At 34.3% G+C, this 288,358-nt stretch overlaps 1 non-coding gene and 1 pseudogene across 1 annotated transcript; both read left to right on the top strand.

Annotated features, from left to right (window-relative positions):
- Window positions 1-115,725: 115,725 nt before the first annotated feature.
- On the top strand, window positions 115,726-115,798 carry Trnav-aac (transfer RNA valine (anticodon AAC)). The gene has a single exon. It is a non-coding gene; the product is annotated as a tRNA-Val (tRNA).
- Window positions 115,799-136,420: 20,622 nt separating this feature from the next.
- Window positions 136,421-267,607, top strand: LOC131843201 (uncharacterized; annotated as a pseudogene).
- The last annotated feature ends 20,751 nt before the right edge of the window (window positions 267,608-288,358 follow it).

Below are 288,358 nucleotides of genomic sequence, written 5' to 3'. Positions count from 1 at the left end.
GCACTAGATAACTGATACAAATACATAGATTTTTTTCTTAATACCACATAGTATACATAGAAAACCTTCAGACCGATACAAACATTCATACTCGTGAATACAAATGTTTGTGACGAACCCGCTACCATCGGAGGTAAGGTGTGCTCAACCGCTAAACCACTGAGGCCGTTGTAAAATAAAATTGTAAAAATAAAAGTGACTTTCAAATTTAGAACAACATTTATATAAGAGTCACAAGAAGAATGAGGAAGAACCTCATTCTTCTTGTGATGAGACAGCGTTCCGAATGAGTGCTAGAATAAAAAATATGACTATTCAAAAGTGCTTATTATATAAAAGAGCATGTCGCAAGTTTCTTACTCATTCTTCTTGTGATGAGACTGCGTTCTGTATGAGTGGTAGAATAAAAAAAATATGACAATTCAAAAGTGCTTATTATTCAAAAGAGCATGTCGCAAGTTTCTTGCTGATTCTTCTTGTCATGAATCTGCGTTCCGAATGAGTGGTAGAATAAAAAATGTGACTATTCAAAAGTGCTTATTATTTAAATGAGCAAGTCGCAAGTTTCTTATTCATTCTTCTTGTGATGAGACTGCGTTCCGAATGAGTGGTAGAATAAAGAAAATATGACAATTCAAAAGTGCTTATTATTCAAAGGAGCTAGTCGCAAGTTTCTTGCTGATTCTTCTTGTCATGAATCTGCGTTCCGAATGAGTGGTAGAATAAAAAATGTGACTATTCAAAAGTGCTTATTATTTAAATGAGCAAGTCGCAAGTTTCTTATTCATTCTTCTTGTGATGAGACTGCGTTCCGAATGAGTGGTAGAATAAAGAAAATATGACAATTCAAAAGTGCTTATTATTCAAAGGAGCTAGTCGCAAGTTTCTTGCTGATTCTTCTTGTCATGAATCTGCGTTCCGAATGAGTGGTAGAATAAAAAATGTGACTATTCAAAAGTGCTTATTATTTAAATGAGCAAGTCGCAAGTTTCTTATTCATTCTTCTTGTGATGAGACTGCGTTCCGAATGAGTGGTAGAATAAAGAAAATATGACAATTCAAAAGTGCTTATTATTCAAAGGAGCTAGTCGCAAGTTTCTTGCTGATTCTTCTTGTCATGAATCTGCGTTCCGAATGAGTGGTAGAATAAAAAATATGACTATTCAAAAGTGCTTATTATTTAAATGAGCAAGTCGCAAGTTTCTTATTCATTCTTCTTGTGATGAGACTGCGTTCCGAATGAGTGGTAGAATAAAGAAAATATGACAATTCAAAAGTGCTTATTATTCAAAGGAGCTAGTCGCAAGTTTCTTGCTGATTCTTCTTGTCATGAATCTGCGTTCCGAATGAGTGGTAGAATAAAAAATATGACTATTCAAAAGTGCTTATTATTTAAATGAGCAAGTCGCAAGTTTCTTATTCATTCTTCTTGTGATGAGACTGCGTTCCGAATGAGTGGTAGAATAAAGAAAATATGACAATTCAAAAGTGCTTATTATTCAAAGGAGCTAGTCGCAAGTTTCTTGCTGATTCTTCTTGTCATGAATCTGCGTTCCGAATGAGTGGTAGAATAAAAAATATGACTATTCAAAAGTGCTTATTATTTAAATGAGCAAGTCGCAAGTTTCTTATTCATTCTTCTTGTGATGAGACTGCGTTCCGAATGAGTGGTAGAATAAAGAAAATATGACAATTCAAAAGTGCTTATTATTCAAAGGAGCTAGTCGCAAGTTTCTTGCTGATTCTTCTTGTCATGAATCTGCGTTCCGAATGAGTGGTAGAATAAAAAATATGACTATTCAAAAGTGCTTATTATTTAAATGAGCAAGTCGCAAGTTTCTTATTCATTCTTCTTGTGATGAGACTGCGTTCCGAATGAGTGGTAGAATAAAGAAAATATGACAATTCAAAAGTGCTTATTATTCAAAGGAGCTAGTCGCAAGTTTCTTGCTGATTCTTCTTGTCATGAATCTGCGTTCCGAATGAGTGGTAGAATAAAAAATATGACTATTCAAAAGTGCTTATTATTTAAATGAGCAAGTCGCAAGTTTCTTATTCATTCTTCTTGTGATGAGACTGCGTTCCGAATGAGTGGTAGAATAAAGAAAATATGACAATTCAAAAGTGCTTATTATTCAAAGGAGCTAGTCGCAAGTTTCTTGCTGATTCTTCTTGTCATGAATCTGCGTTCCGAATGAGTGGTAGAATAAATAATATGACAATTCAAAAGTGCTTATTATATAAAAGAGCTAGTCGCAAGTTCTTGCTCATTCTTCTTGTGATGAGACTGCGTTCCGTATGAGTGGTAGAATAAAAAAAATATGACAATTCAAAAGTGCTTATTATATAAAAGAGCATGTCGCAAGTTTCTTACTCATTCTTCTTGTGATGAGACTGCGTTCTGTATGAGTGCTAGAATAAAAAAATGTGACTATTCAAAAGTGTTTCTATTAAGTTTGTTTGAATAAAGATTATTTCTATTTCTGTGGCGCCACATTATTGTAAGAAGAACTACTACATTGGAGAAATTAGCTCGGACTTAATATGTCGGGTTGAAGTGAAATAGATAATTATCAGAAGGCCGGAGCACCCCGGAAGTGTACGCGACATACATCAAGCCGGCTGACTGATAACACTCCTTAGTGTCCACTCGGGCTGAGTCATAAGAAAAAAGAATTAACGAATCAAAGAATTTATTTAAACCAATCAATAATTATTACAATGAACGTTAAACGTATACAATTTAAATAAAAAACAAATGAATTCTTTAAAACACAATTTTGAGATGATTGACACGAATGAAATATATAAAAAAGTGATACTTATAATTTATTAGAGTAGAGTATGTCTGTGCGTGTAGCACGTGCAGATCTCAGAAAGGTTCTGTATGTTGTAAATAAAAAAATATATCACACCTAGTATTAAACTGAATCAATTCTATAGAAATAGAATTATAATTCAATAGTAAATATTAACATTATCCATTTACAGAAATTTAAATTTGATTTTGATTTTTAAAATGAATTAGTTGAAAAAAATGAATTCATAGTTCTTCTAAATTTTAAAACTATTAAATCTGCTACTTCTGTTGGGAATTTATTATACATCCAAATAAACTTAACGTAAGTACTTTTGAATAAACAATTTTTTATACCATTACTCATTTGGAACGCAGACTCATCACATGAAGAATGAGAATGATACTTGCGTGTTGCCCTGTTAAATCAATGTTGTTTTAAATACACATAACAAGGATTAGGCATGCGACAATCAATCATAATACAAACAATATACGTGAATACAAATATTTATCCCATGTGCAGAATCGAACCTGCAAGCAATGGAAGTAAAGAAGTGAGTTTCGCCATTTGTTCCTAATAAATTAAATTCAAGTATAGTGTAAGATTATTTACTTTTAATTTCTTTTATTTATTTCAGACATATTATCATCAATTATTTGAACGATGAAGTTATTGAAAAATATTTTGCTTATACTATTGTAATATACAACGTCTAAATATCTTCAATATGTTGTTTTAAAAGTGTCACAACCGCTGCCGCTTGTAACTTGCGCCGTACATATATTTCAGGGCGAAGGGCCTGAGGAAAAAGGCCCTTTACCTTATACTAAAACTAGTAAATAGTCGGATTAACTGCTCGCATAAATCACTGGACTCTGAGCGTGTACCCGACCGCGGCCGAGTTACAGCCGATTGTGATCTGCCGAGATTGAACCTGCGACTCGTGCTTAACAAACAGTCGGTGCTGCTGATAAAACTTTCCCTATTATTGTGACAGAAGGTGGTTAATTTATAATGTTTTTATGGACGTCGAGGTGCGGTGCTTTGTTTAGTATTGTAGTAAATATACACTGAAGATAATATGCTTCTCTAATATTAAATATATGAATTGTTTAGCAAACATATATTTAGACATATTTCCAGGAATTTATATTATATTTGTAATATATATATATATATATAATATTGTGGTGAAGTGTATATTTAACACGGTTATAAATTTTAGTATTTATCATATTGATAAAAACATTATTCGAATTCAAAATATCTTTATTCATGTAGGTCTATTACAGACTCTTATGATATGTCAAATCTACCGTCAGTTTGGAATGATTTCGAGATGAGAAGAACTGACAAGAAACTCAGCTCATAATCTTCATTACATAGTATAAAAGAAAGTCGCTGTCGCCATCTGTCCCTATGTATGCTTAAATCTTTAAAACTACGCAACGGATTTTGAAGCGGTTTTATTTTCAAATCAAACCTGCAAACTTCTTTGATATTTTTATTATTTATAAATTTATATGTTTTAGTACTGCTCTTTTAGATATCATGTTCTTTGATATGTCACTTACTCTATTTGCTAGATCGCACCTGACCTATTGACCATAATCTATACATATAAATAAAAGTGTCTGTTTGTAATATTGAAATAACCGTTTTTTACTACATGCATATGAATTTAAATACGGTACTTACACCAAAATAACATTTTTTACAATGTGTGTATGTTTGTCTGTTTGTTCCGGCTAATCTCTGAAATGATTAGACCGGTTTTGATGGGACTTTCATTGGCTGGTAGCTGATGTAATAAGGAGTAACTTAGGCTACTTATATAGAAAAAGTCTTTTTTTTAGAAAAATAAAGTTATATTCCACACGCTAATAATAATCTCAGGACAATTCACACAGCGCCATCTAGACCCAAGTTAAGCTAGCTAAAGCTTGTGTTATGGGCACTAGATAACTGATACAAGTACATAGTTATTTTTTGTTTTTCATAAATACATACTTATTATACATAGAAAACACCCAGACCGATACAAACAATCATACTCATGAATACAAATGTTTGTGCCGTGCGAGGAATCGAACCCGCGACTATCGGCAGTAAGGTATGCTGTACTAGATCACCAACTTTTACTATTCAAATAGATATTTTCATCGTTGACACCAGACACCAATACAGTCCAGCGATCCGTTACAAATGCGTAGATTTTGCATTGTACAAGCATCGATCTTGCTACCTTCCATATATAGGTCACTATGCAAAATCTTAGTGCGCAACAAAGGCAAGGCGTAACAATGTATTGTACAATAATTATATATGGTTAAAAGTATATCTACAGAAGTAATGAAAGATGATATTAGCTTAAGAATTGTGGTCAACATGATTTAATTAATTACTTTAATCTATACCAATCAACAATATTAAAGTGTCTGTCTGTAATTGCAAATTAACAGATTTTCACTAAATTCGTGTCAAGTATATTAGGTACTTACATAAAAAAATGTCTGTCTGTGTGCTCTTGCTAATCTTTGAAACGCTGGATCGATTTTGACGGGACTTTCACTCGTAGATATCTAATATTATAAGGAGTAGCTTAGGCTACTTTTATTTTAGATTCTTTTTTATTCCACGTGTATATAGTATACATATATTGTGTAGAAGAAGTAAGAAGTGATTCGTATATATATACATTTATATGTATCATGACGACCTCAGTGGTATAGCGGTCTAGCACACCGCTTTACATCCGATGGTCGCGGGTTCGATTCCTCGCACGGCACAAACATTTGTATTCATGACTATGATTGTTTGTATCGGTCTGGGTGTTTTCTATGTATAATATGTATGAATTTTACGAAAAAAAATTATCTATATATTTGTATCAGTTATCTAGTACCTATAACACAAGCTTCAGCTAGCTTAACTTGGGTCTAGATGGCGCTGTGTGAATTGTCCTGAGATTATTATTCTTAAGTGTTATTTTCTTACATTTGTTAATTGAATTTTTTGTACTCATGTTACCTGGATTTTTATCTATCTATCTATCTAAAACTACATTTTCAAATACAAATGTATTTCAAGTAGATATGACTAGAAAATCCAAAGAGGTTAGTACATCGCCGGCACCCTACAATTACTCGAGAGATCGCTCTCCAACCAAGAAGGTCCTTCTTATTATTTTTGTAGAGGGTTTAGAAACGCCACCCCCTCATTTACGTCCGGAATTCGTCGGAAGCGAGCCTCGTTAATTAGGAAGAGTATTTTATTATGGCCAATTTGTTGAGAATACCTGTTAGATTGCTACGCTTCAGATTGCTACGGTAAGGCGATTTGTTACAGTTTTTCTAAGGGGGAGATCTTTTACTTTCTTCGTTGATTGAGATGTCGGTGTCAGGTAATTTGCTTGGAGAATGATCGCTTCCATTTTGTATGTTTTGCAATTTAATAGGGTTTATTTATATATAGATATTATAGATATCTTTCATGTACAAAATTTAATCTTTTTTTTATCATAATCTTTGTAAAAAGTCCTCATGGTGTTTGTTTTCTACATCTGTGCACTTCAGTCTTACCTATTTCAAATATTAACCAGCTTGCTTTGTAAGATCTCTTTCGATTGAAGGACAGTGAAATCACAAGCACTCTCTACTTGCTCCGCGGGCTGCAGGGGTGTGGCTGCGCATCGGCAACTGCGGCTGGTGGCAGACACCAGCACTTCTTGTCCGACCAGCACCGACACTTATCGGCTTACAATTCCACCTTTCTTAGTTTCATGTACATCTGTCTATCTATCATAACTGTTTTCGTATTACATATATTAATCACAGTCCATTAGTTTTATTGGCTATCCAGGACTTAACACAAGGTATGGAAGTATTATATTATTATTATTATTATAATTATAATATATCAAATAAATAAATATATAATTCAAATTTTTCAAATTTAAAATATCTTTATTCATGTAGGTCTATTACAGACTCTTATGATATGTCAAATCTACCGTCAGTTCGGAATGATTTCGAGATGAGAAGAACTGACAAGAAACTCAGCTCGTATTTTTTTCAAATAATAGTGGAACATGTTTATAATAATACACAGTCATTAAAATTCAAAATTGGGAGAATAGAGTGACCACCAGCATATGCTATTAAAAACAAAAAATGTAATCAGTGTTCGCAACCTGAACAGATCAGTCCCCACAAGCAGCACCCGTTCACGAGTATGATGTATGAGCCAGCCATCATTGCACTCAACCATATTTGAGGGAGCACATCGACCCGGCCCACCACGCCGCCACAAGTTTGAAGTTTATAGCGAGCATGACTGTTTCAGGTTACTCCACTACGGCAATTATATTATTTACAGCATAGGCTGTACCAATCACAGTTTTCGCTCATATGACCGTTTAGTCGCTGTTTGGTCGCCGAAAAGTCAACACTAGGGTTCATCATCCAAACTCTATTCATTGGCTGATGATACTTCGTTTAGAGGGGAAACACGTGTCGCAACATGGATGTAGATCCAATAATATTCGGAATTTGATCACTGACAGGGAAGATCATAACGCTTCCAGTAGCGGTGGTCAGATTTCCGCACTGAATATTTGTGGTACGCGCTGTACATCTGCAAATCTAATCATTAGGTACCCACACACATAATTACCTTTACAGATATGAGTGGCGTGTCGTAGACGCGTGATAGTCAGCTATGACGGTGAGTCACTGGCAGCGGGAAATAGAATCCTGTATTGATAGATGACCATCAATCATCATCTGCTTCTTCCTTATCCCATTTATTTGTGGTCGGTGTAATATGTTTTTCTCTTCCATTCATACCTGTTCGCAGTCATCTCGTTATTTACTCCCTTTCTTAACGTATCACCTTCACACATTCCATCTCCTTTTCGGTCTTCCTCTAGTCTTATGGCAAATGTTGGTGTTGCCGCCTCTTTGATAGGATTGTTTACTGGCTGCTTATAAGACTTAAGTATATCTAGGACAGACAGTACAGTTAATTACAGACGGATATGACATACACTTGGGCTGGTCATGTATGCCGAAGCAAAGACAAGAAAGATGGACATACAGATCCTTAATGTGGCGACCTAGGATGGGAAGCAGAAGGGTAGGCAGACCAAGTTCTAGATGGTCTGATGATATCGGCATGAAGAAAGCAGGACCGACCTGGATAAGACACGCCACAGACAGACTGAAGTGGAAAATTATGCAAGAGGCATACGTCCAGCAGTGGACAAATATATGCTGAAAGAAGAAAAGAAAAGAAGCTGACATACACTCGTACGAAGACGGACGACTAAGAAATTATATTTTTTTATCAGACAAGGATTTTGATCAATATCAATGACAACCTTAACTGTCGCGTCTACTAGCAGACTGTTCAGTGGGGCAGGGTACAAAAAAGGTTGGGAAACACTGGATTATATAGTGGCAATGCAACTGTTTGAGCGTGTCGCTGCCTCACCGCGGCGTCATCCATCGTTCCCACGTCCGCGCGCGTCCAATTGTCCGAATTGAACGGTATGCGCGCCGCCGTTGTTGACCCCGCCTAACTGCTAATTGTCCTCTACCTAATCACAACGATGCCGTGGAGCTCCCTACCAAAGTGTGGATAACAATATTTTGTTGCACACATTGATGCGAGAAGAAAATCATAAGCATGATTATGATTTTTCAGTAGTTTAGCATACGGACCTAATGACAACGACGCCGTGGCGATCCCTACCAAAATGAGAATAAAAATATTTTGATTTTGATACAGACATTGATGGGAAAAGAAAATCATATGCACGAAATGATTTTTGGATGGAGCATGGAGCTCCCAAGTGAAATGCGCATAATAATATATACATATGTACAGACGTTGATGCGAGAAGAAAATCGTAAGCACGATTATGATTTTTCAGTAGTTTAGCATACGGACCTAATGACAACGACGCCGTGGAGCTTCCTATCAAAATGAGCATAAAAATATTTTGATTCAAACATTGATGCGAAAAGAAAATCATATGCACGAAATGATTTTTCATGGAGCTCGCAACTGAAGTGCTCATACTAATATGTATGTACAGATGTTAATGCGAGAAAAAAATTGTACTCACGATTATGATTTTACAGTAGTTTAGCCGACTGTTTTAAGTCTGATGGTGATTGATTCGATTCCCATAACCACTATGCCTGTATATGTCTGGAACTTCGTCTATGTCACATTTTTGCCGTTTTTTACAATGGATTCCTCGGTGGTAAAACTAAAAGAATTTTCATATTCAGTTCAGTAGATCCAGAAATTAATCTTAAAATCTCACAAATTTCTGATGAAATATCGGTTATATCTTTTGTTAGATTATTGAACACATTATTTGCCATGCAATCACACTTTTGTACATTCCTATTGCATTCTACGGTAACTTTACTAAACAGTATATATAGACTTTAATCATACTATATACATTTCTAAATTCAAAATATCTTTATTCATGTAGGTCTATTACAGATTCTTATGATATGTCAAATCTACAGTCAGTTCGGAATGCTTTTGAGATGAGATGAGCTGACAAGAAACTCAGTTCGTATTATTTTCAAATAAATGTTGTACATGTAATTAAAATCAAAGTATTTTTTATAAACAGTATGGCGACTCCATGGTTTTAATAACTTGAGTAGATAGGTTAGCGTGTGCGCCCTCGCTCCCATGCGATGTCTCATACAATATAATAAACAGGAGAGCATCTGACTCACGCGCATCCATCAACTAACCGATCTACAGACGGTCACCATCCACCATTTAGTGAATCTTTGTTTAACCATTTAAAGAATCGTGTCAGAAAGTACCTATGTGTTTGAATTTTACTAGGTACCTAAATGTTTTGTTTACAATTCCATTTGGTAGAGATCAAAGTTTAATTTTCAAATCACTAAAGAAATTTCCTAATGTACAGTCATCGTCAAGTCAATGAATCTTCTATAGGAATGGGAATAAAAATGTACAATAAGATACCAAAGGATATACTGATATTACCATTAAATAAATTTAAAACGTCTGTTAAAACATATTTAAGTAAAGCCTAACTCACTAAACCAATAGTTAAATGACAAACGTGCATAGCAATAGTTGTTCATGCACGGAATTTTTATTTAATTTTAGACATAGACACCTATATAAGCATATAATGTAAATAAACAAGCTTTTAATAAAAGAAATTCAGTTGAAGTTCTTGCCAATTCCTCTCAATTATATCTGTATACTGAACTGGACGATATGCAAAATATATTAATATAACTAATAATAAACTTGATATTCATACACGGCTAAAATGTCCTACATGAATAAATGATTTTTGATTTAGATTTTGGATATTGGGTACGTCAGTCTCAACCATTACGTTGCTTGCAGTGGAAAGAGATAAAACTACAAGCCTACCTCTGTTCAGGTTTTAAGGTTGAGATTTGGTAGTAATTCGAGGCAAGGGAAGTCAGCAATGGAATGACATCGCATGAAGGAAACCACGACATTATTTTAATATAAAAAACGTAAGGAAAGATTAAAATAAAATCGATCAAATCACATCAAAATATCTTTATTCATGTAGGTCTATTACAGATCTTAGGATATGTCAAAACTACTGTCAGTTCGGAGTGTGTGGTGGCACCGGTGTCAGAGAGGTTGAAGAGTAATCGTCTATCATGGTATGGACATGTAATGCGTAGGAACGAGGATAATATTTTAAGAAAGATGTTACAAATGAATGTGGATGGTTATAAGGGCAGAGGAAGACTAAAAAAAAGATGGATGGAATGGGTTAAAAGATGATATGGTAAGAAAGGAAGTAAATAACGCGATGACTGCGAACAGGGATGAATGGAAGCGAAAAACATATTACGACGACCACAAATATATGGGATAAGGAAGAAGCAGATAATGTAAATAACGCGATGACTGCGAAAACAGGGATGAATGGAAGCGAAAACCTTATTACGACGACCACAAATAAATGGGATAAGGAAGAAGCAGATGATGACTGTCAGTTCGGAGTGTTTTCGAGCTAAGAAGAACTGACAAGAAACTCAGCTCGGATTCTTTTCAAATGATGTACAGTCATACTGTAATACAGATTCATCGTTAAATTCAAATTAGGGAGGATTCAGAAGCAATATCCACATTCGACCTCTCCGATCCATCCAATTCAAACGGGGATCGAAATAATGGTCTGATCCGAGGTCGAACCTCTAGTGGTGCCCTTAGACTAAAGTCGTATCCGTCAGGCGGGAGTTGGCTTCAGCTACTCCATAAGTCATTCCGCGGGTTTGGAGTGCTACCTATATGTACACTCACTACCTATCGTCAATTGAAGCTGCAAAGTCCAACTGCGGCCAACAGCATTAGAGAAAAAAACCTACACTCACGCGATGTCGGGGTGTACCTAGTATGTGGTATAGATTCTTTCACATGTCGCAATAAGAAACGTGTCATACATGGCACCCACTTACGATCCACTCAAAGCAATTGAAGCTACGATATGACAAGACAACGACCGGCGCCCGCGCATCGTGTACGAGCTGTTTTAATGATCCGTCCACTTGTTACATAAATATTAGTTGACCCTTATCATCGTGGTAATGGAATAGGTATGGAATAGTGTATCACATTTTAGGGTCTAGACCCTAAAGTATGGTCTGTAAAAGATTGCTGTGAGCTATTTTTTGAGTGAGCGAGCGAGTCTTTGTTTGCATAATTTTTCTTTTTTGTAATTATTTGTTTCTTTTATATACAATAAAAAGTTTTATTACTATTAAAAGAAAGGTCCATGATTATTGGGGAATTGTAAAATGATTGATAAAGATTTTAAATAAATAAAAAATTAGACCTATGTGTGATAGAGTAACAAACATCCATCCAAACTCACAAACTTTCGTGTTTATAATACTAACTGGCTACTCACCCCGGTTTCGCACGGGTCTACATGTATCATACATATAAACCTTCCTCTTTAATCACCTACCTATATAAATATACATTGTAAAAAAACCGCTTCAAAATCCGTTGCGTAGTTTTAAAGACTTAAGCATACATAGGGACAGACAGCGACAGCGACTTTGTTTTATACTATGTAATGATAATAATAAGATATCTGATGAAAACAAAGCGACTGATTACAATATCTTAAGTTGAGCAACCTCCACAGATGGAAGCTGTGGTACCCACCTACTAATTGTGTCGGTGCTAATGAACTATGTGATTCAGACACCACATGTGACCTGCTTACAGGCGCCTCCGCCAACGGCTCCCTACAGAATGGACACGCCACTCAATCTATGTTAATTACATTAGAAACAAAACACATTTGTATGTATATATTTACTAAGTCATTTACTTTAATATAAAAAGAATACAATAGTAAAGAAAATCATTTATTCAAATAAACTTAATTTAAGCACTTTTGAATAGTCAGAACAATTTTTTTCATCTACCGCTCGTTCGGAAAGCTGTCTCATCACAAGAAGAACGAGCAAGAAACTTCTGTGTTGCTCTTTTAAACAATCCTTGTAAGTTCACATTTTACGGCGAAACGTGTGAATACAAACTACCAACCAGCACTAATTTTTTTGTGTCAAATATAAATATACAATAAGATTAAATCAGTCGTAGCGATAAGAGCAGACCAGTCCCTACAAGCAGCACTCATTCACGAGTATGTCGGATGGGCCAGCTATCACTGCGCTCGACCATATTTTAGGGAGCCCATTGATCTGGCCCACCACGCCGCCACATGTCTGGACATTTTAGTGAGCATGACTACTCATTCCACTCGACCACGTCACAGCTACTTAAAATTACTATATGGTAGTTACAGTATTCGTAACTACCATATAGTAATTTTAGTAGTATATCAGGTGTATACTTCCATCAACCTTTCATTCCTTCTTTTGAACCCTTAAAATCAGTCTTTTCCAATAAGAAGTAGCCTATATCTTTTTTTAGGATTCAGACTATTTGCGTATCAAATTTTATTTAAATCGCCTGATTAGTTTTGGTGTAAAAACGCAACAGACATACAGACAGACAGAGTTATTTTTGCGTTTATAATATTATTAAGGATTTTATGGTTAACACTGGCATCAATAGAAGATGATGAGACATGGATGAGGTCAGGTCGGTTAGCCCATTATGGCAAAACCAGAAATTTGTTGGTTTCCAGGTGGAACCGCGATAGGTTTAACAAATCACTAATTCACATTGCTTCCCTTGCATATATTTATAATCATATGCATGTAGTAAAAAACGGTTATTTCAACACTACAATTTTATTTATATGTATAGATTATTACTATTATTATTATCACGGGAAGGGTATTATTGTTCTCAAATACTTGAATATTTTGACATTGTTATTTTAGGTTTAGATTATAATTTTGTACTTTTAAATTCGACACAATACTATTATGAATCATTACATAGTATAAAACAAAGTCGCTGTCTATTCGTCCCTATGTATACAGATTCGGCCGCACAGGGAGTACTGCTCTTATCTTTCGGCAGGAGCACCTGGATACCAGCTCTGTCCTTTTGATGCAGGTTCGGCCGCACAGGGAGTACTGCTCTCATCTTTTGGCAGGAGCACCTGGATACCAGCTCTGTCCATTTGATGCAGGTTCGGCCGCACAGGGAGTACTGCTCTTATCTTTCGGCAGGAGCACCTGGATACCACCTCTGTCCTTTTGATGCAGGTTCAGCCGCACAGGGAGTACTGCTCTCATCTTTTGGCAGGAGCACCTGGATACCACCTCTGTCCTTTTGATGCAGGTTCAGCCGCACAGGGAGTACTGCTCTCATCTTTTGGCAGGAGCACCTGGATACCAGCTCTGTCCTTTTGATGCAGGTTCGGCCGCACAGGGAGTACTGCTCTCATCTTTGGACAGGAGCATCTGTATACCAGCTCGGTCCTTTTGACTCGGTTCAGAGACGTGCTATGAGAATTGTCGATGATCCCAATCTCTCAAACGGTCACTTAGCTTGAGGCGAGACTTCGCATCGCTTTGTGTGTTCTACCGAATATACAACGGACTGTGTTTTGAGGAATTGTTTGACATGATGCCTACGGCTACCTTTTACCATCGCACCGCTCACCATCGACAGGGGATTCATCCTCACACGCTGGAACCTAAGTGGTCTCGGACAGTGCGGTTTCAGAGGAGCTTCCTCCCGCGTACACTTAGATTGTGGATTGAACTACCTGCCGGGGTTTGTCCCGAGATTACAGCATGGGATTTTTCAAGAAGGGTATATTAAGGTTTCTTAAGGGTCGGCAACGCGCATGTGACACCCCTGGTGTTTCAGGCGTCCATAGGCTACGGTAACCATTTACCATCAGATGGCCCGTATGATTGTTTGCCACCTACGTGGTATAAAAAAATGCTAAAATCTTTAAAACAACGCAACGGATTTTGATGTGGTTTTTTTAATAGATAGAGTGATTGAACAGAAAGGTTTATATGTATAATACATGTACACCCGGGCGAAGCCGGGGTGAGTAACTAATTAATAAATACAATAAATAAACATCAATACTCATAAACTTTCACGTTTATTAATAGGATTTTAAAGAGGATCTGTTAGGACCGTCTCCTCTACAGATTTCCTCTTAATTCTTAATCTATGCTCATGTACCGGCGTGAGAACGCCTCACATGTGTTCCGTACACACCAGTTCTTTTATTGGCGGTGTATACAGATAAATACACACTTTTAATTACGCACCACTCACCACATGTGTAGGTAAACGGTACTTTGAATATCTACTCGTAAAATTAAAACAACAGTTGAGTTTTTCTCTATTGAAAACTATTAAACGGTGCATGACGCACTTCTTTGTATATTATCAATATTAGTAGTATTTTGTCAATTATCTATATACTAGCTAGTCGCCCCGGCTTCGCACGGGTGTACATGTATTATATACATAGTATATAAACCTTCCTCTTGAATCACTCTATCTACTAAAAGAACTGCTTCAAAATCTGTTGTGTAATTTTAAAGATTTAAGCATACTTAGGGACGGACAGACAGCGACTTTATTTTATACTATGTAATGACTATGTAATGATAACATATGTAGCCTATAATTTTAATTTTAAAAATGTAATGTTGAAACTTTTTGAAAAAGCAACACGCTACTTGCAAATACTTCTTGTGATGAACCAGTTTTCCTAATGAGCGGTAGATTAAAAAAAATATTATGACTATTCAAAATTGCTTAGATTTAAGTTTGTTTGAATATGGAATTTTCTCTTTTTTTGACACCTATATAAATGGTAAATAAATTGGCTTTTAAAATAAATAAATAAGTAATTCAATTGAGTTTCTTGCCAGTTCTTCTCAATTGGATCTATATACCGAACTGGACGGTAGGGAAAAAATTATAATATAAAAAATTTCACCAAAATGTCCTATATGAATAAATGATTTGTGAATTTGAATTTAAATATATCCTATCCTATAATGAATTCATCGTCAAAGAGGTAATATTAAATCTTAAAATATAATGTTTAGGTTTCCGTTCAGTGCTCGAGGTCGCGTCTAAAACTGACTGCAGTATTGGTCATAAGTTCAAAACCAATATTGCGGTCAGGGGTCAGTACATACCTACTGTTCATAACTGTCAGTACATTCGGATAGGTAAACATTCACTGCCGAAGTGCGTTTTGTATAGACATGACATGTTGTTTATGCGTTTTACTTTTTTTAACACATTCAAGTGAATCAGTCACATGTTATTGTTCTTAATTCTATATATTCTCATAAATAGATTTATTGTTCGCAAATAATATATAATGAGGGCGTTGGTGGTCTAGCGGTTTGACAAATCACCTTGTTAACAATGTTCGTAGGTTCGATTCTTCGATGATCGTATGATGCTAACATTTGTGTGTGTTTTCTTACTAGTATATGTCTGACAATTCTCACAGCGCCTATTCATATTCGAAGCAGAGCTTGTGTTATGGGTATGAATATATATTTTTGTAAATACATAGGTAATATACAAAATCCCAATACACAGCAATCTCAATGCTAGCAATGATGAATTCCATTAAATTCTCTATGACAGGGTAACAGACATGCCTGCGTAGGAACGCATTCTGTCATACTTTACAGGTGCCCAACAGGTGTAGCATTCCATAAAAAAAAGATATATGTAAATAAATATAATCCTAGAATAGGCCTCATATACAGTGGCATCCTGAAAAATCGAGTCACCGATGAGGTATTCACAATCTTTAAGCCTGAGCTCATTTGAGCCTGAGCTCAAATGAGCTCAGGCTCATAGAATGGCGAACCTATTTAGGTTCGCCATTCTATAAAGAAAATGATAGACAAACATACGAATAATTCTCTAGAATTATAATTCTAATAGCCCTCATATACACTGGCATCCTGAAAAAACATAAAAAAATTATAGACAAAAATATAATATAATAAATACAGTAAAATCAAAAAATATTAGAAAAAAAAATACTAGCTTCTAATAGGCCTCTAATACACTGGCGGTCAGAATAATTATAGACAAAAGCACAATCCTAGAATAGGTCTCTAATACACTGGCATCCAGAAAAATCATAAAAAAAATGATAGACAAAAGCACAATTCTAGAATAGGCCTCTAATACACTGGCGGCCAGAAAAATGATAGACAAAAGCACAATCCTAGAATAGGCCTCTAATACACTGGCGTCCAGAAAAATCGAGTCACCGACGAGGTATTCACAATCATTAAGCCTATAGTAGCTCTTTGTCCCAACTGCCGGTGATGTCACGCCGTTTGGTTTATTGACATCGCTAAAAATACCAGCCGAGGCGCCACGTCTCTAATAGCCGAAGGTGTGTTGTGTCATTCACGAATAAACGGCCATATGTCTAGCCATTATTTAGTTTTTTAATGTATCATTAAACAAAGAAGCTAGCTAAGCGAACAGTGTATGGATCGGCTAATTATCCAAGGTTCAGTTGAGGGCAGACGTTCTCGGGGTCGATCACCAACGAAATGGACTGACAGTATAAGAACGGCTACACAGCAGTCCATGGTACAATGTTCTCGTGCAGCCAAATACCGTACCAGGTGGAGGCAAACTGTAAGGAGCTCCTTCGCCAAGGAGCACAACGATACCATATCACAAAATATACCATCATGAAAGCCACGACCAACGACTGAAGAAGAAAAGAAAGAAGCAGATTAGTCCGAAATTATTCATGTTTTTGAATGGATAAAGTAATCGTGCGCTATTTTTTTTGGGTATTCGGGATATTGTCTGATGCTAAGATCTGTAACAGCTGCAGTGTTACTGGTCTTAGTACCTGACAATAGCCTGAGAGGCCGAAGAGAATAAAGGCCTGTATAGATCTATTATGCTTGCAGTTATTCAAAGTTCGCCACCTAAAAAAAAAACAAAATATCTCTATTTTAGAGGTCCGAGTGAGAACAATTTCTTAATAGCCCGTAACTCGGTGTTAGGAGTACGTGCCCGAATTAGTGTCAACTTTACAGTTAGATTACGGACCCTTGCACCGACAACGCTGCTCACCACCGACGGTTGTACGGTCTGTACTTGGGATTCAAAATTCAAAATATCTTTATTCATATAGGTCTATTAGAGACTCTTATGATATGTCAAATCTACCGTCAGTTCGGAATGATTTCGAGACGAGAAGAACTGACAAGTAACTCAGCTCGTATTCTTTTCAAATAAATGTTGTACATGTTTACAATAATACAAAGTCATTAAAATTCAAATTTGGGAGAATAGAGTGACTACCAGCATATGCTATTGCAAAAAACAAAAAATGTAATCAGTGTTTGCAACCTGAAGAGACCAGTCTCCACAAGCAGCACCCGTTCATGAGTATGACGGAGGCTAGGCTCTTGAGGGACAAGAATTGAAGGATATTCTTAGTAGCAATGGTTTTTATCTCCTCAGGATACAGTATATACTTTCCAAAGAAGATATTTCATTTATGCATGAGTGGGCGGGCGTTTCCTCTGCTTGGCAAAATCTGCAGATTGAAGTTATGCTAAGGCCTATTTTCGCCATGTGCTTATTCAGTTTGCTGTATCCATTGAGGGCCCTAGTCATGATGCATATATTGTTTTTACTCAATAGCAGTAGTCTATTGGAGTATTGAATGTACTGATTCTGGCATATTCTGGCAATAAGTAAGTGCTTCTCGTATGGTTGTTATTTTGAGATGTCCCAATTTTAGGCAACGAAGCACACCACAGAAGGGCTCAGGGCCCTGTTCGTGCGCTAACGATGTATACTCGGGGCACCAGTGGAGTGGAGGAGTGGGATGAAATAGAAATAAAAATAATCTTTATTCAAATAAACTCATTACAAGCACTTTTGAATAGTCATATTTTGATTCTACCACTCATTCGGAATGAGCAAAAAACTTGTGTGTTGCTCTTTTTAATAGATGTTTTTTTTTTATATAAATAATTACAGTGTAACAAGTAAGAGGCATGCGATAATCAACATAGAAATCGCTACGCACTCATTATTAGTGTAATCAGATAATATTGTCAGTGCTATGTATTTAAAATTTTTCTACAAAAACATTATTATCGTTAACGAATTCTTCAATTTTATAGTAAGCTTTTTTGCAAAGGAAGTGTTTTATTTGACATTTAAATCTTTTTTCTGGCAGATTTATAACAGACTCTGCTATTTTATTGTAAAACCTTACGCAATTGCCATAAAACGATTTACTAATTTTAGCCAAACGACATTTAGGTAAAATGAAATAAGATGATGAGATGAAATTCATTAGAAATTAATCAACATGTCATAAATAGATTTATTGTTCATAAATTATGTATAATGACGACCTCGGTGGTATAGTGGTTTAGCATAGCGCTTAACTTCCGATAGTTGCGGGTTGGATTCCTTGCACAATGCAACAATTATTTATGATCATTTATTTTGGTCTAGGTATTTTCTTTGTATATTATGTAAAAAAATATCTAAGTATATGTATCTATGTTACGGGTTCGATTCCTCGCACGGTACAAACATTTGTATTCATGAGCAAGATTGTTTATATCGGTTTGTGTGTTTTGAAAGTATATCATTACATAGTATAAAACAAAGTCGCTGTCGCTGTCCATCCGTCCCTATGTATGCTTAAATCTTTAAAATTACGTAACAGATTTTAAAGCGGTTTTTTTAATAGATAGAGTGATTCAAGAGGAAGGTTTATATATATAATACATGTACATCCGTGCGATGCCGTGGTGGATAGGTAGTTAAATATATATTGATATAAAAAAAATGTTTACAAATATTTATATCAGTTGTCTAGTACCTATAACAGAAGCTCTGCTTAACTTGGTACTTGGTTTATTGTTATTAGTTCTATTTCAAGAATAAGACCTTGATACCAGTCACCACAACTCCGGTGGTCATCTGTAGGTGCATTACGAATCATATTACAAAAATACATTACAACTCATCAAATATAATTACCTACATATATATATGTATATGTACAGTGCGCGGTGTATGTACTATTTATATATTATTACTCAATGTTTACTTGGCTGTCTGCTTTGCTAATTCCTAATCAAAAATTCAATATTCAACCACTATAACCTACATCATACAATCCTACAGAGTGTACTATTATCCTGATATATGAAGACTATATGTAATTAAATATATTATAACTAGCTACTCAGCCCTGCTTCGCACGGGTTTACATGTATTATACATATAAACCATCCTCTTGAATCTATCTATTAAACAAAACTGCTTCAAAATCCGTTATCTTATATATAATTCTCGTGTCACAGTTTTCGTTCCCATACTCCTCCGAAACGGCTTGATCGATTCTCATGAAATTTTGTGAGCGTATTGAGTAGGTCTGAGAATCGGTCAACATCTATTTTTCATCCCCCTAAATGTTAGGAGTAGTATACCCCTAAATTTTTTTTTTATTTTAAGGCTAAACAACGTTTGCCTGGACAGCTAGTAATATATAATAATAGCCGTTTTTCCGAAAGTTGGGGTACATTTGCTGTTTTACAAAATGTTCCGCAACTCGGTGTACCTTTTGGCATAGGCCTCCTCCAGCTCTCTCCACTGAGCTCTGTCTTCCGCAATCCTGTTCCAGAACGGTTCCAGAGTCAGGTTGATGTCATCTTTCCGTCGTGTTCTTTGGCGACCCTGTCTTCTGGTCCCGTCCCTAGGATACTAGAGAGTCACTTGCTTGCTCCATGTGTTTGTTTTGCACCTTAGCATCAAAATCCGTTGCGTAGTTTTAAAGATTTAAGCATACATAGGGACGGACAGCGACAGCGACTTTGTTTTATACTATGTAATGATATAACAATGAATTGCTGTTCGTCAGTCTCGCTGAAACTCGAGAACGGCTGAACCGATTTGACTAACTTTCATCATCATCATCTCAGCCCGGAAGACGTCCACTGCTGGACATAGGCCTTCCCAAAGATCTCCACGACGATCGGTCCTGCGCTGCTCGCATCCAATGCCTTCCAGCGATCTTGACCAGATCGTCGGTCCACCTTGCTGGAGGCCTTCCCACGCTGCGTCTTCCGGTCCGCCACTCGAGGACTTAACTGCCCCAACGGCCATCTGACTAACTTTAATCTTGAAATATTCGTGGAAATCCAGGTAAGCTTTAAAAGGTGATAATATATGAAGAAATTGCATGTAAAATAGTAAAAACAACAATTATATTTTTCTATACAAACTGCTGATACCTGTCAAACAGGATGCGTTCAGAAATTTATTACGTAACTAAACTTCAAAAAACATTTGATATATTAAATTTTGAGGCGGTACGGAGTCTCGGCGTCAATGAATAAAACTACTTAGCGATGCCTCTGACTATCCTATCCAGGATTTAAGTCGTGAAGGTAGATTATAATGTTGATATTACCAGAGCTGTGTCATACACTTAATGCGTGTTGAGCACCGATTGAGTAATAAATCTTTAGTGGATAATTTGTCTGCCCAATACACAGATGTAGAGTGAATATAAACCGTATGGAATGCATAGTCGGTGTAAAGTTAAAATTATATATTCACTAGCTGTGCCCGCGAATTCGTCCACGTGGAATAGTCATGGGAGAGTAGAGAGACCACCTGCGTATGCTATTGGAAGAGCAAATAGTCTAATCAGTGTTCGTAACAAGAACAGACCAGTCCCTATAAGCAGGGTGCTGCTTCACGAGTGTAACGGTTACTAGATATTTAATATATATATATATATATACTAGCTGTCCCGGCAAACGTTGTTTTGCCTTAAAATAAAAAATAAAATTTGGGGTGGACTACTCCTAACATTTAGGGGGATGAAAAATAGATGTTGGCCGATTCTCAGACCTACTCAATACGCTCACAAAATTTCATGAGAATCGGTCAAGCCGTTTCGGAGGAGTATGGGAACGAAAACTGTGACACGAGAATTTTATATATAAGATATATACTAGCTGTACACGCGACTTCGTCCGCGTGGAATTTAACTTTATTTGTTTAAATAAAAATATTTTTTCTAAAATAAAAGCAGCCTAAGTTATTCTTTATTACATCAGCTACCTGCCAAAAATGTCCCGTTAAAATCGGTCTAGCCATTTCAGAGATTAGCCGGAACAGACAGACAGACAGACAAAAATTGTAAAAAATGTTATTTTGGTGTATGTACGGTATTTATATTCATATGCATGTAGTAAAATACGGTTATTTCAATATTACAAACAGGCACTCCAATTTTATTTATATGTATAGATATATATATGTTTGCAGTGTCTATTCCAGATATAATTAGAGCTATGTAGCACCCACAGCACAAACAGCGTCGGCGTCGGAAGTAGTCGTACATAGCTTGTACCTATTTATTTATAAGTATAAATCTTAATAGAGATCATTGAATGGACACCTCGTATTAGAAGGATCTGGTGAATATTCCAGAACACCTTTTTCTAAATACCAATAAAGACAACCTATCTTCTCACGGCCTCGGTAGTTTAGCAGTTGTGGACACCGCTTTACTTCCGATGGTCGCGGGTTCGATTCCTCGCACGGTGCAAATATTTATGAGTATGATTATTTGTATCTGTCTGGGTGTTTTCTATGTATATTATGTATGTATTTAAAAAACAAAATATCTAAGTATTTATCAGTTGTCTAGTACCCATAACACAAGCTCTGCTTAGCATGGGACTAGATGGTGCTTTGTGAGTTGTTCTGGCTTTTTTTTTATTATTTGTTTATTAAGAATTTTCAGACGAGTCTGCTATTTGATCGGTCTAAACTGTAATTAAATATATTTGTTGTTAAGTTAATCTTGTTGCAAGGTGGGTAGGGTATTCGGTTCCCTCCGAGTAGTTTATTACTATTTTGGTTGTTTTTTATTAAGAGTTATCAAGGGAGTCTGCTATTTGATCGTTAGAAACTGTAAATAAATTTATTGTATACTAGCTGTTCCCTCGACTTCGTCCGTGTGTCCGTGTGTTTTATTTTTCTAAAATAAAAGTAGTCTCAGTTACTCCTTATTACGTCATCTACCTGCTAAAAAAAGTTCCGTCAAAATCGGCCCAGCCATTTCAGAGATTAGCCGGAACAAACAAACCGACAGACAGACAAAAATTGTAAAAAATGTTATTTGGGTGTATGTACCATATTTATATTCATATGCATGTAGTAAAACACGGTTTATTTTTTTTGAGAATGATAATGTAATTGCACCTGCCTGCGCTAACGGTTTACGCTGGCGGGGCACCAGTGGAGGATGATAAGATGAACATGAGGTCAGATCAGTCAGGCCATCGTGACAAATTCACCAGAAATTTATCACGATGGTTGCCAGGGGGGACCGCGTGGAGGTCAACCTGACATGGTACATTGTTGGTAATGTGGGCATGAGTCCACATTACTAACAATCCTCGTCCCCCCAGTAAAACACGGTTATTTCAATATTACAAACAGACACTACAATTTTATGTATATATGTGTAGATGTTGTTAAGTTAATATTAATTTTGTTGCAAGGTGGGTAGGGTATTCTGTTCCCATCTGTGACCATCCGAGTTGTCCTAACTTATTACTATTTTTTTTAAAGTGAACTTTTTCACGCGTGTTCTATATGATCGGTCGAAACTGTAATTAAATCAATTTGTTGTGAAGTTAATCTTGTTGCGAGGTGGGTAGGGTATTCTGTTCCCATCTGTGACCATCCGAGTTGTCCTAACTTATTACTATTTTTTTTAAAGTGAACTTTTTCACGCGTGTTCTATATGATCGGTCGAAACTGTAATTAAATCAATTTGTTGTGAAGTTAATCTTGTTGCGAGGTGGGTAGGGTATTCTGTTCCCATCTGTGACCATCCGAGTTGTCCTAACTTATTACTATTTTTTTTAAAGTGAACTTTTTCACGCGTGTTCTATATGATCGGTCGAAACTGTAATTAAATCAATTTGTTGTGAAGTTAATCTTGTTGCGAGGTGGGTAGTGTATTCTGTTCTCGTCTGTGACCATCCGAGTTCTCCTACCTTATTACTAATTTTTTTTAAAGTTACCTTTTTGACGTGGGTTCTATTTGATCGGTCGAAACTGTAATTAAATCAATTTGTTGTGAAGTTAATCTTGTTGCGAGGTGGGTAGGGTATTCTGTTCTCGTCTGTGACCATCCGAGTTCTCCTACCTTATTACTAATTTTTTTTAAAGTTACCTTTTTGACGTGGGTTCTATTTGATCGGTCGAAACTGTAATTAAATCAATTTGTTGTGAAGTTAATCTTGTTGCGAGGTGGGTAGGGTATTCTGTTCTCGTCTGTGACCGTCCGAGTTGTCCTAACTTATTACTATTTTTTTTAAAGTGAACTTTTTCACGCGGGTCCTGTTTGATCGGTCGAAACTGTAATTAAATCAATTTGTTGTGAAGTTAATCTTGTTGCGAGGTGGGTAGGGTATTCTGTTCTCGTCTGTGTCCGTCCGAGTTGTCCTAACTTATTACTATTTTTTTTAAAGTGAACTTTTTCACGCGGGTCCTGTTTGATCGGTCGAAACTGTAATTAAATCAATTTGTTGTGAAGTTAATCTTGTTGCGAGGTGGGTAGGGTATTCTGTTCTCGTCTGTGACCGTCCGAGTTGTCCTAACTTATTACTATTTTTTTTAAAGTGAACTTTTTCACGCGGGTCCTGTTTGATCGGTCGAAACTGTAATTAAATCAATTTGTTGTGAAGTTAATCTTGTTGCGAGGTGGGTAGGGTATTCTGTTCCCATCTGTGACCATCCGAGTTGTCCTAACTTATTACTATTTTTTTTAAAGTGAACTTTTTCACGCGTGTTCTATTTGATCGGTCGAAACTGTAATTAAATCAATTTGTTGTGAAGTTGATCTTGTTGCGAGGTGGGTAGGGTATTCTGTTCTCGTCTGTGTCCGTCCGCCCGTGAACGCCAACTATTCACTGCGATTAATTAAATTCTACCATCTCTCCCCCTCGCGCTGCGCACCGTCCACATCTATGATACTAACTTAACTGAAAACTTAGACGAAATGTTGCCATATTAGTGTATTTACCACTAGAAACTTTTTTTGACTAACTTTAGTCTTTTAGTCTTGAAATATTCGTGGAAATCCAGGGAAGGTTTAAACGGTGATAATCTATGAAGAAATTGCATGTAAAATAGTAAAATCAACAATAAAATTTTAAGATAAAAACGCCTGATAACTGCGTTCAGAAATTTATTGCGTAACTAAACTTCAAAAAACCTTTGACTTATTTAATTTTGAGGCGGAGCGGAGTCACGGGGTCTATTAGTATTGAATAAAACTATTTAGCGATACCTCTGACTATCTTATTCGGGATTTAAAGTGTATTTACCACTAGAAACGGTGGATTTACCATATCTAGTGGTAAACCAATATAAACAAAACGTGTGAATGATGACTACGAATGAACAACACGTCTACAAAAAAACAACACGTTAACAAAAAAAAAATCTTTAGCTTATATTATTACTAGCTACCCACCCCGACTTCGCCCGGGTGTACATGTAATATACATATAAACCTTCCTCTTGAATCACTCTCTCTATTAAAAAAAACCGCTTCAAAATCCGTTGTGTAAGTTTTAAAGATTTAAGCATACATAGGGACAGATAGCGACAGCAACTTTATTTTATACTATGTAATGAAGTTGTTAGTAACAAAATGGACCATGTTGTCTGAAATAAATTATTATTGTTATTATTATTTAATACCAGCTGTTCCTGCGACTTCGTTCGCGTGGAATTTAACATTATTTTTCTAAAATAAATGTAGCCTAAGTTATTCCTTACTACATCACCTATTCGCCAAAAAAAGTTCCGTCAAAATCGGTCCAGCCATTTCAGAGATGAGCCGGAACAAACAAACAGACAGACAGACAGACAAAAATCATTGCCTTGCCTTTATCACAAATAATGGGATAAAGGCAAGGCAATGATGATGTACGATATTTATACTCATATGCATGTAGTAAAAAACGATTATTTCAATATTACAAACAGACACTCCAATTCTATTTAGGTATATGTATGTATAGATTATTATTATTATTGTTGAAATCCAAATAATTGGTGTATTTTAAGATTATAATCATCCATCCATTTTAGAAGTTCCATCCAGTGGGTTTACTCAATCGTTGTTGGTAACACTGTTCATAAGATATTACTCTTTACTTAACTGTGTGCTGTACATATGTGTTAGTTGATGCTGGTCGCAGATGAATGGTCAATCAACAGAAGCTTCGAACAGTTCGATCGAAAGCTAACTAAGTTTTAGTTTGAGTTGTTTGAGATATTGCTATACTATTTATTCAATTATTTCGTATATTCATTTATATTATGTTAGTAAATACACACACACACATATACATGCACAAACAGACAAATACATACACACACACAGACACACGTAATTTACAGTAGAAAGAAATTCTTAATATATAATAATAAATAACCCTAGAAGACCGTGATCTCCTGCTGCTAATCGTGATTTAATTACGTTTACAAGTAGATCCCGCCCCGGCTTAAGGATATATATATAAATAAGAATATTAAAAAAAAAACAACTTATAAAATAGTTTTAAATTCTCGTACTGTAAAAAAATTTGTATTCATAAGTATTATCGAACCTGCGACCATTGGAAGTAAGGCGACTATAATTTGTGTAAAGATTAAATAAATAACCCTGGACAATTAACACAGCGGCATCTAGTCCCACGGTAAGCGGAGCTTGTGTTATGGGTACTAGACAACTGTTATAAATACATAGATATTTTTTTGTAAATACATACATAATATGCATATAAAACATCCAAACAGATACAAACAATCATACTCATGAATACAAATATTTGCACCATGCAAGGAATCGAACCCGCGACCATCGGAAGTAAAGCGGTGTTTGACCATATTTTAGGGACCCCAATGACCCGGCCCACCAGGAGTAAGATACCATTTCTTCATACCCTATAATTTCACTGCTTTAAATCATCCTTCAACAAGAAAACCTACAAAGCAAGCATAAGTATTATACAATCTTTGACGGGCTCGGTGGTCTAGCGGTTTAGCACACCGCTAAACTTCCGATGGTCGCGGGTTCGAGTTCTCGCACGGTACAAACATTTGTATTCATGAGTATGATTGTTTGTATCGGTCTGGATGTTTTCTATGTATAATATGTATTTATTTACAAAAAAAAAATTGTATCCATGTTTCTATATCAGTAGTCTAGTACCCATAACACAAGCTTTGCTTAGCTTGGGACTAGATGACGCTGTATGAATTGTTCTGAGATATTATTATTATGTATATTTGTTATTTTCTCCATTACAAAAGTCTGCTCTTCCTCTGTGTAATCTTAATTTCGATTATAAACTTCTAATAGCATGTACTAACCCTAAGTAATATTTAGTATAGTGATCTATAGAGTGTAACCACAGACCTTGTCAGGCCCGACCGGTGCCTCTCAACAAATCTGCCGTAAAGTTTAATTGAATAGAATGGTCCCAATAGTTGGGCCAACCAAAGTCCAAGCAATCGCTCGTCCTAGCCGCGGTTACTGAGGAGACGCTCTTAGAAACTCGGACCTCACCAAGAATATCTTTAAGATTTACGCACTTGAATTAAAAAAGCCACGTTTTAGTTTTATTATTGCTATTGGTGTAGTAGAGCTGGTTGGATGCGGAGGTCTTGTTCCACACGTCCTAGCATCTGTATAAAATTTGATTGTTTAATATGCCCCCTGGACAATACACAGATTTTTAATCTGTGGTTTGCTGCTCGAGCAAACAATACACTGCTTGCACTGAATATTTGTGGTGTGACACATGCTAATCGTGTCGGAATTAAACAAATTAATACAAATCCATTTACTTCTCTGTCCCGGTCATGCCAATTATTTTACTATTACTCTGCTGCTGTTTTTTTATGGATGATAATCGAATGGTGCATCTGCCTGCGCTAACGGTTTACGCTGACGGACCAGGTCAGTTAGCCCATCGTGACAAATTTACCAGGAATTTATCACGATGGTTTCCAGGGGGAACCGTGTGAAGGTAAACCTGACATGGTATATTGTTAGTAATGGGGTCATGAGTCCACATTACTAATCCCTTCTCCTCACTCTGCTACTCTTGCGCTACTCTAATGCTGTTGGCCGCAGCTGGCCTTTACAGTTTCACCGGATGATAAGGGGCGAGTGCAGATGGTACTCCAAAACCGCGGAAGGACTTGTAGCTGCTTAAGGCCGACTCTGCCGGATATGACTTTAGTCTGAGGATACCTCTATGGGTTGGAATTTCTGCTCAGGCCATCATAATTTCCATCCCTGTTTTTATTGGACGGGTGTGGTGTCACTTATTATCAAGTAAGTTCTCCAAGTACTATGTTCGCAATTGACAATCACCTATGATTCATTGTAAAGAAACCGTCATGACAGTTTGTTTTTTTATTTAAAATGATAAACAATATATTTAATTGAATTAGGTGTTATTTTGCAAAAGTCCATTTCACTTCTTGATGGATTCATATTATTTTCTTTAATTCCGTTAGTCTTCGGAGCTTTTTCTTCTGTAGTCGCCAAAGAGTCAACACTAGGCCTCCAAGATATATCCGAACTCCATTCAACGCCTGATGATGCCTCGTTCAGAGGCGAAACACGTGTCGCAATATGGGTGTAGACTCAATAGCAGTCGGAATTTGATCCATTAGAGAAGGTCCTAACGGTAGTCGAGTTTCCACACCGAGTATTTGTGGTCTTACACATGTTAATTGTAGCGGAATTAAACAAAATAGTCTAAATACATCATGTAGTGAAAAAATAATACAACCGTCGCAATTATAAATCTCAGTGCGTGGACCGGTCAAAGGGCAAACACAGCGAATAGTGGCGAAGTCCGAAGTTGTTGCAACTTGTGGCCAACTTGCCGAACTCCGCCGTTTCTATTTGCATACGTACGTATTGGCAGCTAATCCGATAGGCATCGCAAACATTATCCTCTGTTAGGATACATCGATTTCGGCCCTTCACGTTCCCTATTCACATTGCTTTTAAGTGTTTCTGAAGATTACATCTAGGTATGTTTGTATGATATATATTTACTGCGTAAGCATATTTGACCAAGTCATTTAGAAGTTCCGAATATACATTTAAGTTACTATTCAGCAATATTCAACCTCCTCAGTGGTTTAGCGGTTTAGTACACTGCCTTACTTTCAATTATCGCGGGTTCGATTCCTCTCATGGTCAGGGGGGGATCTACTCACGGGCTTTTTGGGCTGCAGCTCAGGGCCCCGAGAATATAAAGGGACCCCAGACTCCACTGGATATTTAGAATATACAAAAATATCTAGAATGTTAAAAAACCTGTCATAAGGTTGGCAATCCTGAGATCAATCAACCCATGAAAGTGCGCGTCTATGTAAAGAAACGGAGAATTTTTGGTAGCTTGTTTTTGGTCAGTGTATTTTTTTAGTTGAGTAATATAATTAGGTATGGTAGGTAGGTCCCTAAGTAGATATAGCCCAGGTCCCTATAAATTCATGATCCGTCCCTGCCCACCGTGAGCAAATACACAAATATATGTATTCATGAATATGATTGTTCGTATCAATCTGGGTGTTTTTATTATGTATATTTTAATCGATTGTAATGACATGGTGCACACGTCTGCTCTAAGGTTATACGCTGACGGGGCATCAGTGGTGGATGATAAGATGAACATGAGTACAGGACAGTTTGGCCATCGTGAAAAATTTACCAGAAATTTATCACAATGAAATTTATGACGAGTGGTGAAATCATTTCAAGGGGAAACCATCGTGAAGGTCTATATATACCCATGGGGTTATCAGTCCACATTACTAACAATTACCTTTCCCCATCTTATGTAAGTTAGGTACATAAAATGTATCTAATTATTTATATCAGTTGTCTAGTACCCATAACACAAGCTCTGCTTAGTTTGGGACTAGATGGCTCTGTGTAACTTGCCCTGGTGTCAATATTGTTATTATTTAATCACTTTAGTCTTGATTATATTTCAAAAGACACTACAAAAATTGATTAGACTTAAATCGAATTTAAATACCGAAGTAAATCTGCTGTAGTAGAAAATATAGTAATATATGGAACCCACATGAGTCAAAATACATACTCATGGTGGAGAAACTCCAAAAGAAGTTTATATGATATATATATCAAAGGCAGTATGGTTGGAGAGTCACATACCCTAATATATATCATACTATGTTTTTGTTGGGGATGGTGGGATATGACACACTCGAAGTAAGACGGAAGATCAAGCCGTCTTTGATTGGAGAGGTGAAAACTGTAACCAAGCGGTATTAACATCAGTGTCCATAAGAGCGTCCAATAATTACTGTTGTAATTGGCTAATCAGATATGTATTTTATATTCTAAATTTGTATTTGAATTTATAGTTCTTTTATATTACATTCTTGTTTTTGATACTTCAATTCCTTCTTTCTATTCCTAATTGTCAGTAGTCTATATTAATATATTTTCTCCGTTTACCTAGTCTTTTTTCTTATTACTACAACAATTAATACCAGAGTCTGTTATAAATCTGCCAGAAAAAAGATTTAAAAGTCAAATAAAACACTTCCTTTGCAAAAAAGCTTACTATAAAATTGAAGAATTCGTTAACGATAATAATGTTTTTGTAGAAAAATTTTAAATACATAGCACTGACAATATTATCTGATTACAGTAATAATGAGTGCGTAGCGATTTCTATGTTGATTGTCGCATGCCTCTTACTTGTTACACTGTAATTATTTATATATAAAAAACATCTATTAAAAAGAGCGACACACAAGTTTCTTGCTCATTCTTCTTGTGATGAATCTGCATTCCGAATGAGCGATAGAATCAAAATATGACTATTCAAAAGTGCTTGTAATGAGTTTATTTGAATAAAGATTATTTCTATTTCTATTTCTAATTACGTACAAGCAAGAAGACGAAACTTGTTTCATGTTCCATGGAGAAGAACAGAGCTGGCCAAACAGGTTCCTATTTCTCTGGCATTGAGTCTACTCAACTGTGTAGTTAGTCGCTTTCCAGATCTAGACATATTTACTTGTAATTTGCTGGAGTTTCGTAGGATGGCAGTAGATTATTAATGTTGTATGGAAAATTAAGATTATTATTTTTCTTCTTTTCCTTTTTTTTCTCTTCTTTTATGGATTTAAAAGAAGGTAATACTCACCTACACGGGCCTTAGCCAAGTGTGGGAGAGGTTGTGCTGGGTGAAGATATTGTTGAGGAGGTTAAGAATTTATTATTTATTTATTATTAAGATTATTATTATTACATAATTGCATGAGATGGATGAGTTATGTGATGAAGAAAGAAATTTTCTGACTATTCGGCATGTAGAGGATATGCAACGTGTCTAGGTGTTTGTTCAGACTTTTTGGTATAACTCCTGTGAATGACAAAACTATGGGTACTATGTGGATGGTGTGTGCTTTCCATTGTTTTTTTAATTCTATTGCTAGATCTGTGTACTTTGTTAGTTTTTCATTGACTATTTTCATTGATTATTATTATTATTAATATTGTTTTTTTTTGTGTAATTAGTGTACATATTACTAACTAGTGTTTTATAAGTGTGTGTATATGTATACAATCTTCCTAAGTGGGCATATTGGGAAACTGTAACTCACTTAGTGTGATGTAAATAAATAAATAAATAAATAAATATAAAAAACGAAATTTCCAAAATCCTACATGAATAAACGTTATTATAATCTGATTACTTCAAGTCTAACAAAAAGTGTATCAAATATTTATTTACCGTGGGATTTGCTGATTACTCTCAACAAACAGGGGTGCGTGGCGATGGAGAGTGGCAGGGGGTTGGGGATGGGGTGGTGTCCATACAGTTTACCTAAGAAGCGGACCGCGGCGACTTTAAACACCTAGTACAATTTGCCGGCCGCCACTTGTGACCCCTGACTTGAACTAACACTTAAATCCTATAACTTGGGAACACAGGACGTTTGTTTAATGACGAAATAACTATACATATAAATAAAATTGGAGTGTCTGTTTGTAATATTGAAATAACCGTTTTTTACTACACGCATATTTTTTATAATTTTTGTCTGTCTGTTTGTTCCGGCTAATCTCTGTAATAGCTTTTGATGGGACTTTTTTTGGCAGAAAGGTGATGTAGTAAGGAATAACTTTTTAAGGAAGCATTAAAAAAAAAAATTATGTCTGTCTGTCTGTTTATTCCAGCTAATCTCTGAAATGGCTGGACCGATTTTGACGGGACTTTTACTGGCAGGTAACTGATGTAACTTAGGCTACTTTTATTTTAGAAAAATGAAGTTAAATTCCACGCATACGAAGTCGCGGGTGCAGCTAGTATATAATAAATATACAGACGCCTTTACAATATATAATGGAATAATGGTTTAACAGATTAGCACAATACGTACAAAGCCGGGGCGAGTAACTAGTTAGTATTATAACGCGAAAGTTTGTGAGTATGGATAGATGTTTGTTACTCTATCAAGCAAAAACTATTTAACGGATTTTGATGAAACTTTACAATAATATAGATTATACATAACAATAACACATAAGAGTATCAAACATCCATCCATCTGTCTATCTATCCTTACTCAGAAACTTTAGCGTTTATAAGACCTTTTACACAAATGAAAGATCTGTCTATCAAAAAAAAAATATATTGTCATAACAACATTACATTTTTTTTTAATTACTCAGATGGAGAGAGTAGTTTTAGGTCTTTAGAAAAGTATTAAATAAGACTTACTTTTACTTATAACAATTGTTAGGTTCACATCGATATTGTCGAAAAATCTGATATTTTATATTAAAAGAAGGTAGTTTCATTATTACTCGGTATCGTTAACTAGTTGCATATAACTCCCACTCATATCTTCTCTGTATAATTGCTATTGCTACCAGCCAGTACAATAACTTCTCATAAGAAGCTGTCTCTGACAAAACTGAAATATTCTATGGAATACACCTGTTAGGGTTCACATCGATATTGTCGAAAAATCTGATATTTTATATTAAAAGAAGGTGGTTTCATTATTACTCGGTATAGTTTATAAATCCCACTCACATCTTCTCTTTTGTAAGACACGGCATTCGGTGTTTGAGCACAGGATGTGCTGGTTGTATTTTTAATGCTAAAGTGAATTGTGTTAGAGACAATTAAATTAATGTTATATAGTTGTTATTTTATTATAATACATACTTTTACTAGTACACAGAGTTGACATATCTTACATAATAAATTTAAAAAGTTTAAATAATAAAAAACATTAACTAATATAAATTAGCCGATACAGGAGTATATATTAATTTATATAAAAAAAATAGCATTCCATTATCCATAGCACTTTAATACGTTCTAAAACTCAGCCTGTATATAATTCTGAAATCCCCTAAGGGTGGTACACACGGTACTCGAAACTTTACGCAAATAACCGCCCCCACCCGCCACCCTGAGGTCCGAGTGAGAACAATTTCTTAATAGCCCATAACTCGGTGTTAGGAGTACGTGCCCAAATTAGTGTCAACTTTACAGTTAGGTTACGGACCCTTGCACCGACAGCGCTGCTCACCACCGACGGTTGTACGGTCTGTACTTGGGATTCAAAATTCAAAATATCTTTATTCATGTAGGTCTATTACAGACTCTTATGATATGTCAAATCTACCGTCAGTTCGGAATGATTTCGAGACGAGAAGAACTGATAAGAAACTCAGCTTGTATTCTTTTCAAATAAATGTTGTACATGTTTACAATAATACAGATTCATTTAAATTCAAATTTGGAAGAATAGAGTAGCCTCTATGTCGAGAAACTCTTTTGATATTAATATATTTAAAGTTTTCTTGTATTTTTTTAATCATAATTATAAAAACAAAATTATATATTACGTCACTTCATTGTCTACCATCTTACCATTAAATACATTTTTCCAGTCATAAATAGTTTTTGGGGGAAGGGGGTGGGGGGAAGGGGATGGGGGGAAGGGTAACTAGTAACTCTCATTGCTAACAATGTATTGCGGCTCAGGGAATCGTAATATCGATCACTAATTCGAACGGGGATCGATATTACGACGGCCTGAGCCGAGGTTCGAACCTAGCGGTGCCCTCAGACTAAAGTCTTATCCGTCAGGTGGAAGTTGGCCTTCAGCCGCCATAAGTCCTTCCGCGGGTTTGGAGTGCCATCTCCACTCGCCCCCTACCGGTGAAGTTGTAAAGGCCAGCTGCGGCCAACAGCATTAGAGTATTCCGGAAAACAATCGATCTATCAGATTTATAACGTAGAATGGAAATAAAACCTGATAATACTAAGAAATGTTTTATTCTTCTCCATATAATTACTACAAGGCGGATAAATATTTTCTTGAAATCCTTTCAACATTGCGAGCCCAGTGCCCATAACCCTCCATTACAGAGGACGAGGGTTGTTTGTCAAAGCGACGGAAGTGGTCAGTGCTACCCGCGCATCTCTACCCCGACATCGGATGTCTCGTTTGATCCTGTGAACAATGAAAGAATAATATTTACCTTCTTCATTTTATCACAACACTAATAACCTTATCGATGTTTGGTTGGGATGTTTTTATTATATTTCTGCGTAATGTTCCAATACTGCACTTATGTATATGCAGTAATGCAACGTAGCTAAATAATATATTAATTTTTCTCCACAAAATACATAATATAAAGTGCTGCAGAGCCTTTGAGGCTTGTAAATTTCCATGCAATAATACAGATTTGTGGAGAACTGGTGCCTGTGCTAGGTATCCGAAGAAGCTGTGTCACGGGTCATCAGGTCCCCCCACTAGAACTTACATGCTAAAATTTATATGTAGGTACATTAGAAGAAGGTTACGGCTACTATATTCAATCATACGGAGAATATTATGTAACTAAAAAGAGCAACACACAAGTTTCTTGCTCATTCTTCTTATGATGAATCTGCATTCCGAATGAGTGGTAGATACAAAATATGACTATTCAAAACTGCTTGTAATGAGTTTATTTGAATAAAGATTATTTCTATTTCTACTAGGCCGCGGCTTCGCTCGCGTTAAGAAGTATTATTATTAATTAGGTATAGTTTTTGCGGCTTAACAATACTTTCATACAAATTTTCATCCTCTTAAGGGTGAAATTTATCAAAATCTTTTCTTAGGGGATACCTACGTCATAGTAGCTTTATGCATGAAAGTCTCAGCCCAATCTGTTTAAAATTGACAAAGTTTCATACAAACTTTCATCCACTATTTTATCCCCTTGGGGGTAGAATTAATCAAAATCCTTTCTTAGCGGATGCCTACGTCATAACATCTACCTGCATGCCAAATTTCAGCCCGATCCGTCCAGTGGTTTGGGCTGTGTGTTGATAGATCACTATGTCAGTCACCTTTGAGTTATATATATTTAGATGACAAAAACAATATAATTTAGAGGTACGTTAAAAATGTAAAATTATCCAACAGAGAAAAAAAACCTGTATGCCTAGCCCTATGATATAATAAGTCTTAGGGTGGATAAGTTACCTCTAGATGTATCCAATTTATAATTTTAATAATTAGTTTGGATTTCGGTAGTTTATGTTATTGGGTGCATTAATTTTTTCTGTTTCTTCGTATGTGAGGTTTTGTAACCAATTAGAGATCAATTTATATACTTTTACTTTTATTTATATATAATTATACTTGTTGAGAGCAAATATTGACAATTGAGTATTTATTTATTTATTAACACTTTATTGCACCAGAAAATCAAACAATTATACAAAGAACAAACAAATAACTTTTATTTTTTTTATATAAACATTTTTTCCCTGTTACTTTTTAAATATTAGTTAATTTTGTTATATAAATTAAACAAACAAAAATAATGTGACAAATTTGACGACCTTTGACGACCTCAGTGGTCTAGCGGTCTAGCACACCGCTTTACGTCCGATGATCGCGGGTTGGATTCCTCGCACGGCACAAACATTTGTATTCATGAGTATAATTGTTTGTATCGGTCTGGGTGTTTTCTATGTATAATATGTATTACGAAAAAAAAATCTATGTATTTGTATCAGTTATCTAGTGCCCATAACACAAGCTTTAGGCAGCTTAACTGTCTAGATGGCGCTGTGTGAATTGTCCTGAGATTATTATTATTATTATATTACATAAATGTTCTTACTGTTGTTTGATTTTATTTGTTTTAGTATATACACGCGAAGCCAGGTTGGGTGACTAGTGTCAAATAAGTGTTTTCATCTAAGTAGGTATTCAGATAAAAGATTCCTCATCTCCAAGTAAGTTGTCTTCCAACATCGCACCGAAACTGACTGTAGTCAGGCGATTTCCTGCGCGTAACCGGGGTCACATGTGCCCGCGGCGATTTGTACCACTGGATTAGCAAAAATAGGCTCTAAGGGTTGAGTGGTAAGGATCAAATGGGTCGAAAGGGATGGGGGAATGGTGTAATGTTGTAATTAGACCGGAGGAGAGCAAAACGACAGGTCAAAGGGACGGAAGCTGACCGCGCGGCGTGCGCACTTCCGTACTCTGTCATGAGCGTCTTGTCGGAAAGTACCGGCTGCTCTGAGGGTCGGTTTACTTGTACTTGGGTTTTGTAGAGTTATATTCAATACTAGCTTTTGCCCGCGGCTTCGCTCGCGTTAATATGGGATATATTAATCAGTTCAATCAGTCGAAAATCTAAGATTTATACAAACTTTCATCCCCTTAGGGGTGGAATTTATCAAAATCCTGTTTTAGGGGATGCCTACGTCATAGTAGGTTTATGCATGCAAAGTCTCAGCCCGATCGGTTTAAAATTGACAAAGTTTCATACAAACTTTCATCCCCTATTTTATCCCTTTGGGGATAGAATTAATTAAAATCCTTTCTTAGCGGATGATTACGTCGTAACATCTACCTGCATGCCAAATTTCAGCCCGATCCGTCCAGTGGTTGGGGCTGTGCGTTGATAGATCACTATGTCAGTCACCTTTGGGTCATATATATTTAGATAGGTATGACGTATCAATCAAGAATTTAAATTCACACATAACTCGCAGAACTTCATTTAAATTATTAACCGGGTCTTAACACGAATAATTTTATGGCAAATAAAGGTATTTACCTCTCTCGACGTTTCGACTAGGTTGCACTAGCCGTGGTCACGAGCTGACTGGAGTAACAGCGATGTCAATGTAGATAGGTGACAGCAGTTTTTTCATCTACCGTCACTAGATTGTTTAACGAAAGTTTTTTAAAACTTTTAATTTAATTAATTAATACTAATACATATTGTAGGATCGGTGGATTGTATGGGTGGCTACATGATGAAAACACGTAGTTTTTTTTTATATAACATACGAGACAAACGAGCATGCGGCTCACCTGATGGTAAGTGATTACCGCCGCCCATGAGCACCCGCAACACCAGGGGAATTGCAAGTACGTTGTCGGCCTTTTAAAAAGGAATAAGCTCTTTTCTTGAATGTTTCAATATCGTATTGGTTCGGAAATACCGTTGCTGGAAGGTGATTCCACAATGTGGTTGTGCGTGGCAGATGGCGTGGCAGATGATCAGGATAGTATTTTAGTTTCTGGCGGTTGGTACGGTGGTGAAACTCAGCAGCTCAGCTCAGTTTATAATAATGCTAGCTATTCGCCCCGGCTTCGCACGGGTGTACATATACTATATATATAAATCTTCCTCTAGAATCACTCTATCTACTAAAAAAGATCGCTTCAAAATCCGTTGCGTAGTTTTAAAGATTTAAGCATACATAGGGATGGACAGCGACAGCGACTTTATTTTATACTATGTAATGCTGATAATATAATAATGTGCAGTTGCGAATTATCAAAAGAACAAGTAATCAATAATAAAGTGAAATATATCAAATAACATGATATATAAAAAAGAATATTTTTAAAATAATAGAAGTATCAAAGGAGTTTGTGGCATATTTGCAATAAAATTATTTAATATTAAAATGTGGCAATATTTGTATTCATGAAAATGATGTGTTGACCGACACATAATTTTCATTAATACAAATATTTGTACCGTGCAAAAATCAAACCTGCGACCATATTAATTAAAAGTATGAATTATATATTTTTTAATCATAAGATAAAGACTGGAGAACGAAAAGTCATCAAACTCAGGTGATCCTCAGAACGGGTGAGGGCTCACAAGTCATGCATCACGGAGCAAAGCCACAAGATCAAAGCGAGCCCTTCAATTAGCCGACTAATTGGCTTGACCACCAAACGATATGCGCCCTGCTCCTAAGATGACGCTCCGGTGGTATTAATAATAATAATAATGTGTGAGAGTGTGTGTACACTCTCACAGACACACACTCATACATACACACACTGCACTTACTTAGTTTCGGCCCGTAAGCCTATTACTCACTAAACGATTACTTGAATGATGAGCGTGCATGGCAATAGTTGTTCATACACGGTATTTTCATTTAATGTTAGACATAGACACCTATATAAATACACACATTGTAAATAAACTGGCTTTAAAAAAAAAGTAATTCAATTGAGTTTCTTGCCAGTTCTTCTCAATTGGATCTATATACCGAACTGGACGGTAGGGAAAAAAAATTCTAATGTAAAAACTTGACGTTCATAAGCGGCTAAAATGTACATGAATAAATGATTTTTGAATTTGAATTTTTGTTTAAGACTATAGTTTTGTATCACATACACTACTTTGCTGTAGAGTCGGTGAGATGAGGTGAGGTACGTTGGCGATTATATTTTAAGAGTACAATATTTTATGTACTAACAATCAACAGCGTGGTAAAAACCAGCAAAAGCTGAGAAATTGCGACAATAATCTAAATAATAATAATAATAATTTAGACTCATCCTCGCTTGGCTAAGGCCCGCGTGTTTGAACGTATTACCCCCGTAAAAGGGAGATATATAAAATGTGTATAAATAACAATAATAAAGCAAAATAAAGTGACGAAGGACATGGCATGTCCCGTCTTCAGTACTAATTACCAGCTTACGCTGTGAAAAAGAGATAATAATAATATCATACCCAAACACCTACATCATAGCCTGAGGCAATTAGATATACAAAAAACACTTTACATCACCCTTCAAAAGGCTGCCACCTTAAATACCTGTCGTACAGTCCGAAAATTTCTCGAAATCGATGAAAATGATATAACACCAGTCACACCAGGCACACAATAAGTACACACACACTCACACATACATACACGCGCACACACACATACACACACTCTGCACTTACTTGGTTTCGGCCCGTAAGTGTGGAGAAAACCAGCAAAAGCTGAGAAAAAATAAAGAATGATAACAATAATAATACAATGGCAGGTAGAAACAGTGAAAACTTTCCCAATTATTATCTCGTCCACAGGTGTCGTCCCAACATCCCTACACACTAGCCTCAAGATATTACAACTTCACCCACTTACTTTCATCCTTCTCCAAAAAGCTGTAATATTAAACACTTGTAGAATAGTCCGCAAATTTTTGTCTTCCACTTAAAAATTATCCATCCTCATCATTCGTAATTTATACTGTCATTGGTTGGTGATTTTTACCCGCAATGATCAGTCTATTACCTCATCAAAGAGAGATATATAATATATATATAAATTAATAATAATAATAATAATAAGGATATAACACCAGTCACACCAGACACACAATAAGTACACACACACTCACACATACACACACGCGCTCACACACATACACACACTCTGCACTTACTTGGTTTCGGCCCGTAAGTGTGGAGAAATACAGCAAAAGTAGAGAAAAAAATAATAATAAATAGTATAAACCCAGCAAAAAGGCCGAGAAAACAAAACATACAAATAATAATAATAATATAATAATAATTCTGATTATCTTATCGTCTACTGGCGTTATCCCAAAATATCTATACAACTCATTAAATAAACTGCACCTCAATAAAACATTCTTCATTGAACTCAAGAAATCTATAGTATTAGATACATGCACTATAGTTAGAAAAAATTTAAATAAGCTAATTCTAAACATTCCATGTGATTATATAAAAATATGAGAACAAGTGACTTGGTAAAAAACCCGTCCATGTCTCTACAAAATCAGCTATAGCTGAGAAATAATTTATATATATATACATAATAATAATAATAATAATAATAATTGGGATTCCGAGGCGGCTCACTCCCGCTGATTCTGCCCACATTGTACGCCGGTTTCTCTTCCTGGGGCCCTGAACCCCGGCCGACTGTGCTTCTGCCGGGGGTATGTTGCCATCTCCTCTCCTTAAGAGGGGAGATGAGAATTTTTGGAAAAAAATTATAATAATTATTATTTATTGAGCATTAATGAGTACAAATATAGAAATCTTAAAAACTAATATTTCGCTATGAGCTGAAAGGGCCTCCACTCAGCTGGTGCAGCAGCGTTTCACTGCAGCGCTGATTTTCAGTAGAGCCACTCGAAAAAAGAATATTTACGATGGTATTATTGACTTTAAATATACAAAATGAAGAGTGAGTTAAATTGATGAATTAGAAGTATGTGTAATCGATAGAAAAAAATATGTATAAGGAAAAAATTTCGTAAAAGTGTTGAATAAAAGACTTAATTGTGATGTCAGACTCGGTGGTCTAGTGGTTTAGCATACCGCTTAACTATCCGATGGTCGTGGGTTCGATTCCTCGCACGGTACAAACATTTGTATTCATGAGTATGATTGTTTGTATCGGTCTGGATGTTTTCAATGTATAATATGTATTTATGTACAAAAAAAAAATGTATCCATGTATTTATATCAGTTGTCTAGTACACACAAGCTCTGCTTAGCTTGGGAATCGATGGCGTTGTGTTGTCCTGAGATATTATTATTATTAGATATTAGAATTGTGTAATATGATATAGCTTAAATACAATATAAGTAACATATAACAGTCGAGACCCTTGGTCCGTGGGGTCCTAGCGCTATAAGACTTTTCAAAGAAATAACGAAAAGGTTAGTCGACATCACAGAAGACCGAAGAGCTGGCAGCTACCTCGGACAAAGAATTAGTCTAGCAATTCAAAGAGGGAACGCTGCCAGTATCTTCGGAACGTTGCCTAAAGGGACCCCTTTTAATAATATATTTTAGTCATCATATTATTATTTTTTTTAAGTAACATATTTAATACTAACTACTCGCTCCGGCTTCACATGTATTTTATATATAATCTTTCCTATAGAATCACTCTATCCATTAAAACAAAAGCCGCTACAAAATCCGTTGCGTAGTTTTAAAGATTTAAACATACATAGGGACAGACAGCGACAGCGACTTTATTTTATACTATGTGGTGATAATGATAATTGACCAAAGAAAGCGCCATTTTAAGTACAACATTTATAATAAACCAGCAAACCTGTGCGGTTAAAAAGTTGGAGTGTTTCTACTGGCTGAGAAGTATTGTGGAGTACACTCTTGTGCAGACAGGATGAAGTAATTTTAATTGAGAGTCACCCGTGCGGAGACGCCGCGCCGCAGCATCCAACTAAGTTCTCCGGCTGCAACTGTACTTGTCACAATTTTCACAAAATGAAACTTATGTTAATAATATTAATTATTACGTGAATTAGATGTCATTATTATTATTATTATATATATGTATATATATATATTATATATCTCCCATTTATGGGGTAATAGACTGATCTTTTTTATTATTATTATTATTTATTTATTTTTTCTCAGCTTTTGCTGGTTTTCTCCACACTTACGGGCCGAAACCAAGTAAGTGCAGAGTGTGTGTATGTGTGTACGCGTGTGTGTATGTGTGAGTGTGTGTGTACTTATTGTGTGCCTGGTGTGACTGGTGTTATATCATTTTCATCGATTATTATTATTATTATTATTGATTTTATATATATATATTATATATCTCCCTTTGATGGGGTGTTAAACTTGTCATTGCGAGTGAATATCACTAAACAATGACAATTATAAATAAATGATTACGATACAAAAATTTGCGGACTATTCTATAGGTATTTAGAATTACAGCTTTTTGGAGAAGTATGAAAGTAAGTGAGTGAAGCTGTAATATTTTGAGGCTAGTGTGTAAGGATGTTGGAATAAAACCTGTGGACGAGATAATAATTGGGAGTTATCAATTATTATTATTAATATTATTATCATCGTCTCACTCTCTCAGTTTCTGCTGGTTTTCTCCACACTTACGGACAGAAACCAAGTAAGTGCAGTGTGTGTGTATGTGTGTGTGCGCGTGTGTGTATGTGTGAGTGTGTGTGTACTTATTGTGTGGCTGGTGTGACTGGTGTTATATCCTTTTCATCTATTTCGAGAAATTTTCGGACCATACGACAGGTATTTAAGATGGAAGCCTTTTGAAGGGTGATGTAAAGTGTTTTTTGTATATTATTATTATTATTATTTTATTATTATTATTATAAAGTTTATATTTTATTTCCCTTCTTTTATAAATTTAAAAGAAGGTAATACTCACCCACATCATTATCACATTATATTTCGCCCAATTTACATACCATATTTTTAAATTATAGCCTATGTGTTATTCTGATGTATAAGCTATATTATTGGAAAGTTTCATCAAAATCCGTTCAGTAGTTTTTGCGTGAAAGAGTATCAAACATATTATGGTCACAAACTATTTAGATTATTTGTATAGAACCGACGGTTACCACTTACCATCAGGTGGGCAATTAGCTTGCTTTCCAATTACGTAACAAAATGTGGAGCAAACTTCTTGTGATAAGAATCGAAACACATTTATATGTAGATGGACCACCTTTTGCTGCGAGGAAACTTTGATTGGGAAATAGAACAAAATATGCTATCAATAATATATACGTGTATCCGATACGATATTCATAAATATAGTGATCACAGTGGTCATTGGTACCTTGGCTGTAAAGGGAGGGGACGCCCTAAGAAAAGTGCGATGGATTGTGTGAAAGATGATGTGAATAAAAGAAGAGTACGCTCAGATATGACGGCCGATACGGCCTGAGCCGAGGTTCGAACCCCTAGTGGTGCCCTCAAACTAAAGTCGTATCCGTCGGGCAGGAGTTGGCCTTCAGCCGCTCCATAAGTCCTTCCGCGGGTTTGGAGTGCCATCTGCACTCGCCCCATAACGTCCGGTAAATCTGTAAAGGCCAGCTACGGCCAACAGCATTAGAGTAGTCCGAAAAAAAAAGGCCGCGGCATTCGGTCTTTGAGCACAGGATGTGCTGGTTGTATTTTAATTGCTAAAGTGAATTGTGTTAGAGACATAATTAAATTAATGTTATATAGTTGTTATTTTATTATAATACATACTTTTACTAGTACATAGAGTTGATATATCTTACACTAGTTACATATTATTATATAAAAAATAAATTCGATAACCCCATTGCCAATTCACACCGGCGGTAGTATATCTAATGCTGATTTATATGCCCTGGACATCAGATATATCGAGTGGGCGCTGTGTTTGCGTCCGTTCGATACCGAAAATATGCTATGTAAATAATAATGACAAGATAAAGTATAGCCTCTATGAAAGACGACACTGCCCACACGGCGCCGGCCCGTTTGTCAGACTTCGACTCCAGTGGTTTAGCGGGTTAGCACACCGCTTCATTATCAATGATCACGGGTTCGATTCTTTTGCACGTTTCTGATTGTTTGTATCGGATGTTTTGTATGTATTTACAAAGAAATCTATGTATTTATATCGGTTGTCTTGTACCCATAACACAAGTTTATTTAGCTTGGAATTAGATGGCGCTGTGTGAATTGTCATGAAAAATTATTATTATCATTAAATTAATTTAATAAAAACCACAATGTGTTAGACATAGACACATATAAATAGTATTTTAATACATATAAATAAAATTGGAGTGTCTGTTTGTAATATTGAAATAACCGTTTTTTGCTACACGCATATGAACATAAATACGGTACATACACCAAAATATTTTTTTTACAATTTTTATTTTTCTTTCTGTCTGTCTATTTATTCCGGCTAATCTCTCAAATGGCTGGACCTATTTTGACGGGACTTTTTTGGCAGGTAATGTTAAAGTTGTAAAAATTAAAATGAAATATTCTCAAATATCGACCCTTGGGCGACCACTAGTCATTACAAAAACACGTAGCACCTAAAAAAACAATGTAATAATATCGTATAACCATAGAAACATTTATATTAACCTGTGGGTCATTTCACTCGGCATCTTCCGGCTCATATGAATAATGCATACTTTTCAGTCCGCCCGACTTGTCGCCCAGCAGCGGGGTCCCGGGCTCCCGATCAGTGTTGCCAATAAAAAATCTTCTAACCCATTATATTTCCTCTTAAAATCACCAAAATTCCACCAAATTGGACGCTTATTTATTTGTTTTATAGCGCGGAAAACTCCATAAAAGTAACCTCCCCCCCCCATGCTGGAAGGAGAATCTTTTAATCAAACCACAAGACCAACAGATTAACTTCTTAAAACTACCGAAATTCCAATAAATTGATTGCATATTAATGATACCAATTTTTTTATAGTGTGAACAACACTTCAAAAGACTTATATTTAATTTAAAATATTGGAAAATTAATCCAAAACTAAACCATTCATTATTTATGTTATTACTAGCTACTCGCCGCGGTTTCGCACGGCTGTACATGTATTATATATATAAATCTTCATCTAGAATCGCTCTATCTATTAAAAAAAACCGCTTCATAATCCGTTGCGTAGTTTTAAACACATACATACGGACGAACAGACAGTGATAGCGACTTTGTTTTATACTATGTAGTGATAGAGGAATTCCAAATTGATATCTATTCTAACATTACAGCAATTTTTAAACCGATACGATATCGAAATCTTAAAAAAAAAAGAAAAAGTACTTCTTAAAGGGCTGGCAACGCACATGCAATTACCCTGGTGTTACGGATGCTCATGGGCGGCGGTAATCACCATCAGGTGATGCGCAAGCCAGTTTGTCCCCAGAAATTTTGTAATTACTAAATATATATTTTTTTTATTTCAAAGCTTTCTTAATCATTATTTTCTTTTGATTTCCAATTACAATGATAAATTTACTGTTTATCAGAAAATATTGTCTACCAAAATATATCGAGCAGTTTTGGTGGTAAAACCGCCAGTGTGGCAACACTGCTCCCAACGAATTCGTACCGTTTCCAGCTGTTTTGAATAACTTGTTCCTTTTGCATCGTCCGTGATTTTTTTACAGACCTTTTTTCATTGCAACTTTCCCAGGCCTGCGCGAACGGAGTTTTAACTAATTTCAAGAGTTGTCATGCGTATCATATCTAGATATAATAATAATAATAATAATAATTTATTTCATTGACATAGATGTTTTACAATTTTTTTTTTTTACATATCAACAATCACATATTCTTATTTATATATTTCCTTAAGCCGGGGCTGGGATCTCCTTGTAAGCATAATTAAACACTTGTGATAGGAGATCACGCTCTTCTAGGGTTATTTATTATTATATTAAGAATTTGTATTAAAAATATTTATATTGCAAGTATATCGGTCTACCGACAGTGCATTATTTTTTTATTTCGAACCCTCGTTCGTTGCCTTGCGTGGGATATAGAATAAGGTTCATGTCCATGCAGTTCTTCTTGAAACCATCGTTACATGTGACGGCCTCGGTGATTTAGTGGATTAGCACATCGCTTTACTTCTGATGGTCGCGGTTCGATTCCTCGCAAGGTACAAACATTTGTATTCATGAGTATGATTGTTCATGTCGCTCTGAGTGTTTTCTATGTATGTATAATATAATGTGTATGTATTCACGAAAAAAATATATCTATGTATATGTATCAGTTATCTATTACCTATAACACAAGCTTTAGCTAGCTTAACTTGGGTCTAGAAGGCGCTGTGTAAATTGTCCTGAGATTATTATTATTATTATGTATTTACAAAAAAAAATTGAGTACTTAACATCAGTTGTAGATAACACAAGCTCTGCTTACTTTGGAACTAAATGGCATTGTGTGAATTATCTGGATGTGTCATTATTATGATTGATGGTGGATTGGTGAACTCGCCATGTTGGTCTAACTAACCTGACTGATGGCAACAATGATTTGTTGCCATCCTCCACTGTTGCCTTGCGTATACCATCAACAAAGGCTAGTATTGTTCCATTATCAATTATGAAATACAGTTACCCAGATACATCAATATAATATCATCTAAATATATATAACTCAAAGGTGACTGACATAGTGATCTATCAACGCACAGCCCAAACCACTGGACGGATCGGGCTGAAATTTGGCATGCAGGTAGATGTTATGACGTAGGCATCCGCTAAGAAAGGATTGTGATGAATTCTACCCCTAAAGGGATAAAATAGGGGATGAAAATTTGTATGAAACTTTGTCAACTTTAAACCGATCGGGCTGAGACCTTGCATGCATAAAGTTACTATAACGTATACATACCTAAGAACGTAGGCATACCTAAGAAAGGATTTTGATAAATTCCACCCCTAAGGGGATAAATTAACGCGAGCGAAGCCGCGGTCAAAAGCTAGTCTGTAATATACATCGTCTTAACCATATTACCTCACAACATTAATCAGAAAAAGAAAGAAGAAAAAAGAAGACTCTCAAAAAGTGGCACCAACATCCGTTGATCACCTCTGCAAGGTGTCTTCATTGTTATCATCCACCACTGGTGCCTTGCGTATTTAATCATCAAAAGCGGTCGCATCATTCCATTATCAATCATTAAAAAACCCTCAAAAGATCGGCACCGACATCTTCTTCATTCTTTTAATAAACTTTGAATTTTGGTATCTGTTCTTTATATGTCAATTTTGATTAGTTTGTGAGCCATTTTGTGAAATACTATTATTTTGATTTTTAACAAAATATTCCCGCTTCAGTCCCAAGGTGCTTTCATTGTTAACATTGTCCACTGGTGCCTTGCATATACCATCATCAGAAGCGACCACATTACTCCATTCTAAATGATTAAAGGAGACCCTCAGATGACCGGCAACATCCGCTGATCACCTCTGCGAGGTGCTCTATGTTTACGCTCGCTTTAGAGCACTCTGCCGGTCGTAAAACTGCTGTAAACAGCCGGTTCCGCTCGCATCTCTCGGCGCCCGTCCGCTCGCCTGTGTCCACCTGTTACTACGCTTAACAAAGGGTTTGTTTATACGACACTGTTATAATAAGGTGTGGATGACTAAATGTAAGATGAAGGAAAATGTTGTTTAAGATATTGTTTTTTTTAAACCGTATAAGTAATGGAATGTAGCAACTATTTTCTTTATCACTGACTCATTTCGGTCTAGCGGTTTACTACCGATGGTCGCGGTTCGATTCTGGCTTGATGTTTTTATTCGTGACTATGATTGTTTGTATTAGTATGGGTGTTTTCTAGGTATAGTTTTTTTTTATTCATGATACTGGAATAATGCACCCACCTTGTTATACTGTAATTATTTATATAAAAAAAAACATCTATTAAAAAGAGCAACACACAAGTTTCTTGCTCATTCTTCTTGTGATGAATCTGCATTCCGAATGAGTGGTAGATCCAAAATATGACTATTCAAAAGTGCTTGTAATGAGTTTATTTGAATAAAGATTATTTCTATTTCTATTTCTACCTGGTTTACTCTGTCGGCACCAGTGAAGGATGATACAATGAGCATGAAGTTAGGTTAGCAGATTTTGAGAAATTCTCCAACAATTTATCATAATGATTTCTAGGGGGGACCTCGTAGATGGACCTGACATGGTATATTGCACCTCAAATAGAGTGGGGGGAAGGGCATTGTTAGTAATGTGGACACATGACCCAATTACTAGCAATGTACCATGTCAGGTTGATCTCCACGCGGTTCTGGAAACCATCGTGATAGATTCCTGGTGAATTTGCCACGACGGGCTAAGTGACCTGACCTCATGCTCATCTTCCACCACTGGTGCCCCGCCAGCATAAACCGTTAGCGCAGGCGGGTGCACCATCCCATTATCATTAATAAAAAAAACTCAAATATGGTTGAGTGCATCGATGGCTGGCTCATCCGTCATACTCGTGAAAAGGTGCTGCCGAGCACTGGTCTTTTCAGGTTACGACCACTGATAGGTCTATTTCCTTTTGACAGATTATATAATTGCAAAGGCGTTACATATGAATGTAGATGGTTATAAGGATAGACCGAAAAAGAGATGGATGGACTGTGTGAAAGATGATATGGTAAGAAAGTGAGTAAATAACGAGATGACTGCGAACAGAGATGAATGGAAGAGAAAAACATATTACGGCGACCACAAATAAATGGGATTAGGAAGAAGCAGATGATGTAATTGCAAAGGCATATGGTGGTCACTCTATTCTCCCTAATTTGATTACAAAAATGAATCTGTATCTCTATAAACTCATTTGTAAAGAATATGAGCTCTTGTCAGTTCCTCTAGGTTTGAAATCATTCCAAACTGACGATTGGATTAGATTTGACATATCATAAGAGTCTGTAATAGCCCTACATGAATAAAGTTATTTTATTTTGAGAACTAAAGTGTCATGTCACTGTAAATTCACTACCACATCTCCACCATCATTACTCAACTTAAAATCACACTCAACTGAGTAAACGGCGAACGAGTAATCGCGTTTCAAGTAAAAATGTATAATACAGATATTTTTTATTTGCAGTTAAGTGTTCTGCGGCAATAAAAGGCAGAATGACGCAATGGCGGGGCGTCGGCGCTGTCGGTGCCGGTGGCTGCGGCGTGTTGAGAAATGACGTTATTATTTATGCTAATTCTAACGCTAAATGACGTCTTAGGTACGTGTTAGCAGCACCTTGTATTTCAGGCAGGGTTGTCAATATTCAGTTATAAAATTGTTGTTAATTTGTTGTTGGCGTTATGAGTTGATATTGTAAAATGTGAATAAAATATGAGTTGGTATTCTCTAACAACTATATACAAATATGTATATAGTATATAACAAATATGATTAATGTTCAGATAAAAATGTATAAAATAATTGATAAATGAGCCTAAACTTTGTTTATTTCAAATTTTTTGGCAATAAAGGGCAGAGAAAGACGCAATGGCGGGGCGTCGGCGCTGCCGGTGCCGGTGGCTGCGGCGTGTTGAGAAATGACGTTATTATTTATGCTAATTCTAACGCTAAATGACGTCTTAGGTACGTGTTAGCAGCACCTTGTATTTCAGGCAGGGTTGTCACTGTTCAATTATAAAGTTGTTGTTGGCGTTATGAGTTGGTATTGAAAAATGTGAATAAAATATGTGTTGGTATTCTCTAACTACTGGCTTAACCTAAATATATACAATATACAAATATGCATATAGCATATAACAAACATGATTAATGTTCAGATAAAAATTTATAAAATAATTGATAAATGAGCCTAAACTTTGTTTATTTCAAATTTTTTGGCAATAAAGGGCAGGGAAAGACGGTGGCTGCGGCGTGTTGAGAAATGACGTTATTATTTACGCTAATTCTAACGCTAAATGACGTCTTAGGTACGTGTTAGCAGTACCTTGTATTTCAGGCAGGGTTGTCACTGTTCAATTATAAAGTTGTTGTTAATTTGTTGTTGGCGTTATGAGTTGGTATTGTAAAATGTGAATAAAATATGTGTTGGTATTCTCTAACTACTGGCTTAACCTAGTATATGCAAATATATACAATATACAAATATGCATATAGCATATAACAAACATGATTAATGTTCAGATAAAAATTTATAAAATAATTGATAAATGAGCCTAAACTTTGTTTATTTCAAATTTTTTGGCAATAAAGGGCAGGGAAAGACGGTGGCTGCGGCGTGTTGAGAAATGACGTTATTATTTACGCTAATTCTAACGCTAAATGACGTCTTAGGTACGTATTAGCAACCTCTGGTGTTTCAGACGTCCATAGGCTACGGTAACCATTTACCATCAGATGGGCCGTATGCTAGTTTGCCACCATAGTAGTATAAAAAAAGTAATGTACTATATAACAATATAGCGTTTCAATCAATATAGAAGCGGGCCAAGTGATACACGGCCCCGTCGCCGCGTCGCCAACCCTACATCGCGCGCAGCAAAACTCAACTTTTTCACAAGTCACCGCGGTAATTGTGGCACTTTACATAATGTCTATTTTAGTACCGCGAGTATTCGAGCATTTTTCAAAACGCCCGCCCTAATGAGTCGTGAAGGGCTGCGACGCTGATGTCTGACTAATACACAAGGTACTGCATTGGTATTCTGTAAGCGTCTCAACTCACTTCACTCATCGCTTCACTCGAGGCACTCGTATCACTTGTCACATATAAAGTTCCTACTGAGCTATTGAGTTTGACTATATTTCTAAAGAAAACTCCATCCTGCTCTCGAGCGTGTGATACTGCACTGCAGTCGCTATCGAGTTTTACAGAATACTAATGACAATCTCTACTGTTTTGGTTTTCTGTAACCGTTTTGTCAATCATTTCACTCATCACTTCACTCGAGGCACACATATCACTTGCCAAAAATAATAGTAACAGTTTAACAATATTTCTAAAATAGTCACCAGTTTCTGTTTTACTTCCATCCCGATCTTTTTTTTTTTATTTTAAATACAATTTTCCACAGACATATTCGTCCGTGCCTTTTTTTAATTTACTTTAATATATTTCTTTAATTTCCACTTTTGTACAACTCCAGAGGAGCCTCCAGCCGAGATGTTACAATTTGCCAAACAGTGGCATCGAGGCAGACTTTATACGTCTGGCCCAGAACCACCGCTGGCCGGCCGGGTGAGTTGACAACATGCAGTATCACCTATCTTTATTAGGAGCCAGTTAAGTTTACCAATATGCATATACAATTATATAAATCTTACACTACTATTTTCACAGTTTTCATTACATTGTGTTGTATTGTTACATTATGAATTCTTACATTGCATATACAATTATATCCATCCCGGTCTAGAGCGTGCCACAGTAATCTCTACTGTAGAGCTATTATGTAAACATACCTTAAGAATTCGGAAGCGGAATACTAAGTAGACTGTGCATTACTTTTCTGTAAAACTCGATAACGACTTCAGTGCCATACACTCGCGAGCGGGTTGGTAAAACAGGCACTAGTGATTTTTTTAGAAATATAGGCAAACTCGATAGCTCTGTAGGAATTCTATATTTGACAAGTGATACAAGTGCCTCGCGTGAAGCGATGAGTGAAGCGAGTTGAAACGCTTACAGAATACCAATACTGCTCATTTACCAAACATTCGCACGTCTCGAGATTTATTATTAACGTTAAGTGATCGCGATCGCCTTTCACTTTAACAGCACTTTAGATGCTGGAATTTGAATGTTGCGTCCCGAGCGGGGCCGGGGGGCGCGGCTCGTAATGACTGACATTTAGTTCTCGGGTGGCGACGTTAAAAAATACGCTCAACCGATGGGGTTGCCATTGTAAGTGTACCTTTATGCGTTTTGTAAACTTCTACGGTGATTGGATGTAATGGTTGTGATTTGTATTTTTATGGTTTTGCTACTTGGCAATTTGTGTTCGCACAAAATTCTTAAAAATGTAATGGAGATAGATCCTTAAATTTTTCCCTTGCTTTCTTCCTTAAAGTCCTTTGGGAAATGGAATAATACTTATATGAATGTAAGTAGTATGGATCAATTTTATTATAAACTAGCTTTTGCCCGCGGCTACGCTCGCGTTAATTTATCCCCTTAGGGGTGGAATTTATCAAAATCCTTTCTTAGAGTATGCCCACGTCATACTAGCTATATGCATGCAAAGTCTCAGCCCGATCGGTTTAAAATTGACAAAGTTTCATACAAACTTTCATCCCCTATTTTATCCCCTTGGAAGTAGAATAAATCAAAATCCTTTCTTAGCGGATGCTTACGTCATAACATGTACCTGCATGCCAAATTTCAGCCCGATCCGTCCAGTGGTTTGGGCTGTGCCTTGATAGATCACTATGTCAGTCGCCTTTGAGTTATATATATATAGATTGTCAAACCTAAATTGATTTTATATTCATTGTTGTTCAGATTGTAGCTATAAGTTGATCGAGCTAATATTATTTTCTATAATTTTGTTTATGAGCTATTTTATTTACCCTAAGGGCTCCGCTGAAAATCAGCGCTGTAGCTTTGGCTGCAGCAATATGCTGAGTGGAGTCCTGTTTAGTAAATATTTGTTAGTAGTGTATCGGTTTTAATTATTGTTTTACTATATTGTAGTGGCGGTGTATATATATATATGATCATTCATATATACATATTATGTGGGTATGCTAATGTTAACTTTTTTGCTAAATAAATGTATATTTATATATATTTATTGTTATTAAATACTGGTGGGATTTAAATGAATTTAGTATGAATTTGAAATTAACAGTTACAGCTTTAAAATGATACCATTTTTATTGTAGTTAACTAGTTATTAAGTACTCAAAATTGGGCGGAATCAATTCTATGCAAGTGATTCCATACTTTTGCTCGAGAATGTATATTTAAAAGAGCAATGATAAGATATCTACTCAGTCCTTGCACCATAGAAATAGAAATAATCTTTATTCAAATATTCTTAATATTGACGACCTCGGTGGTCTAGCGGTTTAGCACACCGCTTTACGACCGATGGTCGCGGGTTCGATTCCTCGCACAATTTGTAGTCATGAGTATGATTGTTTGTATCGGTCTGGGTGTTAAAATATCTATAATATCTGTTAAAATATCTATGTATATGTATCAGTTATCTAGTACCCATAACACAAGCTTTAGCTAGCTTAACTTGAGTCTAGAAGGCGGTCTGTGTGAATTGTCCTGAGATTATTATTATTATATGCCCTTTTGAATAGTCACATATTTTTTATTTTACCACTCATTCAAAACTCACTCATCAGAGGAAGAATAAGCAAAAAACTTGAGTGTTAAAAAATGTTGTCCAGCGTTTTATATTTAAGATTTTGTCTGAATACAAACTGCCAATTAAAATTCACGAAAGTTATCTTTATTCACTGTTTAAAATTAAATTGTTTTAAATGAAAAATCTTGATCTTGTTTTGTCTAGGTGTATTGTTCAAAATCACACATTAATTAATATTTGACAGATTAAATAAATTACTTTTTTTTTTCTTTTTTCTTAACACGAGTACTGGCACATAACAATGACAAAAGAGGTTGTTACATATATTAATTAAACATTCACATACATTTATTATATATTTAACACTTCAATGAATACAAACCGCCAAATAGTATATCACGAGGAGTGTTCTGAGGAATTGTTCGGATTAATACCAGCTGCTGAGTTTCACCACCGTACCACCCGCCAGAAACTGAAATACCATCCTGATCATCTGGATGAATGGCGGTCTTCCACAGTGCGGTTTTCTAAAAACTTTTTGCCTCGCACAACCACATTGTGGAATCACCTTCCAGCAATGGTATTTCCGAACCGATACGATATTGAAACCTTCAAGAAAAGAGCTTATTCCTTTTTAAAAGGCCGACAACGTACTTGCAATTCCCCTGGTGTTGCGGGTGCTCATGGGCGGCGGTAATCACTTACCATCAGGTGATCCGTAATAAATAGTAAAATTAACAAAAGTTACTTGAGTAACAAAATATGACTGATTTATTTTCTTCTCAAAGCAAACCGGTCCCTATAAGAAACACCACTGTTGTTATGCTATAACGGATATTCTCAAAACAACTAACAAAATACATTGTTTTTATTACAACAGTCTAAGACCATAACGGGCCCACGTGACTCATGAGGGGGGATATCACATAAATCGGCGACATCAAGCTGTGCAGAGGTGCGTCCGAGCAATAAATATCAGTTTAGAATCCACCGCGGCTGGGCTGAGCCCAGCTCAGAGCACTCCGCCGCCGAGTATGACGCGAATTGTAAATGCTCAATTTGCCAACTTTTCTCACTTCACAAACTGTCTCGAGATTTATGGCCTCTTGCGGAGCTGTGGGATTTCGTCGACACCTTGCGTTATCCGCGGACGGATTACGCTTTATAAACTTGGTTTCGCGTAGTTTTTTTTTAGCTAAGCCAATTTTTTTTCATGTTATGTTAAAAATAAATGGATATACATTATGGTATAAACTAGTTATTTACTACTCTATTACTAATGATAACAGTTTTAATTAATTTACATGCAGACATAAACCTTATTAATGTTATATATAAGATTCTCGTGTCACAGTTTTCGTTCCCATACTCCTCCGAAACGGCTTGACCGATTCTCATTAAATTTTGTGAGCGTATTGAGTAGATCTGAGAATCGGCCAACATCTATTTTTCATCCCCCTAAATGTTAGGGGTAGTCCACCCCAATTTTTTATTTTTTTTATTTTAAGGCAAAACAACGTTTGCCGGGACAGCTAGTATTTTATACAATTTAGCCAGTGTGTGTGTGTGTATGTGTGTATACGTCTATGTACGTGTAGTATATTGCATAAATATAGATATATCTACATATATATTATATATTATATACCCTTACATAAAAGTCTAGTCTAGTCTAGGATGCACAAATATAAATACCTACACCTCTTGTTCAGTCCGCTTTCAAACCTCATCTCACGCTCCGCCACATTTGGACACTTAACAAAATATCCGCAGGCGATGTTTATTTCACTAAAAATGAAGTCAACAATGTGAGGTAATGGTTTTTTCGCACCATATGTGCACAGCAAACAATCTGCCATGTTGTGCCGACGGTCCACGAGTTCACAAATAAACACAACCAAGGTGGCGGACTGCGGGCCGAGAGGTCGCCCGCTCCCTGTAAATATTTATGAAGTGCTGTTTTGAAAAAGTTCACATTTCTTTGGAAAAATCGTGAATTTGCGGTGGAACAATGCAGCCGTACTATTTTTTTTATTTACAAGGAATGGTAAACAACTTATAGAATATTCGTTGGTAAGTAGTACCGTGAACAACACGTCGTCGTGTGGTATATGGAACTCTTCATGCGTTACCATTGAAATCTAAGAACTGAGGTATAATTATTAAGTAAGGTGATAACATATACTGCAATTTTATAACGTGAATCAAAGCATCCAAGAATACTAATAATCTTCTCTTGTGGACCAATTTTGCAAAAACAATATCGAGATAGACTTTGGCTAAAGTTATCTGCGTGAGTGCCTCTACCTCATCTATTTCTGCACCTTGTTTGTAATGTTCATTTCTGAGTAAGGTATGACAGTGAATTTTCCAGGTACAGAGGTACAACATCGTAGTGCATTGTGAAATAGGATACAATGAGGTATCAAATCAAATCAAATCAAAATATCTTTATTCATGTATCTGTAATGGAGTCATTGTAGTCTGTAATGGACCTCATTACAGACTTGTATTACAAAATACAGATTCATTTTTAAATGCATTTAGGGAGAATATGGACCACCAGCGTATACTATTTCGATTTTGTCAAAAGGAAATAGTTTGATCAGTGGCTGTAACCTGAACTTACCTCAAGACCTCTGTTTCTTGATGGTCCTTCAGGACGTTATATTTGTCTTTATACTCAACTACATCGACGCCAAAAAAGAGTTCTAATTTTTACTCATTTGTAAGTTTATAAGTATTTTCATTGGTTCTGTTATAACTTGCTAAACTATTTACTTTTTAAGAGTATTTCTTAAAACCTATACTTCTAAGTAAATTGGTAAGAGCGGCCCTCGGCCCGAGGTGTGATCATTCCCAATTTGCATGACAATCGTTCTCACTTAAGTGTCTTGTTTTAATTTTGCCAACAAATAACATTTAATAGTACCCAGTATAAGGAGTAACGGTGGTGCATTAGCATATTAGTGATCCACGATTCTTAATAAAAATGCTCTGTAAAAAATAATAATGGTGCCAGGGTGGAGTTATGGCGTTTATGGGGCGAGTGCCGGGAGATATTGCGTCGGCAAAGTATTGTGCTCTATCCTCGGCCTCTTAATTGAATATTTTAATAATTTAAACATTAAATATGAACATTTCATTCTCTCTCATTCACTGGTTACATAGTTATGTAGTATACAAGTATATTTAACTTTACAAAAGAAATACAAACAAATTAATGACTAAAGTAAGTCTTACATCATGCAAAACATATAATAAATTTTACATTTAAAAGTAAAGAGATTAAATAGCTTATTTTATTATGTTTATTACTATATTAGGACATTAGAATTTACCAAAACGTATAACAGGATGCAATGAAGCACAGTCTGCCACGATTTAATTTATTGTTTATTTTATTTGTTTTGTTTATTGTCTTTGTTATGTAAGATTAGGCTAAGATTTGTTCCTGGATGTATAAGTTATTATATTAAGATGTTCTCTAAGTAATACTGTATTTGTTACACTATCTCGTATATACAATATATATTGATTATAATTAGACTTGTCATAAGTGTCTGTTATGGAGCTACATGAATAAATATTTTTTTTTAATTTTTTAATTTTTTGAATTGTAATTTACACAATATTACATTAGACATGTGGCGGCGTGGTGGGCCGGGTCATTGGGTTTCTTAAAATATGGTCGAGCGCATACTCATGAGTACAAATGTTTGTGCCGTGCAAGGAATTGAACCCGCGACCATCGGACGTATAGCGGTGTGCTAGACCGCTATACCACCGAGGTCGTCTTATATAACAATGGTTTAGTTAGTTAAATAGGAGAACTGCGAAATTCATGAATTGCGGACTTATTTATATATGTTTGCCAAAACTGGTCACATCATGGTTGACATCAAAATTTTCTTGGGTTATTATGTATGAGTCGTTTACGGATACAAGCGCTGTAATAGTTATATTTTTAATTTCTTTATACAATAATTTATATATCAAATGCAATATTGAACTACATGTGATTTTACAAATTTCGCTTCAAAATGTCGGTGTTGAAATTCTTACCTTATCACCGAAGTTTGGAAGCAGTGTAATGCGTATTATACTACTTTTTATATATCTTGTACTACTATATTGTTATACTAAGTACAAATTAATGTTTTTTTTTATAACACAGGGGACACCTATATAAAAATACATTGTAAATAAACTGGCTTTTAAAAAAAAGTAATTCAATTGAGTTTCTTGCCAGTTCTTCTCAATTGGATCTATATACCGAACTGGACGGTAGGGAAAAAATAAAATTATAATGTAAAAATTTTACGTTCATAAGCGGCTAAAATGTCCTACATGAATAAATGATTTTTGAATTTTGAATTTTGAACAAACTGCGGGTCACTTGATGGTAAGTGATTACCGCCGCCCATGAGCACCCGCAACACCAGGGGAATTGCAAGTACGTTGTCGGCCTTTTAAAAAGGAATAAGCTCTTTTCTTGAAGGTTTCAATATCGTATCGGTTCGGAAATATTGCTGGAAGATTCCACAATGTGGTTGTGAAAAATGGACCCATACAGTATGCAATAAAGCTAATTTCATTGAAATACCTGCAACTCTGCATCTAAAGTATATTTGTTAAAATCTCTCCATTCTAAAAAAAAACCGATTTTTTATAGAATAAACGAGATTTTCAATTTTCTAATAATCTAAATACATATAATTCAAAGGTGACTGACTGACATAGTGATCTTTCAAAGCACAGCCCAAACCACTGGATGGATCGGGCTGAAATTTGGATGCAGGTAGATGTTATGACGTAGGCATCCGCTAAGAAAGGATTATGATTAATTCTACCCCCAATAGGATAAAATAGGGGGTGAAAGTTTGTATGAAACTTTGTCAATTTTAAACCGATCGGGCTGAGACTTTGCATGCATAAAGCTACTATGACGTAGGCATCCCCTAATAAAGGATTTTGATAAATTTCACCCCTAAGAGGATAAAATAGGGGATGAAAGTTTGTATGAAACTTTGTCAACTTTGAACCGATCGGGCTGAGACTTTGCATGCATAAAGCTACTATGACGTAGGCATCCTCTAAGAAAGGATTTTGATAAATTCCACCCCTAAGAGGATAAATTAACGCGAGCGAAGTCGCGGTTAAAGCTAGTATAAAGAATAATCGTTAAAATGCCGAGTATTATTCACATTTCCCCGTTCACTTACGTGGCGCCCCTTCCAACCCTGGCATTGCTAAACGTTTCTTAATTCTTTCTGAAACGGCCGCGGCCCGTACCCTAACCTGCCTAATAACCCTCTAACCGCTTGTCGGCTGCAGTGTCGCTATAAATAAAAGGTGAGATGTACCGACCGCATGCAAAACATGAGTTATGGTGCTCTCCTTGGACCCTGGACGTACCCTTCTGTTGGTAAAAGGTGGGTTAGCTAAAACAATTCTTTGGAAAGAAAATTAACGGGAATCTGACTGGAGCGGGAACATAACGTCTATTTTATCTATACATATAAATAAAATTGGAGTGTCTGTTTGTAATATTGAAATAACCGTTTTTTACTCCATGTATATGAATTTAAATACGGTACATACACCAAAATAACATTTTTTTACAACTTTTGTCTGTCTGTCTGTCTGTTTGTTTGTTCCGGCTAATCTCTGAAATGACTACACCGATTTTGACAGGACTTTTATTGGTAGGTAGCTGACGTAATAAAGAGATATTCCACACTTTCAAATTCAAAATCAAAATATCTTTTCATTCATGTAGGTCTATTACAGACTGTTATGATATGTCAAATCTACCGTCGGTTCGAAATGATTTCGAGATGACAAAGTAACAAGTACAGAACTGAACAAACTGAACAAAACTGAAGAACTGACAAGAAACTCAGTTCGTATTCTTTTCAAATGAATGTTATACATGTTTACAATAAAACAGATTATTTTTTAAATTCAAATATGGGAGAACACAGTGACTCTATGAATTAATAATAAAATTTCAATCTACCCACACAAAATTAAAACTAATAATTAATTTAAACCAAGTCAGATAGAGACGGCGTCTCACCGACGTGGAATCTCTCGAGCTGTTCCACTGAGATGTAATTTTTGAGCGGCTAAGCGCAAAGATTGTGTGTGTGATCCCACGAGTTTTCGTCGCCTAATGAGTTTGAAGCCAGCACCGAGGATAAATCTTGCAGTTTTGCGACTCGAAACATTTCAGCACCGGTTTAAGACACAAGCGACTTGGTTTTGGCTTAAAAAAATATGTTTTTTTCTATCAGATTGAAATGTAGAACAGTCTTATTGATTGCTGTACTTGCGACTACATTCGAGTGGATTTTACCTTTATTTTTCTAAAATAAAAGTAGCCCAAGTTACTCCTTTTTACATCAGATAGCTTCTTTTTTAGCCATTTCAGAGATTAGCCGGAACAAACAGACAGACAAAAACTGTAGAAAATGTTACTTTGATGTATGTACGATATTTATATTCATATGCATGTAGTAAAAAACGATTATTTATGTGTATCTTTCATAATTTAAATTATTAACCGGGTCTTAACACGAATAATTTTATGGCAAATAAAATTAAAGTTAAAAATATTAAAGTTTCTTAAGGGTCGGCAACGCGCATGTGATACCCCTTTCAGGCGCCCATAGGCTACGGTAACCGTTTACCATCAGATGGGCGGTGTGTTTGCCATCTATATAGTAATAAAAATAAGCTTACAAAAACTTCAATATACTATATGACTTTATACAAAGTCTATGTCGGAAAAAGTAAAAAAAAAGGTAACTCGCCGCTACCGCTTGTGACTTGCGCCGAATTTGTTCGTCCCGTGTTATATTCCACGGATCGTTATAAATCAAAGCACGTTGCTTCTTATAAACATATTTCGTGTGTCGTTTCTTTTTTTTTAAATATTTATGTTATACTGGATTTTTTTTTGTAATTTTCAGGACCGTCGTATATTTAGCAGTAAATTTTAAATCTCGTTCGTGTTATGACTTTTAATGTAGTAACAATAATTATAATGATAACCCCAGGACAAGTCACATAGCGCCATCTAGTTCCTAGGTAGAGCTTGTGTTATAGGTACTAAACAACTGATATAAATACATGGATACATTTTTTGTAAATACATACATAATACACATAAAAAACACCCAGACAAATACAACCAATCGTATTCATGAATACAAATGTTTGTACCGTGCGAGTAATCGAACCCGCAGCCATCGGAAGGCGGTGTGTTAACTTTGTTTAGATTGTTTTATTATAATTATCTAATGGATTAGTGAAGTATCTCCGAAAGCATGAGATGAATTATGAATGTGGCTGAATTAAGAACTATTAGTTTTTTGGTCCAAATATTGTTATCCAATCAAATAAAAATGTCTTTATTCATGTAGGTTTATTACAGACTTTTATTGTTGCAGTTTTATTTTATACATGTATAGGTAAAACGAAAAGATTAGGTATACAGAGATATATATTAGGAAAGTATTGACAACAGAATGACATGTAAAACAAAAATGTATAATAAAAGGAACAATAAATTTAAAAACAAATTTAGAATAAAAAAATTAGCCAGTAACAACACATATGAACCTATCTCTGGAAGAAACGAGACTTGAAGATCGGTAGATAGATGTATATAATACAGATCTAATCAAAGCAAATCTAAATATCTTTATTCATGTAGGTATATTACAAAATCTTGTGAAACTGTCTCTGGAAGAAACCAAACTTGAAGAATATCTTTATTCATGTAAGTTTATTACAAAATCTTATGAAACTGTCTGTCTTTTCCATTTATTGTTTTTTTTCTTATTGTATTTCTTCTATGTGCACAATAAAGAGTTTATTATTATTATATTACAAAATCTTGTGAAACTGTCTCTGGAAGAATCCTGACTTTAAGAGAGATAAATAGATAGATGTATATAATACACATTTCGTAGTTAAGAAAGGGGTGACAGGTTGAAATAACAATGGTCACCCACGGCTCGGTCCAGTTAAGTGGGGGCCGTGAATTATTCCCCCTTCATTATACACTGCCAGCTTAACACGTGGTTGAGTTAAGACGTTGTTCATATTACGACACTATCGTTTATTTATAGGTTACAATTTTTTTTTATGTATGAATAATTGTTTCTGCGATTTCGTCCGCGTGCAATATAACTTAATTTTTGTAAAACAAAAGTAGCCTAAGTTACTCCTTATTATATCAGCTACCTGCCAATAAAAGTCCCGTTAAAATCGGTCCAGCCATTTCAGAGATTAGCAGGAACAAACAGACAAACAGACAAAAATTGTAAAAAATGTTATTTTGGTGTATGTGTCGTACTTAAATTCATATGCATGTATTAAAAGACGGTTATTTCAATATTACAAACAGACACTCCAATTTTCTTTATATGTATAGATAATATAATGGTGCACTCACCTGCGCTACGGTTTACGCTGTCGGGGCACCAGTGGAGGATGATAAGATGAGCATGAGGTCAGGCAAGTTAGACACGTGACAAATTCACCAAGAATTGAATCATGATGATTTCCATGGGGAACCGCGTGGAGGTCAACCTGACATGGTACATAGCTAGCAATAGGATCATCAGTCCACTTCCCAAATCCCTTTCCCCGTTGGTAATAATATTTATAGGTGTTAATTAAAAAAAATAACCCTGGATAATTACCACAGCGCCATCTATACCACGTTGAACAGAACTTGTGTTATGGGTACTAGACAACCGATATTCAAATCATATCTATTCAAAATAGGACATTTATTTATTTCTTTGAAACCAACAGCATACAATAAAACATAAAAACAGAAAGTACAAACGAATAGTATAGCTAATAATAGGTTTCACAATATCAGTAAAACAATATAACAATGTGACGTACTTCAAACAAAAGATAACAGGATTACATTCCGAGGTTTCAGAAATGACCTGGGCCGCGTAATATGGGAGTTCATAATTCGCAGCACATGTCAGACTGGTCAGAGTTATGAACATAATTTTTTTTATTAACATCTTTCCAATACTTACTTAGATTTAATTGAAGGCCGAAAGAGAGATGGAGGGACTGTGTGAAAGATGTTAATGAGATGACAGAGGTGAATGGAAGAGAAAAACATATTACGACGACCACAAATAAATGAGATATGGAAGAAGCAGATGGATGACTGAGATGAGATGATACTTAGATTTTTTTCGGAAATACATACAAAAAATTATACATCACCATACTTACAAATATATGTGTTTATAATATTAATAATTTTCCTGTTATATGTTTAAAACGACTTATTCCTGTTATTTATTTAAGAAGAAGTTAAACTAAACTGATACTGATAATCATACTAAATAATAAAATAATAATAATAATCTCAGGACAATTCACACAGCGCCATCTAGTCCCAAGTTAAGCTAACTAAAGCTTGTGTTATGGGTACTAGATAACTGATACATATACATAGATAATTTTTTTTTCATAAATACATATTATACGTAGAAAATAGCCAGACCGATACAAACAATCATACTCATGAATACATATGTTTGTGCTGTGCGAGGATCGAACTTCGGTCGTCATATTAAATAATGTTTTATTAAATATTACTTAGCATGATATAGAAGAATGAGAAGAAATTATAAATGATTAGATAATGTATTGTTGCCGTCTATACGCCATAAACAGATTTATTTGTATTTGTATCTATTTTACTACAGATAACTAAAAATCTAAATATATATAACTCAAAGGTGACTGACATAGTGATCTATCAACGCACAGCCCAAACCACTGGACGGATCGGGCTGAAATTTGGCATGCAGGCAGATGCTATGACGTAGGCAACCGCTAAGAAAGGATTTTGGTTAATTCTACACCCAAGGGGATAAAATAGGGGATGAAAGTTTGTATGAAACTTTGTCAATTTTAAACCGATCGGGCTGAGACTTTGCATGCATAAAGCTATTATGACGTCCGCTAAGAAAGGATTTTATTACTTTTTTTTTAATTTTTTTTTTTCAATAAATAACATCCTATGTTTATTCTAATACCTGCAAGAAGATGTGTACAAGGTCCAGCAATTTCAGAGATTAGCCGGAACATAAGATAGACAGGCAGACAAAGATTTAAAAAAAAGTTATTTTGGTGTATGCATTTATATTCATATGCATGTAGTAAAAAACGATTATTTCAACATTACAAACAGACACTCCAATTATATTTATATGTTTAAACTATTTAATGATAAGGAAAATTCGGTCGCGTAATCAGTACTACGGATGGTGACGGTGGTAACAACAACACAAGTCGAGAAGTTAACTTTTAGCGGAACCCGATTGTCCCGTCTTGGATTAAATTAACATTAGGTGAAACTATTTCCAAGGGCCCGTACATTGTGTAGACCCTTCGCCGGCTGTTGGCGACTCGGGCTGCGGTCCACGCAATCCTAATTAAAATTACAACATGTAAATTGTCCGAACGTCTTAAGACCCTTCGTCGCTTTGATGTTTATTTAAAAACGAGTTTATATTCTACCGTTTACCCATGAATTGAATAATTACTATAAAAGCCAGTAATCTGCAATTATTAATTGAAATACAGACACTGAAAATCAGCGTCGTGGCTTTTGTCATGGCATAATGCTGAGATGGTCCCCCTACACACATCAGTACACAGTGACGCGGTGACGATGCTCCGCAGTGGTGGATAGGAAATGCATTTTACTTTATTATTATTTAGTATTGGTTTATTATTATTATATATGTATATATTTATTATATCTCCCATTTTACGGGGGTAATATATTCAAACACGCGGGCCTTAGCCAAGCGTGGATAAGTTATGTGATGAAGATAGAAATTTTCTGACTATTCGGCATGTGTTTAGTATGACGGCTTTTTGTAAAAGTTCTATTGTAGAGGAGGGGATTCTATTTTGTTCAGACTTTTTTATATTATTATTATTTATGGTGTGTGCTTTCCATTGTTTTTTTAATTATATTGCTAGATCTGTTGCTATATTATTATTATTATTATTATTTATTTGTTTGTTACTATGTTGTTCTTTTATTTATTCATTTTTCTGTATATAATGATTTCATCTCTAATTTAATGAATTGTTTTTTATTTACGTTTATCTTATATAATAATTTATATGCAGCTGTCAGAATCGTTTTTATTGTGTTGTGATGTGTGATGTAATAAATGTTGTTCTATTCTAAAAAAAAATACATAGAGTCATTCACTTTATAATTATACTTATTACAATTTTTTTTATTACATTTACAAACAATCAGCAGGAGGCAGCGTACCCAAGATACTGGCAGCGTTGCCTCTTTGAATGGCCATACTTAGCCTTTGGGCAAAGTAGCTACCAGCTCTTGGGTCACAAGTAACCTCGATGAGGCGCGCTGAAATATACATATGTTAAAAACAATTTGTCTTCTGGGCTCCATGGGCCCAAGGTCTCCACGGCAAATGGTAAAAACCAATACGAGCCATCCAGATTCGTATATTTTCGTCTTTTTAAAATTGCCGTCTGTGAGTGAGTTCAAACATATGTATTCATGAGTATGATTGTTTGTATCGGTCTGGGTGTTTTGTTTATATGTATGCTATTTATGTATTGACAAAAAAATGTATGTAGTATTTATATAAGTTATGTAGTAGGTACCTATAATACAAGGTCTACTTAGCTTGGGACTAGATGATACCTAGGAACATTATTATTATTGTATTTGAGCATCCTATCCTATGAACAGAGATTAAGTGCGTAGCGGTTTCTATGTTGATTGTCGCATGCCTAATCCTTGTTGTTAATTAAATATAAGTAAATCAATATTTATTTAAAAGTTCCTCTTTTCACACAAGTTTCTTGCTTATTCTTCTTGTGATGAATCTGCATTCCGAATAAGCGGTAGAATAAAAAACTTGACTATTAAAATGTGCTTATATTAAGTTTATTTGAATAAAGATTATTTCTATTTCTATCACATACAACTATCATCGTATTATCTACTCCAAACAACTCATCTGTATTCAACTCTTCTTCGTCTTCAGTCGTACACTCTTGACAGACTGGTCGTGACCTCTATGATGGTATCTCTCCATTGTTCTCCATGGCCACAGAGCTCCATGTATTTACAAAAATCAATGTATTTAAGCATTTATATCAGTTATCTAGTATCGTCTACTTAGCTTGCGACTAGATGGCGCTATGTGAGTTGCCTAGGGATTTTATTATAGTTGAACATATAATATACAACGTGCAATCTTCTCCAAACAACTCCACACATCTGTATTCTTCTCTTTCTACTTTATTTCTTCTTTAGTCATACACTCAGAGACATCGTGTCTTTCATTGGAATATTTTCATCACTTCGTTCTCCTTGGCGACAGAGCTTCTCGCATACTGTCACCATCTGGTACTGTTTCTGGCTGTACGAGAACATTGTATAATGGACTGTTATGCAGTTTTTCTAAGGTCAGTCCGTCGTGTTGATGATCGAACACGAGAACTTCTGCCTTCAATAATTACTCTATTCTATTCTATAGCAATTGAAGTACCAATGGTCAATTTAGGAAATCAATTGACATTTCCACTACCAACATTATGTATTAGAAATAATCCGAAATAGCGTTTCTAATTTCAACTACAAACAGGGTTGCCAACCATACTTTATAATAACGTATCCTACTTTATTTATATTTACACTTTTATATAAAGTATGCGAAAATACTTTATTTTCAACCTTTACTGTGATGCAAAACAAAATACTCATTATGGGTACTTAACCATTTATAATTACTGAACGAAACGTTAGAAAATTGTGAGTTGTGATTTTTCTCAGAGCGCTAGTGTTAACAGCACACAAAAATTCCTTATTAACGCAAAAAAAAAAAATTATCCTGTCCAAAAAAAAAATAATTAAAATAAATTTTTTTTCCTAATACTTTATTTTTTAAATAGAAAAATACTTATTTTTTCCTAATACTTTATTTTTTTCCTATCCAACCCAGTTTATACGTTTTTTTTTGTCAAAAAAAGTTTGCAACCCTAACTACAAACGTCATGTAATCCGAAATATTGTTTCTCGTACAAAAATGTCAATCCAGTATTAACAGCTGACCTTTAGGATCTTCCCAACATTTTCTGCTAAATCACCTCTCTGTGATAACTAACAACGCAGTAATATTCAAATTACGTAATTTGTAATTTTATAACAATAAATGGTAAATGTACCTTTTTTTTGTAATTGTTGCAATGATTTATTTTTTTTTGTTTGTTTAATGTGTGTTTTAGTTTTTTTAAAATCTACTGAATAAATATAATTTCATTTCATTTCAAATTTGTCAACTATAATTCAGTTTCAGCGAGAATAATGAACATCTATAGAAATAAACAAAATTTATGTCTGTTTGTAATTTTAAATTAACAGCTTGTCACTAAATGCATATAGAAGTGTACGAATATATACTGTATTTGCATCAAAAAATTTATTACAAAAACTATTGTCGTGATTGCTAGCTGTTACGCGCAACTACGACTGCAACACACTTGACATTTATCAATAAATTCACATAATATCCTATTAAATTACCCTATGTGTTATTCTGATGTACAAGCTATATTATTGTGAAGTTTCATCAAAATCCGTTCAGTAGTTTTTGCATGAAAGAGTAACAAACATCCACCTATACTCACAAACTGTAGAGTTTACAATATTAATAAGATATATGACTATATTCAAATTCAAATTCAAATTCAGTCAAATTCAAACTCAAACTCAAACTCAAACTCAAACTCAAACTCAAACTCAAACTCAAACTCAAACTCAAACTCAAACTCAAACTCAAACTCAAACTCAAACTCAAACTCCCACTCAAACTCAAACTCAAACTCAAACTCAAACTCAAACTCAAACTCAAACTCAAACTCAAACTCAAACTCAAACTCAAACTCAAACTCAAATTCAAAATAAACATAAATTTGTGCACGGTCACTATCGTACGAGTGTTGTCCTCCCCCGCTCCCCGCGCCGCGCCCCGCGACTCACCCCCGCCGAGGGACAGGGCTATTCCGAATTAATCTTAGGCCGGATTTTAGACCAAGACAAATATGGCGACCCTCGAACTAAATGCTTGGAAATTATTAAATTAAGGAGATATACGTGCAGGACCGTCACATATATACAGTTTAGGTAGGTAGGTAGGTCTGTTTAAACTCCCCTGAGTGATTGTAAGCCTTGTAATTTTAATGATAATATCTAACAAGATTAATTCAGATAAATACCTGTTTTATACCCAGCCCAGCCCAGCTTTCGCGCGAGTGAATAGAAAAATAAATACATATGTAATATATTATTTAAAAAAAAAACAAAACGTGGATCAATTTGGTTCAAATGCGTGAAAATCATCACCTGCTTCTTCCTTATCTCATTTATTTGTGGTCGTCGTAATATGTTTTTCTCTTCCATTCATCTCTGTTCGCAGTCATCTCATTATTTACTCACTTTCTCCATCCATCTCTTTTTCGGCCTCCCTCTGCCCTCATAACCATCCACAGAAGGGGATTGTTAGTAATGTGGATTAATAACCCCATTGCCAGCAATGTACCATGTCAGGTCAACCTCCACGCGGTTCCCCCTGGAAACCATCGTGTTAATTTCCTGGCGTATTTGTCACGATGGGCTATCTGACCTGACCTCATGCTCATCTTCTCATCCTCCACTGGTGCACCGCCAGCGTAAACCGTTAGCACAGACGGGTGCGCCATTCCATTATCATCCACAAAAAAAAGCCATCCACATTCATATGTAACACCTTCCTTAAAATATTATCTTCATTCTTACGCATTACATACCACGATAGACGATTACTCATCAACCTCTCCGACACCGGCGCCACTTTCATACTTCCTCTAATGTATTCATTCTTTATCTTATCCATTCTTGTCACACCGCACATCCATCTCAACATTCGCATTTCAGTTGCCTGCAGTCCTCTTTCATCCGATGCCTTTACGGGCCAGCACTCTAATTCATACAAGACATGGCTGGATCATGGTCTTGTAAATTTTCCCCATAAGTTTAAGAAGAATATGTGATTCGTCGTCGTAATCGGCCGTCACTTCATCATCCTGCGTTATATTAAGGTCTAATTCACCATTGCTTTGGAGGAGTGAACCTACATACCGGAAATCGGATAAGGAAGAAGCAGATGATGAGTATAAAACAAAGTCGCTGTCGCTGTCTGTCCGTCCCTATGTATGCTTAAATCTTTAATAGATGATTTCTATCAGAACTCCATTTAGTAATATAGCTGCAGAGTCAGAAAGAGCGGACAAATCGCAAAACATTTATTCCGTTTTAAAATTACTAATCTTGAAGCCACGACTTTTCAGCTTTATTATTCAATAGATATGATATTTAGTGCTTTATTATTCAATAGAAATGAAACCCAAGGATAGAATAGTTAAAACAATGATTACAAAAATTATAACTTAAGACATAACACAAAAATATCTTGCCACCGCGATGTAGAAATTATACATATATGAGACAGCGACATCTAGTTCACTTTTCGGAACTATTATATTATGCTCTTAACTAGATTAGCTTAAACATATGAAGTTAAAACAATAACAAAAATAACCAAGATTTCCTCCTTATAATATTAGACATGTTTAAAACGAAGTATGTTTTTTTAATTTAAATAGCAAGTATATTTTGCGTATGTAAACTTTGGTAAACATTACTATCTGACCACATGATGGGTAAAACCACGAATATCAGTGAACGCTCCCGATAAAACTGTATTCAGTCGCATTTTTACATAAATTCCTTGATATGTTTGGATTAGAATTTGAGGTTGTGTTATAAATTCTTGAATTAATTATATTTCAGTTATCTTTATTACTACATAGTATAAAATAAAGTCGCTGTCTGTCTCTACGTATGCTTAAATCTTTAAAACTACGCGGTTTCTTTTAACAGATAGAGATCTAACAGATTTTATTTTTAAATTTTATTTATTGAAATTTAAAAAAATTGTAGGCAGACAAAGAGGAAGGCAACAGCTACTCGTAGTTATAATAAAATATGAATCCATTTTTGGTGGATGTTTTGCACACGGACGGACATTTACCGCAATGACGTGTTGATTAGTTGAGTCACCCGGCGCGACCTGCATGCGACTATAATTAGGCATTGATATTAATTTGTGGCGACCGCAACGTATCTCAGTGTATTATTAGTCTTTGTTTTGTAATTGCGCTGATTCATCGCGTAAAAATCATATTAATATTGAATTTATTAGTGCTGTATAGAAATAGAAATAATCTTCATACCAATAAACTTCATGCCCAATTTATACTACGTTTACATTCAGCCGCTTCCCCTGCCATTCGCGCTGCCGGAAATATTGGTCGACAACTGAGCGAGAGGGCTGAATGTAAAAACACGCTGCCACTTGCGCTGCCAGTCCTTTGTAGTAGTAGATAATATAGATAATTGTGTAACCATAATATAAAGAAAAATATTAAATTATAACAAAACTTTTGTATATTCTGCCAGTAAAAGTCCCGTCAAAATCGGTATAACCATTTCAGAGATTAGTCGGAACAAACAGACAGACAGACAAAAATTGTAAAAAATCTCACTTTGGTGTATGTACCGTATTTATATTCATATGCGTGTAGTAAAAAACGGTTATTTCAATATTACAAACAGACACTCCAATTTTATTTATATGTATAGATTATTTTATTATTTTAATACTGAACACACATTACACATACACACATACAGTAGTAGATAATATAGATAATTGTGTAACCATAATATAAAGAAAAATGTTAAATTCAACAAAATTATAACAAAACTTTTGTATATTATCTTTGATGCCGTGTTCGCGTATAAATAATTTTACATTGAGATCATAACCCAATATATATGTAATGAATAAATGCATTGTTGCTGTGTATATATATTTCTTAAATTTTATATTATACTAGCTGTTCCCACGACTTTGTCCGCGTGGAATTTAACTTTATTTTCTAAAATAAAAGTAAGATCGTACAAAAGTCTCTAAATTTAAAAAGAAACAAAAATATAAAAAAAAATTTGTCTGAGTTATTCCATTAACTACATGCCAAAAGTCTCGTCTAATCGGTCCATTTCAGAGATTAGCTGGAACAAACAGACAGACAGACAGACAAAAATTGTAAATAATGATATTTTGGTGTATGTACCGTATTTATATTCATATGCATATAGTAAAAAACGGTTATTTCAATATTACAAACAGACACTCCAATTTTATTTATACGTATAGATTATTGTATAATTTATATATGTATATATATAACATATATTTCTATAATTATATATATTTATTCATCCCGTGATGCACCATCCACCATCTTCTGCCTTTCCTCCTCTACCTAAAGTTTGTCAGGAAGAGACAAGCAATTATTTAAACAATTGTTTGTGATCCTATATAAATGAAAATAGAAATAGTAATAGAAAATCATTTATTCAAATAAACTTACATTGAAGCACTTTTGAATAGTCATCACATTTTTTTAATCTACCGCTCATTCGGAGCTGTCTCATCACAAGAAGAACGAGCAAGAAACTTGAGTGTTGCTCTTTAAAAAAAAATCTACCACGATTACTATGAAAACATTTTATATAACTACTAGTTGTCCCGGCAAATGTTGTTTTGCCATATAAATTAATAACGCTATAAAAAAATAGGGGTTGGTGATAGAAGGGTGAAAATTTAGGGTTGTTTTTTTTAATGACACATAATAAAAAAATTGCCCAAAAAATAAAAAAAATAATGTTAGAGGTGGACAACCCTTATCACTTAGGGGTATAAAAATAGATAGTAGCCGATTCTCAGACCTACTGAATATGCGTATAAAATTTCATAGAAATCGGTCAAGCCGTTTCGTAGGAGTATGGTAACTAACATTGTGACACGAGAATATTATATATTATGTTTTATTATGATTTTTTAAAGGAATAAATTAAATAAATAACTTGTATGATTGCAACAATTGTTGGTGATCCTAAATAACTACATGTTTGCAATTCTCCTGGTATTTTGGGTGCTCATATGCGGCGGTAATCACTTACCATCAGGTGAGTCGTATGCTCGTTTGTTGCTCTGACTTCTAAAAAAAAACTTAAAAAAATATTCTGTACCAGGATTACTATGAAAATATATTTATTCTGCCAGTTATTGATATTCGGCCAGTATCATAAATTACATAATACCATCTGTGGTATATAATATAATATTACATAGATATAGTATTAAGTTTATAGCCGTACAGTTCGGACCCTCGGTTGTTGAGAGAAACAACATCCGTGTATCTGGAACTCACTTAGCATAAGTGGCGAGTTCACCTGACCACCACGAACTAAGAATTTATAATAGTAGATATGCAATTTGATTTTTTTTCTAGTGAAATATATTTTAATGTTAGACATAGACACCTATATAAACATACATTGTAAATAAACTGGCTTTAAAAAAAAGTAATTCAATTGAGTTTCTTGCCAGTTCTTCTCAATTGGATCTATATACCGAACTGGACGGTAGGGAAAAAATAAAATTATAATGTAAAAATTTGACATTCATAAGCGGCTACAATGTCCTACATGAATAAATGATTTTTGAATTTGAATTTAAATTTACATCATTTTTTTTATTTTTTATGTCTAAATACGAACTACTAAAATTTTTTATAACAGCCATTTCAGTGATTAGCCTGAACAAACAGACAGACAGACAGATGGACCAAAATTGTAAAAAAATATATTTTTGTGTATGTACCGTATTTATATGACGACTCGGTGGTCTAGCGGTCTAGCTTACCGCTTTACGTCCGATGGTCGCGGGTTCGATTCCTCGCACGGTACAAACATATGTATTCATGAGTGATGATTGTTTGTATCGGTCTGGGTGTTTTCTATTTATATTATGTAGGTATTTACGAAAAAAAATTCTATGTATTTGTATCAATTATCTAGTACCCATGACACAAGCTTTAGCTAGCTTAACTTGGGACTAGATGGCGCTGTGTGAATTGTTGTGAAAAAAAAAAATATTCATATGCATATAGTAAAAAACGGTTATTTCAATATTACAAACAGACACTCCAATTTCATTTATTTGTATAGACAAGCTGACCCGCTCAACTTCGTCTGCATGATACGTACTTGACATTTATTATTACCTATTACTATTTATACATACCTATCTACCTTAAAAAGAAAGAAAATAAATTCATTGTCAATGAATAACATGAAATTATAAAATAACGATAAACTTGAAGTTCAATTTAATATACAATCATTATTCATGAATACAAAAATGTTTATACCATGCGAGAAATACAAATTCAAATTCAAAAATAATTTATTCATGTAGGACATTTTAGCCGCTTATGAACGTCAAATTTTTACATTAGAATTTTTTTTCCCCTACCGTATTGAACCTACCACCACTGTAACTAAAGCACTGCTAAACCTCTAGACCACCGAGGGCGTCAAATATATACCATCCAATGGATTGGCACCTAAACTATATCCTGTAGTCATATACCGTGGTTTAAAGACCACCCACATTGTACAATATATCTTAAGGATTCATTAAACCACTGTATATCTACATATTTATTTACGTTAACAATAGATTTTGCGCCACCCATACAGCTAATAACAATTTGTTAGGGATATGATTAGGGGCTTTATTTATATGCCATTTTTGGTTGTATATCAGTAGTTTATTCTAATAATAGTAATTTACAGCTATATATAGTAATGAAGAACAGTATACAAAAATTAGTGATCAAAAGTACAATAGCTGAAGATGAATGGAAACGAAAAACATATTACGCCGACCCCAAATAAATGGGATAAGGATGAAGCAGATGATGATGATGAGTACAATAGCTGAAGAATGTCTTTAGAAGAAGTTAAATTGTCTATTGTATTTCCCGCGCAAAATGCAACGCGCCACAGAGTCAAAATATACGGATGGCGCGCAGCCGCAGTAGAACGATGAGTGCATTATGGCAGTATACGCGATGTTAATACTATGAGTATTAACACAATTACATAACAATCTAACAAACTGACTAACTATTACATAATTGAATTTGTTATGAGTATATTTTTAGTAATTAAACTTATGCTAGTTGCAAATTTTTTTGATAATAAATAACCCTGGACTTAACACGGCGCGATCTAGTCCCACAGTAAGTAGAGCTTGTGTTATGGATATTAGACAACTGAGTTTTTTGTAAATGCATACACAATATCTTATATATTAAATTCTCGTGTTACAATTTTCGTTCCCATACTCCTCCGAAACGGCTTGACCGATTCTCATGAAATTTTGTGAGCGTATTGAGTAGGTCTGAGAATCGGCCAACATCTATTTTTCATCCCCCTAAATGTTAGGGGTAGTCCATCCCTACATTTATTTTTATTTTAAGGCAACCTGACCTCATGCTCGTCTTATCATCCTCCACTGGTGCCCCGTCAGCGTAAACCGTTAGCACAGGTGGGTGCACCATTCTATTATCATCCATAAAAAAAACAGACATGGTACATTGCTATCAATGTGGTCATTAGTCCACATTACTAACAATTCTCTTTCCCCTAATTTGTTATGGTTGAAATAACGTTTTACAAACGGACATTCAGACATTTTTTTGCCAGGAATCTTTATCGATGTAGGTACAGACTAACCAACTTAACTATTGTTACTTTAAAATTGGATGAAAGATTCAGGAACATAGAGGATAAAACATACAAACATATTTTTTTATTTATAAAAATGAATATTATTAGAAGGATATAAACCAGGAAAATTGAAAGAAAAATAAAGTGTTCTCCATATGTTCTGAGCCAGATTTGGAGTATATACCCAAATTTCGGGAGATTTTGAAGCAATTGTACAAGTTAGGGTGAAGAAAATTGAAATTGGTATAAGTATATCAAAGTTTTGAATACTTCAAAGTATAAAAACCGAAATAGAAGGAACATCGTAACTATCTAACAAGAACAATTAATACTGTATTTTTTTTATGGATGATAATGGAATGGTGCACCCACCTGTGCTTACCGGTTTACGCTGGCGGGGCACCAGTGGAGGATGATAAGATGAGCACGAGGTCCAGGCAGTTATCCCATCGTGACAAATTCACCAGGAATTTATCACTATGGTTTCCAGGGGGAACCGCGTGGAGGTCAACCTGACCACACACATTACCCCCTAATTATGTAAATTGGACATTGTCATCTTATATATAGTATGATAATATCACTTAATGGGTTCTTGAAAACCTTAATTTTAGGAAATTTTTGGGGTAAAGCGAGATGGTCATCTGACAACACTGGTTCTATATTACATAATAATCACATTACATAATAGAAATATTATTAATAATAACATACTATTTTTATGAGAATGATTCATAATTGTTCCGTGTTTATTAATTCTGAGTATGTAAGCCTCGATTCCGGGGACTGGTCTGTTCTTGTTACGAACACTGATTAGACTATTAGCTTTTGCAATACCATATGCTGGTGGTCACTCTATTCTCCCAAATTTGAATTTAAATGAATCTGTATTATTGTAAACACGTACAACATTTATTTGAAAAGAATAAAACTGAGTTTCTTGTCAGTTCTCATCTCGTAATCATTCCGAACTGACGGTAGAGTTGACATATCATAACAGTCTGTAATAGACTTACATGAATAAAGATATTTTTAATTTTTAATTTTGTATTGCCGTATCCATTGTTTCGTACATCACGACGGACAACAAAACAACAGTCGTTACATAAATAATAATAGTTGGGGACAACAAAACACGGTGTTTACCTCACAACATCTCCCGCAAAAATACCGCCTCCACTCAGTTATTCATGGTGTGATTTTCGCAGTTAATGGGGACTAAGTTTGAACCTACACTTAGTCCGATTTGTGTATCGTAAACAATAAACAAACGGATTTTATATCACTTATCGTTAACTTGGCAATATTTTTATGATGTTATACTTTACTAGCTGTGCCCGCGACTTCGTCCGCGTGGAATTTGACTTTACTTTTCTAAAATAAAGGTAGTGTAAATTTCTCTTTATTACATCAGCTACCTGTTAATAAGTCCCGTCAAAATCGGTCCAACTATTTCAGAGATTAGCCGGAATAAACACAGGACAGTTTATTAGACAAAAATTATAAAAAAGTATATTTTAGTGTATGTACCGTATTTATATTCATAAGCATGTAGTAAAAAATGGTTATTTCAATATTACAAACATACAAACACCAATTTTATTTATATGTATAGATAACAGGGCCTCGGTGGTCTACATGTTTAGATCCTCACTCCTGGGTTCGATTCTTCGCACGGTATAAATATTTGACTAAAACTAAAATGATTTAGTGCTTGTTGGTAGTTTGTAATTACACATTTCAACTTAAAAGTGTCTTACATCAATTATTTTAAGCAGAAACACACAAGTTTCTTTTTCGTTCTTCCTGTGATTGAGTTTTTTGCCAGTTCTTCTTATTTGGATCTATATACAGAACTGGACGGTAGGGAAAAAAATATAAAATAAAAAATTTGACGTTCATAAGCGGCTAATGTGTCCTACATGAATAAAAGATTTTTGAATTTTGCGTAGGAAGGCCTCCAGCAAGGTGGACCGACGATCTGGTCAAAATCGCTGGAAGGCATTGGATGCGAGCAGCGCAGGACCGATCGTCGTTGAGATCTTTGGGGGAGGCCTATGTCCAGCAGTGGACGTCTTCCGGACTGCGATGATGATGATGATAATGAATTTTGAATTCTGATGAGACAGCTTTCCGAATGAGCGATGGATTAAAAAATTAAGTATGACTATTCAAAAGTCCAAGCTACGTTAATAACCATTCATGTGTATGCATTATTCAAATATTCTTAATAAAATTATGCAAAAATATTTTAAAAGTGTAGCCTCTGGTATTTCTCAAGAAAATCACATGTAGGGTCAATAGTCTGCATAAGTCGAGAGGAGCCAAGCGAGCGGCCGCGCATTCCTTCTGCTACCAACTATGCTAAATATTTTTAATCAATACAAATTAGGTTGAGGCACTGACGGCCTGGGGCGCCGGACGCCGGACGCCGGACGCCGGCTGCGGGCGCCGCTACCGTCTTACACGACACCGCTTGCACACTGTCTCACCTCGCCCTGTCACCTGGACACAAACTCATTAAATAATAAGAAACATAATTATTTTTTATTAAAATTAAACATGCTTTTTGCTATAGCAGACGAATAAAAAATATTCAATATTTTAGCTACTCACTCCAGCTTCGCACGGGTGTACATGTGTATGTATATATAAACCTTCCTCTTGAATCACTCTATCTATTTAAAAAAAAAACCGCTTCAAAATCTGTTGCGTAGTTTTAAAGATTTAAGCCTACATAGGGAGAGACAGTGACAGCGACTTTATTTTATACTCATCATCATCATCGCAGCCCGGAAGACATCCACTGCTGGATATAGGCCTCCCCCAAAGATATACTATGTAATGACAAGCTCATATATTTTCTATAATAAGCTGAGCTGCTCGACAACTTCGAGCAGTTCTGAGCAATTCCCGGAAATTGTGATCCGCGTGTAGGTTTAAGGTGTAGGTTTAATGTACGTCACCTCTCACTGTCACTGCTCTATAAAAAGATTTGTATTTATACAGTGCCCACAACATTATAAAACAATTAATTACACACAATATCATTACTACAATATATGTACTATTGTTATAAAATTAAGAAATTTGTGCAAAAAAGTAGTCTATCATCATCTATTTGAAATGTGCCTTACCTCAGGTAGGTAAGGAACATTTCAAATTGATGAAATCATCATCAATTTTAAATATGCCTCACCTCATTTCACTTATGAATTGCTTAAAATGTTACGAACATTTATCAAAAGATATTAAAAATATATTTATATTACAAAAACATGCCATTCGAGCGATCTACTGTATGAAGAGTCGTGACTCATTAAGAGAGAAATTCAAAGAGGCATTCTCACCGTTGCTTCTTAATTTATATATTCAATTATCCTCTATATATTCATAATAATCTTGAGTTATTTCCAAAAAACAGCAATATTTATAATATTAATACTAAATTTAAAGACAAACTTGCTGTCCCCAAGTATCGTTGAGAAAAAGTCAATAGGTCTTTTATGGGAATAGGTATAAAATTTTACAATAAGATACCAAAGGATATATTGGAATTACCCTTAAATAAGTTCAAAATATCTGTTAAATCATATTTACTGAGCGAAGCCTATTACTTACTAAACGATTACTTGAATGACGAGCGTGCATGGCAATAGTTGTTCATGCATTGGATTTTCATTTAATGTTAGATATAGGCACCTATATAAATATACATTGTAAGTAAACTGGCTTTAAAAAAAAAGTAATTCAATTGAGTTTCTTCCCAGTTCTTCTCAATCGGATCTGTATACGGAACTGGATGGTAGGGAAAAATTAAAATTATAATGTAAAAATATGACGTTCGTACGCGACTAAAATGTCCTACATGAATATGATTTTTGAATTTAATTTAAAAGATAATTATTTTATCTTTCACTAGTAATAAAATGTTATTGTTTGTGTCCAGCGCTTCGCTCGCCGGCCCCACTGTGCGCGGTGATGTGCATACGGCACGGGGCATCTTGGCTAAACTTAGAGATGTGCTAACTCGTAATAAACATGACTCGAGTTAACTCGAGTTGACTTGAGTTACCTGGAATAAAAAGTTTTTTTTATTATTTCGAACAATTCTAATGTTTTTGGGCGCAGCTAGACTTGAAAGCTTCTCCGAACTATAATGGGCGAGTAGAAATGGCGCTTTAAAGCCGCGGAAGGACTTATAGAACGCATAATCATTTTAATGATAACATAATCAGACGAATATGCGAAAAAAATGATAACCTCAAATCAATATTGAAATATTTGTGACGAGTCAAAATTGTATGATATGAAATGATCAGAAAATTTCATGTAATTGTCGGTTCGATGACAGAATCATGCTCTCGCTCTTTCACTCGATTCATTCATTTACCAGTTGAATTCTTCCAACTCGAGTTGGCAGAATTCAACTCGAGTTAGCTCGAATTATGCTCAACTCGAGTTGACACATCTCTAGCTAAACTTCGTTAAGCTCAGAATATATATTGATTTATTGAGCTATGTACCACTCATCCCCCAGGTAGGTACATCGCAGCTAATGCGGGGCCGAAGCAGCGATGCTAACAATGTTTGCTTAGCTATTTGTAGCTCATAACTACACGAGTTTGTTCTAACTTGTTGTTGGTTTTGAGCGATACTTAGGTCGGATTACACCAATCGTAGCATAACCACGTTCAAGGAAACGGAGTTCAGCGTGAACTCGAAAAAAAGAACGACGTTGATCTCGTTTTACTTTAAATCGAATTCACCAACATTATACAGATCGCGTTTACCAAAATGAAGTTTAGATTTTCATTCGTTCACAGTGTTACACGCTCATAAAATAATATTTGATGCAATGGGTAATTTAAATAAAATAATTTTAAGAAATATTTATAATTAAATCATGTGATAATTAGGATAAGTTTTTTAATTTTTAATTTAATAAGTAGCGTCGACTACAAAGTATAAAACAACAACCTTTACCTATAAACTAGTAAAAAAATATTTTATTGAGGATTTTTTTTATATTACTGGCAATTTTCTTTTTATTCCCGATATTGTATTGTCAAAAACTTGAGTGATGACTGTTTGACAACTGACAGCTGCTTTAAATACGTTTAAAGAGTTAACTGTAGGAAATCAGACGTTTAGAATTAATAAACGTGTTTAGCGAAATTTGTAGTGGTGAAATGCAAAATGAAGTTTTGAACACGCTAAAACATTTTAATGGCGTTTAGTACGAACTAAACGTGATCAGTTTCTTTGGTGAAATCCCATCATAATTTATTTGATTATCTGAGTTTGTTTATAGTAATAATAATCTGCAAAGATGGCGAAGAAAATCTCTAATAAGTATATTTTAATTGTAGCGAACTACTTGATAAGATTTTATACTACTTTTAATTAATTTTGTAATAATATTCTTTGACATATTCTTTATTGTTCACTTTCTATTATATATCGGTGTCATACTAGTCGCTTTTTATTTAATCTCCGTATTTTCCTCATTAAACCCTCAGCACCTCCCATTCTCTTATCACTACGACTGATTTAACTTATTGTGTTTTTATATTTGAGCCTAAATAAATTAGTGCTGGTTGGTAGTTTGTATTCACACGTTTCGACTTATAAATGTGAACTTATAAGGATTGTTTAAAAGAGCAACACACAAATTTCTTGCTTATTCTTCTTGTGATGAGACAGCTTACCGAATAAGCAGTAGATTTAAAAAAAATTTTGACAATTCAAAAGTGCTTAAATTAAGTTTATTTGAATAAATGATTTTCTATTATATTCTATGTATATTATGTATGTATGTATTTACAAAAAAAAATTCAGTATTTATATCCGTTGTCTAGTACCCATAACACAAGCTCTGCTTAGTTTGGGACTAGATAGCGCTGTGTATATGGTTTTAACAGTAAATTTAGAATCTGTTATAATGAAATGTTAAAAATACCGGTCCATTTAAGAAACAGTGTAAAAGTAAAACTTGAGTTAAAAGTCCGCACTCACGTGAAGAAACCGCTGTAACTGGGAAGCTTTTTATCCTCGCTCCAGAGACATAAGTTCTCCATTTAACTGGCAACCGCAATGCTTTAACTTTGAGTTAGTCGATTGCTTTTTATCGCGAGGTATCTGCCTAGCCGTATATAGGTATGTGTTGTAGTAATAAGAAAAAAGACTTGGTAAAACGGAGAAAATATATTAATAATAGACTGACATATTAGGAACAGAAAGAAAATTAATTGAATTATCAAAAACAAGAATGTAATATAAAAGAACTATAAATTCAAATACAAATTTAGAATATAAAATACATATCTGATTAGCCAGTTACAACAGTATGTAATACAGTATGATATATATTATGTGTGTATATATGATATACTAGCTGTACCGCGACTTCGTCCACGTGGAATTAAGTTTATTTTTCTACAATAAAAGTAGTTAAGTTATTCCTTAATACATTAGATACCTGCCAAAAACAGTCTCTTCGAAATCGGTCCAGCCATTTCAGAGATTAGCCGGAATAAACAGACAGACAGATTATTTTGATTTATGGACCGTATTTATATTCATATGTAGTAAAAAATTGGTTATATTCAATATTACAAACAGACACTCCAATTTTATTTATATGTATAGATATGCAGACTATTCCAAACAATCGTAATAATGAAGTTGTATTCAATTGTATTATGCGAGGAATCGAACCCGCTAAATCGCTCCAACAATGCCGATATATGAAATCATATTATTAATGCGAAAATTAATAAGTATGGATGTTTGTTAATCTTTTACGCAAAAACTGTTAAACGGATTTTGATGAAACTTTACAGTAATATAGCTTAGGCATCAGATTAAAATAGGCTATACTTTATATTGAAATTTAAAGCATGTGAAACCGCATCACAGCTAATCTAAATATATATAACTCAAAGGTGACTGACATAGTGATCTATCAACGCACAGCCCAAACCACTGGACGGAACGGGCTGAAATTTGGCATGCAGGTAGATGTTATGACGTAGGCATCCGCTATGAAAGGATTTTAGTTAATTCTACCCCCAAGGTATAAAATAGGGGATAAAAGTTTGTCAAACCGATCGGGCTGAGACTTTGCATGCATAAAGCTACTATGACGTAAGCATCTCCTAAGAAAGGATCCATCCCTAAAGGGATAAATTAAGGCGAGCGAAGCTGCATTCAAAAGCTAGTATACTATATAACTAGATGTAGAAACAGACAAATAGACAGCTGACCTCCTAAATAACGCACTTAGTCGCTTGTTACAGAAAACTTTATTATAGACTGAGAACACAGTAAGACTGCCTCCGGCGCAGTAAACACACGGTTGTAGACTTAAGAAATTTAGTAGGAACACGATTTTTATTTTAGTGAGCACTTAAGGGGTGAAAATGTAACGTTCTCTTGAGCGATGTGCATTAGAAACTGCAGTCATTGCAGTCTAGTGGAGGTAGTTTCTTTAAAAATAATAATAGTAATAATAATCTCAGGACAATTCACACAGCGCCATCTAGACCCAAGTTAAGCTAGCTAAAGCTTGTATTATGAGTACTAGATAACTGATACAAATACATAGATATTTTTTTTCGTAAATACATATATATTACACATAGAAAACCCAGACCCATACAAACAATCATACTAATGAATACAAATGTTTGTGCCGTGCGAGGAATCGAACCCGTGACCATCGAACGTAAAGCGGTGTGCTAGACCGCTAGACCACCGAGGTCGTCATGGTTCTTTATTTTAACTTTTATATCTTATTTGATTATTTTAATTGTATTTTGGTAACACAACTGAACAAAATATTGTAATACTAGCTGTACCCGGTTTTTTTTATATCCTATTATTCTGATTATTATTATTCTTATATTATTCTGATGTATAAGCTGTGATAAGATTCATCAAAAATTTAAATTTCATTTAGTATGGCATTTTAATTTATATTTATTTTTTAATATATATTTATTTAGTTTATTCTATTTAACTTTTATGTATGTAATTTATAATATGTATGTAGTTTATGTAAGTGTATCTAGTTTAATATACGAATATTATTGTGTACATATGGATATTATTGTTTCTTTATTATCATTATATATTTGTTACCTTTTAGTTTTCTCCTGTTCATGTCATTTTACCTACCTGTTCGATGTTTCAATCCGTTTCCCTAAGGTTGCCTTGAAAAGATTGCTTTTAGCAATAAGGCCGCCTTATTGTAACGATACATGTGTCCTTTGTTATATTGTTTGTGCTTCTTCTTTACTGTACGTTGTAAATAAAGTATATTCTATCTATCTATCTATCAAAATCCGACATGACAAGGAAATCAAAGGTATTCTAATATATTTGGTAGTGTTTTGTTCTACTACAAAACACTACCAAATATATTTCTATTTACGTACCTATAATACAAGCTCAGCTTAGTTAGGACTAGATGAAGAATTGTCTAAGAATATTATAAGTATAAATTAAAAAAATAATGGGACTAGAAATAGACCTCTACTCAAATAAACTTGATATAAACACCTTCGAGATGTCACATTTTATTTATTCTACCTTACATTCAGAACTTTCATTCATTTTCATTCTAATCACTATGACTTATTTTCTTTTATTAATTGTTTAACCAGTTGTTGTATATTGAATGTTTTTTTTTTCTATTTTATTATTTCATTGAATTAGTGCTAATCGGTGGTTTGTATTCACACACTAAAACTTAAATTGTAAGTAAGAATAAATTATTTAAAAGAGCAACACACAAGTTTCTTGCTTGTTCTTCTTGTGATGAGACAGCATTCCGAATGAGCGGTAGATTAAAAAAAAAATGTTATGACTATTCAAAAGTGCTTCAATGTAAGTTTATTTGAATAAATGATTTTCTATTCCATTCTATTCCATTCACATTCAGAAGAATGAGCAAGAAACTTGTGTGTTGTGCTATTTTAAATAAAAAAAAAATGTTTGAGGAATTTGGATTAGTTAATAAGCCTACATTAGTTAATATTCAAATTACAATATAATTGCGTACTACATCTCAATGAACCGAAATCTATTTACACAGTAATGGCTGGAAATCAAAAGTATTCTAATATATTTGGTAGTTTTTATTGTAACTTAAAAATGTAAAGTTACAACAATCATTTAAAGAACAACACGTAAGTTTCTTGTTCTTTCTTGTGACGAGACAGCCTTCCTAATAAGCTGCAGATTAAAAAAAGGACAATTCAAAAGTATGTATATTTAAGTTTATTTGAATAAAGGTTATATATATTTTCATACCCATAACACAAGCTCAGTTTAGCTGGGGACTAGATGACATTTTTTTAAAAAAATTTTTTCCATACATAATACATAAAATATTTATGTATATATTTAAAGAGCAACACGTAAGTTTCTTGTGATGAATGACTCTTGTGAGCTTTCCGAATGAGCAGTAGATTAAATAGATAAAAAAATTAAGATTGTCTATTCAAAATTACTTAAATTTATGTTTATTTCAATAAAGATTATATCTCTTATCATACACAAGCTCAGTTTAGCTGGGGACTAGATGACTTTCTTTGAATTAAAATTATTTATTTTTCCATATTCATAGTATTAGCTCAGTTTAACTTAAAACCAGATCGAGAATTGTCCAGGAATATTATTTTTTTTTCTCTTTCTTTACAAATTTAAAAGAAGGTAATACTCACCTACACGGGTTTTAGCCCAGTGTGGGAGAGGTTGTGCTGTGTGATGATATTGTTGAGGAGGTCAAGGTTAAGTTATTATTATTATTTTAAAAAAGTCTTTAAAGAATTTGGATTAGTTAATAATAATAATAATAACTTTATTGTGCAAAAAAAATATAAATACAAAAGGGACTTAACTAAGGTTATATATCTATATTAATTCATATATATACAATTGTTCTTAAAACTATTTAATATCAAGTCCAGTGCGGTAGTGTCTAAACTAGGCCTAGCCTGTATCTCAGACACCATTGCCCACCTAAAGATAACATGCTATACGATTCTTTAGAGGTGAACGAAAAAATAAAAAATATAAAAAATAAAATTAATAAGCATTAATAACTCAAGTTACAGTGTAATTGCGTGCAACATCTCAATGTACCGAAATCTGTTTACACAATAATGGCTGGAGATTCCGGTTAAACACCATTACAGTTTGTAGGTGTCCGATAATTCAACGTAACTGATAGGTGTCCGGAATTAATGGGTAATCAGTGCGAGTGGGCGCCGGAAGTGGGGGTGGGTGGGGGTGGGTGTTAGGGGTGGTTAGCACGTCCTATAATCCCCGGATGTAACATCTAATGTAATGTGTTTGAAATAGAAATTTGCACGGGCGATATTGAAAACTAAATCTCAATTGTTATTAATATACAGTTAACTACGTGCTTTACTTGTTAAATTTGAATCATTCTATAAACGACTATTAAACCTAATCAGGAAATACTTCAAAATATCAGTTACGGTGACCGAAATGCGGATGCTCAGATAGTCTGCTAGGGTTACGCTTCTAGACAAGGTGCCAAACCATTACTTGCGAGGAATATTCAAACTAAAACCTATCTAGGATATATTGACTGAGTCCAGATTACGTTGGTACGGTCACGTCATGAGAATACCAGAAGACCATATGACCCAAAAGATCCTAAACGTCAATCCGAAACAAAAGAAGCGTGGAAGACCTTACATTGATAGCTGCCATCAAAAAAACCTTACCGCGTGAAAATTTAGACCCAATGATGATCCAGACACGAAGTCTCTGGAGAAGGATGATTAGGAGAGCTGACCCCAATTAAGATGGGATAAGGCCGGGATAGAGAGAGAGAGTCAGTTGAACAAACCTTTGTACGCAATACGTGCACCTGGGGCTGCTTTGAAGCCAAAGAAACGGCCGTTCACGTAATCCTGAAGTGCTTGCAGTGGCCACACAACGCACACAAATCCACAAAATAATGAGGTTGCTCCGTGAAGCCTGTGATGATATTAGGAGGCTTCTGTGCTTCTGGGAGGAGCTTGGCTGACTACATTAGTAGTCTCGGGTCTAGATGCACAATAGCCTAAAGGAGAGACTATTGCAGAAACTATTATTCGGATTAATACCAGCTGCTGAGTTTCACCACCGCACCACCCGCCAGATACTAAAACACCATCCTGATCATCTAGAAGAATGGCGGTCCTCCACAGTGCGGTATTTTAGAAACTTTTTGCCACGCACAACCACATTGTGGAATCACCTTCCAGCAATGGTATTTCCGAACCGATACGATATTGAAACCTTCAAGAAAAGAGTTTATTCCTTTTTAAAAGGACGACAACGTACTTGCAATTCTCCTGGTGTTGCGGGTGCTGATGGGTGGCGGTAATCACTTACCATCAGGTGAGCTGCAAGCTCGTTTGTCCCCTATGTTATATAAAAAAAGAAACAGGGTGAGGGTAGTTGTGTATTATTAGAGGATAAAAGAGTTGACATGTCAGTCTTCTGGAATAGTAACACATGAGTGATATCACCGTAGTGCTGATTTTTTTTTTATATTACGTAGGTAGCAAACAAGCATACGGCCCATCTGATGGTAAACAGTTACCGTAGCCTATGAACGTCTGAAATCCCAGGGGTGTCAAGTGCGCGTTGCCGACCCTTAAGAAACCTCAATATTAATGTACCTTTGAAAAACCCCATGCTGTAGTCTCTCGAGAAAACCTCGGCAGGTAGTTCATTCATAACCTTAGTGTAAGTCTAAATACATTAATATACAACTTAGATAACACCTATATATTATACATATATCATCACTACATAGTATAAAACAAAGTCGCTGTCGCTGTCTGTCCCTATGTATGCTTAAATCTTTAAAACTACGCAACGGATTTTGAAGCGGTTTTTTTAATAGATAGAGAGATTCAAGAGAATGGTTTATAGGTATAAATTAAGTTTATGTGTACATTTTATTTGCTCTTTTTTTTCGTTTCTTGTTTATATTGTATTTTTACATTGCACTGAATAAAATATTTTTCTTTCTTTCTTTCTTCATACACGTACACCCGTGCGAAGCCGGGGCGAGTAGCTAGTATAAACATAAGAGCCAAACATATAGTCTGTTTCCTTATCATGTTCATTTATAACCTGAAGACAGTTTACACGGAACATTATACACCTTTGTCGTGTGTAAATGGTTAATTTTCACTGTACTTAACACTTGCGATGGCAAGTTAACCCGTTAGCGCTGCGGGCTAACGGCGCAACTTAGACAATAACTGGCAAGATTAGACGGGCCTCGCAGACCCACGGGAGAAGGTGAGAGGGTTCAGTACTCATGTACTGATACCTACCGCGCAACTGTTGGGAAACTTTATGATACAGACAGACGTACATACCTACATAGTTATAAACGGTAATAGATCTATTTATATTAAATCTATATATCACTAAATTAACTATAGAACCAACTTCCATATGTATTTACACACTTCAACTTAAAAATGTAAAGTAACAATAAAATTATTTACAAGAGCGACACGCAAGTTTCTTGCTCGTTCTTCTTGTGATGAGACAGCTCCGAATGAGCGGTAGATAAAAAAATGTGATGACTATTCAAAAGTGCTTCAATGTAAGTTTATTTGAATAAATGATTTTCTTCTATTTTATGCTACATAAAACGATCATGTTTGTTCCATATAAATATTTAAATAGTATCAATTCTTAATTATTTTGTATATTATTAGGAAAAATTTAATTTGCATGACTCCTGGTTGTGAGGTGAAGATTTGTAGCCTATTGTAATTTATTGAAATGAATTTTTTTTATTGAAATGGGCACAAAAAATTTAAATGTCAGTATAGCTCTTTTATATAGTTCCTTTGCCTAAAAAGTTCATGTAAAAAAAGTAAAACAACTTTGGCGCCAATATGCTGACACATAAATAAAAATAAATTTATTAATTATATATTGATTGAAGAGAACATGACAATAAATGTATATTGTCATATTAAATTATTTAATGCATTACGGTATTGTCTAATTATATATATAATTGCTTTGTGTTTTGGATACAAGTATTTTTATACTGATTTATATATTTCATTGTTTTAAAAGAAGATAAACTGTGTGTTTGTTACAGGACAAATTTATAATTTAAAAATGGAATATTGTCACACAAATAGAATAGTAAATTCTTTATATCAAGTAAACAAAAATTTATACACTTTTGAATATTAATTTTTTTTTATAAATAACGGGACTGCGCTTGGTCTTACCTCATCTGATGGTAAATGATGGCAAGATGGCAAGATCTAGGATGTTTTTTTTATTAATAATGGGATTGCGCTTGGTCTTACCTCATCTGATGGTAAATGATGGCAAGATCTAGGATTTTTTTTTATAAATAATGGGATTGAGTTTGGTCTTACCTTATCTGATTGTAAGTGATGGCAAGATCTAGGATGTTTTTTTTATTTATAATGGGATTGCGCTTGGTCTTACCTCATCTGATGGTAAATGATGGCAAGATCTAGGATGTTTTTTTATAAATAATGGGGATTGAGTGTGGTCTTACCTTATCTGATGGTAAATGATGGCAAGATCTAGGATGTTTTTTTTTATAAATAATGGGATTGCGCTTGGTCTTACCTCATCTGATGGTAAATGATGGCAAGATCTAGGATGTTTTTTTTATAAATAATGGGATTGCGCTTGGTCTTACCTCATCTGATGGTAAATGATGGCAAGATCTAGGATTTTTTTTTATAAATAATGGGATTGAGTTTGGTCTTACCTTATCTGATTGTAAGTGATGGCAAGATCTAGGATGTTTTATAAATAATGGGATTGCGCTTGGTCTTACCTCATCTGATTATTTATAATGGGATTGCGCTTGCTCTTACCTCATCTGATGGTAAATGATGGCAAGACCTAGCGAGCAATATGTACCATGTACGTTGTTCCTTAATAGAGTTTTTTTTTATATATAATGGTTTGCGTTTGGTCTTACCTTATCTGATGGTAAATGATGGCAAGATCTAGGATGTTTTTTTTTATAAATAATGGGATTGCGCTTGGTCTTACCTCATCTGATGGTAAATGATGGCAAGATCTAGGATGTTTTTTTTTATAAATAATGGGATTGCGCTTGGTCTTACCTCATCTGATGGTAAATGATGGCAAGATCTAGGATGTTTTTTTTTATAAATAATGGGATTGCGCTTGGACTTACCTCATCTGATGGTAAATGATGGCAAGATCTAGGATGTTTTTTTATTAATAATGGGATTGCGCTTGGACTTACCTTATCTGATGGTAAATGATGACAAGATCTAGGATGTAGCGCGCTTACCCAGAAGATTTGCGACACTTTTGAATAGGAAAAAGCTGTTTTTATAAATAATGGGATTGCGCTTGGTCTTACCTCATCTGATGGTAAATGATGGTTCAATAATGAATCCGGGGTTGTATTTCTCCGGGAACACAAAAGCTGGATGTGTTCCACTCTTTGGTAGTTCGTATTAGATTTTTTTTTAATCTGCCGCTCATTCGGAAAGCTGAGTCATAACAAGAACTGGGAAGAAACTTGTGTTGTTCTTTTTAAATGATTGTTGTAACTTTACAACAATTATTAGTACGGTTAGGGACATTTCAACTGCTTATTAACATATTTTTTTAGTATTAATAGGGTTTTAATAATACAAAAATATGTAGTAATAATAAGCGGCTGAAATGTTTCTACATAAATAAATGGTTTTGGATTTTTTTTGATATATTAGAAATATTTTTTAATTTGAAATGTTTTTACAATATATTGCATTCAAAATAAATGTCAAATTAAAAATTTCATCATTTTGATAAAAAAAATTCAGTAAAGAAATTTAAAGTCAATAATTATAAGTACGCTGAATGGTCAACATTAGGTATTAATATAAGTTGGGAAAATATGTATCGACTATATGAGATTATAACATTAGATCCTATTTGATGATTTTATGATCCTATATTCGATGAATATGTCAAAAATTATACAAAGTTATCCAAAAAAGTATGTATGGCCGCTAAGGTACTTAATTTAAAGAATAAAATTTTGTTTTTTAAAAATTAAATAAAAACAAATTGGGATGTAATAATTACAGAAACAGGTAACATTAAGTCCTAGCAGGCAGTTAGAATATGAGTTAAAAGCAGACAATGATGTTATTATTGATAATAATGAACTAGTTGCTCAAACTTTTATTATTATTATTTTTAGCTTATTATTATTTTAAAATTATTATTAACTTAAATGATTATTTTAGGTTTATTTTAAATTAAGTTTAATTATATGTACATTTTATTTGCTTGCCTTGCTTTTTTTTATCGTTTGTTGTTTATATTGTATTTTTTACATTGCACTGACTAAAATATTTTTCTTTCTTTCTTTTGATAATTCCTTTTTTTTATTTAGTATCACCAACAATTGTTACAATTATACAATTAATGTAATTACATGTGATGGATTATGGTCAAATTGTACAATCATTTAAAGACGAACACGGCATGCAAAATAATATATAAAAGTTACATAAAAAAAAAGGAAATCTTAATTTAACTGTTTCTTTTATATTATGAATTATGCTTATTATCTATTACTTATATTATATGTATATATATTTTAAATATATTATTCTTTTCAATGATACCTGTCAAAGCTACAGAAACTTTAAACTCATCTAGAACTAGCACTAATTAATTCAGAGTTAAAATACTAAATACACAAACAACTGGTTGAGTAACTAAACACGAATAAATCAGTACTAGTGATTAGAGCAGATCAGTTCATACAATGTTTTGAATAGTTTTTTTTTCTACCACTCATTCGGAACGCAGACTCATCACAAGAAAAATGAACTAGAAGCTTGCGTGTCGCACTTTTAAATAAATGTTTACTAAGGAAATACATATTAAACAAAGATTAGGCATGCGACAATCAACATAGAAACAACTATGCACTCAATCTTTGCGCAATCGAATAATATTATCAGTACTATGACAGCCTCGGTGGTCTAGTGGTTTAGCACACCGCTTTACTATCCGATGGTTGTGGGTTCGATTCCTCGCACGGTACAAACATTTGTATTCATGAGTATGATTGTTTGTATCGGTCTTTTTGAATAGTTTTTTATGTATAATATGTATTTATATAGAAAAAAAAAATGTATCCATGTATTTATATCAGTTGTCTAGTACCCATAACACAAGGTCTGCTTAGCTTGGGACTAGATGGCGCTGTGTTAATTGTCCTGAGATATTATTATTATTATTATTACTATGAAAGACTTGGGACATTTATTCGACTTTACATGAGCAGCGCCGCAGGATACAACTTGAGTAGTAATTTGTATCAAGACATTAATTGTGAAGACGACTCGTCTGTTAGACGCAGTTAGGTGATTTGTTAAAAAGACAATAGCCAATTTTGAAGTGTCCCACCACTAACATTTCGTCCAGGGTTGCCATCCTAATGACATTTTGCGTTTATTTCAGTATGGCTGACTTTTATATGGTCGTTTTTTAAATGGATGATAATGGAATGGTGCACCTGCCTGCGCTAACGCTGTATATCTATACGCTGGCGGGGCACTAGTGGAAGATGATAAGATGAGCATGAAGTCAGGTCACTTAGCTCATCGTGGCAAATTCACCAGGAATTAAACATGATGGTTTTCAGAGGGTTCGGGTGGAGATCATCCTGACATAGCATATTGCTAGCAATAGGGTTATTAATCCACATTACTAACAATCCTATTCTCCTATTTGATAGTTTATATTAATATAAATTTGTTAAGACAAACAACATTAATTAAAAATATAGCAGGCAAGTTTATTATCCATTCTACTTATGATAAATCAGCTATTCATGAAATAGAAATAATAATATAATAATAATAATAATAATCTCAGGACAATTCACACAGCGCCATCTAGACCCAAGTTAAGCTAGCTAAAGCTTGTGTTATGGGTCCTAGACAACTGATACAAATACATAGATATATATATTTTTTTCGTAAATACATACATATTATACATAGAAAATACCCAGACCGATACAAACAATCATACTCATGAATACAAATGTTTGTGCCGTGCGAGGAATCGAACCCGCGACCATCGGTCGTAAAGCGGTAGACTAGACCGCTAGACCACTGAGGTCGTCAAAGAAATAGACATAATCTGTTTTTAAATAAAGTTAATATAAATACCTTTGAATAGTCACATTTTTTTTGCTTCTATCTCTCATTCGGAACGTAGACTCATCACAAGAGGATCGTGGAAGAAACGTGCTTATTGTTGCATGACAAATATAATAAAAATCATAGCATTGAAAAGAGTTTATAATAAATTTATTTCTATAAAAATTATTTGTATCACTACGAAGAAATCTGATATTTAGTTATTAAAACTTTAATACATAAATACACAAATATTCACCTTGCATAAGGCGGATTTAAAACCTTAAGGCAAAGTTAAATATATCATATGTTGACTTTATTTTGTCTTTATCATAAAAACAATCTATAAATTATGAATACATATGTATGAAGATTATATATATATCTATTTTTTTAACTAACTTAAAACTTGTACTTAAGAGTGCAATAAAGTATATATAAAACTAACCCTTTACTTTAAATACTTTTATTTTATTAAAGTAGTATTTTACAAAAGTTAGTGTGATCGCTATAATCAATCTCTTACATGACTCATACATCTTATCTCATACATGATTTAATCTTATTGCATATTTATATTTGACCCTAATAAATTAGTGCTGGTTGGTAGTTCGTATTCACACATTTCGACTTGTAAATGTAAACTTACAAGGATTATTTAAAAGAGCAACACACAAGTTTCTTGCTTGTTCTTCTTGTGATGAACAGATTTCCGAACGAGCGTACATAAAAAAAATTGTTATGACTATTCTTAAACTTAAATTGTAAGTAAAAATAAATTATTTAAAAGAGCAACACACAAGTTTCTTGTTTGTTCTTCTTGTGATGAGACAGCATTCCGAATGAGCGGTAGATTAAAAAAAAAATATTATGAAATTCCGAATGAGAGATGGAAGCAAAAAGTGCTTTAATTAAGTTTATTTGAATAAATGATTTTCTATTTCTATAATATTCATACTCATAGCCGCATATCTCATACCTGAAACATATTACGGTTGGCACCCCTATCTTCATCCCTTAATCTAATGACGACTAGCGATTAACAGGCGTCAGGGTCCGGCGTTTTTTCTGATTTGTTTGTTTCTTGTTTGCGGCCTCGATTATTCATCGCAAATCCTTTCTTATACCACAGATTACTGCGACAGGGGAGTTGCCGCACGACATTCTTCCTTTCAGCTGCTATCGCTTGCAAAGAACAATAAAAAAAAACAATTAAGCTATTCAGTAGCGAGTAGCGGTCGGTTCGGTGATTTTTCATTGGGCACACTAATTTGTTGGCAATTGTTATCACTTCACGGATGATAGGACGTGAAAGGGTTTAGTTTGTGTTGGCAATAACAAATTATAAGATTTGTGGCTGCTTTTATCGTTGTTTTTAAAGAAAAGGAAAGGAAAGTAGCTCGGTATGAGATCTATTATATCTGCTTATCTGAAGAAAGGCTTCAATTATATTAAGAACTAGTTGCACCCTCGACTTTGTACGCGTGGAATTTGACTTTATTTTTATAAAATAAAAGAAGCCTAAGTTACTTATTACATCAACTACCTGCTAGTAAAAGTCCCGTCAAAATCGGTACAGCAATTTTAGAGATTAACCGGAACAAAGAGACAAAGAAAACAGACAAAAATTGAAAAAAAATTTTATTTTGGTGTATGTTCCGTATTTATATTCATATGCATGTAGTAAAAAACGGGTTTCAATATTACAAACAGACACTATGGTTTAAGTCCTAAATGCTGTTTGATAGTAAAAATTGTTTTTTTTTTTAAACTACTATGGTGACAAACAAGCATACGGCCAATCTAATGGTAAATGGTTACCGTAGCCTATGGACGCCTGAAACACCAGGGGTGTCACGTGCACGTTGCCAACCCTTAAGAAACCTTAATATACCCTTCTTGAATTTGACTTACGAACTTCTTATTTCGTAATAAGAATATTAACTGGCATTTATATTTATATTTGAATGATTCTATATTTTAGTATTAAATATTTAAGTGCTTTATTTATTAATTTTGTTACTATATAATAATAAGAACTATATAATTTGCATGCCCCCTGAATATGAGGCGAACATTTGTACTGTTGTTGTAAATGTTGAAGCAAATCTATCTATCTATCTATCTAATAGAATAGAAATCATTTATTCAAATAAACTTACATTGAAGCACTTTTGAATAGTCATCACATTTTTTTTAATCTACCGCTCATTCGGAAAGCTGTCTCATCACAAGAAGAACGAGCAGGAAACTTGCGTGTTGCTTTTTTAAATAATTTTATTGTTACTTTACATTTTTAAGATTAAGTGAGTGAATAGAAGCTACCAATTAGAACTAATTCAATTAAATACCCAAATAGAGAAAATATTAAATATACAACCTACTGGTTAAATAAGGGGAAATCAATCGTAGTGATTAGAGCAGAGATCATATAAGATGACCGGCTATAAGATGAGACTTTCAGTTTAGTCCCAATACAATGAACGTTTATTCAAGAGAATAATGTTGTGATAATAAAATATTTTAACGTCTCACGGCTGCATATAAATCGGCTCATTTACGTACTGATACAGTATATCAACCACCTAAAAACAGTATTCATCGTTATGAAATAGTAGCGAATTTAAAAAATGAAATTCAAATATAGCTAGTCCTAGTCTTCGAAGAATTGTACATGTATTATATATATAAACCTTCCTCTTGAATCACTCTATCTATTAAAAAAAACCGCTTCAAAATCTGTTGCGTAGTTTTAAAGATTTAAGCATATATAGGGACGGACAGACAGCGACAGCGACTTTGTTTTATACTATGTAACTAGCTACTCGCCCCGACTTAGCCTGGGTGTACATATATTATATATATAAACCTTCCTCTTGAATCACTCTATCTATTAAAAAAAACCGCTTCAAAATCCGTTGCGTACTTTTAAAGATTTAACCATATATATGGATAAATAAAGTCGGTGTCTCTAGCGACACCGACTTTATTTTACACTATGTAATGATTGTAGATTATCGGTATAATATTATCCATAAGATACAGTTTGGTCGAGCATTTTATTCTTAGCGTTTTTTGCATGAATATTGTGCACTACATTTTTTTTTACTGTAAATATAACTCGTGCATCTTCTCTGTTGTCTGTGCAGTCATTAAAACTTTCTTTATATTCCTCTGAAACAATTGCAGATTCTGTTGCAAGTACGGCCACAACAATAACATCTGACCTGAAAGGAAACTCACAAACGAGGTTATAACCGTTAAAAAAAATTGGCGCTGAACAATAAGCAAAGCTTGGTGGCCGCCAAAATCATCACTCATCTATACATTTAAATAAAATTGGAGTGTCTGTTTGTAATATTGAAATAACCGTTTTTTACTACATGCATATGAATATCAATACGGTACATACACCAAAATGACATTTTTTCAGTAGATTTGTCTATGTGTCTGTCTGTCTGTCAGTCTATCTGTCTGTATCTTTGTTCCGCCTAATCTCCAAAATGGCTGGACCGATTTTGATAGGACTTTTTTGGCAGGTAGCTAATGTAATAAGGAGTAACTTAGGCTACTTTTATTTTAGAAAAATGAAGTCAAATTCCACGCAGACGAAGTCGCGTGTAACAGCTAGTGTCTATAATAAAGGCGGTGAAATAAAGAAGCGGATGGCACGAATAGTATGATACGCGATAACGCGACCTCCTATAGAGCGGCGACACTTCGACGGTGAGCCTGCTGAGAGGGAATGGAACTAGAGAACTTATTGCTATTTATATATTTTATATACTCAGTTTATGCTCTAAAATTTCTTTTATTTAATGTATAAATACTATTTTGTTGTAACTTAAATGGCAAACAATCTGATGGTATACCTGATAGAATGGAGAAACCAGTCAGACATGATCAACATCAACAAAATTAATTATTGTCGATCGTGATATATTCTATGTAAAAAAACTCGCCTCGGCTCCGCCCTGGTGACTATGTATTATATATATAAACCTTCCTCTAGAATCACTCTATCTATTGAAAAAATCCGCTTCAAAAACCGTTGCGTAGTTTTAAAGATTTAAGCTAACATAGGGACGGTCAGACAGCGACAGCGACTTTATACTATGTAATGATTCTCTGAATAAAATCTGACACTGAAATTAATGTTTTGTTCTGTTTATATGTACTACATACATAAATAATATATGTGTAATACATATAAACATATTTAATAAATATATTAGAACTGTGTAAATAATTGTTAATAGTAGGTTCAGTTATATACTTTCCGTAGGCATATTTTATTTTAATATTTATATATATTATGCAAAAATCTCTATAATGTGTATGTATGTCTGTACGATATTGCTTTAAACGACCGCCTTTTGTTTAGCTCAAGTTTTTTCAGAAATATATCAAATCCGGTTAAGCGATGATCTAAAAATTAACGCTTAATGTTAAATATACATAATAATAATAATAATCAGTCTATTACCCCATCAATGGGAGATATATAATATATATATAAAAAAAAAATAATAATAATAATCTCAAGACAATTCACACAGCGCCATCTAGACCCAAGTTAAGCTAGCTAAAGCTTGTGTTATGGGTACTAGACAACTGATACAAATACATAGATATATTTTTTTTCGTAAATATATACATATTATACACAGAAAACACCCAGACCGACACAAACAATCATACTCATGAATACAAATGTTTGTTCCGTGCGAGGAATCGAACCCGCGACCAGCAGACGTAAAGCGGTGTGCTAAACCACTAGACCACCGAGGTCGTCAATACATAATAATAGACGTAATCAATTGGTATATAAACATGGATGCGTTTAGTAACTAGAAGAGATAAATTAGAAAAAAATATCCATAAACGTTATATTTAGAATGGAAAAGAATAGAATAGAAATACTTTACAATCAAATACACTTGATGTTATCATTGCCTTGGCTTTGAGCCCTTATTTGGGATCGGCGCAGTATGACATCTTCCACTGTCGTCTATCGACTATCACATCTGAACTTATATTATTCAAATGATCTTGATATAGTCTATATTCATAATTTAATGAATAAAAAATTCTAGAATAGAGCTACGCTCTTGTCGGTGTAGCTCTTGCCACTTTCCTTCTGCTCTATGCTCTTAAATTCTTTATACGACACGACTCCCATCTTCTTCTTAATTTGTTTGATTTAATATGTTTTTCTCTTCCATTCATCCCTGTTCGCAGTCATCGCGTTATTTACTCACTTTCTTACCATATCATCTTTCACACGGTCCATCCATCTCTTTTTCGGCCTTCCTCTGCCCTTATAACCATCCACATTCATTTGTAACATGCCTTGGTAGTCATTATAGAATAATAATTTTTATGATTACATCATTCGTAATGCATATACATTTTTTATACTACGATGGTGTCAAAGAAGCATATAGCCCATCTGATGGTAAATGGTTACCGTAGCAAGTCAGATGTAATGTGATAAGTTGACAAATGCATTTTTCCTCGTATCTATAGCAAAACCTGTAACACACATATCTCATATCTCTTTTCCTCATTCAACCCACTACATATACACCATCATAATTATAAGTAGAAAATTAGTTTGTATGCGTTTAGTTTGTATGCGACCCACATATCTTAATACTTTAGTATAATTTGTGATCATGCATGTTGGGTTTACAATAACATAGTACATAGAAAATGTAAAATAATTATAAGTATATGTGAACCTGTTTTTGATCCTAAATAAATATATAAATAAAAAAAAATCTGGTAAAAAAGACAGTCAGCATTTTCTACATAAATGTATATTATATAAGGTTCATGGTGAATATAGAATACAATCTATCAAATAGCTAAAATAGTTAGATAACTTCGCTCTAATTTACAAAATAACAAATTCGTTACAGTGTATAAAAAGCATTATTTTATCTGTATATTCCGTCCAAGTACAGTAACTAGACAATGCATCATCCAAACAACCGTGCAGTACATACTAAATGCAATAAAGGTCATACTAACAGGCACCATGAAAGAAAACTAAATTGCCCGTGCCGACCTAACTGGCTTCTCTTGAAAGCTTTACCCTTGGCCATAATTCCACCAGTATATCCTGACCGCTGGTGGTACACGCCGCAGCCCCGCTACGCGTTCGATCTAGATCGCCGGGGGGGGATTAAAGGTCCTATTATATTGGTAGCGACAGTAACAATTATAAATAAGTAGGTTGGAGCAATAACGGGCAGCGACGTGCATTATATCAAGCAAACTGCCTGCGATGCAACGCCACCTAAGAGACACTTGATGTAGACTATACACAGAACAGAAGGGAGGATGTAACATAGTTAAATACCTATAGTCTATGACTATTATGGAATTAATCATAAAAAAATTGTAACAATTTGATATTTCATTAATCGGTGAATTAATAATAAAAGTAGTATAAAGTTGTTTCTTCCCAAATTGACTTAAATGAGAGCAATACAATGATTCCTTTCTCCATAATATTGGTAGTTGATGTCATCTGGTAATGTACAGCTATAAAAAGTGTTTATATGTTTTTTTTTATATAGTGAGATTTTTTGAAAAAGCTCACTATATTAGAATAGAATAGTAAATCATTTATTCAAATAAACTTAATTTAAGCACTTTTGAATAGTCAACATTTTTTTAAAGCTACCGCTTATTCGGAATGCTGTCTCATCACAAGAAGAATAAGCAAGAAACTTGTGTGTTGCTCTTTTAAATAATCTTTGTAAGTTTACATTTTACAAGTCAAAACGTGTGAATACAAACTACCAACCAACGCTAATTTATTTAGGCTCAATATAAAAACACAATAAGATTAAATCAGTCGTAGTGATAAGAGCAGACCAGTCCCTACAAGCAGCAGATATTAGCAGAAGATATTAACAGATAACTACATTCTTTTATTTGAATAATTATATTAATAAAATTAAAAAAGTACTTGATATTGTTTTATAATGTCAAATTAAAATAACCTTATCAATTTTGAAACTTCTTTCACTTTTATGCTAGCTTTATTAGCGAGTTTCATGGGATGTTTTTTTAAAGTAAAAATCTGAGTAACACTGATTTTCTGCACGCCTTAAGGACGTGAAGGTTGCCTCGGAGCAAACCCTTTACATCTTCATCAACTTCGGGGGCTAAAACCTAAAACTAACTTAAATTTCTAAACTTATCTTAACTTAAGAGATAGTACCATACGTCTCATACATCTAGAAATCTTGTCACTCGTGACAAGTGGCAAGTCGCTAATCAAAACATACCTACTTTTGGGCAGTGTACCGTCTGTCGGCATAGTAATCTTTGCAACATTGGAGCGCTCATAGGCCATTCATAACTCGCGCCGCTACTCCGTACAAGCAGACGTTTTTATTTCTCTCTATAGCGACACAAACATAAAAACACCACTCAAATTTCAAATAAACAGCGCTTTAAAGCGCAGTTTTGTGCGGCTTAAGCCCGTATTAGGTAGTTAAATTTACATTTTACATTTGATATTTTCAGCCGTGAAAGTTATTTCTTGTTTGTTTGCGCTGTACAGATTTATCGTGGCGGCCCGCTGTAGCCCACGACGTCTCTTTGTTGCGAATCGCTTACGTTTATTTATAGGGTGTAATTTAAAGCGAATAATTCCGAAACACTAAAGTGCGGCACAGTGCACTGAGGTGCAATTATCGGATATCACAGCGACATTATTCACTTCATATTATACTTGTATATATATATATATATATACATGAAAATGTGTCATATAAATCTCTATTTGTGACGAAAAAATTCAATATTAATCATATATTTTTCTAAGTTTACTCTACCTATTCGTGGTATTACTATCTCTTCTATTTTACCCTTTTTTATTTACCAAATTACATTTTTTTTATATATGACTAGCTGTACCGCGAGTTCGTCCGCGTGGAATTTTGCAACCTTAGTTTATTTTTCTGACATAAAAGTAGCCTAAGTTACTCCTTATTACATCAGCTACCTGCCAAAAAAAGTCCCGTCAAAATCGGTCCGGCCATTTCAGAGATCACGACACAGACAGGCGAACGGACAAAAATTGTATAAAATGTAATTTTGGTGTGTATCGTATTTATATTCTTATGTATGTGTATATAAACAGTAGATATCGTCAGCTTAAATGTTCTTACAGTTCTACTCTGCAAAATGTGAGCAGATTCGTTCAACACAAAGATTTTTAATTGTTAAATTTAACCGTATACAGTAGTATAGTTATAGTTCAGTTTAGAAGTGAACATTGAGCAAAACCAATATTTTATCCACGCGGACGAACGTACGTCGCGTGTAATGCTAGTTACATACATACATACATACATCCAGGCCGATACAAACAATCATACTCATGAATACAAACATTTGTGCCAGAAATTGAACCCGCAATACGAGAAGTAAGGCGGTGTGTTGAATCGCTGGACCACTGAGGCCGTAAAATAAAAAAGTAAAATACCTATATTGCAACCAATAAAAGATGTGTTCAAAAAACGATACAGTAGAATTCACGACAAATATAAAACGGGTGTAAACAGACAATTCTATTGTCACCTGCCAGGAATGGACCGGCGGACTCGCGTACCGGGATCACGTTATAGCTGGATGCTGTTGACAAAGAAGATTTATCTCCGTTGCACACGTTAGCGGTGGAACGACTTTGGCTAAAGATGTTTATGTTGTATAAAAATATTAGTGTTTTATTACATGTTACACTAGCTTTTGCCCGCGGCTTCGCTCGCATTAAATGCCCTTAGGGGTTGAATTTATTAAAATCCTTTCTTAGGGGATGCCTATGTCATAGTAGCTTTATGCATGCAAAGTCTCAGCACGATCGGTTTCAAATTGACAGTTTCATAAAAACTTTCATCCCCTATTTTATCCCCTTGGTGCCCCCAAGGGGATAAAATAGGGTATGAAAGCTTATTATATAATTACAGACTCTTATGATATGTCAAATCTACCGTCAGTACGGAATGATTTCGAGATAAGAAGAACTGACAAGAAACTCAGCTCGTATTCTTTTCAAATAAATGTTGTACATGTTTACAATAATACAGATTAATTTTCAAAGATGGAGAAAAGGGAGATTTTTTTCTCACGAGTATCACGGGATTGGAAACTTTTCTCACGAGACTACAGCATGGGGTTTCTTAAGGGTCGGCAACGCGCATGTGAAACCCCTGGTGTTTCAGGCGTCCATAAGCTACGGTAACCATTTACCATCATATGGTCCGTATGCTTGTTTGCCACCATCGTACTTATATCGATATAAATATTCGCATAGTAAATATATTTAATCCTCAATAAATTTCTTTGAGCACTTCAAATTTTCATTGTTTTCTAACAAAACCGATTAATTTCATTGCGCCGACTAATTCTATCAAAGACTCGTTCGCTTTAATAGCGCACAACAAAATAAGACCCTTAAAAACTAATGTTCAGCCTTAAGACCGCCGCAAATACCTCTTTGTGACTCCGGGCGATACCGCCTCCACGGAGCGCCCGAACCTGGCTATACACGCTTTCCTTCACGGAATGTACACATCAGCATTTTAAACTCTATCGATCACACGTTAGAATCAATTTTCTACTGGCCCACCAAGAACACTTAAGGCAAAGCAAGACGGCGAGCAGATTAAAAAGTTGGAGTCGGTCGCGCGATGTCATTGTAAGTAGAAAATGAGTTAAATAAAGCAATACATTTTAATTAGGAGGAAGGGATCTGCCCTTTATTCCTTACGCGATAACTCGCCGCGTCCTCTATTAATTGAATTTCATGTTTAATTAAGTCGAACTGCGGAGGCTCAGATAATCCTTCCACTGATCTCGCCGTTTGAGTCTCCACTCAATTTAAGTTCGCGAGTTTTTGATGCCAAAGTTTTTTATTTAGCATTGGTCGACGCTGTTTCTATTATATCTATAATATCTCCCTTTGTAATATTGATACAGGGAGCTTTATTTAATACTAGCTCTAATCCACAGTTTCACCCACCGACCCGTGTATCTTCACCGATCACAATTCGTCACATCATCTGCCAACGCTATTGCTATTAATTCTTTTTGTCTCAAAGTTCCTTCTTCTTCCTTATTGCTTTGGTTTCTAAGTCTCGAAACGTGATGTTCAATAGCATTAACTTTTCTTGAGTTATTGCTATGTGATGACAGGTGCGGTGGTGAGAGTAAACACACACAGTAGGGTGTAACTTGTATATTAACTGTTACATCTCGAATTACTCTAGCTTACACTAATTACATAAACTATATATATGAGCAACTGCATGACCGTCGTTAGATAAAACGTACACTGGCACAATCTACTATCGAACGTGCTGATTTGCATCACTATATCACAGCTCTTTCATTTTTCCTAATGTTATGTCAGAGATGTTGATCTCTCTTACTACTTTTTGTCTCAGCGTTCATACATTTTTCCTTCTTGCTTAGCTTCTAAATATCAAAATCTGATTTTAATAATACTTTTCTTGAGTTATTGCTCTTTCATTTTTTTGTAATGTTGTGTCAGAGATGCTGATCACTCGTTTAAATAAAAAAAAACACTTTCCGTGACATTACTGACACGAATCTGCGATCGTCCGAATATGAGGCAGTAAGTCAAAGCGTTAAACCATTGAGTTGTCATCATAGAGAAGATCGACGTGTAAGAGCTACCATCGGTAAAGTATACTGATTACACTTTTTACTTTTGCAATAGCATATACTGGTGGTCACTCTATTCTCCCAAATTTGAAGTTAAATGAATCTGCATTATTGTAAAGATGTATAACATTTAATTGAATTGAATACGAGCTGAGTTTCTTGTCAGTTCTTCTCATCTCGAAATCATTCCGAACAGACGGTAGATTAGACATATCGTTAGAGTCTGTAATAGACCTACATGAATAAAGATATTTTGTATTTATATTTGATAAAAATGATAAACGAAGTCTTACTGAAACTGCGCAAGCAGAATGAGTCGATATATAAAATCAGAGGCGAAATGACGGTGTTCAGTTCAATGTAGCGAGATAAACCGGCTGTAAGTGGTTTGGGTGGCGCTCGCTTAAAAGATTAAAAACTTGCTAACTCCCACCTTGGTTTATTGCTGCGAGTTGCTCCACGGGATCGCTTGCAATCGCTTGAATCGCTGTAGCGCTCATTGAATGGGGAAATACTGTCCAACTAATGTTGCTTAGTGAATTTTAAAAGTCAATTGCTTATTTGTTTCATGCGCATGTCATTTTTCTTCCAATGAATAAAATACAATAGAATAGAAAATCATTTATTCAAATAAACTTAATTTAAGCACTTTTGAATAGTCATAACATTTATTAGCTTATTCCTTATTAAAAGGCCGACAACGTACTTGCAATTCCCCTGGTGTTGCGGGTGCTTATGGGCGGCGGTAATCACTTACCATCAGGTGAGCCGCATGCTCGTTTGTCCCCTGTGTTATAAAAAAAAAAATTATTTATCTACCGCTCATTCGGAAAGCTATGTCATTACAAGAAGAATGAGCAAGAAACTTGTGTGTTGCTCTTTTAAATAATCCTTGTAAGTTTACATTTACAAGTCGAAACGTGTGAATACAAACTACCAACCAGCACTAATTTATTTAGGCTCAAATATAAAAACACAATAAGATTAAATCAGTCGTAGTGATAAGAGCAGACCAGTCCCTACAAGCAGCACTCGTTCACGAGTATGACGGATGAACCAGCCATCACTGCGATCGACCATATTTTAGGACGTTAATTGACTAAACCTCATTTGTTACATTCCTGTGAATTTAAAAGGAAAGTGTGCGAAAAGGAGAGGTATAGAAAGCAGACACACTTTAAAGAGTACCTACCGTAATCAGAACACTAGAATGTAGATATATATATTGATTTATTATAGATAGAATGAAAACCTAATTATTTGCTCCCTCCTAATCCCAGAATAATATCTACGTTTTAAAAACATTAATTATTATCTGTACCGTGTAAGAAATCGAAGCTGCGACCGTCGGAAGGCGATGTGCTAAACGTAGATCACCAAGGTCGTTAAGCTCTACTCATAAGTGTTAATGTAACATAATTAAACTATTCACTTCGATGACCTCGGTGGTCTAGCGGTCTAGCACACCGCTTTACGTCCGATGGTCGGGGGTTCTATGTGAGGAATCACAGGGTACAAACATTTTATATTCATAAGTATGATTGTTTGTATCGGTCTGGGTGTTTTCTATGTATAATATGTATGTATTTACGAAAAAAAAAATTATCCACGTATTTGTATCAGTTATCTAGTACCCATAACACAAGCTTTAGCTAGCTTAACTTGGGTCTAGATGGCGCTGTGTGAATTCTCCTGAGATTATTATTATTATTATAATACTGACTATCGGAAGTATGTATGCTAAACTGTTAGAGGTCAAAGTAGAAAATAAAAGCCGATAAATCAAGTGTGACCCCCTCCTGGCTCCAAAGCTGGATCCGCCCTTGATAATACATGTACACCCGTGCGAAGCCGGGCGAGTAGCTAGTATATAATAATCTTGACAAATCACGGTTTACGAATGGTCAGTTAACCTTTATATCGGGACCCATATTCGGTCTGTGGAGGTTTATTGTTCCTTATCAGCCAGTTTTAGGGTCCGTGGGCGAATCTTAAGGGTCTAATTGCCATTAGAAGTCCTGTGTCCCAGCGTACGTCATAAATATAAGTTATAACTCGTATTATATCTAGATTGGCCACTAATCACAGATTAGTTAGTTATTGCGGAGCTCGTTTGGAGTTATTAGTGATGTTAATAATCATTTCGACGGCCTCAATGGTCTATCGGTTTAGCGCACCTCCCTTCCGGTGGTCGCGGGTTCGATTCTTCGCACGGCATAAACATTTGTGTTCATGAGTATGATTGTTTGTATCGGTCTGGTTATTTCTATGTAGTTTTTTTTATTGGGCTGTTTGGGCTATTGTCATGTGCCTGTAGCAGCTGTAGCACTGCGACTTTCATAGATCCATTGTGCTCGCTCGATAATATGTATGTATTTATGAAAAAAAATCTACGTATTTGTATCAGTTATATAGTACTCATAACACAAGCTTTAGCTAGCTTAATTTGGGTCTAGATGGCGCTGTGTGAATTGTCCTGAAAGATAAAATAACTCTCTAAGGAATGTTTTATTTCAATTTAATGGTAATTCTTCCTTATGCCTAGAGATATGTCAACTCGAGTTAACTCGAGTTGCGCATAATTCGAGTTAACTCGAGTTGAATTCTGCCAATTCGAGTTGGAAGAATTCAACTAGTAAATGAATGAATTCAGTGAATGAGCGAGAGCATGATTCTGTCATCGAACCGACAATGAAATGAAATTTTCCGATCATTTCATATCATACAATTTTCACTCGTCACAAATATTTCAGTGTTGATCTGAGGTTGTTATAATTTTTTTTTTCGCATATTCGTCAGATTATGTTATCATTAAAATGATTATGCAGTGCCATTTCTACTCGCCCCCTATAGTTCGGTGAAGCTTTCAAGTCTAGCTGCGCCCAAAAACATTAGAATTGTTCGAAATAATAAAAAAAACTTTTTATTCCAGCTAACTCCAGTCAACTCGAGTTAACTCGAGTTACCTGAATGTCAACTCGAGTTAACTCGAGTCATGTTTATTACGAGTTTAGTTTTTTCTCTACTTTTGCCCTGTGCCCATATTCTTACCTAGTCGTAAATTTTCTTCCCTCACTAACTCTGTAGCGTTCAAATATAACTAATTAATGCATCGCGTCGGAGAAGTTATTCAAACAGAACGTTAAACAAAAGACCATGTTCGGTGTAGTATGTAATTGATTTCACGGTGGTGCCATCTATTGTTCAAATTAGCAAGACAGTAGATGACAATGGGCGTCGGGGTATCGCGTACAACTATGAACAATACATTGGGGGGAAAGTTGCTGAAGAAATGCAACGGCGATTAGGGTGAGGGAAAGAATTGTTCATAGAAGCAAACTAACTTAATGTTTAAAAATTCGGCTCAACAGCATCGCGGCCCAGTGGTTTCCCACACCTACTTCGTATCCAAAAGAACATCAGTTTGAACTTAGTTGAAAAAAATATGAATTAATGTATTAGTATCTATACATATAAATAAAATTGGAGTGTCTGTTTGTAATATTGAAATAACCGTATTTTACTACATGCATGTGAATATAAATGCGGGACATACACCAATATAACATTTTTTTTTACAATTTTCATATGTCTGTTTGTTCAGGATAATCTCTGAAATGGATGGACTGATTTTGACAGGATTTTTTTTTGCCAGGTAGCTGATGTAATAATGAGTAACTTAGACTACTTTTATTTTAGAAAAATCGCTAATAAACTTTTTTGTTAAATTCCACGCGGACGAAATCGCGTGTACAGCTAGTAATGTAATATAGTTATTAAACTGTATTTTTGTCCTTGTTTAGCGTACGCCTCTCCTGATATCGCAGAAAGAGACAAAACGCGATTATACTATCTATTCTCTCAAATTTTAATTTAAATTACAACATATATTTGAAAAGAATACGAGCTGAGTTTCTTGTCAGTTCTTCTCATCGAAATCATTCCGAACTGACGGTAGATTTGACATATCATAAGAGTTTGTAATAGACCTAATAAACTTTCATCCCCTATTTTATTCCCTTGGTACTCCCAAGGGGATCAAATAGGGGATGAAAAAGGGGATGAAAGTTTGTATGAAACTGTCAATTTTAAACCGATCGGACTGTGACTTTGCATGCATAAAGCTAGGTCTATTACCTACACGAATAAAGATATTTTGAATTTGGAATTATAGTTTAGTGTAGATTTTAGTTTTTAAAATGAGATCGTTAATATTCAAGCAATCACAATTCACAAGCGGCCATTTTGTAGAAAAAACTCGGCCGACATTTTACGACACTATCGCGGAGGAAGCAATTAAAAAAAACAGTAAAAATTTAATTTGTTCGGCTGTAAATCAAGCGGCGATCACTGTTATATTTGTCAGGTCGATCGGTCGCAGGCGGTCCCGGTCACGGGAAAAAAAACCTTCAAAACACTACTTCCTATTAACACAGTAATATGACCATGCGTTATGTTTTGAACGGGACTGTCATAATCATTAAGATAAAGTCGCTGTCGCTATCTGTCCGCGTGGTCTGTCAGTCTACGTAGATTTAAAGATTTAAGCATACATATGGACATATGTATGATTAAATCTTTAAAACTACGCAACGGATTTTGAAGTCCTTTCGCTGTCTGTCCGTCCCTATGTATGATTAAATCTTTAAAACTATGCAACGGATTTTGAAGCGGTTTTTTTAATAGATAGAGTGATTCAAGAGGAAGGTTTATATGTATAATACATGTACAATTCTTCGAAGACTAGGACTAGCTATATTTGAATTTCATTTTTCATAACGATGAATATGTTCTTTTTGTGATAGCTTCCCAAAGAAGCACGAGAAATGAAAAAGAAATGTCTCAAAAGTTCTTCAATGTAAGTTTATTTGAGATAAATAATTTTCTATTTCTATATTTAGTCTATGCTAATATTTTAAATGCGAAAGTGTATCTATCTGTTGTTTATTATATTTTACAACTCAACGGGTCGATATCTTTACATAGTATAACACAAAGTCGCTGTCGTTGTCTGTCCGTCCCAATATATTAAATCTTTAAAACCAAGATTTTAAGAATTTTTTCAGATTTAGTAAGATTTTATTCAGAGAATAATTACATAGTATAAAGTCGCTGTCGCTGTCTGTCCGTCTCTATGTATGCTTAAATCTTTAAAACTACGCAACGGATTCTGAAGCGGTTTTTTAAATAGATAGAATGATTAAAGAGGAAGGTTTATATATATAATACATGTACACCCAGGCTAAGTCGGGGCGAGTAGCTAGTTACATAGTATAAAACAAAGTCGCTGTCGCTGTCTGTCCCTATGTATGCTTAAAACTTTAAAACTACGCAACGGATTTTGTAGCGGTTTTTTTTAATAGATAGAGTGATTCAAGAGGAAGGTTTATATTGTATAAACATGTATACCCGTGCGAGGCTAGGCCGAATAGCTAGTTAACTATAAGAAAACTGTAAGTAGCTAATATTGTATAAATAACGTTCATACGACATTTATATGCCCAAAACAATCACATTGATAAAAAAAATAATAATATTTATCCCGATTTGACTCACTAAATAATGGTCACCATAAACGCAAGTGACCTGATTAATGTCAACTAATGATTACCTTATTTAGTCAATACACAAAACGGCATTTCACATTCATTAAAATGCACTTTAAAGGTGTTGAGTTAAAGTCTGATATCGCTTACCGCTGCGTGGCGGGAGTGCAGTGCGGTTTTATGAGGCATAAAACTTTACAAGTGTATTAAGTACCCGATGAGTTACGGGGCAGTATGGAGACGGTATGTGACAAACTGACAATGTTACAAAGGTTACTTGTGAGAACATTGACGTGGTCTAGTGTTTTGAGTAGTCATGAAAGAAGAACTTACAACCTTTTAAGCTATAATAGTAATATATCTGAACTGTTCTACTAAAATTAAATAAATTAGGATAGATATCACTAAATTTAAAGTAAAATTAACAAATCAAGAGAGTTTTAAAAAACTCAAAATTCAAAATTCAAAAATCATTTATTCATGTAGGACATTTTAGCCGCTTATGAACGTCAAATTTTTACATTATAATTTTATTTTTTCCCTACCGTCCAGGGAAAAAATAAAATAACTGTACAAATACAAAGACTGTACAAGTAGAAACTTACGCAATAAAAATAAGCTAATTTTACCTAAATGCCGCCTGCACAAAATCAGTAATTCATTCTATGGTAATTGCGTAAGATTTTATAATAAACTGCCGGAATCTGCACTAAATCTGACAGAAAGACAATTCAAATCTTATATGTAAACAATTTTTGTGTAAGAAAGCCTATTACAGGATAGACGAATTCATAGACGACAACATATCAAGTAAATAATTAGTTTATTAGCATACAACGTTATAATTTATTTATCTCATTGCTTTCTTGATTTAATTATTTTAGAAATATGAAAGCGTAGCGGTTTTTTGTATTGATTGCCGCATGCATTCTTATGTAAAATGTGAATACTATAACTATCAGATGGCAATTGTGAGTAGCTATGACGTGGTCTGGTGTTCTGAGTAGTCTTGCTCATGTCAAGATTTGTGGCGGCGTGGTGGGCCGGATCATTGGGCTCCCTAAAATATGGTCGAGCACAGTGATGGCTGGCTCATCCGTCATACTCGTGAACGGGTACTGCTTGTAGAGACTGGTCTGCTCTAATCACTATGATTGATTTCCTCTTATTAATTGTTTAACCAGTTGGTTGTATATTCAATGTTTTTTCTATTTAATTATTTAATTGAATTAGTGCTAATTGGTAGTTTGTATTCACACACTTAAACTTAAAAATGTAAAGTAAGAATAAAATTATTCAAAAGAGCAACACGTAAGTTTCTTGCTCGTTCTTCTTGTGATGAGACAGCCCCGAATGAGCGGTAGATTAAAAAAAATGTGATGACTATTCAAAAGTGCTTCAATGTAAGTTTATTTGAATAAATTATTTTCTATTCTATTCTATTTATAAAACCTATATACATACATATACATTTCCGCTTTACGGCCGTAGGTCGCGGGTTCGATTCCTCGCACAGCAAAACATTTGTATTTATGAGTATGATTGTTTGTATCGGTGTGGTTGTTTTCTATGTATAATATGTATGTATTTACAAAAAAATATATCTATATATGTATCAGTTATCTAGTACCCATAACACAAACTTTAACTCGCTTAACTTGGGTCTAGATGGCGCTGTGTAAATTGACCTGAGATTATTATTATTATTATACATGGCAGAGCCAGCTTCCGATGCAAGAGTGCTTGTATTGAGTTTATCATTCAAATAAACTTACAAGCACTTTTGAATAGTCATATTTTGATTCTATCACTCATACGGAACGCAGATTCATCACAAGAAGAATGAACAAGAAACTTGTGTGTTGCTCTTTTGAATAGATGTTTTTTATAGAATTAATTACACAATAACAAGTAAGAGGCATGCGATAATCAACATAGAAACCGCTACGCACTCATTCTTGGTGCAATCAGATAAAAAGCATACTGTTATATAATATTGAAGAGTTCGTTAGTTCGTAGTGTTTTTGTAGAAAAACTTAAAATCCATAGCGCTGACAATATTATCTGATTGTACCGTAACTCATCGGTTTCAGCACATTGCTTTACGTCTAATAGTCGCAGGTTCTATTCCTCGCACGGTACAAACATTTGTGTCCACGAGTATGATTGTTCGTATCGATCTAGGTGTTTTTGTATATAAATTAAGTATCTTATATATAAAATTCTCGTGTCACAGTTTTCGTTCCCATACTCCTCCGAAACAGCTTGACCGATTCTCATGAAATTTTGTGAGCGTATTGAGTAGGTCTGAGAATCGGCCAACATCTATTTGTCATCCCCATAAATGTTAAGGGTCGTCCACCCCTATTTTTTTTTTATTTTAAGGCAAAACAACGTTTGCCGGGACAGCTTGTAATTTATAAAAGAAGAAATATGTAAGTATGTATACTTTATATATTTAAGTATTTTACTACCATGAGGATATCCTTCCATGAGATAAATATATCCTGCAGAAAATATGAAATAAATATGAAAATGATCCTTATTTAAGAATAGAATAGAATGCAATGCAATGCAATACAATACAATACAATAGAAAATAATTTATTCCAATAAACCTAATTTAAACACTTTTGAGTCATAACAATGTTTTTTTTTAATCTACCGCTCATTCGGAAAGCTGTATCTTGACAAGAAACCACATAACATAATGCCAATAGTTGAAACTGCTGTCCATTCCAATGTAACCTGATAAACTGGATATCAACTGTACATGTTACCCCACACTGTCCGCTAAGAAAGTGTCCACTTGGGAGCAATAGAGTGCCAGAGGCGAGGGTGACCACACTTTATCATCCATCCGATCCGATAGCCGCAACATGCCCGCCTCAACGTCTTGAGGGTTAAAATTGTGTTATAAATCGCTATCTATCGGACACTGTCTCTAATTAACCGTTAACGACTAAGTTTTATTGCCGTCCGGCAGTTTAGGGTTATCGCGGTTTAAGTTTAAATTGTCCGCCATGTGTTGTTTAGTGTTAGCTAAGAATTATTGTTTTAGGCTCGGTTTTCGATATAATTGTGAGGACGTGATCCGAGTTCAATGATCTACCGCGCGGCCCCGGTGGTCTAGCGGTAGCAGACTGCTTTACTGCCGATGGTCGCGGGTTCGATTCCTCGCATGATACTACTTTTATATTCATGAGTATGAACGGTTTTTATATCAGTATAGTTTATACTAGCGGTAGCAGACCGCTTTACTTCTAATGGTCGTGTGTTCGATTGCACTTTTTTTTCATATGTTTACTATATTGTTCTGTTGGTTTGTAATATAAAGATATTAATAGTAAATAATATCACTATTAAAAATAGGGGATGATTATTCTATAATTAAGGAGAAAATTTAAAGTTGCATGGGTTTTTTTAATTTCGAATTCAAAATTTTAGTCCAACCCAACCCAACCCCAAAATTATGTTAATTATTTAAATTAACATAATTTTGGGGTTGAACCATCATCACTTAGGGGTATGTAATAATTTACGTCCTATTCTCAGACCTACTAAATTTTGTATGTATATCACAAAATATAATCTATAGATATATATATATATATATCAAAATGAATTGCTGTTCGTTAGTCTCGCTAAAACTCGAGAACGGCTGAACCGATTTGGCTAATTTTAGTCTTGAAATATTCGTGGTAGTCCAGGTAAGGTTTAAACGGTGATAATATATGAAGAAATTTCATGTAAAATAGTAAAAATGACAATTTTATTGTCCCATACAAACTGCTGATACCTGTCAAACAGGGTGCGTACAGAAGTTTATTGCGTAACTAAACTTCAAAAAAACCTTTGACATATTTAATTTTGAGGCGGAACAGAGTTTGCGGGTCAAATAAAAGGGTGAATAAATAATAATAAAAATCAGTCTAGGAGTTACAAACAACGTGACACGTTATTTTATATATTTGGCATTAAGATAAAATATTACCTATCATAGCAATTAATATATTATTATTGGTACAATAAATTATTGTTATCAATAACTGATAACGTGCATTTAGTTTGTGTATCATAAAAACATATAGACGTATATGTTTATCAAGTGCAAGTTTCACTGACGTTTATAGTTGATAAGGGCACTGTCTACCTCATCTTCTGTTATAGTCGTGAGTGTACTGTATGATATTGTACTAGCCCGCGACTTCGGTTATCTTACGTGGGATATGTTAATTGATTGTATCTATACATATAAATAAAATTGGAGTATCTGTTTGTAATATTAAAATAACAGTTTTTTACTGCATGCATATGAATATAAATACGGTACATATATAAAATAACATTTTTTACAATTTTTGTCTGTCTGCCTGTCTGTCTGTTTGGTCCGGCTAATCTCTGAAATGGCCGTACGGATTTTGACGGGACTTTTTTCAGGTAGCTGATGTAATAAGGAGTAACTTAGGCAACTTTTATTTTAGAAAAATAGAGTTAAACTCCACGCGGACGAAGTCGCGGGTATAGCTAGTAAAAAATATAACGACTATGACGTTTTCACTTCGGGGTATAGCAATACGCGAATAGGTAATAATACTAATGTCCCACATCACCAACTTGTCCCAAAGTTACCGTTCGCTAATATGATAATTTATCAGCGTATAAAGCATCATTAGATCGCCCTGCCACCCTTACGGCGACCCCCAGCACGCACCCCCCACCCTCGATATCTTCCATACTTGGTAATTGTTCTTAACTACCACTTGGGGGTTAATACAGTGTTGATACCGTTATTACAGGTTCACTCATGAGTCAGGTAAGATTTTGTTTCTGGCAACACAAAGTCTATTCGTTACATAAAAAAATTTGTTATAAATAAATTGTTTGTATTACAGGTGTGATTATAGCAGGAACACAATAAATATATATACAATACTTTACTATAATTAATTATTACACATCATAATTAATTATATTAATATATGACTATTATATAATTGTATAAATAAAAAAAAAGTTTAGAATAGAATAGAATAGAATAGAATAGAAAATCATTTATTCAAATAAACTTACATTGAAGTACTTTTGAATAGTCATAACATTTTTTTTTTAATCTACCGCTCATTCGGAATGCTGTCTCATCACAAGAAGAACAAGCAAGAAACTTGTGTGTTGCTCTTTTAAATAATTTATTCTTACTTACAATTTAAGTTTAAGTGTGTGAATACAAACCACCGATTAGCACTAATTCAATGAAATAATAAAATAGAAAAAACATTCAATATACAACAACTGGTTAAACAATTAATAAGAGAAAATAAGTCATAGTGATTAGAGCAGACCAGTCCACACAAGCTGCACCCGTTCACGAGTATGACGGATGAACCAGCCACCATTGCGCTCGACCATATTTTAGGGAGCCCAATGATGTTTAATATTACAGGTGTGACTAGAGCGAGAACACAATAGATATATATACAATACTATACTATAATTAATTAATATATATCATAATTTATTATATTAATATATGACTATTATATAATTGTATAAATATGTACAATTCCCAAGAGGACTCACAGAGAAATCAAAAGTGATATGTACAAAAGGGAGATATCAAAATCTTAATAACAATAATTTTATTTCAGACAACATGATCCATTTTGTTAGTAACAGCTTGATGACATAACTTATCCTATGTTAGTAATAGCGGCAGATTTTAAAAATATATTCATATTACAAAAACGTGCCGTTCAAGCGATCTACTGTATGAAGAGTCGTGACTCGTTAAGAGAGAAATTCAAAGAGGCAAATATTCTCACCGTTGCTTCTCAATTTATATATTCAAATATCCTATATGTTCATAAAAATCTTGACTTATTTCCAACAAACAGCAATATTCATAATATCAATACTAGATTTAAAGACAAACTTGCTGTCCCCAAGTATCGTTTAGAAAAAGTTAATAGGTCTTTTATGGGAATAGGTATAAAAATTTACAATAAGATACCAAAGGATATGTTGGAATTACCCTTAAATAAATTCAAAACATCTGTTAAATCATATTTACTGAGCAAAGCCTATTACTCACTAAACGATTACTTGAATGACGAGTGTGCATGGCAATAGTTGTTCATGCACTGAATTTTCATTTAATGTTACACATAGACACCTATATAAACAAACATTGTAAATAAACTGGCTTTAAAAAAAAAGTAATTCAATGGAGTTTCTTGCCAGTTCTTCTCAATTGGATCTATATACCGAACTGGACGGTAGGGAAAAAATAAAATTATAATGTAAAAATTTGACGTTCATAAGCGGCTAAAATGTCCTACATGAATAAATGATTTTTGAATTTGAATTTGAATTTGATTTTAAAATATAAAATAAAACTGTAACTTTTAACATATTACCTGCACATGCACCACCACCCACCGAATCAAGAAAGAGCTGTTAATCTGTCAATCCTTCCGGTGTCCGGGCCTGGTGAGATTTCCCGTGTTGAGTCAAATTAAGCCGCAGGCTCCACTCCTGGTGGTGCCCTTCCGTCAATTCCTTTAAGTTTCAGCTTTGCAACCATACTCCCCCCGGAGTCCAAAATCTTTGGTTTCCCGGAAGCTGCCCGCCGAGCCATTGTAGTAACGTCGGCGGATCGCTAGATGACATATTTACGGTTAGAACTAGGGCGGTATCTAATCGCCTTCGAACCTCTAACTTTCGTTCTTGATTGATGAAAACACCTTTGGCAAATGCTTTCGCTGATGTTCGTCTTGCGACGATCCAAGAATTTCACCTCTAACGTCCCACCCAGTGTCTTAGAATGGGACAGTCTACTTTACATGCAATTGCCTTCAGGACACTGTTGGAACTCGCCTGCACTCTGCCTAATAGGGACGTTAGTCGCTTCCGCCGAAATCGAAATCCATACTCACAAACAAGTTTGTGAGATTTGTTACTGTTTCACGCAAAAACTACAACGGATTTTGATGAAACTTTGCAGTAATACTACTACTAGTACTAGTAATACTACTTACTAATAGCATATAGGCTATATTTTTAACTAGCTGTACACGTGACTTTGCGCATGGAATTTAATTTAATTTTTCTAAAATAAAAGTAGCCTAAGTTATTCCTTATTATCTGCCGATAAAAGTCCCGTCAAAATCGGTACAGCCATTTCAGAGATTAGTCGGAACAAGCAGACAGATAGATAGACAGACAAAAATGGTGAAAAAAGCTATTTTGATGTATGTACCGTATTTATAATATTCATATGCATGTAGTAAAAACGGTTATTTCAATATAACAAACAGACACTCTCTTTTTATTTATATGTATGGTTACATTTTATACAAAACTCAATCTCAAGAATCAACTCATTTTATACAAACAACTCTATGTGATTATGTGTATACAACATCATTATCATCATCATAACATAGTATAAAACAAAACTGTCGCTATCTGTCCCTATGTATGCTTATATCTTTAAAACTGCGCAACTGATTTTGAAACAGTTTTTTTAATAGATAGAGTGATTCAAGAGGAAAGTTTATATTGTAGAAATATGTATACCCAGGCTGGGCCGAGTAACTAATTAACTATAAGAAAACTGTAATACTAACAAAATAGGGAAGTAAACCTGATAATAATTACATTATTTATTTATTTATTTAAACTTTATTGACCAATAAATTATGGTACAAACGGCGGACTTAATGCTATAGGCATTCTCTACCAGTCAACCTTCAGGAAGTGCAGAAATACTTGATGGTGGCTGGATGGAACATTAATTATATAAATAACATATATACAAATATTAGACTAAACTAAAACTAAACAAGAATAGAGTACACACGAATACTATAACATACATACACAACATACATACAATACATTATATATATACATACATTCAATATGATGAATACATTACTTGTTCTATGACAATAAACTTAGAAGATGACCATGAACATTTTTTTTAAAAGTATACTTATTGGAGATAGTTTGAATGCGTTCAGGGAGTGAGTTCCAGAGCCGTGAAGATTGTAGACCAAAAGAGTAAGATAAAAAATTACATTATTATTCAGGGCCAAAGGTGACGGGAAACATTTTTCATCTGGTGGCAGTTTGGTTATCAGTTTCGTTATAGAAAAAATAATAAAATAATATTATTATATTTCAAAATAAACTTTACATGGTAAATTTAATATCATTTTGTGGTAAACAATTTTTATTCATTATTCATATTAATTGTATAATTACAGTCATATATACAGTTTTATGATTCAAACATTTGAATCATTATATTAATACGAGCAGCTAAAACTTGGGGTACAAAGTTTTTTACGAAAATTTCTCAAACGGAGAGGTATCAAAAAGTATGAGTATGTTGTATTCACACACTTAAACTTAAATTGTAAAGTAAGAATTAAATTATTTAAAAGAGCAACACGCAAGTTTCCTGCTCATTCTTCTTGTGATGAGACAGCTCTCCGAATGAGCGGTAGATTTAAAAAAATGTGATGACTATTCAAAAGTGCTTGAATGTAAGTTTATTTGAATAAATGATTTTCTATTCTGTTCTATTCTATTCTATGAAATAAAACAATATTGATGTCGGTTTATTGATAAAAATTACATCGTTTGATTTTAATATAATACCCCTAAGAGGATATATTAACGCGAGCAAAGCCGCGGACAAAAGCTAGTTATATTATATATTACTACGAACCGATACGATATTGAAACCTTCAAGAAAAGAGCTTTTTTTTTAAAAGGCCGACAACGTACTTGCAATTCCCCTGGTGTTGCGGGTGCTCATGGGCGGCGGTAATCACTTACCATCAGGTGAGCCGCATGCGTTATAAAAAAAAAATTAAAATGTATATTTTTAGCATGGCCTTGTAGTAGATTGTGTAATAATTTCGTATTGAGAGCTCGCCAGTCTGCTGTTCGAATTAATTTACTTTCACTATCTTAATGTAGGTCACATTAGTACGAGTTGAATGTGCTCTTATTTTTGGAACATAACCCCCACAGTTTCCGTGGTGTAGCGGTTATCACATCTGCCTAACACGCAGAAGGCCCCCGGTTCGATCCCGGGCGGAAACATTACTTTTTGATATTATTTTTTCTTTATACAATAATAGTAGTTATGAAGCATTTATTTGACGGTAGGTACAGAAAAAACTTGTGAAGTTTTGTTTTTTAATAGGAACATTTGTAGTTAGTATAATTAGCCTAGCTTAATAAGTTTTAGCTTCTGTCGTTGAAGGAATTTATAAAACGACGACCTCTGTAGGTACAGAAAAACACACTTGTCCGATGTTTTGTTTTTTCGATAGGAAACATTTGTATTCATGAGTATGATTGTTTGTGTCGGTCTGATATTATTTTTCTTTATATTAAGTATGTATTTACGAAAAAAAAACTATCTATGTATTTGTTTTTTCATCAGTTATCTAGTTAATATTACTTTTTGATATTATTTTTTCTTTATACAATAATAGTAGCACAAGCTTTAGCTAGCTTAACTTGTGAAGTTTTGATGGTGCATGTAGTGAATTGTCCTGAGATTATTATTATTATTATTATTATTATTATTATAAAATCTATTTTTTTTTATTTTAGTTATCCTTGGTGGTCCAGAGATTAAACACACCGGTTTACTTCCAATGATCAGGGGTTCGATTCCAATATTTATATTCATGAGTATGATTGTTTGTAACAGCCTGGGAATTTTATATGTATTTACTAAAAAAAAGTAAGTATTTATATATATTTTTCAGATGTTAAAAAAATAAAATAATATTTTGGTTGTCTAGTAATCATAACACAAGCTCTGCTTACCTTGGGACTAGATGGTGCGGTCTTAATTGTCCAAGGTTAATATATGTATATTATATAATATTATTTTTGAGTAAATCCATTTATAAATTATAAAATACATCCTACCCCACTAACAATATTAATTTAAGATAAATATCTGAACTAAAACCATTAACAAATACTAACAGAGTCGACCTAAATAGAATAACTTATCGAACCCCCGACCCGTAATTACAGTAACGGGTATCCCTCCAGGTGGGGTTGTAGTTAGTGGGAGACGAGATATATTAAACTTTCTGAACTGAACCCGTCTCGAGGTGCGAGCATTGTATGAGTTATTGCGGCCTCTACTTTAGTAGTTATAATGGACAGACGAACAAACATGTTTGTACGGTTAACGTTTAATTTAGCGTTTGCAAATCTATATATATACGTGATACCCCTGGTGTTTCAGGCGTCCATAGGCTACGTAACCATTTACCATCAGACTGGCCGTATGCTTGATTGCCATCATAGTATAAAAAAAAACTAATACTAGCTGATTATTTAAATTATTTAAGTCTTAACATGAATAATTTTATGGCAAATAAAGGTATTTACCTCTCTCGACGTTTCGACTAGGTTGCACTAGCCGTGGTCACGAGCTGACTTAAAATTAACTAAAATAAATGTTGTATTGTCATACAAATTAAAATATCTATTAAAAAATAGGAATAGATGTTAAAAAGGTGAAAATTTAAGATGGTATGTATTTTTAAATGTCAAAAAAAAAAACAAAAAAAAATACAAAATAATGTTAGATAACTGTGATAAGAGAATTAGAGAGAGAATAGTTGAGACATAAAAGAAATTTAAAAAATTACATGTATATACTATTACTAGTTACTTACCCCGGCTTCGCACGGGTGTACATGTATTATACGTATAAACCTTCCTCTTGAATAACTATTTATTAAAGAAACCGCTTCAAAATCCGTTGCGTAATTTTAAAGATTTAAGCATACATAGAGACGGACGGACAGCGACAGCGACTTTGTTGTGTACTATGTAATGATTATTATCTATTCACATACAGGTACATCTATACATATAAATAAAATTGGAGTGTCTGTTTGTAATATTGAAATAACCGTTTTTTACTACATGCATATGAAAATACAACATGCACCAAAATAATCTTTTTACAACTTTTGTCTGTCTGTCTATCTGTTTGTTCCCGCTAATCTCTGAAAGGGCTGGACCGATTTTGACGGGACTTTTCATGGCAGGTAGCTGAGTAAGGAGTAAATTATGCTACTTATATCAATATTATATCAATATGACAAACTCGAATTTTATTTATATGTATAGATAAACAGATTTTACGTTTTGATAACACGCCAAGAGCCAAACAAACAAACACAACTCTAATATTAGTGCCGACTACATGTAGTTTACAAATTGTAATCAACAAGCAAACTTTCAGGTGGAATAATCCAGAAGTTGTGCATGATATATCCGAGTTAGCACGAGGTGTGAGAACTATGAGTTATGGCAACCGCAAGCGGCGCCAAGTCATAAGCAACTAGCGGTTACCTTTCACTAGCTTTCTACTTCGAATTAGAAATAGAAATAATCTTTATTCAAATATTCTTAATATTGATGACCTCGGTTGTCTAGCGGTCTAGCACACCGCTTTACAACCGATGGTCCCGGGTTCGATCCTCGCACGGCACAATCATTTGTATTCATGAGTAAGATTGATTGTATCGGTCTGGGTGTTTTCTATGTATAATATGTATTTATTTACAATAAAAATGTATCCATGTATTTATATCAGTTGTCTAGTTGCTTACCTTGTGACTAGATGGCGCTGTGTGAATTGTCATGAGATATTATTATTATTATTATTTTAAAAGATTAACAATGAGAAAATAACATACAGACAATAAAAAAAGATTATAAATAAAGAGAGACTTTATTTGTTACCCATTAGGAATAGAAATAGAAGCAGAAGTAGAAGTAGTAGTAGAAATATAAATAGAAATAATTCTTATTTAAATGAACTTAATATATATCTTAATATATATATATTTCTATTCTATTCTATTCTCTCAGTTGGGCTGTTTTGTTTGCCAAATAACACAAGACAAAATATTTGATCGAAATTGCTTTCCGTTTTTCAACATTAAGTTATGATTATTAAACTATAATGGTCTCTTACGTAGTAACATTACTAATTTTATTGTTGTCAGGTCCACTTTCATATAAATAAGTATATTATTTTGATAGGTAAGTAACTTCGGTTTGCGGTAAACCGATATATAATGGATACACTAAAAGCGAACAATTAGCAACGGATATGTGTCTGATTGATAAATAACCACTTAGTATTATAAATATAATGTATACGTAAATATTTTAACATTATATATGTAGTTAAATTAGGTATCTAAATATATATAACTCAAAGGTGACTGACATAGCGATCTATCAACGCATAGTCCAAACCACTGGACGGATCGGGCTGAAATTTGGCATGCAGGTAGATGTTATGACGTAGTCATCTAAGTAAGGATTTTGATTAATTCTTGGGGGTCCAAGGGGATAAAATAGGGGAAAGTTTGTATGAAACTTTGTCAATTTTAAATCGATCGGGCGATTCTTAGCGGAAGCCTACGTCATAACACCTTAACTTTATTTTTCTAAAATAAAAGCAGCCTAAGTTACACCTTATTACATCAGCTACCTGCCAATAAAAGTCCCGTCAAAATCGGTCAAGCACCGTATTTATATTCATATGCATGTAGTAAAGAACGGTTATTTCAATATTACAAACAGACACTCCAATTTTATTTATATGTATAGGTGTATAGATAAATAAAAATTAAAAGATGCGATGTTTTGGTTTGAATTAAATTAAATTATGATCGCTCACCTCTTATAACTTGTACACGTTCCACCCAAAACACATTTATTGCGGTGCGAGCTGTCCCGTATAATTGAGTTAGCGCGAACTAAGGAATTGTTTGTGAGAGCAGAACATCTTAAATTCAACTAGTATAATAATTATTAATGTAGCTCATAGTTAAAACTTATATCTAAATATATACCGGCTGAAAAAGCCAAAGCATGTAAATACATCTAGGCTCCGAATATGATTTTGTCCCATTCGGTGTCGAGACCCTTGGTCCGTGGGGTCCTAGCGCTATAAGACTTTTCAAAGAAATAACGAAAAGGTTAGTCGACATCACAGAAGACCGAAGAGCTGGCAGCTACCTCGGACAAAGAATTAGTCTAGCTATTCAAAGAGGGAACGCTGCCAGTATCTTCGGAACTTTGCCTAAAGGGACCCCTTTTAATAATATATTTTAGTTATTATATTATATTTTTTAAGCTTTTTAATTTTAGCTTCTTAGTTGTACAATTAAGTTATGTAAATATACATCTATCTAAATACATATATATATATATAACTCAAAGGTGACTGACTGACATAGTGATCTATCAACGCACAGCCCAAACCACTGGACGGATCGGACTGAAATTTGGCATACAGGTAGATGTTATGACGTAGGCATCCGCTAAGAAAGGATTTTGATTAATTCTACCCCCAAAGGGATAAAATAGGGGATAAAAGTTTATATGAAACTTTGTCAATTTTAAATCGATCAGGATGAGAGAATGGAGCTCATAGTCTTAACACTTATATCTAAATATATATATATCATATATGCTCATAGTCTTAACACTTATATCTAAATATATATATATCTAAATATACGTAACTCAAAGGTGACTGACATATATATCTATCTAAATATATATAACTCAAAGGTGACTGACGTAGTGATCTATCAGCGCACAGCCCAAACCACTGGATGGATTGGACTGAAATTTGGCATGCAGGTAGATGTTATGACGTAGGCATCCGCTAAGAAAGAATATTGATTAATTCTACCCCCCAGGGGATAAAATAGAGGATGAAAGTTTGTATGAAACTTTGTCAATTTTACACCGATCGGGCTGAGATTTTGCACACTTAATGCTACTATGACGTAGGCATCCCCTAAGATAGGATTTTGATAAATTCCACCCCTAAGGCGATAAATTAACGCGAGCGAAGCAAAAGCTAGTTTACTTATATTTATATAGATTTATTTCGGTTGGAACACTCGTGCATGTGTTATTATTTTGTTTTATGTATGCTGAAAGAATTATGTATCTATCTATTTGTGTATAACTAACTAGCTATACCCGGGACTTCGTCCGCGTGGAGTTTAACTTTATTTTTCTAAAATAAAAGTAGCCTAAGTTACTCCTTATTACATCAGCTACCTGCCAATAAAAGTCCCGCCAAAATCGGCCCAAAAGTTGTAAAAAATGTAATTTTGGTGTATGTACCGTATTTATATTCATATGCATATAGTAAAAAACGGTTATTTCAATATTACAAATAGACACTCCAATTTTATTTATATGTATAGATATTATATATTAAGAAATATCTAAACCAATTCAAACAAATATATTCATGAATACAAATGTTTATACTGTGCGAAACATCGACCCACGACCATTGGAGGTAAAGCGGTGTGCTAAACCACTACACTACCGAGGCCGTCTATACATTTATGTATATTATTTTAACTATTTCGAAAGCGTTTCAAAGAAGCTGTTAAGAAAATTGCTTGTAATATAGAGTAATAAGAGAATTTGAGACGAAAACAACCTAAAGGAAGGTGTACATCGTAGCCCCCCGGGGAGTGACGGACACCTCCAGGGGGGCTACCCCGGCGATGTTATCAATAAAGCTTATGTGGACCACAGACGGGGTGCCACGCAAAAAACTGTACGTGTCCACGCATCTTGAAAACTTTCTTTATTATTGAAATCCATCGAGTGTGTGTTTATTGGACACTATCATAAATTCATAAATATATAACAACGCATATTATAAAATTGAAATATATAAATTCAAAACATTAGTTAAATCATATTTACTGAGCAAAGCCTATTACTCACTAAACGATTACTTGAATGACGAGCGTGAATGGCAATAGTTGTTCATGCACGGGATTTTTATTTAATGTTAGACATAGACACCTATATAAATATATATTGTAAATAAACTGGCTTTTAAAAAAATAAATATTCAATTGAGTTTCTTGCCAGTTAGTCTCAATGGAATATGCATACTGAACTGGGCGGTAGGTAAAATTCTTTTTTGTGATGATAATAAATTTATTTTAAAACATATTAAATTTATAATTAAATATTTAATTAATTATTAAACATTAGTAATATTATATAGTAACTTGTTCACCAATGCCGATCACTCGATAACAGAAGCATGTTAAAACACTTGTTTCCGATCGCAAATAGCCCTTTAATATATTTAAGAATAAAATTTTAAAATTTCAAATTTGGAACCTCAGACACAGATCATCGAAGTTATTTTATATACAATTTTGCACTCATTCTCGAACATTCCGTGACGTCATTATTAAAATCAGTGTATAAAATTATATGTGCACCATGTTTGCGATCGCAAATAGCCCTTTTAATATATTTAAAAATAAAATTATAAAAATTCAAATTTGGAACGTCAGGAACGTCTGTTATTTTATATACAATTTTGCACTCCTTCTCGAACATTCCGTGACGTCATTATTAAAATCAGTGTATAAAATTATATGTGCACCATGTTTGCGATCGCAAATAGCCATTTAATATATTTAAAAATAAAATTATAAAAATTCAAATTAGGAACGTCAGAAACGTCTGTTATTTTATATACAATTTTGCACTCCTTCTCGAACATTCTGTGGCGTCATTATTAAAATCTGTCTACAATAAATTCTAAATATTTTATTTATTACAATTAAAACAAATTAAACATTGCAATATTCCTCCAGCAAACTACGCTTATGTTATATTGTAATATTATATTATCTGTGGTTATATACATATCGTCGATTAAATAGAAAAAGACATTTCTTAAAATTAGATTCTAGAATTGCCTCCGTTTATATAAGTCAATTAAATTAACCACGCCGTCTTAATGATTATCTAAATACTTTTAAAATGATATACAAAACTTCTGTGTAAATTTAAAACTTTAAAGGAAAAATATATATAAATAAATTAAAAAAGTACTTTAAATGTTTGTCTTATAAAAAAATTACATTTTGAATACTGCCATTTTTCTACTTAACCGACGATATTTATATTAAATGAAATTATGTTTGTTAGTCTCACTAAAACTCGGGAACGGGAACGGCTGGACCAGTTTGGCTAATTTTGGTTTAGTAGTATTTGTAAGGTTTAAGTGGTAAGAAAATGTAAGGTAATTGCATTGAAAATTGTAAAAACAACAATTTTATTTTTCCATACCAACTGTTCATAGCCTTCAAACAGGGTTCAAAAAGGGTATGTTTTACCTAAGTGCCGTTTGACGAAAGTTAATAATTCGTTTTATGGAAACTGCGTAAGGTTTTAGAACAAACTACCAGAGCTACTCTGTTATATAGCATACTAATGTTATCTGATTTAACAGAGATTAAGTGCGTAGCGGTTTCTATGTTGATTGTCGCATGCCTAATCCTTGTTAATGTAAATATAATTAAAACAATATTTATTTAAAAGAACAACACACAAGTTTCTTGCTCATTCTTCTTGTGATGAGTCTGCATTCCAAACGAGCGGTAGAATAAAAAAACTTGTCTATTCAAAAGTTCTTATATTAAGTTTATTTGAATAAAGATTATTTCTATTTCTATTAAATAACTAAACTTGAAAAAACCTTTTGACATATTATTTAATTCTGCGGTGGAACGGAGTTTACGAGATCAGATAGTGTAAAATAAAAATCTATGTATGAGTTAAAAAAAAACTTATTTATATTTATTACAATACTAAAATTTATATCTCTGCATTGCTTGCTTTAAAATTCAAATTCAAATTCAAAAATCATTTATTCATGTAGGACATTTTAGCCGCTTATGAACGTCAAATTTTTACATTCTAATTTTATTTTTTTTCCCTACCGTCCAGTTCGGTATATAGATCCAATTGAGAAGAACTGGCAAGAAACTCAATTGAATTACTTTTTTTTTAAAGCCAGTTTATTTACAATGTATATTTATATAGGTATCTATGTCTAACATTAAATGAAAATTCAGTGCATGAACAACTATTGCCATGCACACTCGTCATTCAAGTAATCATTTAGTTAGTAATATGATTTGAATGATGAAATGAAATATCGCTGGCCCCAAATAATAAGGCAATGATGATGATGCTGCTATCATTTCTGATACCTATACTGACTTCAATGACCTACAGTGTCGTGATGCAATCAAACGGATATCGCATATATACTTCTTTACATCACCATACCAAAACACCTTCAAAACATCCAAACTGCCATAACTACAGACATCGAGAACTCTCCAGTTCGTTTACGACCGCCGGAGATATTAATCGGGTCATTTACGACACTTCTCTGTTCACCCCCTCTGGATAGACGCTATGATAATATCCTGATGGAAGGAAAGCTGCATTGATTGATTTGTTTATATGGGTATCTGTGAATAAAGAGGTATGAGGATTGTGGCTCTAATTTTGGACAGTAACTTAAGTTTTTGTTACGCTCGACTACGCTATTCTTCTTGAAAGAATAGAAAATCATTTATTCAATAAACTTACATTGAAGGACTTTTGAATAGTCATAATATTTTTTTTTAATCTACCGCTCATTCGGAATGCTGTCTCATCACAAGAAGAACAAGCAAGAAACTTGTGTGTTGCTCTTTTAAATAATTTATTCTTACTTACAATTTAAGTTTAAGTGTGTGAATACAAACCACCGATTAGCACTAATTCAATGAAATAATAAAATAGAAAAAACATTCAATATACAACAACTGGTTAAACAATTAATAAGAGAAAATAAGTCATAGTGATTAGAGCAGACCAGTCCACACAAGCAGCACCCGTTCACGAGTATGACGGATGAGCCAGCCACCACTGCGCTCGACCATATTTTAGGGAGCCCAATGACCAGGCCCACCACGCCGCCACAAATTTGGACATTTTAGTGAAAAGTATTTCCTAATCGATATGATATTGAAATCTTCGATTGACAGCCTCGATGGCCTAGAGGTTTAGTACACTGCATCACCTCTGATGCTCGCTAGTTCGATTCCTAGCATGGTACTAATATTTGTAATTTTGAGTATGGCTGTTTGTATTGATCTGGGTGTTATCTATGTATTTTATATATTAATTTGAAATATATATATATTTAAGTATATATATCAATTATCTAGTATCAATAACAGAAGCTCTGCCTAACTTAGATCAAGATGGCGTTGTGTGAATTGTTCGATACTGTTATATTACTATTACTTCGAGAATATAATATTCATAACATTTGGAGGGAAAACACCTATATTTGTAAATTCTGAAAACTAGAGAAGTAATTATTTGTAAATTGAGAAAGCTAGAGGAGAAAATATTTGTTACCTACTAATTAAATTGCTAATGTATCTTGGCATATTGAAATCAAAGCTTCTCTCTGGAAACCAACGGCGAATGGATTCACCATTTCTTCATTCATTCATTCATAATGCTCTTGTCACTCTCTTGCCACTTTCCATGATGCTCTTTAAACATTGCTACGTCAGGACTCCCATTTTGTCTTTAATTTGTTTGATGTAACTGTGCCTGGTCTTCCCCTCCCCCTCTTTCCTTCTATTTTCCCCTCAATAATAATTTTCATAAAATCATCGTGCCGTATCAAGTGTCCCAACATTTTTCCTTGTCTATTTTCTATTGTATTCAATATCTACCTTTTTTCTTTTACCCTGTGTAGTACTGCTTCGTTTCTTACTTTATCTTTCCAGCTAATTCTTTCCATCCTTCTCCACCACATTTCAAAAGGTTCAAGTTTGTTCCATTCTTTCATTCCATCATCATCATCAAATAGAATACGACATAACATCCCAATTAACATTATTCCACCATCATAAAGTAACCAGACATTTGAGTAATACAATTATCTATACATCTATACATATATATAAAATTGGAGTGTCGGTTTGTAATATTGAAATAACCGTTTTTTACTACATGCATATGAATATAAATACGGGACATACACCAAAATAACATTTTTATAATTTTTGTCTGTCTGTCTGTTTGTTTCGGCTAATCTGTGAAATGGCTGGACCGATTTTGACGGGACTTTTATTGGCAGGTAGCTGATATAATAAGGAGTAACTTAGGCTACATTTATTTAACAAAAATTCTTTTATTTTAGATAGATAAAGTTAAATTCCACGCGGACGAAGTCACGGGGACAGCTAGTCTTCAATAAGATGTGAATGTACAGTCGTTAATTAGTCGAAATAACCATCATTAAGTATTGAGAGGGTGGTAGTACGAATAAAAAGTTGCTTTTATGGATGATCTCTGTCCGACTGTCGCATCATGTATTTATGGCTATTGGATGGATATCTTGGCGCTCCTAATGGTACACATAAAAATATTGACTATGTTTTCGGAGCGTGGATATATTTAGTGGTAGGTAATGCGAGTCGATTCTTGTTCACGTTAATATAGTTAAGTGTAGAATATAATGATTCTGAAAAGTGAACTAAATAATAATAATATAATATCTCAGGACAATTCACACAGCACCATCTAGTCCTAAGCTAAGCAGAGCTTGTGTTACGGGTACTAGACAACTGATATAAATACTTGGATACGTTTTTTTTTTGTAAATAAATACATATAAAATTCTACGAGAATGACACTATGAGCATAATGTAGGCTAGCATCATAGAAGGGTATTATATATATATATAAATCTATAAGTACAATTCTTTGTCAGTACATAAATAATATATATATAGAAAACACTCAGAAGGATACAAACAATCATACTCGTGAATACGAAAGTTTGTACAGTGCGAGGTATCGAACCCGTGACCATTGGAAGTATAGCGGTTTGGTAGACACCGAGATAGGCGCTTGTTTGTTTAAAGGTAAATGTAACATTTTTAATAGTGTCAACTACATTCAAAGTACTACAATTAAATGAGATGGAAGATCGAGTCGCTTGCTCTCGTGGTGTATGATCCAGTGCAGCCTCCTCCTACCCACAACATAATGACTAATTGCGTTTGCACATCCGTCGATACATACAGGGTACTTGCAGCAGGGTTGCAGATCTTTATCTCCGATTTTGAAAAACTTAATGGCTTCCTTCTACTTCTAATTCTAGAAGAAGTTTTTCTTGTCAATTCCTCTCAACTAAAACTGTCTTATAAAATAGTATAGTAAAAAAATATAATGTCAAAGTGGAAACAATATATTTATATATTAGACGCGATGATCTAACTCTTTCGCACACCCCTTTACTTCCGATAGTCGCGGGTTCGATTCCTCGCACAGTTCAAACGTCATTTATAAGTATGATTGTTTTTATCAGTCTGGGTGTTTTCCATGTATATTATGAATGTATTTATTAGTATGTAAAACGCCTACGTTTGTAACGTAGGCGTTTGATTGCGCAGATCATAAAACACTTTTGTACAACCTCGAACATTATGGTATTAGACTTAATGACCTAAATCTGATGAAAACTTGTCTAGAGAATAGGGTGCAAACTGTAGATAGTGATGGTGTAAAGTCTAAGGGAAATGATAGTAAAATGGGCGTTCCTCAAGGTTCAATCTTAAGCCCATTTCTCTTTCTAATTTATATAAATGATCTTCCCTAAATGGTAGAGAAAGTTGCAGATATAGTGTTATTTGCGGATGATACTTCGTTAGTATCTTTAAATTGGTCGTCAAAGTAATCAATTAGACGATATAAATTATGCTATCTCTGCTATATTAAATTGGTTCACATGTAATAATCTATTATTGAATTCCAACAACACTAAGTGTATTAAATTCACGCTTCCTAATAGTAGACAAGTAAATACGCAGCTATTGCTTAATGATGAAATAATAAATTTCGTTAATGATACAGTTTTTTTAGGAATAACAGTGTACTCGAAGTTACTTTGCGGTTGATACAAAAAAAGATTTCAATAAATTATATCAGTTGTCTAGTATCCATTAAGTGATAATCTTGGGACTAGGTAACTCGCTGAGAATTGTCCATAGTTATTATTATCATTATTTATGTATGTTTATTTATTTATATACAATACAAGAACTCCCACATACCTCATACCTCGATCCAATAAGTACTTACTTACATGACCGCATTTTTCTCATCTCAAACAAAGTTCGCCAATCTCGAAAATTTTGCATCATATAAATAAAATCTGAAATGATGAAAATTCTGCGGTGGTCTGGTGGAATAACGAGACTAGATAGGGTGCGAAATGAATACATCTGCGGTAGATTTAAAGTGGCCCCAGTAACGGACAAACTTACCGAAAGCCGTCTCAGATGGTTTGGCCATGTAATGCGTGGTGACGAGGATTACGTGGTCAAAAAGGCCTTAAAACTAGCCGAACGCAAAAGAGGCCGAGGACGCCCTCCAGCCACCTGGTGGTGCCCCACAAAATTGGTCGGCCCGACAACCCAGGACATATTGTCCTGGCGCCGAAAAATTAGGAGAGCCAACCCCCACATAAGGTGGGAGAGAGCTAAGAGGAAGAAGAAGAAGATATAAAAAAAATCTGAAATTATTTTCTCAAAAATATTTACAAATTCTAGGTGAAAATCTAGACCAAAATTATATGAGAAATATACTTCGCTACGAGATATCGAAGACCAAAAGTCTCGTAGTCAGATAGAAATCCTTATAAGATTGACAACCCTAACTTGTACCATGACTGCTCAAGCAAATATCAACCTTAAAAACTGAAATTCAGCGTCATTATACTTCAAGGAGTCAGAGACATTTCCGATTCACGTTATTCGAAGCAAGCTCATTAGGTATTTAGTGTCATTGTGGATTAGCTGCAAGGGATTATTGATCTTAAGTACAGCAGCTAGAGGTTTAAGTTCTATTGGATTTGGAGACTTAGGTCTTGGAAGTGTGTTTGAATAGGTAACGTTCCTGAGGAAAGATCTGGAATGAATCGACTGATTCTGAGTGAAACCTCATTGTTATCCTTCAACAAGGTGTTAAATATTTATTACTCTGTGCCGTGGAATATAATTTACGATACAGAGTACTTACTGGTAATAATAATGACGACCTCGGTGGTCTAGCGGTCTAGCACACCGCTTTACGTCCGATGGTCGCGGGTTCGATTCCTCGCACGGCACAAACATTTGTATTCATGAGTATGATTGTTTGTATCGGTCTGGTTGTTTTCTATGTATAATATGTATGTTTTTACGAAAAAAAATCTATGTATTTGTAGCAGTTATCTATTACCCGTAACACAAGCTTTATATAGCTTAACTTGGGACTAGATGGCGCTGTGTGAATTGTCCTGAGATTATTATTATTATTATAATAATAGTCAGGTAATAAATACTTTTTACCATTATTGTCTATTGATATGAATAAAGTGACAGATTGCTTTTTCGTCTTCTGGTATCATCTATAAAAAGATAAGCTATCATTTTCATTAAAAAAAAAAAAAAAATAAAAAAAAAAAATTACGAGATCTTAAGAGACATCTTTTATGATAATAATCATATAAAATATATGATGATTGTATTCCTTCTTGCTATGTGTCTTGTTTCTTTGCATATGACTTTGTTATTTTGTACTTGCATTTTTGTGTATTTATATATTTACTAACTTTTGCCCGCGGCTTCGCTCGCGTTAATTTATCCCCTTTAGGGTGGAATCAAAATCCTTTCTTAGGGATGTCTACGTCATAGTAGCTTTATGCATACAAAGTCTCAGCCCGATCGGTTTAAAATTGACAATTTTTATCCCCTATTTTATCCCCATGGGGGTAGAATTAATTAAAATCCTTTCTTAGCGGATGCCTACGTCATAACACCTGCATGCCAAATTTCAGCCCGATCCGTCCAGTGGTTTGGGCTGTGCGTTGATAGATCACTATGTCAGTCACTTTTTTATATATATATATATATATATATATATTTTATATAATAGTATATATAATGTGTGTTATTTTCTAATATTTATTGGTTTTATTACCCTATCCGTATTATTACCTTTATAAATATATTCTTCCATTCTATTCATGCGCCACCAACCACTTTTGTTATATATATTATCTGAAGAGATATAACACCGCCTTTTATATATGTATAATATATATTTTATATTGGAATAAAGAGTTTAGAAATAAAATGAATAAATAAATGATTACAATCTTATCGCGTAAGCAAACTCTACCATTTGATACCGACAACCTTTGGGTAGAGGAGAGAAGACAGAAAGTGGTAGATGGCGCAAGAATGGACTAGAGAAATAAAAAAATAATAATACACATATATTACTAAATATATATATATATATATATATATATATATATATATATGTAGTCACTCTATTCTCCCAAATTTGAATTTAAAAATGAATCTGTATTATTGTAAACGTGTACAATATTTATTTGAAAAGAATACGAGCTGAGTTTCTTGTCAGTTCTTCTCATCTCGAAATCATTCCGAACTGACGGTAGATTTGACATATCATAAGAGTCTGTAATAGACCTACATGAATAAAGATATTTTGAATTTTGAATTGAATTTTTTATAACTCAACAGTCAATAACTGTATCCGTATAAATCAATGCAGATGTTGGCAGCGGAGGTGGCGGATTATCATCTGCTAATAGGTATCGGATTACCCGGATTGCGTACAGTTAGTACACATTGTACTAATTAGTACACATAATGTATTGACTGCGTACTTGGCATTGTCTCGTACATGTGGCGGAGCTGTTAACAGAGTTATTGGCTTGTCAACTGCAGCCATTACGTGTTGATATGTATGCAGATTATATAGATACATATTGCACTATTAGCTATGTATATTATTATTATTATATAATATATAATAATATATAATAGCTATATTACAATAATTAGTTGTGCACGCGGTTTTAACAATTAATTCAGCGTAGCAACACAGCAGTTTCAGTAACATATATATAGTACAGCCCTGATTTTTCTATAATAAATAAATATATAACAAAAAAGTAAAAATTAAAATTAAAAATAATATGTATAATTTTCTTAATTACAAATTTTGTGATCACATCTAAATATATATAACTCGTAGGTGACTGATGTAGGGATCTATCAACGCACAGCCCAAACCACTGGACGGATCGGGCTGAAGTTTAGCATGCAGGTAGATGTGATGACGTAGGCATCCGCTAAGAAAGGATTTTGATTAATTCTACCCCCAAGGGGATAAAATAGGGGATGAAAGTTTGTATGAAACTTTGTCAATTTTATACCGATCGGGCTGAGACTTTGCGTGCATAAAGTTACTATGACGTAGGCATCCCCTAAGAAAGGCTTGTGATTTATTCCACCCAAGGGGATAAATTAACGCGAGCGAAGCCACGGGCAAAAGCTAGTAATATATATACCAATATTGTTTGTTAATTTTAACACGTTGAAGACTCGAATTAAAAAATCTTATATCTCACACAGGGACCGGTATTTTTTTATTGTTAACTAGCTATTCGCACTGGCTTCGTACGGGTGTACATGCATTATATAAACCTTCCTTCTAGAATTACTCTATCTTTTAAAAAAAACCGCTTCAAAATCCGTTGCGTAGTTTTAAAGATTTAAGCATACATACGGACGGACAGCGACAGCGACTTTGTTTTATACTATATAATGTATAAAACGGACGGTAGTTTGTTTTATAGACAGTAGGGAAAAAAATTCTAATGTAAAAACTTGACGTTCATAAGCGGCTAAAATGTCCTACATTAATAAATGACTTTTGAATTTATAATGAACGGATATAGTTTGTTTTATAGTGTACAATAATTTGAAAAAATCATTTAACCCCTAATGTAAAAAAGTTGACGTTCATAACCGGTCCCAAAATGTCTTTCGTGCATGAATAAATGACTTTTGAATTTGAATTTGAATGATTACGTATATCATTTTTTAAATGTTTTTAGTGTACAATAATTTGAACTAGACATTATTTAACCCCTAGATTTATTTTAATTAAAGTGCCCACAGGTGATCACCAGGTCCCAACGTGTAACTTTCGTGCAGCGTGACCCACCGGTGGGCATGCGCTGACTTTTGAATTTGAATTTGAATGATTACGTATATCATTTTTTAAATGTTTTTAGTGTACAATAATTTGAACTAGACATTATTTAACCCCTAGATTTATTTTAATTAAAGTGCCCACGGGTAATCTTACGTTGCAGTGACCCACCGGTGGGCATGCACTCTTTAGCGTGTTAAGTAACAAATAAATTACCTGAAAGTATTGGAATTCGATAATGTGCACGCCGCTTAACAACGCCGAAATCACATAAATGGCGCGTCACCATCTCGAGTGGACATAAAGCTGGGTGCACACTAACGCGGCGGTAAAAAAGTTACAGTCCATAACTTCGTCCATTACCGTAATGAATTATGTGTAGGGCCGTTTTGCCCCGCTGTTATCACTCCTCATCTTGGCCCAATTAGAACTAATTGAATATTAAAGCGGTGAACGATTGCTTATAAAATGGGAAATTACCGGAGTTTGGCGAGGAGACGGGGGCTAAGTGATCACTATAAGAGTTTATCGTAAACATGTTTGTCCGTTACTCTAGTATTGATTGGTTTATATATATATATTATTAGATTAGAAGAATTTATTAGACTGACCCGTGTACGTAAAATATAAGCTTTTTTATGTTATTAATAAAGTTAATATCTAAGTATATTAATAAAAAATCACACAGTAGCGTATAGTCCCAAGTTAAGCAGAGTTTGGGATTAGATGATGTTGTGGGTACCAGACAATTGATATATGTAAATAATACACATAGAAAACACCTAGAGTAATACAAACATTCATACTCATGAATACAAATGTTTGTATCGTCCGAGGAATCGAACCCGCGACCATTGGAAGTAAATCGCTGTGCTAAACCGCTAAATCACCGAGGCTGTCAAAAATATAGTATTTTTTATTTATTTATTTCGGTATACCAACAGCTTATATTACTAATTTACAATTTTACTAATCTTAGCCAATTATAATAATTCACGATTTAATTAGAGATACATTGCACTGAACATAAAAAAATCCTTATTATATTACAAGTAGGTACATAAACAGAATGAAAATGAACAGACCAAACATATGTAGGTTAAAACTATATGTTCGAGGTGGATATGAATAATAATCTGACTACAATTTGAAATGTTTATATTTTAAAAAGTTACAAATAAATTTTATGTGCACGTCATATGTAGTGGACGTCGAAAAGGGTACAGGCGAGCCATCCTCAACTGGATTGGGTCGACAGCGAGCCGATCGCTAGTGTTGTGCGCCGACACAGTATATATAGGTAATAATTATAGAAGTCTCAAGACGAAGGTTTACTACCAATGTGTGTGGCCAGTTATGACTTACGGCACAGAGACGTGGTCGCTAACTATGGGCCTCATGAACAAGCTCAGAGTCACTCAGGCTATGCTCGGAGTTACTCTGCGTGCTCAAATCAGAAATGAGGAGATCCGCAGAAGAACCAGAGTGACCTACATAGCCCGAAGAATTGCGACTCTGAAGTGGCAATGGGCAGGGCACGTAGCTCGTAGGACAGATGGCCGTTGGGGCAGTAAAGTCCTCGAGTGGCGACCACGGACCGGAAGACGCAGCGTGGGAAGGCCTCCAGCAAGGTGGACCGACGATGTGGTCAAGAACGCTGGAAGGCATTGGATGCGAGCAGCGCAGGACCGATCGTCGTGGAGATCTTTGGAGGAGGCCTATGTCCAGCAGTGGACGTCTTCCGGGCTGCGATGATGATGATGATGATGAATTATAGAAGTGCACTATTATATTCATATTTATTAATCCTACTAAATCAATAGCACAAGATTATATATTTAGTTATTTGTAACTAGCTGACCCCGTGAACCCCACTCCGCCTCAAAATTAAATATGTCAAAGTTTTTTTTAAGTTTAGTTACGCAATAAATTTCTGAACGTCTGTTTGAAGCAGTTTGTATGCGAAAATAAAATTGTTGTTTTTACTATTTTACATGCAATTTCTTCATATTTTATTACCGTTTATACCTTCCCTGGACTACCACGAATATTTCAAGACTAAAATTAGCCAAATCGGTTCAACCGTACTCGAGTATTTAGCGAGTTATTAGTGAGACTAACGAACAGCAATTAATTTATATATATATATATATATATGACCATCATTAGTTGTCAACGGATTTTTTTATACTTGTTACCGTCAACGGCAACCGTTCGCCAGCGTTGCCCGCAAAAGCAGATTTCAGCGACTGCAACGCCATCTGGTTTGAGTGAGATAACCATCACAATATATTTTTAATTAATTAATATTATTTACGCTTATAAACTTGAAGTAAATATAAAAATAGTAAAGATTAAATCTAATCATAATTGTGACATAAAATGTATGTTCTGCAAGTTTGATATAATCATGTTTATTATTGAGTACAAGATATAAGTTCTGATTTGACCATAACAGTTCCACCTACCTACTGACTTTAAAAAGAACCACCATATTGTGTGCACATATCCCCTCCGATCGATCCCCCGTCCAATTCAAACGGGGATCGAAATTACGACGGCCTGAGCCGAGGTTCGAACCCCTAGTGGTGCCCTCAGACTAAAGTCGTATCCGTCGGGCAGGAGTTGGCCTTCAGCCGCTCCATAAGTAGTCCGGTGAGCTACGAAGCATTAGAGAAGTCCGAAAAAAAAAAAAAAAGTGTGTACAGACCAGTTCGGTTTAGATGCTCGAAGTGAAAAATAGATATAAGTGAAAGAAGAAATTAATAGTCTCTCGTTGCTGCTGCCGCCCCGTAACGTACTACACTCTGTTTATATACAAAGTGAAATAAAATAACCAAATCGCTGCAATAACCTGAATTTCTTAAGCCGCGCCATAAAGGTCTACAGAGACGAAATCGGCCTTCGGCTTAGCTCCGCGCGGTCGCACTCTCGCGCGAGAGCCCTTCACACATGCGCTCTTTCACGAATAGGCTATCACGCGGGAAAGTGTGTGCATGTAAATGTAAAGAAAGAGTTCTTCAATCATGCGCCATCTAGTCCCAATTAGAGCTAGACAACGAACATAAATACTTAGAAAACACGTAGACCGATACAAAAAAAATACTCATGAAACCATTTACGTCGTGAGGAATCGAACCCATAACCATCAGTAAAGCCGTGTGCTAATCCTGCTTGTAATATAAATTAAATAATTCTGGATAAATTTGTATTAATTTATGTACATCATTTATTTATTTATGTAAATAAATAAGAAATTACAGGCTACAAAGCATGAAAATGTAATCCTCAGGAATTCAGTTCCTATATCTGCACTGCCTTAAAAAAAAAAATACAAAAAATTTTTCAGCAATCTAATAAAACTGTAATTTTACACACATATTCCCCACCGGCAATGTACAGCAATACAGGAAGATATGTAAAATGATAATAGTCAATAAAGCGACACGTATCTGTGCGCGCGACTGTACCTCGTAAATAACTCCCTGTATCGAGAACCGTTAGCGCGCGTAATGTTCGCGCGTAGTGTGCGCACAGCCTTAATAGCGCATTAAAGCGCCTATTACGAATTCATATTTTATTATTACTTATATTTGAGACGTGACATTTCAACTTATTCGATATTTAAATGTTGTATGCAGTCGATATACCAGTATCTGGAACATTCCGGAAGGCACACCTTCCTTCGATTTTCAAAAGTTTCCGGTTGTAAATCTATTCTAAATATTTAAAGCAAAAGGGCTTGTGTATCTAGAACATTCCGGAAGGCACACCTTCCTTCGATTTTCAAAAGTTTCCGATTGTAAATCTGTACTAAATATATAAAGCAGAAGAGTTTGTGTATCTAAAACATTCCGGAAGGCACACCTCTTCGATTTTCAAAAATTTCCGGTCGTAAATCTATTCTAAATATATAAAGCAAAAGGGCTTGTGTATCTAGAACATTCCGGAAGGCACACCTTCCTTCGATTTTCAAAAGTTTCCGGTTGTAAATCTATTCTAAATATATAAAGCAAAAGGGTTTGTGTATCTAGAACATTCCGGAAGAAACACCTCTTCGATTTTCAAAAGTTTCCGATTGTAAATCTGTACTAAATATATAAGGCAGAAGAGTTTGTGTATCTAGAACATTCCGGAAGGCAGGCCTCTTCGATTTTCAAAAGTTTCCGGTTGTAAATCTATGCTAATATATAAAACAGAAGAATTGTGTGTTTAGTTGGCTGTGCTAATCTTAAATTATGTTTCGCAGCTTCATTCTTTGCGATTTCCGTTTAACATAATGTAGTAGCGCCATTGTGTAATTTAAATACCTTCTTTTTTTTTTAGAACATTCCCTCCTTGTAAGTGGGGCGAGGCTACGTTTTAAATGTAATCGTTCGATTTTCAAAAGTTTCCGGTTCGTTATTTTTTTAAATACAATATTTTAAATATATACAAGAGAAAACGAGAAAAAGAAGAGGCAAGAATTATGAAAAAGATGAGGAAATCATCGACGAAGACGTATACTTTCATCAGATGATAATGGTAAGTAAATTTTAGTCAATTTCCTATCGCTATTTTCAAATATGAACTGTCGTTGACGGTACTTGAAGGTGTTGATTTATAATTATAATGTTATTATTTGTTGTGCTTCTGACAACGCCGACGATACAGTGAATATATATAAGACGAGTTTCGTCAGAACAATTAACTACAGTTCCAAGTATACCGAATTCAATCGGAATGTCGCCATCTCAACAAGAGATAGCATTAGACATGTCTGATTGTACCACAGTCGCCAAATGTGGACCCAGTTGTCACTGGTTTAAATCTTCGCCTGTCCCAGACAAAGAAGAAATAAATGTTTACGTAAATACACCAGAAGAGATGCAACTAGAAGATGATATTTTGCAAATATTAGGTGAGGCACCTCAGCCAGACATAAAGTTTGGTAAAAATATTCACTAAATATCGCTAAATATATAATAAAGGGTTTACAAAAGAAGAAAGATATTGTTCTTAAAAGATACTTTATTCTAGAACATATTAAATCCAGAAGCTAAGGTTGCAATGCCGGATATATTAGTCAAGAGAGATGCTTATTACAAAAACAAAGTTTGGGATTGTATTGTCTGCATTGTGAGCTGAGATGATTCTGCAGAATATATTGCTACAACCTCTTAGTGATGCGTGTCGTTTATTGTGCGATATATGGAAACAAAAACTAGACGAAACATTATTATGAGTTCTATTAATTGTAGTCTACGCGATACGTTCGATACTACTAAACGAGATAAATTCTTGTTTGGTGAAGATTTAGCAGAGAAGCTCAAAGCAGCAAAATCTGTACAGAAAACAGGAGAATCATTATCCCAAATTAATCCTGTAGCATCAACTAGCAGGGTGTCAATTTACAAAAATATGTCAAAAACCCGGAATTTAAACTACAGGGGCCAAATACAAAGGAAACCACCATTCAGAAACAACGAAACATCAAGAGGTCGTGCCTCGACACGTCACTCGCAAATATATAAAGCCGAAGAGTTTGACCAGGAAGAATCATCGGAGATAGATTCACAGGTAAGTCAATACGCTGGTCGATTACGATTTTCAATCAATGGATTCGGATAACTAATGATCGTGTTTTATTATCATGGATAAAAGGTTATAAAATACCATTAGTCGCAATATATAATACCATGTAACCCCTAAATCTTCACAAGAGCACAACGAATTTATTAAAGCAATTCAGGAACTAATCGATATCAATGCGATATCAAAATGCTTCCATGAAGATGGAGAATTCATATCCAATATATTTCTTGTGACTAAACCAAATGGCAAAAAACGCTTTATTCAAACCTAAAACAATTTAATAAATTTATAAGCACCGATCATTTTAAAATGGAAGATTACAGAAATATTAATAACTAAAAATTGTCATATGGGTTCTATTGATCTAAAGGACGCCTTTTTTTTGTTAACATCGATAAAATACATAGAAAACTATTACGATTTAATTATAATGGTACACTTTACGAGTTTAATTGTTTACCATTTGGTTTATGCACAGATGTTTCAAAAGTTATTAAAACCGGTTATGGAATTTATGCGATCCAAAAATTGTATATCTGTAATATACTTAGATATATAATAGATTATATCGAAGTATAATATAGAAAACACATGCTTATTACTAAAAAGTTATTCATTATAAATCGTGATAAGAGTTGTTTGAATCCTAGTACGAACTGTAGATTTCTCGGTTTCTGTTTTGATTCTGATAAGATGATTATGCAATTACCTACAGATAAAAAAGAAAAAGTAAATATATCCATTTTTTTACATATATAAGAGATTTTGCTAGAATGGTTGGTCTTTTAGTATCTGCTTGTCCGGCATTACAGTATTCATGGTTACATACAAAATTATTTGAACAATTCAAATATCAAGCTTTATTAAAAAATTACAATTATAATCAAATTGTAACTTTACCACATTTTATTAAAGGAGATTTCCTATGGTGGCTGAAAAATGTGGATAATGGATATTCCCCTATAAAAAGAAATCAGTACCGATTTATCAATCCACAGGGTGGGGTCATACGGTGATGTGAAGAGTCATATGGTTATTGGAAATATATATATCAATGAACTAGAACTTAAAGCTGCGTTCTTTGGATTAAAAGTCTTTGCCAGTAATTACCATGAATGTGAATTGTTACTAAGAATAGATAACGTAACAGCAATTTCTTGTATAAATCGATTTCCAATATCCCCAAAATGAGGTTTCTCGAGATATTTGGAAATATATGAAAGACGTCGTATTATAGTGTTTGCATATATAAACACGAAAGAAAATCAACGCTGATAGACTGTCTAGGAAGAAATTTTGCGATACCGAGTGGGAATTAAGTGATTACGCGTATAATGAAATTAAACAACAGTTAGGTGTGGCAAATATTGATTTATTTGCCAGTCGCTGCAATTCTAAATGATACATATGTTACATGGAAAAATGAACCGGGAGCATGGGCCATTGATGCTTTCAAATTTCATGGGAAGAATTAAATTTTTAAATATATAAAAATGATTCAAAAAATAATACTAGACAGGGCGGAGGGTATAGTTGTCGTACCATACTAGAACCATGGTTCCCCTTGTTCAAAAGAATATGTCAGTCAGACCTTATATATTTTTCACCACGATTAACTTCAAATCTCCTTACAGATCCGTGCACAACTTACACCGCTCTCTAACGTTGGTTGCCGCGATTATCCGGCAGACTCTATTAATATATAACACCGAGATCAGAGATATAATGCTTGCATCATTATCAAATAATACATATAGGCAATATGACGGCGGTATAAGAGCTTGGCTCAATTATTGCAGTTGTCATAATTATGATTATACTTCTATATCTATACCTCCAATAATAGAGTTTTTAACGGATGCATTCGATAAAGGTATATGGAACGATTAATACATACAAATCCGCCTTGTCTCTGTTATTAAGCAATAATCTGGATGATGATAGACTTAAGCGCTCTGAGAAAACTAAGGCCATCGAACCCAAAATATAACATAACTTGGGACCCTGAATTGTCTTACAATTTCTAGCACAGAAATGGCTAACGATATATAAAACAAGAAGACAGTAACGTTACTCGCCCTTGTGACTGCACATCGTGTACAAACTCTGTCATTAATCCACATAAATAATATTTATACAATGTCTAATGAAATTCTGATAAAGATTACAGACGCAATTAAGACAACAAAATTAAATACATCTCTACCCGTATTACGACTTCCGTTTTATAATTTTCCAAAATTTGTCCCGCTCGTTGTTTACAATCATACTAAATATATAAAGCAGAAGACAACAGGCTTTTTGTAAGTTTCAAAAAACCTATTCTAGAACATTAGCCATTGGATAAAAGATATATTAGAAGAAAGCATTAACACATCAATATTTAGTTCACATAGTACACGACATGCAGCCACATCGAAGGCTAACAATTGTTAGTATAGAAGTAATTAAAAGGACCGCAGGATGGTCTGATTCATCTTCAGCTTTTGCTCGCTTCTACAATAAAGAAATTACAAATAATAATATATTTGCAGAATCATTACTAGATGATACAACATTATAACTAATATATACAATGGAGAACTGATTTTGATTTGTATATTAATAAAAATATTCTAAAATTGTCTGCCGACGTATTATTACCTATTCCGAGATATATTATGCAAAAACAAATACTGATAAGTATTATTTGTCATTGTTAATTTTTATTTTAAAATCACGACTTTAAATATATAAAGCAGAAGAGTTAATTGAAGATCAAACGAACTCTGAAGAAATTATGTGAGCATTCATTCGAAGGATTTATTATCACCCACCCAATTAATATTGGCATCAATCCCATCCCAATAATACGATTATAAAATAACAAATAACAGATTCATAACTTTAAACAAAATGACTAACTCGAACGATTACATTTAAAACGTAGCCTGCCCCACTTACATATATAAAATAAAAAAAAAAAAGAAGGTATTTAAATTGTGTGTTAGAGTAGATGGCGCTACTACATTATGTTAAACGGAAATCGCTTCGAATGAAGCTGCTCACATAATTACGATCGAACTTCACTTGGTAAGTTCGTTTGATCTTCAAAAATATGTGAGTTCCCGGGAACTCAATAAAAATTAAACATGGTAAGATCCCTTGATTTTTGCTAATTATACGTATAAATAATGACCGCGATTTAAAACAATATTCAAAAATATTTTTTTGGTGTTGGATAGACAATTTATCTAAAAAAGCTACGGCTTTGTAACATGCCAATAGGAGCGGATCATCAAATACATATATGTTAATATTGCAAAAACGTGTACAATAAAACGCAGCCGAAGTTGCGGGAGTGAGCTAGTATTTTTATTTTCAAAGATCAACACTTGTTCCATATTTAAATATCATTGGAAGTCTGTATCTGGAACATTCTAGAAAACATATATTCGATTTTCAAATCAAACTACTGATTGATTATTTTTTAAATTTCTTTAGATATTAAAATATTTCAAGTTTGAAAGACTCGGAATTCAAATGTCCGAAATCAAAGTATCTAGAAGATTCCGAACTAAATCAGTACGCTTGTTCTATATTTAAATATCATTTGAAGTCTGTATCTGGAATATTCTAGAAAATATATATTCGATTTTCAAATCAAACTACCGATTGATTATTTTTTAATTACTTTAGTTATTAAAATATTTCAAGTTTGAAAGATTCGGAATTCAAATGTCCGATATCAGAACTAGAACATTCCGAACTAAATCCGTTCGATTTGCAAATGAAACCTATATACATTCGATATTCAAATGAGTTATTGAATTCGATAATGGGCTATATATGTAACATCTCACTACGACCAATAGGATCGCAGCAGCAAAGCAAAAATGTGTCAAAGAATATTCATTTTGCGTTAATCTTCTGCGCTACGTAAACGGTTAAAGTTACTTAAAAAATACGTATAACGGAATTGTTCTCCTTTAAATGTTCTAGAAAAAACTTCCAGACAACATATGTCTATCTTTTAAGGTTAACTCACTACAATCATTTACATATATGGTCAAATTTCTTCTAAAATAGTGCATTATTTGCGAGAATTTAAATTCAAAATATCTTTATTCATGTAGGTCTATTACAGACTCTTATGATATGTCAAATTTACCGTCAGTTCGGAATGATTTCGAAATGAGAAGAGAGTGTTTTTATTTACTAAAACCTGTCGAAAATTTAAAAGTTAAACTAACATAGGACAGATGCGACTCCGGGGCGGGTTATTAGTTATAAATAATAGAAGTTCATAATTATACCTAATTAGGTATAATTATGAATATAGTTTTAGTTATAATTTTGTTATAATTTACAATTGTAAATTATAACAAAATTATAGTCGGTAATGACCCACTTCTGTTATTTTTGTTGTCAATTATGTATGCTCAATTGTTATAAGGGAGTCCGTACATTGAAGCTGTTTATTTAACTATATCCTATCGATAGTACTATTTCCCTTACTCCCTTCGCTTTCGTTCCTTTAAATGGAATAATAAAGAGTTTCATTCATTCGTTCAATTCAATCGACACTCACATTCAGTAATACTTTCAACGCAATCCAATCGAATGGTCCCAAAAAATCCTCGTAGCAAGGTACACGTCGCGCTGATCCGACGCTATACTTCTAAATCACGGATTGGTTTATTTATTTACTCATACGACAATTTACATATAAGAACCAATCCAATTCCGAGGCTCACGGCGTTCGCAAAGATTAAGGCTGTCCCCCAACGACCCCCAACGACCCCCCGACGACCCCCCACGAAACCATTTCCCACATAATCCGTATAAATCCACTTTATATTCATCCACCTTAAAGACCGCAATAAAAATATCTAGTGAACACTTTTTACGGGACACGCTCACGATTTTATTTGCGACCGAGTCCAATTATGGATCTCTTGGTAGGGGATTACTTTTTTTATAATAGTCACTCCAACCTATAATAAACATCCAGTGGGAGGAATGGAGATCAACTATTAGATTAACGCCACAAATCAAATACCTACAAATTGATATATTTGTGAGCAATATGTTTTTTCTTTTAAATAAACATTTATAACTACCTGATCCATCCGCTGAAACTCTATTCCGCCTCAACATTAAATATGTCAAAGGTTTTTTGAAGTTTAGTTACGCAATAAATTTCTGAACGCACCCTGTTTGACAGGTATCAGCAGTTTGTATGGGAAAATATAATTGTTGTTTTTACTATTTTACATACAATTCCTTTATATTTTATCACCGCTAAAACTTTCCCTGGACTTCCACGATTCAAGACTAAAATTAGCCAAAACGGTTCAGCCGTTCTCGAGTTTTAGCGAGACTAACGAACAGCAATTCATTTATATATATATAGATTTTCTCTAAAAAAAACATAGATATAATATAATATAAAACATAGATATATATAATATAAGAAAAAAATAGAATAGAATAGAAAATCATTTATTCAAATAATCTTACATTGAAGCACATTTGAAGTAATTACATTTTTTTAAATCTACCGCTCGTTCGGAAAGCTGTCTCAGCAAAACATTAAAGAAGAAAAAAGATTGAATTAACAATTATTAAGATTGTATGGAAAGTGATATCTCAAATATTAAAATAAAATAAATATATTTACATCAACAGATATACACGCATTTTATAAAACAATATAAATTACAAAAAAAACAGTACATAAAAAAAGAAGAAACAGATACAATATTTAAGTCTCAATATAGCATTATGTCACTTCTGTGACCTTACTAGGTCATTATAATGACCTGTATGAAGGACATCCAGTCCCATATATATCACTTCTATTTAAGTTACTTTAGACTTACTCCAGCTAATAATTCGTGATCTTCATTCTTCCTCTTGATGATACAGCTCCTTGCAATTTTTCTCCATCTGGTACGATTTTTGGAGACCATTGTACAATGGACTGATATGTAGTCGTTTTTATAGGATCAAATAAAAAAAAATCAAAAATTTATTTATTCATGTAGGACATTTTATAAGGAACAATGAATTTTAAGAAGAAAAGATCTAATCTATCACATATATACATATAAATAAAATTCGAGTGTCTGTTTATAATATTGAAATAACCGTATTTTACTACATGCATATGAATATAAATACGGTACATACACCAAAAAACCATTTAATACAATTTTTGTCTGTCTGTCTGTCGGTCTGTTTGTTCCGGCTAATCTCTGAAATGGCTGGACGGATTTTGACGTGTCTTTCTTTGGCAAGTAGCTGATGTATTAAGGAGTAATTTAGGTTACTTTTATTTTAGAAGAATAAAGTTAAATTCCACGCAGACAAAGTCGCGTGTACAGCTAGTTTAAAATAAGTAACAGTTGATATGTGACGTGGAACTGAATCAGATCGAGAATAAATTATATTTGCTGCTGTATATAATCCACTGAATATGTCCATCACATTTTAGGTTTCAAAAGTGGTTAAATTAATTTAATTTTAATAAAGGATTTTCTATTGTAAACATCTTCACATTTAGATTCAAACCTTTAAACCAGTTTCTAGAGCTACAAATAGCCGAAGAATTCTCGCTCACACGATCACCCCAAATTATTCCAAGTGGACATTTTCGTAAATCACACCAGTGTATAAATCAAACGGTAACAAATAACTGGTAAGTGCGTGGGTCCCGATGTTTGGGGGATGTTGTGTCGATACCCAGTTGCGACAAATATGCGGGATTCCTGTTACGCGAACCAGCTATCGCTGTTACAATTGTAGAGGCGTCATGTTTATATTTTTATATAAATATTGTAATATCAGACAACGCCAGCTAGTCCCAAGCTAAGTGAAACTTGTGTTATGGGTACTAGACGACTGATATAAATATTTTTTTTTGTAAATACATATATAATATACATAGAAAACAACCAATAAAAAATTAGTGCAAAGAATCGAACCCACGACCAAGGCGGTGTGCTTAACCATATTATTATAAAATAATATATAAATTTGAAAATATGTATTTAGGTTTTTTAAAACTCAACGGCTGAACGATTTTTCATAAAATCTGGCACGAAGTTATATGGACGGCTACAGACTATCTCTCGTCTAAAAAAACCAGACAGACCTTTTCTGTTCTAAAAAAAGGAATTATCAAACATTTTGAAAGTATTAAAGTTTAGGCTAAGCATATTTTATACTAGCTGTTAGCTGTGACTTCGGCGGCGTGGAATTTATCTCTCTTTTTCTATTACAATAAGTCAAATTTATAGAATAGAATAGAAAATCATTTATTCAAATAAACTTACATTGAAGCACTTATGAATAGTAATTTTTTTTTTAATCTACCGGTCATTCGGAAAGCTGTCTCATCACAAACAGAACGAGCAAGAAACTTGTGTGTTGCTCATTTAAATAATTTTGTTCTTACTTTTTACAATTTAAGTTTAAGTATGTGAATACAAACTACCGATTAACTAATTCAATTAAATAATCAAATATTAAATAAGATATCCGAAGTTACCTCCTACAATATTAGCTATCTGCCAGTGAGTCCTATCAAAATCGTCCAGCCGTTTCAGAGATTACCAACAACAAACATACATATACACATTTTTTTAAATTATATTTTTATATACGTGAGTATCGTATATACTTTCATAAGCTGTTAAATTAAAATTACAAACAGACATTACAATTTTATTTATTTTTATATAGTAAACTAGCTTTTGCCCGCGGCTTCGGTCGCGTTAATTTATCCCCGTAGGGGTGGAATTTATCAAAATCAAAATCCTTTCTTAGGTGATGCCTACGTCATAGTAGCTTTATGCAAAGTCTCAGCCTGATCGGTTTAAAATTGACAAAGTTTCATACAAACTTTCATCCCCTATTTTACCCCTTTGAGGGTAGAATTATTCAAAATCTTTTCTTAGCGGATGCCTACATCATAACATCTACCTGCATGCCAAATTTCATCCCGATCCGTCCAGTGGTTTGGGCTGTGCGTTGATAGATCACTGTGTCAGTCACTTTTGAGTTATATATATTTGATGCATAGTTGAATTAAAGTATATTTTCAATAGACCCAGCATTTCATCATATACATTTCATTTTCACATCAATACATCTCCACAGTTCTCTTCTATTCGAAGCTCGCGACGATAATTCGCAGTTTGTATTCATAGTCTGCCGCGTCGCACGACTCTGTCGCGCGACACGATCCCGACGACCGGACGACGTGCGACATATTACATTCCCATAGACGAGACAGACGAACACCTTATATATACCTTATAGTAAACTGTTGCGTTCTGAATCATGAGTAGTATTATATTAAGATGCACTTGTTCATTACCAACTACACATATGTATATAGTTTTATATAAAAGTGTATTTATTTTTATTTTACAAATGTAAGAATGTTATGTGATGCAAATTTTTGTGATATTAATAATAAATAATAAAATAATAAAAAATATAAAATTCTCGTGTCACAGTTTTCGTTCCCATACTCCTCCGAAACGGCTTGACCGATTCTCATGAAATTTTGTGAGCGTATTGAGTAGGTCTGAGAATCGGCCAACATCTACATATTTATCATCCCACCGCTAATTTTTTTTTAATTTTAAGGCAAAACAACGTTTTCCGCGACAGCTAGTAATTTATATATAACAGACGAATATATTTGACGACCTCGGTGGTCTAGCGGTCTAGCACCGCTTTACGACCGATGGTCGCGGGTTCGATACCTCGCACGGCACAAACATTTGTATTCATGAGTATGATTGTTTGTATCGGTTAGGGTGTTTTCTATGTATAATATGTATGTATTTATGAAGGCTGCTTGGCTGTAGAAGTAGGTGATACTGAAATACCAGCGTAGATGACTTTTTATAAAGTGTAACTGGGTTATTATTATAGCCTTTATTCAGATCCAACTTATACATTATTTTAAAACAAACATAAAGCTTTAAAACTTAAAACGAAATAGTTATTCTATTATTTGGATGTTTTTTAATGTCTGTAGATCTGTTAGCCAATCGGCAAAGGCCTCCTCCAATCATTTCCATTCTTCTCTTTCTCGTGCCACTCTTCCACATTACTCCTGCCACAGTCCTAATATCATCATCCCATCTTGTGTGGGATCTGCCTCTTTTCCTTTTTCCTTCCCTGGGATACCATCTTGTCACTTTCTAACTGGGTTAATAACCTATATATAATTTGTTCATAATAACTCAACTTCACACAGGTAAATAATGATATAAATACCTATATATAATTTTTAATTTTAGTTCATAATAATTAAGTTATGTAATTAAAATACTATAGATATAAATTTAGTTAGTTTTAGACATTATACACAACATCACTGTACAAAATAACTGATATAAATACTTACTATAAAACAATGTATATTTTTTTAAACTTTTTGACATTGAATTTTAATATTGATTGACATTCTTGACATTTATTATTTTATAGTTGTATAATTAAGTTATGTAATTAAAATACTATAGATATAAAAAAAAAATTACCATTGAGCAGGCAAATAAATAAATAATAATTATTATTATTATTAAAAAAAAACTATATTTTTTACATAGAAAATACCCAGATTAATAAAAACAACCATAGCCATGAATACAATTTTTTCTATCATGCGAGGAATCGAATCCGCGACCAATGTACACAAAGTGCTAGACAGATAGGCCGTATGAATTTGACTTTGAGATGTTGAGATAAAAAAAGTTGCGTAACAAAATCATTGTGTTCGGACATCGGAGCACAACTTTCGCCAAATTTTCGGGTTTTGTATTGATTGCCGCATGCATCCTTATGTAAAGTGCGAATACTGTAACTACCATATAGTAATTTTTGTAGCTGTGACGTGGTCGTGTGGAATGAGTAGTCATGCTCACTAAAATGTCCAGACATGTGGCGGCGTGGTGGGCCGGGTCAATGGGCTCCCTAAAATATGGTCGAGCGCAGTGATGGCTGGCTCATCCGTCATACTCGTGAACGAGTGCTGCTTGTAGGGACTGGTCTGCTCTTATCACTACGACTGATTTAATCTTATTGCATGATTATATTTGACCCAAAAAATTTGTGCTTGTTGGTAGTTTGTATTCACACGTTTCGACTTGTAAATGTAAACTTACAAGGATTATTTAAAAGAGCAACACACAAGTTTCTTGCTCGTTCTTCTTGTGATGAGACAGCTTTCCGAACGAGTGGTAGATAAAAAACAAATTGTTATGACTATTCAAAAGTGCTTAAATTAAGTTTATTTGAATAAATGATTTTCTATTCTATTCTATTCTATTCTTTCGCCAAATTGTCGAAGTAAAAGTGAGTAGCATCATAAAAATAAACTGTACATCTTTATAGGCCAGTCACTCAACGGGTGGAGCTACGGGCTGGGCTTGTATTTACATAAATAATAAAAAATATATCTGTCCGAGTTGTCGTCCGGGGAGGCAGTTGTTATCGTACACACTACTATTAACTTATGAAAATAAGCTACAATAACACTTTGTTTATTCTGCGCCTAGAGAAATTTGCGATGGCCGAAAGAAACGGGCAGTGGTTGTCAAACTTTCGCACTTCGAAGGTGATGTGATTTTTTCTCATATCCGCGCGATTTTCGTAAAGAGTGGTACAAAGTTTTTGCTTCACGTATATAGTGTTGTGTTAATGTCCACCAACTCAGAGTCGCTCAACGAGCTATGGAAAGGGCTATGCTTGGAATTTCTCTGAGGGATCAAATTCAAATTCAAAAATCATTTTTTCATGTAGGACATTTTAGCCGCTTATGAACGTCAAATTTTTACATTCTAATTTTTTTTTTCTCTACCGTCCAGTTCGGTATATAGATCCAATTGAGAAGAACTGGCAAGAAACTCAATTGAATTACTTTTTTTTTTAAGCCAGTTTATTTACAATGTATATTTATATAGGTGTCTATGTCTAACATTAAATGAAAATTCAGTGCATGAACAACTATTGCCATGCACGCTCGTCATTCAAGTAATCGTTTAGTGAGTAATAGGCTTTGCTCAGTAAATACCAAGATCATTTTAGGTAGAATACAACTGACAGAAATAATTAATTAATTTCTCAGATCAATTTAATTAAACCAGTCAAATATTATTAACTGGTTTAATTAAATTGGTCTGATGATTAATTTAATTGTTTCTGTCAGATGTTTTGAATTTATTCAAAGATATTATTAGAATTAACATGTTAGTAACGTTATCAATTCCAACATATCCTTTGGTATCTTATTGTAAATTTTTATACCTATTCCCATAAAAGACCTATTAACTTTTTCTAAACGATACTTGGGGACAGCAAGTTTGTCTTTAAATCTAGTATTAACATTATGAATATTGCTGTTTTTTGGAAATAAGTCAAGATTTTTATGAACATATAGGATATTTGAATATATAAATTGAGAAGCAACGGTGAGCAAATCCGTAACGAAGTAATTCGCCAGAGAACTAAGGTCATCGACATAGCTCTTCGTATTTGCAAGTTGAAATGGCAGTGGGCTGGTCATATCTGTCGCAGAACCGATGCTCGATGGAGTAGGCGTGTTCTAGAGTGGAGACCACGACTTGGCAAATTGTGTAGAACAGCCCGCAACTAGGTGCAGCGACGACATCGACGGGCTGAAGATCGTGCCCAGTGGCGTACCTTGGAAGAGACCTATGTCCAGCAGTGGACTGCAGTGGGCTGATGATGATATAGATATGTTATAAATAGATACTTGACTGATTATAAAAAATATTTCGCTGTTTGAAAGGTAAAATATTCAAGAACGACATACTGGTGGGCAATATATTATGTTAATAAACAAAATTAACAAAGGTAAAAGCACCCGGGCCTATAGTTGATTATACGGGTAGATAATATTTTATTACTATTCTTAATTATTATTAATACAAGGAAAAATGTTGGGGCACTTGATACGACACGACGAACTAATTAACAACATTATAGAAGGAAAAATAGATGGAAAGAGAGGAAGGGGAACACCAAGACACAGCTATATCAAGCAAGTTAAAGAAAAAGTTGGAGTCGTGTCGTATCAACAGCTAAAGGGACTGATAGAAGATCGTGGAAGATGGCGGCAGCTCCACCGACATGAGCACAGCTCTTAAATTATGAATGAATGAATATTTTATTGCACAAAAACAAAAATCAAACATATATATATACAACATAATTAACAGAGGGCTACGGACGGTAGGGAGTGTGAAAAAAAATACGACGAGCGTGCATGGCAATAGTTGTTCATGTTCGGGATTTTCATTTAATGTTAGACATAGACACCTATATAAATATACATTGTAAATAAACTGTCTTTTAATAAATTAAAATAAAATATTCAATTGAGTTTCTTGCCAGTTCTTCACAATTGGATCCATATACTGAACTGCACGGTATGGAAAAAATTAAAATTATAATTGAAAAAATTTGCCGTTCATAAGCGGCTAAAATGTCCTACATGAATAAATTATTTTTGAATTTGACAATGCATAAGAGGTTAACAGGTCATATATGAATAAATGTTCCTTGACTTGATATAGTTTTTTATAACAGTCATCTACAGACCAAAGTTTTATAGAATAGAATAGAATAGAAAATCATTTATTCAAATAAACTTACATTGAAGCACTTTTGAATAGCCATCACATATTTTTTTTATCTACCGCTCATTCGGGAAGCTGTCTCATCACAAGAAGAACGAGCAAGAAACTTGTATGTTGCTCTTTTAAATAATTTTATTCTTACTTACAATTTAAGTTTAAGTGTGTGAATACAAACTACCGATTAGCACTAATTCAATTAAATAATAAAATAGAAAAAACATTCAATACACAACAACTGGTTAAACAATTAATAAGAGGAAATAAGTCATAGTGATTAGAGCAGACCAGTCCCCACAAGCAGCTATATATTATTTGATTCTTGATTTTAACACAGCATTCACTACTTAGCAACAGTTTTCCAACAGTCAAATCAGTTTTCAATCAGTCAAAAACTAAATATAAATTAATTTTCTATGGTATTAGGTAGATTGCGTTGTAATTATATCAATTTCACTAAATAACCATAGAACGTACAAAATTTTTATATTTAAATGAAATTTCAGGTTGCGAACACTGATTAGATTTTTTGTTTTTTGCAATAGCATATGCTGGTGGTCACTCTATTCTCCCAAATTTGAATCTCAATGACTGTGTATTGTACACATGTACAACATTTATTTGAAAAGAATAGGAGCTGAGTTTCTTGTCAGTTCTTCTCATCTCGATATCATGACTGACGGTAGATTTGACATATCATAAGAGTCTGTAATAGACATACATGAATAAAGATATTTTGATTTGATTTGATTTGAAATAGAAGCAACAGAAGAATACGTGTGAAGGTAGACGAATATGTCTGCTGTTAATTTTATTTATCAGCTACCTGCAGCTCTTCTATTTACCTACGACGATGGCGTAATCACTGCCGAAATATCAGGAACTCAATAAAAATAAATAAAACATTAGATCCCGTGATTTTTCCTAATTTAACAAATATACTTGCTTATTATAAAATATTTTCTTTGTAAAAAAGCTTATTATAAAATTGAAGAATTTGCAAATGATAATAATGTTTTTGTAGAAAATATCTGACTTAAAATTCATAGCGCTGACAATGTTATCTGATTGAACAGAGATTAAGTGCGTAGCGGTTTCTATGTTGATTGTCGCATGCCTAATCCTTGTTAATGTAAATCTAATTACAACATTTATTTAAAAGAGCAACACACAAGTTTCTTGCTCAATCCTCTTTTGATGAGACTGCATTCCTAATGAGCGGTGGAATAAAAAAATATGACATATTAAGTTTATTTGAATAAAGATTGTTTCTATTTCTATTATTAATTTCATGAAATAAGAAAATTACAGTTTGAGAACCACTGGGTGGGGTAGAAGTGGTCAATTTGAAGGAATACGTTGTTTTGATATAGTGGTACGGTGGGCGCCGGCACCGGGCGCCTAATGGATGTTTTTATAATAAACATACGCTGTACTCCCTCATATTACATCATACAATACTTTCTTTATACAAATATTATATTCTTTATACTATATGGTGGCAAACAAGCATACGGCCCGTCTGATGGTAAATGGTTACCGTGCCCCTAAGACACCAGGTGTGTCACGTGCTGACTCTTAAGAAATCTTAATATACCCTTCTTGAAAAACCATATGCTGTCTACCGAGAAAACTTCATCTTGCATTTTTACAATGAAAGTGCATCTAATAAATAAAAAATCCAGAAAAAGGGATTTTTAGTAATGTGGACTGATGATCTTATTGCTAGCAATGTACCATGTCAGGTTGACCTCCACGCGGTTCCCTTTAGAAAGTGATAAATTCTTAGTGAATTTGTCACGATGGGCTAACTGACCTGACCTCATGCCCATCTTATCATCCTCCACTGGTGCCCCGCCAGCGTAAACCGTTAGCGCAAGCTGGAGCACCATTCCATTATCATCTATAAAAAAAATTTGTCACACATAAAGAAATGTAATCACAACGTGTATGACTTCCAACCAATACAACCTCATGTAAGTAAACATCTAAAGGAAACACTCAAAAATGCCCCAACAAGAACCCCGTGAAATCTCGACCCACCTCATAAAACACGTGAAACAATATCTTGAACACGTCGTACCGTACCTCCACGATCTATACATGTTATTACTCCTTATGACCATTGATATAAGGTTCAAAATATGTGATTTTGTACGAAATGGCGTTTGGTCATTCGGCTTTCCTGGGCTATAAAATTATATTGTGCGTTTGTAAAAGCTGACTGTTTGTCATTATTTGCATATAGATGTTCGACGACGTTTTTCAACGGATGCATACGCGGATAATAAAGGAAATCAACCCTGGATAATTTTTTTTTATACTACGATGGTGGCAAAATGAGAACTATAACTCTGAGAACAGAACCCTCATCTAGTCAAAATTTAAAATATATTTTTTTAGCCTTACATTTATTTAGGGAATTTTAAACTTTGTGTTTAATATACATTATTTATATTATTAACCGGGTCTTAACACGAATAATTTAATGGCAAATAAAGGTATTTACCTCTCTTGACGTTTCGACTAGGTTGCACTAGCCGTGCAAAAAAAAATTATTCGTGTTATGTAAGACCCGGTTAATAATTTAAATAATTTATTTAGGGACTTTTATAATAATACTAGCTGTCCCGGCAAACGTTGTTTTGCCTTAAAATAAAAAAAAACAATTTAGCGGTGGACGACCCCTAACATTTAGGGGGATGAAAAATAGATGTTGGCCGATTCTCAGACCTACTCAATACGCTCACAAAATTTCATGAGAATCGGTCAAGCCGTTTCGGAGGAGTATGGGAACGAAAACTGTGAGACAAGAATTTTATATATAAGATGATAATGTCAGTTCCATTAAATAAATAAACAAAATATCCTATATATATATATATATATATATATATATTCGTGAAGTCCAGGAAAGGTTTAAAAGGTGATAATAATATTAAGAAATTGCATGTAAAATAGTAAAAATAACGATTATATTTTCCCATACAAACTGCTGATACCTGTCAAAAAGGGTGCGTTCAGAAATTTATTGCGTAACTAAACTTCAGATGGCAATTGTGAGTAGCTATGACGTGGTCTGGTGTTTTGAGTAGTCATGCTCACTAAAATGTCCAGACTTGTGGCGGCGTGGTGGGCCGGGTCATTGGGCTCCCTAAAATATGGTCGAGCGCAGTGGTGGCTGGCTCATCCGTCAAACTCGTGAACGGGTGCTGCTTGTGTGGACTGGTCTGCTCTAATCACTATGACTTATTTTCTCTTATTAATTGTTTAACCAGTTGTTGTATATTGAATGTTTTTTCTATTTTATTATTTCATTGAATTGGTGGTTTGTATTCACACACTAAAACTTAAATTGTAAGTAAGAATAAATTATTTAAAAGAGCAACACACAAGTTTCTTGCTCGTTCTTCTTGTGATGAGACAGCATTCCGAATGAGCGGTAGATTAAAAAAAAAAATGTTATGACTATTCAAGAAGCACTTTTGAATAGTCATAACATTTTTTTTTTTATATAATTTTTTAATGTAAGTTTATTTGAATAAATGATTTTCTATTCAAAAAACTTTTGACATATTTAATTTTAAAGCGGAACGGAGTTGTGACGCCAGTAAGTCTATACAGTAAATATATCTACTAAATTGATTATAAACAATAAGAAGTCATCAAGTAGATGTTTGCCCACTCAAAGCCAATATCACATATCAAGTTTTATGGTTTTTTGCCTTTAGAACTGTCCAGGCCATTGATTCAGAATATCTATTGGCCACTTTAGTGCCATAAATTGCCTTTTGTTACCTTCTTTCCATAGTTAAGATTCCCAAATTATATGGGGCATGTTCATGACTAAGTTAGAAGTGGGTATAAATATTTTTTGCTCTGATTACATTGTAGATCTTAAAGTTTGTCGTTTTTTATGTCATTCCTAATCTATTCGGGATGAAAGAATGACTGTGGAGACATACTGAAATAACAACTGACTATTTGATTTGTTAGTTTCAATACATAAATACATAAAGAACACTCATTTGACTAATTTGTTACTTACATTTCAAATTTAAAACCATATCGAGTCACCTGATGTTGGTGACGTCACGATTATAAATACGGTAAATAAACTAAAATAACATTTTTTACAATTTATGTCTGTCTGTCTGGCGGTCTGTTTGTTCCGGCTAATCTCTGAAATGGCTGGACCGATTTTTCGGGACTTTTTTAGTCAGGAGTAACTTAGGCCACTTTTGTTTTAGAAAAATAAAGTTACATTCATATATATAAATAAATTGTAACTATAGTATATATAGATTTAAGAGTGTACATAAAGAAGTACCTATTTGAATACGTTTTATTTGTAAATACATACATAATGTCTTATACAAAAATACCTAATCTAAATATATATAACTCAAAGGCGACTGACTGACATAGTGATCTATCAACGCACAGCCCAAACCACTGGACGGATCCGGCTGAAATTTGGCATGCAGATAGATGTTATGACGTAGGCATCCGCTAAGAAAGGATTTTGATAATCAGGGGATAAATTAACGTAAGCGAAGCCGCGGGCAAAAGCTAGTAGAAAAGTATAATCGTTAATACAAATTAAACGAGCACCAAATCCGCGACTATCGGAAGATGCTATACCGCTATACGATACGACTGTGCTTAGAGATCGTAAGTACATATAAATGCAATATTATTTTTATTGTCCTAATTATTGTAACACCAAATTCAAATTTAAATTTAAAAATCATTTGTTCCTGTAGGACATATTAGCCGCTTATGAACGTTAAATTTTTTACATTATAATTTTAATTTTTTCCCAACCGTACAGTTCGGTATATAGATCCAATTGAGAAGAATTGGCAAGAAACTCAATTGAATTACTTTTTTTTTTAAAAGCCAGTTTATTTACAATGTATATTTATATAGGTGTCTATGTCTAACATTAAATGAAAATCCCGTGCATGAACAGCTATTGCCATGCACGCTCGTCATTCAAGTAATCGTTTAGTGAGTAATAGCTTTAAAGTCCTTTTTAAAAAAAAGGGGGGGGGGGGGCGAGGCGATAGGTAGTAATGTGTACTGATGGTCTCATAGCTAGCAATGTACCATATAATATTGACCTCCATAGGGCTACTGACCTGACCCCATTCTCATCTTTATCATCCTCCACTGGTGCCCAGCCAGCGTAAACCGTTACCACAGGCGGGTGCGCCATTCCATTATCATCTATTAAAAAGTCTTCTTTAAGTTACAGAGTTTTCTGTAGTAGCGAAGTGTGCAGATAGCTTTATTTACAACGTAGAACACTCCAAGTAATCGGGTCATACGCGTAAAAAGCTGCGAGAGGAGAAAAAAAAACTATTGTATCAGTAGAGGGGATTCGAAGATATTCATTACGGTTTATATGCCGGAATGAATGGAACGGAATGAAAAGAAAGCGACGTACCTCCGGCAGGGACGTGTTGTGTGTTAAGTTTACGAAATTATTTTCTACAGCATCTGATCTGAGACGGTATGGGGTTTTGATCTGAGACAGCATGAGGTTTTTCAAGGGTATATTAAGGTTTCTTAAGGGTCTGCAGCGCGCGTGAAACCTATCATTTCAGGTGTCCATAGGTTAAGGTAACCATTTACCATCAGATGGGCCGTATGTTTCTTTACCACGGTAGTAGTCTAAAAAAATCATTATAAAATAGAATAGAAATAATCTTCATTCAAATAAAATTTTGAATAGTCATGTCATATTTTGACGGCCTCGGTCTAGCGGTTTAGCACAACGCCTTGCAATGGTCGTGGGTTCGATTCCTCGCACAGCACAAACATTTGCATTCATGAGTATGGTTGTATATTTGTCTGGGTGTTTTCCATATATAATATGTATGTATTTACAAAAAGAACTATGTTTTAGTATCAGTTATCAAGTACTCATAACTCAAGCTTTAGCTAGTTTAACTTGAGTCTATATGACGCTGTGTGAATTGTCCTGAGATTATCATTATTATTATATAGTTTTTTATTCTGTACTATCTACTCGCTCTGGCTTCGCACGGGTGTACATACATGTATTATATATATAAATATAAACCTTCCCCTTGAATCACACAATCTATAAAAAAAACTGCTTAAAAATCCGTTGCGCAGTTTTAAATATTTAAGCATACATAGGGACGGACAGACAGCGACAGCGACTTTGATTTATACTACATATGTAATGAAGCGCAGTGACGGTTTTGTAAGAAAGGTAATAAGCTCTTTTCTTGAAGGTTTCAATATCGTATCGGTTTGGATTAAGACCAATCTGCTTAGCTGCATATGAAAGAGATGGGACACACGTCCCAAGCATACTACTGTTTTAGAAATCTTCAAATTTTAGAACTAACCCTATTTTTAGAACTATTGTATAATATAATAGTTTGTTATTCGCACTTTTTCTGCTAAATTAAATCACTCAGATTTGTTAGAAACAAATTCAAGCAAAGTTCAGTAGGATCAACAGTCGATAAGTGTACGGATACCGTGAATGCTGTGTGTCGCGAAATTTAGTTAAACTTTCGTTGTTTTTTTATATAGCATATGCTGGTGGTCACTCTATTCTCCCAAATTTGAATTTAAATGAAATAGTATTATTATAAATATGTACAACATTAAAAAAAAATACGAGCTGAGTTTCTTGTCAGTTCTTCTCATCTCGAAATCATTCCGAACTGACGGTAGATTTGACATATCATAATAGTCTGTAATAGACCTACATGAACAAAGATATTTTGAATTGAATTGAACAATCTAGTGTTGGTAGATGAATAAACTACTGTCACCTATCTACATTGACATCGCTGTTACGTCAGTCAGCTCGTGACCACGGCTAGGCGAAACGTCGAGAGAGGTAAATACCTTTATTTGCCATAAAATTATTCGTGTGAAGACCCGGTTAACAATATAAATAGTGTAAATGACTTGATCTCTGCAAGTTCGTCCCTGGCAACAACAAGGACTGTCGCGGCTAAAAAGGGCGGCAGTAAGCAACGCACGTCGCACCCCGACACTGCCGACACTCCGCCGTCGTAACGGGCTCCATGCCGAATTATATAAATATGCGATAAATACAGCCTAAGGACATTACTATCCTCAGTGTTGCCAGATGACTTGCTTACTTCCCAAAATTTGAGAAATATTCCCCTGAAATTCAAATCTTAACAATGATAAAGTCTAAGTGTTAATTTCCAAAAAAACAAATATCGCACTTGTTTATATTCAAGTAAGATTGAAAATGAAAACGTGATCTATGTATCGTTGTAGTTTATTCTGCATAACTCGACTGTTATGGAAACACTTAGAATAAACTAAAAGGTAATCCGAACAACAGCGGTTGGTTTCAAATATATCCAACAAAATGTGGGTATGCCAAGTGTATTTACCTTAACGTTGACTTCCGACAATATCTCTTACTACCCTATCTCTGATAACTTTCTTGATGACTTATCTATAATATATCTAATATCATTGGAATGTATAAATAAATCAAAAAACCCGATTTCCCACTTTCCTTAAATTCATCCCATTTCCCCAAAATTTTCCCAAATTTGTGGGTAAATCTCCAACCTGGCATCCCTGACTATCCACCATCATGTTAATCTACTGAACGGGAACAACGAGAACTACTTGAAAGTGGTATACTTGTACAGGCGCATGCGGCAGACATAACTTAGATTTAGGGAAATTAAACGGCTTCTGTGAAGGTTTATTATAATTAAATGGCTCTGATATATAGAATGAGAAATGGCTGTCTATATGTTGTTCGTATAAGGTTAATAATAATAAAAATATACATGTATGTGTACTCATGAGTATAAACACTCTAACTTTGCATTTACTTTATAACTTACTAGCTACTCGCACCATCTTCGCCTGAATGTACATGTATTATATATGTAAACCTTCCTCTAGAATCACTCTATCTATTAAAAACCGCTTCAAAATCCGTTGTGTAGTTTTAAAGATTTAAGCATACATAGAGACAGACAGCGACAGCGAACTTTGTTTTATACTATGTAATGATATACGTATAATTAGTAGAAATCACGAGATCTTACCACGTTTTATATTTATTTGCTGAGTTCCCGATATTTCGGCAGTTTTTCAACCACCATGATCACGGGTGAACTATGTAATGATGATCAAAAGACCGATAATGAAGTTTCTTACGGATTCGTCTTGGCTATGACTATTCCAAAAAGGTTATTTAAATAAAGTCTATTTATATTGTTTTCCTATGTTGGATCTAGATACAGTTTAGTTTCTTGTCAGTTCTTTCCAACTGAAAATGGTAGCCAAACTGAACAGTACGGATACTGGTAAAAAAAATACGTAAATAAATGATTTGAACTACCTTCCGTACAATAACACTACTACGGATTTCTCAGTTAATTATTATGGTGATTATACTGTTTGTCTTTCTAATTATCGACTCTGAGACACACAGCACTTCGCTCGCCCGCTGATTACAGCGTAATAGCCACATGACGCTAGCAGTGTGCGGTAGAGACATAATACTTCTTTCTCTTTCCCACATACTACAGTGATTGAAATAAAATTAGGTAATGATGGATAAATTAAAGTAATTTTCTTCCGTATATTGTGTGAATATCTATTACAATGAAAAAACAAATTGAGTACAGTGACAGCAATATTTAAAAGTAGGGATGTTAGGAGTTCCGTAACCGTAACCGAATCCGGAATAAAAGTTTCGGACATAATCGGATAGGGGTGGAGCCTAATTGAGACACGTTATGTAACCATTTTATTAGCTATTTGTATTTTACTTTTGAAATTCCAAAAAAAAATTAATAGCCGTAACCGAAATTGTCCGTAACTTATGGATAATCCGAAATTCAAATTCAAAATTCAAATTCAAAATATCTTTATTCATGTAGGTCTATTACAGACTCTTATGATATGTCAAATCTACCGTCAGTTCGGAATGATTTCGAGATGAGAAGAACTGACAAGAAACTCAGCTCAGAAGAACTCAGAAAGAATTTCATATCCCCATCCGTATCCGTATCCTGTATAATAATCTTTCCTATATCCGAAACCTATCCGTATCCGAAATTTCATATCCATAACATCCCTGTTTAAAAGGCTACTAACAAATACACAGAAGTCCAATGTTCATGCATACAGGTTTAGTTTACTTTGTTGATTTACCTTTATGTGTTGTTTAATTCTAAAATCAGATGTTTCAATTGAAAAATCGTTTGCAAATTAACTTACGAGCGGCTCGTTGAGGGAAGATTGTGTATAAGCGGAGGGCACTTCACGTGAGAGGCGAATTAAGTAATTGTACGCAAAGAAGGGGAGACCGGGGGCGAAGGAAACTTAGTCTCATCTCAAGTTGTTACTTTTTTATAGCGTTTTTTTGTTTCGTATGTATTGGAGTCGATTTGTGATGTTAGAAATTTTGAATGGATGCCACACTTGAGTTGAGCTGAGTGAGTTTTTTTTGATATGGGACAAACGAGTTTGCGGCTCACCTATTGCCAATAGACTATTGGTAACTGATTACCGCCGCCCATGCCTTGCAAGTGCGTTGGACTTTTAAGAAGGAATTTGGTCTTATCTTGAAGTTTTAAATATTATATCAGTTCGGAATTTGGTAATGTTAAAAGTACTAAATAACCTAAAATATCTTCTACTTTCTTCAATGGCAATATGGTATTTATGTCAGCACTATAAATCAGAGACACGGACTGGACACAAAAAGTATATCAAAAATTCCAAGTATTTTTTTTATTTCTAAATTTGAGCGCGTTTGACCGCAATCTCATCTGGTCACTCATCACCAAGTTAAGTGATGATGTAGTCTAAGCTGTTACACGCAAGCTCAAATAGTGCCTTCACTCTGGATTTGAAAGACCCAATGTTGTAAGAGGTAGGAAACATAGACGCTGGTAGAGAGTTCCACTCCTTAGCTGCTCGCATAAGGAAAGATGACGTAGACGCAAAATTTTAGTTTTCCTGGTGTAGAGACAACACTAATTTGATTGTAATTACTATAATATATAATGTTTATTTCAACATCTTTGTTTTTCTTATAATTTAGATTTTCAAATATGTATCTATTGATAAAATATTGTTTATATATATCATGTTATAATAATTTTCATCCTTCTATAATAAAAGTACATGTATTGGGAAGGAACTGGCTTCTGTCATACGGCTAATGCTAGTTCAGAAGCCAGGACTACACATAAATACTGAAAGGATTGATATTGTCTGGAATGTGTACCTATTGTATAAATAATATTGTAACGATCCTTCTGAATTTAATAAAGATTATTATAAAAAAAAAAATATATATATATATATAAGTAAATGTAATTTGTTATGAGACTGTGATACAGTAAAGAACCCGCGACCATCAGAAGTAAAGCGTAAGTTAATCCACCAAGACCTTCAAATAAAAACTATACCTATACTTAAACAATTTAACAATGTCTTGGTCATCGAACGTATGACTAGGTTATGCAGACCATTTTTTGTACCTGTATTTGAAACCGACTAACTTATATACACGGTCCACAATTTAACAATGTCTTGGTCATCGAACGTATGACTAGGTTATGCAGGAGTGCACTTCTAACTTTGAAACGGTCCAGCTTCGAAGCAGTTGGAGCGTTGTTTCCAGGCGGAAACTGTCTGCTGATGGCACTTGGGCCCTGTCCACTGGCTGTGCACCACAGAATATCGCAGACCAGACCATTTTTATGTTAGTAAAATTGCAATTAAGCTAACTGACTAAAGCTTTTCAACATTATCTTCTCCCAGTTCTCTCTTTCTTAAATTCTTCTATTCTCCTCTTTATGGTTCTGTCAGACAATCTTTACATCTTACTAATATTATAGTCGAAAAATTTGTAAGTACCCATACTTGATGGATTGATTGTAATGTCCATAGGGACATGAAGGAGTTGGGCCTGTCAAATGACGATGCTTACCAGCGAAATGTATGGCGCCCCAGGATTAGAAAAGCCGACCCCGAGTAACGGGACGAGACGAGGATGAAGAAGAAGAAGGGTAGATGGATTGACGTTTGTAACTCTTTTACACAAACACTACTGAACGGATTTTGATGAAACTTTAACTTACTGAGTGGTATCACAAAATTGACCGTGACTAAACAAAAATTCTGTTAATTCATATTTATTCAATTCAATTCAATTCAATTTATTTACTGGAACTCGTGTACATATTGGTCTTAAGATTATAGTAGTTACAACTGTTTTACGCATGTAAAAAATTACAATAATATTTATCGAGTAAAAGCTGGCATACCATGCACTTTAGTGAGTCTGCCAAGTGAGCTATAGATTCACTAAGGGACTACTTAAATGACAAACGTGCATGGCAATAGTTGTTCATGCATAGAGTTTTCAATTTGTTATTTGTGCATGTAAATATGATTAAAAAAAAAAGAAATTCCATTGAGTATCTTGCCAGTTCTACTCTGTTCAATCTTTATAGTGAACTGCTGTCAGTAGGGAAAAAAATTACTATAAAAAACTTGACATAACGCGGCTAAAACATCCTACATATATAAATGACATTTGATTTTGATTTTGACTACGTTCATAAGCGGCTAAAATGTCCTACATTAATAAATAATTAGTAATTTTAATTTTGACTACTTGTTCAAGTCTATTAGTTGTTAGATCTGTATGTTCACCGATGATTAGATATACATTGGTTCGTGTGCACTGGTGTGCAAACAGAGATCTGGTACTGACGTGTCGATGGACCACTCGCTTCTGACACGTGTTTATTCAATTGTGACAACCTATCGTTACACATCTTTGATTTCATTAAACATTGTTGCATCTATAATGAAAACTACTGGCAGTGTTTAATCATATTTAAAACAAGCTAATACCCGAGACTTTATCCATGTGAACTTAAACTTTTTTTTTTATTAAAATAAGCAAATTTCGCCAAGATACTTCTTATAATATTAGCTATCTACGAGTGAAAGAACCATCAAAATTAGTCTAGGCGTTTCAGAGATTAATAAGAACAAACAGACAGATAACATTTTTATATAAAAAAATCATGTTAGTTTCGTATATATTTTACAATGCATTTAGTGTAGCTGTTAATTTGAAATTACAAACGTATATCAATTTTATTTATATATATGTACATATCTGGGTAGATTTATATTCCGCATTATCTTTTACTCCAATATCACCTCTATCACGATTATACTTTTCTTTTATCTTTCCCTTTATTTTAATAACTATACTTATTGTATGTAAACAAGGATTAGTTGGTCGTAACTATTTCCAGAGTCTACTAAAAATTACGTATTCTAAAAGCTTTGTCCATACAAATAAAAGTACATTTTACATACACATAAAATATTAGCAATATAGGATATTTTAGAAATTATTACATTATTTTTATTTACGGCACGATGATTTCATGAAAATTATTATTGAGGGGAAAATAAATGAAAACTATGTATTAAATGATCTATTATTTAAACAAATTGAGGCCAAATAATATTCATTTCAAAATACAAAGTCATGTGATTCAAATACTATAGTTGAAACGAAACATCTTCAACTATGTCCCTGAATGAATGAATGAATAAACAATAATATTATTCAAAAAAAAAAAAATCTATAATGAAATGAATATTACTGCATCCTATAATATTCATTTTTCTGTTAAATACTATAGTTGAAATAAAACTACTATGTCCCTAATATCAATAAACAATATTATTATTAAAAAAAAATATTATTGAGTAGTTTGTTTATTTATATTAGGAAAATAGTTGAAATAAATTAACAAAAAAAATATTATTGAATAATATTAGCTATATTATTCAAATAGTTGAAATAAAACTACTCTAATTTTTTTTATTTGTAAAGTTCTTAGTTGTACAAATAAATGTTTATTTATATTAGGGAAATAGTTGAAGATGTTTTGTTTGTTTTATATAAATAAACATTTATTTGTACAACTAAGAACTTAAAATTAGAAACCTTAAATATTATATAATAACTAAAATATATAATCAAAATTGCCTAAAGGGACTCTTCTTAAGGCAAGATGTTTTATTATACAAATAGATAATATTACTGCCTCTTGTAATATTAATTACAAAATACAATGTAATGTGATTCAAATCGAAACATCGTCAACTATCTCCCTAATAGTCAATAATATAATTTCCGCATTTCGTTTACTTGCTTATATTCTATTTCTAAATTGAATTACTGGCAACATTCAACATTTCTCGCGTGTCTACTAGTGATCCGTCCAGACTTTGCGTCCCCTAACATCACTATCAATTAGACACGACACTCAGTGGCGCGGAAATGATTCTCGCTTACAATCATTGAAACTGCTACTCAGTGTTGCCATCTCTTACCATCTTACCACTAAAACTTGGTGTTATAGCTTTAATAATACAAATCTTTATATTACTGTTATTTTGTACTACGTCATATTAGTGAACGAGTGCTGCTTGTAGGGACTGGTCTGCTTTAATCACTACGACTAGGATCACTAGGGTCGGCAACGCGCAAGTGATACCCCTGGTGTTTCAGGCGCTAATAGGCTACGGTAACCATTTACCATCAGATGGGCCGTATGCTTGTTTGCCACCATCGTAGTATAAAAAAAACTTATTTAATCGTATCATATATTAAATACATGATATTAAATATATATATGGTCAGATATTAAAATATCTGACCATAATAAATTAGTACTAATTGGTAGTTTGTATTCGCACGTTTCGAATTGGAAATGTAAAATTACAATGATTATTTAAAAGAGCAACACGCAAGTTTCTTGCTCGTTCTTCTTGTGATGAGACAGCTTTCCGAATGAGCGGTAGATTAAAACAATGGTAACTATGACTATTCATAAGTGCTTAAATTAAGTCTATTTGAATAAACTATTCTATTCTTTAATGGCACTTTACAAAGATATAAAATTATGAGTGACTTTGGACATGTGGTGGTCGGCTTCATTCGGGGCTTGTCAGTAGGGTACCGTATAATGAATATTAGGATTTTACCTACATTTGTGAGTAAAATTTGTTTATGGTATCTAGTTTTGTTGGAGTCAATTTGTTCTCACTTTCGGTTTTTCGAGGACAGTGGGGCACAAGATGGCGGCCTACGAACATTGATTAGTAAAAAAGGTATTGTACGAGCAGCCGGCGAACAGATTTTATCACGAATAATTTTATTAGTTTTAATTTTATTATTCTAAAATTAAACGGTAGGACACTTGATATGACACGATGATTTCATGAAAATTATTATTGAGGGGAAAATAGAAGGAAAGAGGGGGAGGGGAAGACCAAGGAATAGCTACATCAAACAAATTGAGGACAAAATGGGAGTCGTGTCGTATCAAGAATTAAAGAGCATGATGGAAGATCGCGGAAAGTGGCAAGAGCTCCACCGACAAGAGCGTAGCTCTTAAATTATGAATGAATGAATGAATGAAATTTAAACGGGTTTTAAACCCGTTAATGTGTACTAAATGCAAGTGTTTAATATTTTTCTATTATTAATTGAATAAAACTAACTATATTTATCCTGGAAAAATAGTAAATATCAAATATCAAAAATGCAAAAATAAAAATAGTAATTTTAAAAGAGTCAAATAAAGGGTTAGTTCAAACAATATGGCAACACTGCCGCTAATGTTAGTTTCAGACCAACAAAGATGACTCCTTCACTGGATTATCAACTGTAATATCTTTAGAATTAAGCACACCCAACTTGTGTTTTTATAAAACGCATTGTCATCGCTAGTGAGGGTGGCACGGTGAGGGCGCAGAAATGATTTTTATGCTGACTGATTTTGATGTCCGTGTTCAATGTATAGGAAACGTCATCGCTGATAATGGCACTGAGGATTATGATGTACATCTTTTTTAATCGAGCGGTAGCTATTGGAAATGCTATTAATTATAATATAATAATATAATAATATTCTTTAACACAGCGATCTAGCGGTAGCTAAAGCTTGTTTACTAGACAACTGATGATATATTTTTTTTTTTTGTAAATATATACATATTATACATAGAAAATACGCGGTTTGTGGTGTCGCCTGCGTTACATTTGTAACCTATATGTTATATTATATTATTATGTATTCATATGTATGTATATATATGTAAATTTGTGTATGTACTATATTTTGTTTACATAAGTGTATACAATTTTTATGTTTCCACTAATGCGTCTACTACTCTATTTTTTTTTTTAAATACTCTCTTTCCAAAGGTTGTCTGTAAGAGATTGCATTAGCGATAAGACCGCCTTTTGTACTTAGTTTTTTTTTTTGTTTTTTTTGTTCATGTCCTTTATATGTTGGTGCAATAAAGTGTTAATTAATTAATTCTGATGTATAATCTAGATTACTGTAAGTTTCGTAAAAATCCGTTCAGTAGTTTTTGCGTGAAAGAGTAACAAACATCCATCTATACTGACTAACTTTCGGGTATATAATATTAATTTATGAGATTAAATCTCTTGCAGAGGTAAGCCTGAGGTTGTTTAAATTTTTGTATAACTGTCTTTGTTTATTAATGTAATAAGTGCAATAAAGTAGGATATATATATCCATATCCATCCACACATACCATCCATCCACACATAATTATAATAAGCAAAATTAAGTTAAAATGAAACCTGCACTTTTATAATTCTACAAAAGCTTATTTGAAAAGAATAAGAGCTGAGTTTCGTGTCAGTATTTCTTAGGTCGAAAACACTCCGAACTGACGGTAGATTTGACTTATCATAAGAGTCTGTAATAGACCTACATGAATAAAGATATTTTGAATTTGAATTTGATTTGATTGTTAAGGCAATTGTCTGTTATTTTACAGACTGTCCCATTCCGAGACACTGGGTGGGACAGATGATACGTCAAGGGATTGTCCCACATTTTTACTAACAACATGGATTATGTAGAATAGTATAGAATAGAATAAAAAAAATCCTAAACTTAATTTACATATATGGACGGTTTTTTAAATCTACCGCTCATTCGGTCTCATCTCGAGAACAACGAGCTAGAAAACTGCGTGTTGTGTATTATTAATATACTAGCTGTACTCGCGACTTCGTTCGCGTGAAAATTAACTTTACTTTTCTAAAATAAAAGTAGCCTAAGTTACTCCTTATTACATCAGCTACCTGCCAAAAAAGTCCCGTCAAAATCGGTCCAGCCATTTCAGAGATTAGCCGGACCAAGCAGACAGTCAGACAGACAAAAAATTTAAAATACGTTATTTAGGTGTATGTACCGTATTTATATTCATATGTATGTAGTAAAAAAACGGTTATTTTAATATTATAAACAGTCACTCTAATTTTATTTATATGTATAGATGTATAGACTATGTAATTGAGAATAGATAAAATTGTTACTGTAAAATCTGTTCAATAATATTTAATGTTCTCTAAAATAGATCTAAGTTTATTTTACACGATGACGTGTCTTTTTTCTCCCCTGACATCTAATTGACATGGTCACGTGTAGGCGTGGCGGGCGGAAGCAACGCTCTTCGTGACTTACGCGCACTTCCTTCCGCCACGGCACGCGGCACCTCTTTGTAAGCTCTGAAGCACTCTGAGAAATTATTCAAGCCAATTTGAAGGTCATATTGATTGCAAATTGTTTTTTTATGGATGATGTTGTTGTCTGTGCACAATAATAATAATAATAAAGTATCTCGACCTGGCTCACGAGGTGACCGAAATGTGGGGGGTGATGTCCACCGAAATCTTTCAAATCGTTATGTCGGTGAACGGTCTGATCCCAACCAGTCTGGAACAACATCTCAGACGGTTGGGATTCCGGGGCGGCTCACTCCCGGGAAAGATGCAGAAAGCGGTGCTGTTAGATTCTGCCCGCATTGTACGCCGGTTTTTCTCCCTGGGGCCCTGAACCCCGGCCGACTGCCGGGGGTGTTGCCATCTCCTGCCGGGGGAGATGAGAATTTTTGGAAAAAATAATAATAATAATGATTTGGAAACAGGAAAAAGTTTATATAATACCATACCCAAACACCTCATCATCTCCTTAAGAGGGCCATCTTAAATACCTGTCGTAGATTTTTTTAACACCAGTCACACCAGGCACACAATAAGTACACACACACTCACACATACATACACGACACACACATACACACACTACTAGTAAAAAAACCAGCAAAAGCAGAGAAAAAAAAAATAATAATAATGTCAGGACAGTTCACACAGCGCCATCTAGTCCCAAGTTAAGCTAGCTAAAGCTTGTGTTATGGGTATAGATAACTGATGCAAATACATAGATATATATATTTTTTTACACAAGACCGATACAAACAATCATACTCATGAATACAAATGTTTGTGCAGTGCGAGGAATCGAACCCGCGACCATCGGTCGTAAAGCGGTGTGCTAGACCGCTAGACCACCGAGATCGTCAAATAATAATAATAATGGTGATGGATCGGGCACTCTCGAGGGTGTTTTTGGTGGACGTCACCATACCGCATGACGAGAACCTCGTGAAAGCCGAAACCGAGAAAAGGAGAAAATATCTCGACCTGGCTCACGAGGTGACCGAAATGTGGGGGGTGATGTCCACCGAAATCATTCCCATCGTTATGTCGGCGAACGGTCTTATCCCAATCTGGACATTTTAGTGAGCATCATGTTCACATTGATTGCAATTTTTTTTATAGATGATAAAGGTATTGTGCACTCGCCCCGGCTTCGCCCGGGTGTACATGTAGGTATTATATATATTTTACATTAATATGTATTTATAATGCCAAAAAACCATCTTCACAGTAACTAGACTAATATGGTAACATGTACCGACCGGAAGACGCAGCGTGGGAAGGCCTCCAGCAAGGTGGACCGACGATCTGGTCAAGATCGCTGGAAGGCATTGGACACGAGCAGCGCAGGACGATCGTCGTGGAGATCTTTGGGGGAGGCCTATGTCCAGCAGTGGACGTCTTCCGGGCTGCGATGATGATGAACAATAGTAACATGTACAATCTACATACTGAAGTTGTATAACCAAACTGTCGTATTAAAAAAAATTTATCCAAAATATAACTGATAGTAAAACTGTTAGTGAAACATTAAACCTAACATACACTAACAAAATTACTTCCTCTAGAATCACTCTATCTATTAAAAAAACCGCATCAAAATCCGTTGCGTAGTTTTAAAGATTTAAGCATACATAGGGACGGACAGACAGCGACAGCGACTTTGTTTTATACTATGTAATGATTAATAACTCAATTTAAAGTTTACGAATCCAAATAACAATACAAGCATACTGGTTAGTAACATTATAGTGGTATTTATAGTTTTCACTCAATATATCTATTGTGATGACAATAAGACAAACAGACAGACAGTGTCTACAGCGCAAATGACTGCGATGACTGCTTCATATCGTCCGTGTAATACCAACTAATATAATTACCTTTTGGCAGGTTCTGACTGCAGTCAATGATAGGAGGCAGGGCCGGATTAACCACGGCAGGGCGCCTAATATTTTAATATTAGCTGTGCACGCGACCGCGTGGAATATAACTTTACTTTTCTAAAGTAAAAGTAGCTAAAGTCACTCCTTATTACATCAGCTACCTGCCAAAAAAAGTCCAGTCAAAATCGGTTCAGCCATTTCAGAGATTAGCCGGAACAAACAGACAGGCAAAAATTGTAAAAAAAAATATTTTGGTGTATGTACCGTATTTATATTCATATGCATATAGTAAAAAATGGGGGGCTCACAATGGGCTAACTAATCTGACCTCACGTTACCTTATCATTATCCACTGGTACCCCGCCAGCATATACTGTTTGCGCTATTCCATTCTATATTTAATATAAAAAAAACTATTGAGGGTGAGAAGGGGGATTGTTGGTAATGTGGACTGATAATCCCATTGCTAGCGATGTACCATGTCAGGTTTACCTCAACGTGAGTCGCCCTGGAAACCATCATGACAATTCCTGGTGAATTCTGACCTACGTGCGGTTACCCTGGATGCCATCATGAAATTCCTGGTGAATTCTGACCTACGTGTGGTTACCCTGGATGCCATCATGAAATTCCTGATGAATTTCTCACGATGAGCTCCACCAGCATATACTATAAACGCAGACAGGTGCACCATTCCATATTCATATAAAAAAAACTATCGAGGGGAAAGAAGGCGGATTATTGGTAATGTGGACTGATAAAGTGTACCATGTCAGGTTGACCACAACATGGTTCTCCCTAGAAAGCATTGTGATGAATTGTTGGTGAATTTCTCACAAAGGGCTAACTAATCTAACCTCATGCTTACCTTATAATCTTCCACTAGTGCTCCACCAGCAAATGCTGTTAGCGGAGGCAGGTGCACCATTCCATATTCAATATAAAAAAACTATTGAGAGAGAGTAGGGGGATTGTTGGTAATGTAAACTGATAACCCCATTACTAGCAATGTACCATGTCAGGCTGGCCTACACGCCGTCACCCTGGATATCATCATGACAATTTCTGGTGAGTTTCTCACGATGGGTTAACTAACCTGACCTCATGCTTACCTTATCATCTTCCATTGGTGCCCCGCCAGCGTAAACCGTGCACCATTCTATTATCATCCATTAAAAAACATACCTATTGACACTGAGTATATATTTTTTAATTTTCACACTGAATCTTTTACATTTTTGTGAGCGCATGGACTTTGGTCGATGCAGGGCCCTTAGTCAGTAGACAACTAACTGACTAGGGGCCCTTCTCCCCGACTTTGATGGTGAATCCGGCCCTGGTAGGAAGTCCATGTGATTTATACAGGTATGCTTTACACCTATTTGGTTTATTTATGAATGATAATATGTTAATATTGCACTTCACTATGATGCAGTGGTGGAAATTTATTAATTATTACTTTGCTATTTTGATCTAACAGATTTCTTTTATTCTCATCATCTGTCTGTTTGTCTGTTCTTTACAATTTAATAATTTATTTTGATTATAAACTAGCTACTCGCCCCGACTTCGGACGGGTGTACATGTATTACATATATGAACCTTCCTCATAAATCACTCTATCTATTAAACGAAACCGCTTCAAAATCCGTTGTGTAGTTTTAAAGATTTAAGCATATATAGGGACGGACAGACAGCGACAGCGACTTTGTTTTATACTAAATAATGAAGATATAAGCGAGCTGACGGTTGGCCTGTTGTCGCTTTAGACACTTTCAACAAAGACAAAGCAACCATACTTGTTAGCCCACAGAAGAGAAGACCTATTTCTCTATTCTGTTAATTTATATTGCTGAATTACTCTCGAGTGGCGGAAATTATGGCGGAACGGACCGATATAAAATCAAAATTTCAGGGGGGGGGGGTGTTGATAGTAACGGGAACTAGTAATCCCCATTTTTTTTTGTGGATGATAATGGAATGATGCACCCGCCTGCGCTAACGGTTTACGCTGGCGGGGCACCAGTGGAGGATGATAAGGTGAGCATGAGGTCAGGTCAATTAGTCCATCGTGACAAATTCACCAGGAATTTATCACGATTGTTTCGTTATATTTATATCGTGCAATATATATATATTTTATACATATATATTACATACATTTTATAGGAGATTATGTCATAGTTTAGTACAACAACTATAAAATAATAAAAATAAAATAGTAATATTATAAATACATTTAATTTTTTCTTTTTAAATATATAATACTTAAATTATGTACGTGAATTTAACTATACATACAAGAAGAGCTGGGATCTCTTTATAAGTATAGTTAAACAGAAGGAGATTGCTAGCTAGCTTGCTAGCTGGCTAAAAAAAAAGTAAAAGTATAACTGAAAAAAATCTAAATAAGAGAGTGTGATTGTAATTTAATTTTCAATAAATATTATAGTTGTATTAAATTTATTTAATTTTACATGCATTGGATCCTGAAGAATCCTGAGGGGTTCTTGCCAATGCATCAATTCTTGCCATTACCAAGAAAGGGTGAAGGTCTTCTCCTGACTACGTCCATTGATCTCTATCTTTAGATTTTATCATCCACTTCCTCGATGATATTGCTATACTGAGACCTATTGGGCCTGGATTATATATAAAATTGTATATATTATGCTACGTTTACATTCAGCCGCTTCCCCTGCTACTCGCGCTGCCGGATATATTGCCGGGCGACAACTGAGCGAGAGGGCTGAATGTAAAAACACGCTGCCACTCGCGCTGCCAGTCCTTTGACTCGCGCACGAAAATCCGACAACCGAGGGAGCGCCGGGCAGCGCGAATGGCAGCGCCAATGGTATGGGAAGTGTTTCCAATCGTGTTTACACTCTCGCGCTGCCCACTCGGTTGTGCCCGCTGAGTATAATTTGGGCATTAGACACATTGCCTGATGGCATTCACCAGATGCTGCTATAAATCTAACAGACCAGCAGTATTATGTCACTCCGTTATCAGGTCAGGTCATCGTCTGGACATTGATGTCATTAAAGCAACATCAAACACGGGGACAAACTAATCTTGCCCGATTAGCGACGATTCCTTGAAACCAGTCGGCGCGCGCGCAAATAAATCAAGCGAGTCTTCCCGGAATAAACTGCACTATAACGCTTCATTCTTATTTAACTAGATGTTATAAATGTATCATAACATATCTATGCATTATATTTAATGATGAAAGTCCTTCACAGTGCGGTTTTATAGAAACTTTTTGCCACGCACAATCACATTGTGGAACCACCTTTCAGCAATGGTATTTCCGAACCGATACGATATTGAAACCTTCAAGAAAAGAGCTTATTCCTTTTTAAAAGGCCGACAACGTACTTGTAATTCCCCTGGTGTTGCGGGTGCTCATGGGCGGCGGTAATCACTTACCATCAGGTGAGCCGCATGCTCGTTTGTCCCCTGTTACAAAAAAAAAACATTATGCAACGACCAATAGGAGCGGAGCTATAATGAAAATTATTGCAAAGGGTAGGGAAATGAAACGCAGATGATGTTGCGCAAATCAGCTAGTCTTTGATAATAGGGCGAGATAAAAATATTTCCAGTAAAAACTGGTGTGTGACAAGAAACAGAGTAAATTTTTGTTGGAGAATATTTAAATCTTAAGAAGACAGTGAAATAGCCACTGTTTATGTATAGAGGTGACGGTTGCTGTTTACCATCAGGTTATCTACCATTCCATTGCTATTCCCATTCCCCTACGATTGATCCCCTTCCCATTCAAAAGTGCATCGAAATTACGACGGCCTGAGCTGAGGTTCGAAGGTGGTGTCCTCAGACTGAAGTCGAATCTGTCAGGCCCTTGGTCTTCAGCCGCTTCATAAGTCCTTCCACAGGTTTGGAGTGCCATCTGCACTCGCTTTCTTCGCATCTTTCAGTGAAGCTGTAAAGACCAGCGTAGGACAGCTTAAAAAAAACAAAATCGTGTCTTAAATTGAATGATGTTTATAAAAATGCTAGTGATGCTGCGTGACTAATCATTGAAACGTTTAATTGAACTTGTCATCCTTAATCCCAGACCTGCAATTATTAATTTATTGTGCAGACGCAATTGAGACAATATTTTTGTATCTAATTGGTGAATCTACCGTTGTTAGTCGAGAGATAGTCTGAAAATTAGTGGTTTGCTGCTTGCATGCTGCAATCAATACACTGAGGTGCTGTCTTTTTGCATATGGTCTACACCAGTCATCCCCAAAGTGGTCTATATCGACCCCCAGGGTCTATGACAAACTGCAAGGGGTCTACGACAGCGTCATCTTGTATCTACTTTATGTTTTAACACTAAACTTTACTACAGTTAGAAATTTACAAAAATCAATACCAGGTAAGAATGCGGGTCTACCCAAAATCGAAAAATATGGCAAAAGGTCTACGACACAAAAGAGTTTGGGAACCTCTGATCTACACACACTACATTACTCACACAGTTTTCTTTTTTGTACCTGTATTGTATTATTATGAAAGTAGCACCGGTGTCGGAGAGGTTAAAGAGTAATCGTCTATCGTGGTATGGGCATGTAATGCGTAGGAATGAAGATCATATCCCAAGGACGGTGTTACATATGAATGTGGATGGTTATAAGGGTAGAGGAAGACCGAAAAAGAGATGGATGGACTGTGTGAAAGATATGGTAAGAAAGGGAGTGAATAACGAGATGACTGTGAACAAGGATGAATGGAAGAGAAAAACATATTACGTCGACCACAAATAAATGGGATAAGGAAGAAGTAGATGAAGATTGTATTGTATTTTGGTGACTGACCAATGTAGGTATAAAAATTTACAAGAAATTACCAAAGGATATGTTGGAATTATTACCCTTAAATAATTTCAAAACACCTGTTAAATCATATTTACTGAGCAAAGCCTATTACTCACTAAACGATTACTTGAATAACAAGCGTGCATGGCAATAGTTGTTCATGCACTGGATTTTCATAAGACATTGTAAATAAACTGGCTTTAAAAAAAAAGTAATTCAATTGAGTTTCTTGCCAGTTCTTCTCAATTGGATCTATATACCGAACTGGACGGTAGGGACGGTAGTATAAAATAAAATTATAATGTAAAAATTTGACGTTCATAAGCGGCTAAAATGTCCTACAAGTATAAATGATTTTTGAATTTTGAATTTTAATTGTGAATCTACTTTTATTTACTTTTGTTTTTAATATTATAGTGCCTTGTGTGTGTAAGAACGAAGAAAGTGTAAGAACACACACAAGGCACTATAATATTAAGAACAACAACTGTAATGTGAATTATTTATCTGTCTAGTTCTGTCCTTTGACAGATATTTTTTTTTTAATAATTGAATCTTTCTATTCCCGACCAGTTGTTTTCCCAGTGCAAGATACTGCTGTCCTTATGGCAGTTTGATAATGTTTGGAAGTTCCTAATCAAAAAAATATTTCATTTAGACGTACAGGTAGAACAAGGAATAATGTATTCTATTATTGGTAATTGTGGTTGATTTCTGTTTAAAGAAAGAGATGAATAAAGTCATATATCCACATCTATGTAGGACTTTGTACATATCTTATATCTGCACTAAATGGAATGAAATTAGAGAAATTAATTTATTTGTTTGTAAATTTTAAATACTTGACTTATCCCAAGCTATGCAGAGCTTGTTTTTATGTATAAACAACTAAATTATTTTTTAATGCATAGAAAATACCCAGATCTGTACAAATAATCATACTCAAGAATACAAATGTTTTTACCGTGCGAGGAATTGAACTCAGGACTGTTGAAAGTAAAGCGGCATGCCAAACCGTAAATAGTATCATACTTAAGAATATCAATGTTTTCTACTGTGCGAGGAATCGAACCCGCGACCATTGGAAGTAAAGCGCTGTGCTTAACTGCTTAACCACCGAGGTTATCTATACTTATAGTATATCTGGTGCCACAGATAAATCAAAACCGCTTCGTAAATCATAATAGCACCCGGAAACGGAAAGTTACGCCATATTGTATGCGAAATCAGCCGCTTGTCATGCCTTCCGCACTGTTGCACCTGGACACTCATTAACATACACACCTGTATAACAAACTGAATTATCATCTACACACGCGGCATAAGGCTTAAATTCAATTGTTGCTTATCTGAAAATTTCAGGTCTTCACCGCTGATTGACATCGGAAATTTTACTTTATGTACACAAGATTAGAGTACAAATTCGTTTGATACAATAAGTCAGGTGACAGATCGTATTGAGTTCCATTTACAAAACAGCGTCGAGATCATTTCGCCGGCCAGCACTCTGTTATGAACACTGTTATTGTAATTTCAACTTTATAGTTCGTGGATGTCGGTATAAATTCGGTTGTTGACGAATTGTGTAAATCTGCGTGTAAAATCTGCGTGTGAGACCACGACAGGTTTCCGCTGCGGACTATTGTTTTCGAGTCGGAATATGAATTAATTCGGATTTTCAGGTGCGGACACGGCGGACGGCAGACGGCGGACGGCAGATTGCGAGCCATTGTGTGGTATTATTGACGTTGTTTTGGTGATACATAATGGTACAGTCAGCAATAAAAGTCATATAACCATTTTAATTTTTCAGCTTACTTATGAATGCTGGTAGACGAATTTTATAAATCTATCTATATATAGTTATATATATATATATATATATATATATAGAAAGGGAGGGTATTAGTATTAGAGCCCTAAAGGTATGGACTAAAAATCTAAATATATAGAACTCAAAGGTGACTGACTGACTGACGTAGTGATCTATCAACGCACAGCCCAAACCACTGGACGGATCGGCCTGAAATTTGGCATGCAGATAGATGTTATGACGTAGGCATCCGCAAAGAAAGAATTTTGATTCATTCTACCCCCAAGGGGATAAAATAGGGGATGAAAGTTTGTATGAAACTTTGTCAATTTTAAACCGATCGGGCTGACACTTTGCATGCATAAATCTACTATGACGTAGGCATCCCCTAAGAAAGGATTTTGATAAATTCCACCCCTAAGGGGATAAAATAGGGGATGAAATCTTAGATTTTCGACTGATTGAACTGAAATTAATGATTGGAGCTACTATGATGAAGACGTTCGCTTAAATAGGATTTTGATAAATTCAACCCCCATGGGGATAAATTAACATTAGCGAAGCCGCGGGCAAAAGCTAGTGTAAGCATATACTTGTTATATGTAGGAGCATGATTAGGTTATCAGAAGTAAAATAAGATATTATGTAATGGTACTTTTTAAAAACAGGAGTTATTTAAAAGGTTAAGTACCTATAGTTACTCCTTATTAAATCAGCTACTTGCCAATAAAAGTCCCATCAAAATCGGTCCAGCCATTTCAGATATTAGCCGGAACGAACAGACAGACAGACAGACAATAATTGTAAAAAATGTTATTTTGGTGTATGTACCATATATATATTCATATGCACTTAGAAAAAACTGTAATTTCAATATTACAAACAGACACTCCAATTTTATTTATATGTATGGATTATTTTACATACAGACTCATTATAAGAAGAATGAGTAAGAAATATCCGTGCTGCTCTTTTAAATAAATACACGTTAACAAGGAGGAGGCCTGAGATAGACAATCAATATAGAAACCGATATGCACTCATTCTTTATGTAATCAGATAAAATTTTCAACGTTATGATTTTGTTTTCATAAACATTATTATCATTTATAAACTCTTCAATTATGTTACAAGCATTTTTAGAAAAAAATAGAGTTTTTTAAACGACAATTTAACCTTATTTTTAGGCCGATAAAGGACTCTGGTAGCTGTTAAACTCGGTTAACTTATAGGAAGCCAAATCGTGTAAGCCAAGGACACGCCGTGAGCGAGCGATGGTAAAAAAACCTGCCTCGTCACCAACAGAACAGTTACCACTCATTGTGCACCTGCCACTCGTGGAGTAATTAATTATAACCCCCCACCACTCCAACCCAGTGAGGTGCCGAAATTTTGCACCCCTACCTTGTTGTGTCAAGGTGATCCCATTGTTTTCAGGGTCGGTTGCACCTACCATGTTTTTAACCGAGGTTAATAATTTTAAATCAATAGTTGAAAAAAATTATTCCTCTTTTAATATTAATTTTATTAGTTTGCAATTTTTTTTCTAACGAAATGAATATTCTTTCGTGATGTACTTTGCAGGTTTTATTCCCTTATAATAAACCATGTCATACAAGTATAGTCAATGTTTATATATATTTACAAAAATCGAATTTAATATATTTGTTTATCTATATTACTAGCCTGAGGTTTCACCTGCCTGAAATTTATATAATGATGTATAAGCTATATTATTGTAAAATTTCATTAAAATCCATTTAGTAGTTTTTGCGTTAAAGCGTAACAATCATCCATCCATTCAACCACACTCACATACTTCAGTGTTTTTACTAATGGTAAGTAAGATTAAATACAATTTTCTACAATACAGTCCTGTTTCAAATAAGAGCATAAAAATGTTAAATAATTGTCATCCATCCATCCATCCACACTATTCCACACTCACAAACTTCCGCTTTTAAACTATTGGTAGTAAGATAGTAAAAAATATTAAATTTTCTACACTACAGTCTAGTTTCAAATAAGAGCATAAATGACATCCATCCATTCATTCATCCACACTTACAAACTTCCGCATTTACACTACTGGTAAGACAGATTAAATACAGTTTTCTACAATAAATAGAATAGAATAGAAAAACATTTATTTCATAAAACTTAAGTAACATTGTAACTATGACTCCACACTCGGGGATCGATATTACGACGGCCTGAGCCGGGATTCGAACCCCTAGTGGTGCCCTCAGACTAAAGTCATATCCGTCAGGCAGGAGTTGGCCTTCAGCCGCTCCATAAGCCCTTCCGCGGGTTTGGAGTGTCATCTGCACTCGCCCCCTAACATCCGGTGAAGCTGTAAAGGCCAGCTGCGGCCAACAGCATTAGAATAGTCCGAAAAAAAATGGGCTTGGAATTACATATCGTGGGCTAACAGCAGCAGATAAAATAAAATATTTGCAGATACATATTTTAATCAAATATGAATATATACGTATAGTAAAGAAGTAACAGGAAATATAAAGAAAACGCCAAGATGAAATCAGACGACAAGTGGACAAGATTAAAACAATCAGAGGCAATTTAGAGGAAGAGATTTTTGAGACAAGAAAAGAGGTATAATGTAACTGAGAAGGTGCAAGAAGTGATGTACTGTTAACAGTGATAGTGTGTGTAAAAATGTGCGTGTAGTATGAGTGATAAAATCGAACACAATAATAACATATTTTGAACGAAGTAAATTGAAGAACAGTTTCAGAAGAAAAGAAATCAAAGCAAGTTTAACAGTTAACATTACATTGGTACAGCGATCAGAGTGAATAGTGAATACAATATAGCCTTGTTTCAAATAATAATACAATAATGTTATTGTTATGGGAATATTTTCGTTTACTAATCCGATAAAATAATGGTGTTCAATAATTATCTACTATCGTTTACTAATCCGACGATTAAGTTATCTATGACATGTTAAACTGGCCCTCAACGAAGGTGAGTGAGCCATCAATGATTAACGAGCGGCCCGAGATGGTATTGTGCTCCCGTCACAAGTCAACGGTGTACCAGCCAGGCAGTGGCATCTTACTGCAATATTATATCAATTATAACTATATATTTATCAAGTACACACACATCAGTACACAGTGACGCGGTGACGGTGCTCCGCAGTGGTGGATAGGAAATGCATTTTACTTTATTATTATTTAGTATTGGTTTATTATTATTATATATATATATATATATTTATTATATCTCCCATTTTACGGGGGTAATATATTCAAACACGCGGGCCTTAGCCAAGCGTGGATAAGTTATGTGATGAAGATAGAAATTTTCTGACTATTCGGCATGTGTTTAGTATGACGGCTTTTTGTAATAGATCTATTGTAGAGGAGGGGATATGCAACGTGTCTAGGTGTTTGTTCAGACTTTTTGGTATAATTCCTGTAGATGACAAAACTATGGGTACTATGTGGATGGTGTGTGCTTTCCATTGTTTTTTTAATTCTATTGCTAGATCTGTTGCTATATTATTAATATTATTATTTATTTGTTTGTTACTATTTTGTTCTTTTATTTATTTATCTGCCTGTATATAAGTGATTTTATCTCTAATTTAATGCATTGTTTTTTTATGTGCAGCAGTCAGCATCGTTTTTATTGTGTTGTGATGTGTGATGTAATAAATGTTATTCTATTATATTCTATTCTAGGGTCTCGAAACTTCAGTCCGCGGGTTCAATCCAACGTAAAACCATCAATGCCCACAGTCAATTATTGTTGTTACTGTGCTTTTATTATCAGGTATCAGTCATACTCACTTAAATGTCCGTGGCGTCGTGGGACTGGTTATTGGTATTTCTAAAATATGGTTGAGTGCAGTGATGACTGTCTCACCTATCATACTCGTGAACGGTTGCTGCTTAACATTTCATATATGTATATCAAGTTTGCTATTTGGCAGTTTTTCATCATCATTTCAGCCCGGAAGGCGTCCACTGCTGAATAGAGGCCTCCCCTAAAAATCTCCGCGATGACCGACCACATGGCAGTTTGTATTCACACTAAATACATAAAAATTTCATTCTGGACAACATTCATGTGATGAGTCTGCGTTCTGAATGAGTGGTAATAAAGAAATATGACTATTCAAAAGTGCCTATATTATATTAATTAAAAAATATATAATTTATATTTTTCTTTACATAAGAAGAGAATATCTAACCGAACAGACAGCTTCATTTAATCTTTATACTAATAATCTAAAATTTTAAATATGTAATATTAATCTAATTGTTATAATGTAGAGATATTAATATATGTAATTATTAGGTTTATTAATAAAATGTGCATGCCTACTGAAAAAAGGCATATTACAGCGCAGCCTGCTTGTCACTGGGGCATTATTGTTATGTGTATATCTGTCTGTAATGCGAATAAATGACTTACTTACTTACTTACTATGTAAATGTAAGGATGATGAATTGACAGCTAAAAAATAATACACAATTATATTTACATTATTTATTTCATATATCTATACATATAAATAAAATTGGAGTGTCTGTTTGTAATATTGAAATAACCGTTTTACTACATGCATATGAATATAAATACGGTACATACACCAAATACATTTTTTACAATTTTTGTCTGTCTATCTGTTTGTTCCGGCTAATCTCTGAAATGGCTGGACCGATTTCGACGGGACTTTTATTTTCAGGTAGCTGATGTAATGAGTAACTTTAAAAAGTTTAGTTCTACGTGGACGAAGTCGCGGGTACAGCTAGTATTGAATAAATATAGATGAGAGAAATATGCAATATTGCAACAAGACACTTCACCCTTCTGAAAGCACGAATCATTTGCAGTGTGGCGGTGTATTACGGTATACGGTGTATCGGATATTAGTGTATAAGCTGGTGTAACTTGCTAGACAGCTACTCAGGAAGACGTGTACCTTCCTGTTCCTACGTGTCCCATACAAGCCACACTCACAACGATACCGCCGTAACTACATATCGTATAGTAACTTACACTAGAAGTGACATACAGTATTTATTTTAATATTTATATATTAACTAGCTACTCGCCCGGGCTTCGCACGGGTGTACATGTATTTATATATTTAAACCGTCCTCTTGAATCACTCTATCTATTAAGTATAAAATTCTCGTGTCAGTTTTCGTTCCCATACTCCTGCGAAACGGCTTGACCGATTCTCATGAAATTTTGTGAACGTATTGAGTAGGTCTGAGAATCGGCCAACATCTATTTTTCATCCCCCTAAATGTTAGGGGTAGTCCACCCCTAATTTTTTTTTTAAGGCAAAACAACGTTTGCTGTGACAGCTAGTCTATTAATAAAAACCGCTTTAAAATTCGTTGCGTAGTTTCAAAGATTTAAGCATACATTAAGACAGACAGCGGCGACTTTGTTTTGTACTATGTAATGATAATACGTGAAGGAAAGGTTTGTTCCCTTTTTATGAAAATCTCACGGAGACGTATGAAATTGTCACATTTATAGGTTACTAGTCATGCCTGCGACTTCGTTTTGGTGTATATGGATATTATAGTGTTCACTTATTTGTTATTTATGTCTTCTTGTATGTAAGTTGTAATCAACATAATATCGGCTCGTTAGTCCCAGCTCCACGTCTTTACTCCGCGGCGCTTGCGCAGGGAATCACTCCCCTCTTGCGCACGGCGGTCCGTGTACGCTCGGCTCGTGACGATAGATAATAAACTGCTAGTGTTTCCACATACACTACAGATATCATTTTATTTTACCTCCTTAAGGGTATAAATTTTACAAACAATGAAGGTAATCCACGGCCTAAAAATAAGTTTCAAGCTCTAACTTTAATAATGACGATACAACGTAAAACCGAATTTCCTGATTTAGATATATTTGATTTGTCATACTTTAAATTTAAGGCAACCCTATTAGACATATTAGTTAGAAACCAGTAAATAAATAATGTATATAATAATAAGAGTAACATAACATAAGTATTAACCCGTGGATATCTGTATTGGTTTTACTATTATTAATTCATATCTATATACTTATATACATACTACATTGTGAAACGGTTTGTATCCCAAATAAAATAAAATAAAATAAAGATACTTCCATACAACCCTTTTATCAAATCAAATCATTAAAAAGTAACCTATGAGCTTTCTCAAGTTTTAAACTGTGTACCTTCAGTTTGGGTGTTTTGGCACAAAAGACAGACAAACAGAGTTATATTTGCATTTATAATGTCAGTAAGAATGTAGAGAAGGAGTGTAGAATATATTTTTTTTTAATATTACACATAACATACAGTAACATAATATACACATTAACATGTATTTGACACACATACGCATACATATATACTCTTTTGTTTATTGTTATAGTCTGTAGTCAAACTGAGGATCTATTAATGTTGTTTGTCTATAGGAAATAGAAATAGAAATAGAAAATCATTTATTCAAATAAACTTACATTGAAGCACTTTTGAATAGTCATTACATTTTTTAATCTACCGCTCGTTCGGAAAGCTGTCTCATCACAAGAAGAACGAGCAAGAAACTTGCGTGTTGCTCTTTTAAATAATTTTATTATTACTTTACATTTTTAAGTTTAAGTGTGTGAATACAAACCACCAATTAGCACTAATTCTATTAAATACTCAAATAGAAAAAATATTGAATATATAATCAACTGGTTAAACAATTAATAAGAGGAAATCAGTCATAGTGATTAGAGCAGACCAGTCCCTACAAGCAGCACCCGTTCACGAGTATGAAGTGTATGAGTAGTATCACGAGTAGGCGAATGTTAAATTGTTTATGGTCTATTTTCGACCACTTATCAACCACAAGTTAAAGAATAATTATAATTGTGGTAAGATATTATATTATATACTGTCAGTTCTAGTTCAGTTTAGTTCGGTGTACACCGGTGTTGCGAAGATTGTGACTGTCGCGAGGTAGAGTTAGTTTAATGAGGTCGCTCGCAGTTGCAGAGTTGTTGAGTTCTGTGGTGTGGTACAGGGAAGTATCTCACGTAACATGTCGACTTGTATACTCTAATAGCTGTAGATATTCTAGCCTATATTTTTTAATGAATGACGAGCTTTTGCCCGCGGCTTCGCTCTCGTTAATTTATCCCCTTAGTGGTGGAACTTACCAAAATCCTTTCTTAGGGGGTGCCTACGTCATAGTAGCTTTATGCATGCAAAGTCTCAGCCCGATCGGTTTAAAATTGAGAAAGATTCATACAAATTTTCTACCCCTATTTTATCCCCTTGGGGGTAGAATTAATCAAAATCCTTTCTTAGCGGATGCGTCATAACATCTACTTGCATGCCAAATTTCAGCATGATTCGTCTAGTGTTTTGGACTGTGCGTTGATAGTTAGATATATTTTTAACTTTTTGTTATATATATTTAGATAATGGAATGATGAACTCGCAGTTGCAGAGTTGCTGAGTTCTGCGGTGTGGTACAGGGATGTATCTCATGTGACAAGTCGCCTTGTGTACTCCGAAAGATCTAGATATACTAGCCTATATTTTTTATGGGTGATAATGGAATGATGAACTCGCAGTTGCAGAGTTGCTGAGTTCAGGTGGTACAGGGATATATCTCACGGATAACTGTAAATTTACTAGTGGTGATAATGGAATGATGAACTCGCAGTTGCAGAGTTGCTGAGTTCTGCGGTGTGGTGCAGGGATGTTCTCAAGTGACATGTCGCCTTGTATACTCTAATAGGTATAGATATACTAGTCAATATTTTTTTATGAATGATAATGGAATAATGAACTCGCAGTTGCAGAGTTGCTGAGTTCTGCGGTGTAGTGCAGGGATTTATCTCAAGTAACATATCGCCTTGTACACTCCGATCTAGATATACTTAAATATAAAATTTATTAGTGTTAAATTTATCGTTTGAATATTTTTAACAATAATAAATTTTAGAAAAGTTCATTATTGTTAAAATATACTATAATAGTTAATAGTAATTTCTAAAATAATGTAATAAAAAAAAACTTTAGTTTAAGATATCAGAGTTGAAAATTAAATAACTGTCGCGTCGTACCAGATAGAAGATGTTACACAAAGATTTGGTCCAAATAATCACGTTCTCAAAGTAAGCAGTGCATATCTCACGTAAGTACCGAAAAGTCGGCCGGTCGGTCGGTGCGCACTCGACCCGAAGGTTAAGGCGTAACAATTAAACATTTCTCAACAGTTACCAACTATGCGAATGGAGATCAACCTTAAATTTGGGGCCAGCAAGTCAGCGGGACCGTGCAGCGTCGTTCTTAAGTTGTTCTACCACGCTGTATGACCACGCATGGTTGTGGACCACGAAAGTGTCTGCTCGAACCGGGAAATAATAATATATGTATATTCTTTATTGCACTTAAATACATTTTTAGGTATATACTGTTTTAAATTTAACGTGGTCATTATTTATACTTATAATTAATTAGTAATAATAATAATAATAATAATAATTTATTTCAGTAAAATAGCTGGTTTTCAATTTTTTTTTTTTTTTACATATCAACAATCACATATTCTTATTTATATATTTCCTTAAGCCGAATCTCCTTGTAAGCATAATTAATATATATAGTAAAGATCACGGGATCTTACCACGTTTTATATTTATTTGCTGAGTTCCCGATATTTCGGCAGTGTTTCAACCGCCATGATCACGGGTAAACTGAAGAGCAGCGGGTAAATGGTAAATAAAACATTCGTCTACCTTCACACGTGTTCGTTTGTTGCTACTACTGGAACTCGCTCGATATTCATCTGCGCAAACTGTACTCACAGTATCTTCACGTACATTTAATACACTTTTCGATCGCTTTTTTGTTTTTGTTTAATTAAATCAATCACTGGATTCCAGGCATCAGAGAGCCTATAACCGTCTTCTGGATTGAAATTTTTATATTTCTGTATTTCAATGGCCTCTCTAACCATTCTTGGGATATAATGCCGTTCTGATGTTATTACTTTTGGTTGGTGTCAGATCAATCCAGTGATTGGGTCCCGATCCCAACAAGTGTTCCGCTATGGCTGATTTACGTGGATCGTTCATGAATCCAGTGATTGGATCCCGTAAAGCAAATAAATATAAAACGTGGTAAGATCCCGTGATTTTTACTAATTATACTTATTTTTAGGTATGTTCATTAAAATAATATTAATAAAAGAGGATATCTCTAAAACAGATGTCTTCCAGTCAACCCAATACAGAGTGGCATAGAAAGTGTTGAATGGTCATAAATTGCAATTAATTTAATAAAAAAGTCATAAAGTATATAATAATAAAATAATATTCTATCTATATATACTACTATACCACTGGTAACTTCGTTTGCTATGTATTATATACAATGAATGAGAAAACAGTATGTCATGAAATATATATATAACAAAATCCGATATAAATGTAAACACAAACACATACACACATACATACATTCATTCGTATATAGCTACAAATACATACAATAAACAAAATAGCAACGATGATAATAACAAAACAAAAGGATTTTACTAACTTCGTATTTTCAATTCGTAATTTTAAAAAGGTAACAAGGTTTTTGATCTTTTATACATATTATTTACATGTCTTTTTTTTTGTATTATTTTTTATATTCATTTACTCAGATAATATATATTTTATAACATAATAATGATATAAACAAGCTCATGGCGTATATAAAAGTTAATAATAACTGCTTGCTACTGCTCATAATATTAGCCAGACTGACAAACATTTTTTTTTTCGGACTACTCTGATGCTGTTGGCCGTAGCTGGCCTTTACAGCTTCACCGGACGTTATGGGGCGAGTGCAGATGGCACTCCAAACCCGCGGAAGGACTTATGGAGCGGCTGAAGGCCAACTCTTGCCTGACGGATACGACTTTAGTAAGCATTTTTTAAACCATTTTTTTTATATAAGTCCTGTTCCCGCGAACACTGCTAGCGGGGGCGAAGTGACGTTGAGAGACAGGGGCACGACCGGGGAACTGCCCCGCACCGATTAACTTTCACTTGCCACTGCACCATCGGCGTAAGCGCATGTTTATCGTATCTTTCTGCTATGAGTTAATAAACCAATTTATACAGTCCGTTCAAGTTTGATAGATAGATAGATAATAGTTTTTATTTGTATCTTAGTACACACAAACAGGCTTAATTATAACATCAAATGACAAGTACCTACAATATAACAATTCAATAAGGGTAAACCTGCATGTGTGTGCTCCAGCAATACAAAACTGGTACATAGCTCAGTGTGGAGAATCACTCAAAGAGCAAAACACTGTTTGATTCAACTCCGAGGAGTAAGATTCCAAACAGCGGGACTGTTTGGGATCTTACTATATAATTATATGATAATCGCAAATTTACAGTATATCAATAAACGCATTTTTAATTTAATTTGAAATTACATGTCTCTTTGTAATTTTAAGTTTTTCAATACTTTGACTTTTTTTTATTTATTTATATATATATGGGAATGTGACTGGTCGCCGTTTTCGTGGCCCACAATCCGAGGCCTCCGGCGGATATTAACTTTTGTCAAGGTATTCGACTACATCCCTCGGGTTCGACGTAATTTTACAAATGGAGATATTTAGTTACAACTTCTCTACAAGTATGTACGGCCTCCGAAATTATTCCGCTAGGTGTGTGCACGCGGACTGTCTTCATTAAATAGTATTAAATAAAATCGCTGTCGCTGTCTGTCCGTCCCTAGAAAAATCCGCTTCAAAATCTGTTGCGTAGTTTTAAAGATTTAAGCATATATAGGGACGGACAGACAGCGATAGCGACATTCTTTTATACTATGTAATGATAAAGCTTTGTACACTATTAATAGGTAAAACTAACAGCTTTCCAAATTATTTAAATTTTTAATTTAGCTCGTTCATTAAAAAGGTTGATCACCCCTGCTATATATATTTAGATATACATATGTAAATAGTATAACACAAAAGAACATTATTCTAAATTTAGTAATGACATATTGTATTTTAAATAATGTAAATTAAATATTGTAATGGGTGAAAACTGTGATTGGTACAGTTTATGCTGTAAATAATATAAATGACGTAGTGGAGTAACTTGAAACAGTCATGCTCGCTATAAAGTTCAAACTTGTGACGGCGTGGTGGGCCGGGTCGACGTGCTCCCTCTAATATGGTTGAGTGCAATGATGGCTGGCTCATCCGTCATCTCGTGAACGGGTGCTGCTTGTGGGGACTGGTCTGTTCAGGTTGCGAACACTGATTAGATTTTTTTATATAGCATATTTTATTCTCCCAAATTTGAATTTATAAAATAGTATATGTAAATATGTACAACACTAAAAAAAAACGGTGGTCAGTTCTCTCATTCTCCCAAATAGATTTGACATATCATAAGAGTGTGTAATAGATTACATGAATAAATATGAATACAACATTAAAAAAAACACGAAGCACTTTTGAATAGTCATTACTTTTTTTTTAATCTACCGCTCATTCATCTCATCACAAGAAGAACGATCATTCCGTGTTGCTCTTTTAAATAATTTTATTATTACTTTACATTTTTAAGTTTAAGTGTGTGAATACAAACCACCAATTAGCACTAATTCTATTAAATATAAGAGTCTGTAATAGACTTACATGAATAAAGATATTTTGAATTGAATTGAGTATAAATTGGTATGAAGATGTGTTTAAAAAAAATGTACAACAATATGAAGAAATAAAAATCTATTAATAGGATATTAGTGGTCAAGATGAATGGTGACGGTACCTCAGGGAATACGTCTCGCCTGTCTACTAACTACACTTTTACCAACTGCAACAAAGGAGCTCCCGTCCTTATTCTGAATTGTTTTTTTATTATTACTACTGGTCATCGAATCGCCGAAATTTGATCATAATTTTAGATACATCTATGTTAATTTAAAAACTTGCTAAAGACTATATATATTCAATGCGCGTGTGTGTACCGTGCTAGGAATCGAACCCCCGACCGTAAACCGCTAAGCCACCAAGTCCGTCAACATAATTAAAAACAGAAATAGAAATAGAAATAATCTTTATTCAAATAAACTCATTACAAGCACTTTTGAATAGTCATATTTTGATTCTACCACTCATTCGGAATGCAGATTCATCACAAGAAGAACGAGCAAGAAACTTGTGTGTTGCTCTTTTTAATAGATGTTTTTTTTTTATATAAATAATTACTGTATAACAAGTAAGAGGCATGCGATAATCAACATAGAAATCGCTACGCACTCATTATTAGTGTAACCAGATAATATTGTCAGTGCTATGGATTTAAAGTTTGTCTATAAAAACATTATTATCGTTAACGAATTCTTCAATTTTATAGTAAGCTTTTTTGCAAAGGAATTGTTTTATTTGACATTTAAATCTTTTTTCTGGCAGATTTAAAACAGAATCTGGTATTTTATTGTAAAACCTTACGCAATTTCCATAAAACGAATTACTAACTTTAGCCAAACGACATTTAGGTAAAATCAGTTTGTTATTGTTACGTAGGCTTTTATTGGTGCAATCACTAACTCTTTTGAAACTGTCTATATTTTCCCTAGTATAGATGATATTTTCATAAATGTATTGAAAAAATCTCTGTTAATGTCTGTTTAAATATACTATTAGTAAAGAGCGAAGCCTATTACTCACTAAACGATTACTTGAATGACGAGCGTGCATGGCAATAGTTGTTCATGCACGGGATTTTCATTTAATGTAAGACATAGACATCTACCTTCACCTTCCAGCAATGCTATTTACGAACCGATACGATATTGAAACCTTCAAGAAAAGAGCTTATTCCTTTTTAAAAGGCCGACAACGTACTTGCAATTCCCATGGTGTTGCGGGTGCTCATGGGCGGCGGTAATCACTTACCATCAGGTGAGCCGCATGCTCGTTTGTCCCCCGTGTTATAAAAAAAAAACTACATAAATATATAGGTGTCTATGTCTAACAGCCAGCCAAGCTACTAAGCCAGTTTAATTACAATTAAACTGGCTTAAAAAAATTTACAATTAAACTTACCAGTTCTTCTCAAATCTATATACCGAACTGGATGGTCAGTTTCACACAAATATAATGTAAAAAAATTTGACGTTCATAAGCGGCTAAAATGTCCTACATAAATAAATGATTTTTACATTTGAATTAGAATATGATAGGGTTGTTACTCTATGTAACATGGAAGTAGACTACTAGAGCACCAAGTTCTACAACATATAGTACCTATATTTAAAGATTATTGTGTTTAAATATAGCACTACATATATTTGCTGTTATTATGTAGGTAGTTAGATGTATGTGCGTATTTTATGTATTATATAATAAATAAATAATCCTGGAAAATTCACACAGCGCCATCTAGTCCCACAGTAAACAGATCTTATGTTATAGGTACTAGACAACTGATATAAATACATTTTTTTTTCTAAATAACAACTTTTTCTATGTCTGTTTGTTATTGTAATACATATTACAGCATACAGCGTCATTAAGTCATAATGTAAGCAGAGCTTGTATTATGGGTACAAGACAACTGATATAAATGCTTAGATTTTCTTTTAATACGTACATAATATACATAAAAACACCCAGACCGATACAAACAACCATACTCATGAATACAGACATTTGTACTGTGCGAGGAATCGAACCCGCGACAATCGGAAGTAAAGCGGTGTGCTCAACCGCTAGACCACCGAGGCCGTTATTATGTTCTTTATTTAATATAACTTTATTTTCGCAAATAAAGGTAGCCTAAGTTACTCCTTATTACATCAACTACCTACCAAAAAAGTCCCGTCAAAATCGGTCCAACCATTTCAGAAATGACCACAAACAAACAGACAGACAAAAATTAAAAAAAATGCTATGTTGATGTATGTACCGTATTTATGTTCATATGCATGTAGTAAAAAACGGTTATTTCAATATTACAAACACACAGTCCCAATTTTATTTATATGGAATGGAATGCTTCATGTTACCTATAAATTTATCCTTAATACACTGTCAAATTGACGTCTTGGCTTTAGTAATTGATAAAATTAACCACTAATTAAGTATAGAACATAAATAGAGTGACATTGTGTGTGGTCTATATATATATACGTCATAAATATGCACATATACCTATCTACCTACATAATAACAACCAATATATGTAATGCTATATTTAAACACAATAATATTTAAATATAGGTACTACTAACTGTACGCGCGTGTAAATTAGTCCCGTCAAAATTAGTTCAGCCATTTCAGAGATTACCCGGAACAAACAGACCGACAGAGAGACAGTAAAAAATTTTAAAAAGTGGCTTTTTGGTATATATACCGTATTTATATTCATATGCATGTAGTAAAAAACGGTTATTTCAATATTACAAACAGACACTCCAATTTTATTTATATGTAGGTATAGATTAATGTATAATAAAGTATTACAAACAAACAAACACATCTCATTTTAGAATATTCACCCGAAAATAAAGTATATCGAGTAGGTACCTTATCAGAATAGGTCTGCAGCGGTTCTCGCAAGGAACCCCTTTGCTGTACATTCAATTAACTGCCACATTGCAGGAGAGATGGGAAAAATCTGATCGTAACAGAAAACAAACGTTCCTGCGGGCACTTATGAAAACTAATTGACATATTGTAGGAGACATGCGATCTATTCCATTATAATATTATTTCTACTTATAACCAATTTCCAAAAAACAGCAATAAACATAAATTAATACTAGATTTAAAGACAAACTTGCTGTCCCCAAATATCGTTTAGAAAAAGTTAATAGGTCTTTTATGGGAATAGGTATAAAAATTTACAATAAGATACCAAAGGATATGTTGGAATTACCCTTAAATAAATTCAAAACATATGTTAAATCATATTTAGGCACTGAGCATAGCCTATTACTCACTAAACGATTACTTGAATGACGAGTGTGCATGGCAATAGTTGTTCATGCACGGGATTTTCATTTAATGTTAGACATAGACACCTATATAAATATACATTGTGAATAAACTGGCTTAAAAAAAAAAAGTAATTCAATTGAGTTTCTTGCCAGTTCTTCTCAATTGGATCTATATACCGAACTGGACGGTAGGGAAAAATTAAAATTATAATGTAAATTAACGTTCATAAGCGATTAAAATGTCCTACATGAATAAATGATTTTTGAGTTTGAATTTGAATATAATGATATATTATTTTCAAAGAAAGAAAGAACAAAAATAAATTTGTAATTTTTTTTATCATAATTTGGATTATGCTGGTACCAAATTGGTCTCCGCTCAGCGTATGACGTGACGTGGTGCTACGATGCTGATATTCTGGGGATACCTAAACATATTTGACTGTCTCGATGGTCTAGCGGTTTAGCACTTTGCTTTAAGTCCGATGGTCGCGGGTTCGATTCCTCGTACGGTACAAACATTTGTATTCATGAGTATGGTTGTTTGTATCGCTCGTGATGTTTTCTATGTATAATGTGCATGTATTTAGAAAAACAAATATCTATGTATTTGTATCAGTTATCAAGTACCTATAACACAAGCTTCAGTTAGTTTAACTTGTGTGTAGAGGGCGCTATGCGAATTGTCCTGAGATTGTGTATTATGTATTTGTATAGACGTGTTAACAATATATCTATTTACAAAATACGACTATTCTCTGTATCTCTAAACCCATAATAAAAAAAATGCGTAATTTAGAAACAACCAATGAAGCTATAGTCGGGGTAGTTTATCATCATTACATAGTAAAAAACAAAGTCGCTGACGCTGTCTGTCCGTCCCTATGTATGATAAATCTTTAAAATTTGTAGAACGGATAGGATTCAATAGTCCATCGAATTACGTGAGAAGTGTCACCCATCGTCGTGTGCGACTGTTTGCAACCGCGTCGGTACACAAGCCACGCTAGCAATTCTCCCACTATGAGAGCATTGCAATTATTAAATTTATTTTTAGGTAAGCTCCAAGATGCTGACATATATACAGAAGCCTTGCCTTCTATAATTAATAAAATAAGAATATTTATCATCGTATAATTTTAAGTAATATAAATAGTTTTAAAATATAAACGTGTTGGCAATTAGCTGTAAGTTTATATTGTGTTAATTAAATAAATAAATAAATAAATAAATAAAACTACGCAACGGATTTTGAAGCGATTTTTTTAATAGACAGAATGATTCAAGAGGAAGATTTATATATATAATACATGTACACCCGTGCGAAGCCAGGGTGAGTGAGTTTTATATAATACAAATGAATTATTACGTAACATATAAAACGTTTGTTACATCATCACAATATCACATAACCCAAACAACACCATAAATACAACATTAACCCATTGAGCACCGTAAAATTAATAACGGCCTCTCAATTATTACTCACAAAACCATAATCCACGTAAGCCGATGACCCGTTTTACCTACAAACTGTTCAACTCAAACACGGGTTAAATTTATTAATCGGCGGGTCTTCCTGGCCCGCGCAAACAGTGCAGGGTTGAGCTTAAGTAATTACCGCCATGTCGAACACGGATGTTTTAATAACTTGCTCACAATGGGCCCCAGTGTTTGCACACGCCGTTTTATAGGTAATTTTGGGTTACACCAGTTTGCATGCACACAAGTCGAGAGATTTCTATATGTATAATTAAAATTTGATATTAATCCGACATAGTGTAGATCAGAGAAACCAACATTAGTTTTGGTATCTATTACACGCTTTAAAAGATACTAAACATCTTAGGATTCCACGGATACACCATCCGCTACCAGGTCTATAGTATGCTAGAGAAGAAATTTCTATTTCACTCCGTTGTAGATTTCTATGTACCGTATTTATGTTCAATTTGATATTAAACTGACATAGTGTAGATATTAAAACACAGTCCATTATTTTGGAATCTATTACACGTTTAAAAGATACACTGTCTAATTGATATCTTAATTACGGATACACCATAAATAGAGTGACATTGTGTGTGGTCTATATATATATACTAGAGAAGAAATTTACTATCTACCTACGTACTAAAATTATGTATATTTTAAACTGACATAGTGTAATATTCTTAGTTTGTGGAATCTATTACCGTGCAAGGAGCCGGGATCTATCGTGTTTGGCAGAGAGGATTTTTTGTAGAATATTACATTAAAAGAAACTAAATATCTTAGAATTCACGGATAATAAAGTATCCGCTACCTTATCAGAATATCTGCATGCTGCAGGAATACGTACAATTAAAATTTGAGGATTGGGAACTGACATGTCGTAACAGAGAAACAAACATTAGTTTTGGAATCTATTACTTTTGACACTATATCTGAACATTAATAGGTTTTTATGGGAATCTATAAAAATTTAAAAAGATACTAAATATCTTGGAATTCCACGGATATAAATCCGCTACATAGTTAAATCATATTTAGGCTGAGAAGAAATTTCTATACTTGTAATTAAAATTTGAACTAAAACTTATAGTAAGTAACTACTACTACTAAACTTCTTAACATTCTGTGGACATGCAGGATATAAATATACATTGTGATGGCAAGAGGAAAAAAAAGTTTTTATAATTGAGTTTCTTGCCAAATTTGATACTAAATCGACATACACAGTTTGGGCCAAAATATTTGGAATATCTGTGGTTTCCCACATGCTAATGGTAGTGGAATTTAACAAAATAATATAAATGCATTAAGTAACATATATTGAATGTAATTTTATATGTAAAGTGTTTTATGGCCTCGGTGATCTAGCGGTTTAAACATCTTACTACATACTTACACTTCCGAAGGTCGTGAGTTCAGTTCAGATGAACAAATGCGGTTCGAATAAAGATAATCTATACATATAAATAAAAATGGAGTGTCTGTTTGTAATATGAAATAACCGTTTTTACTACATGCATATGAATATAAATACACCAAAATAACATTTTTTTACAATTTTTGTCTGTCTATCAGTTTGTTCCGGCTAATCTCTGAAATGGCTGGACGAATTATGACGGGACTTTTATTGGCAGGTAGCTGATAGATAGATAGATAATTGATTTATTGCCAACATAACACAAATATTACAATTTACAATAAGACACAAAACAAGAAATAAATAATAACATGGCAGTTGGCAATAGGAGCTGCCTCATGTATGTCATGCCTGATGTAATAAGGAGTAACTTAGGCTACTTTCATTTTAGAAAAATGAAGTTAAATCACGGACGAAGTCGCGGGTGGAGCTAGTAATAAATAATATCAAATATCATAGGCTATATAGGTGTACAGATGGTGTGCCGACTCCAAAGTTATTAGTTTCACCTGAGGGTTCGTATCCAACTTGTTTGCACTTCAAACAATAGATTGAGATTGTTATGAGCCCTCTCGTGCAAGTCATTGTACACACATACCGACATCACGTTTTAATTATGTAGATATATTCAAGAGGTTCTGATAATAGGTAAGTGTAACTGAAAATATCTTTTACAATATGCCTTTAAATTATTAGAACTAGTAGTCAAACAATAGGTAATCAAAATATATATAACTCAAAGGTGACTGACTGACATAGTGATCTTTCAACGCACAGCCCAAACCACTGGACGGATCGGGCTGAAATTTGGCATGCAGGTAGATGTTATGACGTGGGCATCCGCTAAGAAAGGATTTTGATTAATTCTACACCCAAAAATGTACGTCCTTGGATAAAATGAGGCACCACCTATGGTTGATGAAAAATGTTTGTATGAAACTTTGATATTGTGTGCAAAAGTAAATAAATAAATTTGTTTAAACCGAATCGATCGGTTGGTCGATATTTAATTATGTTTATGAAATAAAAATGCAATTTGAATTTTATTCTTTTTTTATCTTTCTTTTTTATTAATTTTTACAAATATCATAGGCAACGCACATATAGACTGCCAGTTACATTTATATAGAAATTATACAAAATTAAAATAAGTTTTGGCGATATATATAAAACATAAGTCCGCAAATACATATATATGAATATTCAGAAAGAAATATTTAAGTTAAACGTGAAAAATTAAATGAAAAACAAATGGCATCTTTTTTTAATAACCAACATTATTTTTTAAATAAAAGTAAAAAACGAAATTTGCTTATTCGAATAGAATATCTCATTTATTCAAATAAACTTAATTAAAGCACTTTTTGAATAGTCTATATTTTTTTTAAATCTCATCACAACAAGAAGAATAAGCAAGAGACTTGTGTGTTGCTCTTTTAAACAATCCTTGTAAGTTCACATTTACAAGTCGAAACGTGTGAATACAAACTACCAACCAGCACTAATTTATTTAGGCTCAAATATAAAAACACAGGAAGAATAAGGAATACAATTCAAAAGTGTTCAGCATTTTGTTTGACCAAATATAGTTTCTAGTTCTAACAATAAAGCACCCTTCACACGTTTTACAAATACGATTATGTGTTCATTTAAGTCTGTCCTTTATTGGCGTCAATTGGTAGTCACACTGAATGCGGGTGCAACCGGTACTAGCTAGACTAGGCGCGGCGACCATGCATTCCTCGCGAAATTAATGTGAGTCATGTTATAATTGTCAGTTATATGAACGGTATGATACGAGTTAATGATAAAAATGAACTTGTTAATTATACGGGTTAATATTAACATGAATTTGACATATGACGACCTCGGTGGTGTAGCGGTCTAGCACACCGCTTTACGTCCGACGGTCGCGGGTTCGATTCCTCGCACAGTAAAAAAATTTGTATTCATGAGTATGATTATTTGTATCGGTCTGGGTGTTTTCTATGTATAACATGTATGTATTTACGAAAAAAAAATCATCTATGTACTTGTATCAGTTATCTAGTACCCATAACACAAGCTTTATATATTGAAATTACGTATCACTTTGTTTGTTCGCGATGGACTCCTAAACTGAACTGATTGCAAATTTGATTTGCACATCCTTTTTAAAAGGCCGACAACGTACTTGCAATTCCCCTGGTCTTGCGGGTGCTCATGGGCGGCGGTAATCACTTACCATCAGGTGAGCCGCATGCTCGTTTATCCCCTGTGTTATAAAAAAAAAAACACACGCGCACTCTTTTGTTTAATTGTTATTTCTGGTTCAAAGGTCTTTTTGTATATTGTTTTATAGTCGAATTTCGATCACTTTGTGTCAAACAATCATTATAGTTAGTCTTATTAGTTTATAAGACTCAATCAATGGTATTTCCGAACCGATATTATATCGAAACCTTCAGGAAAAGAGCATATTCCTTCTTAAAAGGCCGGCAACGCTTTGCATTTCATTGTGTTGCGAGTGCTCATGGGCGGCGGTAATCACTTACCATCAGGTGAGCCGCAAGCTCGTTTGTCTCCAATGTTGTAAAAAAAATAGTATATAACTACAATAATTGCATGTATATTATAAAAGAAATACTATTGTTACTGTATAAAACACGACAAGTTTCCTTACTAAACGAATTTCACTACACAAATTGGTTTCCAAATCTATTATAACACTTCGTGAATTCGTGAATAGTCCCTGTTGGTATGTAACTGGCAGTAAAACAGTTTAATATCAATTGTGGCGGTGAATGAGCCAGATGCGTCAGTCGTGTTGTGAGCCAGTTAAGGTGATCACTCTCCAGGTGGCCTGTGACTCAGTTCAGCAATTTAGATAATAGGAGTTACAGTCCGACGAGATGTGCTGTGGAGTCGCCACTGTATCTTTTTAATAATATTTACGTTCTTTATTTTATAGTAGCTGTGCCTTATTATTTATCTGAAATATTTAGCCTGTTCAAAATCTACCCTGTATCATCGTAAGCAGATATTATATTATATTAGAGTCCGTTAGTTTTCTGTTCCCGCGCGTTCCCTTCCCCTCCCTAACTAGTAACAAACGGACTGTACAGCGGCATTGACGCGCGCGCGCATTGTGTTATGAATTAAAATAAATTAGAACTGTATTAACCTACTGTGAAACCTACTGTGAAGCTGGAAAGCTAGCGAAGATACCTTCGAGACCCTGAAGCCCAAGAAATCCGCAGAACCATACAGGTACGAGATAGACGTTTAAATATTTTCCCTAACATTTTGGTAGCAGAATAGTTTCCCAAACATAGCCTATATGTTATTCTGATGTATAAGGTATGTTAATGTAAAGTTTCGTCAAAATCCGCTCAGTAGTTTTTGTGTGAAAGAGTAACAAACATCCATCCATACTCACAGACCATCGCATTTATAATATTAATAAGATATTACTGAAATGACAAACAAATTAAATGACCATATAGTGATATGTAGTATCCGTCATCTGTGGTACCAGTCTTACGTTGGTATTTACTGGTCATTATTTTATGAATGATAATGAAAGGATGCATGCAAGGGCACTAGTGAAGGATTATAAGGTGAGCATAATGTCAAGTCAGTAAGCTCATCTTGGCAAATGGCAATTTACTACGATGGTTTCCAGGGGGAACCGCGTGGAGTTCAACCTAAAATGGTATATTGGTAGGAATGGGGTTATTATTTCTTATTACTAACAATCCCATCCCCTCATTGTCACATATTATTTAATGATATATCATTAAATAATATGTGACAATTAAAAAAATATGACAACCGTCATATTTTTTTAACAATCAAATTTATCTATACTTAGTTACTTATATTAGACACAAGACCTGAGCTTAGTGCAGGGCTGTTAATTGTCTTGTCTACAACCATTGATGTAATGTGCACAAATAAATAAATAAAGAAAAAAATATTAATATGAAAAAATATATTAAAGAACACAACTTTACCAATTATGTATAAGTAATTTAGGCAATATACTTGTATTTTAGGCATGAGAATAAACATTTATCCAATTTTTCCAATATGTATAAAAATTATCATTGATTTTATTGAACGTTTACTAACAAATGAAATATCTAAATGTTTTCCTCCAATAACATGTCTCATTATAATATATCATTTTATTTATCTCGAGGTGCTTCTAAAGAATTTAATAGCGAGCCGACTCCACTCCATTCTCTGTGCCGTCCGACCCACATCTCTACCAATTGAGGTGATAGCAGCAGGTACGGGCGCGTGTAGGTGCCGTAATTGATACAACTGCCTCTAATTTAGATGGTACCTACTGTTTATTGTCTCCATCATTCGCCAGCCTATTACAATAATAGCATTGAGTGGCTAAATTGATTTGTCCTTCATAGGTTAATTCATTTTTACTTACATTTTTTATTAGTTACTGGTTCATATTTATTGTATACGGTTGGATTCACGGATGACGGATAGTCATACTTGTGAACGTGTGGTACTTGTAAATTTGCTCGAGACATTAGAATAGAATAGAAATAGAACTTTTGAACAGTCATTACATTTTTTTAATCTACCGCTCATTCGGAAAGCTATCTCATCACAAGAAGAACGAGCAAGAAATTGCGTGTTGCTCTTTTAAATAATTTTATTATTATTTACATTTTAAAGTTTAAGTGTGTGAATACAAACCACTAATTAGCACTAATTCAATTAAATACTCAAATAAAAAAATATTGAATAATTATAATTGAATAATAAATAAAAGAAATAAACAATTAATAAGAGGAAATAATTTATTTAATTTAAGACTTATTTTTAATTATCTTTTAGTAATATGAATTTATATACATAGTATCATTTCATACATTATAGAGTATTGTATCTGAATTTCAGTTTGATATGCCATTTAAAAACAATTAATAGATACTTACGTCATAACATCTACCTGCATGCCAAATTTCAGCCCAATCCGTCCAGTGGTTTGGGCTGTGCGTTGATAGATCACTATGTCAGTCACCTTTGAGTTATATATATATATGTAGATATAGATAGAATACAGTCAGACAAATACAAAAAAATATCATACACATTACATTACATTATTCCAAATTTCTTTAATAGTATTCAACCAAACTTCTATTGAGATATGATATTATATAAACTCCATGACGTTATATGAATATTTATTATATGTAGTTTAAATTTACATTTTATTTATATGTAATCCATAAACTTATATTTAATATTGGTATATCAGTATTTTTATATATTTGCATCTGTATATATATGTACTATTTTTATGTATCTATTTGTTATAATTGTTTTTCTTTTTTTCTTTCAATTAATTATTAAAGTGCATCGCCTTATTATTATGTATACATTTTTGTGTGCAAAATAATAAATAAATAAATGGATATAAAATTGGTAGTGAAACGGTGAACTGCTCCACTAAATCACTAATAGTAAAGCATAATTGTCCGTCACATAGGTACTCCACATACCCATATAGGTTATAACCACTTAAAATTTAAAACGTCCATCCCAAACAGCCACTAAATCCCGAAACTTAAATGTAGTTATCCTAACATCCCTTTGTGACGACTGTAACTTGAAACGTGTAAAATTAAATAAAAGCGCTTTGTAAAGGTAGCGCCCGCACCGCTTCTCTGTTCCGACGTGTTAAAGATCGAACACACTCGCTCGTAACGTGTCGCATCAGAACGCAATTTCTTGCGTTTCTTAACGACTCATCATTTTTCGCAGTCAACTCAAGTGGCTTCCCATTCGTCTTCGCAGGAATTTTCATCCCCTCCACCCCTGAATATCTAAAAACCAAGTTCCAATTTCATACTAAATCCCCCGGTTCTGCTTTGCGTAGTACGAGAAGCCTATGTTTGACGATCCCTGCTCACTCCTCCACATATTATTCCAACTCCTTCACTGTCCAAGCCATTCGCCTCTGGAACTCTCTACCACTCTCCATTCGATCAGCTCAAACACATGCATCATTTTAAAATAAACTAAGATCTCATTATCTCTCTTCATAGTATATTTTTTTTATTTATTTTTTTTATTCTCATTTCTTCCAATATGTAGTATATATGTATGTATATATGTAGGTTTTAGGTTTATATATTTATCCTTAACGTAAGTATGTATATCTAGTAGTATAATAAATAGTGACTTATGTGTGCCACCTACCCTATTCTATGTACATAAGCCCTCTCTTCTAGGTTGTCAGTATATATTGCATTTATATATATGACCGCCTTTTGTTATTATTTTACTATTTACTGTATTTTCTCATTATTTTATGTGTACACAATAAAGAGTTTTATTATTATTATTATTATTATCATTTTTTATTTGGAGAACCATCTGAATAGTTTGGACTTTTTTATTTATAGCACAGCGGAGAAACAAGCATGCGGTTCACCTAATGTTAACTGATTACCGTCACCCATGAGCACTCGCAACATCAGGACATTGCAAGTGCGTTGTCGGCCTTTTAAAAAGGAATAAGCTCTTTTCTTGATGTTTTTAATATCATATCGGTTCGGAAATACCATTGCTGGAAGATGATTCTACAATGTGGTTGTGTGTGGTAAAAAGTTTCTAGAAAACCGCACTGTGGAGGACTGCCATTCATCCAGATGATCAGGATGGTGGACGTGAAACTGCCTGCAAGAACTGTTTGAGGCGGTTTTATAACTGTACATATAATGATTTAGATATGTAATATTATGTTATCTGTGATTTAGACTAATTATACTATACTCCATGCAACGGAGTCCTCGTAAACAAACTTGGTTTCGCTAGTCACATACAAGCGTATAAAAGAAAACATAGTGAGTCGCTGTTGTCAACTTTATAACATGGAGAACTTATTTTTTTTTTTATATTCTTTTACTCCACAACAATGGTAAGCAAGTGTTAATATTTAGTAATATATAAATACAAAATATATTATAAACTGAGCGTTTAAGCGTTGTCTTTTGGTTAACAGATATTAAGTATGTCAGCTGACTCTTACGGAGTAGTCTTTCTATTATTTATTTTAAATTTATTTATTTGTTTTTTAATGTTTAATATACATGCCTGTATTTATATAAATTAATGCATATATATGCACTTGTAAATTCTAAGAGACATTAATTATAACAATATATAAGGGAGTAACATGTACTATCATTATTTAAAAGAGCAACACGCAAGTTTCTTGCTCGTTCTTCTTATGATGAGACAGCTTTCCGAACGAGCGGTGGGTTAAAAAAATGTAATGACTATTCAAAAGTGCTTCAATGTAAGTTTATTTGAATAAATACAATATCTATAAATGAACTAACTAGCAGACATTAGACATTAGCCTCCAGTAATGTTTTTGCTCGAATTGGAGATGAGTCTAGAGAAGATGTAATATCAATAGGAATATTAGCAAAAAAATCTTGGAAAATATGAACTATATCTTTTGTTGCTGTTATTAACATATTGTCATAATTTAATGAGAATTGATTGCAGGCTTTTTCAGACCCCAATTTCTTTGTTTATAATTCCCCAGATGTTCTTAATTTTGTCAGAAGACTGATTAATTTGTATATTTATATAATTAGATTTAGCTGCAATACAAACTTGTTTGAAAATTTTTGAATAATTTCTCACATAAGTCGTAAATTTGTCATCAAATCTATATTTTTTTTGATCATATAAATCAAATAAAATGTTTCTACTTTTAAGTATTCCTACTGTTGCCCATTCTGTAAATTTAGATTTAACACAATATTCTTTTTCTTGAAAATATTCTGGTATTCTTTTGACAAAAGACTAATTAACTTGGTGTAAAGAATATCAGGATTATTAAGACTGATAGATTGTAACTCTAAGTCTAATTTATAAATGATTTTCTATTACTATTATTATTATTAAAAAAATAAATCTTATAATAATTGCATATTTATATGACGCTGATGTGTGAAGTCGCCCTAACAGCTACTCCATACTACGCCCGCATCTCTAGAGATTGAAACGTTATACTCTGTTACCCTCAAACTATTTTGTAGTTTTAATTATGTAGGTAGCAATAGAGGTAGGTGTGCGGGGAGTTACAGAGTTTCTGGTGCGGTCTGAAACTAAAATTGTGGATTTTATGGTTAATTAATGACTATATTGCTATTTCACATATTAAATTGCCGGGTAAGTAATAAATAAATAATCCTGGACAATTTACACAGCGCCATCTAGTCCCATAGTAAGCAATTTTTGTCTGTCTGTCTGTTTGTTCCGGCTAATCTATGAAATGCCTGGACCTATTTTGACAGGACTTTTTTGGCAGGTAGCTGGTGTAATAAGAAGTAATTTAGGCTACTTTTATTTTAGAACAATAAAGTTAATTTCCACGCGGACGAAATCGCGGGAATAGCTAGTAGTAATAATAATTATCTCAGTACAATTCACACAGTGCTACCTAGTCCCAAGGTAAGCTAGATAAAGCTTATATTATGAGTACACTGTGTGAATTGTACTGAGATAATTATTATTACTACTAGCTATTCCCGCGACTTCGTCCGCGTGGAAATTAACTGTATTTTTCTAAAATAAAAGCAGCCTAAGTTACTCCTTATTACATCAGCTACCTGCCAAAAAAAGTCCCGTCAAAATCTATCCAGCCGTTTCCTAGATTAGCCGGAACAAACAGAAGACAGACAGACAGACAAAAATTGTAATAAATGTTATTTTGGTGTATGTACCGTATTTATATTCAAATGCATGTAGTAAAAACGGTTATTTCAATATTACAAACAGACACTCCAATTTCTTTTTTTTTTCACACAGCGCCATCTAGACCCAAACTAAGCAGAGCTTGTGTTGTGGGTACTAGACAACTGATATAATACATGGATACATTTTCTTTTGTAAATAAATACATATTATACAAAAAAAACACCCAGACCGATACAAACAATCATACTCATGAATACAAATGTTTGTAACGTGCGAGGAATCGAACCCGCGACCATCGGTCGTAAAGCGGTGTGCTAAACCGCTAGACCACCGAGGTCGTCGATTTTATTTATGTGTATAGATAAGCGTGCGAACTTTCATACGCTTCCATCCGCAATTTTTATTATATAGTATCATTGCAGTTAACTTACAAAGGGGACCTTTTGTTGCGGTTAATAATTGAAGGTAAGCTTAAACAGTCGTAATTAATATCCAGCCCGCATGTCCTGTCCGTCTGTCCGGTGGGCCATTATAGGCCTCTATTCTTAATTGGGAGTTATTTTCACTTATTTTATAGACATATTTTGTTTGTATGTTCATATCTATATACTACATAGGTAGATAAATAAACGGTTTAGCACGTCTACTTCCGATGGTCGCGGTTCGATTCCTCGCATATTATAATCATCTATAGTCTTGAGTATGATTGTACTTGTCTGAATTTATAAATTTTGTGTTTATTTTATCATTATCGAAAGAGAAAAGGCGTTCTCTATGTATTTTTTTTTGTACTAGGATGGTAGCAAACAAGCATACGGCCGAACTGATGTCTAAATGGTTACCGTAGCCTACGGACGCCAGAAACATCGAAAACATTAAGAAATCTTAATGTAGGGTATATTAAGATTTCTTAATGTTTCTTGAAAAACCCCATGCTGTGACTACAGCATACCTGCGAGGTTTTCTCGAGAGACTTCTCGAAAAATCTCGGCAGGTAGATCATTCCACAATTTAATTTTACGCGGGAGGAAGCTCCTCTGAAGCCGCACTGTCCGAGACCACTTAGGTTCCAGCGGGAATGAATTCCCTGTCGATAGCGAGCTGTGTGGTGCTAAAAGGTAGCCGTGGGCTACAATTCCTCAGAACACAGTCCGTTCTATATTTGGTAGATAACACAAAGCGACGCAAAGTTTCATCTCAAACTAAGAACTTTGATGCCGCTTAAGAAACTGTTACAATACACGGGACTGCTAATAATCTAAATATATATAACTCAAACGTGACTGACATAGTGATCTATCAACGCGCAGCCCAAACCACTGGACGGATCGGGCTGAAATTTGGCATGCAGGTAGATGTTATGACGTAGGCATCCGCTAAGAAAGGATTTTGATTAATTCTACTCCCAAGAGGATAAAATAGGGGATGAAAGTTTATATGAAACTTTGTCAATTTTAAACCGATCGGGCTGAGATCGCATGCATTAATCTACTATGACGGGGGGGAAGGTGATTGGAAGGAATGTGGAGCAATGTACCATGTCAGGTCGACCTCCACGCGGTTCCTCCTGGAAACCATCTTGATAAATTTTGGTGAATTTATCACGATGGGCTAACTGACCTGACCTCATTCTCATCTTATCACCCTCCACTGGTGCCCCACCAGCGTAAACCGTTAGCGCAGGCGGGTGCACCATTCCATAATCACCGATAAAAAAAAATCTACTATGACGTAGGCATCCCCTAAGAATGGATTTTGATAAATTCCACCCCTAAGGGGATAAGTTAACGCGAGCGAAGCCGCGGGTAAAAGCTAGTAACTTATATTGTAAAGGAACTTAGAGATATTATTTTGGGTATAATGAATTTTCATTGTTACTAAAGTGCATAATGTCTTAAATCTTACAGTTAACTTTTATAATTTTATTTTTTGTGTGTAATATATTTTTTTACTCTCAAGGGGGGTATATCTATGGGACACAGTCACCTAGATACATCAAAATAATAATTGCATTTAATAATGTCTAGTAAGACAAATTCAATATTGTCTACTAAGCACTGCCGTGTCTAAACTGTGTCACCCCACCTTACATTTTCCTATTGTCATTTAGTATATAAGATCAATATTTCTATGTACATATTGTCAGTTTATTATCATCTGTAATATACATCGTCTCGACCAACAACATAGTTTCACTCACCCGCAACAGTAAAACAAAGTCGCTGTCACTGTCTGTCCGGTTCTATGTATACTTAAATCTTTAAAACTATTCAACGGATTTGGTGGCGGTTTTAATAGATAGTTTCAAGAGCCAGGTTCATATGTACACCCGTGCGAAGCCGGGGTGGGTAGTATATTTTAGAAGCACTTAATGAGAAAAATCCTTGTCACTCATAGTACAACGTCCTCGGCGTAGGGTGACCACGCTGCGAGCAACGGGGGACAAAACAATACTCTTCCACGTGACGCGGGCGCGTGTCGCGCGACGGCGCGGCAACCGCGCGGTCGCGGGGGAGCGCGGTAATGCAATATTTGTTCGGCGACACACGGGTGACACGCGTGCGTTTCTATTGTGTGCACCTATAGCCAGATGTTGTCAACATTTGATGCTGCGTTTTTTATTTTATTTTTGTTAAGTACAAAAATAACACAGTGTAAGTTTTTGTACTTACACTGTGTTATTATATTTTATTAGCTACTTGGTCCGGCTTTCGCACGGGTGTACTATATGTATGTGTATTATATATATATATATATATATATATATATATATATATATATATATATATATATATAAACCTTTCTCTAGAATCACTCTATCTAATAAAGGAAACCGCTTCAAAATCCGTTGCGTAATTTTAAAGATTTAAGCTACTATGTAATGATTTATCTGTATTATTATTATTCTGTATTATTCCATTAACAAAAACAATCTTACTTTACAGATGCTATTTATAACGTATTCATAATATAAGGAGAGGATACTTTTTTTATTAGATAAATAAGATTTATATTAAGGTTAGGTTTTAGTCTTTTTAGCGTATAAATATTAATTTTTTATGTTTTACATTAGTTTATCATAAGCAATACACCATAAATAAGTATCTATAATGAAAAATATATAAAAATATATTAGCTAAGCTATGGCCGTGGAATCCGGAAGCTGAATTGCTTTTAACGAGTATTTCAGCGACTCATCGAGGTTACTTGAGTCGAGTTACTTGAGAGCCGAGAGATGGTAGCTACTTTTCCCAGAGGGTAAGTATGGCCATTTAAAGAGGCACCGCTGCCAGTATCCTGGGTACACTGCCTTGAGTATCGCGATGAATTACAATGATTGTTTTTTTTGTGTGACAATATCTGATTGTTTATTAATAGAAATAGAAATAGTTTTTATTGAAATAAACTCAATACAAGTACTTTTGAATAGTTATAGTTTTTTTAATCTATCATTCACTCGGAACGCAACCTCATCACAAGAAGAATTAGCATGAAACTCTTCTGTATAAATGTTATTCACTCATACGGAACGCAGACTCAACACAAGAAAAATGGGCATGAAACTTGTGTGTTGCTTGTATAAATAAATATTATTTTAAATAGATACAAAATAACAAGTAAGAGGCATGCGATAATCAACATAGAAACCGCTACGCACTCATTTTTAATGCATTAGGTATGCTTATAATAAAAATTTAAAGCACAAAGTTGACAACGTCTGCCATTCACTAATCCCCATGCATGGGGTGCAACGATAAAAAGATAATGCGGGCGAAGTCGCGTGCGCATCAAAAAACTGGCTTTAATGACGCACCTATAGAAGCGAGCTTATCGCGCCTGCGCGAAGCGCCGAGCTTTCTACCGAGCAAAAATAACAAATGAGCTTAATTATAATACCTTGGCAAGGGGTGCGCTCGTAGGGAGCGGTGTGACAAAATAAACATCCTGGCAGGAGGTCCCAACGTGTTTTTATTGGCGATTCGTGCTGAGCAGTCAATGTCGCGAGAGTAATGATGAGAATGGGTTTCGGATTCCCGTTCGGCTTGATGTTATTTTTCTGAATCTGTCAGCCACGCGATAAAGTGTCTTATTTTGTGAGTTATAGTTACGTTGGAGTTTTATTGTATACTAGCTGCATCCGCGACTTCGCGTGAAATTTAACTTCATTTTTCTAAAATAAAAGTAGCCTAAATTACTCCTTATTACATCAGCTAACTGCCAATAAAAGCCTCGTCAAAATCGGTGTAGCCATTTCAGAGATTAGCCGGAACAAACAGACAGATACAGAGACAAAAAATGTAAAAAATGTTATTTTAGTGTATGTACCATATTTACATTCATATGTATGTAGTTAAAATCGGTTATTTCAATATTAGATTTATATTATAGGTTAGATATATATGTATATATATATGTAACCTATATACATATGTTACGTGCCGCAACACCGACCACGGCAATGTACCTATCCCGCCTTCACTACGCTACCAAGGAACAGGACATTGTTGACTACATCCGGACTAAAAGCAACCTGACATTGAGGGTGACGCAGTTGGAATCGAGCCACAACGCGAGCTTCAAAGCGTTCGTGGCCCTGATCCCCACCAATATGCTGCCCACCTTCATGAAGGAGGACTACTGGCCGAAGGGGGAGGTCTATCGGCGCTACCGTGGCAGATTGCCGTCGTCAGTGCCGTGACCATAAAGACAATTTTATTTTACATATTTTATTATTATTTCTTATGTATGTTAGTCTATAAGGTATTTATAATATGGGCCATGTAGCCTGAATTAAATAAATAAATAAAATATGTTCACAATGGAACTGGAATAGAATTTATACTCTATAGTTAGATAAATGTAAAGTCATAAACATAGTTTGTTAATACAATTTTTGCTTAGTAACCTAGATGAAATAATGATTCTTATGTATTAAATATGTGTATCAATTTATTTATTCCTTCAGCAATTGTGAGAAAAGAATTAAAACGGTTTCTTCAATAGTTAACACAGTAAAAGTTCGTTACTAGTTCCTTTAGACACGTTACTATGACACCGCTATATAATCTACACACATTTTATTTCCAGCTCTATTACAGATTCTTAGATATGTCAAATCTACCATCAGTTCGGAATGATTTCGAGATGAGAACTGACAAGAAACTCAGCTCGTATTCTTTTCAAATAATTATTGTACATGTTTACAATAATACAGTTTCATTTCTAAATTCAATTTTAAATTATGTATATATTATTCTATAATTCTCATATATAAAAAATATGAAACAACCAAACCCAGAAATACATAGCAAGACTCATAATGTCCTGGCACAATACTAAACTACAAAAGCGTGGCATATGTAAAAGCAATAATTACTATGCGTACATTGGAAACAACAAGCTTTTCACTGCAACACCCTCGATGGCCACGGATTTCATAACCGTAACCGGTTCGCATTGTTCCCTTGCGTTATAAATCACATGAATATGTCGCACGGACTAAAAATCATTGAGAGTAATTTATTGTAGGCCAGGGGAGGGTACAGGCGGGGCGGGTGACGCGACAAGGTGCGGGCGACTTTTTGTGAACACTATTGTGTAACGGTCGGAATCCTATCAGAATTGGTAGTATTGTTGTCACCCTAGTTTGCAAACGTCTAATCACTGTTGCATATAGTATTGGCTTATTGATTGCAAATTATTATATAACGGCCTCGGTGGATTAGCGGTACATACTGCTTTACGTCCGAAGGTCGCGGGTTCGATTCCTTACATAGCTGGAACATTTATATTCATGAGTATGATTGTTTATATCCGTCTGGGTGTTTTCTATGATTTTAATATATATATATATTTTAATAATAATAATAATAATAATATATTTATTTTTTTACAAGTCGACAAAAAACTACCAACACATAATTTTTTGTAAATATAAATATGCAAAAGATTAAATCAGTCGTAGTGATAAGAGCTAGTTGTCTAGTACCCATAAGACAAGCTTTAGCTATCTTAACTTGGGTCTAGATGGCGCTGTGTGATTGTCCTGAGATTATTTATTTATTTACACTACATTTTGTTGGTTTTCTACGCTTTATAGTGTATACCACACTTACGGGCCGAAACCAAGTACATTTATTATAATTTCATATTGATATTGGTCTATTATTTTTACTAATGCATATATTAATAGAAATATAGAAATAGAAATAATCTTTATTCAAATAAACTCATTACAAGCACTTTTGAATAGTCATATATTGATTTACCACATTTCAGAAAAAAGATGGTTTTCTGTCAAATAAAACACTTACTTTGCAAAAAAGCATTTATTATAAAATTGAATTGGTCTATTATTTTTACTAACGATATATAATGTTTTTGTAGAAAAATTTTAAATACATTACAAGCACTGACAAGTATTATTGATTACACTCATAATGCAGATTCAACACAAGAAGAATGAGCAAGAAACTTGTGTGTTGCTCTTTTTAATAGATGTTTTTTTTTATATAAATAATTACAGTGTAACAAGTAAGAGGCATGCGATAATCAACATATAAATCGCTACGCACTCATTATTAGTGTAATCAGATAATATTGTCAGTGCTATGGATTCAAGTTTTTCTATAAAAACATTATTGTCGTTAACGAATTCTTCAATTTTATCGTAAGCTTTTTTGCAAATGAAGTATTTTATATTAAAAATATATAATCATGAAAATCGGCTAAATTGACAAAGCTTCTCAGTATCATATATTACTTGAAATTATCTACTATCTCTTCATTCACGTTGAAATAAAATTACTCTCAATTTCTCATATATTTTTTTTCAATCACGTGCTACACTGGCAAGTTAGGGCGACAATCTAATAAACTGCCCCGCGCCCTGCTGAGACCATCCGATTATGTGCCCGAAATCTTGTTACCCTACACTGATTAATAACAGTCCTAACGTATAACACAAGCTTTGAAGTTATCCACAGCTTTATACTAACCATGCTACATCAAAATTATTGATAGAATTTCTGTATCAACCTTTACTTAGTCTAAAAATTATTTTATTTTTAAAGAACAGTTTCACTATGAAAGACAGAAGGGATTTTTACTAATATGGACTAATAACCCTATTGCTAGCAATGTATTTATTTATTTATTTATAATTGCACATGCGTATACATAAATTTACATATGATAAATTAACAATACACATGGACTCTGTTTAAAGAGTATGGCAATTTCGTAGATGACTCATTCCAATAATAAAATTTAAAATTTAGATCAGTTGTAGTGTCCACTTAGCTCCTATAGTATGTCCTATAGTACGTCTGTTAAAAATTCTTTTACTGTATAGTAAGCTTTGTCGGTCAGTAGTTCTTTAAGCCTTTTTTTAAATAAATTAATTTTATCTTCTTGTTTTATGGTTTCTGGGATTTTATTATATATCACAATGGATCGGTAATACAGACTCGCCCTAAACATTTCTATTTTAGGTTCTGGTAGGGCCAGTTGGCTTTTTAATTTATTATTACATTTAAAATTAAAATATGATAAATGCTCATGAACAAATACAGCTATCTCCAATATATAAATAGACGGTATTGTTAATATCGAACCTTTATGCATCAACGTGCCATTTTTTCCAAAAAATGTTTAATAGGGTCATTGACGTGCCATCAAATAATTTTGACTCTCTGATTATTTGGAAAATAATAATAAAAACACTATCAAAACTCTCTATGAAATAAAGTAAACAAAAAAGGTACATTTTGGATTGTTTTCATTACACGCATAAATTAAATTACTGTAACATTAGTGTGACTTCTGTTGTTGCAGGTTAGATGACAAATAATTTATATCAGGCTTGTACGATGTTACTTTTAGCAAAATGCATGCTGAACTGGATTCATCTGTCAAACGGTTTCTAACTGAGTTTTTAATGTTATTCATCTTTGAAAATAATGACTCGCAGGAATAAGTAGGTGAAAATATTGTTAAAATAGCATGAGCCAGCTTCTTCAAACAGTTTTATGATCGACGACGTGCCCAAAATACTGTGTCGCGTGCCATTGGTTCTCCTACCCTCCCTTAGAAAGTATCTTGGTAAATTGCTATTTGGTAAGATGGGCTGGCTGAACTGACGTCATGGTCATCTTATCATCCTACACTAGTGTCGCGCCAGCGTAAACCATTAGCGCAGGCGGGGGCACCATTCCATTATCATCTATAAATAAAAATATCGTTATGCATAACTGTCTGCTCTTAAATTAATCTACTATTATAAATCTTTGAAGATGTCTGGAGGATATTAGTATTAGAGCCCTAAAGGTATGGACTAACAATCTAAATATATATAACTCAAAGTTGACTGACTGACGTAGTGATCTATCAACGCACAGCCCAAACCATTGGACGGATCGGGCTGAAATTTGGCATGCAGGTAGATGTTATAACGTAGGCATCCGCTAAGAAAGGAGTTTGATTAATTCTACCCCCAAGGGGATAAAATGGGGGATAAAAGTTTATATGAAACTTTGTCAATTTTAAACCGATCGGGCTGAGACTTTGCATGCATAAAGCTACTATAACGTAGGCATCCCCTAAGAAAGGATTTTGATTAACTCTACCCCTAAGGGGATAAGTTAACGCGAGCGAAGCCGCGGGCAAACACTAGTAAGATTATAAATGCGAAGGTGTCTATCTAATTACCTGTTTGTTACCTTTTACAACTAAACGTCATTTGAGATAAAAATATATTGTATCAAGAGACCTAATCCTAAAAAACAATGTTACAATAACGAATTTCATGACGTGGACTTGTTTTTTCACACAAAAGGCACATTTAAAAAGCACATTGTTAAATATATAATTGACAGTTACGAAGCGATAGTCTAGTATCTATAATATGCACACTGCATATATTGTATGGACAAATTACCGGCATCAGTGTGTAGTATATATTATATGGAGATGTATAGCTTCCACACTCATTCATTCAATCATTTATTTAATTCATTTTTTTTTATGTGTTCAGTTTATTTCGTTGATTTCCTATTTTGTTATTTTGTTTTAGCGCAAGCCAATACTACATACTTTGTGTTAATTAAATGAAACCTATAGTAGCTTAAATATTACAACATACGTTAATGTAAATGAAATTGTAACGCTGTTGGTTTCTAATAAATAAATAAGTTGATTGGATATCAGCTGTTTTTTAAGTAAAAAACAGAAACAATTTAATTATTAATAAACAAAATATATTCACATACATTGAGTACGTAATAAAAAACAATAAAATCGTGTAAAGCAGTAAAGAATCAATAAGTTGCAAATCGCCGACTCGTTTACGAGTCGTAAAAGGATCGTATACGAAAATTTAGAGGACACCTCGCGAGGTACAGTCGGCTACATGCACCCGTGTAAACACATTAACATGAAGGCGGTTTTTACGAGTGCTTACTTACAATGTTGACAAATTGTTCAGCGACGCGTTCACGCAGCGCTCTGTACCGTATACGCCTAAACTACTCATTTGAATATGCCTGGTAATAGTGATGTGACTGTTACTAAATTATCGATAAGATATATCGTGAGCAAACCCTATTTTCTCACTAATAACATAGTTTTTAACAAGTAAAAAAAGTATGGATTAAGTTTATCCAAATAACTAAAATAAAATATAAATATCAAACTACGTCTAATATTAAGGAACAAGAAAGACTTTGATAGTTCTTCTTGTGATGAGACAGTTTTCCAAATGATCGGTAAATTAAAAAAATTATGACTGTTCAAATGTGCTTAAACTTAAGTTTATTTTAATAAATGATTTTCTTTACTATTCTTTACTACTGTAATAGCAAGCTGTCTTAGCATAGCTGGTAAATAACATATAAAAGTAAGGCTATATAAATTCAAGAAGGATATTTAGTATGCGTAATCGCCATCTAAGAATTTCCTACTCGGATTTAATCTGGAGTTCGATGGTTATAAGAACAGAAGAAGGCCGAAAAAGAAATAATAATAATAATAATCTCAAGACAATTCACACAGCGCCATCTAGACCCACGTTAAGCTACCTAAAGCTTGTGTTATGGGTACTAGATATATATTTTTTTCGTAAATACATACATATTATACATAGAAAACACCCAGACCGATACAAATAATCATACTCATGAATACAAATGTCTGTGCCGTGCGAGGAATCGAACCCGCGACCATCGGACGTAAAGCGGTGTGCTAAACCAATAGACCACCGAGGTCCTGACTGTGTGAAAGAAGAAATGACAAGAAAGGTAGTTAGAGACGATATCACAGAACAGAACAGTGACGAATAAAAGAAAAAAGCATATAATGCCAACCCCAAATGAATGGGATAGGGAAGAAACAGTTGATGATGATCTAGAATTCGATTCTGATCGACACCAAAATATTAAGTCTGTAAATTTATATTTCTGACTGGTTCTCAGTGATAGAAATATACTACATAGTTAATCGATATGTATCGATATGTGAATGTGCCCATCACTAGTTCGGTAAAGGAGTATGCCGGCGACAGGGCTCGTTGGTGGATTTTGCATAAAATCGTCATTTGTCACGACAGTAATGCGGCGAGTCCGTAGCAGATCAGCTCGCCCCTACACCGTAACTTGACGTTATGACGAACTAATGCCACGTGGTGCTCACTAGGAAATAATGATAGATCCCTATTGAGTTGGCAGAGTATTTCTAGATTATTCTACGATATTCGATAGTGCTCACTAGAAAATATTTTTTTATAGATTCTAATTGAGAATTGGGAGAGTATATCTAGATTAATTCTAGTATATTCGATGGTGCTCACTAAAAATTATGATAGATCCCTATTGAGTTGGGAAAGTATTTCTAGATTATTCTACGTTTTTTTATGTAATTGGGATAGCAAATAAGCACCGGTAAGTCTCCCTACAGCGACTAACTTGCCGTTATGACGAACCCACGTGGTGCACACTAGAAAATAATGATAGATCCCTATTGAGTTGGTAGAGTATATCTTTTTTTTTATCTCAGGACAATTCACACAGCGCCATCTAGACCCACGTTAAGCTACCTAAAGCTTGTGTTATGGGTACTAGATAACTGATACAAGTACATAGATTTTTTTTTTTCGTAAATACATACATAATATACATGGAAAACACCCAGACCGATACAAACAATCATACTCATGAATACAAATGTTTGTGCCGTGCGAGGAATCGAACCCGCGACCATCGGACGTAAAGCGGTGTGCTAGACCGCTATACCACCGAGGTCGTCCAGGCCTACTCACAGGTACGTAAGTAGTAATCGTAGCCTAAATATAATAACTATAATAATATCTCGGGACAGTTCGCACAGCGCCATCTAGTTCCATGCTAAGCAGATCATGTATTGTGGGTACTGATACTGTTAAATAAGTTTTTGTAAATCATCATCATCATCATCATCGCAGCCCGGAAGACGTCCACTGCTGGACATAGGCCTCCTCCAAAGATCTCCACGACGATCGGTCCTGCGCTGCTCGCATCCAATGCCTTCCAGCGATCTTGACCAGATCGTCGGTCCACCTTGCTGGAGGCCTTCCCACGCAGCGTCTTCCGGACCGTTTTTGTAAATGCATTTATGTATTTACATATATAATATACATAGAAAACACCGAGACTGATACAAACAATAATTATACTTATGAATACAAATCTCTGGTCTGTTCAGAGTACGAACACTAGTTAGGTTATTTGTTTAAGACAAAATTGCAATAGCATATGCTGGTGGTCACTCTATTCTCCCAAATTTGAATTTAAATAAATCTGTATTATTGTAAACATGTACAACCATATTTGAAAAGAATACTTGCTGATTTTCTCAGTTCATCTCATCTCGAAATCATTCCGAACTGACGGTAGATTTGACATATCATAGGAGTCTGTAATAGACCTACATGAATTAAGATATTTTGATTTGATTTGATTTGACATTCATTCGAGCTACTTTCTTTAGTTACATAAATATCACCACCAGTAAACAATAGTAGTTGAATTTAATTATAAAAAAGTTCTCGCTTCTGTTCAAAGTTTTTACAAAGTCAAATTCTAAACTTTCAAGTTCAACTCATAATATTAGACGTGTATTCATCTCGGCAATCCATTAAATTAAATATCGAGGCGCGACTCCGAGGAGACCTCCACATAAACACTTCAATAAACGCACATTAAAAGATATGTCTCCAATTTAACATGATTTTATAGTCACCATAATCCTCGTACCACGGTCTGTGTTCACCTATATTTGTAGTTTACTTCACATTGATATACATTGACTGTTACGTATACAGACTTTATACACTGCTTCTTTATAAATACGTAATGTATACGATTTAATATAAAATATCAGTATTTGGTATAGGTTTGCTGTACTAACTGGTGTTGGGTGCTCCGTCCCCCGCGTCTGCTTGTCCCATAAACTCTTAGAATGTCGCGTTTATACTTCATAAAATTTATATGCACTTTTATTCTATCAATAAAGTTCGATTTGACTATTTTGTATCTGCCAGTATTTAGGGGGTGTCACTTGATTGGTTGCCGTTAATGGATACAATTAATTTTATTATTAAAGTGGTTTGTAGATTAGAAACTTCTATGATAGCGCAAAGGATTTTGTTAATATTTATTACTGACAGACTTATGACTGACGTTGAACTGAAAGTTGAAGGAAGAAATGATGTAACTGTAAAGTAGATAGTTGAAAATATATTGGTAAAAAACATATTATCCATTGAAGAAAGATAAAGAAAGATATGACGTAACTTTAAAGTATATTATACTTAAAAATATATAGTATATTATTGTAAAAAAAATATTATATTATGCTTTTGGAAAGAGAAGAGTTTTCTTGGATAGTAAAGAAAGAGAGAAAGTGTTTTTATTGCTTAATGGATTTATATATATTTTGTTTAAAAGGGATGTAGGTCGAGTAGTATTACTTGAACAAAGTTAACTATGACTTATTTATTTAGTTACTGTGATAGCTATTATATTTATTTACTTCTGTCAATCTTGCTTTTTGACAATTTGTATTCAAATAACATCTTAAAAATGCCATACTGAACAAAATTTATTTAAAAGAGTAAATGTTTTGTGTTGGTTTTTCTTGTGATAAGTCTGCTTTCCGAATGAGTGGTAGAATCGAAAAATATGACGAATCAAAAGTGGTTATTATTTAAAAGTGCAAGTCGTAAGTTTCTTGCTCGTTCTTCTTGTGATGAGTCTGCTTTCCGAATGAGTGGTAGAATAAAAAAACATGACTATATTCTTTTATTAAGTATATGATGAGAGTCAATTCTCTTATCTCAGAAATGAAACAACGATTACTTAGATAATTTATGTTTTAATAATTAAAATATAACAAACGTCACTTCCCTTCAACAGCTCGTGGTCAAGTCACGCAAGACCAACCCCTCCCATAACGGACCTTATTCACGACAGATATACTGACTGCGTGATTGACTGGAGACTGACAGTGTCTATTGTCGTAGAATGACACTATCAACGTATGTATGACATCACAAGGCTATAATCTTACAATTAGAATAAACATTGTTTCTATTTCTATATTTGACCCTAATAAATTAGTGCTGGTTGGTAGTTCGTATTCACACGTTTCGACTTGTAAATGTGAACTTACAAGGATTATTTAAAAGAGCAACACACAAGTTTCTTGCTCGTTCTTCTTGTGATGAGACAGCTTTCCGAATGAGCGGTAGATAAAAAAAAATGTTATGACTAAAAGTGCTTAAATTAAGTTTATTTGAATAAACGATTTTCTATTATATTCTGTTCGGTTCGGTTCTATTCTGTTCTCTCATATTCTGTTCTCATCTGTTCTATTGTATTTTTAAAAAACTAACTGAGAATAACGATTTACATAATGCTATTAATAGTAATTTTGCAGGCAATATAAATATTAAAACACCTCTCAATATTACAGTTTGTCAAATAAATAGAAATATATCGCTGTAACTAGAATTTATAAGGTCACCGTTTACAGTTTTGTTTCATGGGGCCAATAATGGCGCACCTTTAAATCACATCCCGACTCTTTATTATGTAACAAAACAACCACTTATGTTTTATGGGTTTGTTTGTTATATATTAAAATTTAATATCACCTCCAATCCATCGATTTACGGCGCACTTAATTTTTATATTAATCCTTTGTATGTACGAAATTATAGTCATAAATTGTGACAAACATACAGATATATAGTCTGCAACTAAAACTATATATATATTGTGAATATTCATACTGAAATCAATTCATTTATTAACACTATTGAGGAGACATCTTACATTATTATAAACGCGAAGTTTGTGAGTGTGGAGTGATGGATGGATGTTATTCTTTCACACAAAAACTACTGTATGGATTTTAATGAAACCTTACAGTAATAGAAATAGAAATAATCTTTATTCAAATAAACTTAATATAAGCACTTTTGAATAGTCAAGTTTTTTTTTATTCCACCGCTTATTCGGAATGCAGAATCATCACAAGAAGAATAAGCAAGAAACTTGTGTGTTGCTCTTTTACAGAAATATTGATTTACTTATATTTAATTAACAACAAGGATTAGGCATGCGACAATCAACATAGAAATCGCTACGCACTTAATGTCTGTTCAATCAGATAACATTGTCAGCGCTATGAATTTTAAGTTATATATTTTCAACAAAAACATTATTATCATTTATAAATTCTTCAAGTTTATAATAAGCTTTTTTACAAAGAAAATATTTTATGACACATTTGAATTTTTTTTCTGGCAAATTGTTGTTGTTTTTCTCTGGGAGTTTGTTGCAAAACCTTATGCAATTTCCATAAAACAAATTACTGACTTTCGTCAAACGGCACTTAGGTAAAACTAGTTTATTACAATAATATAGCTTATTGTATTAAAATAACACAGGCTATAAATTTCAAATTTCTAGCTATGAAAATGATAATACTTCCATAGAAACTTTTTCTCCCTTTTCAATTCCTTGCAACACTTTTTCGAATTAAAAAATAACCCATGTCCTTTCTCCGGGTCTAGACTATCTGCGTACCAAATTTCATCTAAATCGATTAAGTCGTTTTGGCTTAATAACTATAATACTATGCTGTAACGTATGCTTACCGCCTGGTACAGTACTCATGTAATATCTTAAAGTACACTACAATTTACAATGAAATGAAGTGAGATGAGTTAAGATGAGATGAGCTGAGATGATGGTATGTGTTTTACTAAGTTACATGTTTCGTAATGAAAACTAAATAACACGTTGGGCGCCAAATAATTTGAGTAACATCAATATCTTGTGGTCCTGTATTAAACACACGCGCCCTTACAAAATGCACATCACATAAAACGTTAACCCAGTAGCAATAGCTGCCACCCCACGGCCGTTACCTACCCTTCAAATATTAAATTAACATAAACACGAGCGAGCATCGAGCTCGCGAATCAAATCGAGAAGACAAATCTATCTCTTGGAAATCGTTAATTCGAGAAACTCCAGCCCTTTCATACTGGGGGTTGTTTAAATGATGTTAGTAGATGAATGCCCCGCTAAGTGTGTTACAGACCTTTATCACAGTTATAAGGAAATATTTGAGATGTTTCAATTCAAAAGGTGTATTGAATGTTTTCTCAAGTGGAAACTGTTTGAAGGTGATTTGTTTATCACTACGACATGTAGCAGTATGTAACAATAGATGGCGTTGGGACTACAAGAAATACAGTTTGATTATTCATATATATCTTATCATCAGTACAGACTATAAAACAAAGTCGTTCTCGCTGTCTGTCCGTCCCAATGTATGCTTCAATCTTTAAAACTACGCAACGGATTTTGAAGCGGTTTTTTTAACAGAACATAGTCATATTGATGTTACTCAAGTAATACTACTATATATATATGACACACTTGAAGTAAGACGGAAGATTGCATAATGGAATATGTAGTCAAAGTCATGAGAGGTGAAAAATGTAACCAAGCGGTATTAACATCGGTGTCCATAGGAGCAATAATGAAGAATGTTAACTAATTATGAATTAGCTCTCCATATTCTCTGTCAAAAATAATAATATAAGTGAAAGAATTACTTCAATACGTCAATTAGTTTTTGATTTATAGAAGTAAACGTGCGATGCGCACTCGTGTGACGGTGTGACGTCATAGTACAACACTCGTTCAGTCCCTTCGCGCTCTCAGCACAGAGTCGTCTTACGTTTCATTACAAATAGATTTAAGTAATAAATATATAGAAATAGATTTAAATAATAAATACATTTTCATTGTAAATAGATATAATCTTTTATTTACTTATTTATTTATATTTAAGCTTTGCATTCCATAATTTTACAGTAGATAGTCAGGTACATTTCAAGGTAGGTTAATTATGGATCCTGTTGGGCAGCAAGCGCAAGAGAAGGAAGGAGGGCGAGTTATTTTTTATATAATAATAATAATAAATTACCTATCACCTAAATTAAAAGGTTATCAATATATACACACACACACATACATACACGCACGTACACACACACACACTGTACTTACGTGTGGTATACGCCACAAAGCGTAAAACCCCAGCAAATATGGCTGAGAAAGCGAGACATACAAATAATAATAATAAATCTTCACCCAGCACAACCTCTCCCACACTTGGCAAAGGCCCGTGTAGTGAGTATTACCTTCTTTTAAATCCATAAAAGAAGAGAAAAAAGAAGTACTAAAAGAAAAATAATAATAATAATAATAAACACGTAGACACGTTGCATATCCCCTCTTCTACAATAGACCTATTACAAAAAGCCGTCATACTAAACACATGCCGAATAGTCAGAAAATTTATATCTTCATCACATAACTCATCCATGCTTGGCTAAGGCCCACGTGTTTGAATATATTACCCCCGTAAAAAGGGAGATATAATAATAATAATAAATAATAATAAATTAAACTGTATATATCTGTTAGTAAAATCAGTAAACTATTGTATGTTCTTACGTCATTAAAATCAAACTCAAAGTCATCAATAGACGAAGCATTACGGTAACATAGAACACCACTGAGTATACATAGAAAACTTATATAACAGCCAACTATATATTCGAGGGTGCATCAAAGTTTTTATGGCGATAATTAAATATGAATCATAAATTCTACTTATACGCAGCGGTGATGCTAATGAAACTGAATGGTTTTATAATCAAATCAGTTTCGAACTTTGGACCTCGTGAGGGGAACCTCACACTATTAGTATCGATTATGGAGACAAAATATTAAAAGATAATACTAGCAAAATTTTACATATGAAGCTACACAGCCCTGACTGTGGTGGACTCAGTGCAGCTGCACTGTTTAGCACATTGTCTTATTACCGGTAAATTAATGTAATCTTTGCGAAGGCCAATATTACATTTACATTTGAACTGATTTTTCTGCACTCTGCCTTCGCAAAGATTACATTCATTTTGACAGTAGCTACCCTGCCTTTCTACCTTAGCTACTGTCAAAATGAATGTAATCTTTGCGAAGGCAGGGTTAAAATCAGTTCAAATCCTAAAATGACCAGGCCCAGTTTTCGTCTATGGCAGGGTTAACATCAATTCAAATCATATAATGATCAGGATGTTGTCCATCCTGATCATTATATGATTTGATTTTTTTTTTATTTCGGCTGTAAAATCAGTTCAAACCATAAAAAGACCAGGATGGACAAGTTTTCGTCTATCATCATCTGCTTCTTCCTTATCCCATTTATTTGTGGTCGGCGTAATATGTTTTTCTCTTCCATTCATCTCTGTTCGCAGTCATCCCGTTATTTACTCCCTTTCTCACCATATCATCTTTCACACAGTCCATCCATCTCTTTTTCGACAAGTTTTCGTCTATGGTAGGGTTCAAAACAGTTCAAACCATATAATGATCAGGATGGACAAGTTTCCGAGAACGAAAGCATATGCAGGACGGCCGATTGTTATGTTCAGTTTTTCGAGAGTATTGGGGCACAAGATGGCGGTTTATGAACAGTGATTCGAACAAAAAGGATATTATACGATATAAATAAAGGTACATTCTACGCAGACGAATAGCTAGTAATAACATAAATACACAAAATACAGCGAAATCAATTACGAAGCACTTGAAATCTCATCTAAAAATAATTCCATATTATTCCTATAGATAGATAGATGCCTACCGCTACCTATATATCCCAACTATTAACAATCCACTCATAACTGGGGGATCGATTCCCGGACGCGTGGTAAATCAGCTGCAAACCCTGTGCACCCTCGTCTCAAACGAACAAGGGTCACGTTGACCGATTTGGATTTTTTACCATCCCGAAAGTCGCACGGTTCAGTTACCGTTCACCGTTTGGTTTTGATTTTTTACAAGTGCAGATGTCACGGTAGGGTTGCCGTTTGTTGTTGCGGTTGTGACTTGGACTGTTTGTTTTTAACCGTCTTTAAAAAACGAGAAGGTTCTGAATTCGGTTGTATTTTTATGTGTGTTACCTTACACTATACGTCATCTCATCCCTGGACAATGTTATGAAAACTGAATTCTCCTATGAAACATCAATGTTTAAATTAAATAAGGAATACCGTGAAAATAAACATATATTTTTATACAATAAGAATAGTCCTGGCAGTACACACAACGCCATCTAGTTCCGAGGTAAACAGAGCTTGTGTAATGTACTAGACAACTGACATAAATACAAAGATATATCTTTTTTATATGTATATGTATACTACATATATAAATACATGTATAGTATACATATAAATCAGAATCAGATAGAAATCAGTCTGGTTGTCTATAGTATACGAAAGTTTAAAAATAACTATAAACTTTTTGTATTCAGGATGGTGATGTTTTGTGTATAATATACATTATTTATATATTTACTGGTTTACAAAATGTTTAAACCGTGAGATCAATCGAATCCGCGATATACGGAAGTAATGCTACGCGCTAAACCGCTAGACCACCGTGCCCGTCATATTTGGGAATATCTTTATAATTTATATTTCAATTCTTATCTAGATGCTTAATGAAAGTACCACAAAAGCACACGTTCAATTGTGCGGATCCACAATCCACACTCACCTCCCCGTGTGCCAGAAAAATGTAGGGGAACAACAAAAGCAAGGTGCACACGGGAGAATGACGGGCGACCGATCGCACGCGTCAAATCTCTGCCCATTGTCGTATTCACCCTCGCACGGGCGACAGTTAAATATTATTATTACAAGATTTATCGCGTGGAAAATTGCACTTATTGTCGTTAGTTACGACGCTGATATTTCATGTGATTATGAATTATTTTTATGTTAATTATGTATGCGTATAGGTTGGGGATAGTATTGTCGCTGTGGAAAGTAACGGTCGTAAATTTTTCTCACGTTTCTATCATCATTTGGATTAAATGTATTATTTTATACTGCGATGATGGCAAACAAGCAGTTCATCTGATGGTAAACGGTTACCGTAGCCTATGACATCTAATATAACAATAATAATACCCCAAGGCATATACAAAACGCCATCTCGTCCCAAGCTAAGAAGATCTTGTGTTATAGGTACTAGACTGAAATGTTTGAATGTCAAAAAACTGATTGAAATGTCTGATAATTTTTTTTTGTACATACGTCTATAACATAAATATACATAGATAACACCCAGGCTGATACAAACAATCATATTTATGAATACAAATACATTTTAGCCGTGCGAGGAATTGAACCCGCGACTCTGTGCAGAACTACTAGACAACCGAGGGCGTCAAGGTACATTCAAGAAGAGTCAACTTCAGTTGCGTAGTCTTTTAATAAATAGATATAATATTGAATCCTTAAAAAAATTTGTACGAGCAACGCTAACTTTGTATGTACTGAGTGATGAAAGAGTTTATTATCATTATTTAACTGTAATATTATATTTATATGTCGGTTCTAGTAAGAGTACACTCGCCTATCAAATACAGGATATCATAAAATGATGAAATAGGTTTGTACGTTAGGTATATGTACATATTGTTCATAAATATAAACAAGTCACTTTAAGATTTACAAAACAAGAATTACATTTATAATTATATATCTTTTATTTTTTAACCATTTAAAATATTTGTGATAATTGGACTTAGTTAAGGGACTCCAAACTGTAGAAGAATGACATAATTGTTGATAAATAATCAATTGTAGTCTCTGTTTGTAATATTGAAATAACCGTTTTGACTACATGCACATGAATATAAATATGGTACACACATCAAAATAATATTTTTTACAATTTTTGTCTGTCTGTCTGTCTGTTTGTTCGGGCTAATCTCTGAAATGGCTGGAACAATTTTGACGAGACTTTTCTTGGCAGGTAGCTGATGTAATAAGAAGTACTTAGCTTACTTTTATTTTAGAAAAATTCTCTAATTAACTCTTATGTTAAATTCCACGCGGACGAAGTCGCTGTAACAGCTAGTTTCAGATATATAGAAATATTTGTAAAAAAGACTTAATTAAGGGGCTCTAAACCGTTCACTAATGACGTAGTTGTTAAATTTACTCACATACAACAGTCACGGATCGTATCTTTATTTGCACTTTACATCAGTACAACAAATTCAAATCTAATTGCCTCTTTCAACCCTTTCGCCGTCAACAAAAACAATCTTTTTTAATCGCCTCAAAATCCAAATCAAAAGCACCGGCGAGCCGGCTTAGTTGGCCGCGTCCCTCGCGTTACGACAATGCATTAGCTAAATACGGACGACAATAGCGGCTGTCGCGCGGGAGCCCACGCACGAACAGTTCGCAACAGTGTGGACCCCGCTTTACTTTCTTTATACGATGTGAGGTTATTCTGATATGGGATTTAAGGTAAATTTTATTAATAAGTGTAATCATGAGTTAATTCCTTTTGAAATTTAAATCTATTAAAATAAAAGGAGAGTGGTGTCGACATCTATTTGTAACGTAAATTACTATTAGTTATTGTTTTTATATAAAGAATGAAAAAAAAGAATGTTTGCAGTGTTTGATATATATATATATATATGAGTATATTTTTTAATTGAGTTACCGTTTGGTTTAAAGTAACACCTAACTTTGGGTTGGATTGGTTTCAACCGATAGAAATATTTCTATTCATGTAGGTATATTACATTCTTATGGTCTGGCAAATCTACCGTCAGTTCGGAGTGCTTTCGAGCTGAGATGAACTGAAAAGGAACTCAGCTCGTAGTTTTCAAATAAGGGTGCACATGTCTATAATAATATAGATTCATTTTTAAATTCAAATTTGAGAGAAACATATATTAAATATGTCAATAAAACTACGTCGATGGTCTAGCAATTTAGCGTACCGCTTACTTCGGATGGTCGCGTAATTAAATAAATAAAATACTAGATACTTTGATAACAAAACGTCAATGTCAAGTAATGTCAAAATTGTCAATTGTCAAATCAGCGAATTGAGGTTTATTTCTGTGCAATTATCAAAGTAATCTGTATAAAGGAAGTCTTTGATAAGAGTCTTAATAACGTTCAAAGTTATGGTCGAATTTCAACCACTTGGTAACCACTGGGCGACCAGTAGTTATTATTATATATTACATATATAATTTTCAGATGCCACATGAGCTATAACTTTTTTATCAATCCACCAAAAGTTTTTAACCAATCTAGTTACAAAAAAACTCCATATTCGCATTTTCAAACATACCAACATCGAATCGCTCCCCAATATTACCTATTTAAGTATATATAAATAGTGTGTGGCGCATACGAACAATAGGTGCTAGCGGGGTTCAGTGCGACCGGAGGGTCTGTGCGCCGTGGGGATGAAGCTGCGCGGGGATGAAGTTCCGCGGACCGTGCGTAATCGCGCGACGGCCGGGCACAATCGCGAATTATACACGCTTATGTTAATAATTAATGGAGTCGCTTTCTCACGTGAATTTATTAACGCGTAATATAAATTCGCCATTTTATTTTGTACTTATGTACTTTTAATTTTCTAAATAGATTTAGTTTTGTAACACGTCGATTTCCAAAGTAATGTTTAGAAATCTGGCCTAAAATGATTATATTAATCATATTATATACTAAAAACACTAATTCTTAAGCACAGTTACTATAAAGTATAACTTTTCAAAAAAATCTTAAAAGGTATATATATAAAAAAAAAAATAATCCATATACATTGATTTATTTTTACATAGTTAAAAACTTATTCTTGCCTTAGTCAGAAACTTTGTACCTCGTCCTATGATAATTTATGACATTTGTCACATTTATGTGTTTTGTCACATTTATGTTTAATATACACGGATGCATTGCAATTATTATTTTTTTTTTATATATATAACCCGCATGTATTATACGCATAAATCTTACAATCAATCAGTCTATCTATTGCTGGAAACTTTAAAATCTCGAACTGAACCGAGATCGGCGTCTACTTTGTTTATATATGTACATATACAGAAAAATAGTGCGAGAAGTACATAATATATTTTATAATACAATCTTTTTATTATGTTTATAATAATGTCTTAAATAAATAAAACGTATATTACACATATACGCTTATAAAAACACTCGTTTATAATCTTTGTATACAGAATCCTAACAACTTAAAATTAAGATAAATATAGTGAAATTTCGACCACTATTTTTTTCAATAAACGTTAACTTAACCTATATATATAGTAGCTTTTGTCCGCGGCTTCGCTCGCGTTAATTTATCCCCTTAGGGATGGAATATATCAAAATCCTTTCTTAGGGGATGCCTACTTCATAGTTGCTTTATGTATGCAAAGTCTCAGCCCGATCTATTTTATGCCCTTGGGGGTAGAATTAATCAAAATCCTTTCTTAGCGGATGCCTACGTCATAACATCTACGTGCATGCCAAATTTCAGCCCGATCCGTCCAGTGGTTTGGGCTGTGCGTTGATAGATCACTATGTCAGTCACCTTTGCGTTATATATATTTTATAAATAAATAACCCTCATCATCATCATCATCGCAGCCCAGAAGACGTCCACTGCTGGACATAGGCCTCCCCCAAAGATCTCCACGACGATCGGTCCTGCGCTGCTCGCATCCAATGCCTTCCCGCGATCTTGACCAGATCGTCGGTCCACCTTGCTGGAGGCCTTCCCACGCTGCGTCTTCCGGTCCGTGGTCGCCACTCAAGGACTTTACTGCCCCAACGGCCATCTGTCCTACGAGCTATGTGCCCTGCCCATTGCCACTTCAAAGTCGCAATTCTTCGGGCTATGTCGATTGTCTGATTCGATCACGCAGAGAAACTAGCATAAATAACCCTAAAATATATAAATAACCCTAAAATGAATTTTCCAAGCACAGTTTCCCGTGTTGATCTCCCAACCCTGACCATACTAGGTAAGGAAGCGAAGCAACAATACGCGTCCAATTCGATCCCAATTACAACAATCAAGCTCGCATCTGTCAAGTGCAGAGCGTACCTCACTGCCACATATCACGTTACTGTTACTGTCACACGATACTGATCACTGACTCACCAGCAGGGTTGCCAGCACTTACCGTCATCCTTACTAATATTATGCGACAGTAACTCTGTCTGCCGTGCTTTCACACCAAAATAACTGAAACGATTTAAATAAATTTTGGTACGTAGATATTTTAGACCCTGAGAAATGACATAGGCTACTTTTAATGCGGAAAAAAGATTGTGAGTGGTTGAAAGTGGGGATGAAAATTTGTCATTTTTGAAGCTAGAACGATGCAACTTTTTTCTTTGGCCTACTACACTACTACTAAATAATAATAATTTATTGTTATTGTTAAACTCCCTTTTGTTAATAACATCTTAATAAGATAACTTAAACTAAAATAGTAATAAAAAATAAAAGTAAATATAAATAAACGAGAATTAATTATTCAAAATTCCACACCCAATGTACTACATTTTATGTAATAAAATTTCATTTCATAAACGGATTTTTTATAAAGGGAAATTGTAACAAACTTAATGTATGAGAATTATGAGCACCTCTGCATCAGACAAAAAGTTTTAAAGTTGGCAACCCTGCTGATCATTGGACCGGGCGGCGCAGTCCGAGCAGTGCTCGTATCTGGTCGCGGGATCTTTTCATTAAGGTTATCTGACAATAGCATCGGGAAGGGCACGTGGGCATTTTATATGGACTATGTGGACCAAACGGATTACAGGACTGAATGGTTTGATGTTTATTAAATTGATTAGGATGGTATGGCGAAGTGTTGCCATAAAATTGTAGTTAACGATAATAATGTTTTTGTAGAAAAATTTTAATACATAGCACTGACAATATTATCTGATTACACTAATAATGAGTGCGTAGCGATTTCTATGTTGATTATCGCATGCCTCTTACTTGTTACACTGTAATTATTTATATAAAAAAACATCTATTAAAAAGAGCAACACACAAGTTTCTTGCTCATTCCACTTGTGATGAATCTGCATTCCGAATGACTGGTAGAATCAAAATATGACTATTCAAAAGTGCTTGTAATGAATTTATTTGAATAAAGATTATTTCTATTTCTATTAACAATTCCACGACAATAATGTGGCGGTTTAGTTGCCATAAAACCTGACTAAACGAAATCCTTTCTAATAGTATGAATGCGAAAGTAACTCTGTCAGTCTGTTTCGCTTTCACGTCAAAACTATAGAACTGATTTCAATGAAACTTGGTACACATATAGTCTAGAACCTGAGGAAGGACATAGGCTACTTTTTAATCCAAGAAAAGGGTTGTAAGGGGTTGAAGGAGAGATGAAAGGTTACATGGAAGTATCGACAATATACAAACGAAGTCGCGGGCACATCTAGTTATGGCACACATCATCATACATCGGCTTCGTACGGGTGCAATGCTGATACTAAATATACCTAATTACCTAAATTTACCAGTGTTTATCTACAATATTATGCATGTATTATATATATATATATAATACATGCATAATATTGTGATTCAAGAGGAAGGTTTATATAAACCTTCCTTTTGAATCACTCTATCTATTAAAAAACCGCTTCAAAATCCGTTGCGTAGTTTTAAAGATTCAAGCATACATAGACAGACAGTGACAGCGACTTTGTTTTATACTATGTAATGATGATACGCATGTATTATACATATAAATCTTTCTCTAAACCTTTCGTGATTCATAACTCTATCTATTGCTGGAAACTGCATTAAAATCCGGTGCTCTATGTATATAGATATAGACAGCGATTGTTTTATACTATGTAATGATAAAATAAAGTCAAGATAACAAGATAATTAACAACCCTGGACAATTAACACAGCACCATACCACGGTACTTGTCCCACGGTAAGTAGAGCTTATGTCATGGGTACTAGACAACTGATATAAATAAATAACCCTGGTCAATTACCACAACGTCATATATTCCCAAGCTAAGCAGATCTTGTGTTATGGGTACTAGACAACTGATATAAATAAATAGTTACTTATAAATACGTATCACGGTACTAGTCCCACGGCAAGTAGAGCTTGTGTCATGGGTACTAGACAACTGATATAAATAAATAGTTACTTGTAAATACGAACAACGATACTACTCCCACGGTCAGTAGAGCTTATGTCATGGGTACTAGACAACTGATATAAATAAATAGTTACTTGTAAATATATACGGTACTAGTCCCACGGTAAGCAGAGCTTATGTCATGGGTACTAGACAACTGATATAAATAAATAGTTACTTGTAAATACGTACCACGGTACTAGTCCCACGGTAAGTAGAGCTTATGTAATGGGTACTAGACAACTGATATAAATAAATAGTTACTTGTAAATACGTACTACGGTACTAGTCCCACGGTGAGTAGAGCTTATGTCATGGGTACTAGACAACTGATATAAATAAATAGTTACTTGTAAATACGTACCACGGTACTAGTCCCACGGTAAGTAGAGCTTGTGTTATGGGTACTAGACAACTGATATAAATAAATAGTTACTTGTAATTACGTACCACGGTACTAGTCCCACGGTAAGTAGAGCTTATGTCATGGGTACTAGACAACTGATATAAATAAATAGTTACTTGTAAATACGTACCACGGTACTAGTCCCACGGTAAGTAGAGCTTATGTCATGGGTACTAGACAACTGATATAAATAAATAGTTACTTGTAAATACGTACCACGGTACTAGTCCCACGGTAAGTAGAGCTTGTGTTATGGGTACTAGACAACTGATATAAATAAATAGTTACTTGTAAATACGTACCACGGTACTAGTCCCACGGTAAGTAGAGCTTATGTCATGGGTACTAGACAACTGATATAAATAATTAGTTACTTATAAATACATAGGTATTAGGGTAAAATCACCAATCGTTGATACTAGCAATTAATTACTGTTCACTCTCATGGACTAAAGGTTTTTAATTTACAGGACACGTGCATGTGTATTGACGCCACGTGCGATACCAATAGTTACACTGGGGATATCTCTATGTTGAGGAACTTGAAGATTTATATATATATATATTTTATTGCACTTTTAAATACAGTTGTATACTTAAATATATACTGGGTGAGCAGAGGTGGACTTATCTCTAAAAGAGATCTCTACCAGTCGACCCAACAGTGAGCCATAACTACATGAGCAATTAACAATATTCATCATTGCCTTGCCTTTATCCCATTATTTGGGGTCGGCGCAGTATGTCATTCTCTTCCAATGATCTCTATCAATCGTCATATCTAAACATACTCTTCTTTTATTCATATCATCTTTCACACAATCCATCCATCTTTTCTTAGGGCGTCCCCTCCCTTTACATCCATCCACATTCATATTAACAATATTATGTTGAAATATCCAAAATTTGAGAAAAAAAAATTTGCTTTATACTTTAAAATAGTGTATAGATTGCATGGAAACGTTAGTAAAAATATTTTACTCACAAAATTATTTTATTCAAATTGACAACTACAACTAAGAAAATAGCTAAATCTATACATATATATAAATAAAATTGGAGTGCCTGTTTGTAATATTGAAATAGCCGTTTTTTACTACATGCATATGAATATAAATACGGTACATACACCAAAATATTTTTTTTTCATTTCTGTCTGTCTGTCTGTTTGTTCCGGCTAATCTCCGAAATGGCTGGACCGATTTTGCCAGGATGTCTGTTTGTAATATTGAAATAACCCTTTTTTACTACGTGCATATGAATATAAATACATACGGTACATACAACAAATAATAGTCTTAAAAAAATTTGTCTGTCTGTCTGTTTGTTCCGGCTAATCTCTGAAATGGCTGGACCGATTTTGACAGGACTTTTTTTAGCAGGTAGCTGATGTATAAAGAGTAACTTAGACTACTTTTATTTTAGAAGATTAATAAAGTTAAATTCCACGCGGACGAAGTCGCCGCAACAGCTGGTTAGACATAAGATTAAATGGTGCTCATATAGATGCAACGCACAATGTTAAGTTTTTTATATGTATAGATGAATATTTAAATTAAAAAAAATATTCAATCGTATTGGTTCGGAAACACCATCGCTGGAAGTAGAATCCACACTGTTGTTATGCATCGCAGAAAGTTCCTAGAAAAACGCCCGGACATCATTAATTCTCTTTTTTTATACTAGTATGATGGTAAACAAGCATACGGCCCATCTGATGGTAAATAGACATCTGAGTTACCAAATAACGCTTCTAAATTTCTTTCTATAGTTAAAAATATCTCCAACGTAACATTTTATGTACAATGACTATTTTTGTAAGTCTCCTTTTCAGAACTATTCCCGAAAATGTTTGCATAAAAAAGCGTCAGTAACGTTCGCACAAAACGCCGAACACTTTTATCAATGTTAGCTTTTCAATAAAGCCCTAACAAACTGGCCAGTTCGGAGCTTTTTTCCGCCAATAGAGTTGGTTCCGCCGGCGGCAGGAAGTGGCCCGAATCCGCCGGACAGCCGCGAGGCCCGGACGGCGTGGCCGGCCCACAACCGGAGCGCTTACCTAGGTTTTTTATTTGTGCCTCGCTGATTTATGGTTGTTTTGAATTTGTTCCCGCGCTGTATGCGCCAAAATGCTTTCGACACTTTCAGGAAATCTGGTGATATTTTTTTTTATACTTGTACAGTCCAATTCAGAAGTGGGAAGAAGTATTCTTCGCGGGTTTCGTATGAATACTTTATTTTTTATGACACAAATTTATATTTATTATTATTTATTTATGCGGTCATCAGTGTACAGACTGATGCAGTCCTTTACTTTCAAACTAGCGGAAGCTGAATACCAGACGTCAGTTCGTTCCCGAAACAAGGATTATAGTTTTAATTTACACATAAACTGATTAATAAACTTATATATTGTTTTATTTAATTTAGATTTGTCTGCATTATTCATATAAATTTATTCACCCTTACTCATATAAAACATAACGTCATGTAAATACATTGAGGCCATTGAACAGTTAAATCCATTTCTTATAGCTATTTTATATAAGAGCAAGTGGCATTACATAATAAGTTTATAGGTATTAATTTTTTTATTATTATATTGTTATAAACTATGCGTATTAATTTTGCTATAGCTTTTCGCTAACACTACTCTGAGTTGTCTATTAAAATGCTTAGCTGATATCTGCTCTGCAGAACTAAGATAAAGCATAAGTAAATCTGTTCGAGTTACGGTCACTCATTAAATTATATCAATTTATAAAAATGCAATAGGATATGCAGGTGATCACTACACTCTCCGTAATTTACTTTAAAAACTTATTTTGAAAGGAATAAGAGCAGTATATATCTTGTCAGTTCAACCTACCTTGAAATCAGACGAAACTGACGGTACATGTGACATATCATAAGATATATAATGTACAAAGATATTTTGATTGTAATTGCATGAAGAAATGTAATTCTATGAATTATTGTATTAGAATGACCGAATAACGAAACTGTACATATACACAGTATGTAATCAGTCAATTATACATAATACACATATATATATAGACAGCCTCGATGGTCTAGTGGTTTAGCACACCGCTTTACTATCGGATGGTCGTGTGTTCGATTCCTCGCACGGCACAAACATTTGTATTCATGAGTATGATTGTTTGTATGTATAATATGTATTTATTTGCAAAAGAAAATGTGTCCATGTATTTATACCAGTTGTCTAGTACCCATAACACAAGCTCTGCTTAGCTTGGGACTAGATGGCGCTGTGTGAATTGTCTTGAGATATTATTATTATTATTATACATAAACATATAGGTATTTTCAAATCTATAACATTGTATGCTCTAAATAAAATCTGCATCAAATACAACTGAACATACAGATAGCAATCTATTATACATACATATTACAGTTTTCTCGGCCCAACAATTCCGTTCAGCGGAATATAAACCAGACATCTCCCCACCAGACAGTTACATTACGAATACCCGATTACTTTAGTATCTGTGGACACTTTAATCTGCGCAAACTTACTAAAATCTACAATAACTCAAAGGCCAAGTACATAAAAAGGAAAACAAAATATTTTTCATTAGACGAACTGAACAATGACAATTGAATCCCGTATCCCGGGCACCTTCGTGGATTACTGGGACTTATTGCGCTCCACAATAACCCCCACTCCTCTCAAAAGAATAATATGTCTTTATAACGGATCCCACGGCTTTCTTTGCCTTACTTCTTGCACATTTTTCAGTAAAATGTGAAGATCCTTTAGTTTCTGTTGCGCCTCAAATAAGGAGTTTCAACTTTATTCCGTAGGCGCTTAGGTTTTGTATCACTTGGCATGTCAGTTTTGAGAATAGATTGCATTGTCTTCCAGCGTAAATCATTCCTGGATAAGATAATATAGTTGGAACGTTCAAATGCAAACGGTAACACTATCATTTTATGGTCCAATATGGTTTAGGGAGCAGATGGATTTGAGTCCGTTTTTGCGAAGCGTTTTAATCTCACGTGGAAAAAGGTCATTGCAGTTGTGACGGATAAATTTAATTTTATGAAATTAGATAGTCGAACAGACTTTTGCAGTGAACTCATGCATCGAAACTTTTCTTATTTCTGCGAATGTAGCATCATCATCATTGCCTTGCCTTTATCCCATTATTTGGGGTCGGCGCAGTATGTCATTCTCTTCCACTGCTCTCTATCGGTCGTCATATCTAAACATACTTGTGGCGAATTTAGTATTATCGCGCGACAACACCGTTGCCTAGCTACGACAGAGCAATAAAATAACAGGCCTGTCATTCGAGACCGAATCGCATTCTTGTACATACCTATATATTCATTGTATATATTTCGTAATTATAAATATGTACATAATTACAATCTGGACTCATCATTTCACCTCCTTCTTTCCCGCTGTTGTTACAAGAACACAACATAAACACAAATAATAGCGGCCCCAACCTACACGCTAAATACTCTTCTTTTATTCCTATCATCTTTCACACAATCCATCCATCTTTTCTTAGGGCGTCCCCTCCCTTTACATCCATCCACATTCATATTATACACTTTCCATAAGACATGGTCCTCATTCCTCCGCGAACGTAGCAAACGATAGTAAATATCTAAATTCATTACACACAAGAAGACGACCTCGGTGGTCTAACGGTTTAGCACACCGCTTTACTTCCGACGGTCGGGGGTTTGGTTCCTCGCACGGCACAAACATTTGTTTAAATTATTAACCGGGTCTTAACATGAATAATTTTATGGCAAATAAAGGTATTTACCTCTCTCGACGTTTCAGTTTGTTAAGACCCGGTTAATAATTTATATAATGTATATTAAACACGAAAGTTTAAAATTCACTGCAAACATTTGTATTCATGCGTATGATTGTTTGTATCAGACTGGTTGTTTTCTATGTATAATATGTACGTATTTACGAAAAAAAATATCTATGTATTTATATCAGTTATCTAGTACCCATAACACAGGTTTAGCTAGCTTAACTTGGGTCTAGATGGAGCTGTGTAAATTGTCTTGAAACAATAAAGGTATTTTATTGCAGTGCCTACGCTCGTTTACCATTGTGAAAAATATATTTAAAGTATGAAAAGAACTAAAAAATAATAACCTTCTAATATATAAAAATCTTGTGTCTTAATTTTGTAGCAATATTCCTTTAAAATGGCTATATTCTGGTCTGAGAATAGGACATCGTTCATTTTATATATCTCTAAGAGATAAAGTCCAACAAAATTTAATATTAAATTTAATGATCAAAATAATTTATTTATCATCATTCGGCATTAAAAAAATACATCCAACCCTAAATTTTCGCCTTTTTACCATCAACCCAATTTTTTTTAATAGTAATATTAGTACATAAACAATATTTCTACTATCGGGAAGCGCGGGTCATCTAGTAACATAAAAACATGTACCAGTTGAGTTTCTTACCAGTTCTTCTCAAATGAAGTAGCTAGCTGAACTAGACGATACGGATAGTAATAAACCATTGACTTGCAAATATGAATTCACAAGTATTTTGGTTACATTAGCTGAAACTATAACTTTATGGAGATACTAATTTTTCAATTATCAAGGTTTCTTAAGAGTCAGCAACGCGTACGTGACACCCCTGGTGTTTCAGGCATCCTTAGACTATGGTAACCGTTTACCATCAGATGGGCCGTATGCTAGTTTGCCACCATCGTGGTATAAAACAATGCTTAGTTGGGGCGAAACGTTCTCTGGGTCCATCACCAACGCGATGAACCGATCTTTACAAAACGGCAACAAAGCAATTGTGGAATGAAGATGATGTGAAAAGATGGAGACAAATTGCGGGGAGCTCTGTCAACAAGGAGGACAATGCAGAGTATCCACTGATACCATGAAAGACATTTTGTGAAGACAAGACGAACATTAAAGAAGTAGCTTGATGGAATAAATAGGTGAGAAAGAGTCTGTATAGATATATACAGACTCACATGAAAAACACAACCGCTCTGTCAAGTGCTCGACTAAAGAGGAAACCTGACGTAGAAGTAAGCGAGAAAGAGAGGGTTATGCGATATTATAACAAAGTTACCTACAGTCCTAAGAAACAGTAAAACACAGGCCATTCTATTACAGAGAACAAGAATTCTTATTACAGAGCAGAAAGTAAAGTAGAAGTTACGCCAATCCCTCGGATAAAGAGGAAATTTTATTAGGGCACACACGAAACACCTTAACTCGATAAACATAATCTTTCATTTGCCGAATTGTTTATAGCGCACATCCCAGCTATGTATGCGTCCTTTTTCCTCTAGTTGGCCTTTCGTATTTTTGTCGCGTACATGTTAAGGTGTTCTGCTACTTTTTGATTGTGGGGTGACCCTTTAGTAATGATGATTGGTCTGTATGGTGTAGTAGGTGGTCGACACACGAATTCACTTAGCTCTCATCTCGTCCGTTCCCAATCGTCACTTATGATTATGGGCTTTTCGAAGTTAATGTGCCGATATTCCATAAGACTGTAGGTACCAGGTACTTACGTTTTACGGCAGAGTTAAAAATAGTTATAAGCATTGGCAAGAAATCTCTTTTTGCTTATAGGTACTTTAGTAATGTGTGTCGATATTCTACAGACTCTAGTAGACCTTTGTAGGTATCAGGTTAGGTGTTACGGTGAAGTTAAAAATAGTTATAAAAATTGGCAAGAAAATATATTTTTGCTTAGTGGTGGTATAAGCATATGGTCCATCTTTTGGTAAACGGTAGTCGTAGCCTGTGAACTCTTGAAACACCAGAGGTTTACGTGCGTTGCCGATCCTTAAGAAACCTATACCTTTCTTGAAAATCTCGATGCTGTAGTCTCGCGAGAAAACTTGGACAACTAGTTCGTATTGCATATCTGTCTACCTGATTTTGTCCAGTATCAACTGCGATGGTACCCATCTGACCTATTTCATATACCAAGCAGATTGCTTTGTTAGTGTTTAGGTTAAAGGAGTGGTATTATGGAGTGCCAAGGCATACCTTTTTTATCCGGTATGGTAAGCTACAAAGATACTATAGATGTCATATAACGTAATGACATATAGCCTAATAGATACGACAACATATATATAGATGTATGTTGTCGTATGTTGTCTATCTATTAGGCTATAAAAGCAAGGTTTTGTGTTGGACGATTATGTAATGATTGCCCGTGGCTTGGCTCGCGTTAATTTATCCCCTTGGGGGTGGAATTTATCAAAATCATTTCTTAGGGGATGCCTACGTCATAGTAGTCTTATGCCTGCAAAGTCTCAGCCCGATCGGTTTAATATTGACAAAGTTTCATACAAACTTTCATCCCCAATTTTATCACGTTGAGGGTAGAATTAATCAAAATCCTTTCTTAGCGGATGCCTTCGTCATAACATCTACCTGCATGCCAAATTTGATCCCGATCCGTTCAGTGGTTTGGGCTGTGCGTTGATAGATCACTACGTCAGTCACCTTTGAGTTATATATATTTAGATGCCGGGTGCATCTAAATATGTTCTAACGGTTTACACTAACATGGCATCAGTTTCCATAAGGTTAGCCTGATTACCATCCAAATTAAGAATAAATAAATAACCCTGGCCAATTAACACAGCGCCATCTAGTCTCATAGTAAGCAGAGCTTGTGTTATGGCTACTAGACAATTTGGTTTTTTCATAAATAGATACATACACATAGAATATACCCAGACCGATACAAACAATCATACTCATGAATACAAATGTTTATACAGTGCGTGGAACCGATCCTGCGACCATCGGAAGTAAAGCGGTGCTACACCGCTAGATCACCGAGATCGTCAATGAATGAATGGTTAATGCTACATCGTTTTTTCTTAAATATCACTTAAGTATCACTTTAATGAAGCATACAGTGTATATAGCATCGTATCTTACCGCAAAACAAAACAGAATTCACATAAAAACGCCTAGTTTAACGTAACTACAAGTGAAATATTCGATGTTGATAGCAGATCTATAGAAACCTAATGATTCGAGATGACGACGAATCTATGAGAATGCATAAATTGTCGAAACTGTTGTTGTTTTACGATAGTATAAATCTACATAGGGTGTCGTGACTTAGTGTTTTACTAGGCGAGCTAAGAACGAACGGTCGGAGTTCAAATCTGGCTGACAACAAACCTTTGTGGGAATTAGACGTGTGTGGTTTAGCAGTTTAGCAAACCGCTTTACGTGCGATGGTCGCGGGTTCGATTCCTCGCACGATACAAATATTTGTATTCTTGAGTATTATTGTTTGAATCGGTCTGGGTGTTTTTTATCATAAAACAGAAATGTATATATACGTATTTATATCAGTTGTCCAGTACCCATATTACAAGCTCTGCTTACCTTGGTATTAGCTGGCGCTGTGTGAATTTAAAGATTACATAATTATTATTATTATTATATGAGCATGAAATCAGGTTAGTTAATTATGATTTCCAGAGGGATACCACTATAAGTGACACTGAACATTGCTAGCAATCTCCCTCTTTCTAAATCAAGCTGTATGTTATTGTTCTATATTATATTAAAACAAACATACACAACATTAAATCGTTTATTACTTTACGTTTACTTATTATGCTTTTTTTTTATCTCAGGACAATTCACACAGCGCCATCTAGACCCACGTTAAGCTACCTAAAGCTTGTGTTATGGGTACTAGATAACTGATACAAGTACATAGATATTTTTTTTTCGTAAATACATACATATTATACATGGAAAACACCCAGACCGATACAAACAATCATACTCATGAATACAAATGTTTGTGCCGTGCGAGGAATCGAACCTGCGACCATCGCACATAAAGCGGCTGGCTAATTTAATGAATAAATGAATTTAATATATACAATATATTCATTGTAATAAATGTAGTTTATTCTATACAAATATTATTCTATTCTATGAACAATTCATTGAAAATGGCAGGCACAGACAACCAGCACCGTGACAGTTAGCTGTCACGGCAAAGTTGAGTATCGGCCATGTTTCCAACCATTGTCTCTAAATATTATAGATGTTTTTGTAATTTTTCTGCGTGTGTATATATATATATACTAGCTGTCCCGCCAAACGTTGTTTTGCCTTAAAATAAAAATAAAAAATTTAGGGGGATGAAAAATAGATGTTGGCCGATTCTCAGACCTACTCAATACGCTCACAAAGTTTCATGAGAATCGGTCAAGCCGTTTCGGAGGAGTATGGGAACGAAAACTGTGACACGAGAATTTTATATATAAGATGTGTGTATATATATGTGCATCCATATATATATGTAAAATGAATCCATCAGGTGAGCCGCATGCTCGTTTGTCTCCTGTGTTGTAAAAAAAAATTTAAATGGTTAATGTACATTTATATCAATAATAGTTGACTTAATTACTGGTTGCCACGGCACGACAAAGTTTATATATATATATATATATATGTATACAATTATTATTATATTTTTTTTTTTTTTTTTTTTTTTTTTTAATTATTATATTTTTTACATATTCTATTACATCATACACATTATGTGCACATATCCGAGCTAATCATATATTATTGTATTTATTGAAGGGTCGTAGTAATATCAAACATACTGCTCAGTCTATTTGCAAGAAACTCGTATCCCGATAAAGTTTCAGCGAAATGATATGAAATTCTTTGAAAATTCAAATAGTCGTATAGGTCGTCTATTTGAAACTAGCTTTTGCCCGCGGCTTTGCTCGCGGTAATTATCTCAAAATCTGTGTTGTAAAAAAATCGGTTTAAAATTGACAATGTTTCATAAAACTTTCACATTTATATCAATAATCAAAATTGTGCCTAATAAATATACGTTTTCAGCCTGAACCGTCCAGTGGTTTGGGCTGTGCGTTGATAGATCACTATGTCAGTCAGTCACCTTTGAGTTATATATATTTATAATAAAAAAATAATTCTAAAATTTATTATCAAATACCAAAATATTGCCAGGAGAAAACAGGATCAAGGAAACAATTATAAGACTTATATCCTTACATAGTCTATACATATAAATAAAATTGGAGTATCTGTTTGTAATATTGAAATAACCGTTTTTTACTACATACATATTCAAATTCAATTCAAATTCAAATTCAAAAATCATTTATTCATGTAGGACATTTTAGCCGCTTATGAACGTCAAATTTTTACATTATAATTTTATTTTTTTAGAACTGGCAAGAAACTCAATTGAATTACTTTTTTTTTTTAAAGCCAGTTTATTTACAATGTATATTTATATAGGTGTCTATGTCTAACATTAAATGAAAATTCAGTGAAAACTTCAAATAGTCGTTTAGTGAGTAATAGGCTTTGCTCAGTAAATATGATTTAACAGATGTTTTGAATTTATTTAAGAATTCCAACATATCCTTTGGTATCTTATTGTAAATTTTTATACCTATTCCCATAAAAGACCTATTAACTTTTTCTAAACGATACTTGGGGACAGCAAGTTTGTCTTTAAATCTTGTATTAATATTATGAATATTGCTGTTTTTTGGAAATAAGTCAAGATTTTTATGAACATATAGGATATTTGAATATATAAATTGAGAAGCAACGGTGAGAATATTTGCCTCTTTGAATTTCTCTCTTAATGAGTCACGACTCTTCATACAGTAGATCGCTCGAACGGCACGTTTTTGTAATATGAATATATTTTTAATATCTCCGTTTTCCCCATAGTAATATAAGAGAGTTTAAAATTGACAATCTTTCAGTATCAACTGTCTTTCAACTTAATTTCGCTGCAAGGCTTTTATTGTGTTTTATCTTTGATTCCTAGAAAGACAGTAGATTCTATAAATAAGATCAAATTTAATATTGCAATTAGTATTAAAACTTTTAGACAGAGAGAAATTAACACATTTTGTTTTTTTACGTTTAACATAAGATTGTTAGTTGTAAACCAGTGCAGGAGACGCCGCAAAGCACTATTTACATCGTCATAATTATTAGTCATTCTATGAACTTTAAAAATCAATGAAGTATCGTCTGCAAATAATACTATGCCGCATCTATCCTGCATGGCACAGGGGAGATCATTAATGTAAACTTGAATAAAAATGGACCGTCAATAGATCAGGTCACCCATTTGAGTTATATATATTTAGTATTCTATCAGATAGATAAGATTTTATTAAATTTAAAGCATTGTCTTTGACGCCACATTTTTTTAGCAATGTATTAATCATCAAAAGCCTGAGGTTATCGCATAGTTTCCCATGCAAAATACGTGTCTAACCAACTCTGCACCTGCGTCTGTAGTTGAACGCCCTTTGGAAAAACCGAATTGACTATTGTGGATTAAATTATTTAAATTGAAATAACTGACAAGCTGCATAAGGATTATTTTTTCAAAAATTTTACTGAGTGCTGGGAGTATAGATAACATAGGTCTATAATTTATTGGGTCACTCCTATCTCCAGATTTAAAAAGCGGTATGATTTTATTAATTTTCATTATGTTAGGAAATTTACCTTCATCTATACATTTATTGAAAATAAAAGCAAGAGAGGGCGCAATAATTTCCATTATACTATCATATTTTAATATAAATATTATTAAGCTGTTTGAATATTTTCATTATTTCTACTGATGATGTATGTCAAAAATATTGATTTTTTTTATGAATATAAATACGGTACATACACCAAAATAACATTTTTTTACAATTTTCTGTCTGTCTGTTTGTTCCGGCTAATCTCCGAAATGGCTGGACCGATTTTACTGAACTTTTTTTGGCAGGTAGCTGATGTAATAAGGAGTAACTTAGGCTACTTTTATTTTAGAAAAATCGCTAATAAACTTTTTTGTTAAATTCCACGCGGGCGAAGTCGCGGCAGCTATAAATGAATCTTCACGGTTGAATACATACAAAATGTTCTCACAGAAGCACATTGGCATCCATTTGTACAATTAATTCATTCAATTCGTTCCTATAGCTAAAAGCGGCACGAATATCTGACGATGCGCCACGCGCCCACCTTCCGTCCTTTGGACTCTCTACTTGCCATGAATGACGTCACTAATTGCAACTATTCCACGACACGTGGCCCAACCCTACACAGATCCCTTTCGATCTAACCTTATCATCATTTATTAATACAATTTGAACCCTATTGAAATAGATTTAAATTATACTTTCATTGTTAAAACATAATGATGGGAAGTAGCTATGAAACTGTGACAAATGAACACGAGTTTGATCTTCTAAAGGACGGAACGATTTTCAATTAATTTCATACTGTTCATCACGGAACGTTTTCTGCGCTTTAATTGTGGAATTAAAGATTAAAAAATGTTTTGTAATTTTAAGTATCTATACATATAAATAAAATTGGAGAATCTGTTTGTAATATTGAAATAACCATTTTTTATTACATGTAATGAATATAAATACGGTACATACACCAAAATAATATTCTTAAAAAAATTTGACTGTCTGTCTGTCTGTTTGTTCCGGCTAACCTCTGAAATGGCTGGACCGATTTTGACGGGACTTTTTTTGGCAGGTAGCTGACGTAATAAGGAGTAACTTAGGCTACTTTCATTTAGAAAAAATCTGTTATTTTAGAAAATAAAGTTAAATTCCACACGGACGAAATCGCGAGAACTGCTAGTTAATATTAATCATTTATCGTTAATATTTAATTTAATGAATAAATTGAAAAATGATGTATTATAAACAACATAAACAAAATATATGAAAGTTGTACAGAACTCCTCGCATTCGGGCCGCTGGTTGGCACTACAGTACCTTATTTTTAAATATTTATATTTTTCTATGAATAATATTTGGTAGCTATGGTTTTGCTATAATTCCTCATTCCTTCTATATTCCTCTGCTCTTGCTTTCGTACATAATTTTGTTACGACATATCTTATATATAAAATTCTCGTGTCACAATTTTCGTTCCCATACTCCTCCGAAACGGCTTGACCGATTCTCATGAAATTTTGTGAGCGTATTGAGTAGGTCTGAGAATCGGCCAACATCTATTTTTCATCCCCCTAAATGTTAGTAATTTTTTATTTTTAGAAAAAATTTTAGTTTCTATTTTTTTATGATACAACATACTTTTGTATGAAATACATACAATTCTAAATTTTCACCCCTTTATCATCAACCCCTATTTTTTTTTAGCGTTATTAATTTATATGGCAAAACAACGTTTGCCGGGACAGCTAGTATTTTTATAATATACCTGTCACCTTTTTATATTGCATCTTTAATTACCACCATCGTTGGCTGCACCCACCCCAACGCCCAATACACACTCCCACACAAAAGTATTAAAATTACTTCATTAAAATTAACACTAATTTCTACATTAACATTTTACAATAAGATACCAAAGGATATATTGGAATTATCCTTAAATAAATTCAAAACATCTGTTAAATCATATTTACTGAGCAAGGCCTATTACTCACTAAACGATTACTTGAATGACGAGTGTGCATGGCAATAGTTTTCATGTTCGGGATTTTCATTTAATGTTAGACATAGACACCTACATATATAAATGCATTGTAAATAAACTGGATTTAAAAAAAAAAAAGTAATTCAATTGAGTTTCTTGCCAGTTCTTCTCAATTGGATCTATATACCGAACTGGACGGTAGGGAAAAAAATTATAATGTAAAAACTCGACGTTCATAAGCGGCTAAAATGTCCTACATGAATAAATGATTTTTAAATTGAATTTGAATTTAATACTTGCAACTTTATCACTGCATATTTAGTAATCAGAAAACACAGCATCCGATTCACTTTAGTTTAATATCCGGATAGTTTTTATATGTCTGTATTGCAATCATAGAGATATTCAGATTTTCTAAGCCTTTCCGAATGTTTAATACTAATCTGTCAACAATATACGGACATAAATAATCCACAGATTATCAACATTGTAAAAAAACTCATCAGAGACTTTGTCCATATATTGCCAAACTCCCAAATGTTTACCTGTTCATAAATACATCGGAACATACCCGCCGTCGCAATATCCGCACATTAAAAAAGAATCTCCATCATAGCTCACCTATTCAGGGTGTTTGATATATCACTTTGCCATTCACGACGATTTATGCTTTATTCCTTGTGCGGAAAGCCTCATTTTTCTATACGTACACGATCTACGCATATACAATGAAAATTCAGACGTATACCATTCCAGTTTGAGTGCAAAATTGAATAAACAAGCGTACGGAGTGGACACGAATTAAAAGCACAGGCCAGCAAAATGAACTGCGGAAGATGTATGTGCGAGCGGATTAAAAATATTTGTACGCGCCATTATACAGGGTGTAATGAAAGACCCTAAACGTGCCTCTTTATTAACCGGACAGGGTGTTCCGTTAATTGAACCGGGTTATTGAATAAAGATGGGCCTTTGAGCGTTTTTGATGTAGGTCTGACGGCAGATACGCGCTGATCAAAAGATTTACAGAACTTTGCCCGGTGACACTTTTTGTTCCAGCTTTGTGTTATTAAAGTTCTCTGGAACCGAAGTCTTATCTAGCGGTAATGGTTGGAAAACCTTATCCAGATAATGTAGACGGGACAAAGCGAAAAGTTTTCTGTAGGTATACTGTTGCGTTTTGGGATTAAATACATTAGTTTTACCTAATGTTTTAGGCCCTAATAACATATAACATCTTAATACGTACCTACATCTAATATATACTTCGTTTTTTTTTAAATAGAAGAAAGCAATGCTTGTACCTTTTTTTTACCTGAAGAAAATCCTCATGGAGCCCAGGGGAGGAAAGCGATTACTCCGAAACCTCTAAATACATAAAAACTCCAAAATAATAAAAACACCTCTGTAATAATTATAATAGATAAATTCTTATACAGTAAATTAGAACAGAATAGAAAATCATTTATTCAAGTAAACTTAATTTAAACACTTTTGAATAGTCATAACATTTTTTTTTATATACCATCATAATAATCAAATGAGTGAATAAAAAAACACACACAAGAAGATATAAATATATTGAAATATATTTTTAAACTTAGCAAGATTATCTTAAATCTTACAGGAAGATAGTTTCTAATATGTCAAAATGTAATAATGTCCGTGAAATTGAGAAAATACCGCTAATATCCGGTTTTGGCTGGTTTGAACCGGATATGGCCGGTTAGAGCAGCCTGTAGGACACGGTGTGGCAGACGTATACGTGGCAGCGTGCTCGGGCATTCATTACCACAACTGGCGTAATGAGCCGCGCCCGCTACCACAGACTGACACATCTCTAGACTTACGACTACCTAAATATATATAACTCAAAGGTGACTGACTGACTGTGTGGTGGTAAAAGGTAGCCGTGGGCATCACGTCGAACAATTCCTCAGAACACAGTCCGTTCTATATTTGGTAGATAACACAAAGCGACGCGAAGTTTCATCTCAAACTAAGAACTTTGATGCCGCTTAAGAGACTCAAACATGACTGACGTAGTGATCTATCAACGCACAGGCCAAACCACTGAACGGATCGGGCTGAAATTTGGCATGCAGGTAGATGTTATTACGTAGGCATCCGCTAAGAAAGGATTTTGATTAATTCTACCCCCAAGGGGACCAAATAGGGGATGGAAGTTTGTATGAGACTTTGTCAATTTTAAACCGATCGGACTGAGAATTTGCATGCATAAAGCTACTATGACGTAGGCATCCGGTAAGAAAGGATTTTGATAAATTCCACCCCTAAGGTTATAAATTAACGCGAGCGAAGTCGCGTACAATAATTAATCATTACGTTCAATAAGGTCAAAGCTAAAATAAAAAAAAATACATTATTACATCCTAGAATATCTAACACAACGTTATCTAGTCTTACGCTGAGCTTGTGGGTACTAGACAACTGATAAAAATAGGTACTTTGATATTTTTTTTGTAAATACATAATAATATACATAGAAAACACCCAGACCGATACAAACAATCATACTCATAAAGGTTTGTACCGTGAGATGAATCTAAAGTAGTGCTAAACCACTAGACCACCGAAGTCGTAAAAAAACTGTGTTGGTAACTTCATAAATACTAACTGTGACTTTTTTTCGAGCTATTCTAACTTTATTTGTAGTAGCTATCTTTTACAGATTGATCAGATTCATCGAACGTAAATGTAGGCGAGAGTATATGGCACTCAAAACCTAGTTTAAACCTCGCCTTCTAGACAAGTGGAGAGAGCAACCACGGAAGAACTTATGGACCAGCTCATGCCTGAAGGATACGACTTTATTCTGAGGTTGCTACTAGGGGTTCGAACCTCGATTCAGGGCTTCTAGTCTCATGAAGTTGATCACCAAAATTCAGAGCTTTCTGGTGAAGTTTTTGATTAAAGTAAATAAAATTGCAGTGTTTGTTTGTAATATTGAAATAACCGTTTTTTACTACATGCATATGAATATAAATACAGTACATACATCAAAATAATAATTTTTACAATTTTTGTCTGTCTACCTGTCTGTTTGTTCCAGCTAATCTCAGAAATGGCTTGACCGATTTTGACCGGACTTCTTTTGGCATTTAGCTGATGTAATAAGGAGTAACTTAACAACTTAAATGCCAGGATTAACACATTCAAAAGCCCTAATATCGGGCTACTCGAACAAATACTCCAATAGACTACTGCTATTGAGTAAAAACAACATATGCACGATGGCCAGGGCCCTCACAGGACACTGCAAATTAAACAAGCATACGGCTAAACTAGGCCTATGCACGCCGCACGACAAGAATCTGCAGATTCTGCCAAATAGAAGAGGAAACGCCGCTACACATCCTATGTGGTTGTAGCCACTCATGCATAAACGAAATATGTCCTTTGGAAAGTTTACACTCTTTCCCGAGGAGATAAAAACCATCGCTCCTAAGAATATCCTTCAATTCTTGTCCCTGACGGGTCTAGGTAGCGAACTTTGAAAAAGGGCGAGTACAATAGATCTATGTAGGTCGCAGGGCTGCAGGTGCTACAGTCATATTTCCTGAGGAGATAAAAACCATCGCTCCTAAGAATGTCCTTCAAACATTTGAAAAAGGGAAAACAGCTGACAATCTAACAATAGGGGGAAAGGGGATTGTTAGAAATGTGGACTAATAATCCTATTACTAGCAATGTACCATGTCAGGTTGACCTCCACGCGTTTCCCCCTGGAAACCATCGTGATAAATTCTTGGAGAATTTGTCACGATGGGCTAATTTACCTGACCTCATGATCATCTTATCGTCCTCCACTGGTGCCAGCCAGCGTAAAACATCTGACAATAGCCCAAAAAACCCAATAAAAAAAAATATACTCTATGAATTTGTAGGTCTATGGTTCTGTTCAGTACATGGCCACCTTTTAGGGCTCACATTAAGTCTTTTAAAAGGCTTTGCTTGTGGATGGTAATCACGGGCCCGCGGCGAACTGAGATTATCTCACTTCGCGGTGGAGATATTACAAAATGAATACCTACTGTTATTTACCGCAAAACTACCATATATATAATATAAAAAAAATCTATATTAATAATTCCGACAAGGGGGTACGGTAGACTCGAACGAAACCTTATGTGAATAACAAAACATAAAAAAAATATTGATTTCGAGTCGACAACATATATCCGCAAAATTCGGATTATGGAGTATTTCGTTAAATTCTAATGACACTGACAAACAAACCACAGTCGCCATCTTTTCATGTCACTAGCATTTTCTTCGGTCGTTGACGTTTCGCGAAATTTTTGTTTTTGACACTTTTTTATGATAAAAGAGTGTTTTTTCTTTAAACCTGAAATAGGCCGATTGCGAGACAAATTTGCGAATTTTTTTTTAATTAATTTGTTTTACGATCTGGATACAAGCCAATTAGCCTAAATTAAAATTTAACAAAAAAATAAAAATTATTTGTATAAAAACTTTTGCACTTTTTATTTACTATATTTATCAAACACAATGAACAAAGCTTTACAAATCTATGCCTTGCTTACTTTTAATATTCCATGAGAACCGATGACTACAGAAATATCTACCTACATTTCACCCGAGCGAAGCCGGGTTTTCATCTAGTATATATATAATTATGTATACCTGAATTGTCCTGAGATTTTTTTTTCCTCATGAATAATTTAATTATAATCAAGTGCATTATTATTATTATTATTAAATTCAAAAATTATATTTATTATGTTTATTACTAATATAATATAATTATATATATTAGATATTAGAAATTACCAAAACGTATAACAGGATGTAATGAAGCACAGTCTGCCACGATTTAACTTATTGTTTATTTTATTTGTTTTGTTTATTATCTTTGTTTTGTAAGATTAGGCTAAGATTTGTTCCTGGATGTTTAAGTTATTATATTAAGATGTTCTCTAAGTAATAGTGTAATTGTTACACTATCTCGTATATACAATATAGATTGATTATAATTAGACTTGTCATAAGTGTCTGTTATGTTGTGTCATAATAAATATTTTTTTGAATATAATAATAATAATAATAATGCACTTACTTGGTTTCGGCCCGTAAGTGTGGAGAAAACGAGCAAAAGCTGAGAAAAAAAATCTCAGGACAATTCACACAGCGCCATCTACTCCCAGGGTAAGCAGAGCTTGTATAATGTGTACTTGACAACTGATACACTGAGCAGTAGAGTAAACTTTTTAAGCTGTTTTTTTAAATAGAGTGATTCAAAAGGAAGTCTCATATATATAATACATGTACACATGGAAGAAGCCGGGGCGAGTAGCTAGTTTGTATATAAACGAATAACTAGTGTTTTTAATATAGATATAAACATATCAACAGTACGTTTTAAGATATACAACATAATAAAAATATGCGTGGGTAGATTAATATGAAAATGTTTAAAATTGTCACCTATACTATCAATTGGTGCTTCCGCTACAAATATGTTTACAGACAGACTGATCAAATAAATCATATTTATATATATACACACATATAAAAAAATGTCTGTCTATTGAAGATTATTTTGTTACTATATAGAGGACAAAAGTAAGTCAATAAAGTCAAACTGTGTATTATTATAAACATGTTCCACTATTATTTGAAAAAAAATACGAGCTGAGTTTCTTCTTAGATCTTCTCATCTGGATATCAGACGGTAGATTTGACATATTATAAATTCAAAATTCAAATTCAAAATATCTTTATTCATGTAGGTCTATTACAGACTCTTATGATATGTCAAATCTACCGTCAGATCGGAATGATTTCGAGATGAGAAGAACTGACAAGAAACTCAGCTCGTATTTTTTTTTTAATGTTGTACATATTTACAATAATACAGATTCATTTAAATTCAAATTTGGGAGAATAGAGTGACCACCAGCATATGCTATCGCAAAGAACAAAAAAACTAATCAGTGTTCACAACCTGAACAGACTAGTCCCCACAAGCAGCACCCGTTCACGAGTATGACGTATGAGCCAGCCATCATTGTACTCAACCATATTTGAGGGAGCACATCGACCCGGCCCACCACGCCGCCACAAGGTCGATTGTGCTCGCCTTTATTCAAAGTTCGCTACCTAGACCCGTGAGGGACTCTGAAATAAAACTAACTAAAAATAAGTATTTACTAATATATAATATTTTAGCCACTAATGCACAAAATTTTGTTATATTCTCATTTAAAATAAAAACTTAAAATCCATAGCGGTGACAATATTATCTGATTACACTAATAATGAGTGCGTAGCGATTTCTATGTAGATTATCGCATGCCTCTTACTTGTTATACTGTAATTATTTATATAAAAAAAACATCTATTAAAAAGAGCAACACACAAGTTTCTTGTGATGAATCTGCATTCCGAATGAGTGGTAGAATCAAAATATGACTATTCAAAAGTGCTTGTAATGAGTTTATTTGAATAAAGATTATTTCTATTTCTATGTTGAATAATCTTGTCATATTATAATATATGAGTGTGTACAAGTAAAGTCGCGTATTATATCTAGTTTATACGATTTATTAGTAAAGACATTGCGACTATTTGTATTTAGTTTTATTGATCAAAGTAACGGATATTATATTTTACAGCGAAAACTGACATTCACGCGGTTTATTCCACTTACGTCTCATGATTTAGATCTCCCGTCCATTTCAAAAGGCGATCGAAATTACGACCTGATCCGAGGTTCAAACCCGTAGCAGTGCCCTCAAACTAATGTAGTATCTACGGATAGAGAGACAGGAGTTGGCCTTCAGCCACTCCATAAGTTCTTGTACATGTATATACGTATTCATAAGTGTGACTGTTTGCATCCGTCTATATGATTCCTATATTTATTGCAATAAAAATGTATCTGAGTATTGTTTATTTTCTAAAAATACCTATATATCAATAGTTGGTTACTTATGTTAGAGAACACAAGTTCTACTTACCTTGGGACGATATGATGTGTCGTCAAAGGTTATTATAATATTTAATATTTTTTAAGACCTAAGTGGAATAAACCACGTGGTAGCTCGCGGTCTAGTCGAATGCTGGTAGGCGACGCTAATACAGCTGATGGCCTTATTTTCTTTGACACAATGTTTATTTACTTTTGGATAGAAATAAATAAATTATTATTAGAAAATATCAAATATTTTGCAGTCGATTTTTTTTTATACAATCCCCTATACTATAAAAAAAATCGACAAACAAGACAAACGAACTTGCGGCTCACCTGATGGTAAATGATTACCGCTGTCCAAGAGCAACACCAGGGAAGCTTAATTCATTTTTATAACTTTATTATAGTATAGGGGACAAACGAACTTGCGGCTCACCTGATGGTAAATAATTACCGCTGCCCGCAATACTAAAGGAATTGCAAGTGCGTTGCTGGTATTATAAGGAGAACAAACACCTTTCTTAAATTTTATTAAAAAAAATTGTAATAAATCTTTTATTATAGGTAATTTATGTACATAAAGAATTACTGATGCAGTACTATTCTTGTGTATGATTGTTTGTATTGGTCTGGGTGTTTTTTATGTATAATATGTATGTACTTCTAAAAAATCATCATCATAACAGCCCGGAAGACGTCCAAACGAAAGCAACACCAGGGGAACTTTATTCATTTTTATAATTTTATTATAGTATAGGGGACAAACGAACTTGCGGCTCACCTGATGTCTTCCGTCCGCGGTCGCCACTCGAGGACTTTACTGCTCCAACAGCCATCTGTCCTACAAGCTATGTGCCCTGCCCATTGCCACTTCAGTTTCGCAATGCTTCGGGCTATGTCGATCACTCTGGTTCTTCTGCGGATCACCTCATTTCTGATTCGATCACGCATCTTTGAATGACTTTGAGCTTATTTATGAGGCCCATAGTTAGCGACCACGTCTCTGTGCAGTAAGTCATCACTGGCAACAGATTCATCTAAAAAATATGCGTAAGTAAGTTGTCTGGTGCCCATTACACAGGCTCTACTTAGCTTAACCAGAGTGATCGACATAGCCCGAAGAATTGCAACTCTGAAGTGGCAATGGGCAAGGCACATAGCTCGTAGGACAGATGGCCGTTGGGGCAGTAAAGTCCTCGAGTGGCGACCACGGACCAGAAGACGCAGCGTGGGAAGGCCTCCAGTAAGGTGGACCGACGATCTGGTCAAGATCTCTGGAAGGCATTGTATGCGAGCAGCGCAGGACCGATCGTCGTGGAGATCCTTGGGGGAGACCTATGTCCAGCAGTGGACATAGGTGGTCTTGCGGGCTGCGATGATGATGATGATGACTTAGCTTGGAACTAGATGGCGTTATGTGAATTGTCCTGGATTATTATTATTATATTATGACTGACTTCAAATAATTGTGACAGATAAAGTTAATGGTCACGCGAAGCAACAAAAAGAATCATTGTCATAAGAAGTCACAGTGCATGTCCGGTCGATCACAGTTTTTGTAACTAGTTGGATAAGGTTCCACTATTAGCGATGTTTATCATTTTCATTTTTTCTTTACCAAATACTTTATTTTCGATATTTCATATCTTCAGTATTTTTCATCTAATTTATTTGATCTTATTCATCAGTATAGAACTTCCTCAATTCCTTACGAAGATCGCTACCGCCGGAGATGTTGTACATATATGCCGTAAAAAAACTCCTAGAAATACAATTAAAAGAGAAATGAAAAAGAAGGAAACATTATAGATTCATATAGTACTTACAGCAGTCTAGATCAGACTGCTGTAGAGTTCAGAAAAGATCAGGTCTAAAGAGGCCTAGCAGTAAAACGTTGTACTGAATACTAATCGCAAGCCTGCAAATTATTTTATTCTTTTATGTAATTATAATTTAATATTACACTATCTACATATAATTATTTAAAACAACAATAATATTCCATAACTATTTGACATTATTTTTTTGAAATCGCGAATATACTGCAGCGCGGAGCCAGTAGATTTTCATTACTTCAGATTTTTCATGCTGTTTCCTCGCAGGAAAAAACGTCATAGAATGTTCATGTGTATTTAACACATACACACACACTTGGCTCTATTACGCCCTCGCCTTTGACTCAAGGCTAAAATTCCGTCTGATGTATTACTGCACTTACATCATAATATACTATAAATGGTTTAATTTTTTTCGATATCTCAATCGCTAACACAGCGACCCTACTTATGTTAATGCGAGCCACATTAGCGACCACTCCGCTTGGAAAAATAGCACGATTATGGCTTTATTATACGCAACAATTAGTGCTAATACTGACTGTGTAGTGGAGAGATTAAGTACACAGACCGTAAGACGCTGTAAACGATTACCAGTGTAATGGGATTGCATAAGGATCAGGAGATAAGTCACCGGAAATTTGAAGTATAAGGCGGTCGCGTGGGTACCTCAGGTTTTTTGGACGATAATGGAATGATGTATCACTGGGATACTGCTGGATGATGACAAGAACTATTAACACAGCGCCAGCTAGTCGCACGGTAAGCAGACCTACTGTTATGGGTATTAGACAACTGATATAAATACTTCGATTTTTTTGTAACTACATACATAATATACATAGCACCCAGACCGATACAAACAGTCATAATCATGAATAGAAATGTTTGCATCGTGCGAGGATCGAACCTAGTTATCTACTGAACCTAGCTAGTTCGTTTATATAAGCTTACCGCTTACCATCAGACCGCCAGTATATCCGCCGTAATAAAGATATTTTGATTTGATTTGATTTGATTTGACCATCGTACAGCTGACATACTTACTGCACGTACCAACTGATTTGCATAATCTTCTTCCAGCATCAGTATTTCCTGCTTCTTACATTGGGTCTTCTAAGTCAAGGTGTATTCACTATACGCCCTATTTGAGCTTGCGTGTATGTAACAGCTTCAACGATCTCACCATCGATAGGGAATTCATCCCCACATGCTGGTATCTTAGTGGTCCCGAACGGTCTGGCTTCAGAGGAGCTTCCTCCCGCGTACAGTAACTTTGTGGAATTAACTACCTGCCGAGGTTTTCTGCAGAGACTACAGCATGGGGTTTTTCAAGAATGGTATATTAAGGTGTCAAGGGTCAACGCGCATGTGACACCCCTGCTGTTTCAGGCGTCCATAGGCTACGGTAACCGTTTACCATGTTACTTGTCCTTTGTGCCCAGCATCCTGCACAAATCATCATTGCCTTGCCTTTTTTCCATTATTTGGGGTCGGCGCAGTATGTCATTCTCTGCTCTCTATCGGTCGTCATATCTGAACATACTCTTCTTTTATTCATATCATCTTTCACACAATCCATCCATCTTTTTTTAGGGCGTCCCCTCCCTTTACATCCATCCACATTCATATTATACACTTTCCATAAGACATTGTCTTCGTTCCTCCGCATAACAAGCATCCTGCATAAATGAAGACCTAAAAAATGCGACAGTTTGCGCAAGGGTAGTCGCGCCGTTCTGGGAAAAATATATGTATTTAGTTGCCGTTGAAACGAAAGAAGAAGACCTTTTACCATCAGATGGTGGATATTTGCTTGATTGGCACCTTCGAGATATACCTAAAAACATTACTTTTTTTTTCGGACTAATCTAATGCTGTTGGCCTTTACAGCTTCACCGGACGTTAAGAGGCGAGTGCAGATGGCACTCCAAACCCGCGGAAGGACTTATAAAGCAGCTGAAGGCCAACTCCTGCCTGACGGATACGACTTTAGTCTAAGGGCACCACTAGGGGTTCGAACCTCGGCTCAGGCCGTCGTAATTTCGATCCCCATTTGAATTGTACAGGGAATCGATCGGAGGAGAAAAAACGTTACAGATAAGTGAGTTACTAATAATAGAACTGCTAGTACTATTAATAGAATATAATAAACGTATTGTTATCGAGCGAGAATGTGGCCAGTTCATTTATAAGGTAGCGATGGTATTAGACATAAAAAAGCGGGCGGAGCGGTCTTTCAGCGCCGGCGGCATATTACCTAGGCTTTATTACATTCCGACCGCCAATATATCCGTCGTTTTTGTGAATAACACCGTAATGTTCGCGTTCCGAGCCGGTAATAACGATTTTTTATTATAAAAACCCGTCTGACGCTCGCTAGTATAGAATTTGTATTTCATTTCGGTATTCGAGGGTTTTTACTTGTTTAGCTTCATAAGTTTCAGTTTTATCTAGTTGCCCCGGCTTCGCTTGAATCATAACTTTGAACATTTTTTTTTTACAAGCTTTTTACAAGGAAACCGGTTTGGGTGGCCGTTTTTTATAAACACTGTAAGGGTTACATTTTTAGATATATCTTGCATTTTTTTTGTTTCCCTGAACAATTAAGACAGCGCCATCTAGTACACACTCACATACATGCCACATTTATATATATCCCATCAAAAACATAAATGTGAAATGATAGCCGAGTTTAATATTATGATATATGGCTTGATTGTTGACTTCTATGACAAAAGAGATGAGATCTAAATGAAAAGTTCAATGGTCTGTCGAAATGTATTTATAACAATATAAAATATCATTTCTTCTTATAACGGATAATATACTGTAGCCTCTATTCTAACGCCGTCATATACTTATTACTTTCGATTGCTAGTTACTATTAATATTAAAATAGGAACCGACAAGTAACATGTTTAGAACTTGCGAAGGCTACAGTATATTTCGTATATGAAAACTAGTAATTAGACCTTAGGCTACAGTATATTATCCTGTTATAAGAAGAAATGATATTTTATATTGTTATAAATACATTTCAGGACAGACCATTGAACTTGGCACCCATTTAGATCTCCTCTCTTTTGTCGTAGAAGTCAACAATCAAGCCATATATCATAATATTAAACTCGGCTATCATTTCACATTTATGTTTTTGATGGGATATCATTACTTTTTGTACATAAATTATACGAGGCACTTATTTATAACTAAATTAATACCAAATTATTTTTGATAAATTACTGTATTTTCGTATATTTACGGGGTATAATTGTCTTTTTTTTTGTGTTATTTTCTATATTTTCTTGTAACTTTTAAATGTTCAAGTGCAATGCCAATTCAGTATCAGGAATTTTTGGGCAAATCGGGGCGGTATAACGTCCACAGATGGTTGTACTCTACAATAGAGCTCTCGTGACTTGGATCTAAATTGTTAAGACGTACTCCATCTAAGGTTTTAACTCTGAAGAGTCCAACGTAAACCTGCCCTTTATTAAATATAGAGGAGGCTATGTTGAGAAGAGGACTGCCAAAACTAAGGCCTTGTGATTTGTGGATAGTAATAGCATATGTTAAGCAAATACGGAATTGTTCTCTATCAACATATACATTATTTCATATCTGAAACTTCGTATTGACACGTTATAGTTCGTAAAGACGATTATGTAACAAATTGACTGTTATCTATTGAATTCTCAAGAAAACAATTTGTTACCAATAAGTTCTCATTCTCGAGTTAACTGTACATTCCTACTTATAACTATACTAAAATTGTTATTAATTTTTGGTTTAAACTATTGTCTATACCATTATTTACTAAAATAATGTAATAATAATATAATCATATATAAGTATAATTTAAGAAATCTATAAATTTCGAGCATAAATCGCAACCTTATGAATATCCAGAAACAAAACATTGAGTTTTATCGCACCGTTCGAGGATCGCCACCGCGGCGCCCTATACACTGAAATGCCTATTATTTAATAATTATTTATAAAAATAATGATTTTACACTATCGATGACCGAAACAATAATTATATCTCAGTTAATAACATAATAAATACGAAATTCGACTATACTCCTAGTTATAAGTGATTATTTTAGATTCTAAATTATAGCAACTAGTGTTTACCGCTCAATGCAATATTTGAAGTTTGCTAGTTATCGACACTGATGTGCAACGTAAATTGGTAATGATCGATTTTCATACAATATTACTTTCGGTCCAGTACAAGATGAGATTTTTCGCCAGGGATCAATGTCAATTGGTGGCTATCGACGTTTTCATAGAATTTTAGTATTCGTCCAGTATAAGTTGAAATAGAATAAATTAAAGTGAAAAATTGTAGTAAAATGATAACAATTTACCAGTTTCAGATTTTTTCCTTTATATTCACCTAATTACCTATCTGCATACCAAATTTGAACTTTCTAGGTCATCTGGAAGTGGGTTATAATTTTGATCTATAGTTGATCAGTGATAAAAATGACGATTTTTGGACATTAATATCTAAATAACCGTTTGAGATATGTTTATGAAATTTGGAACACATATTTATCTCGTAAGTCTCAATATATGAACCAAATTTGATAGGAATTTTTGAACTACCAAAAGTGGCTCCAAATGGTTCGTGTAAATATACATCCCATCAAAAACATAAATGTGAAATGATAGTTTAATATAATATATAGCATGATCGTTTTTATGACAAAAGAGATGAGATCTAAATGGGTGCCAAGTTCAATGGTCTGTCCTGAAATGTATTTATAACAATATAAAATATCATTTCTTCTTATAACTTACGATAATATGCTGTCCAAGGTCTAACTTGGCCAGTTCTCATATACCAATTATTACTTTCGATTGCTAGTTACTATTAATATTAAAATAGGAACCGACAAGTAATAATTGGTATATGAGAACTGGCCAAGTTAGACCTTAGGCTACAGTATATTATCCTAAGTTATAAGAAGAAATGATATTTTATATTGTTATAAATACATTTCAGGACAGACCATTGAACTTGTATTTAGATCTCATCTCTTTTGTCATGAAACGAAAGAAGGTATATATCATAATATTAAACTCGGCTATCATTTCACATTTATGTTTTTGATGGGATATCATTACTTTTTGTACATAAATTATACGAGGTACTTATTTATAACTAAATTAATACCAAATTATTTTTGATAAATTACTGTATTTCGTGTATTTACGGGGTATAATTGTCTTTTTTTTGTGTTATTTTCTATATTTTCTTGTAACTTTTAAATGTTCAAGTGCAATGCCAATTCAGTATCAGGAATTTTTGGGCAAATCGGGGCGGTATAACGTCCACAGATGGTTGTACTCTACAATAGAGCTCTCGTGACTTGGATCTAAATTGTTAAGACGTACTCCATCTAAGGTTTTAACTCTGAAGAGTCCAACGTAAACCTGCCCTTTATTAAATATAGAGGAGGCTATGTTGAGAAGAGGACTGCCAAAACTAAGGCCTTGTGATTTGTGGATAGTAATAGCGTATGTTAAGCAAATACGGAATTGTTCTCTATCAACATATACATTATTTAATATCTGAAACTTCGTATTGACACGTTATAGTTCGTAAAGACGATTATGTAACAAATTGACTGTTATCTATTGAATTCTCAAGAAAACAATTTGTTACCAATGAGTTCTCATTCTCGAGTTAACTATACATTCCTACTTATAACTATACTAAAATTGTTATTAATTTTTGGTTTAAACTATTGTCTATACCATACGTATTTACTAAAATAATGTAATAATAATATAACCACAAATATATAAGTATAATTTAAGAAAGCTATAAATTTCGTAGCATAAATCGCAACCTTATAGGTTAGATATCGAGAAACAAAACATTGAGACATATGAGGGCGGCTGCCATTCGCTCGGACAGGTTCGCGTCAACGTTTTATCGCACCGCTCCCACACGACCGAAATGTCTATTATTTAATAATTATTTATAAAAATAATGATTTTACACTATATCCAAATCTCAGTTAATAACATAATAAATACGAAATTCGACTGTACTCCTAGTTATAAGTACGATTATATTTTAGACAGAATCTAAATTATAGCAACTAGTGTTTACCGCTCAATGCAATATTTGAAGTTTGCTAGTTATCGACACTGATGTGAAGGGGTCAACGTAAATTGGTAATGATCGACGTTTTCATACAATATTACTTTCCGTCCAGTACAAGATGAGATTTTTCGCCAGGGATCAATGTCAATTGGTTATCGACGTTATAAATTTTAGTATTCGTCCAGTATAAGTTGAAATAGAATCAATTAAAGTGAAAAGTTGTAGTAAAATGATAACAATTTACCAGTTTCAGATTTTTTTTTATATTCACCTTTACCTATCTGCATACCAAATTTGAACTTTTCATCTGGAAGTGGGTTATAATTTTGATATATAGTTGATCAGTGATAAAAATGACGATTTTTGGACATTAATATCTAAATAACCGTTTGAAGACACATACTTATCTCGCAAGTCTCAATATATGAACCAAATTTGACACACTCCAAATGGTTCAAATATACACACGGTGCTGCACATTTATATATAGATACTAGCTGTCCCGGCAAACGTTGTTTTGCCATATAAATTAATAACGCTATAAAAAAATAGTGGTTGATGATAGAAGGGTGAAAATTTAGGATTGTATGTATTTTTGTATGTTGTATCATAAAAAAAAGAAACTAAAATTTTGCCTAAAAATAAAAAAAAATTAGGGGTGGACTAACATTTAGGGGGATGAAAAATAGATGTTGGCCGATTCTCAGACCTACTCAATACGCTCACAAAATTTCATGAGAATCGATCAAGCCGTTTCGGAGGAGTATGGGAACGAAAACTGTGACACGAGAATTTTATATATAAGATAATATGTAATAAGGAAAATAGCTTGGGTATAATTTAAATTTAGGTACATTGTTTGTTGTACATTATCTCTGTTGTAAAGGTAGGTATGGGAATACGCCTGAGCAAGACGCCTTTTAATGGTATTTTAAGTATTATTAATTAAAACACATAGACTCGAACGGTTTTTTCTCCAAGAAGGAAGATGCAAAACGGAACCGTACATTTATTGAAATTTTTACCATAGACAACAACATTCCATAGATATATATCATAGATAATATTCCACAGATATATATTTTTCGGATACTTATCACTATACGTATAAAGTAACAGTAGGTACATTAGTCCATAATACGATTGGGATTGCGTCTCACTCCCGGGAAAGATGCAGAAAGCGGTGCTGTTAGATTCTGCCCGCATTGTACGCCGGTTTCTCTCCCTGGGGCCCTGAACCCCGGCCGACTGTGCTTCTGCCGGGGGTAAGTTGCCATCTCCTCTCCTTAAGAGGGGAGATGAGATTTTTTTGAAGTTTAAGAAATAAGAGTAATAACTGAATGACAAGTTTAACACCCCATCAAAGGGAGATATATAATATATATACAAAAATAACCATCCAGCAAAATAAAGTAACGAGAGACATGGCATGTCCTCGGTACTAGTCACCAACTTAAGCTGTGAAAAAGAAATTAATAATAATAATAATCATCTCAGGACAATTCATACATCGCCATCTAGTTAAGCTAGCTAAGGCTTGTTTTATGGGTATTAAACAACTGATACAAATACAGAGATATATTTTTTTCGTAAATACATACATATTATATATGATGCAAACAATCATTACTCATGAATACAAATATTTGCCATGCCAGGAACCGAACCCGCGACCATTGGAAGTAAGGCGGTGTACCAAACCACTAGACAACCGAGGCCGTTAACACTTAAAAGTAAAATCTATTTTTTTAATAGAAACTAAAAAACGAGGATGTTTATTTAAAATTCCATTATTTATATTGATTTTTTTTGTAAGACTATACTTTCCTTGGCTGAAAGGAAATTTCCAGCGCCGTAAAATACTTAATAAAAAAAAACTATACTTTCCAATTATTCCAATTTAGATTTCGAGTTACTATAATTTTTTAATTTAAAAATTCCATCATCTATACATAATTTTTATATTTATAAACTCTATGATTTTTGACTGCTCTTAATTTTTTCAAATTTTTGTTAATAAATTTCTAGTTAAGCAAGTACATCGTTTATACTGAAGCGGCGATATAAAATTCACAATCCGCAAATATCGTAAAATTGAAAATCATTACATAGGTGTTGCCATTTTTATAGGTCACTATAAACTGAGTACCCTCGTGGGGGTAAACATTTTAGCTCCGCAAACACCGGGTGACCCGCAAACACGGGGCGAGCTCACGTGACCCTGCAAGAGCAGTTGATCGTTAGAACCGGCAGCTTCTCTTTCTATATCTATTCATTACTATCTTTTACGTGCGACTTTGTCTGCTTTTCTGGAGACAAAAATATTGCTTATAATATAATATATAATAATATCACAATCACAGCGCCATCTAGACCTAAGTTAAGCTAGATAGAGCTTGTGTTATGAGTACTCGACAAGTGATAAATACATAAATATATATTTTATTTCATATACATAATAAAAAACACCCAGACCGATACAAACAATCATACCCATGAATACAATTGTTTGTACCGTGCGAGGAATCGAACCCGCGACCGTCGGAAGTAAGGTGCTAAACCGCTAAACCACCGAGGCCAAATTATTATTATTTTTAATAGAAAATGACATAAAATATTAAAAATAACTATATATGAGTTTCAGCTGCTGTGTATGCTAGGATTACTGTATATGTTATATGTAAACATAGTTTATATGTGTGTTGGTAGCAAACATGACGCACGTGACGTCAGGTGTCGAAGTAACCGTACACCTCCCTTGTCATTACGGCGCCATGTTTGTTTGTTCATATGTTGCAGCGCGGTGCAATTCACAAGCGAGTGCCTAAAACAATATTTCATACATTTTTTTTTTTATACCACAGGGGACAAACGAGCATGCGGCTCACCTGATGATAAGTGATTACCGCCGCCCATGAGCACCCCCTACACTAGGGGAATTGCAAGTACGTTGTCGGCCTTTTAAAAAGGAATAAGCTCTTTTCTTGAAGGTTTCAATATCGTATCGGTTCGGAAACACCATTGCTGGAAGGTGACATCATACATCTGTGCAAAACATCTTACTAATATTATAAACGCGTTAAAGTCTGTAATGGTTGGATGTTTGTTACTCTTTCACTCCATAACTACTGAATGGATTTTGATGAAACTGATTATAGATGAGAATAACATCACTACATAGTATAAAAAGCTATAAAATAAAGTCGCTGTCGCTGTCTATCCGTACCTATGTATGCTTAAATCTTGAAAAATACGCAACGGATTTTGAAGCGTTTTTTTTTAATAGATAGAGTGATTCAAGAGGAAGGTTTACACCCGTGCGAAGCCGGGGTGGAACGCCTCTTGGACCTTATCCAAAAGTAAATTTAACTGATATAATACTCGCATAGTGGTTCTTTTATTAGCGTGCTTTTACCTTTTCATCGATAGGGAATAAATAGCATTATTTTGTCTTCAGAAAAGCAAACAAAACCGTAGGTCCGCTCGATATCGATAGTGAATTCATCCCCACACGCTAGAACCTAAGTGGTCTCGGAGAGTGAGGTTTCAGAGGAGCCTCCTCCCAAGTACACAGTGTGAAATGAAGTACCTATCGAAATTTTCGCGAATGGGTTCAATTTTAAAGTATTTTACAGTTTTTTTCGATATAATAGATTTTATTGAAACTTATATTCAAATTCAAATTCAAAATATCTTTATTCATGTAGGTCTATTATAGACTCTTATGATATATCAAATCTACCGTCAGTTCGGAATGATTTTAAGATGAGAAGAACTTACCAGAAACTCAGCTCGTATTTTAAAAAAAAAATGTTGTACATGTTAACAATTATATACAGTCATTTAAATTCAGATTTGAGATTTTAAATAAGAAAAAAGAAAGAAAGAAAATTGTTTATTTGGTACACTGAAAATATTTTTAAAAATTTAATTTACATTTAATATTAATAATTAGAGTACCAACTAGGTCTCCGCTCAGCATATATCGTGACGGGGTGCCACGACGCTGGTTTTCAGCGGACACCTTCATATACAATAAACATAATAAAATAATAATAATAATACACATACATACATAAATCCAGGCGGACAACACAAAGCAAACATTTACGACCTACTACCATATATAAATAAACATCAAACATAAACTACACACTGAAAACATAAAATAAACATAAATTCTGGTGACACTAGTATTACCCTGCATTACCCCGCTCTTGGAGTGCAGACACATCACGGCACAGTTTTCTGAGTGAGGAGGAGTATTTTTTTTATTTATTTTTAAAAATCAGCACAGTTAAAGAATCTTTATTCTCTTAAATACGGAATGAACTACCTACTGAGGTTTTCTCTCGAAACTGGGCTCAATTTTAAAGTATTTTATATCATCATCATCTGCTTCTTCCTTATCCCATTTATTTGTGGTCGGCGTAATATGTTTTTCGCTTCCATTCATCTCTGTTCGCAGTCATCGCGTTATTTACTTCCTTTCTTACCATATCATCTTTCACACAGTCCATCCATCTCTTTTTCGGCCTTCCTCTGCCCTTATAACCATCCACATTCATTTGTAACATCTTTCTTAAAATATTATCCTCGTTCCTACGCATTACATGTCCATACATGATAGACGATTACTCTTCAACCTCTCTAACAATTTTAAATTTTAAAGTATTTTATAGTTTTGTTATATATAATAGAAGATTTTATTGAAACAAAATTCATAGGGCAGCCTGCACTTTTTTTTTAAGTGAAGCCGTGTTGAATCGCTGTTAACTTATAACTTGTACGGTAACAGGACACGTCGTCCACTACACAACAAACCGGTTTCGAGAGGTTGACCAAACAAGCAAACAATCAACGTTCACCTACTACGTACCACCATCATGTGTCTATGAAAGATTACGTGTAGATTAAACTTTGTTAACATTGTGATTTTTTTTTTAATTTCCATTCTTATAAAAGAGTTTAGTTCACTTTGGTAGACTTTATACAAAGTCGTCTATTTACCTTAGCTTTACCCTTACTATAGCGAACTTATTGATACCCGCGACTTCGTCCGCGTGGAATTTAACATTATTTTTCTAAAATAAAAGTATCCTAAGTTACTCCATATTGCATCAGCTACCTGTCAAAAAAGTCCCGACAAAATCGGTCCAGCCATTTCAGAGATTAGCCAGAACAAACAGACAGACAGACAGTACATACATCTAAATATAAATATAAAATCTTTTATTACTATCACTCCTGTTGTACGCCAACCAAATCACAGGTACTTTAGTAGCTTAAGAGGCATTTTTCTCTGGTTGTTGTTCTGGTGCTTGCTGATGGTCTGCTGCTGTTGCTCTGGTGTACACGACATCGAGTTTTATATTAGAGTTTCTGCTACACCTTAGTGATGGAAAGAATTTATAACATAAGGTACCTAGTTATTTTTTTTATACTATACATCTATACATATAAATAAAATTGGAGTGTCTGTTTGTAATATTGAAATAACCATTTTTTACTGCATGCATATGAATATAAATAGGTACACTAAAATATCATTTTTTACTATTTTTGAACAAACAGACCGACAGACAGACCTGTCGGTCTGTTTGTTCCGACTACTTTTATTTTAGAAAAATAAAGTATAATTCCACGCGGACGAAGTCGTGGGTACAGCTAGTAGTAATATTAAATATGATTTTAAAATTCAAATCTATACATATAAATAAAATTGAAGTGTCTGTTGGTAATATTGAAATAACCTTTTTTTACTACATATGAATATAAATACGGTACATACCTACACTAAAATAACATTTTTTACAATTTTTATCTGTCTGTGTGTTTGTTCCGGCTAATCTCTGAAATGGCTGGACCGATTTTGACATAACTTTTATTGTCAGGTAGCTGATGTAATAAGAAGTAACTTACGCTACTTTTATTTTTGAAAAATTCTCTAATTAACTTTTTTGTTAAATTCCACGCGGACGTAGTCGCGAGTACAGCTAGTCTTATATAACATTGTTACGTGCTTCCTTACAATTCAACTGACCTCGATGGTGTAGCGGTCTAGTACACCGCTTTACGACCGATGGTCGCGGGTTCGATTCCTCGCACAGCACAAACATTTGTATTCATGAATATAATTGTTTGTATCGGTCTGGGTGTTTTCTATGTATAATATGTATGTATTTATAAAAAAAAAATCTATGTATATGTATCAGTTATCTAGTACCCATAACACAAGCTCTAGCTAGCTTAACTTGGGTCTAGATGGCGCTGTGTGAATTGTCCTGAGATTATTATTATTATTAATTCAACTTATGGGTACAAGTTTTTCATCTCTGCATCTGGCACACAGATCTAGTTGAATGTAGAGGAAATAGTTGGTATTAGATATTGAAATCAGCATCGTGTTTAGAACATGCTACCAGGCGAATTGAACTTTATTCACTGCTGCAAACTCAGTTACTGAGTTGGCGAGGACAGCCACTGGACTTAGTGAGAAGCGAAGCAGACATACACAAACTTAATGTTATGCTTAAGAATTATAAATTTGAATGAAATCATTTTGATTTTGATGACCACGGTGGTCTGGTGGTGTACCACACCACCTTATTTCCGAAGGTCGCAGTTTCAGTTCCTCGCTCACAGATTTGTATTCATGAGTTATTGTTTGTATCAGTCTGGTTGTTTTCTACGTATAATATATGTATTAAAAATATATATATATTCATATCAGTTGTCTAGTACCTACCCATAACACGAGCTTAGTTTGAGACTATATGACTTTGTATGAATTGTCCTGAGATTTTATTGTTAATATATATAAAAACTTTTAAATAGTATTACTCTATTATACACTAGTTGTACCCGCGACTTCGTCTGGGTGGAAAAGTGACCGTAATATTAGAAAACATATTTAATAATTTACCTAAGAAAGCTCAAGAAAAAAGTTTAATTGTTCTAGCTTCAAAAATTACAATATTCCATACAAACTTTGATGCCATATTTTATTTCTTCCCTCTTGAAGGTATATTGTATTGCAAACACTGAATATCATAATTATTTATATTTAATCAACAGTTTAAAAAATTGTTTCGAGCTTCTAGCTCTAAATATTGCGAGACCACACAACTTTTCATCTCCCCTTTCGAACCTTTACAACCTTTTCTACCTGTTAAAAAGTACCCTATATCCATCCTCAGGGTCTAGACTGTATATATGCAAAATATAATTTCAATCGGTTCAGTAGTTTCAGTTACAAAATTAAACGAAAACAAAATATCGCTTACTATTCCATTTGAATGTAAAATAAAGAAATAAAACAAAATTGTACAGTTTACAGAGCTCATCCAATAAGAACAGTACCAATAGCCAAATAGCTTGAAAGGTGGCTTCACAATTGCAAGGTAGCTATTACAAACCGCTGCAATATTCCCGCCGCTCTTATGAACCTCGCTTGCACCATTACCTAGTGGTTTTATGTACCATCCTGACAGTAAATTACGTCGAATGCAAGAAAGAGTTCCTTCAAGTTAGGTGAGTCTGTTCTTTATTAAGTTGCTTTAGTGCCACAACTCTGTTCAACACTTATATTACAATTTTGCGCTAGGATTGATACTTTCTTGATAAAGTTTCCTTCGAAGATACTTAGTATTTTACAACCGCGGGGAGTTTGATGGGGCGGAATATTTGGGAACTGTGTAGAGTTCCTTGATATTGAATTTCTATTTTGTTTCCAACCTTTGAGGTAACAATGTTGATATAAAAATTACTATTGCTGGAATTGTGATCGTCATAAACTTATCTTATATGTATATAAAATTCTCGTGTCACAGTTTTCGTTCCCATACTCCTCCGAAACGGCTTGACCGATTCTCATGAAATTTTGTGAGCGTATTGAGTAGGTCTGAGAATCGGCGAACATCTATTTTTCATCCCCCTAAATGTTAGGGGTTCGTTTTCCGGGACAGCTAGTTAATATTATAAACGAGAATGCCTGTGAATAATAGATCTTTGTTACTCTTTCACGCAAAAATTACTGAACTGATTTTGATGAATCTTTACAGTAATATAGCTTATACATCTGAATAATATATAGGCTATAATTAAAATTGATATTGTGGAAATTGGGCGAAATGTAATGATGAATGTCAAGTAAGTGTGATGCAGACAAAGTTGCGCGAGTTAGCTAGTATAATGTCTAAATACGCTTGTGTTATGGTTACTAGACAACTGAAATATATATATAATGAATAATGAAAATAAATACATAGGTACATAATACACAGAAAGTATCAGATTGATACAAATAATCATACACATGAATACAAATGTTTGTACTTTGACGACCTCGGTGGTCTAGCGGTCTAGCACACCGCTTTACGACCGATGGTCGCGGGTTCGATTCCTCGCACGGCACAAACTTTTATATTCATGAGTATGATTGTTTGTATCGGTCTGGGTGTTTTCTATGTATAATATGTATTTATTTACAAAAAAAATATCTATGTATATGTATCAGTTATGTAGTATAACATAAGCTTTAGCTAGCTTAACTTGGGTCTAGATGGTGCTGTGTGAATTGTCCTGAGATTATTATTATTACTATTACTAATTGTAAAATTGAATTATTTTAATAAAAAAGTAAAAACCACGTGGACGAACACGCGCGCAACAGCTAGTCTCACATAAATGAAACCTTAAAATTTCGCCGCAAGCTTTTTAAAACAGTCTTCGTCGTAACAGAAGCTCTATATCACAATGCAATCTTCTTTTACATGTACATAAAAAAAATATTTACATAATTTTTATCTGTCTTTTATCCTTGTTTATCTCTGAAACGGTTGGACCGATTTTGACGCTACTTTCACTAGCAGATAGCTAATCTTATAAGGAGTAACTTAGGCTACTTTTATTTTAGGAAATTTATGTACTTTAATAAAAAAAAAGGTAAATCCCACGTGAATGATAATACTAGTAGCCGCTAATCTAACATATATGAAGTCTGGAAATTTCCCCGCAATGGAAATTTCCCTTTTAAAACGTCTTCGTCACTGCAGAAGCTTTATATCACAACCCAATCTTCTTTCATAATTAGAGTGGCTTTTACCTCAGATGCCTCCCTCCCCCTACTGCGGGCGTGGAGGGGAGGACCACCTCTCGTCCTTTGAGAGCGCGCCGGCTCATTACCTAGGACTTAGGTAGTACGTTTTAGTGCTTCAGTAATTAGGTAGCTGAACAGTAGCGGTACGATGGCTTCTTTGTAACATTCAAACGTACCTACCTATATTTTATATATTATATATTTACTAGCAGATCAGACCACGCGTTGCTCTGGCTAAGGTTCTTGAATAAAATAATATTGCGATTATAAATTGAGATGTAAGCTATCCTCTTTAAAGTTGGATCAAATTGCACATAATGTGCAAATCAAATTTGCAATCGGTTCAGTAGTTTAGGAGTCCACCGCGGACAAACAACGTGACACGTAATCATTGCATAGTATAAAACAAAGTCGCTGTCGCTGTCCGTCCCTATGTATGCTTAAATCTTTAAAACTACGCAATGGATTTTGATGCGATTTTTTTAAACAGATAGAGTGATTCAAGAGGAAGGTTTATATGTATAGTAGATGTACACCCGAGCGAAGCCAGGGCGAGTAGCTAGTTTTTATATACACAGATCGCACCTAATATTGTTAGAGCGAGAGCGTCACGCCATGACGCTTTCGCTATACATATAAACCTTCTTCTTGAATCACTCTGTCTATTAAAAAAAATCGCAAGAATAGAATAGAAATATTCATTATTCGAACAAATTTAATAATGACGGCCTCGGTAGTTTGGTTTGGTACGCCGCCTTGCTTCCGATGGTCTCGGGTTCAATTCCTCGTACAGTACAAATTGTATTCATGAGTATGATTGTTTCTGTCTGGGTGTTTTCTGTGTATATATGTATGTATTTACAAAAAAAATGTATCTAAGTATCTATATATAACAGTTATCTAGTACCTACCTATAACACGAGGTTTGTTTAGTTTGGAACTAGATGGCGCTGTGTCCAGAGATATTATTATTATATACATAACATCAATAAATCTGACAAACATATATTAGTTTGTCACTATCGTGCTATAAAAAAAGTTAGCCAATCGTGAAAAATTCACTAGAATAATTACCAGGTGAAACCGCGTGGTGGTCGACCTGGTATGGTATATTGCTAGTAATGAGGGTCTCCCATTACTAATAACACCTACCCTTACAGCTACCCCGGCCTATAAACTCTAAAGGTAGTAAGTTCGAATCTTTCGACTCAAATCTTCGAATCGCCGACTTTCCGTCATACTCGTGAACGGGTGCTGCTTGTAGGGACTGGTCTGCTCTAATCACTATGACTGATTTCCTCTTATTAATTGTTTAACCAGTTGGTTATATATTCAATATTTTTTCTATTTGAGTATTTAATAGAATTAGTGCTAATTGGTGGTTTGTATTCACACACTTAAACTTAAAAATGTAAAGTAATAATAAAATTATTTAAAAGAGCAACACGCAAGTTTCTTGCTCGTTCTTCTTGTGATGAGACAGCTTTCCGAACGAGCGGTAGATTAAAAAATGTAATGACTATTCAAAAGTGCTTCAATGTAAGTTTATTTGAATAAATGATTTTCTATTCTATTCTATTCTGCTAAGCATCTCACCTACCTACAGGTACAATTAATATACAGAATGATTTGTAAATATAGGCATACGTAGGTAATTTAGTTTTTAAATAGTTATACATAAAAAAAATAGCTGGATAGGATATTTGATTATGTACTTTAAATTCGGTCACAATAAGAATCACTTTTGTACCACACAATAATATTAAGTATGACGTTGTTTTTAGATTAAAAAGACATTACTGCATTCTCATGAAAGATCGTGTAAATTATAAAAACTTTAGTAGGTATAATGGTCTAAAGATAGATTTTTATTGCAGCTTCCGAAGGTCGCGGGTTCGATTCCTCGCACTGTACAACTAATTTCCATATAGGACTATGTATGAACTCACAAAATAAATATCGAAGTATGTTGAAATTTTTGTAAATGGAATATTTTCTATTATTATTATTATAGGATATAGTAAATATAACATTATATATACCTACAGGTACAACATTGCTATTTCACATTTCAGGCGTCGATCTCCAACGCCCGGAAGGACGCGGCGCGCCCACCTCCATTCTAAATTTAGCACACCTCAAGAAAACATCAATCCCAACAACACATGCGCAGAATTTTCACCGCGACCACACCACACCTGACGCGACAAAAACGACCACCGACCACGACCGCCACTGAACGACTGAATTCAAATTCAAATGTGGAACACTGCACCTGTATTGGCAGGTATACCTGTCTTTACCTTGGATCCAACCAATCAGCGCGCAGCTCACCTGCGCAGCTCGATAAAAAGGGGCGTGGTGCGAGTGTAGGCGGTTGGCGCACCTGTGCGCACCTGTCGCCAGGACAGGTAGGTAATGTTGGCGGGAAGTGTTGCTATTGGTGCGATTGTAACCGCTCACCTGGCAGGTGGCGTTCAACTCAGGTATTGGTTGGTGGAAATAGGTCGCGGTATATAGGTCACGTGGATATCTCCGCGCTATGTACCCGCAGCGATATATATGCCCATATAGTATGTATGGATGGGAACGTATTTTAAAGCTTGCAGACGACATTTTCCTCACCCAGATATCATCTGTTTCCAGGATTATTCTATAAGAACTCATCTTATAGAATATTCCTATCCAATCCATACAGCTTATAAAATATACTAGCTGTACTCACGACTTCGTCTGCGTGGAATTTAACAACAAAGTAAATTAGAGTTTTTTTCTAAAATATAAGTAGCCTAAGTTACTCCTTATTACATCAGCTACCTGCCAATAAAAGTCCCGTCAAAATCGGTCCATTTTCACAGGCAGACAAAAATTGTAAAAAATGTTATTTTGGTGTATGTACCATATTTATATTCATATGCATGTAGTAAAAAAAGGTTATTTCAATAATACAAACAGACACTCCAATTTTATTTATATGTATAGATGTATATATGTTAGTAGGTCATTGTCTATTAAAAAGAAAATTAAATGCGCACTTATTTAAAACTAGATACGAGTGCTCTGTCACTTTCTGTCTAATTAGAAAAATAGTTGGAAAGAAAAGGAGAAAATAGTTCAGTAATAGCCAATTATGATTTTATGAATAAAGCGGCCATTGTGCAGTTTTAGAGAATGTAGGTAGATAAAGAAAAAGCAATTCTTTAGCTTGGAATATCACTATGTAGAGCATTATTAGTATAAAATTGAAATTAGTTAAGTTGTCTAGTACTAACATCACACAAGTTCTATAGGATGGATAGATTCTTAGTAATGTGACGTAATGAACTCATTACTGCTATGTACCATGCCAGGTTGACCTCCACGCGTCCCCCGTCCCAGGAAACCATCATGGTGAATTGCCATTTACTAATATGCACTAACTGTCGGTCCCCCCCGTCCCAGGAAACCATCATGGTGAATTGCCATTTGCCAATATGGACTAACTGTCGGTCCCCCCGTCCCAGGAAACCATCATGGTGAATTGCCATTTGCCAATATGGACTAACTGTCGGTCCCCCCCGTCCCAGGAAAACATCATGGTGAATTGCCATTTGTAAATATGCACTAACTGTCGGTCCCCCCGTCCTAGGAAACCATCATGGTGAATTGCCATTTGCCACTATGGACTAACTGGCGGCCCCCTCCGTCCCAGGAAAACATCATGGTGAATTGCCATTTGCCAATATGCACTAACTGTCGGTCCCCCCGTCCCAGGAAACCATCATGGTGAATTGCCATTTGCCAATATAGACTAACTGTCGGTCCCCCCGTCCCAGGAAACCATCATGGTGAATTGCCATTTGCCAATATGGGTTACTTGACCTGAACTCATGCTCATCTTATCATCTTCAGGTGCCCTGTCTTCGTAATCACCTTGCGGAGGTGGGTGTATCATTCCAATATAATCCATTAAAAAAACACGAGCTCTGCCTAGCGTGGGACTAGATAGTGCTGTGTACATTATTCAGGGACATTATATTATTATTACTAGCTACTCGCCCCGGCTTTGCCCGGGTGTACATGTATTATACATATAAACCTTCCTCTTGAATCACTCTATCTATTAAAAAAAACCGCTTCAAAATCCGTTGCGTAGTTTTAAAGATTTACGCATACATAGGGACGGACAGACAGCGACAGCGACTTTATTTTATACTATGCAATTATTATATTAGACATAAATAATTCAAAAATATATAGGTACCTAAAATCAGTGGAAACCCACATTATAACGTAAAACTTGCACCTACATCACCGTACACGAGCAGGAGGGATGATTACAGGGGTAGGGGGTAAGGGTGGTAAGCAGGTCGAGCCGAGTTTCAAGACAAATTGTTGAGGGGCGGAGGGGAGGGACAGAAAAAATGGCGCCCGGCTGACGTCGGTCATCGTATCTCGAAATAGAAGACTGAGATGTAAATTCAACAGGTATATGAGATATCTACAGTAAATACAGACAGACAGATAGAAGTAATAATGACTAGTGGTCAAATTAAAAAAACATCATGATTACATAGTTACATAGTATAAAATAAAGTCGCTGTCGCTGTCTGTCCGTCCTTATGTATAATAATAATAATCTCAGGACAATTCACACAGCGCCATCTAGACCCAAGTTAAGCTAGCTAAAGCTTGTGTTATGGGTACTAGATAACTGATACATATACATAGATATTTTTTTCGAAAATGCATACATATTACATTTAGAAAATACCCAGACCGATACAAACAATCATACTCATGAATACAAATTTTTGTGCCGAGCGAGGAATCGAACCCGCGACCATCGGACGTAAACGGTGTGCTAGACCGCTAGACCACCGAGGTCGTCATTGCTTAAATCTTTAAAACTACACAACGGATTTTAGAAGCGGTTTTTTAATAGATAGAGTGATTCAAGAGGACGGTTTATATATATAATACATGTACACCCGTGCGAAGCCGGGGCTAGTAACTAGTAAGATATAAAGGAAAGGCAAACAAACAGCGTTGTAAGAATAACAGTGTTTGCAGAAGAAACCGTAACTTATAACGAGCGGGTGGGAGGCGAAATAAGAAGTTATCTCAATAATACATGTACACTCGTGCGAAGCCGGGGTGGGTAGCTAGTACCTTTATAAAATGCTACATTATTGAGTAACATTTGACTAGGTAATTGTTGCTAGTAAAATTACGTAAAACATATATAAATAAAATAAAAAAAAAAACGTGTTCTTTGTTATATGTTTATGTGTTAAGTGATCCCAAGCAACAAAGATGAATTGCATCTTCGAATAACCATATCTTAATTATATAGATATATAGTGTAGTGATGTGCTAACTCGTAATAAACATGACTCGAGTTAACTCGAGTTGACTCGAGTTACCTGGAATAAAAAAAAATATTATTTCGAACAATTCTAATGTTTTTGGGCGCAGCTAGCCTTGAAAGCTTCACCGAACTATAATGGGCGAGTAGAAATGGCACTTTAAAGCCGCGGAAGGACTTATAGAACGCATAATCATTTTATTGATATCATAATCGGTCGAATATGTGAAAAAAAATAATAACAACCTCAAATCAATACTGAAATATTTGTGACGAGTGAAAATTGTATGATATGAAAGAAATGATCGGAAAATTTCATGTCATTGTCAGTTCGATGACAGAATCATGCTCTCGCTCTTTCACTTGATTCATTCATTTACCAGTTGAATTCTTCCAACTCGAGTTGGCAGAATTCAACTCGAATTATGCGCAACTCGAGTTAGTAACTCGAGTTGACACATCTCTAATATAGTGTCAAAAAACTATAGTGGCATATACATTAATTCATTGGATCTCGACCTCCACGAGGTTCCCTCTGGAAACTATTGTTTATAAACAAGTAATCGAGCCCGCGACCATCGGAAGTAATATAGCGGTGTGCTCAACCGCTACTTGGGACTAGATGGCGCTGTGTGAATTGTCCTGAGATTATTATTATTTCTATTACATCTGCTGAACCGTAGGTATATTTTTATTTAATTAACATAGCTAGCAATCAGAACCAACTTGTTGGTAAGCGTCGTCTATATACACTAGCTTTATTACCGGCGTTGTTTAAACACCAGGTCACATGTTGAGCGGAGCGCGTTTTTTCATGAAAACTCAATTGACTGATTGGATTTTAATGAGTGGTAAACGATGGAGGCCCGAAGGTCGACCTTCGATGAAAAATACTATAAAAAAACACAAGCACACGCGCAAAGACTCGGGTAACAGTTAGTGAATATTATACTATCATGATTGTAACCATAGATCGGATAGATAGAATAGTATTTACTGAACTGACCGTGAATGAAGAAGGACTTATTCTTCATATATAATGAACTAACTGTGCCCGCGGTTTTACGTGCATGAAATTTGTAGTGTTATGCAAAAACAAAACATCTTTATTCATGTAGGTCTATTACAGACTTATTACAGACATATTATGATATGTCAAATCTACCGTCAGTTCGGAATGATTTCGAGATGAGGAGAACTGACAAGAAACAGCTCGTATTCTGATGTTGGTATAAGCTTGTAGGTCATTATGAGTGCGTAGCGATTTCTATGTTGATTATCGCATGCCTCTTACTTGTTATACTGTAATTATTTATATAAAAAACATATATTAAAAAACAGCAACACACAAGTTTCTTGCTCATTCTTCTTGTGATGAATCTGCATTCCGAATGAGTGGTAGAATCAAAATATGACTATTCAAAAGTGCTTGTAATGAGTTTATTTGAATAAAGATTATTTCTATTTCTATTTCATTTTAGTCACTTATGAACGTAATTTTTTTTATATTATATTTTATTCCCTACCGTCCAGTTCAATATAGATCCAATTGAGAAGAACTGGCAACTAAACCCAAATCAATATTTTATTTATTAAAACTAGTTAAACTAACCTGCAAACATGGGGTGGTAGCTACCAGCTACCATAGCGTGCTGTTCATATTTAATTCAGACTGCCATCACCTCCGGACGGTGACAGTCACGCCTCATTACCAAGTAACAGGACACGTCGTTAGCACGCTTTGACGGTGTCACGCCGAGTTAGGCCGGATTCAACTAGGTCAAATCGCAAACATAGTATCTATCTTTATGTATGAATACTTATATATTGTCTCTTGGCCTAGCCGGCACGATAGGATGAGAGATAAGATAAGAGGCAAGAAATTCTTAGTAGGGACTAATAGAATTGAAATAATCTTTATTCAAATAAAGTTAATATAAGCACTTTTGAATAGTCACATTTTTAATCTACCACTCATTCGGAATGCTCATCGCAAGAAAAACGAGCAAGAAACTTGCGTGTTGCTCTTTTAAGTACACATTAACAAGAATTAGGCATGCGACAATTAAAATAGAAGCCGCTACGCACTCAATCTTTGTGCAGTCAGGTAATACTAACAATGTATCAAGATTTAGTTCAGTAAAATTTTAAATTAAACATAATGTGACCAATATTGGCGCAATATATAAAAATAAATCCGCAAATATATGAATAATAATATTCAAACAGAAATTTGATTTAAATTGCCGGGAAAGGGATGAAAAAATTAAAAAGAGGGTTGAAATACGCTTTTTTCAAAATAACTAGATAACGGTAAGAATTATGAAAAAATGTTTTAAATAAAATTTGTAGAGAAAAAAAATTCTGCACGAAACAGGTCCCTTTCATTTTTTCATTATCAGCTGTTGTTTAGGTACAAAAATAAAAAAAAATAACCAAAACTAACAGCTGAACGATCTGTAAAAGGGGAAACATGTGTAATAGTATTAGTGCTTATATGTGTGATGTGCGTGCATTTAGAAATTTTACTTATTTTTAAGTAGTATGTGAATTGGCTGTCTGAGTCTAATCAATTAATAATAATTGGTAGTATAATAATAATAATAATAATAATAATAATAATAATAATATTTTGCCATCTCTCTCCTTAAGAGGGGTGATGAGAATTTTTGGGAAAAAAATAATAATTTATATCACACATATAGGTATATATATAATACAAAATATAGTATACGGTGTCTGTTTCACACTCATCTCTAATTTCGAGTGAAACAGCTGAAAAAATTATAACTTGCATGCGAGGACCGCGTGTGGGAATTAATTTCCAACCTTAACTTTGTACCAAAACTCTGAACTGATTTTTTTGCGCGAACCAAAACTGAAATCCGGACAGAGAAAGTTGGTTGAACACACGGTTTTAGAATTGCTGTGTCTCTTGTTCGATAAGCTACCTACCTACAAAATAACATCTTTTTCCTCAATAGAATAGAAAATTATTAAAATAGACTTACATAGAAGCAATTTTCAATAGTCATAATTTTTTTAATCTACCGCTCATTCGGAAATCTGTCTCACCACAAGAAGGGCCAGCAATGAACTGGCGTGTTGCTCTTTTAAATAATTTAGTTGTAACATTTTCAAGTTGAGATGTTGACGACCTCGGTGGTCTAGCGGTCTAGCACACCGCTTTACTTTCAATGGTCGCGGGTTCGATTCCTCGCACGGTGCAAACATTTGTATTCATGAGTATGATTTTTTGTGTCGGTCTGGGTTTTATTCTGGTTTTATTTTTATTATGTATGTATTTTCGAAAAAAATATCTATGTATTTATATCAATATTCCAAAAAAAAAAAAGGAAATATTAAAACATAATTTCATATTTCAAATTCTGTAGGTAGCTAGCTGTATTACGCGGCCAGCGCCGCGGTATTCCACTAGTGTATCCACGACTTTAGTCATGCTCACTAAAATGTCCAGACTTGTGGCGGCGTGGTGGGCCGGGACATTGGGCTCCCTAAAATATGGTCGAGCGCAGTGATGGCTGGCTCATCCGTCATACTCGTGAACGGGTGCTGCTTGTAGGGACTGGTCTGCTCTAATCACTATGACTGATTTCCTCTTATTAATTGTTTAACCAGTTGGTTATATATTCAATATTTTTCTATTTGAGTATTTAATTGAATTAGTGCTAATTGGTGGTTTGTATTCACACACTTAAACTTAAAAATGTAAAGTAATAATAAAATTATTTAAAAGAGCAACACGCAAGTTTCTTGCTCGTTCTTCTTGTGATGAGACAGCTTTCCGAACGAGCGGTAGATTAAAAAAAATGTAATGACTATTCAAAAGTGCTTCAATGTAAGTTTGTTTGAATAAATGATTTTGTTATTCTATTCTATTCTATTCACGACTTACCCAAATTCTGTAGGTAGCTAGCTGCATTACGCAGTCAACGCCGCGGTATTAAACTAGTGTATCCTCGACTTAACTTATAACTGCAGGGATGCAGTTTCGTGTTATATAATTACAAGTATTTTGTGCATATTGCACTACATTGTGGGAGCGGGGCTTATTAAAATATGTCTGTATGTTGGTACACTGTACGGCTGTATGTTGGTACACTGTAGTCGTGTGGCGGCGACACGTCCGTGTGAACAATGTCTAATTTTCCGGTTTTGCTCGCGTAGATTGCGTGACACTCGCGGGAGTAGACCCGGGGCTGGCGTCCACTCCATTTACATTAATATGTACAGTTTTTTTAACACTGTTTATGCAAATTATTTCTGCTTTTTTAAATTGCCATTGCTTAGTGTAAGGTTGTTAAATCTAAATTTAAAAAAACCCAGGAATAGATGATGGAATTTCCAGGACTATTCAGTTTAAAAACAGAACGCAGTAATGGAGTCGCAATAGTTAAATTAATATGTATTGAAATTAAGTAATATTAAGTTCAACTAATTAAAATAGTCATAGTTTTTAATAAGATTATTAAAATAAAATAATATATTTACGTATATGTATACATTTTATATTAAAATTTAAAACTAATTTTAATTCTAACAAAAAATTAAATAATACTAATAATTATTCATTTTTGTGTTAATTTCATTTAAAATAACAAATAAGCTGAATGTCTATCTGAATTGTATAGAAAATTATCAATTTAAATTAATTTAAAAAGAACATTTATAATTGTGATAAATCACACTTATTTTTTTAATCTACCGGAAATTCGAAACGCAGTCTCATCACCAAAACAATGACCAAGAAAGTACTTACGTGTTATTCTTTTATAACATTTGAACAGTCATACCATTTTTTTTAATCTACCACTTTCATATACATATGACATGACATTAATCAAATTGTTTAATATTCTTCCTTTATTTATTTATAAGTTTTCAATGTTTTATAACTTCCCAGTTAAAATATTTTATACCGATTTATTAGCGTAATTAATGTATCAATGTGGATATTACTATAGTAAGCTACAACACGTAAGTACCTATACAACATTATATTTTAGATAAATATACAAGCTCCAGGACTAATTGCTCTGCTTAGTTTCTTCAGATAATTATCTCATAGTAATATATACAATGGGTTTGAGAATTAAATATTAAAGTACCTACCTATATTACTAATAGTATAAATTTATAAATAGATATAATGAATTCATACTGTAATGAGCGAAGAATCGAACCAGCGACCATCGGAAGCAAGGCGGTGTGCTAAACTGCTGTACCACCGAGGCCGACAAATGTAATAGAATAGAATAGAATAGATTAAAAAATCATTTATTGAAATAAACTTAATTTAAGCACTTTTGAATAGTCAATAATTTTTTTAAAATCTACCGCTCATTCGGAAAGCTGTCTCATCACAAGAAGAATAAGCAAGAAACTTGTGTGTTGCTCTTTTAAACAATCCTTGTAAGTTCACATTTACAAGTCGAAACGTGTGAATACAAACTACCAACCAGCACTAATTTATTTAGGCTCAAATATAAAAACACAATAACATTAAATCAGGTAGCTAAGTACCTTATTTTATTACCTACGATTTATTTGTTACCCTTTATTAAATGAATAATAATATGCTTTTTCAATTAACAGGGATTTGAACCCACGACCGATATTGACGAATAACGAAAGTAACAATCTAAAGATACGTTCATACACAGCTACGATACTAACAAGTTAAAGTTATGTCCATACAGTTATGTTCAGGTTGCAAACACGGTTTAGATTTTTTTTTTTTTTGATTTTTTTTTTTTTATATAGCATATGCTGGTGGTCACTCTATTCTCCCAAATTTGAATTTAAATGAAATAGTATTATTATAAATATGTACAACATTAAAAAAAAAAATACGAGCTGAGTTTCTTGTCAGTTCTTCTCATCTCGAAATCATTCCGAATTGACGGTAGATTTGACATATCATAGGAGTCTGTAATAGACCTACATGAATAAAGATATTTTGAATTTGAAATTTGAATACCCGGAGACCCGGGTAGGCTACCCAGGTCTCCGCTACCCGGGTATCCCAAACCTCGCCAGCAAACTTCGTCCCCCACCAAGTTTTGAATCTCGGGCCACTCGCTCTCATATCTTCTAACTATTTTACAGCGCGATCTTATGACTGCAAATAAAATTACTTGGTGTTATGCGACATTGTTACCTATAGAAAAGTTGCATGTCGTAAATGTGAATATTGAATGGTCGCAGTTCGAGTTTCGATGTGATTTAGGATTGAACATAAATATCTTTCTATCTGATTCTATCTTTCATACATAATATGTATATTTAAAATTCAAAATTCAAAAATTATTTATTCATGTAGGACATTTTAGCCGCTTATGAACGTCAAATTTTTACATTATAATTTTGTTTTTTCCCTACCGTCCAGTTCGGTATATAGATCCAATTGAGAAGAACTGGCAAGAAACTCAATTGAATTACTTTTTTTTTTAAAGCCAGTTTATTTACAATGTATTTTTATATAGGTGTCTATGTCTAACATTAAATGAAAATTCAGTGCATGAACAACTATTACCATGCACACTCGTCATTCAAGTAATTGTTTAGTGAGTAATAGGCTTTGCTCAGTAAATATGATTTAACAGATGTTTTGAATTTATTTAATGGTAATTCCAACATATCCTTTGGTATCTTATTGTAAATTTTTATATCAATTCCCATAAAAGACCTATTAACTTTTTCTAAACGATACTTGGGGACAGCAAGTTTGTCTTTAAATATACTTTTATATATGTACGTATATTAAAATGATTACTACCTATCATTATCATTACATAGTATAAAAAATCGCTGTCTGTCTGTCTATACGTATTCTTAAATCTTTAAAACTACGTAATGGATTAAATAAAATATAAGTGTCTGTTTGTAATACGAAATCCAAAGATTTTCCCTAAATATATATAGTGAAAAGCTGAGTTAGTACTACGGCGCTTTCATTAATAATTAATTTTGAATATTTTTGTCTAGCTGTTTGGTCTTGTTAATCTCTGAAACGAAACTCATCTCTCTGAAAAAACAACTTAGAAAATAGCTAAATCTATACATATAAATAAAATTGGAATGTCTGTTTGTAATATTGAAATAACCCTTTTTTACTACATGCATATGCATATAAATACGGTACATACACCAAAATAACATTTTTTTAAATTTTTGTCTGTTTGTTCCGGCTAATCTCTGAAATGGCTGGACCGATTTTGACGGGACTTTTCTTATTAGTTAGCTGATGTAATAAAGAGTAACTTAGGCTACTTTTATTTTAGAAAAATTCTCTAATTAACTTTTTTGTTAAATGCCACGCGGAAGTCGAGAGTACAGCGGCGGTGTTCAATTACCTAAGGTCGTATGTGTTACACTCCAATTCACACTCCAATTTTATTTATATGTATAGATAATGCGACAACTAGTAAAGACACAGATATTTTCTGTGCGACAACTAGATATTAAAATTAGGAATTGTAACTCTAAACACCAAAGCAACTCACAACTTTCTTACTCATTCTTCTTGTGATGAGTCTGTCAATAAAAGTCCCGTCAAAATCGGTCCAGCTATTTCAGAGATTAGCCAGAACAAACAGACAGAAGAACAATAATAGTATAATATGTTATTTTGATGTACCGTATTTACATTCATATGCAACACACAAGTTTAAAATCAATATTTATTTTAAAAGAGCATCACATAAGTTTCTTGCTCATTCTTCTTGTGATGAGTCTGCATTCCAAACGAGCGGTAGAATAAAAAAAAGTGTCTATTCAAAAGTGCTTAAATATTAAGTTTATTTGAATAAAGATAATTTCTATTTCAAACTACAGGTTTCGTAATACAAACGGCATATTAATATTGAGACAAAATTATAACTATTAGCTACTAAACAAGAATAAAAACAACAGTTTTTAAAAGTCAAACCACATCAAACTTGAATCATCGCTGTTTCAAGGTTATTTGGGCACATCACTACAAAATCAAATAGTTGACATAAGTTGACTGACTCAAGAAGAACTGAGTTAGTAACTCATCATGGAGTTTAAAAAAAACATATTTGGTAAACTCAATAAAGTTGCATCAGAGTACGAAGAGATTATATTGAGTTTATTTGAATAAACATTATTTATATTTGTTTATAAAATATGGTCGAGCGCAATGATAGCTGGCTCATACGTCATACTCGTGAACGAGTGCTTGTAGGCACTGGTCTGCTCTAATCACTACGACTGATTTAATCCTATTGTGTACTTAATATCTGGTCCTAATAAATTAGTGCTTGTTGGTGGTTTGTATTCACACGTATCGAATTGGAAATGTTAAGTTACAATGATTATTTAAAAGAGCAAAACGCAAGTTTCTTCTCCTTTCTTCTTAATGAGACAGCTTTCCGAATGAGCGGTGGATTAAAAAAATGATAACTATTCAAAACTCTATATATTGAGTTTATTTTAATAGAATTACTTCTACAACCAAGTATGAAGCAATCCAATAAAATACATTAAAGGAGCAACACGCAAGTCGTTCTTCTTGTGATGAGACAGCTTTGAATTGTCTATCGCCCCATAGCACTTACGACCTTAGGTAATTGAACACCGGCGCTAAATATATATTAAGTTTATTTGAATAAAGATTATTTCTATTTCAAACTACAGGTTTCGTAATACAAACGGCATATAATTGTCTATCGCCCCATAGCACTTACGACCTTAGGTAATTGAACACCGGCGCTAACTATATGCTACATAGGCACATATCATAAACACTCGACGCACACATATGTGCAGTGGTGACGTCACGCGACAACCTGTCGCCCGCGCCGTGTAATTAAACCCGTCCGAGGGTACGAGTGGTGGGCGTATCGATGATAATTGTGGCATCGATATCGATAATCGAGATTAAATTATACTAGTGGCCCATTACTATCTATATATGTATCAAAATCCCCTTTATTAAATCAAATCAAATATCAATATGAATTTATCAAAATGACGACTTGAAGGGATGCCTACGTCATAGTAGCTTTATGCATGCAAAGTCTCAGCCCGATCGGTTTAAAATTGACAAAGTTTCATACAAACTTTCATCCCCTATTTTATCCCCTTTGGGGTAGAATTAATCAAAATCCTTAGCGGTTGTCTACTCATATGCAAACAGGCATGCAGATAGATATTCTCTATTCCAAATGTACATGGAATCCGTCCAGTGGTTTGGGCTGTGCGTTCATAATCAGTTATATTTTTAGTCAGTCACCTTTGAGTTATATATATATAGATTAGTTTAAACATAAATGATTTAAATAGCTACTTATATGTTTTTACAAATAGTAGGAAGGTAGAAAACAAATTATATATATACCAACACAAGAGGTGTGAACATGAACACACAAAACATCATGGCACGTCCGTGTCTATAATAATAATAATAATGTCATACAGTCCGAAAATTTCTCGAAATCGATGAAAAGGATATAACACCAGTCACACCAGGCACACAATAAGTACACACACACTCACACATACATACACGCGCACACACACATACACACACTCTGCACTTACTTGGTTTAACCCCGTAATAAGAAAATGCTTGCAAAACCTGAGAAAAAAAAATTCCACTTAAAAACTATCCATCCCCATCAAAGGGAGATATCTAATATATATATAATAAAAAAAGTAATAATAATCAGGACAATTCACACAGCGCCATCTAGACCCAATTTAAGAATGTAAAGCTTTTTATGTGTACTAGAAAACGATACATATTCATAAATATATTTTTTTCATAAGTACGTTTATTAACATTCAGAAAACGCTTTAGACCGATACAAACAAGCATCTCATGATATATCAAATCTTTGTACCCTGCGATGAATCGAACCAGAACCATCGGAAGTAACACAGTTCGTAATCTGTTCCACCAAATGCGGCCGTCAAAATTGCACGATTGATAATTTCTATTCACATATCTTTATTCGTCAGCAAAGTCGATAACTAGCGTATATTCTTAATTTGAATTGCTTTTATGTTCACATTTATATGTTTGTTGAAATTATTTATTATAATATCGATATCGTAAGGCGACCATCTCTATACCCGACCCCCGCGGCACGTCGTTTTATTAAGGAGCGTTTTTTGTGCGGACACACGTGCTCGCCATACCTCCGGAGCTGTCTTGCTGAACATTGAACAATATTATGTACTTAGGTGTTATATTACTATCAACGTGTGAGGTGGGTCACAGTGTATTAATTCATTCTAGCATTGCTTGAGACACTTTAATTTTTGAAGAATTATTGAGTAAACAAATTTTTAGATACATTTTATCCGGCTTGAAGTATCATGGGGAAGTTTCGCTGCTATAATGGAAATCTTCAAAACTTTTTTTTTTTGTGAATCGGAATGGCAAACAATTTGAATGCCATGGTTGAACTACATGCAACTATCGCCTACATACTACAATTAGATCACTACAGACGTTAGGTTATATCAGGGTAAATACTTAAATATTTTTTTTAAATACATTCATAATATTTACAGAGAACACCCAGACTGATACAAACACTATACCGATACAAATGTTTCTATCGTGCAAGGAATCGAACCCGCGACCATTATAAATCAAACAGTGTACAAACTAAAACACTGTCGCCGGTATATCGTACATAAATATGTATAAATGAAATGAAATGAAATGAAATGAATATTTATTTCTTAAAAATGTGGTTTTTAAGATCTTTTAGTTTCACACATTTTGTCATTTCTGACATGCAACAGACAAAACAAATGTCAATTTTGGTTATTATTCGTTGAGTCAATATTAAGGACATTATTTATAATATGAGTATGTCAACTTCGTATTAATGAAATATTTATATATTATACATGTCAATGTTTTTAATTAAGTAAGTACTCCTGAACACTGTAGTAAGATTTGCTGATTAGCCATCTATGTAGTTCTTTCTTGAATTTATTTCGACATAAATTTATAATTTCACTTTTAGGCAATTTATTATATATTTTAATCGAGATATTAATTGTCAAAAAAGTAATTTCTATTTTAAAATGCATTCAGTTGAGATTCTTGTGAGTTCTTCACATATGAATCTATATACTGAAATAGACGGTAGGGAAAAAATGTTACAAAAAACATCATATACCTACACAAATTTCTTGCTCGTTCTACTTGTGATAAGTCAGCTGTCCGAATGAACGGTAGATTAAATAAATAAATATGACTATTCATAAGATCGATCACCCGTCCAATATTACGACAGCCTGAGTCGAGGTTCGAACCCCTAACGGTGCCCTCAGACTAAAGTCGTATCCGTCAGGCGGGAGATGGCCTTCAGCCGCTCCATAAGTCCGCGGGTTTGGAGCGCCATCTAGACTCGCCCCTTATCGTCCGGTGAAGCTGTAAAGGCCAGCTGCGGCCAACAGCATTAGTAGTAGTCCGAAAAAAATTTAGTAATTCAAATAAACTTAAATTTCGACAATTTTAGTACATTTGAATGAAGAATTTTATTCTATTCATGAGCGGATAAAATTTCCTACATGAATTAATTATTTTACTTTGATTTGACTTTTTTTTTATTTGATTTAACTTTTTTGATACATGATTCTATAATTAGTAAAGTTAGAGTTATAAAAAACTTTTACGGTTTCTAGAAACCAACACTGTTAAATGAGTTAAATTGTAATTAAAAAACTGTACTGGAATAACCAATTAGTTAACGACAGTAACAAAGTAGTGGCAGTTACTGTTAATGACTCATTAAGAAGTGGCTGTGCACTTAAGAGAGTGGTCAACTTTTTTATTTAAATAGAATCATGTGATGGTCAACCTGATAATACATCTTTTTATAGCATAGGAGACAAAGGTGCTTACGGATGACCTGATGGTAAGTGATTACCGCCGCTCATGAGCACCCGCAACACCAGGGGAATTGCAAGTGCGTTGCCTTACAGAATAATAACATATTTATGTATTGGTATCAGTTATCTAGTATCCATAACACAAACTAGCTTTACTTGGGTCTAGATGGCGCTGAGTACATTATCCTGAGATTATTATTATTATTATTATATATAAGGATGGACAGACAGCGACAGCGACTTTATACTATGTAATGATGATGTTTTTTTAGCTTAACTTGGGTCTAGATGGCGCTATGTGAATTGTCCTGAGTTATATACATATGTTACGACCTAGCATGTTAAAAATTCTTCTCTTTTAAAAAAAATTCCACCTTCGTTGTAAAACGCGTTCAAATTCAAATTCATATTCAAAAATCATTTATTCATGTAGGACATTTTAGCCGCTTATGAACGTCAAGTTTTTACATTATAATTTTTTTTTCTCTACCGTTCACATCGATATATAGATCCAATTGAGAAGAAACTCCATTGAATTACTTTTGTTTTAAATCCAGTTTAATTACAAATCATTTATATAGGTGTCTATTTCTAACATTAAATGAAAATCCCCAACACGAAAACTATTGCCATGCACGCTCGTCATTCAAGTAATCGTTTAGTGAGTAATAAGCCTTGCTCAGTAAATATGATTTAACAGATGTTTTGAATTTATTTAATATTCCAATATATCCTTTGGTATCTTATTGTAAAATTTTATACCTTTTATTTATCTTATCTACACAAAACCGTTAAATAATTCAAAAAAGTTAAATAAATCATAAAGTTCATATAGTACAACTGTGATAACCTTTATCTGTTGGAATAAGCCGATATAGATTGTGTTTATCATTTGTACGTTTGTACGTCTGTATATGTCAGCACCTAACGAGGCGACCTCTGATAGCATGGAGCTAGGTGCTGCCTGATAGAGCACCTTTAGTTGCCTGATAACTGATAGAATACTATCAGTACACTGCTATCAGTACAGAGAATTAGTTTTTTTTATATATGATAATGAAATGGTGCACCCGCCTGCGCTAACGGTTTACGCTGTCGGGGCACCAGTGGAGGATGATAAGATGAGCATGAGGTCAGGTCAGTTAGCCCATCTTGCTAAATATCAATTTACTAGGGGTAACTGCGTGGAGGTCAACCTGACATGGTATATTGCTAGCAAGATTTGTAAGATCTGTCCAACAATCCCCAATCGTTTAGTGAGTAATAGGTCCTATATCCTTTGGTATCTTATTGTAAATTTTTATACCTGATCCCATAAGGATATTATTTTAATATATAATATAATAATTAAAAGACCTATTGACTTTCTCTAAACGATACTTTACAACGTCCCCAAGTATCGTTTAGAAAAAGTCAATAGGTCTTTTATGGGAATAGGTATAAAAATTTACAATAAGATTTACAACTACAATTCTTTAGTACTTAAGGATACATTAGAACTTGGTGAAAACTTGCTTAAAGCGAATAAGACCGCCTTTTGTTCATAATTTTCTACTTATTGTTTTTTTTTTCTTATTATATTTCTTCTATGTGCACAATAAAGAGTTTATTATTATTATTATTATTATTAAGTCCAACCGGTATCAAAGCCGAGTTGGATTCTACTCCAGGAATTGTGATTTTTCGTTTACAACGGTCAAATATTAGGTAGCTGAGTTTAAGTGAGGTTCACGAATGTAACGGTGTTATTTTACATGAGTGGCGGTTATCGGCACGAGATAATGAGTTAGGTGTCAGATAGCGTTCCAAGGAAGCTGGGTCAGAGGTCAGAGTATATAGGTAGATAGTCTGTTATACATCTATATATATAAAAATGAATTACTGCTCGTTAGTCTCGCTAAAACTCAAGAACGGCTGAACCGATTTGGTTAATTTTAGTCTTGAAATATTCGTGGAAGTCCAGGGAAGATTTAAACGGTGATAAAATATGAATAAAAGAAATAGTAAAAACAACAATTTTATTTTTCCATACAAATTGCTGATACCTGTGCGTTCAGAAATTTATTGCGTAACTAAACTTAAAACAACCTTTGACATATTTAAATTTGAGGGGGAACTGAGTTTGCGGGTCAGCTAGAATGTACATAGATATATGTATTACATAAATCTATGTATATACTAGAAAATCGTACATTTATATCATACTAGCTGTGCCCGCAGTTTCATCCGCAAATTTATAGCCTATATGTTATCCTGATATATAAGCTATATTACTGCAAAGTTTCATCAAAACCTGTTTAGTAGTTTTTGCGTGAAAAACTAACAAACGCCCATACTCACAAAGTGTTGTGTTTATAATATTATTAGGATACAATATTTGACCTACTTTGAATAAAACTAGGAGCTTCATTAGGTTTATTTTAAAGATATCGGTGGTCTAGTGGTTTAGCATACCGGTCGCAGGTACAATTCCTAGCACGGTGCAAACATTTGTATTTACGAGTATCATGGTTTGTATCAATCTGGGAAGTGTTTTCTATATATATTATAAAATAAAAATCTTTGTATTTATATCGGTTGTCTAGTACCCATAACATAAGCTCTACTTACCGTGGGACTAGATGGCGCTGTGTTAATTGTCCAGGGTTATTTTTTTATTCTCTTTTTATTTGTTACATGTTTCTAGCACATTCTACCATTCTCCACTGGTGCCCCACCAGCGTCTACTGCTACTCAAATCGGGTACATCATTAGAAATAGATATAGAAATAATCTTTATTCAAATAAACTCATTACAAGCACTTTTGAATAGTCAAATTTTTTTAATTCTACCACTCATTCGGAATGCAGATTCATCACAAGAAGAATGAGCAAGAAACTTGTGTGTTGCTCATCGTGTCATTCCATAATCATTCACTAATTTGAGTCTATTCTCGTCAAGCAATTCTAAACCAGACCTAAACAGCATAATACGTCCAACTTCAAGAAACATGTGATTGATAGAAGGTAAACCAACTTGTGCTAATTATGTATAGTTCAATCACGAACGAAATCGAATATTGCATCACTAATGTGATGTTGTTATATCAATCTTGTAAGACATAGTTGTGCACGCGACTTTATGCGTGTTTAGATTAGTAGCTGTCTTCTTTTTAATTAAAAATTTCATTTAATTAAAAATCTCCGTATTGTGTGTAAGTTTCGAAGCCAATGACACGCTGTTATGTTACGTTCTGCTTGTTCTTTAAGTATTCCGGCGTGAATATAGATAGATAATGATAGATAGATAGATGTATTATAGATAGATTTGCAAAATTATATTTATAACATACTAGCTTCCACCCGGGACTTCGTCCGTGTAAAAATAAAATAAATTAATTTTCTAAAATAAAAGTAGCTCATGTTACTTACCTTACCTTAAAATATTACCTATCTGCGAGTGAAAGTGCCGTCAAAATCGGTACAGCCGTTTCAGAAATTACCAAGAACAAACAGTTTGAAAAAAAATGTAGGTATATATTGTTTATCTTACTCTAAAAGCATTTAGTGAAAAGCTGTTAATTTGACTTAATTAAAGTATAAACAAACAAACATTTAGATTTTATTTATTCATATAGATCGTCATCATCATAGCCATGCATTTATGTCTGTATATCTTATTAATATTGCAAACGCGAAAATTTCTGTGTATGGATGTTTGTTACTCTATAACGCAAAAACTACTGAACGGATTTTGATGAATGTTTACAGTAATATATGTAGCTTATACATCAGAATAACATATAGGCTATACATTTCACGACGGTGAAACCGAAGTCACAGTCAGTATTTATATAAATATAGACTCTAAATCATAAAATTTATGGTCTATAATTATTCCTCACGATCTAACTGTATCTATTACAATGTATTTAGATAGGTACCTATTTTCCTTTATAAAACAGTCTTTAATGAGTCGACTAGGTGGAGTGAGCACAACACACAGTTCCAAGGAAGCAGGGTCACGTAGTTCACAACTTATCTACCCGTCCACGTTTATATACCTAACTACTTTATTGTTGATAGTAATATTATGATCTGTACGTATATATATAACTCCATGTTCTGGTTATCTCGCTATTGTGACATTCATTCATACAATGTTTTTAAATTATGAAAAAATCTTTCCCGAATGAACTTGTAATAGAAATAGAAATAATCTTTATTCAAATAAACTCATTACAAGCATTTTTGAATAGTTATATTTTGATCGATCCCCCGTCTAATTGAAACGGGGACCGATGTTACGACGGCCTGAGCCGAGATTCGAACCCCTAGTGGTGCCCTCAGACTAAAGTCGTATCCGTCAAACGGGAGTTGGCCTTCAGCCGCTCCATAAGTCCTTCTGCTGGTTTGGAGTGCCATCTGCACTCGCCCCCTATCGTCCGGTGAAGCTGTAAAGGCCAGCTGCGGCCATTAGAGTAGTCCGAAAAAACTGCAGTCCATTGCTGGACATAGGCCTCTCCCAAGGATCTCAGTACATAGAAAAAATCTTTTATAAACTAAAACAATATAACTGCTTAAAATTAACATCCTCAAAGGTAGAACTAGACACGATGTCTATCTATATCTGATTCTTCCTTATTCCATTTATTTGTGGTCGGCATAACATGTTTTTCTCTTCCATTCATCCCTGCTCGCAGTCATCTCGTTATTTACTACCTTTCTTACTATATCTTTCACACAGTCCATCTATCTTTTTTTCGGTCTTCCTCTACCCTTATAACCATCCACATTCATATGAAACAACTTCCTTAAAATATTATCTTCATTCCTACACATTAAATGCCCATACCACGACACGACTCATAAATTTTAAAATGTCCAATCTCCGCCATCTTTCTTTTACGTAAATGAAGATAAAAAACTATTACCTGCGCAACCTGTTATTAAGTTGTATAAATAGACAATAATGTCATTCTATAATAAACCGTAACACCTTCTCGTAAAGTATCAAATTGAATGAACATAACCTCTTTATAATTATTTATTACTAAACAGAATGTATTACTAACTTCAACCTTATGTGTGAGGTAATAAGAGTATATTTTCTTAAAGTACAATTCGTTCGAAATTCAAAAAGAAACCGCCAGAACGTGTCAGCCATTATTTTGACAGTAACTGTAGTCGGCCACATATGGCTACACCTTCGCAGGTAAAACAAATATTTACATCCAATTTTGTTTTGAACTTTATTCCTAGTGCTGTAAGGTTTAATATTGAATGCGGGATGTTGCGTTAAGAGTCGAAATGTGCACAAAAAACGAATAAAAAGCGACCTTTGTACAACACATGTGGTGTTCGTGGAATAAAGTAATTAGTAATTGAGTGGCGGATCACATGTGGACTCCCAAGGAACTGTGGCGGTCAGGTTGGCACGGTATAGGTAGGTATACACCTACAATACCATCTGTTCTTTATTACTTAAAACTTAAAATAAGCGTATATTTTACAAAAAAAAAATACTGTAATGATATATCATTGTAAATATTTATATATCAGGAGATAGATACGATTTTTTTTTATTTGATAATGGAATGGTGCACCATCCTGGGCTAACGGTTTACACTACTGGGGCACCAGTGGAGGATGACAAGATGAACATGAGGTCAGGTCAGTTAGGCCGCCGTGATAAATTCACCAGGATGTTGGTTTCCAGGGGAAACCGCGTGGAGGTTATCCTGACATGGTACGTTGCTAGTA

Source organism: Achroia grisella, unplaced genomic scaffold (genome assembly GCF_030625045.1).
Source record: "Achroia grisella isolate CSIRO2021 unplaced genomic scaffold, CSIRO_AGI_Agris_v1 utg2870, whole genome shotgun sequence".
Lineage (NCBI taxonomy): Eukaryota > Metazoa > Arthropoda > Insecta > Lepidoptera > Pyralidae > Achroia > Achroia grisella.
The sequence above is the reverse complement of the archived record's forward strand: the minus strand, read 5'-3'. Positions and strand labels throughout refer to the sequence as shown.